Source organism: Pongo abelii, chromosome 3, assembly GCF_028885655.2.
Source record: "Pongo abelii isolate AG06213 chromosome 3, NHGRI_mPonAbe1-v2.0_pri, whole genome shotgun sequence".
NCBI lineage: Eukaryota > Metazoa > Chordata > Mammalia > Primates > Hominidae > Pongo > Pongo abelii.
In genome coordinates this window covers 187,931,103-188,219,460 of record NC_071988.2, presented here as the reverse complement: position 1 = coordinate 188,219,460, position 288,358 = coordinate 187,931,103, and the positions used below count along the sequence as shown (strand labels likewise).

General features: G+C 35.6%; 1 protein-coding gene across 3 annotated transcripts; it reads right to left on the bottom strand.

The window, feature by feature from the left end:
- Positions 1-49,765: 49,765 nt before the first annotated feature.
- On the bottom strand, positions 49,766-285,958 carry TLL1 (tolloid like 1). Of its 3 annotated transcripts, XM_054554674.1 has the most exons (22): positions 285,094-285,182; positions 239,172-239,277; positions 171,308-171,418; positions 167,915-167,995; positions 166,268-166,420; positions 165,623-165,740; positions 157,294-157,472; positions 152,640-152,745; positions 146,093-146,217; positions 129,027-129,142; positions 115,016-115,118; positions 112,306-112,422; positions 111,021-111,166; positions 99,442-99,637; positions 97,398-97,523; positions 94,510-94,670; positions 88,815-88,995; positions 79,563-79,688; positions 76,534-76,661; positions 63,240-63,453; positions 54,805-55,055; positions 50,460-53,594 (listed from the first exon to the last, which is right to left on the bottom strand). In XM_054554674.1, the coding sequence occupies exons 2-22, from the start codon at positions 239,191-239,193 to the stop codon at positions 53,460-53,462; spliced, it is 2,895 nt and encodes a 964-aa protein (XP_054410649.1). In that variant the 5' UTR covers positions 239,194-239,277; positions 285,094-285,182; the 3' UTR covers positions 50,460-53,459. The 3 variants fall into 3 exon arrangements, with proteins under 3 accessions (XP_024101808.2, XP_054410649.1, XP_063579786.1); XM_024246040.3 differs by lacking the exon at positions 239,172-239,277 and having other exon boundaries at positions 49,766-53,594; positions 285,094-285,958; XM_063723716.1 differs by lacking the exons at positions 239,172-239,277; positions 285,094-285,182 and adding an exon at positions 284,104-285,068.
- Positions 285,959-288,358: the final 2,400 nt, after the last annotated feature.

The window sequence follows — 288,358 nt, the reverse complement described above, 5'->3', positions numbered from 1 at the left end:
TTGGTGGATTTCTCCTCATGGGAGCTGGCCTCACACTGAAAAACCCTGGTAGGGTGGAGTGAGGTTATGTCAGCAGCTTTGTTTGCAGCCCACACACTGACACAGTGTGGCTGTGTATTAAATCCAAGTTTAATAACTCATTCCCCCAGAGACTCATGAGCCAAACCAACAGAGGAGGAGCACATATTCATGTTGTAAATAGCTTCAGGCAGATTGCTCTTGAGTAAAGCATGAAGGTCAGCTTGTCATTGCTAATTTTGTTTTCTATTTTCCAGGAAAAATTCACTGACATACTAATTTCTTTTTAAATTACCTGAAAGCCTGTCCAACCATTGAGATCAGAATTGTACCTGCTCAAATTCTCTTGTAAGAGCTGATACAAGGCCATGGTGTTTTCCATTTTCATTTAGAACTTAAAAATTAGAGGCAACTACTGCATCCGACTGTAATGACAGATGCATTGTCTACACTGACCTATTTGAACTGATATGACATCTGCCCGGCAACTGCAGCATTCTTTATTTTATGCCATGAATATCCTTTGCTCCATCCTCTCTTCTCCCCTACAAACATCCCCAAGCAGGTTCAGCTAATTAGATTAGCACCATTGTTCCAGGAACCTTTAAGCTTTACATCCATCTATAAAATTCTATGAAATAGTTTCTATAAAATAGTTTAATCCATCTAGTGAAGAGAGGGTAGGTCATTTTAGATGTGTCTGTGTATCTATGTCATGTATCTTATACCACCGGATATATCTCTTGACATTGGAAGAAATGAGCCTCTCCTCCAGCATACCTTCTTTAAAGTATATTATGCTTGCTTTTCCCAATCTTGAGTATTTAAAAAGGAAGAACCAATGTAAAAATTAATAACTGTATTTATCAGGGAGAACCTATACTCCAATCAGTTAATCTTCAATCAATTATTTTTCCTAAACAAGTTCGCTAAAATTTTTTTTATATAATTAACATTTTATACAAGAGGGACATTTCTTTAAGATAAAGAGCATATTGTATAAAAACAAATTCAATATTTTCAAAGGTTCCATTTTTTATACCATCTGGTACTTTTAGCAAAATATTTTAATGCAATTTTAAAAACTATTTTGTGAAACACTAAAATACTATGAGATGGTAAGAGATTCTAAGAAGTTCTACATGATTAAACAATATGGGAAAATTCCATGTCCCATAAATTCCCTACAGATTCACAATGCTTATAAGTAAAATAAATGCTCTGATTTGGTCTATAGAAAGGAAACAAATTAGCTAGTGATTAAGCATTTGGCTGGAGAACTTTTTCTTAGAAAACTCATTATTGAAATACAATTTGGCCAACACTCCAATAAGATAGGGATATTAGCTGTATTTCTTCTGTTCTTTTTAAATAAATAATAGAATACTTAATTTCTAATAACCTAGCAGTAACTTGAGAGGGCTTAAAGGAAGCTATTTCTACAGACTCCAATAATCAATTTTTAAAAATCTCCAAAGTATTTAAAAAGGCCTTTAGAAGTAGATTAGTCATTAGATAACTGACTAATCCTTCCACCAGTAAACACCATCTTGTATAAAATAGAAAAATTTAAAAAAGATGTTCCCAAAGATCATTATATGATTACCTCTTACTCATTTCTTTTACATACCAAATAATTTCAGTTTCTTTAACAATTCATGCATATACCAATCATTTAGTACAATGTATTGGACATAAAGTCACTACAATGATATTTGTTTTTTGGGTTTTTTTTTGAGATGGAGTCTCACTCTGTTGCCCAGGCTGGAGTGCAGTGACTGGATCTTGGCTCACTGCAAGCCCTGCCTCCCGGGTTTACACAATTCTCCTGCCTCAGCCTCCCGAGTAGCTGGGACTACAGGTGCCCACCACCATGCCTGGCTAATTTTTTGTATTTTTAGTAGAGACAGGGTTTCACCGTGTTAGCCAGAATGGTCTCAATCTCCTGGCCTCGTCATCCACCAGCCTTGGCCTCCAAAAGTGCTGGGATTACAGGCGTGAGCCACCACGCCCAGCCAATTATATTTGTTAGAAACAAGATCTGCTTTCCAGGAGTCAGGTGTTTCATGAGGCATGTTATCATGTGTCTCCTAGGCTGGAATCCTACATGCTGGCAGTACAACTTTTCTCTAACAGTCAGAACTCTCCTTGCTTGGGGCCAGTTCAAGTAGTGTTCAAGCTTCATTTGGCACATCTCATGCTATGGTCTGAATGTGTCCCCTTCAAACTTCAGGTGTTGAAACTTAATGGCCATTGTGGTAGCATTGAGAGGTGGGAGCTTTAAGACATGATTAGTTCATGAGGGCTCCTCCCTCCTGAGTGGGATTGAGGCTCTTATATCAAAGGCTTCACATTAGGGTCTCTTGCCTTTTTGCCTTCTGCTGTGTAAGGACATGGCATATCTGTCTTACCAGACAACTGAACCTGCTGATGCCTTGATCTTGGACTTCCCAGCCTGCAGAACTGTGAGATAAATTTCTAACTTCATCAGACTATCTTGTGGTATTCTGTTACATCAGCACAAAATGAACTAAGACACCCTCTTCCTTACATCTAGTGAAAGTGAGGCCTACCACAGAATTTTTATATTTTGACTACACAGATAAGATCAAGTCTTGCACTTTATAAACTATCCCACTCTCCTCTTCCTCTTCTTCTTCTTCTTCTTTTTCTTCTTCATCATCTTCTTTGCCTTCTTCTTCTTCTTCAGCCCCAGGGAGCATTAATGGTGTTGCTCTGAAGATTCTTTCCCCTAACACCGTTGTGGGGTATTCATCCCCTAATAGTGTCACATGCTATGTCCATCTCATGGTGAACAGCCAATCCTAGTTTTAACACAAAAACCAAGTTGCTTTATAATGTTTTTTTGTTCTTTGTGTCATTTGACTGAAATTTGGAAGAGGGCAAGAGATAAACACATATGCTCATAACCTTTCAAGCTAGAAATTTGTCCCATATAATAGCTGCTTTCATTCATTTTGGTTTTACAAATCAATGGTTTAGATGTGCTTATAGCCATGAAATTAAAATATTCACAAATACCAACACTTTGCATCTGTGGGCAATAAAACCAAAAGGTATAGTCAGATTCCTACTATGACTATTAAAAGCTAATGTATGAATCACCTCAAAAATCATAAAAATATGTAAATGTTTTACCATGTGTAGATTTTGAACTTACAAAATACTACATGATTATCTTAACAAATCTGAATGACTCAGAAATGTATGATATAAATCCCACTGTTCTTCTTTCTCTCCTGCTCCTATTTATAGTAAACTACAACTGTTCAACAGCTTTAGTGAGTATTACTCAAGTTTTTTTTCTATTTCTCACATCTATTCATTTATCACAGATTTTTCTGTTCAGTTTTTAAAATTGTATTCTATTCTACATATAGCTAGCTATATCACAGAAGACTCCAAAAAGCTTTTTATCATTTTAAACCTTATTTGTTCATGCAAAAATTTCAAGGTTTTTTCACCCTGGTAATAAATATAAGCATTATTTATTATTTAGACTGTTGCATACCTTTTATTTTTTTGGAAAAATTCACTTTGTCTATTCATAGATGGTTAACTGATTTTCAATCATTTATTTATAATATTTCTGCAAGAAATATTGTCTTTTACCTTTGGAAGAGTATCATAGTTAGATAAAATAACAGAAGTAAAATTGTTGGTTATTTGGCAGACTAATTGTTGGTTATTTCGTATTTTTACACAAGTTGTTAAATTGTTTCCAAAAGAATGTACCAATATATTAGTTAATTCTCATGCTGCTATAAAAGACTGCCCAAGACTGAGTAATTTATAAAGGAAAGAGGTTTAATTGACTCACGGTTCCACATGGCTGGGGAGGCCATCCTCTGAAATCTAGACAGAGGTTCCCAAACCTCAATTCTTGACTTCTGTGCACCTGCAGTCTCAACACCGCATAGAAACTCCCAATACTCGGGGCTTGCACCCTCTGAAGTCATGGCCCAAGCTGTACTTGGGTCCATTTTAGCCATGGCTAGAGTGGCTGGGACATAGGACACCAACTCCCTAGGCTGCACCCAACAAAGGGGCCCTGTGGCCAGTCCACTAAACCATTTTTCCCTCTTAGGCCTCTGGGCCTGTGATGGGAGGGGCTGCTGTGAAGGTCTCTGACATGCCTTGGAGACATTTCCCCCATTGTCTTGGTGATTAACATTCGGCTCCTTATTACTCACGCAAATATCTGTAGCAGGCTTAAATTTCTCCCCAGAAAATGGGATTTTCTTTTCTGTCACTTTGTCAGGCTGCAAATTTTCCAAACTTTTATTCTCTGCTTCCCTTTTAACTGTAAGTTCCAATTCCAAACCAAATTTTGTGAATACATAAAACCGAATCTTTTTAACAAAACCTAACCACCTCTTGAATACTTGCTGCTTAGAAATTTCTTCCTCCAGATACCCTAAATCATCTCTCTCAAGCTCAACGTTCCACAGATCTCTAGGGCAAGGGCAAAATGCTACCAGTCTCTTTGGTAAAACATAGCAAGAGTTACATTTATTCCAGTTCCCAATTAGTTCCTCATCTCCATCTGAGACCATGACAGCCTGAACTTCATTGTCCACATCACTATCAGCATTTTGGCCAAAGCCATTCAGCAAGTCTCTAGGAAGTTCCAAACTCCCACATCATCCTGTCTTCTTCTGAGCCTTCCAAACTGTTCCAATCTCTGCCTGTTACCCAGTTCCAAAGTCACTTCCACATTTTTGGGTATCTTTACAGCAGTGCCCTACTACTTGGTACAAGTCTACTGTATCAGTCCATTCTCATGCTGCTATAAAGGACTGCCTGAAACCGGGTAATTTATAAAATAAAGAGGTTTAATTGACTAACAGTTCTGCAGGGCTGGGGAGGCCTCAGGAAACTTATAATCATAGCAGAGGGGAAAGCAAACACATCCTTCTTCACATGATGGCAGGAAGTAGAAGTGACAAATAAAAGCAGAAAAAGCCCCTATAAAACCACCAAGTATCTTGAGAACTCACTATCATGAGAACAGAAGCACGGGGGTAACCACCCCCATGATTCCCTTACCTCCCATCACGTCCCTCCAATGACATGTGTGAATTATGGGAACTACAATTCAAGATGATATTTGGGTGGGGAGACAGCTAAATCGTATCAAGCAATGTACACTCCCACAATTGGTGCCCATTTCTTCACATAGCCACCCACACCAGATATTACCAATTGATTTTACTTTTTGCATCAGTCAAGACAGTGGTACCTTGGCGTAGAAGTTTACATAAATATGTCATCCCCAAATCCCAATGGTTTAACAAAATCTAAATTTTATGTATTTATCACCAAAGTTTTCTCTCCTCCTAACCTTGTCACTAAGCCATCTGGAACCAATATTTCTGAAATTTGCTGCAGAAGTCTGGAAGAGAGAAGATGTTTAAATGTCCAGGCGCAGCAGTGATGAATATTGCTTCCTCTTGCCAGGCTTGGCACTCATTACCTGCCCCATCTAATTGCAAAGGAGTAGGGAAACATAATTTTCTTATGTGCCATGAAGGAGGGCAGCAATGGTTATGGATGAATACTGGAAGTTACTATCTTACTCTCACTAATATAATGTGTGAAAAATGTTATCTCATTATGGTTTTAGTTTTTATTTCTCTCTGGTGATCTTTCTACTGTGTTGCTTTTTAAATTAAGAACTTTTTAATTTTTATCACTGATTTATAGAAGATCATAAAGTACTATGCATAATAACTTTTCTTTCTATATATTACAAATGTCTCTCAGGCTTTCTGCTGTTAATTATAATCATAACATTTTAAATAAATGGATGTCCTTGAGAAAATCAATAGATGCCACACAATACAGGTTGGGGTCTTTTATTTACATTAGCCAAACTTCTTTGAGGTTATGAGGCTAAAAAGACATACACTCAAAAGTGCCATATTTCAGGTGTCAAAGTGAAGATAGTGATGCTGCATTACCTCAGCCTAGTTTCTGGATTATTTTTCTAATCTTCACATCCGTAATTTTATTTTCACCAAAGCTCAGAATTTTTGAGAGGCTGTCCATGATTGAGGACTGTCATTTTAAGCTATAAAGAGCAAACAAGAGACCCAATCAAACAAACCAGGACTAAAAGCCTGGTGAACAAGAATAACACGGTGTGTGTTATAGTTCTGAACAAACTGGAATGGGCTGTCAACAGAATCACATTCATCCCTTAAAAACATACACAAATAATACAAACACATGTGCCCAAAATTTGATTAATTAACAAAAGGAGCAGGTAAACAATGAGAATTTAAATGAATAAATCAGACTCAGAGTCCAGGAAATCGATGTATAAATGGTAGTACCAAGCCGATAGCACAGATTGCAAGGGAAGGCCTACATGATTGTTGCCCTGGTTTTATGCTCCCTGCTGAGAGTTAAGTACAAGGCATGTCCATAGGCTGATATTTGATGGGTTTGGCTGACCTCTAAGCACAAGATGTCCGAAACTACCCATTTTCTCTATTTGCTTTTCCTTTTTATAACCTTCAGAAAAATCTTTCCGTAAAGCAAGAAATAATGGTTGCCCTTCCAAACGAGCATTTCTGGTCTTTTGAAAGCAAGCATGGTTGTTAGAGAAGGTTCTGAAAGGAAAATTTCTTATCACAGCTCCCACGGCAGATGCCAATACAGCAATTCTTTCCCCAGGAAATGTGTAACAAAGCATCACGCAGGTATGTCCACTCCACTCATGCAATCTGAAACAGACATCCTATCAGAGACCACAAATGATGACAAATATAATAGGATGGTGAATGCACTTTGCACGCCACTGTAACCATGTCTGTGTTATCATCACTTCTGCCGTAAAACACATTTCTGCAGACTCTAAATCACATTAGCCATAAGCTGTGTTCCAGGCTGGAAGTTGGAGTATAGAGCCATAACTGAAAGCAACATTGTTAAGCTGAATGTCAAAAGAATTGAGGTTGCACAGTTGTAAACAAAACAGAAATTCAGCAGGATTTAGGATTAAGGTAATAATCTGATTCCATAAGAGTTTTCTATTTTTAAACTATGTTTTTCAAGGCATGAATCCAGGATATGGAATTTATAATCTCTGCTTTATTTAATGCACTGTCCATCATATTGCCTGATGCCAAAAGTGTCCTGACATAAGGATGAGAACCTAAATATAAACGATTGAATCAAAACATTACTGAAATGACAACCATATCAAAATGTAATTTAAAATAAGATATGTTCCACAAATTTAAGTTCTCTTCTCCAGGAACATTCCAAGCTCATAGTTAGTTTTAAAGGATGATTTTTTTATCCTTGCACATACCAGTGCATTGTAAGTATAAATTCGGTGGACTGGGAGTTTCTGAGAATAGATGTATGGTTCAGAAGGAGGTGAGGAAGGTCTTTGAGATGCAGCCCCTGTCATTTTCCACCCTACCACATCATCACACCACTGTAGTGAGCTATAAGCACCAAATGGCGTTACCTGCTTATATTATACTCCACTAGGATCACAGATTCTATTTACTTCAGGAGTCATCAGGGTGACATTCCTAAGTGAAAAGGAGCAGATGAAATCCAATGGGAGTGCTTAGGTATAAGATAAACTATACTGCAATATGCCTGTGCTGACTAAAGACATTCACATTTTTAAAGAAATTAATAGAGTTGTCAGTTAAAATTAACCAGATGCACATAAATATTTCTGAATTGATTCTGTTAAAATGAGCACTTCTCCAAGATGACGCTAAGTTATAATGTGCCGGTCCACCCCCAGAGTTACAGCAGTATCTAATATTAAGAGTTTTGCGATGACCATTTGTATAGTTGAATTGAGGGAATGCTCTTACAAGAATTGTGATTAGACAGGACGTTCAAGCTCCCGTCTTATTTCCTTCAACCACTCTGAAGGCAGATGGGGGCAATGGGAAGATGTAAAGAGCCATCAGACAAGCAGAGCACAGAGGCAAGGCCATGCCATTGAAAAAGAAAAGCAGACCATGAGAAAAACTGTACCCATCCCTCTGAGCTTTCAGAATTTTCCCTAGGGTCCCCTCCCTGGAGTACCTCTTCCTTAATCAGTGCCCTACAATTGCTCCATCAAGACTATCAATGGTCATTTGTATTTTAAATGAATAACTTCTTAATCCAAAATAAGTGTGCTAATAATGGAATTTTAACAAGTGATTTAGGGGTATGTGAGAAGTGGAAAATACTACCAGGATTATTAAAATCATGCTATGGAGATGAACTACTACATAAACTATGTGTAAACGAAGATGTGGTCAGGCCCGGTCGCTCACACCTGTAATCCCAGCATTTTGAGAGGCTGAGGCAGGCGGATCACTTGAGCCCTGGAGTTCAAGACTGGCTTGGGCAACAAAATGAGGCCCTTTCTCTAAAAAAAATTTTCAAAATACAAAAACTTAAAAAATTAGTCAGGCATGCTGGTGCATGCCTGTGGTTCCAGCTACTCAGGGTGCTGAGGCGGGAGGATTACTTAAGCCCAGGAGGTCAAGGCTGCAGTGATGGTGCCACTGCACTCCAGCCTGGACAACAGAGTGAGATCCTGTCTCAAAAAATAATAATAATAAAAAAAGACATAAAATACTTAGAATAAGGGAAGTATTCCTAGAATTCTGTTGGAATACAGTCAGAAAATACTATAGAGGTTATTAGCCCTATCTTATTCTTTTACGGATATAATTACTGAGACCCAGAAGAGTGATGTTCTATGCACAAGACAGTTTTATGATCATTATCACCCTTTTAGATCTCTGTAACAGAGCTAGAATTCAAATAGTTGGATTCCTAATCCAGTCCTGGTTCCTTTTACCACAGCATACGGTCTCCTTATGAAAGCAAATCTATCTCAGTAGGTTGTTTCATTTCCACCATTACAGATAAACTGGGGGAAAAAGAGCCAAGCAGAAAGGGAAGATCACTCTCCTTAGGTATTCTCGGCATGTGGGGGAGTTGGCACCAGGGCAGGGAAGAGAAATTTTCCTGTGCTGTTGTAGAGAATAAAACAAACTTTGAATGAATCAGGATATAGCAAGTCTATAATACATTTTACGCTCTTAAAAAGAACAAATTTAGCAATTCAAACAAAGGGAAAAAACTATAAATTGCAGAAAATCTACCTTCTTTATCAAAATTACAAACTGAGCTATATGATTCACTCAAGTTAGCGTTTTCACAAATTCACAAAATTCTGCAGTTAGAAGCATTAAGAGTAGGTAAAAAAAGTAGTAATAATTGAGAGGTTGATAGCTTTTGTACAGAGGGAGCAAAATTCTCTACATTTCCACTAAAACTTAGTTTTTATAAAGATCTTTTATTTAACATAAATGCTAGCAACTACTTCCCTCATTTTGAAAATGTTTTTATACTTTTGCTTATACTCTGTGCTTTCTTTCCTGCTTGGGATGTGATTGTGAAATACACAGATGCTCCTCAACTTGCAGTGGGGTTACGTCCAGATAATAAACCCATCATAAACTAAAAATATAATAGTTGAAAATGCACTTAGTACACTTAACCTACCAACATCATAACTTAGCCCAGCTGCCTTAAATATTTTCAGAACACTTACAATAGCCTACAGCTGGGCAAAATCATCTAACAAAAAGCCTGTTTTACAATAAAGTGTTGAATATTTCATGCAATTTATTGAATACTGTACTGACAGTGAAAATCAGAATGGTTGCATGGGTACTTGGGGTAGGGTTTTGACTAAATTCATATAACTTTCATAACATTGTAAGGTTGAAAAATTGTAACTCAAATCCTTGTGAGTTGGGGACTGTCTGTATGTATAAATACATAGTCAATCTTTGGTCTTCACGGTCCCTGCATCAGCAGATTCAAACTTGGATCAAAAATATTTGGGAATCTCAGGGTATGCTTAAGTTAAAACAAAACAAAACAAGCAAAACAAAATTTGGAAAAATAAATAAATAACAATACAACAACAATAATAAAATTTTTTAAAATACAGTGTAACAACGATTTACATAACATTTACATTGTATTGGGTATTATAAGTAATCTAGAGATGATTTAAAGCGTAATGGAGGACGTTTATAGGTTATATGCAAATACTACACCATTTTATATAAAGGGACTTGAGCATTCTCGGATTTTGGTAGCCACAGGGGTCCTGAAACCAATCCACCGGGGATACCGAAGGATGACTTTACATGTATGTAAAATTTCATCTTGAAAATATTTTCATTTAATTGCTTGATGTCCTGCCTATACCAAAAGCAGCCCACAAGACACTGGCATTCAAACCGCAGCTCCACGTCATCAAGTTGAGCTTCTTACCCATTTAAATAGTGGAGAACAGACTGAGATCATTTCAGCCTCAAGACAAGCTCTAATCACTTCCTTTGCCAGATAAAAACGTGTGGTTGAGGTGAGTACCACAGATATTCTGAGGGAAACACTAGAGGAGCAAGCTACTGGGTGGTTCAATTAGTCTTTCTCTCCTACAAGGAGCTGAGATGACAGGTTTATGTTAGGATCTGTAGGAATCTCCAGGTGAACAGCCCTTTGGCATCGCCCTTCCCAGGCACAACTTCTATCTCTTGGATCCTGTCTTGCCACCACACAAGGTGTGTGCATTGGGCTGGAGATGCCTCCAGATCTCACCTTGGACAGGAACTTCTGCCTTGACAATGAACTGAATCTTTCTGTGTCTCTCTAAAATTAGTGTATTGAACCCCCATTCACAGTGCGATGGTATTGGGAGGTGGGGACTGTGGGAGGTAATTAGGACATGAGGGTGTAGCCCTTGTGAATACGATTAGTACTCTTATAAAAAGAGGCCATAGAGCTAACTTGCTCTCTCTCCGTCCTGTGAGAATACAATCAGAAGTCGCCTATCTGCAACCTTGAAGAGGGCTTTCATCAGAACCCAACCATGCTGGTACCCTGGGCTCAGACTTCCAGCCTCTGGAACTATGAGAAATAATTGTGTGTATTTTATAAGTCTCCCAGTCTATGGTAATTTGTTAGAGCAGCTGGAGCTAAGACAACCTTTATTGCTCCATGGCCTTCTGAGCAGCTTTTGCTCAGGACTCACTGACTCCCCCTTTCAATTGCTGTTCACATGGGACCCAGTTCCTCTTCAGCCTTCAAAGTTCTCATTTGAATATTGGCTACTGCCACCAAGATCTGCACCTGTACCTGTGACAATGGCCTTCCTACTCATAGGGACTTGGGAAGAATGGGAGTTGTTCTGTTCCCTCTCTTCTAGGGCATCCACTCTCTCCATGGCCAGGTATGGGCCCAAAGTTCCTACTCTGCTTACAGAAACACACTTGACCTTCCATATTAGATAAGTTAGTTGATCTATTCTCCCTGTGGATAAATATTTATTTAATGCTTCTATGTGTCAATCATTGCTTAGTTTGGAAACATGATTGTCTCTTCCCTCAAGGAGTTCATTGTCTCAGAAGGAACTCCTCCTATCTTCCCAAGACTGAGAATTTTAACAACTTCTTGCCCTTCATCTGACATTTAGTTTACCATCAAGTTGTTCTAATTCTATTACTTTCTAACCTATTTCCTCTAAACTGAAGAAGCTATTCATTTTCTCAGTCTGAAACTTACTTACTGAAACAATATATCTTACCTTAGAGAAATTGCCCAGCTTATTCTCCATTAAGAACAGCCCTGTTGGGGGGGGGGCGGGGCGGGGGGCGGGGGAAGCAACCACCTCACTATTCCAATAAAACTGGAACAGGGTTAAACACTAATAAAGCTTATACTAATAAAATTTTCTTGCCTGGGAATTTGGCAAGCAGAGAAAGCTAATCCAAAGAGAGACTCAGAGAGAAGATGAGAACGTAAAAAAGACACAGGTAACCATGCAGAGACATTCAAGTGGAGTGATGGTTTTTCTATACCTTGCAATCCTCTAAGTTCTGAAAGATCAAGCTACTTTTTTACAAGAATTCTCTTTTAGTTCCACTAATAATTTTTCCTGCCACCCAATGACTTTCACTTAAAATACTTAATTTCCATGTTCAAAATCAGCACCAATCATAGGCAACCTTCATGTCTTACTGAGTATACTGTAATAGCACTCTTAGTAGTTTCAGGTTTAATACATTCCCTTTCTTAATTTTAAAATATTTCATTCACAAATAGAGATCGTATATATTTAAGGAATACAATGTGATGGCCTGATATAGATTGTGAAATGATTATTATAATAAAATTAATTAACACAGCCAGTAACACCCACACTGTACATCAGAGCCCAGAAGTTATAACTCATAAATTATTAAGTGTTATAAGTTATTGTGTTCATCTTACGACTGAAATTTTGTACCCTTTCATCAACATCTCCCAATTTTCCCCACTTCTCAGCCCCTGGCAACCACCATTCTACTCTGTTTCCTTTAGTTCAACTTTTCTAGATTCCACAAGTAAGTGATATCATACAGTATGTGTCTCTCTGTGTCTGGGTTATTTCTCTCAGCATAACTTCAAATATATTCTTAACATGGGCTACAGTGCTACCAGCTAAAATATATACCATTCATGGCATACCTTACTGAAACCTTTAAAATGTCCCCATTGTCTACAAAATGATGTCTGCATACCTTAGCATAGCATTCCAGGACCTGTATAATCTGCACTCTCCATAGCTAGGTTACCTTTTCCACACACACACACAGAACATTTCTCAGTGGTATACTGAGCATTTTCCTGAACCCACATTAATCGATGCATGTTCTTCTTTCCTCACGTTTTATCTTCTCTGAATTCTCTTCTCTCCACAGGCAATCGCCTAAGTCTATTCATCCTTCACAGTCTAACTCAACTGGCATTTTCTTGATGAAGACTTCCACAGTTAACATTTCTGTACCATTCTTTGTGCCTCCATAAGACTAGAAATTGATATTTCAATTTCACAACATCCAATAAAGTTTAATCAACCCTGCAAAACTCAATGAAATTATTATATTTATAATCATACAGTGTCCAATCACAAAGTTAGCATTCAAGCAAGATCAGATTCCAATATGTTTGCCCTTCTCACTACGATAATTTTCTCGTTATTATCATGAAGTTTTTCTTTGTTGGGTCAATAATTCTCATATTATGACTTGGATAATTTATTTGTATATACAGATAGACTAAAGAGATGGTTGATTGTTATAATAGGCTTTCAAAGAAAGCTATATTGTTCAAAAGTCATTTCTTTTTCAATATGCATTTTTAACCCTAAGAAAAGAACATTAATTTTAGGATCAAAACCTATAGTAACATAAGCCTTTTGTTAATATAATCCAATTGCCTTTGACACTAAATGCAAACATTTTCTTAGAAAAACTTCTAGTTTATGGCTTAATATTTTACTCGAAACCATAAAAAATATAAAATTTCAAGCCCAAAGCAATCCCATTAAATGCTATAATTATTTAATTCAACTCCATACCAAATCTTACATTATTCAAATGCAGTCTTTTTAAAGAATTAAGCAAATTGATGGAATTATATACTGGGTAAACCTGGACATAATATTGATTCAGAAAAATGTAGGTATTAATTCCCTATGATTTGCCTTTGAAATTTGAAGCCAGTTGTATGGGTCTAAATCAGGAAAATTGATGAGAAAATGTTTATTTTAGGCTTTTTTAAATGACAAAATTGGGTATACAGAGAGTATCCTCTGCTAAGGTGTCTTATATCCTATGCTATTTAATCTTCTAATTTTTATTTATCCTAATAGGAAATTCAGAATTTGCATTGATGAACTTTTCTTAAAGTATGTTCTGAAGAACAGTCATAAGTAAATATAAAATCATTGCTTAATATAACTCTCTTGAAGAGTTAGAATATAGAAATTATAATAAGCTCTGTGGATCATTACAAAGTAGTAAACCATTTACTCTTACATAATTTGTCATTGACTAATCTCTTTTGAACACAGGAACTATTATTCGATGATATTTGAAACAAATTAAGGTGCAAGTTTCCCTTTGGGAATTTCTGTCTTGTGCGGAGGGCATCTCTGTGACTTTCCTGAGTCCATGTGATGAAGCACAGAAGATCACCCTGTGGAAGCTTTTCAGCTTTCCACATTAGGGAGTGCCCCAAATGGAGGGCATGGAATTTCTGAAGGAGGTCCTACCTGCTCCTCTCTGAAGAGGTCTTCAGTGAATAAGTGGGCTGGAGGGAAGCAGAGCAAGAGCAAGGCCCCGAGAAAACCACACATGTCACCTTCCAGGAGATCACCATTTCTACAGGGCTACTAGGAACTAACTGGAGCAACTGGAAGCAGAGTGAGGACATGGACACCTGTCAATGACTGGCATAGCCTCCCCACTCACCTATACACTTTCATTCTCAAAAGCCTGGACCTAGATGTGGGAAGTGTAGAAGAGATGACACAGAGGCACACAGGGAGGCCTCTCTTTCAAACCACAGGTGACAAATCGATCCTTTGGTTGAGGGATGTGAGAAACAGAAATTCAAAATCATCTGAGATTAAATTTTTAAATTGGATGTTTTATAACAAAGTTATCAGAAAATTTTAAAATTTTTTCTCAAGTTGTCTTTATGAATTGAAAGAGATTTTGCATAGCATAATGGGACTCACTAATTAGAAAAAAAGAGAGAAATTTTATATCTGTATCACTGATTTGAGAATCCTTATAAAAAATCTACGACTTTCTCTCTCACTGCTCCTTGAACGAAGATATTGTAAGTCCTTCATATTTTATCTCAACATGAAGCATAGAGTAGATGTTCAAACTGTGCAGGTTGAATGAATAAATAACTGCAGAGATATTAGTAAAGCAGTGTAAAACTCAGACTCTCCATATCTAAAAGTGCTCATATTCAAACAATTCTTCTCTGTATGCATACCTTTAATATTTCTTCAGGCTCAAGAATGATATGTGTATATTACAGAAAGAGGATATCCTAGTTATGGTTTTAAAGATGGATCTAAATGAATTTCCAACATGACTGGATAGAAGGTAAGTAGGAACAGTTTTTTAATCATAATTTTTCTTGTAGCCAGAGCTACAGATTTTTACAGTTTTTCAGTAAGACAATATCCATATGACTGAGCAATATATTTTCTATGTATTTACTTAAGTCTTCATATACATGCATAACTCAACAGTGATTTGGGAAGTGGGAAACATAAACATAAATATATCTGTGATGGTAAATAGTGAGACTTTAAACAAATGAAAACAAAGGATGATGAGAGAAGCAAAATTTCATGCAAAAGCCAACAAGTGTTACTAGATGTTTGCCTGAGAATGTATGTTCTATTTGGTAATGCATTACTTTTCACTTGAGTAGTCACTTTTTAGAGGTGGGGCAGGTTGCACCTGTAGTCTAATCTGGAGCAATAAGAAATGATCTTATTAGCATACTACAACATAGATATTGAAAGAGAAACTTTCATGGAAAAGACTTCTAATAATCCTAGAAAAACTAAAGCTATAGGTAAAGGTCCTCATGAACGATCATGCCTAGTAACTTGATATTTACCCTGCAGAAAATGGAGATCAATTACTAAAAGAGTTTAAGATGGAGTTTCATGGTCAGATTTTTTAGATTAGCCCCTTTAAAAAAATTAATTTAAGTTTGGGGGTTCATGTGAAGATTTGTTATATAGGTAAAAACGTGTCACGGGGGTTTGTTGTACATATTATTTCATCACCCAGGTATTAAGCCCAGTACCCAGTAATTATCTTTTCTGCTCCTCTCCGTCCTCCCAGCTTCCCTACTCAAGTAGACCTCAGTGTCTGTGTCTGTTGTTTACTCCTTTGTGTTCATAAGTTCTTATCATTCAGCTTTCGCTTATAAGTGAGAACATGTGACATTTGGTTTACTGTTCCTGCATTAGTTTGCTAAGGATAATAGCCTCCAGCTCCATCTGTGTTCCTGCAAAAAACATGATCTTGTTCTTTTTATGGCTGCATAGTATTCCATGGTGTATATGTACTACATTTTCTTTGTCCAATCTGTCATTGATGGGCATTTAGGCTGATTCCATGTCTTTGCTATCCTGAATAGTGCTGCAATGAACATTCGCATTCATGTGTCTTTATGGTAGAATGATTTATATTCCTCTGGGTATATACCCAGTAATAGGGTTGCTGGGTTGAATGGTAGCTCTGCTTTTAGCTTTTCAAGGACTCGTCAGACTATAGATTAACCCCTTCAGCAGCTCTGAGGTGAGTGAAGTCTAGAATCTCAATGCAGGGAGACTGTTTGCAATAATGCAGACAAAGGATGGTGAGAGTCCACACTAGAGCTCTTTTAGCCGGAATAAAAAATTAGGGACTGATTCAAAAACTGTTTATGGAATTAAATAAGCAGTACACAGTAATTTGATTAAACATTAAACGTAAGAATGGGATACGAAGCAAAGAGAATGCCTAGGTTTGTAGCTTGGGTGACTGGATGAAGGTGAATGGGATTAAGTGTGTTGGAGCACAGAGGAAACATGGGGTTCAGGAAGAAGATGATAATCATGCATCTTTGAGTGAAAAAAATTGACAGCTTTTATGGGACAAAAGGCATCTTTTAAAACCTGAAGACATAATACCTGTAACTTGACAATTGTGTGCCTTCAAATTAAAGTACATTTCAATGATAGTACAAATTAGTTCTATGTTCCTCAGCTATTCAGAGAAAATGAAACAAAGGAGTTCAACAAACCACTCATGCTGATTCAAAGTAGCTCTGAAATTCAATGATAATATAAACAACTAATCTGTTTTTGTTTTTTCATTGGCAATTTTAGTGGATACTGGCATGACATATAGAAAGAGCTAGGGAGAGAGATAGAGACAGCCCAAATCTCCAGCAAATATAATTGCTTGCTCTCCTTTTCAATCAATGTCAGGTGTTAGATAGAACTAGCTTTGAGTATAACAGATGTTATAACTTCAGGTTTTCATGAGTTAAAAGACTAATGACTAAATGACTGTTAGTATATCAAGAAAGCCAGTAGGTAGCTGTAAATCCAGTTTGTATCTCAACACTTTCCTCAGTGATGATCTGGTGGCCTCAAGCCCTCAGGAGCTCTAATAGTATGAGAATGAATTGGGAGGTGGTAGCAAACCCAAGCAGAATACAGGGAAAATAATCTGAATATTGCCCCTGGTAACCAATAATTTTAACACATAATTGTAACATTTTCCTAACTCACTTAACTTTGAAGCACTTGAGAACATCTTGTTTCTTCTAATAGGAACAGATGGGTGTATCATAGATGATCACACTCTAAACACTTCATGCTTATGGCCTCCTCAATCCCTCATTCCCACACGGTTTGCACATTTTTTCACTATTTGTTAATATATTTTATAAAATGTCCAAAAGAAAACAACACCAAATATTGAGTTGCCTCAGGAAAAGGTCATTCATTCTACCTGCTTCTTAATATCATAAAGCCTCTAGGCTCCATTCCCTGTGCTCTTCAGAATAAACAAATGTTCCATTGCTGTACTACTGAAAACATGCTTGGATAACTTTTTAGGTTATTTTTTCAATTCATTTGAATTCAAACCTGCAATGTTACATCAACCAATAGTGCTTAAATATATACCTTTTTCTTCTTTATGAATAAAACCAAGGCACTTCAAATCTGTCTGTTCAAATCAAGTTTAACAGATTGCTAATTCTAAGAAATTAACTTTTGTGACTTTTAATATATTCTCAAAAATACATCAGCCTATCTTTAAGTTATTGTTTTCGAATCTCAACCTATTTTTCAGAATAGCACAGTGTTTTTTTTCAAACTAATATGACTTTAACTGCCTTTTTCCCAGAGCATAAGCTACCTGACATCCTCATGAAGAAGACCAGTTTATCATATTCACAAATCTCTATTTCTTGGGGAAGATTCTGCTATCAAACACAACTTTCAAATATAAGATTTCAGTGAGGTATGTCGACGAGGTGGTACTTTGTATTTACCCCTCGTGCTTGTAATTGTCAGTTCTCACCAAAAACCCAAATATGTAGTTTTGATTATTTGCTTGTCCATGGTCCATTAAGTTTTGTTTCGTTTTTGTGTTTTGGATTTTTGGTTTTGAGTTTGTTTTGTTTTGCTTCAGCTACAGAAGGAAAGAAAAATCATTGTAAGGCCCAGGCAGCAGAATTGGCTGTTCGTTGGTTTTCTGAATTGCCACCGTCTTCCCCATTCATCCCATGTACTCAACTCAGAGCTTGCAATTGCTTGTCTTCCTTCTGCCTCTTACTCTTACTCATGGGGTAACAAGACTGTTAGCCAAAATGGCAAGAATACTTAGCACGACGCTTTCCTCGCCAACTGCCAGGTGTTTCTGGCTTTCATTACCTGTATTATCCTCTACCAAACTTGTTTAAAATATTCAATGAACAACATAGCATCATTATCCAGTACTTATGTCCTTGTTTTAGAAAAATGCACACCTACAAGTAACTTAGTCTGCATATTGAATCAAGACACACCAGAAAAAAATATGTGTCATAAGGTGTCCAACATTATGTTACTTCCAAGGGGCCTGGTTACGTAATTGCTGGAAATGGCACCTGGCAAGATGGACTGATCCATGAGTCCACCATGGATCTTGAAAATGTCAACTACGAGGAGGAGCCAAGATGACCAATCAGAAGCAGCTCTGGGCCGGGTGCAGTGGCTCACGCCTATAATTCCAGCACTTTGGGAGGCCGAGGCGGGCGGATCACAAGATCAGGAGATCAAGACCATCCTGGCTAACATGGTGAAACCCTGTCTCTACTAAAAATACAAAAAATTAGCTGGGCGTGGTGCTACGCGCCTGTAGTCCCAGCTACTCAGGAGGCTGAGGCAGGAGAACCGCCTGAAGCTGGGAGGTGGGGGTTGTAGTGAGGCAGGATCGTGCCACTGCACTGCAGAGTGAGACTCCGTCAAAAAAAAAAAAGAAAAGAAAAGAAAAGAAGGCTTTCTGGTCTGTGGCTCCCGTGGAGAAGAATGAAAACAGCTGGTGCATCCTATACCTTCAGCTGAGGTATCCAGGTTCTCTCAATGGAACCTACCAGGCATTTGGCACGACCAATGCAAAGCAAAGAAAAGCAGGGTGGAGCAATGACCCAGGAACTGCACAGGATAAGGGGAACTCCCACACCCAGCCAAGGGAGGTGGGAAGTGACTGTGCTACCTCACCCAGGAAACCATGTTTTCTCCACAGATCTGTGCATCCTGTGGATCAGAAGATCCCCTTGTGAGCCCGTGCCACCAGGGCCTTGGAACCCAAGCACGGAGCTGTGCATCCCCCTTGAGTTGCCGCTGGCAGCAACACACTGGACACTGCCTAAGACAACTGAGTTCCTGGGGCAGGGCAGCCACCATCACTGCAGCTCCAGTCAGTCATTTTCCCTGCTGTTGTCAGGGAGACTGGGCAGTTTGGACCAACAGGAATTCCCCACAGCACAGCAAAGCGGCTGTAGCAGATAATGGCCACACTGCCTCTTTAGGCGCTACCTGGATCCATCCCTCCTCATTGGGTAGTGCCTTGCTGCAGGAATTGCAGCAAATCCAGCCAAGGGTTTATGGACAGAACTGTTATATCCCTGGGAAGGAGGCCCTGGGGAGAGGAGCAGCCATGGTCTCACGTTCAGAGGACTTAGTCTTTCCTGCCAGCTGTCTCTAAAGAGGCCAGGAAGTCTGGATGAGTGTGAGTCCCCCCAGCACAGCACTCCCACTCCACCAAGGGGCAGCCAGGCTGTTTCTTTAAGTGGGCCCAATCTCACACTGACTGACTGAAACCTCCTAACGGGTTGCCAGACACCACATACAGTAGCGTTATGGTCAGCATCAGCTCCATGGCCCTCTGGGATGGAGCTCCCACAGAAGAAGGAGCAGGCAGCCATCTTTGTTGTTCTGCAGCCTCCCCCAGTGATATCTTCAGGTCCAGGTGAATTGGGTCTGGAGTGGTCTCCTAGTAAACTGCAGCAGCCTTACAGAAGAAGGGCCTGACTGTTAAAAGAAAAACAAACAAATAAACAACAACAGAAATATCAACAAAAAAGACCCCACAAAAACCCCATCCAAAGGTCACTAGCCTCAAAGATCAAAGGTTGAAAAACTCAGGAAGATGAGAAAGAACCAATGCAAAAATGCTGAAAACTCAAAAAGCCAGAGTGCCTCTTCTCCTCCAAATGATTGCAACATCTCTCCAGCCAGGGCACAGAACTGGGAAGAGGCTGAGATGGATAAATTGATAGAAGTAGGCTTCAGAAAATAATGAAGGTTGCTGAGCTAAAGGAGTATGTTCTAACCCAATGCAAAAAGGCTAAGAACCATGATAAAACATTACAGGAGCTCTTAACCAGAATAACCAGTTTAGAGAGGAACATAAATGATCTGATGGAGCTGAAAAACACAACATGAAAACTTCACAATGCACCACAAGTATCAACAGCTGAATAGACCAAGAGGAGGAAAGGATCTCAGAGGTTGAAGACTATCTTGCTGAAATAAGACAGGCAGACGAGGTTAGAGAAAAAAGAATGAAAAAGGAATGAACAAAACTTCCAAAAACTATGGGATTATGTAAAAAGACCAAACCTATGACTGATTGGGGTACCTGGAAGAGACAGGGAGAATGGAAACGAGTTGGAAAACATACTTCACCATATCATCCAAAAGAACTTCCCCAACCTAGCAAGACAGGCTAACATTCAAGGAAATCAAAAGAACCCCAGGAAGATACCCCATGAAAAGATGAACCCCAAGACACATAATCATCAGATTCTCCAAGGTAGAAATGAATGAAAAAATGTTAAGGGCAGCCAGAGAGAAAGGCCAGGTCACCTGAAAGGGAAGCACATTAGACTAACAGTGGACTTCTCAGTGGAAACCCTACAAGCCAGAAGAGATGGGAGGCCAATATTCAACTTCTTAAAGAAAAGAATTTCCAACCAAGAATTTCATATCTGGCCAAACTAATCTTCAGAAGTGAAGGAGAAGTTAAATCCTTTTCAGACAAGAAAATACTGAGGGAATTCATCACCACCAGTCCTGTCTTGCAAAAGCTCCTGAAGGAAGCACTAAATACAGAAAGAAAAAAGCTGTTACCAGTCACTACAAAACCGCACTGAAGTACACAGATCAATGACACTATGAAGCAACTGCGTTAACAAGTCTGAAAAATAACCAGCCAGCATCATGATACAGGATCAAAGTCATGCATAACAATATTAACCTTAAATGTAAATGGGCTAAATGCCGCAGTGCAAAAACACAGAATGACAAGCTGGATAAACAGACAGGACCCATCAATGTGCTTTATTCAAGAGACTCATCTCATGTGCAAAGACACACATAGGCTCAAAATAAGGCATGACAGAAGATTTGCCAAGCAAATGAAAAGCAGAAAAAAGCAGGGGTTGCAATCCTAGTTTCTGACAAAACACACTTGAAACCAACAAAGATTAAAAAAAAAAAAAAGGCAAAGAAGGACATTACATAATGGTAAAGGGTTCAATTCAGCAAGAACAGCTAACTATCCTAAATATATATGCACCCAATAGAGGAGCACCCAGTTTCATAAAACAAGCTCTTAGAATAATAGTGGGAGACTTTAAAACCCCACTGTCAATATTAGACAGATCATTGACATAAAAAATTAACAAAGATATTAAGGAAGTGAACTCAGCTCTGTATCAGTTGGACCTAATAGATACCTACAGAACTCACCGTCCAAAAACAACAGCACCACATTCTTCTCGGCAGCACATGACCCTTACTCTAAAATTGATCACATAATTGGAAGTAACATATTCCTCAGCAAATGCAGAGGCGCTGAAATCATAACAATCTCTCAGACCACAGCACAATCAAATTAGAACTCAAGATTAAGAAATTCACTCAAAACCAAAAAACTGCATGGAAATTGAACAACCTGCTTCTAAATGACTCCTGAGCAAATAAAGAAATTAAGGCATAAATCAAGAATTTCTTTGAAATGAATGAGAACAAGACAACACACCAGAATCTCTGGAATGCAGCTAAAGCAGTATTAAGAAGGAAACTTATAGCACTAAGGGCCCACATCAAAAAGCTAGAAAGATCTTAAATTGACATCCTAACATCACAACTAAAAGAACAAGAGAACCAAGAGCAAACACACCCCAAAGCTAGCAGAAGGCAAGAAACAACCAAGATCAGAGAAGAACTGAACAAGATAGGAACTCAAAAAACCTTTCAAAAAATAAATGAATCCAGGAGCTGTATTTTTGAAAAAATTAATAAAAGAGATAGACCACTAGCTAGACCACTAAAGAAGAAAATAGAGAAGAATCAAATAGACACAATAAAAAATCATAAAGGTGATATCACCGCTGACCCCACAGAAATACAAACAACTGTCAGAGAATGCTATAAACACCACTATGCAAATAAACTAGAAAACCAAGAAGAAATGGGTAAATTCCTGGACACTTACACTCTCGCAAGACTGAACCAGGAAGAAATTGAATCAGTCCCTGAATGAGTTCTGAAATTTAGGCAGTAATAAATAGCCTACTAACCAAAAAAAATAAAAGCCCAGGACTAGACAGATTTACAGCTGATTTCTACCACAGGTACAAAGAAAAGCTGTTACCATTTCTTCTGAAACTATTCTAAACAATTGAAAAGGAGGGACTCCTCCCTAACATATTGTATGAGGTGAGCATTAACCTGATACTGAAACCTGGCAGAGATATAACAAAAAAGGAAAACTTCAGGCCAGTATCTCTGCAAAAAATTCTCAATAAAATACTGGCAAACCAAATCCAGCAGGACATAAAAAACTTACCTGCCACGATCAAGTTGGCTTCATCCCTGGGATGCAAGGCTGGTTAAACATATGCAAATCAATAAACATAATTAATCATATAAACAGAACTAAAGACAAAAATCACATGATCATCTCAATAGATGCAGAAAATTCAACATCCTTCATATTAAAAACTATCAATAAACTAGGTATTAAAGAAATATACCTTAAAATAATAAGAGGCATTTATCTAGATCCTGTATCTAGAAAACCGTATTGTCTCAGCCCAAAAGCTTTTTAAGCTGATAAGCAACTTCAGCAAAGTCTCAGGATACAGTCAATGTGCAAAAGTCATAAGCATTCCTATACACCAATAACAGACAGCAGAGAGCAAAATCATGAATGAACTCCCATTCACAATTGCTACAAAGAGAATAAAACACCTGGGAATACTGCTAAGAAGGGAAGAGAAGGAATGCTTCAAGGAGAACTGCAAATCACTGCTCAAGGAAATCAGAGAGGACACAAACAAATGGAAAAACATTCCATGCTCATAGATATGAAGAACCAAGATCATGAAAATGGCCATACTGCCCAAAGCAATTTACAGATTCAGTGCTATTCCCATTAAACTACCATTGACATTCTTCACAGAATTAGAAAAAACTATTTTAAAATTTATATGGAACCCAAAACAGCCCACATAGCCAAGACAATCCTAAGCAAAAAGAACGAAGATGGAGACATCACATTACCCAACTTCAAACTATACTACAAAGCTACAGTAACCAAAACAGCATGGTCCTGATACAAAAACAGATACATAGAACAATGAAACAGAGAACTCAGAAATAAGACTGCACAACTATACAACCATCTGATCTTTGACAAACCTGACCAAAACAAGCAATGAGGAAAGGATAATTAACTCAAGATGGATTAAAGACTTAAATGTGAAACCCAAGAAGAAAATTCAGGCAATACCATTGAAGACATAGGCATGGCCAAAGATTTCATGACAAAAATGCCAAAAGCAATTACAACAAAAGCAAAAATTGACAAATGGGAACTAATTAAACTAGAGCTTCTGCACAGCAAAAGAAGCTATCATCAGCATGATCAAACAACCTACAGAATGGGAGAACATTTTTGCAATCTATCCATTTGACAAAGGTCTAATATGCAGAATCTACAAGGAATTTAAATTTACAAGAAAAAACAACGCCACTAAAACTGGACAAAGGACACAAACAGACACTTTACAAAAGAAGACATTCATATGGCCAACAGACATGAAAAAAGCTCAACATCACTGATCATCAGAAAAAATGTAAATCAAAACCACAATGAGATACCATCTCATGCCAGTCAGAATGGCAGAAATCAAGAAACAACAGATGCTAGTGAGGCTGCAGAGAGATAGGAATGCTTTTACACTGTTGGTGGGAATGTAAATTAGTTCAAACATTGTCAAAGACAGTGTGGCAATTCCTCAAAGGCCTAGAACCAGAAATACTGTTTGACCTAGCAATCCCATTACTGGGTATATACTCAGGGGAATAGAAATTCTATTATAAAGATACATGCACATGTATGTTTGTTGCAGCACTATTCACAATAGCAAAGACATGGAATCCACCCAAATGCCCATCAATGATAGACTGGATAAAGAAAATATGGTACATATACACAATAGAATACTATGCAGCCATAAAAAGGAATGAGATCATGTCCTTTGCAGGGACATGGATGGAGCTAGAAGCCATTATCCTCAGCACTTATAAGTGGGTTCTCACTTATAAGTGGGAGCTGAACGATGAGAACACATGGACACAGAGACGGGAACAACACACACTGGGGTCTATACTAGAGTGGTGGGGAGAGGGAGAGAATCAGGAAAAATAGCTAATGCATGCTGCACTTAATACTTAGGTGATTGGTTGATAGCTGCAGCAAACCACCATGGCACACATTTACCTATGTAACAAACCTGCACATCATGCACATGTACCATTGTTCTGAAAATTAAATTAAATTAAAAAAAGAAAATGTTGAATAACTCCTCCAAAGCACTTTTTAAAAAGAACTGTAAGTAGCCAAGCATATTATGAGGAGTTTGAAGCTTATCTTCTTTGAAGCAAGAAACGAATATGTTCCAGGAGCACAGAGTACTTAAATCAGACTGTGACAAATAGAATCGTGTCCAAAGCAGACTCTGTGAGTTTTCCCCTCTTCAGGAGTAGAGAATCGGAAGAACCAAATAAATGCTATAGAACCAACTTGTGTGACTCTTATGTTATTTCCTGAAATCTTTCCTGTAGAGCTTATTTTATTTGGGAACAATTCCAGAGGTGTGGCTACTGATCATGTTTCTTCCTTGAGTTCTACAAACTATTACTAACAGAGAAAACCTAGTGATTCCTAAATCAACTTGCTGTGCCAAAAATGAAATAAAGTGGGCATGTTGCAAAATGCTGTGTCATCTTTTATAGTCATTAGTTTGTATGAAGCCCTTCTGTTGATAAATGATAGTTTTCCTGGTTATTTGACCACCAAACATATCTTCACATCTAGAAAAAAAAAAGATTAAATTAATTTATTTAGTGCTTGAAAACTTGAAACATCTATAAATTGCTTACTACTGAAATCTGCCAGTGTGCATAATCTTATGTTGGAGAGTAGGCCCTGCTCTGAATTAAAACCAGGTTTCTAACCTCTAGAGAAGAAAGATATACCAAACTCATTTTATAAACACATGCAAATATAAGCCTGAATTGTATTTGTAATAACTTTTCACCTAGATTTATAAGCCAGCTAACAGAAGGGAATAGCAACATTTCAAGTATTTTAATTGAAAGTATTCAGTTGTCTCATCCATTAATAGAGTAGCTATAAATATATGTATATATTCATATATATATGATATACTCTGCTTAATAATTGTTTAAAACTTTGAACTCTGAAGAAAATAAACTTTAACATGTACTTTTAAAAAATAATGTGTAGCTCTGGGACAATTTAATATTCTCAAGCAGAGTTAGAAAGAAATACCAAATTTGGCCCTGCCTGCCAGCCGCTGCCTCACAAAAGCTTTCCAACTCATGCAATTTCCTTCTTTTCCTTAATGTCTTTCTTTACTGTCTTCTCTTGAATAATAGCCTAGTATCTAACCTCAGCACTTTGGATCATAATGTTCCGTTCTTTTGGAATGCCTCTCTTCTACTTAGGAACATATTCAATTCCTTTTCATAATTTAAAACTTGCTCAAAACCCCATGAACATCCAAGGCAGAAAAGATTGTTCTTTTCTCTCTAATCTTATCTCCTTTATTATCCATATACCAGGCAGGAACAGCAATCCCACACTACCTGTTGTTTCTTCCTCTTTTGTTGCATATAATCGGTTACAATAAATAGCACATAAAAAGCTAGAATCTTCAGTCCTATTTCTAAATAACAAAACTCAAATTTAAGTAGTAGAACTGGATTTCATTGCAGATTGTCTGACTCTACGACACTTGTGCCCAATCATCAAGCTCTAGGCAAGATTTACAGTGTTATTTTCATTAGGAGTTAAAAAATGGGCCTGGCGCAGTGGCTCACGCCTGTAATCCTAGCGTTTTGGGAGGCCGAGGCCGGCAGATCACCTGAGGTCAGGAGTTCAAGACCAGCCTGGCCAATATGGTGAAACCCCATCTTTACTAAAAACAGAAAAATCAGCCAGAAGTGGTGGTGCATGCCTATAATCCCAGCTACTTGGGAGGCTGAGGCAGGAGAGGCGGAGGTGGCAGTGAGCCGAGATTGCGCCACTGCACTCCAGCGTGGGAGACAGAGCAAGACTCCGTCTCAAAAAGAAAAAAAAAGAGTTACTATGCAGCCATAAAAAAGGATGAGTTCATTTCTTCTGTAGGGACATGAATGAAGCTGGAAACCATCATTCTGAGCAAACTATCGCAAGGACAGAAAACCAAATATCGCATGTTCTCACTCATAGGTGGGAATGGAACAATGAGAACGCTTGGACACAGGGTGGGGAGCATCACACACCGGGGCCTGTTGTGGGGTGTGGGGAGGGGGGAGGGATAGCATTAGGAGATATATCTAATGTAAATGACAAGTGGATGGGTGCAGCACACCAACATGGCACATGTATACATATGTAACAAACCTGCATGTTGTGCACATCTACCCTAGAACTTGAAGTATAATAAAAAAAAGAGAGTCACAAAAGATAATTAAGGTTATATTTATAAAGTAATTCAGGAGCTAGGATTGACACTGTATTGATATTGTAATACACTTTTTATTGTTTTAGCTACTTAGTATATTTTTGTCCTATTAAAACAGTTCTGTATTTACTTTCAACATCTTACCAAATGAGATGGAATTTAATGATAATGAAGTGTTTCACTCATGAAATTAATACTTACTGTAGTCATTATGGTTTTGCTTTGGTCAAGAAACATTTTATTTTACCGATGAAGCATGATTCCTAATCACCCCCCTCAGTGGAATTATATATTAGCAATTGTTTACAGACAGAAAAATTGGAAAGAGTAACTGAGTGGCACGTTCAGTATGAGTAGAAAAGGTGAGTCCTAAGTTTCAAACTGTCATTGATATTAAAGGGGGATCTGAAAAAAAGAATAGACCACACACACTTACCCACAGTCTGCATCGCTTTCATCCTGCATGAAAATCCACAAGAATTAAGTCATTGTCCCTTAACCTAGAACAAAAATAGATAAACACGATGTTGAGTTTCCTTACTTCTTAAAGTTTAAAGAACTCACTCTCTTATATAAAAAAAGTTGAAATCTATTCAAATTTAATTTATAAGTAATTTAAAGTAACACTATTATTAATGTAATAATAATGGTCATTATACTGGATTAGACTCTTCTTGTTCATATATGAGATCTTAACTTCAGATTCAACAAGAGAAAAGTTAGAACAAAATTTCCTTAGACTCCCTCAAGATTAAAATAATACATTCGTCTTACACTTACAAAACCATATTTTTCTTTATCAGCATTTTGCTCTGCTGTTTCTCTTTGCGTGCAGAATGGGCCAAGAAACTTACATTTTGGAAAATTGCCCACTGTTAGAAAAGTGTTCTTACCACAATATTAATAATAGGCACAATTTTGTACACGAGGCACATGTCTTCTTTTTCCTTTCATATTCACTATGGATTTTAAGTGGGTGATTTTTTTAAAAAAAGGATATTGAATTAAGGCAGAGTCCAGGAAATTGATTGTGTAAACAAAGTATGAGGATAGGTTCTGAAATATGGCAGATGGTTCATAAGAGTTCAAATGAGTAGGTATATAACTATACATACCCAAGCATCAGAGAGGAAAGTGAGAAGCTGATGTTTAGAGAATTAAAGTCCCTTTAGACTTTCATGTTGAAAGTAAACACTCAAATAAAATGCTTTCATTTGAAATATTTTGAAATGATTGAAATATTGTATGCTACAGTACCTTAACATTAAAGAAGAACAATAAAGCAAGGAATTAAAATAGAATGAAAAGAACTTTCGATGGAGAGTTGTGGGACCTTGGGAGGCTCACTTAGAAACATGGATTACCTCATCATTTCTCTTAAATGAAATGGTTGGACTGCATTATCTGTGATGTCTCTCCTACACATCTAAACTAAGTTCAAAAATAGATACACTTCTGAAAAATTATTTCTGATATAAGTAGTTTTGCATACAAAATATTTATCTTATAATTCTAAGAGGTAACAGATAGAAACTGTAGAGAAATAAAGTTGTAGATAAGGAGTAATTACTTAAATATGAAGATCATAGTTGATAGTAACAACCGAAATAAAAGCTGGCTTCTTGAAATATTTAGTAATAAATCTTATCACTAGTTTTGAAATAACTATCTCTTATAATAAGAAAATTTTTACTGCATAATAATGCAGTAACTAAAATAAAATATCATTTATTCAATAAATATCTGTTCAACCAATATTATAAACAACTACTTTGCCACAAGGTAGGTGATAGTCTATTGTTGTAGGTGCTGGAAATATAGTAGTGAAAAGATAAAAACGCCTGCAGTCATGAATCTCACATTCTAACTACACACTCACCCACACATACACACTCAAACATACAGTTGGGGCACAATATGACTAAGTTTCAGGAAGATGCTGCATTTAAAGAATACTTTCCAAAACAACAAATATTAACTAATGCTGATATTTACTTTCAGATCTCCCATAATATTTTATTAAAATTCCCTTTCTCTTTTTTCTAGTTTCTTCAACACTGTTCTTATTTCTCATTCTATGAAACCTTCACTCTTGGTCCTGTATTCCAAATCATTCCATTTTGTAGCCCTGGTGAGTTTTAATTTTCTTCCTCTCTTAGGCTCTTCCAGCTTTTCTGTTGGGAGAATGAAGGTATTATTTTGTAAAAGTGTTGCAGTATCACACTTTCTTCATTCTCAAGCTTCTTGTTTTGATTCAACTATTGCTTGACTGGACTTTTTCCAAGAATGTTTACTAGCAGGTGCATTTTCTGAGTTGTTTCATGTTTCAGAATGTGCCTATACTATATGCTATGGATTGCTAAAGGTGCTGTGTGCATAACAGTGAATAAGTGGTTCCTGCTCTCTTGGATATTATCTAGATGATACTTACAGACACATTTCCATTCTCTTTTGGCATTGATGGTTATTGTGAAGATGTCTGAGACCAAACAGATTTTTCCTTTTTCATGCTTCTTGCTTTAATGAGAATGAATGCATGAATGATTATATTTTCATTCTTGTAAAATTCCATAGCTTTACTGAGATAAGATTTAGTGTGTGCCCTTTCAGTTTACAGATACAGTGATTTCTTCATTTCAGGGACATTTTTCTGTGATGTATCATTTAATACGTCTCCCTTTTATGTAGGTTATGTATTTCCGAGACACTCATTCTTTTATGTGATATTACTGCACCCGTCTTTCCCTATTATGATCCCTTTTTACTTTAATCTTTTTTATATTTTCCCTCTGTATCGTGATCATCTCAATCTTCTCCTCTACTTTAACAATTTAATGTTCAACTGGGCCTATTCTCCTCTTTGAGATTTCATTTGTTCTGCAGGTTGCTCTTTTGACTGTATGGCATTTTGCCAGATGATTTCTTGCTGTGTTGCTCATGCTTAACTTCTGAAGCTCTGTTCAGAATCTCTAATTGTTTTTATAGAGTGTGGCAGAATTTTCCCCTTTATGAGACTCCATTTCCAAATTATCTGAGAGCTGTTAGTATTCTCTGGCTATAACAGTTTGAGGGCTTGGCTTAGGTTATACTCTTTTGGAGGAAAAAGGGAGAGCTGAACTGGGTCCCTTTGATTATTGGTGGGATGGGGCTCTGTCCCATGTTCTGCAATGGAACAGCTGTCTCCCAAGGTTCATTTTCCATGATGAATGGTATATTCTATGTCTGAGATGGAAATAACTTCGTAATCTGGAGCTCCTCTCTGTTGCATCTCTGAAGCTAACATTTCTTTATAAAATGGCACCTTTACTTTTACATAAAAAGGCAGCCCTGGTTTTACATATACCCCCTTCACCTGTCTCTACAAAACTAATGTTTCCATCAACAAACAGAAGAGCAATCAAATAAGTGTTAACCTCAAGCTTGCCTCTTTCCAAAGTTGGAAACATTATTAAACATTCTTATGTCAAGTCATCACAACTGCCTTGTGCAGAAGAGGTAATGAGGTGAGGAAATATTCAAGTTTCCTGTAACTGTTTCTCCCATAAATGCCATAGATGATGGATTAATGCCTTTATCTTAAGTTGGGACCCTAAGCAATAAAAATTGTGACTTCATAAATGTATATAGTAGCTTCTTTGAGCATGAAACTTCATTCTCTGCTGAAAGTCAGTGTATCTGGGGTCTGTGTTATGCCTGAGGGGGTCAACAAGAATAACAAAATTCCAAAGAGACACAGATTCAGAATGTCCTTTTAGTTTTACACAGGGCTTGCATGAATGTCACTGGGGAGCTTGCCAAGTTTTTACTATGTCCTGTAAGTTGTATAGAGACAATAAACTAGAGGCTACATTAGTAACCCAGAACCTGCCTGAAAATAAGAGAGATCAGAAAGACTAACTCAATGAAAGGCAGCTACTAAGAGTTGTCACAACTGACAGTAAAGAAAGTTACTGAGAGCTGCTGCTTGCTTCAGCATACCTTGGAACTGAGGGGAAAGGAAGAGCCAATATTTAAAATAGTTGTTAAAAGATGGCCTTCCAACTGGGAGCTCTCAAAGATGGCAGGCATCAGGGTCAGCTGACTTAACTTCATCCAATAATGGCTGAAAACGTGACACCAGGAAAGACAATATACATTGTCAATTTTTTTCAAAACGTCCCTTTTTTTGGAGAGAAAATAAAATGTTTCCTCCAGTAAACTTGTGGGTTTCAAGGCTTTGTAACTCTGGATATAGTCTCAACTCAACCACAGAGATTTTGATTTTAAACCCTTCCATTGCATCCTAATGTAGAACATCACCTAGGAAAATAAAGTCATTTTAAAATGCAGGAGCTAATTAAACAGCTCTGTAGATGGTCATGGAGTCCATCTGTGTTAATTTGAGATGGACTTTGGAAGGTAATGCAGGTCAGTTTCCTCAGTTGTCAAAACAAGATGTCATGTATACCTCCTGTTCATCTGGAATTTAAATCACATGGATACTTCTATAATCAACGGTGGTAGAAGAGCTGTACTTCAGGCACTTGTCAGAGGATGCAGCTATAAATAGGCTGTGATGCAGCACTTGCCTGAGGCTTACTGGAGAGAGCTGATATATGATTGGCACAGTCTAATGACAGGCTAGCTCTTTATTCCTCAACTTTCTCCAAACTCTTTCCCTGTATTAAGTCAAATGTCAGATTATACATGGAAAAAAAATAAGATCTAGATCAGATTCCTTATAATTCCCTGTAGAAAGAATTTTAGTGAACTAAAATTTTGACGTCTCTATCTTGCTCAGAGATGTAATTTAAGGAATTCCAATATGAAAAATAATTACTTTCTGTTTTGTAAGGTTAAACTGAAGACTTAAGAGAAATGTGATTTAAATATTCACAATCTGTTTTTCATAGAATTCAAAGTCAGTAAAATATTTGTTTTTCAAGATCAGATTTTACAATATGGTGTGTAATACTCAGGAGTCCAATAGGTTTAGATTGCAGCTCTTCTACTTACAGGATATTTAGCAGGTTACCTCCTGGGGTGAAATCACAATAATCACTGTACTGGCCTCCTAGGATAAGGGTTAAATAAGTTAATATACATAAAGATTTGGGGTGACTGGTACATAGTGAACTATTACAAAAGGGCAAAAAAAAAATGATTGTTATTTGTACTAGGTAAGTAGCAATAAAGATGGGGAGAAGTGGACAGATTTTAGAGATTTAGGAGATAATATTGACAGGACTTGGTATGGAATTGGATATGGAATGTAAAAAGGAAGAAGGATATCTAATATAACACCTAGATTAGGGCTTAACAACTGGAGGAGAGATGATATCATTCATGGAGACAGAGTATATTGAGAGAAAATTACATTTAGGGGATAAGATCCTAACTTCAGTTTATATGTCTTGAGTTTGAAAGGTTTTTGAAACAGATGGTAGTTTGATATTCAGATCTCAAACTTCGTAAAGCAGTCTAAATTGGCTTTGTACATGTGGACATTAACAGTTTCAGATCAGGATAGGAGGAGAGGGAAACAGTTTCCAAAAAAAATACACCTAGGACTGAGACCTGAGGCACTCTCAAAGGCATTATGACATTATCACACTAATACACTAATCCATACTTTTTAGAAATGAATACAGGTACTTCATTATCTTTTTTAAGTCAACTCTTAAAAATCCTTGTTAATAGGAAGTGAAGATTGTAGACACAGATAATCCCAAACTGAAAGAAGCAAGACAAGACATTTCAAAGCATGTTATAAAATAGCTTTCATATAAATGTTGTTTAATAATTAAGTATAATATTGAGAAATCAAACACATTTGATAATTAACGGTAATAGTATTAAGGATAATATTCTTGACGTATTCCATTATACTAAGTGACCTCAATTTGGTGAAACTATAATGAATAAAGAATTATCTGATTATTCATAGCTGGGTTTCGTTTAGTTTATTATTCCCAAATACATTTTAAAATAAATTCTGATTTCCTTAACACTCTTCTCAAGCTTACTTTGAACATGTATCTTAAATAAACTTTAATTGGTTAACAACCAGAAGATCAATGCAGATATAGACCATCAATACAAGTAAGTCTCAAGGAAAAAAGAAAATAGCACCAAGTTAAGTGATTATCCTAGACAAAATTGCTAAATTATATTCTGTGAAAGATTGTGGAAGACTCAGAATGAATGAGGAGGTCAAAACTTTTTATTTTAAGTATGTCACAATTTTTCCATTTGTAAAAATTGATAATATAAAGTATTTATCTCGTGGACTCTTCTGAGAATTAAAAGAGTTAATACAACTAAAGATCTTAAATTAGTACCTGGCATATAGGATGAGCTTAATAAATATTAGTATAAATTATATGATTCAGAGATTTGCCACACTTTTGAGTAAACTAATGTATGCTTAAATATTATATTGTTAAAATTCTTATTTACTTAAAAATTAATTTTAGAAAGAAAATAGTCAAGAAGCAAAGTTGGCTCCAATTCATTAATAATTAGAGATAGCAGTGAACTTTTCTAAAAATAAAATAATAAGTAAAGGGTAAATTATCGTGAGTAATTTTAAAAAATTTTAAATTCATTTGGATGACTAAACGCATGAGTGATCATTAATATGAGAATTTATTGAAGAAGAAAACGAGACATAATAGACCAACTGCTTTACAGGGATAACTTATTATTCTTAAATTATATGTAGATTAATACATGGTTGGATACATAAGTGTATAGATAGATACCGATGTAGGTGTAGATATTTCTCTAGTGATAACCAGCTATTATAATAGAGGTAAGTGGGAGAATTTGAACACTGACTATGTAAAATAACAGCATTGTATAAATATTACATTTTCTGAATAATAGAATTGTGTTATAATCATTATAGGAGAATGCCTTTGTCCTATAATCATTATAGGAGAATGTCTTTGTTTTAAGGGTGTAAATTCTGAAATACTTAGGAATGAAATGTCATGATGTCTGTAACTTACTCTGAAATTACACACGCAAACACATACACAAAGAAAGAGAAATCAAATGCAGTAAAACGTTAACATTTAGTGAATCTGACAATAAAGCAAAGTAAAGTAAAACACAATAAAACAAAATAAATGGCACAATTTTATTCCAAAAACTATGTCAATCGGTCATGTTCTATTACTTTATTAAAAATTATTTGTATTAACAACACTTTAATATTTCTTAAAAGACAATATCTTTTCTGTTAGAATGTAATTTTTTTCTGTCTATACATTACATCTCCTAGTACAATTCAATGCAAAGTAGAAGCTTAAGAAATACTTTTTTTTTTTTTTTTGAGATGGAGTCTCCCTCTGTCACCCAGACTGGAGTTCAGTGGCGCAATCTGTGTTCACTGCAACCTCTGCCTTCCGGGTTCAAGTGATTCTCCTGCCTCAGCCTCCCTAGTGGCTGAGATTACAGGCACACACCACCATGCCCAGCTAATTTTTGTATTTTTCGTAGAGACAGGGTTTCACCATGTTGGCCAGGCTTGTCTTGAACTCCTGATCTCAGGTGATCCACCTGCGTCAGCCTCCCAAAGTGCTTGGATTACAGGCATGAGCCACTGGGGCCAGCCAGAAATACTCATTTTTGTTAGTTACCATCTATTACATCAAAATCTATTTAAGAGATTCTTTTGGGATTTAATCAGTTACATAAAAATCTTATGGACACTGCTGATTCTCTGCCCAAATCTCCTTGGATCACTTTTACCCATTCTGCAGCCTTTCCTCTTGCTTCTGTAGGCTTTTGCTTCCATGGCCCATACCAGCTACTGTCTTTCAAGAATTGGCCCTTGGCTATATAGATTCACTTACAAAGAAGTAAAGTCAGAAAATCAAGAACCAGAAGTGCTTGGAGTTGATCTCGCCATTGCCACCATGCTAGGATGGCCCTTACCTAATGGCTAATCAATGGGCCAGTGTGGACACACAGCTCCTTTGACTCAGGGTGAGAACCACTCTGAAATGTAATTTACATTCCACAACTTCCATGGAGTCATATCTGTTACTTGTTCTCTTCCCCTTCCCTGTTCAGTTTCCCCTATTCTCTTTCCCAGGCTTCTCCTGGGAACACGTTCCTAATACAACACTTGTATGCAAACCCTTGTCTCAAGCTCTACATTATTTTAAGAAAATATATTTCATTATAGAATTTACCTTCGTTTTGCTACTTTTGTACTAAAATGAGCATTTTATATATTCCAAATAGATTATAAATTAGATTCTTCTTCAATTACCATTTGTTTCAAAATAGTGCATACGAGTATATATAAACTTTTCTACTCTCACCTTGTTTTATTTTAGCAAAATATTGCCTCCAAAAACTACAAATTCAAATTTAAAAGCCTAAACAAGGGAAACTCTTAAAAGGTAGCAGATGGAGGAATTAGAATTAAAAAATACTCAAACATTTAAAATAAATCTCCTTTACTCATGAATATTACAAAACTTTATATTTCAGGGAAATTCTCTTGCTCTCAACCATTTTTTTCCATCTCTGCCCCACAAAACCAATATACAATGATTCTGCTGTCTCAACTCTCCCATTCATTCATCTTCTCCTAAATTCCAGATATTTTATATGAATGTATGCACATATAACCACACGTGCCAACAGGTATTTTATAGATATACATATAGAAATAAATATAGAGATATATAAAGTTTTATTATAATTTATATATACTGATTTTTTTTTTGAGATGGAGTTTCACTGTGTCACCCAGGCTGGAGTGCAGTGACACGATCTCGGCTCACTGCAACCTCCGCCCCCAGGGTTCAAGTGATTCTCTTGCCTCAGCCTCCCAAGTAGCTGAGATTACAGGCATCTGCTACCATGCCCGCCTGGCTAATTTTTGTGTTTTTAGTGGAGACATGGTTTCACCATGTTAGCCGGGCTGGTCTCATACTCCTGATCTCAGGTCAGCCGCCTGCCTCAGTCTCCCGAAGTGCTGGGATTACAGGCGTGAGCCATCGCGCCCAGCCTATATATACTGATTTTAATGCAATATTTGTTTAACTTAACATGATGCACATTATAATTTCCAGCCATAATAGCCTAGCATTATATCTCAATCCTGAAAATTTGAAATTACTTATAGTAAGAAAAAAAAAACCTGAGGTTAACTCTTTTTCTGTCTTCTAATATTTTCTTATTTACTCTTAATTCAACAACAAAAAACAGTCTGCCTACAAAGATACACAAAATAAGGAAAAATAAATAAAATAGCAATGGGTGATAAAAAGAAAATAGAATATGAGAGAAGAGATACAACATGGAGCATGGAAAGGAGTTAATTTTATTATAGACACAGAAAGAACAAATTAACCTTGGTCAGGGGCAGGGAAAGGAAAGTGAGCATAGCAAACATTCTACATTGCACCTGCCTATCCCTATTTTTCTTTCCAAGTTCCCCTTTGGCACCAGGATGAAAACTGTTGCAAAACTCATTGTTCCTTCAGTGACATCATTTTATTATTTTTTTATTTATTTATTTTTTTATAATTGACATTTAAGGAAGTTTATTGAAAGAAATATGAACAGCCTTCAACATGTAAAAACATTGTTCAACTTCAGTCATAACATGAGGAATAAAAATTAAAAGCACTAATATACAGTTTCTCACTTATTAAATTGACAAAAATCCAAACATAAAGAAATTCTTCAAATAGAAAAGAATTCTCTAAAATGAATGAAGCTAACTACGCATCAAATTAGAAACTAAACTACAGAAAGTATGTTTTACAAATAAGTCTGAAGTTTAATTTTGTATCAAAGAAACCTGCACGTTCTGCAAATGTATCCAAGAACTTAAAGTGAAATTAAAAAGAAGAAAATATGTATATCAGAAATTATGAGTTTTTAATAATATTTTCAGTAAACTTTTAGCTGAATAAATAGTATAACTCATTTGATTTTAGAATGTTTCTTGGCTGAAAATATTGATTTACGTATTATTTACTTCCTCTTACAATGCACAAAGGCAGTGATTTGTGCTTACCAGTAAGTTACAAATTAAAAATCCAAAATAACTTAAAATGTTTTGAAGTCTATTTTTGATTTTTAGAATATGTCTTACTAAAGATATACAAAATTAAAGTGACATCATTTTAAAATGAGTATTTCTAAGTCTTTTCTATTAATTAAATTGGCATAACTCAAGAAAAGAGACTATGAAATGAGATAATAGCTTTAAAAATTATACTAATAAGCTGGATTTTACCTAGCACCTAAGATTAAAAACAAAGATAAATGTTGTAGATTATATAAAATTAAAGTATTTTAGCCACATTTTAATTAAAGGGTACTTCATAATATTGTGCCATAAAGAAATGTAGTTAATGGAAAAAAAATAGTATTTTTCAAGGATGATTTTCTAAAATATTCTATATATTTTTAAATTATTTGAAAAGTGAAATTTGATAGTTGCTTTAAACATATATTTTCTTATGTACTTTATTTCAAAAAATTTTCTTTAAAATCTCATTAGAAGTTTGCAGAAATGCTAGAAATTATACAAACCAGCTAGCAAAACAAACAAATGAACAACAGCTACAAAAAACCCAAAACAACAACAAAAAATCCAAAATACAAAAACCAAACAAGTGCCTGAAAAGGGATTCCCTTTCTTGCTTCCTCCACCCACTATCTCCCTCAGCTGTTTGGCATTGCCCTGATATTTTTCGAGGGATTTGCTTTCTTACTGTATTAATTACAACGTTTATTTTCCAGAGGATTATTTTTGGTTTGTTGGGGTTTTTTTTGGTCTTTTTTGATATTAAAGACAGCTGGAATTCAATGGTCTCATAGCAAGAATCAGCACTTAGCTACAAATTGTATGATAACAAATGCAGCGTTTCTCTTGTTTCTATTTGGCTCAGAAACATGTTAAGGAATATTTAACAAGAGGTGGTGGAAAAAAATCTAGAAAACATGAGGATCTTGGCTTTAGACTTATGCTAGATGGCAACAGCATGCGTTTACTACTGAAACTTCTTTCTCTTGTGAACTCTGAGACCAAATAGGAAGGGAAATTTAAATCCTACCACTATGACATTTTCCAGGTCCAATATATGGTAAACACCTATAATTAGTAGACCAGCCATAAGCAATGCCTTCAAACTTTTATTTTGTTTTCGTCTTTTCCTGGGATTGTGCCACAAAGGATATCTTTATTTGGTAACTTCCATTTGAAATACATCAATACCCCAATTAAAAGAAAAAGAAAAAAATGCCAATTACTGAAGGTAAATCTAACAATTTTAAATTCAACAGCTCTTTTTGTTTTGAAAGTTCTTTAGAAAATTTAAGATGCTGTTACACTAGTGAAAGTCACAGAGATACTGTGGTAGGCAACCAGATTGATGCTTGCCTGCCTGTGTAATCCCTTCCTTTTGAGTGTGGGCTGGACCTAGTGAATAACTTCTAGCAAATAAAATATGGCAAAAATGATAGAATGCCACTTCTGAAATTGATTATTAAAAGGCTGTAATGTGTATCTTGATTGTTCTCTGTCTCTCATTCAGTCATTTCTATTGAAGCTACATGTTGTGAGCTGCCCTATGGAAAGATATTCATATCTGGGAACTGAGGAAGGCCCCTGTACGACAGTCAGTGAATAACTGAATCCTGTTGACAACCACATGAATGAGGCTAGAAATGACTTTTCCCCAATCGAGCTGTCAGATGAGATCACTGGCCCAATAGACACCTTGACTGGGGACTTGCAAGAGACCTTAAGGCAGAGGCACCCAGATTGCATCACCTTATTTCTAACCCACAGCATCAGTGACATAAAAAAAAAAATACTTGTTGTTGCTTCATTTCAGGGTAATTTATTACACAGTAATAGATAACTAATATAGATGCCAACTGCAAATGTATTAGATATTTTAGACGGATATCTGTTTAGAATCTATTCTCATCTCTTTTCATAACTTAGCATACTTTCTGGGCTACAAAATTTAAAACTACATTTCCTAAGATTCCTTGCAAGCTGAGGTTTGGATTGAACATAATTAAATTCTGATAGTTAGAAGCAAATGTGTGAATTTTGGAAGGCAAAATGAGGTAGAAGCCATCTCTCTGCTGCTGTTTTCAGCTCAGCAGCGTCATCACGGGTCTGTGATGATTTTCTCCAGTGGTGTTCCTGGATCTACTCTCCAGTTTTCAGGGGGTAAGGAAGCACTAATAGCCATGAAAATCTCTATCTGCAACAGCCATGTGTTCTTAAACCTAAAAACTCAAGAGGCAGTCTTCTGAGTTTCTGCCTTTCAGACTGTGGCACAGGTAGCAATTCTCTAGCAGGTTACTTTTGTGATCTCAGAGAGACAATAGTACCCCTATTGTCTATTAATTCACAAATACATGAATTAATTCTATTTTTGCTTAAAATATCCAACATAGCTTCTAATTATTATGCTGAACTCAGACTCATGCTTCTCATACTGATAAAAAGCAGGTGCTATATCTATTGGGTTTTTTCCAAAATCTATTTATTTTTAATTTTAATACAGTTTATTCAAGCAAGGGACAATTCATGAACTGAGCAGCACCAAGAGCCAGAAGAGCTTCAAGAGCTATGTTCAGTAGTGTAAGCAGCAAGCTTTGATAATCCAGAAACAAAAGCAAAGTAGAGAAATCACCTGACTGGCTACAGCTAGGCATTGGCCTTATTTAGGCATGGTGTGATAAGGCATTTACTTTACCTGGGCATGGCCTGATCAGGTGGCTTTTTAAAGTTTGTATTTTTTAATTGTAAACTGACAAATTACAGCTGTATATATTTATTGGGCCTGAACTGATGTTATGATTTATGAATATGATGCACATACAATTAAATCGAGCTAATTAACATATTCATTACCTCAATTTTTTAAAATTTTTTCATGGTGAGAATATTTGAAATTTACTCCCTTAATGATCTTGAAATGTATATTACATTACTACCTAGTATATACACCATGATGTGCCATATATCTCAAAAAAAAAAGATCTCTTTTGAATAACCAAGATTTTGTACTCTTTGATCATAATCTTTACATTCTGCCCATTCCATACCACTCCAGCCTCTGGTAACCATCACTCTACTATTTTTCTTTTAGTTTAATTTTTTTAGATTCCACATATAAGTGAGGATATATGGCATTTGTCTTTCTTTGCCTGGTTTATGTCACTTGGTATAATATTCTCTGATTTTATTCATGTTGTCACAAATGACAAAATTTCTTTTATAAGGCTGACTTGTATTCCATTGTGTGTATATACCACATTTTCTTTATCCAGTCATCTGTTTATGAACACTTAGGTAGATTTCATAACTTGTCTATTCTGAATAGTCCTGCAATAAATATGAGAGTGCAGATATCTCTTTGACATACTGATTTCAAATATTTTGGGTAAATACCCAAAAGTGGGATGACTGAGTCATATTTTTAGTTGTTGAGGTACTTCCATACAGTTTTCCATAATGACTGTACTAATTTACATTCCCACCAACAGTGTATAAAGGTACTTTTTCCTCCACATCCTTACCAACACTTCTTATCTCTTGTCTTTTTGATAATCACCATACTGACAGATATAAGGTGATATCTCATCACAATTATAATTTGCATTTCCCTAATTATTAGTGATATCTCAAGAAATTAGGAAAAAAATGTGCCTTGATGCAATAAGGGTCACTTATGATAAAGCCACAACTAACATTCTACTCAATAATGAAAAATTAAAACTCTTCCCAATAAGATCTGGAGCAAGACAAGGAGGCCCACCCTCACTACTACTATTCAACATAGTATTTGAAATTTGTGCCAGAGAAAATAGGCAATAAAAACAAATAAAAAGCATCCATATAGAAAAGGAAAATGTGAAACTGTTTCTGTTTGTTAATGATATAATCCTATATAGAGAAAACTCTAAAGATGTCAGCAAAAACCTGTTAGAACTAATAAACAAATATGGTAAAGTTACAGGATAAAAAATCAACACAAAAAATAGTAGCATTTCTACACAGTAACAACAAACTTTCTGAAAAAGAAATCAAGAGAACTACTCCATTTACAATAGCTACATAAATTAATATACTTAGGAATACATTTAACCAAATAGGTAAAAGACCTTACACTGAAAACCATAAAATGTTGATGAAAAACATTGAAGAACACACAAATAAATGAAAAAAATCCCACATTCATGGACTGGAATAATTAATATTGTTAAAATGTCTACATGACCCCAAGCAATCTATAGATTCAATACAATCCCTGTCAAAATTCCAATACCGTTTTTTATAAATTCATATGCAACCATAAAAAAATCTCAAATAGCCAAGGCAATCATAAACAAGAGAAAAAAAGCAAAACTGAAGGCATCACACTACCTGATTTCAAACTATATTGCAAAGCAATAGTAATTAAAACAGCATCATATTAACATAAAAATGGATCAATGAACCCAAAAATAGAGAGCTGAGAAATAAACCAACACATGTGTATAGTCAATTGATTTTCAACAAAGCTGCCAAGAATACACAAAGGGAAAAGGACAGTCTCCCAATACAAAGTATTGGGAAAAGTAGTTATCTACATGCAGTAAAAATGAAATTGGATCCTTATTTAGACCTGAAGCTATAAAACTGCTAAAACAGAAACATAGGTGAGAAACTGCACAACATTACACAACATTCGTCTGGGTAATGATTTTTTTTAGATTTGATAACGAAAGCACAGGCAACAGAAACTAAAATAGGGAAGTGGGATTACACCAAAATAAAAAGCTTCTGCACAACAAAGGAAACAATTGAAAGACTGAAGAAACAACCTATGGATTGGTAGAAAATGTTTGTAAGCCATATATCTGTTAAAGAGTTAATATCCAAAATACATAAGAAACTAAATCAACTCTATAGAAGAAAACATAGTTTGATTAGGAAATGAGAAAAGGGCCTGCATAGACATTTCTCAAAAAATATATACAATATCTATTTACATTTTTATAATAGACTTATGCATGGTCACCTTTATGTAATACTCTAACATGCAGTTAATTTGGTTACATTAGTAACACTTGGTAGCACTAAAAAGGTGTATTAATTGCTTCCTTTTTAGCACTAAGAATCTCTTTTTCTGGTACAGTTCTCCACCTCTAGACAGAATTTTAATTCTTAGTCTTTTCATTTGACTCCACAAAAGCAAGACTTCCTCCAATATTATTCATTTCAGATGAATAGAGGTATTTAATAGCTCTCAATCTATGATGAAGTAGGTTCAGGTTTGCTGAAGATTAAGGTAGAATAAAAATGGAATTTCTCTTCATCTCAAACTTCGTATCTCTTTGAATTTGCAAGGTTACCTGTTATACTGAGATCCTTATTCTTTTCAGAAATTTTAAAGGAACAAAAGATGTCATTTTGAGAAAACAAATTCTTAAGTGGAAGTAAAATATGTACAAGTTTAGCATCATTTTTCTGTATTAAACAAACAACTCTTACATTCACAGATTAAATTATAGGTTGATAAGCTAGTCTTTTTAAGGGATTAAAAAATGACTTATCTTTTCATACAGGTAGCTTAAGGTAGTTAAGAAAAATACTTGCTTAAAAATTGAAATATGCTTTCCTTATTGCTGAAAATCTAATTTATTTGAGTTGCTATAAAATGACCTTAGCATCTTAACTCAAATTTGTTTTAAAATACAGATGAGACAAATTGGAGAGAGAAAGAAAGAGAGAAGTCTCTTTTTTATTCTAAAAAAGTAATGTCGCAGTTTTGCAATGTAACCAAACTAAACATACTTATGAAGAAAGAAGGATAACATATTTCATCTTCATTATTATAAATGACAATCTCTTTCTGTATTAGTCATATGGTTTATTAACTTCATATCAGTGTTACTCAGAAAATATTCCAGATCTTAACGTGACAAGTACTCATTTTTTGAATTATGTAATTTTTAGCATGTTAGGTTAGTTCAACTTAATTTAATTCAATCTCATTTCAATTCAATTCAATTTAAGCAATCTATATAGGAGGTCTTTTTAGTGTGCAGTTCTATGTAAGTACAGAAAAAAATAAATAGCATCTACTTGCTTTTGAGGATCTCAAAACATTGCACAGAAAAAGTATCAACATAAGAATAAATGAAATCAGCATGACAAGTAATTTGGGGGCATACTGAGAAGTGCACTCAAGATAATTTTCAATACCTTTTCTGTAGTGCTTTCTAAAGCATATTATCTTATAACAAAAGCTATATATTTGATGCACAATATACTACGAAATTGATTTACCTTGCCTTTCTCTACAGAATTACTTAAAGGAAACTGCAGCATAAAATGCATATTATCTTTATAATTCATAGATAACATGCTAACAGAAATCTTTTATAATATCTGGCATTTGGAATATTTTTCTCACATTGAAGTACAATCTTGATCCCATTAAAATTAATAAAACAGAAAACATGAATAAAAATGATTTATAAAATTATCATTTTAATAATGTTCCTTGAAGTTAGGACAATCCTCTGTAGAAGGCTAAAATTAAGGATAACTCAGATACATTTTTACTTCTGGATTCTCATTTGAGTTGTTAACTGTATTTATTGACAATTATCTTCCGCTGAAAATTATTAGGTTTTTTAAATCATTTTGTTTCTTAGTAACTACATCATTTGTTGTTCTTTTTCTTCTAATATATGATAGTGCCTTTAGGAGATGGATTTCTTGTGATTTTTCAAAAAAATTGTTTAAAAATATTTCCAATTTTCCTACAGTGTTCTGTAATTAGATATTTAATTGAATTATGGATTCAGCATTTTCTGTCAAGTACATTTTGGCAAAGATTAACAGTTAACCTCTGCACAGATTCACAGCCCTTCACTCTGCATCAAGAATGAGATTACACCTGGATAGTAAAAGTACAACATAAAATGTTGCTTCATTTTTAACAGGTTCCCTTCTATCTGAGCATTTGATCCCTCAAGTCCTAGCTCTGTTGGAAGCTTGAGGATGCCTTAAACATAGAATTATTTTCTTTTTAAATGTTTTAACCCACTTTTCTGTTTATTCTTGGTGGAATATATTAGTTTTAGGCAAGCTACTCTATTATAACTCTAAATAGAAATCAACAAAATTTAATCAAACTGCATAAAATCATGTACTTAATGGGAAAGCTAATGGCTTTCCTTGCTTTTAAGTGAGATAATTTTGAACATATTAGCATTTAAAATCACACTATAAAGAGCAAAGTGAAAATCTGAATTTATGATTACTTTTTAAATTTAAATATAATTTCTATATCTATCCCTCTTTAAAGGGATTCTCTTCGTCACAGACATCATGTGATCTTGTATGTATTTTATATCCAAGATTCCCATCTGTAATATTGGAATAATAATACTTATCTCACAAGGTTATTGTGCACTCTATAAATGCTGAATCTGAATTAAAAATCTACATACACATGAATTATAATATTTTATCTTAAAATCTCTTGAAAACATGTTTTTTAAAAAATCATAGATCATGTTGTAAAAAGCTAAAGGGGAAAAAAGAGAAAGAGAAGGAGGAGATTGGCATTCCTAGCTGGCAATTTTTTTATAATTTATGGTACATATAAATGTTTGTTTTTAATATAGCCAAATATTTAATTCTTATGATTGTGGATTGATTAAAATTGTGTAAAGTTCATAAATACATAATGTACATTTATATTCTAATATTATGTCATATTATATGTACCAATTGTCTATTTATTGCTTCTCAATTCTAAATATGTTTTTCATTGCCTGCTTTAGAAAATGGAGCTGGTCCCTTTGAAAAATTATCCTTTGCTCTTCTGATGTGAAGCTGCATCAATACAGAACCATGCAGGATGTTGCTGGAGGAAGGGGCTTCTCCTAGTTCTGGTGTCCTTCTCTGCTTCTCTCAGCAGGCTCTGAAAGACTGCACAGCTTCCCCGTAGCCCAGCTACTGGAGTTCAGGTGACTTCCTAAAACCAGTTCAAAATGAGAGTTTTTCTATAGCAAGGAATTAAATTTATGGTCAATGAAAAAGAGCATCTGCAAGTATTAGTGTCAAATGGTTATCCAAAATGTTTGCATTACTGTTTACTGCATTTCTGTCAGCAGTGCGTAAAAGTTTCTATGCTATACATCCTTGCAAACACTTGATAGTGTTTAAGGCTTTAGTTACTAATGCAATGGACACAAGATAGTACACTATTCTTTAAATTTGAATTTTCCAAAATAACAGCAATGTCAAACATGTTTTCATCTTTTTTTTTTTTTAACCATTCTGCTTTCCTCTTCTGTGAATTGCTTGTGTGTATCCTTTGCACATTTATCGATTACATGGGTTGCCTATTTTCTTCTTTAAAGGACCAAGTGGCACTTTAGGATTTCTAGGCCAACAGACAATGTCTTCAAGTCTTAACTTTTCTTGCCAAAAGGCTAACAGTCATTTTAGGTATCATTCTTAGGTCATGGAGTGGACACAAATAGTCAGTGAGCTGAAATTGACTCACAAGATGTAGATTGCCAATTCCTGATCGATGGGGTTGTTTGTATCTCACTGAATTTGAGGGTTTTAAAAATAATCTGGTTCCTAATCCTTTGTCAGATATATATCTTGCAAATACCTTATACTATGCTATCTGTCTTATTAAGATCTTAGTATCTTCATATTATCATAATGAATTACATTTTTATGATTTTGATAATTGTATATATTTTGAGGCTCTAGATTTACATTAATCAAAAATTTTTTAAATGTTCTAGATGCATTGTTTCTTTTGTCATTGGAGTTGCTAATCTTATTCCAAATAGTCTCTTATGCCTAAAAAAAATCAGCTATCATTAGCTTAAAATATGCCCAATATATTTTTTCACTTTCAGCTTTTCTCATACTTTTTTACAAGCATCTTTTCTAAAAGCTCATGGATGACACTTTAATCCAATCTGAATATGCCTTTTCTTAAATTGGAAATTTTAGTGTACTTACATTTATTGCAATTACTAGTGTATTTTTTATTTCCTCACTCATAAAATGGGGACAATAAATTCTAACTCACATATCTGTGAGAATTAAATGAATTACTATCTCAGACACTTAGAAAAATGCCTGGAAGATGTGTTTTACATTTTAAATATTACTTATTACTGTCTTTTTACCATTTTATTTTGTGCTGTCTATGTTTCTCACTTTTTCTATGCCTCTTAATCTTCCTTTTATAAAATCCTTAAGATTTATTATTTTTATGCTATCTTTCTCTCTCTACTGGTTTAGAAATTATATATCCTACTTTTATTGTTTTGGTTAGCCTACCATTTTACCCTGAACATTTAACAAAATATTAAAGTAGTACTCTTCTTAAACACTACAAGGACCTTAGAACTTTTCAAGTTCAATTAATCCTCTCTAGTTGTACATGATATTATATTACTGTTTTATATTTACTTCCACTTTCTTTTAAAATTATTCATTATTATAATTAATCACATTAATTGTAACAAGATAATGAACATTATTTTATAGTAGTAAATATTTTAAATTGACACCTAACCACCAATTCTTGAATAACTAATCCTTCTTGCATATCATTTAGTTCCTATTTGTAAGTGGTATTTAACAGGATATAAAAATTTAGGTTGACAATTGTTTACTCTTGATATCTTGAAGACTTGATTTCACTATATTCTGTATTGGAAAGTCTGCTATATTTCTAAAAGTACCTTCTTGATGATCTGCCTTTTTCTTTGACTACTTTTAAGATTTTTTTTAACTTCGTATTAATCAATTTCAGTACTATGTGTCTAATCTTTATTTTTATGTATTTAGCTTTAAGTGCAGCTTTATTTTTATGTGTTTTCTAAGTGCAGCCTTATTTTTATGTATTTTCCTTGGGAATTTTTTGTGTTTCCTGAATGTTAGGATACGTGTCTCCCAAAAGTTTTGGGGCATTTCAGGTATTTATATTGAATATTTTATTCTCCTTCATTGTCTATATTGTCTTCCTCTATAACTCCTAAAAATACATATTAAACATTCACATCTACTTCTCATGTCTCTTAAAATATATTTTTTCATCTGTTTGTCTCTCTGTTGTGTTCTGTGATTCTTATGTGCTTCCACCTCATAAATCATACCATCAACCATATCGACTACATTTTTTATTTCAATTACTGTATTTTTGCATTTCTGCAAGTTTAATTTATTCTTTAAAAATCTACTCAATATTTTGAAAGTGTCTATAGCTTTTCCACATATTTCGATTTCCTTTCCTTAATTATTTTAATGTGCTTTTCTTTATACTCTACATTTGATCATTCCAGCATTTAAAATTCTTAGAGTCTAATTCTGTTACTTATGGTTTGGGATTACTCTTACCTGATCTTTCTATAGATTTTTCTAAATTGTGGCATCATATTCTATGAGGCGTTATCTGTGTGCATAATATGTTGCCTAGGTTGCAGGTATGTGCTTCCAGAGTTCTTCTGTATATATACACACGTGTGTGTGTTTGTGTGTGTGTGTGCATGCACCTGTATGCATGCTCTTGAGAGAGCTGGGCATTCTAGGGACTTTACTCACCTTTAAAAAATCACTCGTTGACTTGGAAGAGAGGCAAATAGTGAGACAGTGTGGCATTTTACTGTCCTGCAATCACACTATTGGTGAAAAAAACTCCTTTTTCCACCAGTTAGGTCAGCATTGATTGGAGATAATGGGTTACATGTGTTTGATATTTAGAACTACAATTTATCAAGTGCTGCTGGTGCTAGTATTAGGTAGCTCTTTTTGTAAAACATATTGTTTACAAAAAGCCCCAATTGTCCATCCTGAGGTTCAGTAACTTATAAATTAAAAATACAAGTAATACGTGCAAAGAAAAACTTACTTTTATAGGACAACTGAATTTTTTTAAATGCTCAAATGCAGAACCAAGGATGTTTATGTTGATGCTAGTCTCAAAATACAAACCACGCAATTTTGCAAAATGCTCCCAAATGGCAGTAGAATACACATGCATGTTTCATTACTGAAATTTCAACTTTGGGGGGTTACTTTAAATTAATGCTTATCTCTTTAGTATGTAAACTGCATGAGAGCAAAGATTGCTACTTTTTCTTTTTTATCTCGAATTCATAGTACTTAGCACAGTATGAAGCATATTGTTCAGTGAATAAACAGAATAAATGAGTGAGTAAAATACATTGTTGTACTATGCGTTTTGGTTTGAAAATGGCAAAACTTATTATGAGCAACCTTTTAATCCCAGGGAATTCAAACACATCTAATACACATATAGTAAAAGTATAAAAATGGAAAACTTTATGAAAAAATTTTTCATAAAGAAATGTTTCATAAGGAAACGTTGAAAAATTTATGATTCCCGAGGAAAATTTTCCTGCTATTTACATTTTGTCTCAATTATAGTCCCTTCAGGAATATCCACTAAATAATTTTTAGGGGAGGTTGACATATTGAAGCCTTATTATCTATAATCCTTTCACTTTGTCCTGTCTGGGCAATCTTTCTGTTTAAATATTCTTAATGTCATTCCTTAAAGTAATTCCTCTTATACCTCTGTTAGTGCGGTGACATTACTACTCTGTTTTCAATGTCAGCTATCACTTTTGTGAGGCACTAATTCTAACATAAAAATATTACAAGGGAATATAGATGCATTTTTATATTTTGATGGACATTTATTGTATTTAGCTAAATGTTTACAGTTGCTCTTCAAAAAAAAAAACAGAGCTTTTGAACGATAATGCAACTTTTTCTTTCTTAGATTTGTTGTAGAATTAAATATTGTGGCTAATATAATCATCCTATAATATTATTCAATAGAAGAAGCACCATTGAATCTATTTTTAAATATGTAATTTGCAAAATACACTGAAACATTGAGAACATGTTTAAAACAGTGTAAATCAGTTTAGTAATCTTCATTGCTATTTGTTTTCAGAAGCAAGTATGCTCTGAAAATTTGATAATTGAGCAAAAATAAAATGTTATATAAGTAACTTTCCAGATATAAGGACAATACAGACAGACAGACAAAGTAAGATCAGAGGGACTGGGGAAGCCGTTAACTTGTATTCATATAGAAATATAACAACAGAAGCAATGTCAATATTTACTCATATACCTCCAACCTGGCAATAAATAAAGATAAGCCCTGATCGCTAGGACCTTCTAAGTGCCTCAATCTGTGTATAGTTTAATAGATCTCTTTTCAACTGCTTTTTATGCAGATACATTTCCACCTACAAGTTTTTTGAAGTTAGAAGTTGATATTCATTGTATTCATTTGCTGCTTAGAATATTGGATGAGAGGGAGGTTATATATAGTGAAGTGTGCTCAGAGCCCTGTAATTCCTTTGTTTTCATCCTGCATGGGTACTTGCATTAGGGTGTCATGGCTGGAACTAGAGTCACGTGACCAGCTTGGATTCAGGTTCTATATACTGGAGTGAGGGAAAGTTAGGCAGGTTGGAAACTAGATAGTGAAAATGTAGATGTCAGAAGAAAGTTTGGAGACAAACAATACTATTTCACAAAATAACAGAGCCAGCCTCTCCACTTCTTGTTTCCTAACCTAATGCAAAGTTTCTCAGTTTTATAACAATAACATAAAAGACCAAAAGCTAAATATTCATTGGAAACCAATTACCATGCATTGAAGCATAAAAACTTTCAATTCATTCACAGGCCACCTTTTTTTCTCTTTTTGACAAGTTCTTATTACACATTTGTTGTTGTAAAATAGAAAGCATTACTGCAATTGGAATTATATATCTTTAGGAGGCAATTATATTTTCTGCTTTCCTCCTTCCATGCGTGATTTAACAAGTGGCATCAAAAATTCTCCATAAGGCAAGTCTTATTCTTATTAGTAAATAATAGTTTCCAAATATTTGATAACTGTTTTAAGTAATTTATAATGTCACACAGGGTTATAGTCCTTCTAAATCTACACAAAGATATAATTTAATGTTTCTTTTAAAAATAAATTTTAACCTTACAAAAATAAAATTAGTCATTTGATGCTTTTAGAGATTTTTCTATATGGCAGAACAAAATTTGATATTTGAAGCTTACCACCAAAGATACAGCAGTATCACAAACCAAATAAAAGAGACTAAGATATTTTAAAACAAAGTTAAACAGAATTTGAATCTTATACTGTGACATATTAAAATGAGTTGTAGATAGCAAAAATCCAGCCAATATAGGAATGGGATACTTGAGGGTTTTGGAAACACAATTGCTTCTCATGCATTTCTTTTAAAAAGTTATTTGGTCCATTTAAGTTAAGTCACGATCTCCTTAATAAACTCAGTTATTTTCAAAATTGACTTTTAAAAATAATTTAATAAAATCAAGCGAGAACAGTGTTTTTTTGTTCTGTGTATAGTCAGAGAGGACAATATGGGAGTTAGGACTTTGGCAAATATAAAGCACAACCAGTATACTGATGTAGGGTGGAAAATAATTTAAAAAATTAATTTAATAAAATGCCTGGAGCAGTAACTAACAATTATTAACAACACAACAATGAAGCTGTCTGTATTTTCATTTAACAACACATTTAAGGCAAATGTTGAATTAATATAAAAATAATATGTGGTAAACTGATATCTGACATGATACAATAAAAATTAATTTTCACGTTGAAGACCTAGTTATGACAACATCTCTATACGCCTTCTAAATACCTAATTTCTCAGTTGTGCAGAGCATAGCTCACTGTGGCCTAATAAGACGTCAATCAGAATATCCAGAATATTTCTTAATATAGAGCAACACATTTCCCCTACCACATCAGGCAAAATAATTTAATACATTTATTTTCACAAAAGGCTCATACTAACTCCAAACGATAGGTTTTTTTTTAATTTCTAGTACTAATTCTGATTCTTAAAGATAGCTATCATTGATATTCTAAATTTCATGCTGTTCTTGAAAAGAACAAAATGCTTATCCTGAAAGTTTTACTCTAATTCACCCCTAAAATTTACTTTATGTGGGAAAGTTTCACCATAAAAAATCTACTACTTATATAGGTCAAGATTGATTCTATTACCTTTGTAGAACAAGCAGAGACTCATTTATATAAGACAAACTGGGTTTCAACATCTAACTTTACACTGTGACTCCGGGAAGGTTACATAAATTCTTTGAGCCTCAGTTTCTGAACTACAAAACGAGAACATGATGACAGTCCTCAAAGTGTAGCACGGAATTTAAAAAGAGCTAGTGCACATTCCTAGCACACGGGTAGGAGTAGTATAGAACAGTATAGGTGTTAATGACTTTTTCCCCTCTCTTTCCCATTTCTGGCATATTTTGGCTAACTGGAGATTAGTGAGAAAATATGGAAGAAGTTACTGGAATAAATCAGCTCTACTAAAAGGCTCATCTACATTGCAGGCAATAGTTATACATTTTCAAAGTAACATTCAATAAGATCAAAACGTTGGTTATAAAAATGTATTTACATTTTACAATTCATATGCAAGAAATTTTTTCAGGGCAACAATTTAAGAAAAAAACAGATAAGCTACATCTGTGTGTATAGTTTAATTTTGTAAAACTGAAAGAATACACCCAATTGTATTCAATGTTGTATGCTCATGGACAGGTAACAGAAACAAAGCTACTTCATACAGTAATCTATATTGACATCAAAATAGAGTTTATCTAAAGGAAAGAGCCTTTTTTTTTAATGGGATTGATCAAAATTAGAAGTTCCCATTATTTGTCCATGAAACCTAAGGAAGGTGCTATTTCAAATGGAATTCTAGTAGAACTTGGCACATACATTTTAACTTTTCAACCACCCGTTATTTTTTACCTCTTGTAGTTTCACTCACTCAGACAATCACACTTCTACATTCATTAATTTTAAAAACACACATGCCTTTAAAGCAGAAAACTCATCCTCAAATTACATTTTCTACAATAAAAGCAGCACACCATATTTATATCCAATGCTTCAGTCATGGAAATGGATTTTCTTCATAGAGCTGTTAATTAACGTACACTATTATGTTCAACATTTCAAAAGGTGTGTTTTAGGAGGATCTGTTTGATCATGTGCAAGAATTCTAAGGCATTATAAGTAGTTGTTCCACAGGACAAGTGCTGCCCTTGCAATGATATACTCTTGATATATTTGACAAGTCTTTAGTCTTCAAATGCCACCAGCCATAGGGAGACATTCGTAGTCTACAGGTGGGTTGGCTCAAAGGTCAAAAACTTGTTTAAAAAAAAAGTTTATGGAATAGCACCATAAGAAGTCTTTCAGAAACAAATCTTTTTTTTCCAGCATTGCATTTTGAAAAAATGAATCCCAGGAAAAGAAAAATGAAAGAGATCTTTCAGTTCTCACAAGACCTACTTCTGCTTCATTTCATTTTTAAAAAATAGATTAACCATGACAACATCAACAATAATAATACAGCAATAACAGATCGACAACAAAGGAAAGACAATAGCAGCAGCAGTAACTTGAGTAATGAACCATCCAGACAGTCATTCAGAAGAATCCTGCTCACACCTCTTCGGAGTTTTCTCACAAGGTTCATAAGACATCACAGGCTTCTTGGATTTGGTGTGAAAAGACAGCACTTCCAAAAAAAAGAACTAAGTTTACCAATTCACTGGGCATTTTCCAAGACTTAAAGAACTGGTGTCTAGAATTTAACTGCAATAATAGACACCATTGACATTTCAAACTCATCAAAATGTAAGTACACTAAAGTGGTCTCAAGATCATTTGTGTTTCAGAGGTTAAGCTGGCCTGCAAGTGGAAATAATGAAGCTGAAATATCCCAGTTTCCGAACACCAGACACACACATACACATGGAAAGTACAAATCACCCTCAAAAGACTCCCATTTCACATTCACCTTATATGGATCTGGTTTACACTGTATCCAAGATACAAAGTCAGCAATTATCCTAAGACAACCAGAATACTGTTTTCCAGTTTATGACCTGCAAGATCATTTTATGTCCCTAAATCTTGACAAATTGTCAAAAAGAACACTGCAGGGTCACAGTTCCTGAATTAAACTGTCTGAATTGTGAGGCATCTATTTCAAGCTTTGAACAAAAGCTTGTAGAGTCTTCCTTGAAGTATATGCTGCCCTTTCACCAGCTTTATTAATACCGTCAGGCATGGAGTTCAAATATCCTTGTAATGCTGATGAGGGTTTCGCTGGAAACTTCTCTTTTAGTACAAAGATAACTCTGGTCTTACAGGGATTTTTTTGTTCAAACTCTTTGTATAAAACATTTGTGCCAATATCTTCAGTTTTAAAAAAAATATGTCTTCTCTCCATTATGCACATTCCTTTGTGTTCTGACAGAGGTTTTGGTGTTATTTTTTGGTATGTGTGGTATCTGGATATCTTATGCTTTTGTATCTTATATGAAATCCCTTCTTGTTGATTGTGTCATCAGTGTGGAAATGAATTAAAACTGCATCTCCAATTGAATAAATCTCTTCTGGTGGCTGAAGGAAAACAAAAACAACAAGCAAGTAAAGAAGCAATAAAAAGAATCACTTTTTCTTCAATGTAATGCATGTTTGGGAATACTTTTCTTTGGAATATAATTTAATCCTCCCAACAACCTTGGAGAGTAGGTGCAATCGACTTCTTCACTTTATAGAGGAGAAAATGGGATTCGGAGAAGAAAGTGACATGCTAGAGCTCATGTGGCTAGTCGGTGATGTAGCTGAGCTCTGAACATACATTACATTTTCTAAGTTCTGGGCACTTTTCTCTCTAGAACTTGAGTGTTTTTCCCTAAACTTTTAAGCCAAGTTCTCTTGATTTACAAATCAGTAAAGTGAGGTTCAGAGAGTGTAGAGATACTAAATGTGTTTCAGAAGCTGCTCTGGAGCAGAGCCACTTCCAAAATCCAAATCGTCCATTATTTCTTGTTTTAACAATCTAAGCACGAAGAAGCTTTTTCGTTATATTTCAGTTGTCATTTGGGCAGGAGTTCAACAGTATTACTGAAGCAATAGCTACTGGTAGATGTTTGAAAAACTGGGACTATTATCTTCAGGACAAAATATGTATTCAGAAGACTATAAATATATAAATATTAATGCAGTGAATCCTGGGGGAAAAGCACTGAGAAAACCTTATGTTTTTCTTTTCCTTATTTCTCATGGTGACCTCTTCTGACCTGTACCTGGCACTCTGCACCTGCACAAGCGACACTCTGCAATGGAACAATATCTCTGTAGCACTGCCTGTGTACAGACACCAGTGGCTGACCTTGCCACTGCCGCCAAATATATTTTTTAAAAAGAGAACGTGAATTAGAATGGTGTGCATATTATTTTTTTCCTTTATGCTTTACTTTAGAAATGTGACAGAATTGTCTATGGTATGTGTGTAAATATGCTGCTGTTAGATTAAGTATTTAAATATTTATTGCATAATAAGTTAGAACAATGGAAAAGTGACAAGAAATTATACGTACTGATTTCATCGGTTTCACCTGATATTCAGGCAAATTCATAGAAGTGAAGTGATAAGGGTAGAGACATGTTATATTTTGTCAAGCCATTTATAATACAATGTAGCTTTTTTTTTTTTTTTTTTTTTTTTTGCAAAAGCATTGCCAACTTGTGAATGGTACACATATCAATCATGAATCAATAGGCATCTTTAATCATGTCTAGGGTATGCTGTTGGTGGTATATTTACCCCGGATCCACAGAATCGACCAAGCCCCACAGCTGTTGAATCGAGACCATCAAAGAGCTCCACGTAGTCATAGCCACAGTCTGCTTCTTCTTCCACTTCAAATGTCTGGAAGGCTAATTCAAGTCGAGAGCCCCGTTCTGATACTAACAGCCATTCACAGTCAGCCTGTCCTGGGTAGTTGTTATCACCAAACTGAGCATGTGAGTACAGATCTCTGGGTTTTGATTCTGCTTTCAATCGTCCACCACACTCTGCCCAGGAAAGAAAAATAAAATGAGTAAGGTCAATGAGCTTTAATGGGTCCAATTTAAATTTCAGTGTAGTTTCAGTGTAGCCTAGCCATTGTCTAACTTGTGTTTCTACTTCCAGCGTCAGATACATTTTCCATAACTGGAGAGTCAGATAGTGTCATGGGTGTCCACCCAGGCCCCAGACATGGACGACCTGGGTTGGAATCTCAGTCCCAATACCTGCTGGCTCTGTGACTCTGGGTAAGTGATGTCTTTGAGCCATAATTTTCTCAAGGGTAAAATACAGATGAAAATAATGGTACCAATTGTAGTGAGGTTTGAGAATTTAAAACATGAAAATCACTTAGAATCTACCACCTAGTAACTCCATAATTTTTAAAATTTTTCTACCTAACACTGTCTCTAGTCTCAAATAACTATTTTCTTAAAGAAGACGCCAGAGTATTAACTCAAGTTTAATCGTAACAATTTAAGAACCCCAAATGCAAAGAAGAAGTAACTTAAAATTCAACAATAGATATAAAACTCCTCTGCGTGTGTTTGTGTTACATAGAACTTTCTATATAGAATATATACAATAGTAGTATTTTACTTCAATAGAAATATTTATCTCACTTGATGGGGAAAAACCTACATATATCATTAATTATAATTATCTTTGCAGTTCTACAACCTATCCAATAATAGTCTGTGTTTATTACATGAAAAAATAGTAAATGCTCCTCACAGCTCCTTTAAAAAAGAAATTAATAAACATAGTCTCTACCAGTTATTTTTGAGTGACCTTTGTTGCTCAAGGTAAATACACCAACAAAATAAATAAGTGTGCATAAAACCTTTCAGTTAGTATAATTTAGAAAATAAAAGGTTTCAAACACTCTTCTCAGGAACACTTTGTAGTCAGAGCCCCAAAGCTTTTTTTTTTTTTTTTTTTTTTTTGTTGAGAAGAACTCTCACTCTATCACCCAGGCTGGAGTGAAATGGCGTAATCTCAGCTCACTACAACCTCTGCCTCCCAGATTCAAGCGATTCTCCTGCCTCACCCTGCCAAGTAACTGGCACTACAGGCGCTCACTACCACATGTGGCTAATGTTTTGTATTTTTACTAGAGACAGGGTTTCATCATGTTGGCCAGGCTGGTCTTGAACTCCTGACCTCAAGTGATCCACCTGCCTTAGCCTCCCAAAGTGCTGGGATTACATGCATGAGCCACCGCACCTGGCCAGAGCCCTACAACTTTTTAATTACTGGAGATTAAATAAAGGCAGAAAGCCTACAATGCCCCACCAACCTATCCAAGCAAGCATGGTGGTTAGGAGGGAGATAAAAGAATGGGATATGAAAAGTGTCAGGAGAAAGTAGAGTTTCTTTCTGTCCCTGTTCGTCAAGGATTGAAAGAGTTTCTGGGAAGCAGGAGTTTCACTGCTAAAATGAGGAACATCCCGGGGGAAATCCAATGTGGTAAGATCTGGAGAAGCAAACCCCTGGATAGCCAAGTACAATTGTAATACTGTCATGGTAGTCTGTGACCAGATAGTCCTTAGTGAAGATGGTTAGGCAGCTGAAATTCTAAATTGGACTTTTCAGATTTGTGTATAGTTTACCCATATTGTGGTTTGTTGACTTTTAAATAACAAAATATTTCTGAATTACGGGTATGGAACCCCTTTCACATATGTCTGAATTCATGTGTGCCCAAGCAAATCTATGGGTGTTGTCATAAACAACAGCAAATTCAGAGACCTTTGTGTGACTAACATATGAAGGAACTTCCAGCTAGGGTTCCAATCACAAGAATGACTTCCCCATTGGGCTGTGTTACATGGTGAATGTAAATGTAGCTCCATCTTCCAAATGGTAGATGAGTATCTCACACAACCTACTGATAGAGGTGCCACTATTACAAATGTATTTATGTGAGGAAATATTCCTGAAAGCTGGAATACTAATTAGCCTTGGGATTTTATCTCCCAAGTCCCACAAACTGGAAGCCAAGCATCTTCCCTTTCCCACTACAGTGGTTTTTTTATCTCAGTAACTCCAAGAATTATTTGCCCCTTCTTGGGATGGAACTCTCAGTCAAATTGCCTGGGTGCAAATCTGGCTCTGTTCTTTACCAGCTGGGGGACTTTTTTCCACAATTTCTTTTCTAAAAAGGGAATCATCCATAGTACTCACATCATACGGTCCAGATGAGGAGTGCATAGGTTCATATATGAAAAATGCTTAAAAGGTACCTGGCATAGTAAAACCTGTATAAATTTAAGCTACCATTATTATTGTTATTATTTTCCTATAAGTACATGTAAATGCCATCATCTGTGCTGTAGGATCCACTCAGGTATGAAATGAGAAACCAGGAAAATTGAACAACAATTTAAAGCACTATTAATCTCCTATTAGAAAGGAAAAATTCGATTTTTGAAGGCCAGTAAAATATTTTGTGGAAAATATTTCTGAATTCAACATATAAATATGTAAATCTGTAATCTCATTTACAGATTTTTAAAAATTCTCCCTCTTCTCCAAGTTTGAGAATTGACTGATATATTTTGCTTTCAGCTTTTTAAAATAGCTTCAGCACTTGCATTACTTTTATTCCACAGCCCAGGAAATGCTGCAGCAGAGGACCTGGAGATCTGGTGCAGGCAGCCTTTTGTGTGTCTGCCTCACAGATACAAGTTAGCATCACAAAGACCAGGATCCAGAAGAAGCAACCCTCTGCCAGCCACAGCTTGGAATAAAAATCAAGGAAGAACTGAAGAAATTAAACAGAAGAGGAAAAATGACTTCATAGAGGCTTTATGAATCTGAAAATCACAGGAAGTTGTCTTTATGGAACTTTATTAAAAACTTCTAGAAAAATGGCCTACATTTAAAAACAAATGCCTTAAATTGCATTTAAGGACAACAAGAAGTTCCCCCCACCCCCGGTTTTGCTTCCGTTTTCGTTTATCTGTTGCAGTGCACACCTTCATTCCTATGGATCACCGCTCAAACTAATAAATCTGGAATTAATTTCTAACCATCACACACACACACACACACACCCCATGACAGAATTCAGTCCACAGGATGAATTTGTAAAGAATGAAATGAACATTTGAATGCTATATGCAAAAGAGGTGTGATTTTATTAAACTGTAATTACTGTTGCACCAACCTATAATATACCCTGAGAGAAATTCCAGAATAAAATAGGCAGCCTGAGGGCAATTGCTTCTGGGTGTTTTCCAGAATCCTCCCGGCCACTCAAGCAATGGTCAATAGGTCATTTATTGTAATAGGTCACTTTAAAAGATGATTTTTAAATACGGTGAACACATTTTCATCACAGATTTCATCAAATCTACCTATTCATTTACCAAGTCAGAAAAATACAAAACCAGTTATTTAGTATGTTGGCAATAGCATTTTTACATCAATAAAGAACAGCTGCCCAAGCGGTTCTTATAGAATTCTGAGAAATGGAAAATGAAGCTGAATAAGAAAGGTAACAAGAAGGGAAGAGAAGCCTAGGGTGAACTTCATTTTAATTTGGAAAGACAGGTTTGTTTATTTCCTGGTAAAGTATTAAACTCCAGGAGAAATCTTGTAATTTGACCTACAAATGCTTTTAGTGAACATTCCAATTTAATTGATTTAGATCGAATAATTTCCTTTCCAAAGAGTTTAATAATATATTATTTTATTTTTAAATGTCATTGACAAAGAGCATGATGTTTTATATTACAGAAAAGAAGTCCCAAGAGACAATGCTTTGATTTTAAAAATTATTTTCTCTCCATGTTTCTCCTGTTTTTCTGTTTTGTAGCCACATCCTCTTAGAAAAGACACAGGATTTTTTTTTTACTAAAGATTTGTTTCCTTTAATTAACTTATTTAAGGCTGGAGTAATACTGTTTGTTACTTATTAAAATAAATTTGGAATTAGAATTTAAGCAAACTATCAGAGGAAAAAAGAACTCTTTCCAATTAAGTCCATTTTCCGTGGACTTTTTTTTTAACTTGTAAAGAAAAGCAGCCATCATTACATAGTACAACATTTCTAATCACCTAGTTTAAAAATTCATAGTTAAAAATTTTTCTTGGGCATAAAATTAAAATTGTATACAGAAATATAAATTTACCTAAGCAAATTAAACTGTATACTTAAGGATCCATCAAAAATAGCTGTCCATATTCTAGAAGACAAGACAGTAAATAATGAATAAATGCTTTATACATGTAGCAAATGCTGACAGATATGGTACTGGACTTGGCTGTCTTGTCAGCAGAAATTGAAAGATAAATTGAAAATCATAAGTTTAACTTATCAGACTGTAAGCTGTCAATAGGCAGGATTCCCTTCTATTGTCTTAAAAATTCCCACACATTTACATTGTCCAAAGCAGATGCAAAATAAATATTTGATGAAAGAGTAGAATAAATGAACCTGTTAAAGAGACTTTGAGGAGAAATAAAAGCAGACATAAATAAGAGTATTTCAGCATGTATGACTGCTAGAAAGTAACAGAAAAAAGAAGTCTACCAGAAAAATTCCAACCTAGCTGAAAAAACAAACAAGTAACATCAAAAATTCTCAGAATAATAAAGGAACAGCAATCGGGAAGCCAGGACTCTAATTTCAACTGTTAATTTCTTATGCTATTTTAGTTACCATTAAATGTTTTAGCCTCAAATTTCTCATTTCTGAAATGACAGGGCAGGCTTAAACAATATCCATGGCCCGTTTTGCCTGACAAATTGTGATTAGGCTTCTTCACGTAGGTATCTGAATGGTTGTGAATGAAACAGGGAAATAAAATGAGCCTAGTCACATATACTTTGAAGAGATTTACTTAATATTTCTATAAAGAAGCATTCAATCTTCACCTAATAAGAATGACAGTTTTATATTCATTTTCTTCCTAATCCAAAAGTTTTACATGAGAAAATATTACTATAGTAGGAAGTACATTATCTTCGGAGACAATCAGAATTAGAATAAAATCCAGGCTTTGACACTATTTTAGAAACTGCAAATTAATCATCCAGATTTTCACTGACTTCGTCTGCAAAATGAGGATAATATCTATGTCATACAGTTCTTTTGAGGATTCAATCTATGTAAACTATGTGTGTATGCCTAAAATGTCCAGTGCATTCTCTACCATTGGATCACAATACATGACTGTAGAGAAAAGAAAGAGAGATCAGACCATTACTGTGTCTATGTAGAAAGGGAAGATATAAGAAATTCCATTTTGACCTGTACCTTGAACAATTGCTTTGCTGAGATGCTGTTAATTTGTAACTTTGCCCCAGCCACTTTCCCCAACTTTGAGCTCAAAAAAACATATGTTGTATGGAATCAAGGTTTAAGAGATCTAGGGCTGTGCAGGATGTGCCTTGTTAACAAAATGTTTACAAGCAGTATGCTTGGTAAAAGTCATCGCCATTCTCTAGTCTCAATAAACCAGGGGCACAACGCACTGCGAAAAGCCACAGGGACCTCTGCCTTGGAAAGCCGGGTATTGTCCAAGGTTTCTCCCCATGTGATAGTCTGAAATATGGCATCGTGGGATGAGAAAGACCTGACGGTCCCCCAGCCTGACACCTGTAAAGGGTCTGTGCTGAGGTGGATTAGTAAAAGAGGAAAGCCTCTTGCAGTTGAGATAGAGGAAAGCCACTGTCTCCTGCCTGCCCCTAGGAACTGAATGTCTCAATATAAAACCCAATTGTACATTTGTTCAATTCTGAAATAAGAGAAAAACCGCCCTATGGTGGGAGGCGAGACATGTTGGCAGCAATGCTGCTTTGTTATTCTTTACTCCACTGAGATGTTTGGGCGGAGAGAAACATAAATCTGGCCTACGTGCACATCCAGGCATAGTACCTCCCCTTGAACTTAATTGTGACACAGATTCCTTTGCTCACTGTTTTCTTGCTGACCTTCTCCCTATTATCACCCTGCTCTCCTAGTGCATTCCTCTTGCTGAGATAGTGAAAATAATAATCAATAAAAACAGAGAACTCAGAGACCAGTGCCGGTGCAAGTCCTTGGTATGCTGAGTGCCAGTCTCCTGGGCCCACTATTGTTTCTCTATACTTTGTCTCTGTGTCTTATTTCTTTTCTCAGTCTCTCGTCCTACCTGACGAGAAACACCTACAGGTGTGGAGGGGCAGGCCACCCCTTGACATGACCTCTATTAAGATAAAATTAGATCCTCTCAATGGAACGTTAATCATAATACAAACACTGCAAATGGCGTGCATGGGCAGAAGTCATGCAAATTAGGGAGTTACGGAGTTTTACTGCTGTAAGTAACCTTGGGAGTATTATTTTACAGATGGGAAAACTGAGATCCGAAGAAATGATCTTTTCAAAAGTTTCCCGCTAGTTAAGCGTTCACTTGTAGCAGGAACCCAGATGTACCGACACACTGGGACATGATGGAACCTCAGTTATCCCACTTACAAGGGGTAAAAAGAGACAGTATAAAAGTAAGTTTTTATAAAACTAAGAAAAAAATAGATAATCTTAAAATACTATATCATCAACTATTTAAACAGTTTTGACAGCATATTTTCACACTACCTTCTTGGAACCTATGATGACGATATTTTCTAAAATGTGATGAACTCTGCGCTATCAGTGAAATATTGATTAAGTAATAGGATTTTATTTTTCCACCCCTTCATTAGGTGACAAGTTATAAGAAAAATATTCAAAGAGTAAATGTCAAATGTGTGGAAAATCTCTCATTAGCATGACATTTCTCTGGTCCATGTAAGATTTTCCTCATGCCATAATATTTATATTTATATTAATCATAAGAAGCAATTAATTTGCATTATTGATAGAAGACCAATGATTACTATTATTAATCAGATTAGTATCCTGGCAATATCTTTATCACAGACTTCAATATAAATCTAATGCTCATCATAAAATATACTAGAGTGAAAAATAATGTTGGATAATGGAATAGTTAAAATTATGAATTACAAAATCAAGCAAAAGAATAAAAACAATCAGCAGAAATTCATGACAAAATTTCACTAAAATTATGTCATGGATGAATTTGTATGTTTTTGTTTTGTTTTGTTTTGTTTTTTTAAGACGGAGTCTCGCTCTGTTGCCTAGGCTGGAGTGCGGTTGCGCAATCTCAGCTCACTGCAACCTCCGCCTCCCAGGTTCAAGCGATTCTCCTGCCTCAGCCTCCCAAGTAGCTGGGACCACAGGCGCATGCCACCACACCCGGCTAATTTTTTATTTTTTTATTTTTAGTAGAGACAGGGTTTCACCATGTTAGCCAGGATGGTCTCGATCTCCTGACCTCGGGATCCGCCCGTCTCGGCCTCCCAAAGTGCAGGGATACTGTGTTTTCCACCAAGCCAAATTTCTCCCGTGTATCAATCGTTTATGCATCAGCAATGCCACTAGGTGTCAGTATAAGCTAAATGACCAGCTAATATCTACATTTAACTGATACATTGTCTTAACTGAATGAAAAGGGGACATTCTCTAGATATTTTATGGAACATATAACTAAACTGTCTCCAAACTATAAGTAATGTTACTCTATATTTTTGTCTAAAATTTTTCATATTTTTCTAAATTAAATTCTATTTCTTTAAGATTTCCAGAGCAGTTAGTTGAAATCTGTAAGAGTAAATTAGAGAGTAGGATTAGGCAAAAGATCATGTTGCATACCAAATAAACAAAGGAAAAATAGAGGCTCTGTCAAGTAGATCAGTCTTAAACTTATTTATAAAAATATATTAATGTAAAATATAGCTAATCAGATAGGTTATTAGATAAAACATACATCTTTAATATCAAGCCATTTCTATCTGTTAAACATAACATACAAATCAAACTGCTAATGTTAATATGAAATACATTGTATAAATATTTAGGTACAGTTCTACTTAAACAAACTGCACTGTTCTACTTAAACAAACTGTACTGATCACAAATCAGACAGAAACTATTGGGTTTTCCTAAAGCTCAACAACTGCAAAGATCTTTAGGTAGGATGCTGTGTGGTACTGCAAATATTTCACAAAGTGCTTCAATGAAATTTTATCTGCTATGCTTGGAGATTTATTTACAATCCTATTATTGAACCAAGTTCACCAGAAGAGAAACCTGGATCTCAGTCAAAAAAAGAGAAGCATGACTCGAATTTGCTGACCTGTAGAATGTGTGGCTTGAAAGCCTTTTCTTTGAACAGATGCATCAGAAACAAACCGAACGAACATTTTATTTCCAGTAGCCACAAGGGGATCTGGTATCTTGTTGCCACATAGTCGTCCAAGAATTGGTGACTTTTCTGTTTCTCCATCAAATACTTCTAGGTGGTCATAAGCACATTCTTGATGCTGCTCAATCTCAAATTCACTAAAGGCCTTTTTTAAAAAGAAGAAAAATTTCTTTTTTAAAAAAACAAATCACTCAAAATGAGATAATTTTTGGGACAGAAATACATATCAATAAAATATGTTCAGGGCATACTAATAATTTAATACATTTAGAGCATAATTGAGAAAGATGTGAAGTCATTAAAATATGTAATCTCTGAAAAGACACAATGAGGAAAACAATGTAATAACTTCATATGAAATTCTACTATTTGGCTATTAAAACCAATTCTACTATTGCAATTCAATCTCAGAATTTAAACAGAATATAAAAAATGGTATTTTATTCTGAATTTAATCCAAAGGATTCATCAGAAAATTTCAAACAATCATATTAAAAGATTGGGTCCTTCTGGGTTTGATAATCATAGAACCCATTGAACATTATCCTACCCTTAGGCACTTAAACTAAACTCAATAAAGTATTATTACATTTTTACAAAACTTAAATGCAACAAATCTTCATAGCATAAATGAAAGGAGAATAATTTTCACTATATATTTCTTTATTTAGCTCTTACAAACCATATCATTAGCAAACACTGATAATACTTAATGCTAGAATATTTTTAATTTACTTTTCATGTAGATGGTACACTTATTTTAATATTGGACATCTTGGAGAGTTTGAATGCTTTGCTCTTATTTATGATATTTAAAAACTATTCTAATTTACCTGTGTTGTAATTTTCATCTGTGTGACTTAGCACATTTAAAATAAAAAATAATTAAATGTATAACATACTATAGATCACAAAGGAAAGTTTAATTGAGATGGACTGAAAATAACATTGTCCAAGCTATTAATAATTACATAAATTACAGGTTATTTGCCATTGCCAAAGGCTCTTTCCTTTCCCCAGAAAAACCATCATACATTGAAGAAATAAAGCCATCATTCCTACTTAAGTCTATAGAAGAAAACTAAAATATTATAAAGCAAATAAACATGAAAAAGTATGAAATATATTTCAAACTTTGTTAATTTGCTATAATCCCTCCAAAAAAATATTGGCACATAAATTTTAATATACTTATTTTCTTTGATACAGTTTTACTGAAGTGACCATAATGTTCAGTCTAATTGAAGACATACAAAAAAAAAGACTAAAAATTGCTCTGTCTCAGTGTGAACCCACTGTCTATTCCATACCACACTACATCACCCACTATCACTTCTGACTTTGGAGAAGTGAGGAAAGAAATGAAATAAACAATTCATATTAACTAGGGAGTAGTAGAAAGGAATGGAGTTACTTAACGGAAGAAAGAAAAGGGGGAAAAAAAGCTGATCTCTCTTTTGCCTCTTTCCACTGCACTCTACTTAAAAAGTAGAAATAAAAAAATTATAACCAATAAGCATTAGAGTAATTGTTTGTTATAATCATTATGGATGAAAAGGAATGCTTATTTCATTTGACCAAAGACACTGGCTAGTACAAAAAGACTGAACATATACAAAGAATCTCACTGGAAAGAGAAGACAGTGTAGGGAAATACAGTGAACAAGGAGACATCAGTAGAGTCTCTTTATCCTGAAGCACAACATGCAAAGCAGGTGATAACTGAAGGAATGTGTCACTTGTTAATCTCTGTAACCCACTGGAGTACACACATTGCGCAGGATGCAGAAGATTCTGAATAAGTATATGGATGTCTGCGTAAATCTGTCAATGTATCTACCCAAAAACCTAGCTGACGTTTATGGCCAACCTCAAGTATGAAAATTCTACAGACAGGGCCTACTAAATCTCATTTTCTGCCTCTCATGAAATAGCAGTCTGCTTCTATTACCATTGTGTACATATATACATTCCTAACATCAGTTTGTAATTGATAGGAAACCACTATGAGAAAATTGGTTTAACCGCACCTAGAGTTCTTTATTAAATATGAAACTACGCTTCTGAATTATAAATATAACGTTATTTCAAGAGGAAAAACATTGGTTCAGGAAAAGAATATCTGAAAACCACTGCATGTTGAACAAGTATCTCTTTTGATTGTGATTTAAAGTCATTAATCTGTAAATATAAAGAGCAAAGAATCAGGGAAACCTGCTGCATAGAAGAGAGTATTTTAAGAAAGTTGGAGGTAGTGGCATTCTAAAGTATTTGCTGTAAGTAATGGCTAAAGCTGGGATCAGAATTTACAGACCACACATGTTCAGTTAGTTGATTGGTCCATTGAACACTGAATGAATGAGATAAATAGGTGACTATTTTTCTTCCTAATGAAATGCAGGATGTCTGGCCTAAATCATAACATCTGTTTAACAGAACGGAGCAACACCACACAAAGTAGCATTGAGCTGGTGGGCTGGGGGCCATTCTGACAGCTGGTCTGGAGTCAACTGACTACAGCTCTTTATCAAATTACTGGTGGAATCAGACTGAGTCTGTAAGAGTCATATTAGTCAAAGGTTCCATAGCTGACATATATTCTAGTGATGCAAACAACTCTCATTCATTAAGGTATTAATGAATTTTCTTTTTGGAATAGGTAGCAACTTGTTAGGTCAAATGCCAAGGCCGGGTGGTCCTTTTCCAGAAATCAGCCTGAACTAAAAGCTCCACCACACACAAGCAAATGTGTGACTAATTCACAGGCTGAGATCTCGGAAGTCTGCACCTTGTATAGTAGAGATACCCACACAGAGAACCTTCCATACCCTGTGACTTTACATCAATAGAAAATATTTCCAGGCCACAGAAATTTATTATAGGAACTCTTCGGAAAGGAAAAACTTCTAAAATATTTTTCAGAGTTCATGATGATAAGGTGTGATATGCCATTTATCACTTTATTCTACAACACAAGCTCAACCATGAATCTCAATATCTAAATAATAAAGAATGTGCACATTTCCAACCACCAGGAACCAATGCTGCAGAAATGTCCCCAGAAGACACTTAGGTTCCCGAAAAGTCCTGCAAGTTCTCAACGGAGACAGGATAGCCAGCAAAGCTGAATGTATAAAGCTGTAAGGAACTTAGATTTCCACTCAAACACTATCTTCCTTTGGTAGACTTAAACATTTTTCTTAAGTGTTTAAGACTTTGTAAGTATTTGGGTATTAAAAAACTTTAAAGCATACTCATTCCATGATTATATTTCTATAATTTTAGGGTTACTAATCTGGGTTTTAGAAAGGCCAAAAAAAAAAGTGAATAACCATGGGCCCTAGTCAGAAATCCTAATGCATTTCCCACAAGACAAGCAAGCTAAGAGATTAAGGAGTCCAATTCAAAAGAAATAAAACTGAACTCTTGTTATAGGCTGTGGAAATAATAACTTTATTTCTGGAACACCCAAGCAAGCCTAATCTACCTGGCTGGCCCCTGGCCAGGCTTCCAGACACTGTTCTCTCATATGAACATCTGTAGAGGTTCTTTTATTGAAAATACAGGCAATGGCTAAAGAATGAGGCCTTACAGAGTAACTGCATATATTCACAAAGGACAAGATAGTAAAATGATAGCACTTAATGCACAAATAAAATTTAGCAAGGGTGAACATTTAAACTAAAAGAATTAAAGAGACTGATGCAATTTGAGCAACTGTAAGATAAGCTTTAGAGGTCCCTAGTCCCAGCCATCTTTCACCTTTTCCTGTTCTTGGTAAAAGCTGGCATTTGGTTTCCCACAAAATATTTGAAGGATTAGAAGCCACTGGAAAAAAATGGCATCATGGAGTACAAACCTCAGTCTCCTGATTCAAAAGAACCTTTCTTCTCCATGAGTCCTCTATAACTGTGATCAAATATATTTCTTATGGATTTATGATGGATAATTATTTAACAGTTGTAGATGTTTTTGTTTTTTAAATGTCCCATATATAAAGCTATAACTTGTATGTTATATAGCAAAACTCAAGGATATGATAAATCAACTAAAAATGATATAAGCACTTTAGCTTATTGCAGTATGCTCAGATGCCTAGAACTTTGTTTGTTTGTATTGTGTTTTGAATGAACATTAATTCAAAATATAAAAAGGTACCCTCAAATTTAATGATCAGAGTCTTTCAGAACCAAGACAGGATAAAAACAGGGATAACAGATACTTGTTCTTACACATTTATAACTTTGTCCCTTTTCTAGCAAGACTTTTTTCCCCAAGCATTTTGGACTGCAATTTCTTTGTATTTTAAAGCTATAATCATGCAGTCAGTACCTCATGATTAAATAAACACACACACACATAATAAAAACAAAGCAAATGTGTTTTTTGTGTGTCTTGGCTGTAGCAGATTGCCAAACATTTAATGCCTTAAAACAACACAAATTTATTCTTCTACAGCTGTGGAGGTCAGTAGTCTAAATTGGGAAGGCAAGGTTGTGTGTTTCTAGTCTAATTCTCCTCCCCTTGAATCCTGGCCAGCCTTAGTGATTTGCTTTACCAACAGAATGTTCCGAAGTAACATTCAAGGGCTTCTGAGGCTTCCATGGCCTCTTGGGACACTTTGGGGATCCAGGACTGACAGAAAAGAGTCTGGTTCCTTTGAGACCACCACGTTGCAACGGTCATGTGTAGGTGCTATGGTTGTCCCAGCTGAGTCAGCCTTTTAGCCCTCCACATCAAGATGACAGACATACAATTGAAACCACCTTGACCCTTTACATATGCTCCCAGGTGAATCAATCAATGTCACATGCAACAGAAAAGTTACCAGCAAAGTACTACTTAAATACTGATGCCACTCCCTCATACTATGGGATATAACAGTGCTCATTTTAAGCCATGAGGTTTTGGGCTAATTTGCTATGCAGCAGTAGATAACTAGAACAGTCCATAAAAGGTAATAACTGCATTATAATGCCTAAGTCTCGATATACATCTATAATAAACTGACCCTGATAGTTCAGTTCTCATATTAATGTACAGTAATATATATTAGATTTAGATAATCATACTGTAAACTGAATATACATATGGTGAATGAATACCATGCACGCAAATGCTCCTATCTCACAAAGGGCACATAGGAATTTTATTGTAATTCCTATTATCTATAACTGCTAGATCATCTAAATATCTTTTTGAGATTATAGTCTTATAACCCAAATTAACCAAAATAATTGTTATCTCAGACACAGTGAAAGAAGGCTTGTTTATACCTATCAGCCACTACCTACATGTCACTCAGCGAAACCATATATCAAGTTAGAGGACAATTTGGATTAGAAAGTACAGTAGGCTTTCAAAATTCATAAACTATGATTTTAAAAAATTGTCTCATAAAATTGTCTTCAGTGACAATTTTATTTTCCTTGCTTCTAAATTGAATAGAGAACATGTAGAAATCTTGTGCTATCCTTATACCAAAACCAGACAATTAGGCAACAACAGCAACAAAAAACCTGAAGACCAGTATCACTAATGAACATAGATGAAAAGCCTTCAACAAAATACTAGCAAATCGAATTCAACAGAACATTGAAAAGATCATTCACTATGATAAAGTGGGATTCATCCCAAGGATGCAAGGATGGTTCAACATACGCAGATCTATAAATGTGATGCACAACATTAACAGAATGAAGGACAAAAATCATCTGATCATATTAATAGAAAAAAGCATTTGGCAAATTCAACGTCCTTTCATGAGAAAAAAAAACTCTCAACAAATTAGGCATATAAAGAATGTGCAACAACACAATAAAGACTATGTATGACATACTCACAGCTAACATCATAATCAACTGAGAAAAGCTGAAATCTTTTCCTCTAAGATCTGAAATAAGACAAGGATGCCCACTCTCACCACTTCTATTCAGTATAGTACCGGAGGTCCTAGACAGAGCAATTAGGCCATAGAAAGAAAAGGCATCCAAATTGAAAAAAAAAAAAAAAGTTAAATTATCCCTGTTTGCAGATGACACAATCTTATGCAGAGAAAACTCTGAAGACTCCACCAGAAACCTATTAGAAAGTAATAAATAAATTCAGTAAAGTTGCAAGATATAAAATCAATAGGCAAAAATCAGTAGCATTCTTATTTACTAGTAATAAACTATCTGAAAAAGAAATCAAGAAAACAATACCATTTACAACAGCTCCAAAAATTAAAATACTTTGAAATAAATTTAACCCAGTAAGTGGAAATCTCTACACTGAAAACTACAAAACATTGATGAAAGAAAACACAAATAACATTTTTTCACAGAAATAGAAAAAAAACACTAAAATGTGTATGGAACCATAAAAAGACTGCATAGCCAAAGCAATCTTGAACAAAACAAAAACCGAAGAACAAAAAAACCAAAGTTAGAATCATCCTAATACCTGATCTCAAAATATACTACAAAGCTATTGTAACCGAAACAGCATGATACTGGTATAAAAACAGACACATCAACTGATAAAACAGAATAGTGAGTCCAGAAATAAATCCACACATTTACAGCCAACTGATTTTTGACAAAGATGCCAAGAACACACAATAGGGAAAGGACAGTCTCCTCTAATGGTGTTGGGAAAACTGGATATCCACATGCAAAAGAATAACATTAGACCCATATGTCATGCCATATTGAAAAATCAATTCTAAATGAATTAAAGACGTAAATATAAGATTCAGAACTATGAAACTACTAGAGGAAAACATAGAGAAAAGTTCCATGATATTGGTCTGAGCAATGACTTTTTGGATTTCATCCCAAAAACACAGACAATGAAAGCAAAAATAGACAAATGAGATTACATCAAACTAAAAAGCTTCTGTACAGGAAAGGGAGCAATCAACAGAGTGGAGAGACAACCTACAGAATGGGAGAAAATATTTACGAACCATACATCTGATACCAGGCTAATATCCAAAATATAAAAGGAACTCAAACAACTCAATAACAAGGAAATGAATAAACCTATTTATGGGCAAAGGACTTGAATAGACATTTCTCAAAAGAAAAGACACATATAACCAACAGGTATTTGAAAAAATGCTCAACATCACTAACCATCCAGAAAATGCAAATCAAAACCAAAATGAGGTATCACTCCACACCTGCTAGAGTGACTATTACCATAAACACAAAAGAAAACAAGTGTTGGTGAGGATGTGGAGAAAAGGGAATCCTTGCATACTGTTGTTGGGAATGTAAATTAGTACAGCCATTCAAAAAAGTACGGAGGCTCCTCGAAAAGTTAAAAATAGAATTACCCTATGGTCCAGCAATTTCACTACTGGGTTTATACCAAAAAGAAATAAAATCAGGATGTTGAAGGAATGTCTGTTTCTCCCATGTTCATTGCAGCACTATTCACAATAGCCAAGATATGGAATGAACCTAAGTGTCCATCAGTGGATGAATGGATTACAAAATGTGATATATATACACAGTGGAGTACTATTCAGCCACAAAATGAAGGAAATCTTGTCATTTGTAACAACATGGGTGAACCCGCAGGACATTATGTTAAGTGAAATAAGCCAGGCACAGAAAGACAAATACTACATGGTCACACTTATATGTGGAATCTAAAATGATCAAACTTAAAGAAGCAGAGAGTTGAATGGTGTTGACCAAAGGCTAGGGTGGTCGAGATAGGAAAGGGTTGAGTAGATGTTAGTCAAAAAATACAAAATTTCAGTTAGATGGAAGGGATAAATTCAATAGAACTATCATACAACATGGTGACTTATAGTTAATAATATATTATACTCTTAAAAATGCTAAGATAGTGGATGTTAAGTGTTTTTTCCCCACAAATATGATCAAAACATGAATAATACATATATTAATTAGCTAAATTTAGTCATTAAACAATGTACATATACTTCAACATATCATATTGTACATGGTAAATACATGCAATTTTATCTGTCAATTAGAAAACATAAATTAAAAAAAGAAAAAAAATTCTTTCTTTTTTATTTTCCCACCCTGCTTAAAGAAAAAGAAGTATCAATCCATGAACTGTGAAGAAAGCTCCACTGTATACATAGGTACCCAAGTGTTTTATTTGCCTTTCATCACTGCCCTTGCCCATAATGAAGCCAGTTGGTAACCAAGTATCTATCAGGAGTTCTTGACCTAAGAAGATTAAAATATTTCATAATTTTTCAAGTTTCATTGAACCCATTTTCTAAATTACAGTTTTGGTTTAAGTTCTTCCATCTAGCAGGGCACGGTGGCTCACTCCTGTAATCCCAGCACTTTGGGAGGTTGAGGCCAGCAGATCACCTGAGGTCAGGAGTTCGAGACCAGCCTGGCCAACATAGCAAAATCCCGACTCTACAAAAATACAAAAATTAGCCAGGCGTGGTGGCAGGCGCCTGTAATTCCAGCTGCTCGGGAGGCTGAGGCAGGAGAATTGCTTGAACCTGGGAGTCGGAGGTTGCGGTGAGCTGAGATTGCGCCACTGCTCTCCAGCCTGGGTGACAGAGCGAGACTCCATCTCAAACAAAACAAAACAAAACAAAACAAAACAAAACAAAACAAAAAGAAAATGAAAGATCCTGAAGAAATCAGGCAAAATGCTTTTATTTTACACATTGTAACATCTTGATGAAATTTCCTGTATTATAAATGTCAAAGTACATGGGTAGATGATTGAATGGTTTGAACTGTTATTATAAAGTATTGTTCACTAAATGACTATTGGCTGATATCTGTAATAATAGTGATTTCAGTTTTAAAGCAGATAACACTAGATAACAGTTACATTACATGCAGAAAGTCAATCGGGGAAACACAAGCAATTATAATGTCAAAATGGCAAGAGTTAAAAAATATAGAACAAAAATGTTACTTGGAGTGGTGGCTAATCCTTTGTGACACACTTTCTACCAACCCTGGCTCTTAGGATGATATTGAGAGTCAGGTTTTATATGAACATGATCCATGGGATAGGATGGTGGGAGTCAATATTATGCTCTGAATCAGAAGTTCTGGTGTGGCAGCGATGTGTGTTTTCACAAGCCTTCCAGGTAATTCTGACACATGCTAGCATTTGAAAAACCTGGCTTACACTGTAATTACTTCCACAAAAAACACAAATTCCAGTTCCTAAAATAAAGTTTAATACTGTGTTAAAGCTCTCATTTTGCTTCTGAATATTACCTTCCTAGGATACCAGCAGGTATGACCATTGTTGAACAGACATGCTTTATGTCCTAATTCTCAAGTCGAATATTGGCAAGAAAAATAAATCCTGCAATGTGTGAAGGAACAGATTGCCCTAGAGTTAGATGGGATGTTTCAAGCTGAAAGATATATAATTGAGAATGGATTGAGTATTGCTATTTTTAAAATCGGGGTATATCAGGAGTTCTACTTCCCCTTAGATATAGAAAGCTGGAACTAGTTTTGCTTCTACCCTGACAACAAGAAAAAGCCATGATGTAGAGTGTAAAAAAAAAAAATAACAACTTTGAACACATCAATGTATGGAAATCACAGTAGTCTGAAGTCTACTGAATGTCAGGTCCTTCCAAGGAAAGATATGATAGTGGCAGACTACAAGAGGAAGAGATGTTGGTATCATACAGCCAGATGAAAAGCATTCTGATAAAATTGGTGATGGGTTGGTGAAGGTCATGTGTGGATGAGGGGAAAAGGATAGAACTAACGGAAACTGCAGATACAAGGGGAGCTTGCACACACTCACAGATCCTTTCCCATGGACCTCCATCTCCTGCTCACAAGAACATTTGTGGAAAAAGCAGGAGGTGCATGAGTGCCTTCCTTGGTGTTTCAGGCTTGAGAAAGGGAAATGGTCACTGCCATGAGAAAAGTCTGAAGCCTCATTGTAATCGTTCTTCAGAAAACACAGCTGTAAGCCTCTGAAGGAGAAGCAGAAAACTCTGCCACCCCTACGACAAAGGTACAGACCCACTGGAGGCAGAGGAAATGTCAAAACAAAACAGACAAAATAAAACCAAAAACAAAACCTACTACCCCTAGGGGAAGTCCTGGATTCAGGATCAAATGCCTGTAATATTAGAGATCTTCTACCCCTAGGAGACTGAAAAGAAACTCTCTCCCATGGAAGACTCATAAGATATATAGACAGAGTTTCACTGCCATGAAGAGAAGAAATAGGATCACTGAGAAAGCTCAACACCAAGACCTGAACATGCAGGGCCTGCCTAAGGTGGAGTCTGTACTGAAATAATAAAGAACCCCTTGCCTTCACCACCAGACTAGCAAGTACCAAGTAACAAGCAACTGCCATCTACCACTGATAAAGATAAAAATGGGTGGAGAGGAACAATATTTGCACTGGGGATGAACAGAGAAGGTAAGGCTAAAATAGAAGCATTGAGAAAACACCTCTTAAATCCCAGCCTCCACCCTAAGAAAAAGGAATCTGAAGCCAGTGGTGCAATGAAGATAATAATAGAACAAGAAAACCCAATCTTGACTTAATTCCTGATTAGATCCACCTAACACCCTCCTTCATACACATAAATACACTAATAACCTAACACAAGAGATGCATCCATTTCCAGACATAAAGTCTCTATTATTGCAAATATAATGTCTTATTTTAATAAAAAAAGAGACACAAAAAGGCAAGAAAAATAAAAACAACACTGCTAAGAGACAATCAACAGAACAGACTCGAGCACATGGCCCCAATGTTTATATCAAATGGAATTTAAAGGAACTACGAATTTAACATTGATAAGTTAAAGGTTCTAGTGAAGATGTAGAGAATATGCAAGAACAGATGGGAGATTTCAGCAGATAAATGGTGTTATGGATTGAATTTTGTTTTTCTAAAATTAATGTTGAAGTTCTAACCCCCAATGTGATATGTTTAGGGAGGTAATTAAGGTTAAATGAAACATAGGGATGCAGCCCCAATCCTATAGGGCTGGTATTCTTATAGGAAGAGTAAGAGACACTGGAGCTCTGTCTCTCTCTATGAATACCCAGAGAAAATGCCATGTGAGGATACAGTGAGGTGGAGGCCATATACAAGCCAGAAAGAGAGGCCTCACCAGACACTAACCTTTGTTAAGTCCAAGTTAATCTTGGACTTCTAGCCTCCAGAACTATGAGAAAATAAATTTCTGTAATTTAAGCCATAAGTCTGTGATAATCTGTTATGGCAGCCCAAACAGACTAACACAAATGGAAACTATAATAAGTGAAATGTAAATGCTAGAAATAAAGAACATGGTAATAGAGATAAAGAATGCTTTTGACAAATTCATCAGTAGATTCAAGACAGCTGAAGAAATAATTACTGAATTTGAAGATAGGTCAATAGAAATTACTGAAACTTAAACTCAGAAAAAAGGGCAAAAAAATGAACTGAATATCCAAGAGTTGAGGAATAACAGCAAACAATCTAGCCCATAAGTAATTTGAATCCCAGAAGAGAGACAATGGCACAGAAGAATTATATGAAGAAATAACAATTGAGAATTTTCAAAAATTAATGACAGACCCCACAATACAGATGTAAGAAATTCAGAGAATTCTGAGAAGGAAAAATACCAAAAAATTACTACACAGAAATATACACACACATAAACACATACACCTGCATACATTATATTCAAATTGCTGATAAAAAGAAAATTTTGAAGGCAGCCATAGAAAAAAGAATCATGACTTACACAGAAATAAAGATAAGATTTACGAAAGAAGTATGGAAAACTATGTAAACCAGAAAAAAAATGGAATCATTCAAGACGGAGAAAGAAAACTGTCGTCCTAGAATTCTATATGCAATGAAAACAGCTTTCAAAAGTGCTAATGCACATACTTTATACAAAATATAAAAATAATTTCTTCAGAAAGAAGGAACGTGATACCCAAAAAAAATGTGGATTGAGACAAAGAAATGTCTTCATGAAAATCAATTTTTCCAACTCTCTTAAGAAAATGAACGCCTTAAAAGAATGCAGCCTCTATATTTCAGCCCATAAGGCTCAGGAAGTTACCATGAGGTTCAGGGAATCATCCTCTCAATCAGGACCTTGGACAGGACTGGAAAGCAGTTGAGTTTCTCTAGTGCTGTCATTTCAGCATTTAGTATCCTTCAACAGTGTGGCTGAAATGAATCGATATCTCTGTCTGGGAAGTCACTTACAACTATGGAGATTGGAAGGACCTCCATACTAAGAATATGAATTTCTTGGCGACTGTCTCTGATTTTATTATAATGTCGTATATAAATAAGGCCTTTTTATTGGCCAATAATACTCACTGAAGGGAAGAGTCAAAACAAGAAATTTAAAAATTAAGCTTATGATTGGACTGATCTAGTGAGCTACCTTGGATTGGTAGCCTCACTCCTCAGACAATTTTTGTTATAGTGCCTGCTAGGCTCTTTCCTGAGCCTTGTTAGTTGGCACTGCCTTCTGCTTCTAAAAACAACATATTGCCGGAAATTGTTAACATTTCTACACTTCTATAATTTTATTTCTTTAGATTATACTGTTTAAACACTCTGTGGCCTATAATGAAATTTAACATTTATTATCAGGTTATTATTTATGACCAGGCCAGAATGCAAAATGCAAAGAATGCAGGAGAGATGAGACATTATACTCATATTTGAATTACTCAGGCCGAATAAAATGTGGGCAAAATCTAAGGAAATCAGTATCTTTGTACAGAGGGCAATACATCATGCAAAAATAATATTCTGTAAACCACAAGACAAAATTGATTCTATTATGAAAAATACGTATGTATACGGAATTGGTGTAACCAGTAGAATATGTTATGCTGGGTTTAAGTGAATTATTATTCTATTGCTTTCTGGCAAATTCCAATTTTTTTGTTCCTTCATTTATTTTCCAAATTTGGAAATATAATTACCAGTAATACATTAGGAAGTAAAGATTACTGTTTTGCAACAACTTTGGTAATGCCTTTTAAAACATCCAGAATGAGAAACCCTAGAGGAGAACAATGTGGCAGTCACCTTGATCTAGGAAGTCAAGGATTTTAGTGCAAGTAGGAAAGCATGAGACAAAAAATCTTTTCCAGCTGCCTATGATTCGATTCAATTAGATAAACCTCCATTTTATTTTCAAGTGCTTGTAGTGAAAGAGAAGGGCAGTCAGCTTAATGGAAAGAAAAAGGATGTGCTCACTTACTAATTTGATTCGGTGGCCGGGAGTGGCGCTGATTTCCCAAGTGCATTCTTTCCTGCTTGGGTACTTGTCTGGCCAGTTGGGACTGGTGATGAGGCCAGTTGGACTGTGGATCTTCTGTTCACACTCAGCTGCACCAATAACCATAATATCAGACAGTGTGGCAATCCAGCTCAGGTTTGAGGCAGAAAGCAAGCAGCCTATTTACCCACTGCCCTGTTGAAAGATTTTCCTGAATACCAGCTAATTTTCACTCCCGTGTCGGTTATCATATTCATCTGCTCTGGAAAATATGTTGCTGAGCATAATCAGGCAATGTTTGTTGTCTGCCTCACATGAAATTAAGTATTTACCATAAATCAGATAAATGCCTAAAAGAAAATGAACTTTTATTTTAAACTGATGGGTCTGTAGCTCAGATTTTAACAGTGCAACTTATATTGACAGTCGAGAATATCAGCACTGGGTGTATTTAATCCAATGTCACAAACAAACATCATTGGACTATGCCATTTTTAATTTTTTTCCTATTAAAAGAAACATCATTTACAGCTAATTAACATCATTAAGGCACCTTATGAATCATGTATTTACATTTTCTCTCTCCCTTAGTTAAATATACACTTGAATACCTACATCATAATTTTAGCTTCTAAAATAAATTAGCCCTGATTTTATCATAGCAAATGGAAGCACTAAGGGGAAAGATAAATGAACAGCTACTAGCCCTGGAGATGCTTCTGAACTAATTTCAAAGGATACCTCATTCAATCAGTATAATTATTTAAGGTTTTTTTTTTTTTTTACAATTAAAATAACCTCATTTTAGACAAGATCATTCCACATGGTTAATGTTAAATTTCAAAAACATTTAATATCCTCAAGCTGTGCTCTTTCTATATAATTTAGGAAGCTCTATAATATACATCCTTGTTTAGACTGGGATTGTTATATATTGTGTATCCCATTCTAAAATACAAATAACTTTCTAAAATTTCCGGAGCAATATATTTGGTGAAATACTTTATTCAATGGACAACACACCTGTTGGTGTGGCACCCTTCGGGGCCACACAGCAAGGGTAACATGCCCAACATTAGTTAGTGCACCTGCTGTAGTTTCTGCTGCCCCCACTGCTGCAATCATTAATACTAGACCTTCACCTTAATTGTGCTAGGTTTCCATAGGGAGATTTGTATTTGCAACAGAAGATTACAATAAAGTGGAAGGTAAAATTCAGTTTCTGTCTAATAATCTATGATTATGGTAGCAAGACATAGCCTTAAAAGTTTGGATCCAGTCATGACAAGGGTTTTCTAAATTCCATTGTCCCTGTCTCTGCCTCACAATGTGAAATGTGAACTCTGCAGGATGTGGCAATGACACTGAGACTAGGTTGAGAGGCTTGTTGCTGAACTGTACAAGGAGCATGTACCATAGTGAAGGTAAAAGATGATCCAACCCCTTTCCTGGCAATAGGACAAGTTTATGAAGGTGCGTCTGGATGTTGTTTTATCTATTATGAAGTTTCCTATATCATTTATGTAATGAACAGACAAATTTGCTACCTGTGATCCACAGGCTACATGTATAATCTATAAAAGCTGTCTTGTTTTTTTCTCTGAATGACCTTCAATGTCTGCAAAACAAAAAATAAAAACCTGGGCCAAGTGCAGTGGATCATGCCTGCAATCCCAGCACTTTGGGAGGCCATGGCAGGTGGATTGCTTGAGCTCAGGAGTTCAAGAGCAGCCTGGGCAACATGGCGAAAACCCGTCTCTACAAAAAATACAAAAAATTAGCCAGGCGTGGTGGTGTGCACCTGTAGCCCCAGCTACTTGGTAGGCTGAGGTGGGAGAATTGCTTAAGCCTGGGAGGTCCGAGGCTGCAATCAGCTGAGATCACCCCACTGCATTCCAGCCTCGGTGAGAGAGGCAGACCCTGTTTCAAAACAAGAACAAAAACGAAAACCCCAACACCCACAAAAACCTGGGCCTATTTCCTAACCTACTGATTTAATAGCATATCATATCTTACCAAGTTACCGATATTATGCTTATACATGAAAGTACAGAAAGAAAAATTCCTGTTTGTATATGATTCTGCACAATGTAATTAGCTCAATGAAAAAAAGAAAATCCCTGACATGTAACCATATTTCAAAGGAGCTACATGGAACAAGGGTCAACTCAGGATATTCTCTATTATTCCAATGTTTACACAAAACATTCTTATCTAACTGTGGTTAGAGTCAGGTACCTTCCAATGTACATATGGTGACTAAAGTTATAAAATTTGCCTTAGTAGTTCTCCTGTCAAAACATGCATAAATCCAATTTAAGTAGAAAATTCGGGAACAGACTGTCAAAGGAAGAAATAAGAGCTGAATAACTATTTATTGTTCTCATCCAGTTCATAGTGGCTAAGGGGATTAGGATTACTGCTTTAAAGTTTTGGAATTTTGTAAGGCCTTGGGGACAAAATCTGGTAGGGTATGACTGTGCTACTATTAAGCTTTTCTGGACCAAAACCATGACTTAAAACTTTAAATGACACAGTGTCTACCATTTTCAAATGTCTTCCCTTTGGTAGGCATTTGAGTTTGATGCTCCTGGTATTTAAAGGGACATCACTTATGTAGCACATGCACAAGATACACAAGATATTTTTGGGAGGAATATTACATCAAATGCAAAACATTTAGCAGAAGTTAAGTTTAAATATGCATAGTGTTATAAGGTCTGTTCCACAAAGACCTGGGGAGAACTTGGTGCTTTTCTGGCTACCAGATGGTATCCTAGCAGCTACTATGTCTGCTATACAAAGCTACTCTAATGCCACCTATGTGCGAAGTACAGATCCAGTCACTTGCCTTGGATCTTTGAACATTACACAGGATTTTGTTTTTTGACATTTGGCTAGCCCACCATGATATCACTCATTGAAATGATTAACTCTACTTGGAAGCAGTGCTTTACCCAAACCACATGAAATTCTACATGTTGTCAAAAAAAGTGTATTCCTTTCCATACCTTCCTTGCAATCATGTTTATTTTCATGCAGCACAAATCCATTACGGCATTGACACATGTAGCTCCCCATTGTGTTGACACATTCGTGCTGACATCCACCATTATCCTTAGAGCATTCATCTTTGTCTAGCAAAGAGATCAATCCCATAGTTTAGTAAGTAACTTTAAAAACAAACGATATCAAAGGGAGTCATTTAGTTGTGGTTAACACTGCGAAGGGGTAAACTAAGTCATGGTTTCTCCTGTTCCCAACATAAAAGAAACAAAAATGTATGATCTCTTAGTTTTACCCTTTCCTTGTTTAGCTTGAAGCCTTGTACCATGAATCAAGTTTCCAAGACTATTAGTGCTATGATAATAACTTGTAATCCTCTTTTATTCCTATGCTGGAGTAGAAGTTTTAGGTAGGAGAAAGAGGGAATCAATAGATCTTTTTTCAAATTAACCCTAAACATTTATTGCCAATTTAAAAAATAAATTTAAAATTGTGCATAGTTTGAATAGGGGCAAGAAATAGCATTTAAGTAGAGGGATATCCTTCAATATATTAACCATGGTATACAGACAGAGGCTAAACAAGGTTCCAAGATTTGTATGTAATCACTTAAAAAAATCACTCAGTATAATTACTGTAGTTGATTTTTTTCCCCATTAACTCTGCAGTTATGCTTAGCGTTAATGAATTTGGACATTTCATAGCATTCCAAGCAGAAAAAAGGCATAAACTACTCTAAAGAAGAAATGAAATTTATATATTTTAAACAAATCTACTCTGGTAGACAAGTTTATTAATAAGTCATCCCCTAAAAGGGCTTTTAGTGTGCTAGAAGTAAGGTAAAGATTAGACTAGGAAATATGAGCCCCAAGAAACAGCCAACAAATTCACTACAGGGAAAAAGGCCAAACTAGATTAACAGGCAGTCAATTCGGGGAGACATCAACCATCACTCTATGTCACTCAGCTGTCGTTCCATAGCTGGCCTGTCCATTAACGTCAAAACTGGCAGATTGCTCCTGACACACATTCATGATGGCACGTCACTCAGACTTTCATCACTCCCACACATAGAGAATGAAAAGGACGTGTTACAGTCATATGAGGAGTTAGGCTGAATTCAAATTGTACCCTCTCAGCTGATTTTGCTAGTGAGCACTAGCAAGATCTTGGTGGCATAGAAATTATACTATTTTTGCTTTTTTATCAATTCAATATTCATTCCACGGAAAAAGGTTTAGGGAAGATATTTTCATCAAAGAATCTGATAGTAATTTTTAAAGGTGCATCTATTTTGTTACATTTGAAGATGGATTATACGACACACGCGCTTACAGGTGATATGAATGCATTGGCAATATCTGAATATTTTAAATACATACAGGCAATCTCAGTTTTTAAAGAATATATCATAATTAGTGTATTTGTGATTTATGTGTTCTCCACCTATCCTTGACACTTCCATTATTCTTTCAACACTTACTATGGAGAATAAGCCAAAAGCAAAACAAAATGAAAGCAGAATAAAGAAAATTATTCTGTGAAAGAGCATCAAACACCGAAATGTTGAAAAAACCAGGAGTTAATAGAAAATTAGATTTGTAAAATTAATTTTAGAGAAATTTACCATAATTTTGAACTCTTATTCCATTAGCTGTATCGACAGTGAGAATTATAGTTTATGAATTATAAATGACTTCTACAGAATGGGTGGATAGTAAACCATACTTCCTATCACCGTGGCATCAGCTGCCTGCATTTTCTAATGCAGACAGTTAAGCAGTAAATTGCTTGAATTTGTTTTTCACTCTGACTTTCTAGAGGCTCTTTACCTTACGAAACTTCAGAAAAATGCTTCCTTATGAGTGAATGTAGAATTTATCTCTGCTAAATGGAAGAACCAATTAAGAAAATGCTGGTGGCAGAATTATTCTGAAATAGACACATATTTCCTTTGAAAATGTTTATATAATGATGGTTTGGTATACTTAATATAGACCTGATAGAGTGAACTTTAGTTGTACCCTGGGTCAACCAGGCTTTTGAGAGTAGCTTGGAAACCTAACAACTGTATGCAAAGCAACTTAGAGAAAATTAGTTCACATTTGCAATTGACTGATAAACAGATGAACTGCTCAGAGATGAACAGTGTGGAGGCAGAGATGGCCTGAATCACCCTTTTATTGGTACCTATTTGGATTGCCATGCAAGAAAGATACAAAAATGTTAAAATACAAATGTGAACACGAGTGTTATTCAACAACACATGCATTATTGCTGTGTTTAAATCCAGTCATTTTATAATAAAAATAATTCCAAAACATAAAATATGCCTAATATCCAAACTTCATTCTAGTGGAAAGGTTAAGTCCTTTGCTCATATTTCTGAGTATAATTAATTTCAAGATTTGTTAAAAAATAAACTGACCTATAGTAATAGTAACTAAAGAGAGATAAAATTAAAAATGAAAGCAATTATATTTCAATGATTTTGTAGCCAACCATTAATACTCTTGTTGTGCTAAAAATAATAATAATAACGATTTCAGAATAATTTTTGGAAGACGAGAAAGCAGAGGAGGAGGAGGAGCAAGAGGAAGAAGAAAAGAAAGAAGAGGAAGGAAAAGAAAGAGAACAGGTATAAGAAAGCGAAGAAGAGTTATTATTATTATTTATATAGTCATTATTCTCTAAGTATCTGTCATTTTTTACTTTCCCAATTTATCAGAGTTTCCTGCCTTCATTCGCACATCTGATATAGCATAATTTAATCAAGAGTGCATGAAAATGAAAAGTTATCTGTTAGGCGGCTAGAATATACTTATGAGTTAGTCTAAATTTAAGCTAAGATTCAAAACTGAACTAATCAAAATAGCATCTAAAGGCAGCAGAAGAAAGTTATTATATCCTGAAATGTAGCATGTAAAACTGTGCCTCCATGTGTCAAATAGTCATATGAAAAGAGAAAATTTCAGGAAATCATTGGAATACTTAAAATTATCCAGATGTTTGACATCATGCAGACTAAAAAAATTTTGGTATTTTGCACTATATTTTGAAAAAATTTTAATTTGTCTGCAGAGTAGTAAATATGGTGTGGTTGTTTTAAAACCACTTGTTTGAAAGGGAGTTAACAGACTATTCTAATTAAAGTGAATACAATTTCGGATTTCTTATGTTGGTGAGAAATGGCAACTTCATAAAAGATCAATTCTGCAAATACATTATAGATTTCTTATTTACGAAAGGTCATCAAACTTGGGAAAAAGCTATTAGCAAACATAATTAACTTCTGTTTTCACTTTCCATTTCTGCTCTTAGGACAAAAACTCTGTTTTGAAGAATACAAATCCAAGGAAAGAGAAAAGGGAGAAGGAGAGACATTTAAACATTTGTCATAATGTCTGCATAACACGTTCAATAATTGAGATTTCTATCAATAATTTATTTGAAATTTTCTGGCATTTTCATACACTAGACACAAAATAAAGAAAAAAGTGTTTTCCTTAGTGCTAGAAATAAATGTTTTATCGAGGAGAAATAAAAGCATTTATTTTCTGCAGAAGGAAATTAGCCCCCTTCTTTGGAATGGACATGTCTGCTTTCCATTCCTTCATGTAAGATAAAGAAAAGGCCCATCATTAGGAAAAAGGAAGAGGGTATTCTTCCATCAGAGGCCTGCAGCGAACCTCTGAGACTATCAGAGGTCATCAGTCTATGAATGATACATACTGGATGGAACTGAAGTTGCAACCTGTATCAAGTTCTTGCAAGATTCAAAAATAAAAATTTTCTCTTTGCAGAAAGCTTCCTTATCTGTAGGAAAAAGAAGTCAATGGTCCATGCAACAGAACAGAAACATACAAGAGCAGGTATTCTCAAATTAAATGTTCAAGATCTGAAATAAATGGACACATGCACAGCACACACAGGCCCAACATAAAACTATCCAGTAAATAATCACCTACAAAAAAGCACCAATAAACACTACGAGAGCTACAACAGAGACAATTTTCTCTTTCCATAAACATGCAAATATTTAAATTTCAATAATGATGAAAACTTGGAAGCAGGATTCAAAATCATACAAGAAAGTTGTAGTTGTGTTACTGTGTGTAATTAATCACTTTAAAGTTTTGTTAGAGTAATATCATGTCGAATTTCATTTGCAAATATCAACAACCATTCCATGAGAGAAAAAGTGAACAAGAAGGACACTTACAAATATCGAGACACAGTGAAAGAAAGATAAGATGAGGAGCATGTCAATTGAAATCACTTGAATTTAGAGCTAGACAGATTGCAACGCACACATTATTTTAAGTGACTCCTCCGTTTGTTACAGACAGAAATGAACTGGGAGTCGGAAAACGAGTTTTAGTCCATTTCTGTCCTTGAGCAAGTCCCTAGGCTTATCAGCAATAGTTAGATCACATTCCTAATAGATTTTTCCCCAAGGGAGACTGCTATTATTCTTCATATTTTCTGTTATCAGAATAGCAGTCATAACTGAATCTTTTCATTAATACAGGGTTGCCTATAAAAGGCAGAATGCCTGTGCTCAACTCTCATTGCCTGAAGTCATTGTTATATTATTCCCAAATAATAAATGCTATAATTAAAATTTTAAAATATGTCAAGTTCCCAAATGTGCTATTTTTTTCAGGTATAAAGTCCAACTAATATTCCTGTTATGCTTAACTCATTTAAAGAAAAGAAACTCTTCTGAGCGGAATACTCTTAGCTTTGCTTCCTCACTTAAAATTAAGTAAATTGCATCATGTATACCTATGCAGACTTGCAGACTTGTGCTCAAATATATCATATAAAATTAAATTTGGTTTTACTACCATATAAACGAAATTATTATTGTTAATCTAGCAACAAATCTCATTTAGTCGAACAAAATAACACCGATCTATTGTTGGACTATACATCCTCTAGAAAATGTCTATGGCACTATATTCTCAATTACCTGAAAATAAATGAATACACACATAATACTACATAATGTCCAAATGGTCTTATGTTGGCTTCCTAATTTCTTTATTTGCTTTAATATTACTTCATTGTATTACTCTTTAAATATACCCTGGAATAAGTGTAGCATATTACACTGATTTTTATAGAGCAGCTTATAAATTATTTTGCTATAAAATCCAATGACTTCTTAATTTTTAAGCTATGGCATTTTTATGATTCATTTATGATATTTAGTCAGAATTGATAGATGAGAGTTTCTTAATTTTATGAGCATGGAACTGATGTGAATTATTCCTCTAAAAAGTTCTTAGAGACATCCCTTCAATGTTATTTCTTAAATCTAAAAAGTGTTTGTTTTAAAAATCTGAGGCTACGTGCAAGGATAGCTAAAATCTCTTATGCAATTATTTTATTAGACAATGTTATGTTGAAAATAATACTATAAATATATTATTTCATTGTATGTTAAAACTTAAATATATTTGTCTTTTTCCTGATGTATCACTTAACTGAAAGAAAGCTAGAGTTTTATTTTTAATAGATTTCTTTTCCAAATACTATAGAATCACTTATTACCAAATATTATTTTTTACTATTATTGAGTTCCTTGAAAATTCTTAGAAGTTCCTGGAAAAAGAATGTGGAACAAATAGCTGAACATGCTATATATTCTGTGTTAAGGTTTCATAAAGCCACAACTACTGAAATTTTTAGAATACTGGCTAAAAACATAACCATTTAAGACTGTGTGTCTATAAAATATCTCTTGATTAATGTATATAATATATTAACATCTTTATTAGATTGCCTGTAATAAAATTTTTGGGAATCTAACTCAATTAATTACACTTGTATTAATATTTATTAACTAATGAAGAAATAGGTGTCTATAAGGCAGTGTTTGCAAACTAAAAATATTTGGCTAACAGTAATAGGTGGAAACATAATAGGAGTTTTTTTTCTTTTATATTTATTTTTATATTTAAATGAAAAGAAAACTGAGAAGAAAATGGAGAAAACCATAATGCATCGTCTTTCCACCCTAACCAAGCATTCTTGGTATTTTTATATGGCAACTTTCAGGTTTGTTCCAATCTGTATGCTTAGCTGTATAGACACTGCATGCACTGTTTTATGCCTAGATTTCCATTGACATTTTACCACGTACAACATTTTACACCGTGAAATCGCTGAACCATCTTTGTAGCACAGAAGAGTCCACAAAGTGCATTTGCCATAACTTATTTACGATTTTCCTGTTGTCGCAATTATTAGGTAGCTCCAAATTTCTGTCACTATCATATTATTTTGAAATTCTTCTTCTGGATTTTGAGATATTTCTTGATGAAAAAGTCCCATGGATGGGATTTCTGGGGCAAATAGAATAGTCATTTTAATGACTCTTGATTTCGATGCTAAATTTCTTTCTATAGAATTTGTGACAATAAATCCAGTAACAAACTTTATCAAAGCCCCAATAGTGAGTTTTAGCATTTAAGAAAACTTCAATTTTGTTTGTGAAGTATAATATCTTTATAGTTGACATACCTACTTTATAATAATGTAGTTACAGTGAATTACTTGGCTTTTGACATATGATTATATATTATCACACTGAAAGCATTGTTAGAAATCTAATATTTGCAATGTGAACAGACATCAATTAAAATGGATAATCTTTTGTAAATTATGACTTCATAAGATCATCATAATGAAGATATTTATTCACCTAAATTCTTATTTTCTGCCATCTCTTGATAATACAACAGCAATTTATTACAAACACGTTTTTAACCTTCGCTTTTCGTGGGCAAACATCTTTCCCGCTAACAGAAACTCCCAGGAAATTAAATGTGAAATAGATCTAATCACTCATCCAGAACTACGGTATTTTAAATATCAATCTGACAAACAGCCAAGACTTTTCAATGATTCACAAAGTGAACCCTGAAAATTTATACTTAATAATAATTGTCTTGGACTTTACAAAACAATAATCTAATAAAGAAGTGAAAATTATATCTGCTGTTGTTTCCCAGGTCATAAGGAAAAGAACTAATGCCATTTGCCAAGGTCATGATCAGTTCTTACGGTTAAGAGAACGGTCTTTGGACCAAGAGATACTAGGTTTAAATGCTCTGTGACACTGAGCAGCTTACTTAACTCCTCAGCTGCCTCATCTGTCATATAAATATATGAATATAACAATATAAAATGAAACTTTGGTGTTTAATTTCTTCATGAACTTTATTGTTCAGTTTAGTTAACTACTTATACTCCATCAAACAATCTAGGCTAGACTCTTTGAAAACTATTGTCATGTTAATTGATTTATATATATATATTTTTTTAAGTGCACTGATAAATACTTAAAACATGGATGATTTTCTGAAATCATCCATGTTTTCAGTATGCGTCAGTGAACATGATTTATACCAAATTATCTGTTATTGGCTCAAGTACTGCCAAGGTGCTCAGTTAATTTTACAAAGCACAGTTCCACAGAGATAAAGAATAAAGACCATACATGCTCATGTGGTGGAGAACAGAATCTTCTGCACAAGCCTTCAGAGCTGTATTTCAAAGAATTAAGGAAGCATATCTTATATTTCAACAGTACTGTTTCTAAGGACAAGAATAATCTGTTTTTATAATTTGGAAAATTTTTTCTGACCAAAAATATCAGAAAGGGAATTTTAAATTTTCTGGGTAACTAAATTTAATCATACTTTGTAGCATGTTTCTTTTCTTAAAAAAATTTAAAATTAAATATATGACTAAAGTAACATAGAAAGGATCCTGAACACTTTCTTTTTAAAATCATTTTAGATTCATGTGGTACGTGTGCAGGTTTGTTACATGGGTATATTGTATAATGTTGGGGTTTGGGGCTTCTATTGAACTCATCACCCAAATAGTGAACACAGTACTCACTAGTAACTTTAATTATTATGACAAAATTCATTTACTTCATAATTTCAATTTTTAAAATAAATATTTAGATAGCTTTAAGATAAGTAACTTTGTCTCTACCTAACCACTGGATCATTTAAACTTCATAAAACACATAATATTTATAAAATAGTGAAGTCTTAAAAAGTCTTATTTTCATTAAAATATTAAAACTATACTTTGACTAACACAAATCTTAAATGAATACCTGAGAAGCATTTGTAAAAGGTCATTTAATCTGGGAAAAAGAAGGGAATGAGAACACGGGAGCCGAGGTCCATTGTATTCTGGAGGCTCTTTTCTGTATGACTTGGAACTCAATGGAGCTTGTGAACCATTAACTTCAATTACAGTGAAAACCCCAAACAAACCCTGGACATTGTAAATCTCATTAATTTTAAACACATGAGGACCAGAATAAATGGCCTTTGAATTAACTCAATCCAAATTACCTAATATTAAAACATAATTGGAATTCAGTTGCTCTAAATTGCTTGCTAGTTGCAAAGACAGAATAGATTGCTATACTAAGGTTTATTATAATTTTATCTACTTGGGAAGTTTCAAAATAATGTTTTTATAAAGCATGATTCTGAGATTGAGAAAGAAATTTCTTGGTTTTTTAATATATTTCCATACAATCTGGGGAGTTTTATAAAATTTCAGCTCTTTAAGAAGGAAATTTTACTTCGAGCTGCTTAAACTAAATGTTAAATTCCAAACACAAAAGTGCAAACCATTAAATACAGCTGACAATATATTATATTTAGTAAAATTATAATTTCCATGTTCCTAGGTTTCTTACTGCAAACATTTCTGTAACGATGAGGCTAAGCACAATTTTAATATTAACTTAATAATAATGAAAATATATTAAAATAAGAAACAACATACTGCTAAATAAAAAGATATAAAAGTGTTGCTAAAATGAGACTACATTTTCCAAACACAAAGAAAAATTATTTTGAAAAATCTGCCCCTTTTGGGAGGTCTTGTATCATTATTCCCATCCACCTGTAAAGAGTAAAGTCACTGTATAAAAATATTGCTATAATTATTTTTGTGTTGTTTGTACCAGACTTTATAATATTTGACTAAATTTTATATAAGATCTAATTGTTTGGAGGCAACATTTCATCAGGGCCCCTATTATTTAATATCCTACTTTTAAGTAAAATATTACTAAACCTATGTCAAATGGTAAGGCCTTCTTAACTTCAAGTTGCATTTACAGAAAACTACGAAAAATAGATCACATATAATTTAATCCAATCCACACTGAAAATCTGTAATATACACATACAACATGTGAATACTTATACCTGAGAAAAAATGTGCTTTGAAGCCCTTCTTGGATACAGTATTGTCAGATTTGAATTCAATTCTCATATTGTTGAACTGGGATGTGATCACTTCAGGCACTTCAGCGCCACAGAATTTGCCATGCAATTTAGACTCAGAGGAAAGACCGCTCCAGATCTCCACATAATCATATTTGCAAACCTAGAAAAAAATGTGGTTATCAGTTGCCGGATTTGTGAGTATAAGATAATTGACATTTACCTTAAAAAAACATATCTTGTTTTTCCCATTTTACTCTTATGGTAGTCAAACTAGAACTAACAGGTAAGGAAAAAAATCAGGCCAGACACAGTGGCTCATGCCTGCAATCCCAGCACACAACTACTAGCAATAGAAATAGCTCTTTCCATTGTAGAGATGAGAAAACTGAAGTTCAGAGATTTTTATATAGCTTGTCCAAAATGATGCTTGTCATACATGGCACTGCGGTGATTAACAACAAGGAGTTGGGCTTAGTCCAGTGCTGTCTCCCAGAAACACCACATTCTAAAGAGAACAGCACCATTAGTAACTTTAAAAGAGAAAGATGGATACTTGATGTATAATAAAAAATTATTTGCTTTTTAAACTTACTAAAAGGACTGATATTACTTAATTTCTTTTTGTTGCTGAGCGCTGTGAAGTTACTCTGTAGGATTGCTGCAGGACTGCAAACACACAGGAATTCTCTTCAGTGCAAAGGAGGTAAGAATTTATATTAAAATAAGGTAGCCTCATTCTGATTTATATATAATATACTAACAACACTAAAATGGAAGAAGCTAAATGAATGCCAGGTATTTTTAAGCAATTTTATGGCCACTAACAGATGTTTCCAGAATATACTTTTCCAAAGTTCCAACAGGGCACATGTTCAAGAACAAATCTTGCATGAATGACCTTATTACATAAATATGTAATTAGCAAGGTTTAACAATGCATATGATTGAACCCTGGGGCACGATCTGTGCTTTGAAATATGTCAACTCAAATTACTGGTTCTTGTGCTATTAAATAGGTGATAAATAAGCAAAATGCTGCTAGGGAAAATGAAATAACTTTTCTACTTACTTTGTTACAATTGCAATTTTTGTTTGGAGAGTTCCAATATAGTATAAAAGACTGTTTCCAAGGCTAAAGATGTTGTCATTGACTTTCCTTTGGAATATCAATATAATGAATAAAATAATGATGTTTTAAGCCTAACCCATTATTCTGTAAGTCAAGTTTTTGCTCAGTCCTTTTATTTTAAATAGCTAAGATATCAAACTATGAAAATACAGAGAATTCTGTAACAGCTTTCTACAGAGTAACATGATTGTAAATTAAAGAACACAAGAACATGTTAACATAGTTTGTAAAGAGCCCTTCTATGAATGGTGACCCTGACTATGAGAATAATGCTTTCAGAACACAACACCTCAGTTATATAAAACCATCTCCCCTGCTTTCTCCTGAATGCAGACCTCTAGACTTATTACAAATATCTATCAATTAATAAATCAAAACGTCACACCCAACACAGTAATAGCTTAAGGGAAAACTATGGGAGTAGATGTCATTCAACACTAAGTTCATACCAAATCGCAGAATTGGAGGGAAATTCCCATTTTCAAAAGGTGTAGCTCAAAAAGAAAAACCTCTCTAAAAACAGTATAAAATAATTTTCTTTACTTATTAAAAGAAAATTATATTTCATGTAAAGTATGTTAAAATGATAAATTGCAGTCTTTCTCATTATAAAACTTACACATAATGTTAAAAAGAAGCTCAAATGGCCCATTGAGTTCCAAGATTCTACAATTCCTTGAAATATGTAAGTTCATCACATTTCTTTTTTTTTTTTTAATTATTATACTTTAAGTTCTAGGGTACATGTGCACAATGTGCAGGTTTGTTACATATGTATACATGTGCCATGTTGGTGTGCTGCACCTATTAACTCGTCATTTACATTAGGTATATCTCCTAATGCTATCCCTTCCCCCTCCCCCCACCCTATGACAGGTCCCAGTGTGTGGCAGGATGTTCCACACCCTGTATCCAAGTGTTCTCATTGTTCAATTCCCATCTTTGAATGAGAGCATGAGAGCATGCGTTGTTTGGTTTTCTGTCCTTGCGATAGTTTGCTCAGAATGATGGTTTCCAGCTTCATCCATGTCCCTACAAATGACATGAACTCATCCTTTTTTATGGCTGCATAGTATTCCATGGTGTATATGCGCCACAGTTTCTTAATCCAGTCTATCATTGATGGACATTTGGGTTGGTTCCAAGTCTTTGCTATTGTGAATAGTGCCACAATAAACATATGTGTGCACGTGTCTTTAAAGCAGCATGATTTATAATCCTTTGGTTATATACCCAGTAATGGGATGGCTGGGTCAAATGGTATTTCTAGTTCTAGATCCTTGAGGAATCATCACACTGTCTTCCACAATGGTTGAACTAGTTTACAGTCCCACCAACAGTGTAAAAGTGTTCCTATTTCTCCACATCCTCTCCAGCACCTGTTGTTTCTTGACTTTTTAATGATCGCCATTCTAACTGGTGTGAGATGGCATCTCATTGTGGTTTTGATTTGCATTTCTCTGATGGCCAGTGATGATGAGCACTTTTTCATGTGTCTGTTGGCTGCATAAATGTCTTCTTTTGAGAAGTGTCTGTTCATATCCTTCACCCACTTTTTGATGGGGTTGTTTGATTTTTTCTTGTAAATTTGTTTAAGTTCTTTGTAGATTCTGGATATTAGCCATTTGTCACACGAGTAGATTGTAAAAATTTTCTCCCATTGTGTAGGTTGCCTGTTCACTCTGATGGTAGCAAATCAATAAATGTAATCCAGCATATAAACAGAACCAAAGACAAAAACCACATGATTATCTCGATAGATGCAGAAAAGGCCTTCGACAAAATTCAACAGCTCTTCGTGCTAAAAACTCTCAATAAACTAGGTATTGATGGAATGTATCTCAAAATAATAAGAGCTATTTATGACAAACCCACAGCCAATATCATACTGAATGGGCAAAATCTGGAAGCATTCCCTTTGAAAACTGGCACAAGACAGGGATGCCCTCTCTCACCACTCCTATTCAACATAGTGTTGGAAGTTCTGGCCAGGGCAATCAGGCAGGAGAAAGAAATAAAGGGTATTCAATTAGGAAAAGAGGAAGTCAAATTGTCCCTGTTTGCAGATGACATGATTGTATATTTATAAAAGTCCATCATCTCTGCCCAAAATCTCCATAAGCTGAAAACCAACTTCAGCAAAGTCTCAGAATACAAAATCAATGTGCAAAAAATCACAAGCATTTAGATACACCAATAGCAGACAAACAGAGAGCCAAATTGTGAGTGAACTCCCATTCACAATTGCTTCAAAGAGAATAAAATACCTTGGAATACAACTTACGAGGGATGTGAAGGACCTCTTCAAGGAGAACTAAAACCACTGATCAACGAAATAAAAGAAGACACAAACGAATGGAAGAACATTCCATGCTCATGGATAGGAAGAATCAATATTGTGAAAATGGCCATACTGCCCAAGGTAATTTATAGATTCAATGCCATCCCCATCAAGCTACCAATTACTTTCTTCACAGAATTGGAAAAAACTACTTTAAAGTTCATATGGAACCAAAAAAGAACCCACATTGCCACGACAATCCTAAGCCAAAAGAACAAAGCTGGAGGCATCATGCTACCTGACTTCAAACTATACTACAAGGCTACAGTAACTAAAACAGCATGGTACTGGTACCAAAACAGAGATATAGATCAATGGAACAGAACAGAGTCCTCAGAAATAATAGCACATCTACAACCATCTGATCTTTGACAAACCTGACAAAAACAAGAAATGGGGAAAGGATTCCCTATTTAATCAATGGTGCTGGGAAAACTGGCTAGCCATATGTAGAAAGCTGAAACTGGGTCCCTTCCTTACAACTTATACAAAAATTAATTCAAGATGGAGTAAAGACTTAAATGTTAGACCTAAAACCACAAAAACCCTAGAAGAAAACCTAGGCAATACCATTCAGGACATAGGCATGGGCAAGGACTTCATGAATAAAACACCAAAAGCAATGGCAACAAAAGCCAAAATTGACAAATGGGATCTAATTAAACTAAAGAACTTCTGCACAGCAAAAGTTCATCACATTTCAAACTTTAATTTTCTTTAAGAGAACACAGAAGTCAGCTACCTCTTTTTTACCTAAAAGCCACTAGTAAAAAGCTAAAAATTCCTTGGTTACTACAAGCAGAATTAAGAGGAGAAAAAGTAATTAAAAGGAAAGAGGCCAGGCATGGTGGCTCATGCCTGTAATCCCAGCACTTCTGGAGGCTGAGGCAGGCGGATCACTTGAAATCAAGAGTTCGAGATTAGCCTGGCCAACATGGTGAAACCCCATCTCTACTAAATACAAAAATTAGCTGGGTGTGGTGGCACATGCCTGTAATCCCAGCTACTTGGGAGGCTGAGGCAGGAAGAATTGTTTGAACCCAGGAGGCGGAGGTTGCAGTGAGTCAAGATAGCACCACTGCACTCCAGCCTGGGCAACAGAGCGAGACTCTGTCTCAAAAAAAAAAAAAAAAAAAAAAGAAAGAAAAAAAGGAAAGGAGGAAAAGTAGGCAGTAAAAAAGGAAGAAGCAAAACAGACACAAAAGCAAAACTATGGTATAAAACCCACACATATTATCAACAATTACTGCTTCAATGGCATAGATCCATTACATTTCTGTTCTCTGATATACATCAGAGACAAAAGTGTCCAACTGATATACATCAAAGACAAAATATTTTTTGTGGGTTAATTTTATTTTATGGATGGATAAAAATCATGTTCATTTAATAAACATTAAAAACATTGTTGGGAGAAAAGGATGCAAAGGAAGTTAGAAACAGAAGAGAACGTACAGAAGATTAAACAAAACAAACGTTTATAACCTTTCCTCTGGAATTAAACCAGTGTTGACCAATCACACAAAGGACATTTTTCTAAATGTTCCCATTTCAGGCTTGACATTCCATTTGAATTTGATGTGTGTGTGTGTGCACTCGCACAAAGGAACTTTCAAATAAATGATTTCACTTGTTTAAATGTAGTCACCTGACAGAAACTGTACCTTTAGTAGAGTAAGCTATATTCTGTATAAAAAAGGATAGCTTTAAATACATCTTTTACTGACGTTAAAAAATTAATCTTTCTTTCTTTATGAACCATGATCACATTCATAATGAAAAGCTACATATATAATGAAAATATACCCATTTCCATAAGTAAAATATGCCAGGTACTTCCAAATGATATTTTTGTTATGACTCAGCCAGAGGGTTTTGGTTTATTTTTTTCTAGAAGTGTCTGTGTGACAAGAAGTTGACCCTAAATACTCCATAGTTATTTAATAAATCAAGAAAATGGTAACTATTAAATACACTAAATAAAAACTCCCTCTAGATAATTTTCAATCTTCCAGAAAGAGTCTAAACTGTCACCCAATGCCAACAAGATTCATAAGCAGTTGCAGAAATGAGCAGTAAGACAAAGAAAGAATACAATGTCTATACTATTTTACTACATCTTTCTTTTTTTTTTTAATTTGACAGTTTGCCTTCACGGAGTTCCAAAACATGATTTTAAAAAATTACAGTTATTGTTCACTTACTTCATTGCCTTCCAATTCAAAAAACTCAAACTTCACAGAAATTCTGTACTGGGTTGGTGCAACCACTTGCCACACACAGTTCTTATTAGGAGGGTACTCCTTGGGCCAGCCGGGGGTGGTTATGGTGCCGTTAAGTTTGGTAAGAAGTCCACCACAAGCAGCTAGAAGAAAAGAAAAGAGAAAGGTATATTCTCCCCATAAAGTCACCCACTTCTTAGCACCTGTCCATTAATTAATACCCAAACATCTCAGCACTAAGTTTCAACCATCTTCTGGATTTTAAAATCCAGAAATGGCAGTCTCTGTTCCTTAGTCTTTATACAAGTATTGTGGTCATTAAGTCTCATTTTTAAAGTGTTATTTTGTAGCTTAGGAGCAGAGAATATTATGGCTGTACTAAATTTTAGTAACTTTAAAGTAGGGGGAGCAATTTAAAAAAATTTAAAAACCTGGGTCTCAGTTTTCTTATCTTTAGAGTTGGTCTAATAATATCTTGTAGTGCCTTGGCCACTACAGAATTAAAGAAAAAATAATATTTTTTTGTCGGAATTGAGAAGGGTGTTAGGAGATTTAAGGAAAATATACATGTAAAGCACAGTTTAGGCTGATGTAATAAAACCAAATCAATTGTTCATTTCCTCAAACTTTTTTTCCAAGACAAGTAACTCAATATTACGTGAGCTACCAGACAAGATAAATTATGGTAAATAGAACATATTTGTTATTCCAAAAAGCTCAATTTAAATACTGATTTTCTTTTTAAATAGATCTGTGATGATCTATTTTTAAAAGGTTCTATTTAAATTTCATCTCTTCCTTATTGACAGTGAAATTAGCAAAATCAAAAAAATCCAAAAGCAAGCTGAGTGAAAAGAACATACATTGTTCATAATTAATTCCTAAGGAGTCAAGAGTTACCTAAAATAACTGGTCCCTTTTTTGTCTTTGTGCACGTGTGTGTGTGTGTGTGTGTGTGAGTGTATACACATATACATATATGCTATAATTATGAGTATATACAAACACTACCTGTACAGTTACTTTTACCACTTTCTTGGTAAATTATGATAACGTAAGTATTTCTAGTTGCTCCACAGAAACAGTAGTCTTGTTATTTTTTGATCGTCTCATATACAATGTACTCTTTTAAAAATACACTGCTTCATTACTAGGTCTTTTTTATTCTAGTAAAGGGGGAAGATTAGTAGGTTAATAGGTGGGATAGAGACTTCTGGAAGCCAAACAGGAAAGTTCAGACTTTTAAGAAGAAACAGGGAGTCTCTGATTTTTGCTAAATAGGTCAACAGGGGGGTGTGCATTAAGCAAATAATTCTTTCCCCTTTGCCATTTATTATATCCTCTATCACAGGTACAGTAGAGAACAGGTGCTCATTTTCAGAGGACTAACATTTTGGTGGGAGACACCAACAGTAAACCAATAAATACATAAATATAAATAATGTTAAACTGCTACACATTCTATGAAGATGAATTTTGCAGAAATTTTTAAAGAGGAATAAAGGAGGAACAGACTGGAGGAAGAAAGATCTTCCAATTCATCCTGCCTGTAATAGCGGTATGGGGCCTGTAATAGGGTGGAGGCAGGGAAAATAAAAAAGAGTTAGCTTTAAAATCTGAAGGAAGAGATCATAGATAATGGTAACAAAATGCTGTACAAGAAACCTCATCTTAAAATGTAAAGACGAAACGCAGATAACCACGACAAAAACGTCTTTTTTAAAAAATCAATCATTTATTGATAAAACACATATTTATCTCCTGCTTTATGTCTGACTGTGCTAGATGTTAGAGATACAAAGATGATTCTAGCTCAGGACTTTTCATTTTAATAATGGAGACATACCTACAGACTACATTAAGAAAAAGATAAAAACAAATGATAGATAGGCAGATGGATGGATGGAGAAATGGAGGGATGAATAGATATATAGATGGGTGGATGAAAATCTAGATCTAGATAGAGATGGAAATAGATCTAGATACATTAACATATATACACATGGTGGCCTGGTATGACAGATGGATGAATGAATGATGGTAGGATGGATAGATAAAAATCTAGATCTAGACAGAGATATTTACAGATATATTAATATGTACAAACACAGTGGCCTGGTGAATGGATGGATGGATGGATGAAAGGAAGGATGGATATAAATCTAGGTCTAGATGTAGATTTATATAGAGATGAATCTAGATAGAAACAAATACAGATACATTTATTTATATATGTGTGAAATGGTTTGGCTGTGTCCCCACCCAAATCTCATCTTGAATGACAGCTCCCATAATTCCCACATGTCATGGGAGGGACCTGGTGGGAGGTAACTGAATCATGGTTGGGGGTAGTCTTTTCCATGCTGTTCTCATGATAGTGAGAAAGTCTTACGAAATCTGATGGTTTTACAAAAAGGAGTCCCCTGCATATGCTCTCTGGCCCACTGCCATATACGATATGCCTTTGCTTTTCTTTTGTCTTCTCCCATGATTGTGAGGCCTCCCCAGCCATGTGGAACTGTGAGTCCATTAAATCTCTTTCTATTATAAATTACCCAGTCTTGGGTATGTTTTCATTAGCATAATAAATATGCTAATGTGTCTGTATTAGCAGCATGAGAATGGACTACTATGGTGTGTTACACATATATAAACAAGGTGGCCTGGAAATCAAAGGAGGAAAGGACCCATTCTATAACAAGAATTCAGGTAAGGTTTCACATCAGCTGTGACTGTGAATTGAGTCTTACTAATTGAGGAAAGAGGTCACTATAGGAAAAAGGGAAGGAAAGAGGAAGACAGACAGAGAATGAGAATATAGAAATAAATAATTGTGGGGGGTGGGGGTCCAGGAAGGAGCGCAGTCATACCTTCACAGCTCCTCCTGTCTGGGCCCAGCTCATAGCCAGGCTCACAGGCGCACTGGTAACTGCCCAGAGTGTTCAGACATCGCTGCTCACAGCCTCCACGGTCAGGTTTGGCACACTCGTCTTCCTCTATGAAAATGGTCATAGTTATAGAACAACTATACATATATATATGTGTGTATGTATGTGAAATGGTTTGGCTATGTCCCCACCCAAATCTCATCTTGAATGATATCTCCCATAATTCTCACGTGTCATGAGAGGGACCTGGTGAGAGGTAACTGAATCATGGTTGGGGGTTCTTTTCCATGCTATTCTTATATGTATATATATATGAGAGTGTAAATCTTTCTAAAAAACTACCATGCTTAATGGTTCCAAATAAAATGGAAACAATTCATTGCTTCCATTGCTTCCATCAACAAAGGAGCAGGAACAACATATAAGCCCCTGATGGATAACGTTTACAAATTCATGTTGCTGCTACCTAAGCATTACCAAAAAACCCACAGAAGGCCTGGAAACCTATTGCTGGGCGAACTGAAGATCACCTTATCTCAGACACAGTGTGTGTTTTTCTGAATTTGAAGTCAAATGAGGATAATGAAGCCTAGGCTTTTTTCAGAATGAAATTTAAAAACTTACTAAAAAGCATAGCTTCAGCAACGCTGATTTTACATTATAGTTTGATAGATATATCCACAAAAATGCTTTTAAAGAAATATCATTATTAAGAAATGGATTGTGGTGAACATAAATTAAAAGATATAAAACTCAGAAATTGACTAGATCTCTTTAAATTTAAAATATTGTGTTTCTTATATAGACATTTTGCTCCAGAAAATATGATAACCCCATATTTTAATAAATATACATACTGTATAATTGTATTTTGAAACACAAAAGTATACATAAAGTATATATATAATATATACTATTTTTAAAAATGTATATGACAGGATACTTCATAATCTCATTCTTCAGGAATAACCTAATATGAGTTAGACAAATAGTAAACAGTCCCTGAAGAAATTATGCATCAACAAGACACTTGATTTTAATAAGTAAATATATGACTATCACATGAAAGAAGATTGATAGCATGTTTCTTCTATGAAATATATCACATACAGAAAATTTCAAACAGGTAAATGGAGATTTTAATGAATTCTTTTAATACCTGTAGTAAAAGTGCCAAGTTTTTCTGTCTTTCATTTCATATGATGAATAAAATAGCTTTCAGGGAAAATCCATTATACTGTTCTTCTTTAAATTTTGACAATATTTACATATCTGTCACTCTAAGTTTTGCAATACACAATTGAATCCTTTATCCTATCCTATATCATTTATCCTATAAAATCAATATAGAGGAAAATTTTGTTTTCTCTTCCCATAGAAATATTTTATTCTATAATGACACACAACATAAGTGTCAATGAATTTCCTAAATGCATATGTCATGTTAATATTTTCACCAAAATATTTGCTTTCTTTTCACCTCACAATACATACAAAATATGGGACATAAGAATAAACTGAAATGTAGTTATGTAATTCAAAATCAAAGCTGATCAGAGATAATTATTTGTCAAAAAGACATTTTAGATATCAGAATATTCTGCTAAGGAGGCCATAAATTATTTTCAATGTGGGGGAATACTAGTCTGAAAGGGAGTAATGCTGGGACCAGGAAACAAATAGACAAACTTCATGTCAGTAACCTTTTTCTGTTCATGAATTCTTGGTTGGTTATTTGCATTGCAAATATTTTCTTTCTGTCTGTATATCCTTTTCTGGAACTTGCTGTTTTGACTATTTCATAAAAACAGATGGTAGAATATCCTAATGGAATTCCTACCCTGTGCTACAAAGTTCTAAACTCTAGTATTTTATTAATAACCTTTTCTATCAAAACTCTCCAAAATATCCATATTCATATTCAACTTTCAATACAACTTTCTCTAGTTCTCCCCTAACTCAAAGCTAAACACTACAATTATCCTTGATAAAGAAAATCTCATGTTTGAAAATTATTTCAAATTACCTTTAAAAAAGTTAGCAGCAAACCCTGCTTTGTTCACAGTTCCATCAGAAACAAACTTCATCCACAAAGTATTGGAGGTAGATCTTATATCTTCAGGTTTGTCATAACCACAGAAACGCCCTATCAAAGGGCTATTTTCACTGGTTCCATCTCTAACTTCCAGGTAGTCATAAGCACAGTTGTCATGTCTTTCAATCTGCAACAGAAAAAAATATGTGAACATATATGTTTATAGATAAAACATTTTCTGTAGGAGGATAGATGTCTTCTCAGTGCCATACTTCTGATTTGTTAATATAAAAAGTTATTTGTATCAAATGAGTGTACTTGAATGTTTCTCATGAGTGTACACTGTAATAGCCATGAACAAAGAACCTTATTCTAGTAGACAGGGAAGGACAAAAAATAACTATGAAACAGTACATCCACATGAGTCAGGATCAACAGAAATTAGTTGTCTTTTAAAAGAAAATTAAACTACAAGTAGAAATTCTTCATTCAATAGAGGCTGAAAAAAATCCCAAATTAAAAATTATCACTAAAAATCTGGGCCTGATATGCTGCTACAAGTAATACATAATTTCTTCTGAATCATAGTTATAAAAATTGCTCCATAGTCTTTCAATAAAATCACTATTTTATTCATAGAAAATTTGGATTCAAATTCTCTGAACAAATGTAGCACTGTTTTTGGTTATAAATCTCTTTTTGAAACGAAAATCTGATAATATGGGATTACTGTTCTTCCTTAGTCTATTGAATTCTTTCTCCGCAATTAACCCGGCTGTGTAGAGAAAGACTACTATATAGTAGAAGCAACAGTGGTTTTCCCTTTCCCAAGGAAATATGGCCTTGTTTGGATGAGGCTTTTTACCTCAACACACTCCTCTCAGCCCAGATAATCAGGGGAAACTCAATCTCTTTCCTTAACAAATGAATGCAAATATCAGGTCAGACTATTGGCCTATGACACTTTATGGGGAACTACATGTTCATGGACCCATGTTTCAGCCCTGAGCTTCTAAAAACAAGCCAACAAAAAAGCCCAAAATTTACAAATTGTTTTAAAAATTGTAAGACAATTTTTATGTAAAATTCTTGTTTTTCACCTTTCGCAGAAGTTGACTACTAGAACTAAAGTCTTCAAAGAGTCAACTGCTTATTAGGTAGTTAAAAGTAGAAAGCAGAGATATCTACAATTAAAACACCATGAAAAGTATAAAATGTTGTCAATATCACTCAACATACAATTCGTTAATTTATGAAACTCTGTTACTAGTGTTAAGGAATATGTAGAATGTCAAGGAATATCGGGGAATGTCCATGGAACTGCAACTTGAACGCATGAAACTGCTGGTATAGTTGGTAGAAAAATCTGCTTTCTGCCTTATCAATACACTAACAATAATAGTCTTCAAATGAGGTAGTATAAAGACAAACCAAAAAAAATACACTTTGAAGCACAGATTTAGTTAGAACTAGGTACTACATTTGCTGCTTCCTAGTCACAAAATACTCAGTGCCTACTCTCCACTAGGCACTCTCTCTGCTTGGTATGCATCATTCAGAAAAATATCAAATAACCTTGCCCTCCTGGTGCTTGCATTCTACTGATGAGTAGCCAGAAAAGGAACAATAAACAAAATAAATAATTAAATCATAAAATGTTAGAAAGTCATCAATTCAACGGAAAAATAGAAAGCGTGGCAAGATAAGAAGTGTGAGAAGATGTCTATGGCCTTACCACCCTGAAGGTTCCTGATCTGATCTGATCTGATCTCAGAAATTAATTAAGAACAGGCCTAGTTAGTAACTGGATGAGAGAGGTATGAGAAATTGGGTGGGGGAGAGAAGGCTGTAATTTTAAGGTAGGTGCTCATTGGATACTTTTCATAAATCCATATTTTTCCCAAAAATAAATTATTTTTGTGAGTGTACAATTATGGGAATAAATGGAAAATATTTATATACAGAATATCTAATTTTAAAAGCACATTTTAAAAACTAGCTCAATTGGTCACCAGGGGTGACAAGCCCAATTTGGCCAAATATATATATAACCTCTTATCTCAGTCTTTAATATAATCCCTTCAAAATTAGGGTTCTCTATAAATATGAGAACATTTCCAGATGGCCAAAGGCTGTTCTTGGTCAAGGGGACAACACAGAAAATAATATCTCAGATTTCAAGTTATAGAGTCTGAAAACAGAATAAATGACAAAACTGTAGACAAAATAACCAAAGTCTTGGCAAACCAAACTGTCCTCCCCTGCTAAAGCAGCACAGAATGAACTGCTCCCGATTCACAAATCCTATTGGAAGAGGGGGAGAAAGAATGAGATAGAAAACCACAAGAATTGAAAATACACAGTGAAGGAAGCAACATCTTGCAGTAGAAGGTCCATTAATAAAAATAATATTATGACCAGGCACGGTGGCTCACATCTGTAATCCCAGGACTTTGGGAGGTCTTGGCAGGTGGATCACATGGTCAGGAGTTCACGAACAGCCTGGCCAAGGTGGTGAAACCCTGTCTCTACTAAAAATACAAAACAATTAGCTGGGCATGGTGGCAGGCACCTGTAATCCAAGCTATTTGGGAGTCTGAGGCAGAGAATTGCTTGAACCCAGGAGGTAGAGGTTGCAGTGAGCCGAGATCATGCCCCTGCATTCCAGCCTGGGCAACAGACCGAGACTCCATCACAAAATAAAAATAAATAAAAAAGATAATATTACATTGCTTCATATTAGAAATCAGGCTAGTGTAAAAATTAAAAATGTTAATTAAAAAGGGTTTTAATTACTCTTTTAAGAAGATTATTATTAAAAATTATGGTACAAACAAGGAAGACAACATAGTTCCTATTGAAAATGAAACTCAAAATTTCAGATTTCTTCAATGATTAAAAAGAAATAGGATACTTTATATTGCCTGGTCTATAAAACTCACTCTATTCCTTTAATAGATATACAATCATTCACTTTACATTTTAATTTACAGTGTATTCACTGGTTACTTAGTAAAAATTGGAATTTTAAATATTTTATATGATACACAAAGAGTAAATATTTCACAGGTAAAAATAGCTAATTTATAGGGTTAAATTCACTAGTACATATTTATGCATTACATGTTATTTACATATTAAATATGTACCTGGTATTTGGGGTAACAACATTCTCACATAGTGAATGCCACAGATTTTGAGTTACCTAGAAAATAATATGTGCCTCATCTACATGAATTTATGATATTTGGAAATACATTATATCTTTACAACAACAATTCCAGATATCTCATCAATTACCTGAATGGTCTTCAGTTACTTATTTTTCCAGTTTAATCCTAAATGCAAGTCTTGCACAATGAATTTGCTCCATTTGTACTAATTATAATTACACTTCATCAGCTACATCAACACGAGTGATAACAATGAGCACAAATGAATATTTGAGTTACTTTATTTGTGTCATTTGTGCAACATTTTCTTGAGCTATATCAATTACTTCATCAATTAATATATGGAATGGGTAGAAATAAATATGGTTGAAACTAAAACGTGAATCAAGCCCATCGATGTCATGCCAGTAACTTAATTTAAGCTTCATCAGTAAAAGAATACCAAAGGCAATGATTTATAGAAAGAAAGAATGAAAGAGAAAGAAACAAAGAAAAGAAAGGAAAGAAAGAGGAAGGAAAGAAGGAAGGAAGGAAGGGAGGGAAGAAAGAAGGGAGGGAGGGAGGGAGGAGAAAAAAAGAAAAAAAGAAAAAAGAAAAGAGAAAGAGCAGTTTCTTTTTGAGTTAAAGCATGGATACAGTTCAGATAACTGGGAACCGAACTCAACGTCATGTATAATTAAACACACAATAAACATATAATAAATAAAGATGATGCCGATTTCTTACACACTTTAAGGTAAGCAGAGCATAAACCATGTATTAATATGACAAGTTTATCATAACGTAAACAGACCTAATATCTTCATAGAGAATATAGGGAAAGCGATAGTAAGCTCTGAACAATTTTCAGAAAACTAATAAGTAAATGATATCAGAAGTAGAGCCAAATACAAAAAGAAGGAAGAACATGTACAAAGACTAGTCAGAAGGGATTCATAGTATATTTCACTACTGAGGGTTCATATCTTTAATGCAGAATGAAGACAAACCATAGAAAAAGTAAGTGATTTCTATTTAGCAAGAACTAAAATAAATTTAACCAAAAGTGGTCAACTTCTCATTCTAAACCTGCCAACCTGTACAGAGTTTAGTGGTCAGTGCATGTGGGTGAGCTCTGGCACTGAAGGAAAGCCAGCCCTGGAGGTAGGGGTCAGGCTCAGGCTTGGGACCCACTCACATGCTTGCCTTCATTTGATAACCAAATTTCCAAATCAATATACCATTGCACAAATATCTATTGCAGTATCTAGTTATTTGTAAAAATCTCTGAAAACTTAGAAATTTCTAGAGAATAAATTTTAGTGAAAGTATCCCATGCTCCCTAAAAAATTAAAAATAGAATTACCATATGATCTAGCAATACCACTTCTGGGTAAATACCCCAAAGAATTGAAAGCACAGTCTTGTAGAGATATTTGCACACTTATGTTCATAGCAGCATTTTCACAATAGCCAAAAAGTGGAAGCAATCCACAGGTTCATTGATAGATGAATGGATAAATAAAATGTGGTATACACATACAATGGAATATTATTCCACCTTAAAAAGGGGTACCAAAAATTCTCTAATTCACAGAGACAGAAAGAATGGAGGTTGCCATAAGGAATTAGGGGAAGGAGGAAAAAATTAGGGTGTTTTTGTGTGATGGAGACAGTGTTTCAGCTTTGCAAGATGAAGAGTTATGGAAATTGCTTGAACATTTTGAATCTACTTAACACCACTGAACTGTACACTTAACAACTGGTTAAGATGGAAAATTTTATGTTATGTATATTTTACTATAATCAAATATATCTCTCATGACTGTTACAATGTAGCTTTAAAACATAGCTAATCAGATATAATTAATGCAATCTAAATTATGCAACTTGTATAGATAGTATTATTTTAAATGAGATACACTTGGAGCAATGTTAAAGCTGTTTATGCTTTGGGGGAAAATGTTAAATAAAACTCTGATTAATAAAAACAATGCAAATGAGCATTTATCATTAAAAATTAAAAATAATTTTTATAATGAGAAAAATCTAGTAAAGTCTAGGAAATAATAGTATAAACAAAAGGAACACTGAACAAAAAGGTGAAAAGCTTAATACATAATTATTTTAAATTATATTGTCTTATTGATTTAATAATGTTTATTAGTAGTAATATTTAAAATTAAGTTGACACAACACATGAATAATTACAGCTCAAGAAAAGGTTCAAACATGTTAAAAGCAACATCATAGGTCTTGCTTAGGTTTATTTTCACGTGAATGGTTTATTTAACTGCTGCCACTTCATTTTTTTTCTTCATGATTCAAGTATTTTTTTATTACTCGTGAATTGAATAATTTTATTGTAAACCTGCTATGGCCAAATAATATTCACTTCACAGTATGTGAACAGTGGTGAATAAAACAGACATGCCTCTGATGGACTGATACATAATGATTAAACAACAAAAATGTATAAGTGAAGATAGTTACAAAAGGAAAGATTTGAATGCTGTAATATTATATTAATAGAATACTGACGCTTCTCTTTACTACTAGACCTGGTGACATAAATGCACAGAGCCAGGACTTGGTTTCGATCATAGTGCTATCAGTTGTGCAACCTTGGGCAAGTTTATTGAAACTAACAAGTGCTAATCTTTCAGACACAAGGATAGCCTAGACCGTAATTCATGAAGAGCTGCATAACTCCTCTGTTTTATAGTCATTACTAAAATATATTCTCAGCTAAGTTGCCAGAAATAGTACATGGCAAGCAGAAAATCCTTAACTAATTAAAACCTCCTTATCTCGGCTTTTTAGTTCATTCACAAAGACTAGTCTACTTATCATTAAATTAATAAAAAATATTTAAAGGATTTAAAGGATTACTTTTAGACAAGCAATCTACCAAGTACCAAGATAAAAACTTATGCACATAGTTTAGAATGTTTCAGCTCGCAGCCGTGGTGGTTAAGGGTATTAATCAGCTCTGGTTTTCATAAGGAAAGTATGACCAAATCAGAATGTGTAGTAATGTTGACAAGTACCTCAAACTTAATACCATTCGAACTAATGTACGTGGTAATTTCAATTTAAACAAAAGTAAGCTCCAGGTTTATTTCACTTCTTTTCTGCTTTGGTGACATTCCTTTGAAGTTGTTACTGTAAACATTTCCAGCCTTCCAAACTTTTTCTCTTTTATATTTCTTCTTACTGAAAGTTCTCAAATAAAATAATAGTACTAGAAGCTTCTTTACAAATGACTCTGCTGCTAAATAGAGAACAAGCTTTCCAAATTACTTTCAGAGGAGAATTATATTCATATACAAACTCACTTCAGTATACTGGTCTTAAGAAATAATGTATCCAATAACTACCAGAGGAGAGAAAGCTTCCTGTATTAGTCCATTCCAGGTGCTATGAGAAAATATCATAGATAGGGTGGTTTACAAACCACGAAATTTATTTCCATAGTTTTCAAGGCTGGAAGTTCAAGGTTAAGGCACTAGCAGATTCAGTGTCTGGTGAGGGCCCTCTTCATAAGCGTTGCCTTTTCATTTTGCCCTCACATGGTAGAAGCTCCCTAGGCCTTTTTTTTTTTTTTTTCCCGAGATGGAATTTCGCTCTTGTTGCCCAGGCTAGAGTGCAGTGACACAATCCTGGCTCACTGCAAACTCTGCCTCCCAGGTTCAAGCGATTCTCCTGCCTCAGCCTCTTGAGTAGCTGGGATTATGGGTGCCCACCACCACGCCCAGCTAATTTTGTATTTCTAGTAGAGACGGGGTTTCACCATGTTGGTCAGGCTGGTCTTGCACTCCTGACCTCAGGTGATCTGCCCACCTAGGCCTCCCAAAGTGCTGAGATTACAGTCGTGAGCCACAGCACCTAGCCCCTAGGCCTCTTTTATAGGAGCACTGATTCCATTCATGAGGGCTTCACTCTCATGACTAATCACGTCCCAAAGACCCCACTGCTAATACCATCACCTTTGGAATTAGTGTTTCACCATATAAATTTTGGGTAGACACAAACATCCAGACCACATCACTTCCCAAATGGTATAATTACAGAAGCATCAAGATTCTATTGCCTGCCAAATAGTGTTCCTTCCTGCTCAAAGATTCCTGAAACTCATTGACCAAGACACATAGACTTTATTTGAGCACTTTCATGAAAATGCAAATGGCACTGGCAAAGGTAAAGCCATGACATAAATTCACATAGAAGCATGAATGATGGACAGCTAAGAAGTTCTTTAAAATAGATTTCAACAGCATGATAGACAAGTTTATCTTCATAGTCGTTATATCTGAAGAGGAATACAGTAATATAAAGAATAATAAACGAGTCCAGGTGCGGTGGCTCATACCTGTAATCCCAGCACTTTGGGAGGCCAAGGAGGGCAGATCACGAAGTCAGGAGATCGAGACCATCCTGGCTAACATGGTGAAACCCTGTCTCTACTAAAAATACAAAAAATTAGCCGGGCGTGGTGGCACGCGCCTGTAGTCCCAGCTACTCGGGAGGCTGAGGCAGGAGAATCGCTTCAACCTGGGAGGTGGAGGTTGCAGTGAGCTGAGATCGCGCCACTGCCTTGCAGCCTGGGAGAAACAGAGCAAGACTCCATCTCAAAAAAAAAAAAAAATAATAATAATAATAATAATAAACAAAAATATAAACAGTTTTTGAAACAAGGCAAAGACTAAAATCAGTGACTAAAAACTGTACTTTGTCAGGTAAAATCACATAATATTGGAAATTTATGAAAACATTTTGATTATACATTTTCAACATAAATATCTATAAAATGTGTAATATCCATATTGAAAACATATGTAAACAAAAAATTGATATAAACAGATAACTGACTAAATTAACCAACTAATGACTATTAGAACAAATAAGAAAATATATAAAGCTGATTCTTGATATTCATACTAGTTACATTCTATTAAGTTGCTCAGAATACTGAACTAGCAAGTACTGATTCATTGCTCCTAAAGTTAGAGTTCCTGTGAGATTCTAGTCACAATATTTTGTTTTGTGCATTTCTGTTTAAAGACACATTAATACAGATTGCCTATTTATTAATACTGAACTCTTAGCCAACAGCACCATATATACGCCATACATGTCTGAATGAAGATAATCTGACACACATATTTTCTCAGTAAGGCACATCACAGCTGGCAAATGGGCACATTAGGTGACTCAAAATTTGCTGCTGTGTACACATCTGTGAATGACTCAGAAGGCACTGCAAATATTAATTTTAGACTTCCAAAATTTTAGTAAATAGGCAAATTTGCAAATAAAATCAGGATCAAATGTACCTGGGTTTTAATGCTCTTTTAGTACTCACCTATGTGATACTAGGTTAACGGCATAAACTCAGTTTCCTTACCTAGAAGATTTAGATGTTTATTAGGCACCTTTAAATCCTGTTACTTGTGAATTTCTTGAAACTCAGCATCTCTAGTCTAAAGTCAATCTAACTTCAGCATACCAGGTACTCCATAATCTAAATCTTTCTTATCTATCCAGCCTTGTTTTCCTCTGCATGGAAACTTACATGCCTTTAATAAAGGATATATTCATTTTCATCTGCCAACCGTCACACATTCATACATTGACTTACATATAATCCATCCATCCATTTATCTTGTCTATTACCCAACATTAATCTCACAAACAATGTTGCTGAAGATAAAATGATCAGAGACACAGGTAAGATCCCAACAAAATGATCAGAGACACAGGTAAGATCCCAACCCATTGGTGGACATATTCTAGTACAGATAATAAACATGTACATAAAGAGATCTGTAGCATAAATTCCGGTAGTTGGAAGTGCAATTTACTAAAAATAAAACAGAGTGATGATTTGGAGATAATTGTAGGTAAGAAAATATTTTAAGTAGTGTTATCAGCCAAGAACTTTTTAAGAAGGCAGTAATTAAGCAGAGATCCAAATAAAGTAACAGGAGAGTAAAAGCAAAGACCTGAGGCAGCGGAACATCAGTGGTAAATGCTGTGATGTGGGAGTGAGGTTGGTGTTTCTGAGAAAGAGAAAGAGGGCGAGACGAGCTGACACAGAGGGAGTGAGGAGGAGCCAAAGACCAATCAAAAGTATCGTGGCCCATGATAATCGAGTCTAGATGTTATTTTAGGTGTGACGGAAATCCCCTGTCAGTAGCGCAGTGTCATAATCTAACGTACATTGTAAAAGCATCACTCTGGTTGTGAGGTGAAGAACGGGATATGCAAAGCAAGAGTAGAGACCTGAGTTCTTCCTGTGAGTTCCAAGCAAAGGGGGGGATGGTGAGAACAGTGGTGGTGTAAAGTCATCGTGTATGGGGTATAGTTTGAAAACAAAGCAACTGATATATGCTGATAGATTGGCTGCAGGACTTAAGAGAAAAGGTAGAATTAAGGATGTTCCTTGGATAAGTGGTGACAAAAAGTACTGAAATAGTACTGAAATAAATAGAAGAAGAGTGGGTTTAGTGAGTAAGACAAAATAAGCAAGCGTTTGGTTTTGGTCATGTAAAGGCATGAGATCTACCAGATATCAAAATATGTCTAACACATAAATGAGGGAGGCAGAAACATATAGAAATAAAGTAATATGAAGATAAGACAGGAAACTAGAGACAATAAATAAAATGTACTCTCAGCCATTCTATGACATGACTTTTCCCAGGTCATAAAGCATAGTTATCACTGATTCATTCATTCAGTAAGCAAGTATTTATTAAGCGACTACCGTGTGTCAGGCACGGTTCTAAGTACCTGAGGTGCAAATCTTTTCCATTTGTCCTTATGTTATCTTATTTTTGAAGACTAACACTGCTATTGCATTGATAAATAAAAAAATAAACTACAGATCAACTAAGGTAGCAATTTCATGCATCAGTTTTCAGGTTGATGGAATGAATGCATTTTCTGACATCACGTCTATAATAGAATTCCACAAAAAACTGAATTACATATTAAAAGACAGTTAATCTCTTAATTCTTGAAATATCACAAAACAAAGCAAATACATTAGGTGGATAATTTTTATGAGGCTTTTTTGTCTAAATCATGGGTGAAATTTTTCTACTCAATTTTAGTTAACTATCAACAATAAACTGGTCTATTGGAACAGTATTTGCAAACCTATTAGTCCATTAAATTAACAAAGTTCAACTGTCAATCAAATAATGGCAGAACCAAAGTTTCCAAAAGTACGAAAAAAAAAAAAAAGGTCAGGAGCATAAAATACAACATAATGACTAAAGTAGAAAGTATATATTTTTTTGGTAACAAAAGGAAATTCATCTGGGAAGTTAAATGGTACATGCAAGGGGAGAGAGACAAGTACTGAAGAAACAGAATGTACAGGCTTGCAGATGAGGATGAGAGATTCTCTGGGTTTACTGGCAATGCCTGGATTCCCCTGGTGCTCCTGCTGCAGTTACAGACACACAACCATGACCATGTTCAATTGCCCTCAGTAGGTAGTGTTCATAGTGCTCATTACTACGCACTGGGTAGTAGGGCTCATTACTGCCTTCCGATCACTTGGTGAATTAGTCTTCCAATCAGTAAAGACTCCATCTCCAATCATGCATCTAAATTTCTAACCCTGGCTGGGACCTCCCACCTGCGTCTCATTGTTCTTCTCCACTTCAGCTTGGGCTCTCAATTACTAGACCAACTCTGATTTAAACATACTCTGGAGTTCCTGAGAAATTCCTCTATTTCTTGGCTTTAAATCTTTAACTCAGTCCCTTTCATCCCACAAAAATGACTCATGCGCCAGCGTGTTAGTTCTGGACCCGGACTTTGATCCAAAAATTCTGATTGGCCTTTGGTTTCTTCTGGCCCTTCATCTTTGGTTTCTTCTGGCCCTTCATCAGCAACGATGCTGCTGATCTCCCTGACGAATATTTTTAAGGAGGTTGAAAGCTTGTAAGAACACTTAAAATCCCTATATTTGATATAAACAATTATCTGTGTTAGGGTAAAAAAAAAAAGGTGAAAAATGTTTTGTTCCTCTTACAAAAAAGACTTTCTACCTTTTAACCTCTTAGTTTAGAAGAGAAATACAAGCTCTATTACTTAGTGGACCCTCTTGTGAAACAGGCCTGTGCATTTGTCAAAAGAAACTATTGTCAGTACTTCAAACATTCTAATTCAAATAGCACAGATAATGTAAACTCACTTTAATCTTCTTGAAAATGTCTGCAAATGAGGAAAGAAGAAAAAAAACCCTTTTGCTCTTGATGTTGCATTTTATGAGCGATCCTTTGCTTCTTTGCTGATTAAAAGGCTGATTCTCTGTTTCTTTGCTGATTTAATGAGGATTCTCTTAAATGCCATTGTCGTTTATGAGAATATGTGCCAGGAAGATAGCCTAAAAGACTTTACCTCAAAGGACTGAAAGGTCAGCCCGACGTGGTAGCTCTCAGACACTGTTATTTTCCACACACATTCTTTCATCGGGCGATAGTCATCAGGATAATTAGGAGACTGAATCTGTCCTTCGTTTTTACGTATCTCACCTCCACAGATCGCTGAAGAAAGCCAAAAAACAAACAAATAACTAAGCCTGGACATGCCATTTCATTTTCATTTTCTTCTAGGGTAACATTGAAGTTCAGCTCCTGTAGCTCAGTACATAAAGACCAGGCTATAAAAATCAAAGTTGACTGGTTGTAATGTAGTAAATATTTACGTGGTAGAAAACCCTAGTCAAGTAACTACAAATATTAGATAATGGTCAAGGAATAAATAATTTTTAATCCTATCTTAACAAAAAGGTATTTTTTAACCTTTAAAAACCTTTAGCGGCTTTGTGAATTTATTCTCTGTGCGTTTGTTCTGTGATTCTCTGGGCTACTTCCTTTGGTCTTCTGACCACAGGTAAAATAGCTCATCAGAAGAGGAGCCTCATCCTGAACTCAACTCACTGGGTCTCTGGCAGTGAGTTAGTGTCATGTGCGCAGCGTCCGTGACTCCCTCCAAATAATCCTCTTCACTACTAGGTAGCTAATCCTTAAAACAAAATGCTTCCGTTTACTTAAAAGTTTAAGGGAAGCAGAAATCTTCTGTCTTCAAAATTACTTAAACTGCTGTACTAGGAAGTGTCTCCTCCACCCACAACCTGGCAAGAAAGGAGCTGGTTTTAAAGCCAAGAAAGCACAATGCCAGTTTATTGTTTTAGAGAAGCATAAAACAAAGCATTTAATAAGTCCTTCCTCAAATGCTGACTCTCTTATTTAGATAAAGCATGCCTCAGAAATCGGCACAATTACTTTCCGTGCAATTTCCTCTAATAAAAAGTATTTCAGGAATACAGGGACCAAACAGACACAAAATCAGCACAAAGGAAAATGATAATTTCTTCATAATGTTTTAAAACTATCATGAAACAATTAAACTTTAAGCATTCTTGCGCCATTTGCTTTTTTCTCCACACAGCCTGAACACATTTAGATATTATTACATCACTGATACTAGACAACAGGTTGTTCTTGCAATTTAAATTTACTGAGTATTTTTATTAAAATTATCTGTATGAATATTATAATACAGATTCAGAAAAATTCATAATTTTAAAATGTGGTCACAATGTCATTGTAATGAAATTAAGAAATGAACATTTCTGTTGAGATATAAGATGAATTACTCTCTAAAATTCAATGTGACTTACCTTCATAGACAGCTGCAAAGCCTTTTCCTACCCAATTACTGCTGCTACGAAACTCAATCCACATTCTGCTGTCTGTAGAAGTAAGAACTTCAGGCACTTTGTCCCCACAGAATCTACCTAAAAGAAATAAAAGAATAAAGAGAAACTCCTAAATAGGACTCTATATTCTACGTTCTTTTTGTACTAGCCACAAATAATATATAAACACTAATTTGGTTCACATTTCCATTCCAAGTGGTTGCAGCTACAACTGTGACTTAAATTTACTTACTAATGGTAGATAAACAAAACAATGTCTTCATATATATTTATAAAGTATTTGACCACCAGCCTCAGAGTAGCTGACTGATGTCAGTATGTTACCATATGTAGAAGTAAGATGGTTACTCAAAAACAATATTTGAAAAAGGTCAAATGATGCATCAAGGTGGGGAATATTATTTAAGGGGGAACAGAAAAAAGGTGCAAGTCACCCTAAGAAAGTGGTTTCAAATTGTCAACCTGGCCAATAGCAGGGAAATGACTTGGTTAAGAATGTGCTCTCGGCCAGGCACAGTGGCTCACGCCTGTAATCCTAGCACTTTGGGAGGCCGAGGCGGGTGGATCACAAGGTCAAGAAATTGAGACCATCTTGGACAATATGGTGAAACCCCTTCTCTACTAAAAATACAAAAATTAGCTGGGCGTGGTGGCGTGCGCCTATAGTCCCAGCTACTCGGGAGGCTGAGGCAGGAGAATCGCTTGAGCCTGAGAGGCAGAGGTTGCAGTGAGCCGAGATGGCACCACTGCACTCCAGCCTGGCGACAGAGCAAGACTCCATTTCAAAAAAAAGAAAAGAAAGAAAAGAAAAAGAGAGAAAGAATGTGCTCTCAGCTCAAAGTGGAGTTCTTTATTCACCCAGGTTCAACAGTACTCCTGAGGAAAACCCTGAGGCTACTCTTGGTATCTTTTATCACTGCACACATTCCATCTCATCTATAAAGCTATAATCTGTAGATTCTATCTGTATAGGCAGAATAACAAATACTATCAGAAGACTTGAGCATAATTTCTAATTTCTTCTAATTCTGTATCCAGAAATATGAATTACAGCAAATGAATATAATACCTGTCATTCCTTCCTTCCTTCCTCATCTTTCCACAAATATTTATGCTTATGTCTGCCTCTGTGCGCTAAGCTTTCACATGATCACAAAATGCTTAAATATAACAAAGCACATGCAATAATTCTACAAACATGTTATCCATTTTTATGTGTCTCTGGAAATGGCATACGTAGTTTTAGTATATGAAAAATGTAGCCAACTTGCATAAAGCAAGTTCATACTAAGAGCTAACAAGTGAAGACATATTTTCCTAAATTGCAAAGCAAATTAGAGGCAGGTAACACAGAGCAGTGTGTTTTAAACTGTAGTGTGCATCTGAATTTCTAGGAAATCTATTAAAATGCAAACCCTAATTCAGAGGATATAGAGTGAGAGCCAAGTTTCTACAATTCTAACAGCTTTCCAGATGATTTCGATGCTACCAATCTAAGTGCTGCACTTTTTGGAGCAAGGTCTTAGAAGAAATAATAAGGAAAGCTTTTCACATAAAAACCATGATTACACTGCCTCACTCTGGTGGTCCATTATACATTGAGTCATTTAATGCTGATGGTGCTCTAAAAAGAAGTGTCGTTCAGAATTTTAGCTCTAGATTTGTTTCTCTAATATGAGTTTAATGAAATATTTTCTTTGGCTTGTGCATACATATGTAAAAAATTGCTTCATCTAGGCTAAGAAACTAAATATAGAAGACAATGTTTTCCTCAACCTGACTTACCACATTAGTTCAATTCTTTATTTTTAAATATTTCTACAGATCTCTTAGATTTACTACGGCTGCTGTCACTTTTAATACAATTGTGCCCATTCAGTAGGTGTTAGATGTTAAAAGAGCTGTACAGTTCATCAATGCAACTGAGCAAAACTACTTCTAAAAGTAAAGAAAAAGTTACAATCTCAGAAAAAGATCAATATAGAGTAGATGCCTGCATGCTCCAAACAGCTCTCACCTTTAAGTAAAACAGAGGGCAACAGTAAACTGCCTATGCAAGTTAATAGTGTGGTCTGTGGTTAAACGTTGGCAGCAGACTTTCATGAGCACCAGATCTGAGCTACAGTTTATGACACAAACTACAAATGTCTCTTCTCAGCCACAGAAAACTCTCTGAGAAGCAAAATTGTGACGTCTATAATATAATAAGAGTTAATATGCTTGGCATAGGAAGCCAGTTACCAACATGTACCTAACAGTTTACACTACTGGCTTAGCAACAAAACAAAAACAAAACACACAAACACACAACATGTACACCCACAATTAGTTTTTTTAAAATCAAAAACTGATTCTTAAAGCAAAAATACAGAAACACTGTGAGGAGTACTCATGATAGGCACAATATATGAGAAAGCTATTCTCAATCATTATGTTCAAATCCTAGTACCTACCTCATAACTCAAGCTAGCTCAAATGAATTAATCAGTCAATGTATTTATCCATTTGTCTTTGAGTATTTTTGGTATGGTTGAAAAAAGTATAACTAACATAAAAATAATGTTAGTCACACACATTTTTAACTCTAAGATGACTCTTGAGAGAATCGGTTGGTTATTTTAGACAGGACAGAATAGATACATAGCCACATAAGAGGGAAAAGATATCTTACCAAGGAGAGGTGATTTTCTCCAGTACCCGTCTCTTACTTCAATATAGTCATACCAGCACAAACTACTCTTGTATAGATCCATCGTTGTAAAATTTAAAACAATCTGCAAAATGGAGGTAAGCAATGCACAGAGTAAAAATGATTGTATCTACATATAGTGATTTGATTCCTAAAGGTAAGGAACCCTGGTCTACAGTAAAAATGCATGTACAGCTAATTATTTTTCTGTATTATAATTATCCTAATAGTTTTTTCTGAACCAAACCTTGAAACCATGTTTTCCCATTTTCTTTAACTATTTTACAATGTCAGGAGAAGTACAATATGAGTAGTTGAACAAACTAGATATTTTAGCAATTAACAAAAAGTTTCTGTAAAGTTAATCCAGACAACTGTAAAGTAAACAGAAATTTTTATTCAAATAGTTTATTTTGAATTTTCCCAAGATAAACATAGCTTGAACCATGAAGAATTCTATTTTTTTCATGAAAGTCTTTTTAAAAATAATTTATTTCAAAGATGACCAGTCAGACATCTATAATTATGTTAAAAATAACCACCATGTGCCACTTTCCCAGAACATATAATATCATTGTGCATGTTGAAATGTTTTAAATACAGTCCTAGAATTAGAATTTATTCATCTAATGATAATTAAAGGCAGATGTCACTATGTTTCTCTAGATCCAAAGATGTATATACAAAGAACTTTTAAGTTACAGCATCTTATACATGACCCTTATTCTGTGCTTTGTTTCAAAATGATGCTGTTGTGTAAAGATAACTCAAGAGACAATTCTAGGAAAGACAACTTTCTTACTGCTTTATAAAAGGACTTTACTTTTCAAACAACTCTTTTTTTCTTACTTGATTACGCCAAAAGTAAAGCCAAACTTATGTGAGAAATGTGCTTATCTGATGCAATTAAATTCATTTGGATTTTTTTTTTCACACTCAAAAACTCATTCTAACTCTATTCTGCTTAAAACATCTGAGATGCTTAAGGCTCACAGTAAGCCAGTTCTCTACTCTAGAAATTGTAATGGACTTTGGCCAAAAGCAACAAATTTTGAGTATTCAAAATGCTCCTACTACAAAACTTTAGTTTGTAGCAATATTCAAAAATCCCTTTTGTGAAAATACAAAAGGCTGAATGTGAAAGAAGTCTCAAGGAATAACAAAGGAAGGAAGAAAAAAAGAAGAAAGAAAGGGAGATAAGGAGATAGGAAGGAAAGAAAGAAGGAAAATAAAAACATAGTCAATACTGAATCCATATTCTAGAAAAGTATTAGCAATTCTGTGCTGGAAAGTATATGCTTCTCCCCTTTCTTGAACACAACATTTAACATCAAGGTAAGCACTAATTATTGCAAATCAATGCTGAATGAACTTACTGCTTTCCCAAATGACACAGGATAACTATAAATATTTCTCATGGCATCTCATATCTAGGTACCACAGTGATCAGTGATGAAACTGTACACCAGAGTTGGTTTCAAATATCCATATAGACTAACATGTACTTTCCTAGTAACAAAGACAGAAATCTGCCAAGGATAAGAAAATAGGGGTGTAACTTTTTAAAAATGTAGTACACTAAGTTGTGGAATAAGTTTTTTTTTCTTTTTTTTTTAATTGGAGACGGAGTTTCACTCTCATCACCCAGGCTGGAGTGCAGTGGAGCAGTATGAGCTCACTGCAACCGCTGCCTCCCGGGTTCAAGCGATTCTCATCTCTCAGCCTCCTGAGTAGCTGGGATTACAGGTGCCTGCCACCACGTCCAGCTAATTTTTGTATTTTTAGTAGAGACAGAGTTTCGCCATGTTGGCCAGGCTAGTTTTGAACTTCTGACCTCAGGTGATCCACCAGCCTTGGCCTCCCAAAGCTCTGGGATTGCAGGCATGAGCCACTGTGCCTGGCCATAAGTTGGTTTTAATAGAGTTGTTCATTTATTTTTATCTTCCCTCTTTGCAGTTTATCTTTTCTCTGTTTTTCTTCACCTCATTGTAAGGTTCTATTTTTTAAATGTTTACAAAAATTTCAAAATATCCAAAGGCAAAGCATTGATCATTTTTCCCAATAATCCTCAACCCTTGATTATCAAAATGCTTTAGTATCTAATTTATTTTTGTGAATTTCCCACAATATTTTCTCCTACATCTCTAAATACCAATGCAACATTAGACTATATTCAGGAAATAACTAGGAAATAATACCTGGTTTTTCCCTTTAACTTTATGTTTACTTTAAGTCTGCTCCAAATGGAGAATACTATCACTGCCTGATACTATGTTTCATTTTGCATTTATATTTTCCCTATAGCAACCACCAAGGTTTCAACTCTATATGATTATATAAGAACTCATTTATTATAGCAGAGACAGCAAAACTTGAATATAGACACAAACAGAGACTCCCCCAAGGCTCACGTTCTGGCTTCCCTCTTAGATTGAAAGGGCAGTTTTATAATGATATGCAAATAGCTTCTACTGCCTTCTTCGTGAGGAAAAAAAATAAAGCTAAATTAGAAGTATGTGTATTATCAATTTCATCCAAAATTAAAAAGTGTGTTTGGATTGCAAAGAAATAGTTAATATTTGATCTCTTGAAACACACACACACACACACGCACACACACACACAGTTGGATGGGGATAACTCTAAGCAGAAAATTTTTCTAACTTGTTTTTAATCTTCTAGTTTAAACACCAAGCACCATGGAGGAACGTAACTGGCCTGACATTAACATAAAACACAGAGTCCTTTAAAAGCAGAAAATGTAATAAAGATAGGTTTTCTAAAATTAAATCATAGGGCTCTGATTATAGACGTAAAATTCTGGCCTTTGACTGAGGTTGCTAGCAGGATTCGTACTTGAATAACAAATCAAATACACTTGGAAAATATCTGGTTGTTTTACATTATGTTATTTTATGTAAACATATTGCGTCTTTCCCCAAAGAATGATCAAATGAAAAATACAAAACACAACTATATAAATATTTTATTTTTGACGTAAGTATAAGTAACAACTCAAAATTAATTATAGCTCCCTTGGAGTATGAGATTGAGGGAACAATTTTAAGATTTCCTGTGATCTGTTAGGAGTCTAAGTTGCAACGTTGAATAGATGTCACTGCTGCCAATTGTGCTTATTAAAGACCTTGTTTTCCAATGCTGCAGAGTGAAGAATCCTAAAGAAAGGCAGATCAACAGTTCAAGGAACTGGATGTCTGCAAGTCTCCAGAGAAAGATATAATCAATGAACTTTTTTTCAGCACAATTAAGATATTACTGGCTACCTAAACAAATTCCATGAGCACCACAAAAAAGGCCAATTAGTGTAATATTTGCACCATACCTTATAAGGCTGAAGATAGAGAATGTACAAACCTTGCCAATTAGACTGAAAAAGCAGCAAGATAAACTAGATTGCTATGCTACAGCCAGAAGAAGCCTGGACAAGTCCAGTAAACTTTCTAGAGTGGCGATATTTTTTTTTCCTCAGAAATAAGGCTCAGAGAGAGTAAATCAGGGATCAGTAAACTATAACCCATGGATCAAATTCTGCCTGAAGCCTGTTTCTGTAAAAGTTCTGTCAGAACCATTCCTTTACCGCATGTTGTTAATGTCTGTTTCAATGCTACAGTGTTAGAAATCAGTATTTGTGACAAATACTGTATAGCCTGCAAAAACAAATGTATTTACTGTATGTTCCTTCCAGAAATGTTTGCCAGTCTCTGGAATAACTGTTCATTAAAGTTTTGTTCAGCTCTGAAATTGTATCATGTTATAGGAAAAAAAATACAACATTTTCTACATCTGGAAGCTCTTCTTGATTGGGAGTCAGGAGACCTGGGTTCAAGTTCTAACTTGTCAGTTCGCTGGTTTACTTAAACATTCTGAGGTTGAATGAATCTTACTGCTGTAAACGGGAGGTCACAATATCAGGCTTATCTCACCAGAATTAACTCGCAAGACTTTAATTGAATGATGTGGAGAAAAATACTCAGGTAATCCCAAAGCACTATTAAGATTCTTATGTATTATTATTTTCATGGTATATATTCAGACGTTCCTCACAATATAAACCCTGAAAAAAAATATATAAAATGAAGTATTACTCCATTTCTTTATTCCATCTATGCTCTGAAACATATAAACATCAGTTTGACGACAGGTGGAAACCAGGAGTTGAATTATTCTATTAAAATAATTTTTCTGCTTAAACTTATGTGATAACATCTGACTTTGAAATTTTGATGAATCATCACTCACTATTCATCAGAACATTTTTATACGTCTCGCTACGGTTTGAACGTGTATGTGCCTCCAGAATCCATATGTTGGAAATTAAATTCCAAAGTGATGGTATTAGGAAGTGACCACTGGAAGCTGATTAAGCCAGGAGGGTTCTGCCCTTAGAAATGAGATTAGTGCCCTTATAAAAGGGCTTGAGGAAACAAGTTGATCCTTTTATCCCTTTGTTCCTTCCAACCCTTCAGCCAAGTGAGAATGCAAGAAGAAGCAGAGAGTGAGAACTAACCAGACACCTGAATCTACAGGCACCTTGACCTTGGGCTTCTCAGCATCTACCTCTGTGAGTGAGAAATACATTTCTGTTGTCCATAAATTACTCAGTCTGAGGAGCTTTGTTACAGCGGCATTAATGGACTAAGACTTCTCTTTCCTAAATTCCCACTACACCCCTACATCTAGTTAACTGTCAAATTCTATAGATGATATTCTATAATATCCTTAAAAATACTCCTCTGCTTCTTTTTCCTTTTTCATGTCAATGCTGGCCGTACTTCTCTTCTGAATATAATGTAATAGTTTCACAAGATGTGCTTTGGCTTTTAATTTTACTCTTCTCCATTTCATCCTACACTTTATGGCCATAGTAATCTCAGTAGAGTTTGCTTCCCATCAAGGTTTTGGAATCAATGACTAGTCATAACCCAATTTTGCTGCCTCATCTTTCATTATCTCAAGCACACAAACTTCATCCCACTCATCCCTAACTTCTTGCTATTGTGCTCTGACAAAGTATTCCAATCTCAGCTCTATTCCCATTCCTTTACTTAAAGTGAACATAATTCTATATGGATTCTACTTTCCCCTTCCTTGTTCCTTGAAATTCTTCATATCACTCAAAATCTTTATTGAATGCCACCATCTCTTCAGTCACGCATGGATCTTCCAAAAAGATCTGAGCTTTCCTAAAGTCCATGACAAATTGTATTTTCTTTTTTCAGTTATTTTTCAAAGTTTAACCATTATATTACTAGGTTATAAGTTTATAATAGCAATAATTTATTTCACACATCAAAAGATACATCTATTTTAATAGAATAAAAATGTATTTATGTAGTAATTGCTAAATTTAAGCAATGTCTTTGGCAATATAAATACACTATTGTGAATTGACTCCATATGTGTAAATCATAGATGAGTGATTAAAAAGAAATATCTGCAAAAAATAGTCAATAGCTTCTAAATGGGTTATATAGGAAAATAGAAAATATTAAGTCTATTCAAGACATAAGCAATCTGCCCTTGTTTACAGGTTAGTCAATTCTAAGGGATGCAAGAATCAGTACCATGCGCTTCTATCAGCTCAACACAGCTACCCTCTTAGCTGCACATTTTGGATTGTTGCCAGCATGAACCATGTAACATCGAAGAATAGCCTTAGATTGAACAGAAATCCCTCTGTACCTTGGGTGGCTCAGTCTAATAAAGATATGCATGTGAACTGAAACGCTTATTTTTTAATTGTGGTATAATATGTGTGCACAATGTAAAAGTTACCATTTTAAGCATATTTATGTGTACAGTTCTGTGCATTAAGTACATTCACATTATTGTCCAATGATGACTGTATTTTTTAAAGAGAATATTTTTCTCTTGCCCAAAATAACATATGCTTATTGCAGATAATTTTTTAAAGGAACAAAGAAGACATAAAAACTATTTGCAAACTCAGCAGGTAGAAATAAGCATCATTTTGTTATATATTCTTCCATAAATTTGTCTCAATGTACATAATTTAAAATGCAGAACTTCTCATGCCACTAACTTTTGATTTGCCTTAAATATTTCATAATATATTGTAAACATTTTCTCAAATCAGAGTTTTAAGTTTTCAAAATTTATTTTGTTTCCAATTTTCACTATTATAATAAACAGTTACCTTTGCACACACTCAGGTAATTGTTCTAGGATAAATATCTGGGCAAAAGTGCAGGTACATTTTGTAAAGTGTAATACAAATTACCCAATGTGCTCCTAAAAGGTTATTTTAATTTCTACTTTGAGGAGTTGTATATCTTCATGATCACTTGATATTAACATTCAATTCTATCTTTACCAATATGACAGGTGAAATATGACAAATTACTGTTAGTTCAACTAGCATTTCTCTGATAAAAAATAAGATTAAAGAATTTCATATATTCATTGAATATCTACTTGCATTGATACTTCACTAAATTTTCTACTTTCTCAGGCATTTTCTGCTACGGGGTGAATCTTTAGTTACCAGTTTATAACAGCTCTTTACATATGAATGACCCAATGGTCCCTCATCCTTATGTGTTATAATAGTCTCCACTTTCATTTTTATTTGTGCTTTTTGTATTTTTATAAAAACAATTTTATGTGGATAATCTGAACAAGTTATTTTAAATTTTCTTATTTTCAACTCATGTATTCAACATATCTTTTTCAGAAAGAAAATAAAGCATTGTTTTCTTTAGAAAACTATGCAATATGAAGTAGAACTTGTTTAATTTTTTCACATATCCTTTAAAATGATTTAAGTATTAAATCATCTTAAAAATGATTTAAGAAAATCCATTTTTCCAATTTATTTGAAAAATGATCCTTACAAGTATATGACAGAAGTCTTCTATGCCCTCAGGCATAATTCTGGTCTTTTTAGTTTGTCCACTGATTCAGAAGACTTTTTGACATTGCCACAGAACTTGAATTACTGAGGCTTCATGTTTTTCTATCTTATAGTGCAACCCACTCCCCCATATTACCATTGTTTGTGAATTTGCCAACTATTTTATTTTTAAGATAAACTCTAGAAAAAATTGGTCTTGTACAAAACAAAAATCTATTGGAATTTAATTTGGAATTACTATTCATTAATTTGACAAGAACTGATAATTTATAATACTACACTTTTACATTTCGGTTCATGACGTTATTCCAGTTTATTTTAGTCCCACAGTAAAGTTTCTAGTTTTCTAAAATATGTTATATTTTAATACATTTGAATACCTCTAGTCTTGCTTAACTTTTGGTTGATTATTTTGATTTTAGAGAAAAGAAAACACATTCTCTATAAGTAAAGAAAAATTTAATAATTAGCTCTGGCAAATGTCAGATGCCACAAGTGTGATGTTAGATAAGTTACTCAATCCTTTCTCAACTTCAATTTCTTTGTAATATGAAGATAATTCTAGTACTAACCTCAGTAGGGTGCTGGGAAGATTAGAGAAGCTTGGCACAACACCTAGTATATATAGTGTAGGCACTCAAGAAATACTAGGTTTTTTCTATTTATTGTATTTTTAAAAAATTCCTTCTACTCCTATTTATTCAATTGTTTATCATTATATGTTGAATTCTAATTCATTCAGTATTTGTGGAAATTTTGAGACAGGATTTGTTAAATTTTGACCTATTACTTTTCAAATTAACATATTTTATAACATTGAAATACTCTCATATTATTGGAATCAAAAAAACTTAAGGCCAGGCATGGTGGCTCATGCCTGTAAGCCCAGAACTTTGGGAGGCTGAGGCAGGTGGATCACTTGAGCTCAAAAGCTCAAGACCACCCTGGGAAACATGGTGAAACCCTGTCCCTACTAAAAATACAAAAATTAGCCACGTGAGGTGGTGCATGCCTGTAATTCCAGCTACTCAAGAGGCTGAGGCACAAGAATTGCTTGAACTGAGAAGCAAAAGTTGCAGTGAGCCGAGATCACACTCACACCATTACACTCCAGCCTGGGCAACAGAGCAAGGCTCCATGTCAAAAAAAAAAAAAAAAAAAAAAAGACCTTGCAATTGCCATAATTTATAAAATTTATAAATGATACAGCTTGATTTAACTTATTTATATAACAGCCATGTGTTTATATTCATATAATGAGCTGTATATAGTTCTATTTTTTGGATTGTATGAGGTGTGCCTTTCAGAATTTTACTTGTTTAAAAAATAAATAAATAGACTTCACATTGACTTACAATACTTTTAAGATACATTTTATTACATGAGAGGTATCCAAGAATTTGGGAAAACTGCCTTGAGAAATCATCTTAAGCAGCTTCATTTTATGAGTAATTCTTTGTTCATTCATTTTATATGGGTATTAACTTATTAAATTTTTAGTGCTTGTTAAATCACTTTTGATAACTTTAATGTGAAAAATTGTACATTAAAAATGTTTGAAATAAAGGTATTTTTGCAAGCTTTTATTTAAAACAAAGGTAAATGTGCAGCCAACTATATCCAGTGAAACTATAGTTTTATAAATTCTTGTAAAAAATCCACATTTTCAAACAGAAAAAAACAAAAACGTTAATTTAAAAAATAATCTATAATGTAAGCTATAGGCAGGACCAAAATAAGCCATAATGAAAGTCAGAAACATGAGCAGGAATGCTGAATAAAAACATTTAGTAAATCTTTAACAAATGGTGTTGAAGAAACTGGATAGCCACGTGTACAAGAATGGTTTCAATTAACACAATATTGATTAAAGACCTAAATATAAGACTGTAAAACTATAGAACTCATAGAAGAAAACACGGGGTAAAAACTTCATGTCATTACATATGGCCATGATTTCTTCGCTATGACACCAAAAGCACAGGCAATAAAACTAGAAGCAGACAAGTGGTATGACATCAAACTTTATAATTTGTGTTCATCAGAAGACACAATCAACAGAGTGAAAATGCAACCTGTGAAAGAGGAGAAAATATGTGCAAATCATATCTCTAATCAGTGCTTAATAACCAGAATATATAAAAACTTCCACAGTTGAAAGACAAAATCAAATAATCTGATTTAAACATAGGCAAAAGACTTGAATAAACATTTCTACAAAGACGATATACAAATGGCCATTAAGTATACAAAAAGATGCCCAAGTTATCACTAGAAGATGTTCACTAGTCATCAGAAAAATTCAAATCAAAATCATAATGAGATATCACCTGACACCCAGTAGGATGGCTACTATCAAAACAATAGAAAATAACAAGTGTTGGTGAGGATGGAAAGAAATTGGAACCCTTTTGCAGTCTTAGCGAGGACTGTGAAATAATGCAACCACTATGGAAAAGAGTATAAAGGATATTTAAAAAATTAAACGTAGAACTACCATACAATCCAGCAACCTCACTTCTGGATAGATAACCAAAATAATTGAAAACAAGGTCTTTGAGAGATATTTGCAATCCCAGGTTCATATCAGCACTATTCACAATAGCCAAGAGGTAGAAGCAACCTAAATGTCTACCAATGAATGAAAGGATAAAGAAAATGTGGTGTATTCATACAATGGAATATTATTCAGGCATAAAAAATAAATCATGTCACTTGGATGAACCTTGAGGGCATTATGCTAAGTGAGATAATCCAGTCACAAAGGGACAAATACTCTATGCTTCCAATCATATGAGGTTTCTCAAATTCACTGAAACAGAAAGTAGAATGAGGACTGCCAGGCACAAAGGGATGGAGGGAAAAAGGATTTGTTGGGTTTAATGAGTATAGGGTTGCAGTTTTGCAAGATGAAAAAGTTCTGGAGATCTGTTTCACAACAAAGTGAATATACTTAACATACTGAACTGTACACCTAAAAATGGTTAAGATGGTAAATTTTATGCTATGTAGTTTTTACCACAATAATATTATAGTTTATTTTACCACAATAAATAATAAAAATCCATGGTAGCATTTGCACATGTAAAACTAATGTTAAGTGCAAAAGACAACAGTGTCTTACTTGTGTGATTAAAAAAAGGTATCAACAAATATGCAAAACAATATCTTATGAAAAGGGAATAATCTTATATGTTTTAAGATCCTTTTTTGAATTTGGATAAGATCCTTTTTTGAATTGGGAAGAGGCTAGAGATACAAATTAAATATAACTTGATTAAGAAAGAAAGCTGGTAGAGAGTACCAAATGATAGAGCATACATTTAAAACTTTCAAACCAGTAGAGAGAAAAATATGAAATAAGAAAAAAACAGAACATAATTCAATGCATAAGAAGGCAAAGGGGGAGAACAAAAAAAGGTATGTATTAAAATGCAAATAAGAAATAAAAACACACCAATAGTCACAATAAATAGAACCGCAATGAGCATTCTAACGAAAGACAAAACCTGCCATCATGGGTTAAACAAAAAATAAAATGGACTGTATACTGTCTAAAACACACCAATAGTCACAATAAATAGAATTAAAATAAGCACTATAATTACAGACAAAACCTGCCATCCACTGATTAAATAAAAATAAACTGAATTGGATACCTGAAACAAAAGGTTGGAAATTATTGAATGCCTAGATGTCTAGGAACAGGACAAAGATATACCTGGAAAATATATTAATCAAAATATAAGTGTAGCTTTACTAATAATAGACAAAATAGAGTTTTAACCTGAACCATCTCTAGAAATAAAGAAATTCATTATACAGTGATAATAGTTTAATACATCAGGGGGATAAAATATTGTAAACATGTGTATAAAATGATATAGCATAAACATATATAAAACAAAAATTAACAAGGCTATAAAGAACAATTAACGAATCTACCATAGTGACAAATATTTGTAAATATCTGATAAACAGACAAAACAATAATATCGAGAATCTATGAGCATCACAATTAAGATGATGCACTCAACCATTGCACAAAACATATTTTTAAAGCAAAGATTAGTCTTATGAATACTAGTCACTTCCAAGGTCATATCAGCCTGAAGCTATTGCAAAGACTGACACACAAACATAGTGCTTTACCTAAAGGTGACTCAAGGAGAGATAAATAGGAAAAGGATGATTGAGAAAACAATGTTTGCAAAGAAGAAAAACACATTACTGAAAAAATATGTGGGTTAAGAAGAAATAATAACAATAAAAAAAGTAGAATTGAAACATAACAAATTCTCTATTTTGAGCTGGTGGAATTCAGGTAAAGTAGTTCTGAGGGGACAATTACAGCCTTCAGTGTCTGCTTTGGAAAAGAAAAGATGCTTGAAATTAATGAGTTAAATTCCCAGCTCAAGAAGTAAGAAAAAAACCCCAGCAGAATGAAACCAAATATTAGGAGAAAGAAAATAAGAAAACAATAAAGACACAAGGATTATAATGAGTTAAAATTGTTCACTGGCTTCTTATAACACTCCACTTTATTTGCTAATCATCATAAATAATATTAAGAAAAATAATAGATGATAGATTTTTTTCTTCCTATTTACAACATTTTTGGAAATATAGTTTTATAGATAATCATACATACAAGAAAAATAAATTAACTCTAAATGCTAATGGTGAGAATTTTAGAATTGGACAAGAGAAATGTTTTTCCCAGATATTAACTTGCTGTTATGAAACAATTTAATTTGATTAATCCTGTTCCCTAACTTTTCATATTCTATGAGGTTTTCTTTTCAAAATCGTGTATACTTTAAACTTGTTCTCAAAATTTGTGTCTTTTAAAGTTCACTCTTCAGTGTTTTCATAAGAATGACCTTCATAATATATTTTCTGACTCTTATTTAAAGAACTTAAATAAAAATTGATCAACACCTATAACCATATTACAACGGACTTATAATTTTTAAATTAAAAATAACTGTCAAGAACTATGCATGCATTCATGTATTCCAAGTCAGTTGTAACTTTTTGCATCTAAAAATTATTTATGTTTCATGAGGGTTTCATTCAGAGTTTCCACTGCAAATATTATAAAAACCTGGACAACTCCATACCCATGATTATCTCCTAATACCATTTAGTTATCATCAAGAACATCAAACTGTTAAAAAAATTGCAATTGCATTCCCACCACAGCTAATGAGAGTATTTACGTTCTTCCAGGTAAATAAGAATCAGACAAAGTACAAACTACCCATAGGTCGTTTTTCAACCCATTCTCTCTTTTCAGGCTCCCCCATCTAGCAGTCTTCAGTGTCTATTTTTCCCATGTTTGTGTCTATGGGTGCTCAATGTTTAGCTCCCACTTACAAATGAGAACTTGTGGTATTTAAATTTCTGTCCCTGCATTGATTCACTTAGGTTTATGGCCTTTAGCTCCATCTATGTTGCTACAAGGACATGAGGTTATTCTTTTTTTATGGCTGCATAATATTCCATGGTATATATGTACCACATTTTCTTTATCCCATCCACCATCGATGGGCATCTAGCTTGATTCCATGTTTTTGCTGTTGTGGATACTTTTTAATTTCTTCTTGAATAAGAACTTAGTTGTAATATTTTATAGAAATTTGCCCATTTTACTCATTGTTTTTAAGTTATTGATATAATGTTCAAAAGATTCTTTTATTCTCATTTTGTTGTCTAAAGACTCTATGGTTCTAATAATCTTTTAAATTTTTTTCCCAAATGTTAGATAATTGCGCTTTCTCTATTATTCTTCATTTCTTGATCAGACATGTTTTCATCTATTTCCTTGGGGTTTGTTCTTTTTTTTTTTTTTGAGACAGAGTTTCGCTCTCATCGTCCAGGCTGGAGTGCATAGGCGCCATCTCGGCTCACCGCAACCTCCGCCTACTGGGTTCAAGCGATTCTCCTGCCTCATCCTCTCAAGAAGCTGGGATTACAGGCACATGCCAACACGCCCAGCTAATTTTTGTATTTTTTGTAGAGACGGGGCTTCACCATGTTGGCCAGGCTGGTCTCAAACTCCTAATCGCAGGTGATCCACCCTCCTCGGCCTCCCAAAGTGTTGGGATTACAGGCGTGAGCCACCGCGCCCGGCCTTGTTTTTGTTTTTGACAGAGTCTTGCTCTGTCACCCAGGCTGGAGTGAAGTGGTGGGATTTCAGCTCACTGCACTCTCCCTGTCCGGGTTCAAGTGATTCTCCTGCCTCAGCCCCCTGAATAGCTGGGATTACAGCTGTGTGCCACCGTGCCAGGCTAATTTTTGTATTTTTAGTAGAGATAGGGTTTCGTCATGTTGGCCAGTCTGGTCTCAAACTCCTGACCTCGAGTGATCCGCCCACCTTAGCCTCCCAAAGTGCTAGGATTACAGGCGTGAGCCACCTCGCCTGACCCATTTCCTTGTTTGTTTTTTTTAAAATCAATTCAAATTATCAACTTTTTCATACTTCCAATCGTATGTTATTTTCATGTTATTAATTTCATGTTTTACTATTTACTTTTAAAATATCTTTTATTTTATTGCTCTTTTTCTAACCTCTTCATATGGTCGTCTAGGCCCATTAGTGTGAGGTCTGAATTTCATATTTCCTAATGTAAGTATTTAAGTCTGTGAATTTTCTTTCAGCTAAGTACTATCCTATTTGCATTTTGCAGGGTTGGTATTCAATATTTTTCTGATATTATAGTTGAAAATAGTTTACAATTTTCATTATAATTTTTTCCTGGTTGAACTGGACATCTAGATGTATATTTTTAAATCTTAAAATATATGGGGATTTTTCTAAGCATCTTTCTGATACTGATTTTTACCACAATTTCATTTGTGTCTGAGAATATAATTTGTATTATTTCAACCCTCCTATTGCATTAAAAATTTTAAAATTATATCTTTCAAAAAAATTCCTGGAGTTTAAGCAATTCCCATTATGAATTTTCTGAACTTTTTAGTGTATTTGAAAACTCAAACAAGAATAAAGGATAAAGCAAATTTATATTTGAAGGATAATGAACTTTTGTACTTATATAAGCATAAAATAGTGGGCTTGATGATATAAACTACCTTCTCCCCTGGGGTCACAGAAACTCTCCAGATGCAGTGTGTGTAAGAAGGGTAGCCATTGGGAAATCCTGGAGAGGAAAGGTTGCCATTGGATTCTTGTAGAGTTTCTCCACATGCTGAAAGGAAAAAAATATATAAGATCATTGGTTAATTTGTATAAAATACATGAATATCATAAATAAAGCCATGAAGGGTTTTTTTGGTAGTAGACAAGACTAAATGTATTTTATAGAAGACGTTTCCTTTCTAAGTAAATTTCTTCTTATGTCCCTTACTGGAATTCCAGTATATTTAATGGCATCATTATGGCAAATCACCGAATAAGATTATAAGTTAAATAATGTGGCATTCATAAAATGAGAATGGAAACCTTTCTCATTCATTTCCAAGGAGCCAGTAGCCCCTCTAAAGCACACCCATGTTCAAATTCAGGCCAGTGATACCTGGACGATATGACTCTGGGACCACGTGAAACATTTCACTAATATGTTTGATTTAAATTGAGGCTAAGCTTAAGTGAATATCATATCAAGCTTAAAAAATGTTACATAATAACTAATGAGTAGTCAACAAAGGTAATATCAAAATGTCAAACAATAAACTTTTTTTCAAAATAAGAAAAAAATATATATGTATATAAACATCATGGAAGATTCAAATTTTCCAAAAAGATGTAAATATTTATTTACTTTTCTCAGTTGAGGTTAAGTAGAAATTGCTAAAAAAGCAATTTGTGTATTTTCCTCTTGCTAAGCTTGTCTAATTCCCTGGAACCAATTTTCAGTCATTTGAAATAGCAAATTATTAGCTGCACAGCATGAGGATCTGTGTTCACCCAAGGCTAGTTCTCAGCACCATTCTACAATGGGCTTCCCTGTTGCTCTTGCAAGACATGCTATGTGCCATGAACCTAGGCTGTTTGAAGTATCCTTAACTTAAGAATAATTCCTCCACTGCAGCTAGTCCTCTTTCTAACCTTCACTCAACAATTTGAAAGAACAGTTCCTTCTCTCTGAAGGACACTGCAATCAAAACAGAGCTATTATCATATTACAAGGCCTTAGCTACCAGCAGGTGAACCCTCATCTCATCAACTCCTCAATAAATTATAAATGGATCTTACAGCTTGTGTTAAATAAAGAAAGATAGTGAATACAAAAACAAAGCATACAGCTCTAAAAATAGTCAGATATGATATAAATGTTTATTCAGAAAAATAGGTATTATGTTTGTACAACACAATATATTTAAAGTAGGAGTAAATAATGTTTAGTCTGATGAACAGGCAGACAAAAGCAACTTTAGGACAAAGAAGCTCAAGGTCAAGAATACATAAATCAGTGCTGTTCTATAAATCATCCAGGGCACTTGATAAATGTAAGGTTAAAAGAGGTCTTAGAAAAATGAAAATGTATTAAGATTTTTATTGATGCAAACAATGTGCTTCTAAGTAGGATCAGTTAAATGCTAAACAATGATTTGGGAGTTGAGTGTGTTTCTATTAAAAAAAAAACAACCAAATCTATAATTAACAGCAGTTTAAAAATAAATTCTGTAATAATTTAAAACCCCACCAAGCCACAGAGAATGCCAGTACTGAATTTCCTCAAGTGCCATTAAATAAATTAAATATACTTAATCCATAAATGTATGCATACAATACTGTTCTGATTAAGAAGATAAATACATGCTAAACAAAATACAACATACACTAAAAATTAACAAGTCCAGATAATATAGTGTCTGATTATAATGCAAGAAGTAGAAACATGTATATTCAAGTTGTGGTAATTACTTGTGAATTTTCTTCAATAAATGTGATTGTCCCAGGCTAGCTGACCCCTACTACATAAGATGTTTCAGAATTTGTTGATTTATTCTCAGATATAAAAGTCAAACTTTATTATTTAAAAAACTAAAGGAAAATTAGTAAAACAAAAAAGTGGGCACTACTAAGTCCAAATACTTAGACTGTTCATTGACAGCAAGGTGAGTGGATGAGATGACATAAGTTTTTTATTTCACTTTGGGGAAAGATACTCAATCTGTCACCTAGGCTGGAGTGCAGTGGCTCAATCTCAGCTCACTGCAACCTCCACCTCCCAGGTTCAAGTGACTCTCTTGCCCCAGTCTCACAAATAGCTGGGATTGCAGGCGTGCACCAACACTCCCAGCTAATTTTTGTATTTTTAGTAGAGATGGGGGTTTCACCATGTTGGACAGGCTGGTCTCGAACTCCTGACCTCAGGTGATCCACCTGCCTCGGCCTCCCAAAGTGCTGGGGTTACAGGCGTGAGCCACTGTTCCTGGCCAAGATGACACATTTAAATGCTGTCATTGTCAGTTATTGATTACATCATCACATGCAAAGCTCAAAAGCTTTATCCCAGTTTTCTCTTCTGTAAAATGGCTATCATGATAATATAAACTTCACAATGGTGTTTCTTGTGAGAGTAATAATCTGTGAGCAATACAACTACTTCTGCAATAATATTAGGGAAAGTAAAAGCATAATTATTAATATAAAGAAGCATACCAATGTTCTAATCACAAGAAATTTAAAACAAAACAACTGAGAAGTTAAACTTACAAAACTTTTATCATGTGATCCATCTTACTTTTAAATTAGATAATCCATATGTATATTCCTTCTAGCATACAAAATTGTGTTTGAATTGTGTAAACACCACTTAGATTGTGCGTTGTTGAGGAATTATTATAATAAACTCTCATTCTTTTAATTACATGGTTACTTTTATGGCTGACTCCACATCCATCTGCAAATATTTTTGCTGTCTAATGTCCATAGCTCCCATCATATCTCAAAGGTTGAAAACTTCCCCTTCTCCATATTCTGTAGGAACACATTTATAATTTTACTAAGAGTAATGATAACATAAGTAGACACACAATAATTTGTATTAGGTTAGTCTCCAAAGAAACAGATAAACTTGGCCAGGCACAGTGGGCTCATGCCTGTAATCTCAGCACTTTGGGAGGCCAAGGCGGGCTGAATAAAATAAAAACACCTGAGGTCAGGAGTTCCAGACCAGCCTGGCCAACAGGTGAAACCCCGTCTCTACTAAAAATACAAAAACTAGCCAGACGTGGTGGCGGCAGGCACTTTTAATCCCAGCTTCTTGGGAGGCTGAGGCAGGAATCGCTTGAACCCGGGAGGCAGAGATTGCAGTAAACCCATATTGCATCACTGCACTCAAGCCTGGGTGACACAGCAATATTCCATCTCGAAAAAAAAAAAAAAGAAAAAGGAATCTTTAGGGCAAAGAAAGAAATAAAAATATGTTGAACCAACTTAGTAGTTGGTAAATTTAAACTATTCATAAATCCATAGTTCCTTTCCATTTTTAAATATCATAAATACAATTGTGGTTTAAAATTATGTTTAAATAAGGAATATTAAAAGAGATAAATTACTAGAACATTTAAAAATACATTTCCGTTATAACTGCATAGCCAAGCCCAAACTATCCTTTAAAATGAAGCACCAATATCAACTCCAGGAAGCTTTTCTCATCCAGTATGCAGCCCGCACAACAAGCAGCATAGCTGGAGAACAGATAGGATATAAAAATAAAGGCAAGAGGCCAACGGGAGGCCTGCGAGCTGTCCAGAAAAGAGAGGATGACACCTAGACAAGGGATTCACTACAGGAATGTGAGATACTAAGAGGGCAAAAATAGGCCAGGCGCGGTGGCTTATGCCTGTAATCCCAGCAGTTTGTGAGGCCGAGGCAGGTGGATCACGAGGTCAAGAGATTAAGACCATTCTGGCCAACATGGTGAAACCTCATGTCTACTAAAAATACAAAATTCAGCCGGGCATGATGGCACACACCGGTAGTCCCAGCTACTTGGGAGGCTGAGGCAGGAGAATTGCTTGAACCCAGGAGGCGGAGGTTGGCAGTGAGCCAAGATCACACCACTGCACTCCAGCCTGGTGACAGAGTGAGACTCTGTCTCAAAAAAAAAAAAGGTAAAAATAATAGTAATAACCCAGGAACTCATTGAGTATCAGGAGGGAAGCAGAGGGAGGAAGGAGGCAACAATGTTCCCCACAAGCCACAGTTCTGGCTTGGGCTGCTGGATGGCCCTGGCTACCATTCACTAAATGAGGGAATATCTGCTGGGTAGATGAATAAACATATCCATGAATAAATTAAAAGAAATAGCTAAACGCATTTTTTTGCATCTTGGCAATATAGTTTAGCCAAGAATCACATATACAAAAGCAGTTATATAAAATATATTCCATTCAGAATCTAGGAGAATTCTCTCAAAACATAAGTAACTATGATTTAAGTAATTGAAAAGAAGCTTTACTTCATTTTAACGCTAAATTAAGTGAAGCAACTGTTTAAAACAATGCATTCAAACTCCATGCGTGTTGAAACTGGCCTGCCATTCCTACAGCCTCCACATAAATGTGCATCCATAGATATGTACACTCTATATAAGCATTATTTGTTTATTAAAAGTAGAAACACTTGTATATTTGGGAACATAGGTTGTATGTATGTTCCTGTGAGAATAGGCAACATTTTACATAACAATAGAGATTCTAATCCTCAAAATCCCTTTATTTTTAGATTATCAATTTATGTTATACTTTTAAAAATTTCACTATGTTACTTGACATAATTAAGGAAGACTTACTGAGAGAATATTAGGGACAATAGTTGGTCTAAATACTAAACAGTTATAAGCAAAAGGTCATGAGATTATAGAAAAACTAAATTAAGATAAAATGCAGATAAAAGCAAAAGAATAGTTAAAGTAAGCATCTTAGTAATAAGAAGGGAAAGTAATGCTATGAGTAGGGTAAAGTGAAGGTCAATGCATTTAGAAAATGAGAATCACAGAAAAAGGGGACCCCAAAAGAGAGAAAATACGAGAACAAATCAATCATTTAAGACGAGAGAAAATACGTTACCACTCGTATACCTTAGAAATGATCTCCTTCACAAATAAACTGCTAATATTGGGTTACTGTGAAGATGAAGTGTTGTAATAATAACCTTTCTCCTCCCTATGTGGACATCTGTTGTCCTCACAGTATATGGAATGCAAAAGATTATAAGACAGGCAAGTAGCATTAGCTACTAGTTGTTCTTTAAAATGCCTTATGCTTGAAAGGCTTGGAATCCATCATAAAGACAAAGGATTTGCCTTTTGGAAGCAGTGTCCAGAAACCTATTCAACCCCAGTGTCGAGCAGCTCTACCTTCCTTTCCCACACCGCTTGTGGCTATGTGATGTGGCAATGAATGATGGTGTCTTATAGTAGTAGAGTGCCAGAGCTCTAAGGGATCATATTCTTTCTTAACACAGTAATGCATAAAGAGACTTTACTCTCCTGTCCCTAAAGCCAAGAGCAAGAAATGGCAATGAAAACAACTGCAAACTGAAGGAAACATATCCTCATACTATCCCCTTCCTAACTTTATTTCTGTATTGAGCTTTTTCATGATGAGTATGCATTGACTGTGTAATAACTAATAACTAATTGTGGTTTCATATGCCAACCTAATTTATATTTTTGGCATATATAAATAAATATAAGAATATATTACAAGGTATTTATCAGCTATAAATTTCATAAACTGATAGTATTATTTTAAGGAAAACTAAAATATATACATTTCAATGCCATCACTCTTCTGACACATTAAAAAATTTATATATCATTTAGTAGAGTTCAGCAGTATTTATAGCCTGCCTGTTAGAAACTTGCCCTCTTGGACTCAAGGCCCCACTTATCACAGACCATAAAACCCATAGTCTTGTATATACAACTATATTCTTTACCAGGTCAGTATTTTTTTAAGATTAACTTCTATAAAACAGTGCCATAAAATGCAGATCTAATAAAGCTGTGAGCAAAAACTGATGAGAAAAAAAGCTGGCATTAAAAGTAGCCAAATATATTTTATTGACTTCATTTGCCAGCATTTCTTTTATTTTTTAATTTCAACTTTTATTTTTAGGTACAAAGAGTACATGTATAAGATAGTTACATAGGCATATTGCACCCAGGTAGTGAGCATAGAACCTAACTGGTAATTTTTCAACCCTTGTCACGTCCCAGCCTCTCCCCTCTAGTAGTCCACAGTGTCTATTGTTTCCATGTTTATGTTCATGTGTGCTCAATATTTAGCTCCCACTTATAGGTGAGAACATGCAGTATTTGGTTTTCTATGCCTGTGTTAGTTGATTTAGGATTATGGCCTCCAGCTCCATCCATGCCACTAAAAAGGACATGATTTCATTCTTTTTTGTGACTGCCTAGTATTCCGGGTCTATAGGTACCACATTTTAAAAATCCAACCCACCATTGATGGACACCTAGATTCATTCCATGCCTTTGCTACTGTAAATAGTGCAGTGATGAACATGAGAATGCAGGTGCCCTTCTGGCAGAACAATTTATTTTGGTTTGGATATATACACAGTAATGGGATTGCTGGGTTGAGTAGTAGTTCTGTTTTAAGTTCTTTGAGAAATCTTCAAATTGCTTTCCACCATGGCTGAAGTAATTTAAATTCCCATCAACAGTGCATAAGTGTTCCCTTTACTCCACAGCCTCAGCAGCATCTGTCATTTTTCATCTTTTTCATAACAGCTATTCTGACTAGTGTGAGATGACATCTCATTGTAGTTTGGATTTGCATTTCTCTGATGTTTAGCAATGATGAGCATTTTTTCATATGTTTGTAGGCTGATTGTATGTCTTCTTTTGAGAAGTATCTGTTCATATCCTTTCCCCGTTTTTTAAATGGGGTTATTTGTTTTGTTTGTTGATTGGTTTAAGTTCTTTATAGATTCTGGATATTAGACCTTTGTCAGATGCATAGTTTGTGGATATTCTCTCTCATTGTGTAGGTTGTCTGTTTGCTTTGTTGATAGTTTCTTTTGTAGTGTAGAAGCCCTTTAGTTTAATTAAGTCCCACTTGTCAATTTTTATTTTCGTTGAATCGCTTTTGAGGACTTAGTCATAAATTATTTCCCAAGGCCGATGTCCAGAATAGTGATCCCTATGTTTTATTTAAGATTTCTTATAGTTTGAGGTCTCACATTTAAATCTGTAATTCATCTTGAGTTAATTTATGTATATGGTTATATATGGTAAAAGATAGAGTCCAGTTTCATTCTGCTGCACATGGCTAGCCAGGTATCCCAGTACCATTTGTTGAATAGGAAGTCCTTTCCCCATTGCTTGTTTTTGTCTGCCTTTCCACCAGGGATTTCTAACAAAAGAGTAAGAATAAAACAAACTCCAAAGGAATACTCAGCTTTATAACCCCCTCCTCTCTGTATGAAAACCAAACACAATCCGAACTCAATTTATAAACTCTTACTCTCTTCTGGGTCATTCACAGATAAGTCACCCTATTTAGACTTACATGTACAGTTATGAATCTTTAACTCTACTCCATTTATATACTTGCAGTTATTGGTAAACCTACTGCATCAGTGTAGCTTAATGTCATTTGGCTTGTGGGAAGTATTTTATGCCAATATCATTGTCCTTATCCTGATAAGTCATGAGTGTACTTCGTTTAAGGAAAAGAAGAACCTTAAACATATAACTATATGTAGGGCTCAAAGCTAACGATTTCAGAAAGAGAAAGAAGCAAAAAGGGAGACAGATATATCCACATGCACAGAGTGGCTGAAAGGGACAGAGAAAGAAACATAGAAAAAGAGAAGGAACAAGAGGAAGGGAGGGGGCTATTTGTTGAACATTTAAAAGTCTCGCTCATACCAATCAAAATAGCTGTTATTAAAAAAATGAAAAACAATAGACACTGGCAAGGCTGTAGAGAAAGAGAATGCTTACACACTGTTGTTAGGAATAAAAGCAGTTCAGCCATTGAGGAAAGCAGTTTGGAGATTTCTCAAAGAACTTAAAAGAGAATGAAAATTCAACCCTGCCATCTCATTACTAAGCATATATCCGAGGGAAAATAAATCGTACCCCCGAAAAGACACATGCACTGGTATGTTCATCGCAGCACTGTTCACAATAGCAAGGCCAAGGAATCAACCTGGATGTCCATCAATGGTGGATTGAATAAAGAAAGTGTGATACGTATATACCATGAAATACTATGCAGCTATAAAAGGAATGAAATCATGTTCTTTGTAGCCACATGAATGGAGCTGGAGGCCATAATCTGAAGTGAATTAACTTAGGAACAGAAGACCAAATACCACATATTCTCACTTATAAGTGGGAGCTGAACATAGAGTATACTTGGACATAAAGATAGGAACAATAGACAGTATGGACTACTAGAGGGGAGGGAGTGGGAGGCGGCAAGGGTTGAAAACTACCTGTTGGGTTCTATGCTTAGAACCTGGGTGACAGGATCATTCGCAGCCCAAAACTCAGCATCACACAACATTCCCATGTAACAAACCTGCACATATAGCCACTGAGTCAAAGATAAAAGTTGAAAAAAAGGCCAAGATAGAAGTCATTCCCAAAGATTTGGGGAACTAAAATTTAACACTAAAAGATATATATATAGATATAGATATAGATATAGATATCTATCTATATATGTATATTTATATATCTCTCTATATATGTATATTTATATATCTCTATATATGTATATTTATATATATCTCTCTATATGTATATTTATATATCTCTCTCTATATATGTATATTTATATATATCTCTCTCTATATATGTATATTTATATATCTCTATATATGTATATTTATATATCTCTATATATGTATATTTATATATCTCTCTATATATGTATATTTATATATCTCTATATATGTATATTTATATATCTCGCTATATATGTATATTTATATATCTCTATATATGTATATTTATATATCTCTCTATATATGTATATTTATATATCTCTCCCTCTATATATGTATATTTATATATCTCTATATATGTATATTTATATATATCTCTCTATATGTATATTTATATATCTCTCTCTATATATGTATATTTATATATATCTCTCTCTCTATATATGTATATTTATATATCTCTATATATGTATATTTATATATCTCTATATATGTATATTTATATATCTCTCTATATATGTATATTTATATATCTCTATATATGTATATTTATATATCTCTCTATATATGTATATTTATATATCTCTCCCTCTATATATGTATATTTATATATCTCTCTCTCTATATATATATATCTATATATGTATATTTATATATCTCTATATATGTATATTTATATATCTCTCTATATATGTATATTTATATATCTCTCCCTCTATATATGTGTATTTATATATCTCTCTCTATATATATTTATATATCTATATATGTATATTTATATATCTCTCTATATATTTATATATCTCTCTATATATGTATATTTATATATCTCTATATATTTATATATCTCTCTAGATATGTATATTTATATATCTCTCTATATATGTATATTTATATATCTATATATGTATATTTATATATCTCTATATATTTATATATCTCTCTATATATGTATATTTATATATCTCTCTATATATGTATATTTATATATCTATATATGTATTTTTTTTCTTTTATTATTATTATTATTATTATTATTATACTTTAGGTTTTATGGTACATGTGCCCAATGTGCAGGTAAGTTACATATGTATACATGTGCCATGCTGGTGCGCTGCACCCACCAACTCGTCATCTAGCATTAGGTATATCTCCCAATGCTATCCCTCCCCCCTCCCCCCAACCCACAACAGTCCCCGAAGTGTGATGTTCCCCTTCCTGTGTCCATGTGTTCTCACTGTTCAATTCCCACCTATGAGTGAGAATATGCGGTGTTTGATTTTTTGTTCTTGCGATAGTTTACTGAGAATGATGATTTCCCATTTCATCCATGTCCCTACAAAGGACATGAACTCATCATTTTTTATGGCTGCATAGTATTCCATGGTGTATATGTGCCATATTTTCTTAATCCAGTCTATCATTGTTGGACATTTGGGTTGGTTCCAAGTCTTTGCTATTGTGAATAATGCCGCAATAAACATACGTGTGCATGTGTCTTTATAGCAGCATGATTTATAGTCCTTTGGGTATATACCCAGTAATGAGATGGCTGGGTCGAATGGAATTTCTAGTTCTAGATCCCTAAGGAATCGCCACACTGACTTCCACAAGGGTTGAACTAGTTTACAGTCCCACCAACAGTGTAAAAGTGTTCCTATTTCTCCACATCCTCTCCAGCACCTGTTGTTTCCTGACTTTTTCATCATTGCCATTCTAACTGGTGTGAGATGGTATCTCATTGTGGTTTTGATTTGCATTTCTCTGATGGCCAGTGATGGTGAGCATTTTTCATGTGTTTTTTGGCTGCATAAATGTCTTCTTTTGAGAAGTGTCTGTTCATGTCCTTCGCCCACTTTTTGATGGGGTTGTTTGTTTTTTTCTTGTAAATTTGTTGGAGTTCATTGTAGATTCTGGATATTAGCCCTTTGTCAGATGAGTAGGTTGTGAAAATTTTCTCCCATTTTGTAGGTTGCCTGTTCACTCTGATGATAGTTTCCTTTGCTGTGCAGAAGCTCTTTAGTTTAATTAGATCCCATTTGTCAATTTTGGCTTTTGTTGCCATTGCTTTTGGTGTTTTAGACATGAAGTCCTTGCCCATGCCTATGTCCTGAATGGTATTGCCTAGGTTTTCTTCTAGGGTTTTTATGGTTTTAGGTCTAACATTTAAGTCTTTAATCCATCTTGATTTTTGTATAAGGTGTAAGGAAGGGATCCAGTTTCAGCTTTCTACATATGGCTAGCCAGTTTTCCCAGCACCATTTATTAAATAGGGAATCCTTTCCCCATTTCTTGTTTTTGTCAGGTTTGTCAAAGATCAGATGGTTGTAGATATGTGGCATTATTTCTGATGGCTCTGTTCTGTTCCATTGATCTATATCTCTGTTTTGGTACCAGTACCATGCTGTTTTGGTTACTGTAGCCTTGTAGTATAGTTTGAAGTCAGGTAGCGTGATGCCTCCAGCTTTGTTCTTTTGGCTTAGGATTGACTTGGCGATGCGGGCTCTTTTTTGGTTCCATATGAACTTTAAAGTAGTTTTTTCCAATTCTGTGAAGAAAGTAATTGGTAGCTTGATGGGGATGGCATTGAATCTGTAAATTACCTTGGGAAGGATGGCCATTTTCATGATATTGACTCTTCCTACCCATGAGCATGGAATGTTCTTCCATTTGTTTGTATCCTCTTTTATTTCCTAGAGCAGTGGTTTGTAGTTCTCCTTGAAGAGGTCTTTCACATCCCTTGTAAGTTGGATTCCTAGGTATTTTATTCTCTTTGAAGCAATTGTGAATGGGAGTTCACTCATTATTTGGCTCTCTGTCTGTTATTGATGTATAAGAATGCTTGTGATTTTTGCACATTGATTTTGTATCCTGAGACTTTGCTGAAGTTGCTTATCAGCTTAAGGAGATTTTGGGCTGAGACAATGGGGTTTTCTAGATATACTATCATGTCGTCTGCAAACAGGGACAATTTGACTTCCTCTTTTCCTAATTGAATACCCTTGATTTCCTTCTCCTGCCTAATTGCCCTGGCCAGAACTTCCAACACTATGTTGAATAGAAGTGGCGAGGGAGGGCATCCCTGTCTTGTGCCAGTTTTCAAAGGGAATGCTTCCAGCTTTTGCCCATTCAGTATGATATTGGCTGTGGGTTTGTCATAAATAGCTCTTATTATTTTGAGATATGTCCCATCAATTCCTAATTTATTGAGAGTTTTTAGCATGAAGGGTTGTTGAATTTTGTCAAAGGCCTTTTCTGCATCTATTGAGATAATCATGTGGTTTTTGTCTTTGGTTCTGTTTATATGCTGGATTACATTTATTGATTTGCGTATATTGAACCAGCCTTGCATCCCAGGGATGAAGCCCACTTCATCATGGTGGATAAGCTTTTTGATGTGCTGCTGGATTCTGTTTGCCAGTATTTTATTGAGGATTTTTGCATCAATGTTCATCAAGGATATTGGTCTAAAATTCTCTTTTTTTGTTGTGTCTCTGCCAGGCTTTGGTATCAGGATGATGCTGGCCTCATAAAATGAGTTAGGGAGGATTCCCTCTTTTTCTATTGATTGGAATAGTTTCAGAAGGAATGGTACCAGCTCCTCCTTGTACCTCTGGTAGAATTCGGCTGTGAACCCATCTGGTCCTGGACTTTTTTTGGTTGGTAAGCTATTGATTATTGCCACAATTTCAGCTCCTGTTATTGGTCTATTCAGAGATTCAACTTCTTCTTGGTTTAGTCTTGGGAGGGTGTATGTGTTGAGGAATTTATCCATTTCTTCTAGATTTTCTAGCTTATTTGCATAGAGGTGTTTGTAATATTCTCTGATGGTAGTTTGTATTTCTGTGGGATCGGTGGTGATATCCCCTTTATCATTTTTCATTGCATCTATTTGATTCTTCTCTCTTTTTTTCTTTATTAATCTTGCTAGCAGTCTATCAATTTTGTTGATCCTTTCAAAAAACCAGCTCCTGGATTCATTTATTTTTTGAAGGGTTTTTTGTGTCTCTATTTCCTTCAGTTCTGCTCTGATTTTAGTTATTTCTTGCCTTCTGCTAGCTTTTGAATGTGTTTGCTCTTGCTTTTCTAGTTCTTTTAATTGTGATGTTAGGGTGTCAATTTTGGATATTTCCTGCTTTCTCTTGTGGGCATTTAGTGCTATAAATTTCCCTCTACACACTGCTTTGAATGCATCCCAGAGATTCTGGTATGTTGTGTCTTGGTTCTCGTTGGTTTCAAAGAACATCTTTATTTCTGCCTTCATTTCGTTATGTACCCAGTAGTTATTCAGGAGCAGGTTGTTCAGTTTCCACGTAGTTGAGTGGTTTTGAGTGAGATTCTTAATCCTGAGTTCTAGCTTGATTGCACTGTGATCTGAGAGACAGTTTGTTACAATTTCTGTTCTTTTACATTTATTGAGGAGAGCTTTACTTCCAAGTATATGGTCAATTTTGGAATAGGTGTGGTGTGGTGCTGAAAAAAATGTATATTCTGTTGATTTGGGGTGGAGAGTTCTGTAGATGTCTATTAGGTCTGCTTGGTGCAGAGCTGAGTTCAATTCCTGGGTATCCTTGTTGACTTTCTGTCTCGTTGATCTGTCTAATGTTGACAGTGGGGTGTTAAAGTCTCCCATTATTAATGTGTGGGAGTCTAAGTCTCTTTGTAGGTCACTCAGGACTTGCTTTATGAATCTGGGTGCTCCTGTATTGGGTGCATATATATTTAGGATAGTTAGCTCTTCTTGTTGAATTAATCCCTTTACCATTATGTAATGGCCTTCTTTGTCTCTTTTGATCTTTGTTGGTTTAAAGTCTGTTTTATCAGAGACTAGGATTGCAACCCCTGCCTTTTTTTGTTTTCCATTTGCTTGGTAGATCTTCCTCCATCCTTTTATTTTGAGCCTATGTGTGTCTCTGCACGTGAGATGGGTTTCCTGAATACAGCACACTGATGGGTCTTGAGTCTTTATCCAATTTGCCAGTCTGTGTCTTTTAATTGGAGCATTTAGTCCATTTACATTTAAAGTTAATATTGTTATGTGTGAATTTGATCCTGTCATTATGATGTTAGCTGGATATTTTGCTCGTTAGTTGATGCAGTCTCTTCCTAGTCTCAATGGTCTTTACATTTCGGTATGATTTTGCAGTGGCTGGTACCGGTTGTGCCTTTCCATGTTTAGCGCTTCCTTCAAGAGCTCTTTTAGGGCAGGCCTGGTGGTGACAAAATCTCTCAGCATTTGCTTGTCTGTAAAGTATTTTATTTCTCCTTCACTTATGAAGCTTAGTTTGGCAGGATATGAAATTCTGGGTTGAAAATTCTTTTCTTTAAGAATGTTGAATATTGGCCCCCACTCTCTTCTGGCTTGTAGGGTTTCTGCCGAGAGATCCGCTGTTAGTCTGATGGGCTTCCCTTTCATGGTAACCCGTCCTTTCTCTCTGGCTGCCCTTAACATTTTTTCCTTCATTTCAACTTTGGTGAATCTGACAATTATGTGTCTTGGAGTTGCTCTTCTCGAGGAGTATCTTTGTGGCGTTCTCTGTATTTCCTGAATCTGAATGTTGGCCTGCCTTGCTAGATTGGGGAAGTTCTCCTGGATAATATCCTGCAGAGTGTTTTCCAACTTGTTTCCATTCTCCCCGTCACTTTCAGGTACACCAATCAGACGTAGATTTGGTCTTTTCACATAGTCCCACATTTCTTGGAGGCTTTGCTCGTTTCTTTTTATTCTTTTTTCTCTAAACTTCCCTTCTCACTTCATTTCATTCATTTCATTTTCCAGGGCTGATACCCTTTCTTCCATTTGATCGCATCAGCTCCTGAGGCTTCTGCATTCTTCATGTAGTTCTCGAGCCTTGGTTTTCAGCTCCATCAGCTCCTTTAAGCACTTCTCTGTATTGGTTATTCTAGTTATATATCTGTCTATATATGTATATTTATATATCTATATATGTATATTTATATATCTATATATGTATATTTATATATCTCTCTATATATGTATATTTATATATCTCTCTATATATGTATATTTATATATCTCTCTATATATGTATATTTATATATCTCTCTATATATGTATATTTATATATCTCTCTCTATATATGTATATTTATATATCTCTCTATATATGTATATTTATATATCTCTCTATATATATGTATATTTATATATCTCTCTCTATATATGTATATTTATATATCTCTCTCTCTATATATGTATATTTATATATCTCTCTCTCTATATATGTATATTTATATATCTCTTTTAGCTCTCCCTTACTCCAGGTACTTTATTAGCTGTAGTACAGTAATTTGCTTTTCATACTGTTTCAGATATACAAAATATCTTTTTCACAGATCATAGTGCTTTCTTCAATGTGGTTTTATTGTATTAAACAAAATAATGTACACATTATTTCTATATTTCAAGTAAGAAAATGGCCCATTAATGTATTTTACACAATTGAAATCTAAACTAGAAACTATACTTCTAATTATCTTCCTGTTTATAACTGAAATATCCAAGAATTGTAGGCTAAAAAATAAATTACAATATCATAAGGTTAGTTTTTTATTCTTCCTGACTTTCCTGCAGTTCAGTGTGCATACAAATCTCCAGTGTGCTTCTCAAATGCAATGTATCTAGACATACATTTAGAGATATAATCAAGATAGTTTTATACACAAAGTGTTCATTTATTTAGTTGCTGTTAATCAAATAATTTTCACTTTTTAAACGTTGAAAAGTATATGCCCAATGTTACTAGACATTAGTTAAGGATCATCCATATCTTTTGTCATAGCAGTATCATTCTCTTATAAATTCATTTTTTCCTGTGGAAATTTGAATTTAAAAAGTATACCACATATACATGTGTATCTTACATACATACATAAAACATTTTAAAGGGATTTATGTAAATATGAATGCAACTTAAGTAAACAGCATGAAGTAATAAATGAATGATTATTAAGTAGAAATGTCTTTTAGTACATGAAAAGTTAGGCAGACATATATTTATACGCAAAAAATTTTTGAAAACTCACTTTCATTATTGAATCATTATGATGTAAAAGATTTTACATACAGCTTTAAATTCCAAAAATATCAACTGGCCCTTTAAAAACTTAATAGTCCTAAGTTACAAGAAAACTAACAATTACAGTAAAATTGAAAAAAAACATAATTTCTTACAATTTTCCTTAGCAAAGCAGTATTAAGGAATAGGAAATCCCTTCTCTCAGCAGGAATGTCAACAGAATCCACTGGGTTGAATCAATGAATTAAGTACCATCACATACACAATTATGAACTTCCTGGGAAGTTTCCAGGTATTTCCTGGGATTATTCAACCAACTCACTTTTTCTTGCTTGCACTTGAGTTTTATCTGTCCAATAGAGGGTTCTATACCATATGTCAACGAGTACATATTAAATTTTTATGAATGAATTAGCTAGCCCTCTTCTACAGCCTAAAAGTTCCCTGGACTGACACCAGAAATCATAAAAATTTAACTAATACAATATTTTCCCAATAACTTAATATATAAATAAAGAACATAAGCAACTATCTATGTAAAACTCCAATGATTAAGATATCCATCATTTCTGATTTTCTGCAAACATTATCAGATTTGCAGCCAATTAAATCTTTTATAGTTATTGTTTTATTGTATCTGCAACCTTAAGTATCTAGAACAATATTTCCAAAAGTGAATTCTACAAGTAAGTATTAGGTAAAAGGAGGTTTCCTTGGACAAATAATTTGGAAAAGACTGTGTTATGCAAAGTTAAACATGTTTCTTTGCTGTAGGATATTTCAAATATTGTGAGTATACTGGAGGTGCATAGAATCTAGATTTCTAATGTGGAAAACAGAATCTTTTTCTTTCTCGGACGATTAAGGCATAGTGTTCTCTTGGAACATTAAGACCTTTCATGAATCTGCTTTTGAAACTTTATTTAGGGGCAAAACGCAGAGCAGTTCACTTGCAACTGGTTAGAACATTTTTTTTACAACAAAGTTATAAAATTTCTACTGATAAAATTGTAATTTATATGCCATTAACTATGGTACTTGCGAGAAAAGATCATCCAGGATCCAGTTCTGAAGTTCAAATAAAGGATATTCTTTTTATGTTAGAAAGGAAACTTAGCATTTGACTATGAAATGATGCAACTATTTAATTAATGACTATCAAGCAACCATTCTATTTTGCTCTTTCACTCATTAAATTAAAAGAAATAAAACATACTATCCCTGTGTTTGAACTTTGATTTCAACAACTTGTTTTTATTTACAGCAATTAGGTGTTCCAGAGTTCCCTCCCGCCTCATTTTATGATTACTGACTTTGAACTGTACACGTCACTTGCCAACAGGGAGGGAGACAAACAAACAGTTGAGTAAATCATGACTTATTCATCTGGAAGAGCACAATCAAGTACAATCATGCTCTTGTGTTTGTGTAGTGCAATACCTGGACATCTATACAGCTTTCTTGCCTGTGCGATATCTCCTTTGCTTAGACGGGTTCGTTGACCAATTGCAGGACGTATGCCATTATCATCACGGGAGGGGAGAATGGTATCCAGAAACATCCCCCTGAAAAAAAGCAGAAGCAAACCACACCTAAGTCACCAAATGAAAACTCATGAATTCCTTACATTTATAAGGTTATTTATTTCAAACTCAAGTCAATCAAAGGGGAACTACACCTTGTGTGCTTTAAGCAGTGTATCAGGCTTTCAAAACACTTTCATCAAAGTAGAAAAAAAAATGCATGTTAAATGTGTATGCCTAGTATAAACTGAATGATGACGTTCATTTTTTTCCTTGAAACATGTATGTTCTTAAAAATATGGAATACCTTATAATCCCCTACAAAGTACACCATGATATTTGTTTTGGTTTCCCAAGCAGATCTAAGAATTCCTTAGATTATCAGGTTATAAAACAATGATTCCTCATAGAGGTCTATTTCCCTAATAGCAAACTACAATAAATAATGTTGAAGTCACTAAAATTGTAAGAGTAAAATAAAATATACATAGGTTAATTTTTCTGAATTAAACTACTAATTTAACCTAAGTATTCTTAGAAGTCCAAGTATTACAGCATATGTTAAAAAAAAAAAGGAAGTAAAACAAAGAATGCCAAACCTTAGGGCAGTTTAAAGCAATTTTTTCAATTTTTCCATGGTAAAACTAGTAAATAAGAAAACCTAATCAATGCCCTAATAATGTTAAACTACTGTTAGTGAGTTGTTTGGGACTCAAGATTGTGGTAAAAGATTCACTAATTTTTCCTAATATGCGTGACCTAAAGTTCTGAATATAGCGCCCTAAAAATACTTTCTAATTTTTTTAATGTATGTCAAACATTTATAGCCCTAAAGAAGTGGGAGCTTAAAAGTTAAATGAACTGGGAGGCTATTCCAAGGGTTTGAGAAGTATGAGTTGTGTGTTTGTGGATTTACCAAAAACAAACAACAACAAAAAACCTTTCTATAAAAATATTTTAAATTAAGAAATAAAATTTTATAATATCTTTTAAATTGAGATAATGATGGAACACTTCTTTCCAAAAGTTATAAATGAATATAATGCATTTAAACTAACATTTGCATTAAAAGAACAGCATTTTCAGCTCTACTTAGCTTCCATTAGGAAATAGTTACTAGGTACTGTTCTAGGTCTGGATTTGTAGCAGTAAATAAAACAAACAGAAATTCCTTCCTTTATGATTCTAATATTCAAATGAGAGGAAAAAAACATTAAACAAACGATTAATAATCCAGGTAGTAATAGGTACTATGGAGAAAAATAAAGGTGAGAAGATGGGTATTGATTGTGCAGTGATGGGCTGCTTTTAAATAGAGTGATCAAAGTGAAACTCACTTGAAAATTGACATTTTAGTCACACATGAAGAAAGTGAAGATCAGAGAAATATGGGTAACTGGCAGTAGAGTCTTTCCAGACAGAAAGAACAAGAAACACAACAGCTCAGAAATGAGAGGACCCCTAAAGTGTCTGAGAACCAGCCAGATAATTTAACTTTTACTCTGAGGACAACTGTTAATCTGTAGGAAAATGGTAAGCAGAGGAGTAATATGATCTATGAGTAATTTTATTACTAACTTCCCTAGCTCCTAGGTAAGGGAAAGGGCACTGATCTATAGATACAACTAATTCAGATAGGGAGACTGGAACTCTTTACTACAAGATCTAAACATCTACAGAACTCCATATGTACATTGTCTGAAAAGAGAGTAGAGAAATAGAGCTAGTGATTTATGGGAATTGACCATCAAAAGTGAGATCTGTGCATATTTCATAAGAAACCACTCCAGGTAGGCCAGTGTAACTGAAAAAGAAATGAGTTACAAGGTAGCATTGAGAAAGGCCTTGTAACTTGAGGCATGAGTCAACAGATACATTAATTACATAAACCCAAATTAATGGAGTATTAAATTTCTGTAGTACTTCAGTACTAACAAAGTATTCACCATTTTCTTTTTCTATTTCTAAAAACAAACTTGTGGTCTCTGGGGTTCGATTTTTTCCTAACTTTCAAAAAAAGGTTCCATTTGAAAAGGTCAACAACATCTTGGAGAGAATATATTCAATTTCAGACAACAGAATTATGAATTTTGTTTCATTCTGTCTACTAAGGTAATCTCCCTTCCATTTCAAGGGAGTTAGTCACTCACTCTTTTCTTCTTTTTTTGTGGTCAGGAAGTTAGCAATTATTCTTCTCCATATCCTGACAAGTAAGCAATGCAAGATCTTACTGAACCTCCTCACTGAGCCACTATCAATAGGCAGAGACAGATCATATCATGGTTCACTTACTATTCTTGATTTGTTCTAACTACATTGAAAGAGCAAATCAGCTATACTTTTAACAAAAATTTGTAAAATTTTACAACTTTTTAAATGAAAAATAATCAGTCCACAGTTCAGAAGCATGTATATTACAAAATAGTCACTCATATAAAGACCCTACAGATACATTCCTATTCTTCCCATAAGTGATTTCCTAACTATATTGATGGGCAACATCATAAAAACAATTGGAACTTTTATAGACTCTGTGGGTTCAGAATTTTTAAAACTGAGAAACTTCAAATACCTACATTAACAGAATAAAGAACAAAAACCACATGATCATGTTAGTTGATATAGAAGAAGCACTTGACAGATCCAACACCCTTTCATAATAAACACACAAAAATCTAGGAATAGGAGGAAGCTACCTCAACATAATGAAAACTATATATAAAAATCCCACACCTAATGTCATAATCAATGGTGAAAACCTGAAATATTTTCTTTTAAGATAAACAAAGCAAGGATGCCCACCCTTGTCACTTATATTCAACACAGTACTGAAAGCCACAGCCAGGGCAACGAGAAAAAATAAAATAAAATAAAAGCCATCCAAATTGGACAGAAAGAAGTAAAATTCTCACTGTTTGGAAATGACTTGATCTTATACATAGAAAATTCTAACTGTTACACACACACACACACACACACAAAACCCTGTTAGAACCAGTCAACGAATTAAGCAAAGTCATGGGATATAAAATCAAAATGCAAAAATAACTGCATTTTTATGCATTTACAACAAACAATCCAAAAGGTAACTGATTCCATTTACAACAGCATTAAAAAAAGCTTAGAAATAAACTTAACCAAAGAAGCGAAAGATTTTACACTGAAAACTAAAGACACTGCTGAAAGAAATTAAAGAAGAGACAAAGATCCCTTGTTCCTGAATTGAAACACTTAACACTGTTAAGCTGTTAATACATCCAAAGTGATCTACAGATTCAATGCAATTTCTATCAGAATCCCAACAACTTTTTTTTGCTGAAATAGAAAAATTTATCCTAAAAATCCTATATGATCTCAAGATACACGAAATAGCTAAACAGTTTTGAAAAAGAAAAAATATTTGAAAAATTCACACTCCAACTTTGCAGAACTGATTTCAAAACATATTACAAAGCTACAGTAATCAAAACAGTGCAGTATTGGTATAAAGACAGACCTATAGACTGGTGAAATAAAAGAGAGAGCACAGAAATAAACCATCATGTACAAGATCATATTATCTTTGACAAGGGTGTCAAGACTCCTCAATTAGGAAATGACAGTTTTTTCAACAAATGCTACTGAGAAAACTGGATATCTACATATAGAATAATAAAATTGGGCTCTTTTTTAAAAAAACACTTCAAAAAATTAACTCAATGCATTAAATAAATAAACATAAGACCCAAACTATACAACTTCTGGAATAAAACACAAGGGGAAAGCTTCACGGTGCTGCATGTGACCAGGATTTCTTGGATATGTCACAAAAAGCACAGTCAATAAAACCAAAATAGACAAACAGGATGACATCAAACATACAGCATTGTGTACATCAAAGGATGCAGCCAACTGAACGAAAAGGCAACCTACGAAATGGGAAAAAAATTTCCAAATTTTATATACATATATATATATATACATATATATATGTATATATATGTATATAAAATAAGTGGTTTAATCAGAATATATAAAGAACTTCTACTACTCAACAACAAAATAATCAAATAACCTGATTTAGACATGGGCATAGGACTTAAATAAAGATTTCTTCAAAGATGATATACAAATGCCACCAAGCATATAAAAAGATGTTCACTAATCATCAGAGAAATGTAAACCAAAACCACGACGAGATATGACATCGCACTCGGAATGGCTACTATTCAAATAACAAAAATAACGTGCTGGAGAGATATTTGCACACCCATGTTCATATCAGCATTATTCACAAGAGGCAGAAGCTACACAAGTGCCCACTGATGGATGACAAGATAAACAAAATGTGATATATACTTACAACGGAATATTATTTGGCCTTAAAACTGAGAAAATACTTTCACATGCTACAACATAGATCAACCTTGAGGAAATAATGCTGAGTGAAATAAGCCAATCGCAAAAGAACAAATACTATATGTCTCCAGTTATGTACAATATCAAAAGTAGTCAAATATATAAACAGGAAGTAGAATGGTGATTGCAAGAGGCTGAGAAGAGGTAGAAAAGAGAAGTTGTTTAACAGGTATAGAGTTTATGTTTTGCAAGATGAATAAGTTATGGACATCTGTTTCACAATAATGTCAGTATACTTAAATAACACTACTAACTTGTATGCCTAAAATGGTTAGGACAGTAAATTTGATGTTTTGTGTTTTTCCATAATTAAAAAAAAAGAAATTTCAAAAACTTTGAGGGAGTAGCAGAATGAGACCTGTGTCAAATTTTTCTTTTCCTGAAAATCATTTAAATATAAGTTAATAAACAGCTTCTTTAAAGACTTAAAAAATAAAATAATGTGAATGAAACAATCAGGCTATCCTTCTAACAGGTGGATATGATCTCCTGTATTGTAGAAGTGTTGAGTTTATTTATGAAAAATGCATAGGATGGTTTTGAAACAACAGGATAAGTAATAAACAAAGGCTGATTGGCATTCAGCTCATAAGCAGGTGTGGGTGAGGTGGACTACGGGCAACAAGAGCAGATTAATTTATGGGAAAATACACAATGTAACATGGAAAAAAGTATAGAATAAGGGGAAACATACATTTAGAACTTTGCTAAAGATTTACCATCTGTGAAGGACAGAAAGCATAAATTGTTTTTCTCCACTCTCCAGTACCTTCTCTGTTCCAAGGAACCAAAACTCAGGTTAGTTCTAAATAATATAATTCAGTAGCAGAAGAGAGGCACTTTGACTGAACTGGAACCTATATACCCATTTGTTACATGTTTCATGGAAAACTCCATTCCAAGCATTTACCAGAAAATAAAATTCTGTAACTCTTTATGATTAATTTCAGGTCAAATTACTGGGTATGTATTTCTATCAAAACTTAAATTCATATTCTAGAAAAAATAAACATTTGGACAGTTAATTATATTTTAAGAAATGAATGCGTATGTCTACAAATAATGTACTTTAGAAAAGCGTAATTTTAAAAATACAATTAACACAAATTTTTTAAATAATAAACTTTGGTTTGGAAAAAATGGATAATTAATAAATGTGTCCAAGTATTAAGGTTTCATTTACACACCCTTCTCTACTTTTTACCAAGAAAGTTTTATAAAAGCAGCTTAATAAATTTGAATATTTTTCCCTTTTCCTGACCTTCCCTTCAGAAATAGATGTCAATGAACTGTGAAATGGACATGAGTGGGCCAAAAAAAAAAAAAGAGCTGAAATGACATATGAGCATAAAACGGGCATAAATGGAAAAAGGGGTGAATTCAATGGTTTAACAGTTCCAAATTCCTTACCTGGGAACTATTTTCTTGATGACATCATCTTGAGAATGAAGTAGATCAAAACCCAAATTTATTGCATTCTTTAAAAGTAGCTTTAAGTCATTAATGACGTAATTTTAGGGTTAATAAGTGATGAACTATAATTCTAAATTATATGAGGTAAAATATCTTTCTAATCTGTTATTTGACAATTCATTTAGTAATATCAATTTTTGAGTGTAAGTTGTACTTGAGGAGTAGAAAATACACAGTATAAAGCACAAGTCGCCTAGATTGTGACATTTTAACTGAACTGCTAAATAACCTATTTAGCTTATGAATATCCAATTTTCATTAAACAATGCTTTGCCAATTTAACATGCTGATTGGTTTGGTAATGCTTTCAATTCAACTTTTTAATGATTTAGGAATATAAAACTGTTTACATAATTTATACCATCTTATCACTTTAAATTCATATATTTGGTAGAGAATGTAAAAATATATTTTTAAAATGCCTTTTAAATTCTTGCTCTTGTCTATAAATGTTCATGAATTATTTTTCTACTTTCTGCAGTGAGGTAGCAATATTTGAAAGTAATTCTAGTTCTAATGTCAGGCATAGCTTTGTGAGGAGCCACATGGAGGAAAGGAATTAAAAGTCAAAAGGTATAACCTGAGACTCCAACCTTGAGAAGGTGTTCCTGGCATAGTGCATGATACTGTCAAAATCATATCTTTCTCCAAGTGAGTTTACTTCTCCAGGCTCCATCTTCAGAAAATTGTACTCTTGACCTAAGAACCAGGGATAAACAAAATCTCAGAAGCCTTTTAACTGACAGAAAATAGACCAGAAGGCCTTTCCTACACCTGCATCTGTTCTTTGTGAAATGACCGATCTTGCTGATCGAATTTACATACAAAACACACAGGCACATGCAGAAAGCATCTGTCTTCACTCTACCATCATATTGAAAAGCAATATTGAATTGGAACAAAGTGTTAATTTCTGCAAAAAGGTGAACTACCAAAAAGCATACTTTGTTTTATATGTATGCTCTTTTACCACCTCATAATATTTATTTCTTTAAAATCTTACTGCACTTTTGGTAATGTACAAATAACAAAAAGTTATGTTTTTATCTAATGAGTTTCCCATTTTTATGACTAGGTTTGCCAGGTCACACAAAAATTATCTTCCTATTTGGTTTAGATCCTTTCTATGAAACAATGGGAGAAGATATAAAAGCAATATTAGTTAAACAGAGCTCTGCAGGCTTTAGCTCCACGATTTCACCACTCAAGATAGAACAATAACAGCAAATTCTCTACTTTCATTTAAAAATGAAACAAGTTATTCTTGATGAAAAGGCAGTTCTCCTTTGAGATTAAGAAGAACATGCTTCAGAACGTAAATGCTTTCTTAAATTTCCACATCTGTTAGTTTAACTTCTGGACATCTTCATTTTTATTAGATTTTTCAATTGCCTGTTTGTATCTGTATTGTAGTATTATTTCTCGAAATTTGAAAAGAACACAGACTTAAATTCAATGATTCCAGAAAGAAACATTTCTTAAAACAGAATTTAAACTTTGGTGACTCAGTTTCCACAATTTAAGTACCCAAAGATTTTACAAATCATATCACTTACGTAACAAAAAGCTTTGAAACATCAAAGTACAAAGAAAGATGAGCTACAGGAATTCTAAATTCACTTTTGGAGCTAAAAATGGAACTATTATGCCATTCATCTACTTAGGTTTTTAATTCCAATTGCCATATTTCAATCAAATATAAAAAGATCCCATTAATACAGAGTTTTCTAAAGGCAATAAAGAAATTGAGTTATGTCTCTCCAATATGTGATAAAGGAAATCTGGGGTATTCACTTGAGAATTAAGAATGAAGAATCAACCTGGAGTTACAGAACCCAAGTCCCAGACCAAAGTATTTTAGTCTGTCTTTGAATGAATTTATACAATACATAATTTAAAATTAACTAACCAGACCTTATAATGAAATATGTGCTCCACAAATCTCTGAGAGGTCTATTTATGTTATAACCATTCTTGGGAAATATTCAACATTCTCTTCAACCCATGATAGAGGCAACTGTTAAAACACTTGTCTCATAAGGAATCTGAAGTCTAATATAACAAATCTATTATCAGATTTTCAAAAAGCTATGGATCTAATTTTATACTTATTAACCTGTAAGATTTCAATTTAGAACTTAATATGGGACCAGATTCTCTAACTAAAGCAAAATATTCCATAAAAATATCTGAAAGTAGAACATTACGCAACTTCAGCAATACATTTTAATGCATCTAACTTGAGAACTTAAAGTGTATATGAAACAATAATTCTTGTTAGTTCAAAACAGCATAGCCATGCACAACCCAAATAACAGAAAAGTAGACTTATTACATGAAAGGAAAGAGAAGCAGAATACATAGCACTAAGAGAAATCACATTTGACAATTTTAAAAATGGCAAGCCTCCTTCTTGAAATCATATTCTAACATGGATTAGAGTAACCCAATCCTTATACCAATTTGGTTCCTATCATAATCACTGATTTTGCATGTAAATGCGAAGCCAAAGTTTGTGCTTATTAGACATCAGCCTTGACTAAGACTTGATCTTAAGTTTCTGAGTGACAGCAAATCATAAATTCGTTGAAGATTAATCTTCAACATGAACACTTTTATACTGGAATTGCTCTGTTACAGTGGTTCCCATCATTCAGGAAATCTCACCCAATAGATTATTTTTTTCTGTTGGCCATAATGTTTAGTCAAAAGAAAATATTACAAACCATAATTTCCTTAGCACTGTTTTAGGATTGTACATTTATTTATACCTATATTTATATATAGGATTGTACGTTTATTTATAATGTTTTAGGATTGTACGTACATTTATAAATAAATATATATTTATTTATATATATACGTTTATTTATCCTAAATAAATAAATAATATTTATTTATTTAGGATTGTACGTTATATTTATATATAGTATATTATATATACTTCTCCTTGTTTTAGGTACATATTTATATTGAAACAGGATCCTATTTTTAAGAGTAAAAACCATTTTTGAAAGTTACATCTTTTATAAATTTTTTCCACTTAATAAAATGTTTGGCAAATAGAAGACACTAATAACTCTTGTTAACAGCAAAGTTCTCATTTATGTGGTAGTTGAAATAATTTTCAGATTTATTTCCTCTTTATTTCCCTCCTAGTGATATATAGGACGAATCTTGATAGTCGGCTCGTTCATTAGAGTCTTCTATATAGCGGAGAATACTTGTTTTTAACTTATTTTGATATCTAACCCTACAGATCACTTCGCCATCCTTCAAATTATTTATTTCCTTGGCTTCCAGGACACCACAATCCACTGATTTTTCTCTTACCTTTTAGGCAATACCTTCTTAGTCTTTTAGGACATACTCTACTAAGTATTGCTTAAATATTGTTTTTACCCATTTTATAGTCTCAACCTTTTTTTCTTCTCCATCCAGTTTTTCCCTAATTAGTCAAATCTATGTCAAATTTTTATCTTTAGATACATACTGAAGTCCAGACTCACCTTTCCTTTCTCTACAAAATAAGGATCATACAAAGCCTTTTTAAATTCAAGGATATGCTAAATTGAATCATTGTTTGTCCTTCTCTTTCTCAAAAACATGCTGTTTTATCAATATTTCAATATTTCAAATGTTTCATGTGATAGTACCAACATTCATCTTGTTGCCTAAAAAGAAAACTTTTGAAGATTTCCCCTCACATGATGATATTCCTCTTAAAATATTTTTGAAAGATTATTTCCTCTTCTTCCTCTTGATGTGTACTACCCTAAGAACTTAGTCACCTCTCATACCTACTTATTTAGATTTCTATTAGGTTTCCTGGACTTCAGGCACATCCCCCCCAACACCCAGTTAACGATCGCCATAAGTCTGACTGGGAAAATGAGTTCTCTTTATTTTAATCTGAACTTTTCCTGCTTATAATCCTTTAATTATTCCCCACTAGCTAGAGAATAAAACCTGAATTTCCTCCCTAGGTTTACATCATACAGAATCTTTTCTAAGTAAAGGATAAGATACCAACTAATCTCCCACTTGTAACTTACCATCAACCAAAATGGTCACATAAAAATAATTCAATTTTCTGTAATTGTAGCTTTGCTCATGAAGTTCTTTTCGCTTGAAATTTAATCACTCTTCTGTCCGTCTGAAATACTTCTACTTTACTTCTAAATTTCCATTCCTTTACAACTCCCTTGACTCACTAAGGCACTTTTCGTCACGCCTTGCTTGGACTCTACGGTATTCTCAACATATATTACTAACTACTGTCACTTTTCTCGCTCACTTGCAATCATTTATATATATGCACATATCCCACACTAAACTTTGTATTTTCCATGACAGTATCTTCAACGCCTAACATTGGCTTAATAAATAATTGGCATCAAATATATAATGAGCATATAAAGAGATCAGTTCTGTTAATTACAGAAGGAATTCAATGTTTGTAACAAAACTGATCATGAATAAGAAAATAAAAACACATTTTTACTTTGCTTATGCTTAAAATACATGCTTAAAATACCTTACAAGAAAATTCCAAACAACAGAATATTTTTTGGCAACTGAAATACACTGATCTTTATGCACGTAAAAGTTAAATAAAAAGTCTTACATTGAGGCCATTATCAAATATCAACTATCGGAGAAAAATAGGTTTTAAGTAGAAATTATATTTCAATTACTGAAAATTTTCCTAAGAATTTGTCTTCAGGGTAGTCAAGTTTAAGAGGAAAATCTCGGAAAAAACTATTTATATTAGCTTGGAAATGACTCATTTCACTGGATTTTCTCCAGAAATTGTACCTGGTATAACACAGATTCCTATGGTAGCAGCACATTTTATGGCAAACCCCGGGCCCTTTTAAAATCGTTATAGCATAAATTATAGAACTAAGTACAAAAAATGCTTCAGTAAAAAAGAAACATTTAATAATATTAATTTATGGCTCAATAGTTCACACCCATTCTTGGAAAGCACCAAAGTTTAGAAATAAAACAGCTAAATCTTAAAAAAGAAAGCAAGTCTAAAAAATGCATGAAATTCACACAGACTCCAGGAAAAAAAAATTAAAGTATAAAATCATCATGGGTAATTTTTAATCAAGCAAAATGTTACTCTATCATATCAAAAATATAAGTTTACGTTTTTGGGAAAGTGAAATAATAAACTGCATAAATACGATTCAAAGATACCCAGTCAGCCTTAAACCCAACACATTCTATGCCTCTCACCTGGCTGGATGTTTTCTCTTATGATAGTTACGTGGTTATCTCGATCTGGTCGTGTGTGTTCATGCCAAAAGCCTATCACATGACCCAATTCGTGAACGACAATCCCAAATTTATCACAGTTCTTGCCAATAGAGATTGCCTGAGGTCCATTTCCCCGCCGACCTACATAGGAGCAGCATCTGGAATAAAAGAGAAAGTGGAGATGGTGGTGGAAAGGTGGTGCTGGACAACTGACAATACGGTGAATTTTTTGTAAAGAATAGTGATGAGCTATAAAGTCCGACACATTCAGGAGCAGAACAACCTCTTATTGCTACATATGACTAGTTTCTGGTATCCTTTCAAATTTAAGTTCAACAAAAGTTTCCAAAGAATCAGTTCAAGTGCTTTTGTAATTATCTATATATTAGAAAATATGCTTACATCATTTTTAGAAGCATTCAGAAATACATCAGAAAATAATTATCATGACGATGATGTTGTATTTCTAAGACATATAGTTAAGCTGAAGACATCAATACACATTTATTTCTAATATAATTTTATCCTCAGAATTCATATTAATTACTTAGGTTACTACTTTGTCAGTGTGGTTATCTGACAATAATTCAATATTATTTCAGTATTAAATATAAAAGTAAAGAAAGTTTATTTTTCCTCTTTGAGAAAAAGAATTAAACTTATTTATGAAAGATGTTGGTTTATCAAAAAAAAGAAATTACTTTTTCTACTCATGGAAGAATTTTTTTAATAAAAGAAACGTTTCAAAGAAGAAGTTAATTAAAGAAAATTACTTTTGGCTGGTTGCAGTGGCTCATGCCTGTAATCCTAGCACTTCGGAAGGCCAACCTGGGAGGACTGTTTGAGGTCGGGAGTTTGAGACCAGCCTAGGAAACGTAGTAAGACCCCATCTCTACAAAAAATTCAAAAATTAGCTGGGCATAGTGGCGCAAACCTGTAATCCTAGCTATTTCAGAGGCTGAGGTGGAGGGATGACTTGAGCCCAAGAGTTTGAGTCTGCAGTGAGCTAGGATCGTACCACTGCGCTCCAGCCTGGGCAACAGAGTAAGATCCCGTCTCTTAAAAAAGAAAAAAAGAAAGAAAAGAACATTATTTTCAAAAGATGAATTAAGTAAGGTTAACAGTTAACTGGTGCTAGGAACTGAATATTATGTCCCCCCAAAATTCATATGTTGAAACCTGATCTTCATGGTGATAGTATTTGAAGGCAGAGCCCATGGAAAGTGATTTGAGGATCAGGAGGACTCTGCCTTTATAAAGAGATCACTGCCTTTATAAAAAGGCCCCAGAGAGCTCCCCTGACCCCATCTGCAATGTGAGAACACAGCAAAAACACATCTCACATCTGTCTACGCACCAGAGCAGGCCCTTACCAGACACCAATTCTGCAGTGCCCCGTCTCCAGAACTGTGAGAAATAAATGTTTGTTGTTTAAAAGCCACACAGTCTATGACATTTTGTTATAACAGCCTGATCAGACTAAGACAAGTAGTAAAGAAAAATCAACAACTGGGAGTAGTATAACGAATGATATTTATGATTTGTGTCAAATGAGCAGTCTAATAATTGAGATTGATTTTGTATTTCATCATCTGAAAGAATCTCCTGGACTGTCAAATAGAATGTGAAACATCCAGGAATGTCTTTCTGCAAATGTTCATCAACTGATTGATATTTATACATATTCAATGACATTTTTCTTTTTGTTTTTTTTTTGAGATGGAGTTTTGCTCTGTCACCCAGGCTGGTGTGCAGTGGCACAATCGGCCCACTACAACCTTTGCCTCCCAGGTTCAAGTGATTCTCCTGACAACCTCCGGAGTAGCTGGGATTACGTGCACCTGCCACCACACCCAGCTAATTTTTGTATTTTTAGTAGAGATGGGGTTTCACTGTGTTGCCCAGGCTGTTCTTGAACTCCTGACCTCAGGTGATCCACCTGCCTTGGTCTCTCAAAGTGCTGGGATTACAAGTGTGGGCCATTGTGGCCAGCCTCAGTGATGTTTTTCTATCCAAAATATAGAAGTTCCATCTAGTCATTGTGTGTGTGTGCAAGTGTAAGTGTGTGAGTGTGTGACAGTCTCAAATATTCTTGGGACACAGGGTGGGAAAGACTGAGCACACAGGATGCCCATTTTAAAATAAATTTTAAATGGCATAATATTATAGTAGCTACAATTATAAATACATCTAAAACTTAAATAATTAGAGTTTAAATTAAAATAACATCAATAGCACAGCAACAGAGGGCACTAAATAGTCGGCTTTGAATAGTTGGGATCATGATGCACCAGACATTGCCAAACACCTTTTCTGATATATTAAATTGGAAGAGAAAAATGCCAAAAACTAATTGACCGAATGATTAAGAGGAATTTCACTATTTCAGTTTCTGGGGTAAGTACATTTGACAGCCCTTTTGATTTTCCACAAATATAAATCCTTATCTCCCTCTCCCACTGCCCTTTTTTTCATTTTCAAATTGTTTCTGTAGGCTTTAAACGCCTAAGAATTTTCATCCATACTATGCCAGTTAGATGAATTAATTTGTACTCATCACTTATAAATTTATTATAGCAGTTAACTGAGTTTAATAAATCAGTAATAGAAAGAAGAAAGAGGTGACTGGTGGGTGAAAAGAGGAATCAATGAAATTTGTTTTTGCTCCAGGTAGTTTTTTTGTTTCAAATAATATGCTTTACTTCATATATAGGTGCTTATTATATATTTGAATATTATTACATGCCTAAAAACGTATTAGATGAAGAAAAAAACAAAAAAATTTCAAATTTTGGAGATATTTAAACTAAAATATTTGCTACCTTAAGTCAATAGTAAGGAAACTGAAGCATCTGATGATTATACAGCAACTAAATTACCCCTATTGAGTCATTCTTGCTGGCTTTACTCAGGGAATAAAGTTATTGCAAGTCAAAATGTGGGAGACAGTAAAGCAATGTGGTCAATTTATTTCATCTAAAACATCCTTTTTAGCATAATTGCTTTCATAGCAATTTCCTATAAGACGGGGTTTTATACTGGAAAGGAAAAATAGATTTCACACTGCCTTATTCAGAGGTATTATTTTACAATGGTCCTGTGAAAAAACAAAAATGTGGTGTTTTGATCCCCAACTAATTAAAGGTCTTGGGGACAGATGAATTCTAGACTCTCAGATTAAGAAAATAACTACATATATGCTTACACAAATATTAGTCATGGAAAGACAAGGGTAATATGTATTTTTAATGTGATTTTAAAATGTCTAAATATTATCTTAGTTTCTAATGTCATCCAGGTTTGATGCTGTTTTCTTGTATACAGCTGTTGGATTTTTGTTTCTCATTTGTGTGCCACTTTTAAAGTTTGGACATTTTAAGGTCTACCTGTAGCATTGAGCAAAACTTTCCCTATCAACAGAAAAGCCTCACCTCTCCATAAGTCATAGATGGTAATCAGGTAAATCAAAATCTGCTACTTCCTACTTTTGCCTTGGTTTGGTAGAACAAAACTCATTTGGAACATTATTTGGTAGACCAAACCCTTTTGGAACAAAACCCCTTTGGAAGCTAATCTATTAGATTATCCATGAAGGTGGAACTGGTTCTGCCTTTTCATGTGCTGTATTTGAAATAGTTTCAATTATTTAGGTTAATCACCATTTACCTTTTCATTAAAAAAACTCAGTTTCTTTTTTGTTTTGATTTAATAAGTTTTCCAGGGCTGAGCATGGTGGCTCATGCTTGTAATCCTAGAACTTTGGGAGGCTGAGGCAGGTGGATCAATTGAGCCCAGGAGTTTGAGACCAGCCTGGGCAACATGGTGAAACCTCATCTCTACAAAAAAAAAATACAAAAATTAGCAGGACTTTGTGGCTAATATGGTTTGACTGTGTCCCAACCCAAATCTCATCTCAAATTGTAATCCCCACGTGTCGAGGGACCGACCTGGTGGGAGGTGATTGGATCGGGGGGTGGTCTCCCCTACGCTGTTCTCGTGATAATAAGGGAGTTCTCACGAAATCTGATGGTCTAAAAGTGACAGTTTCCCCTGCACCCTTTCTCTCTCCTGCTGCCTTGTGGAGAAGGTACTTGCTTTCTCCTTTGCCTTCTACCATGATTGTAAGTTTCCTGAGGCCTACTCAGCCATGCAGAACTGTGAGGAAATTAAACCTTTTTTCTTTATAAATTACCCAGTCTCAGGTAGTTCTTTATAGCGATGTGAAAACAGACTAATACAAAAAATTGGTACTGGGAGTGGAGCACTGCTATAATGATACCTGAAAATGTGGAAGCAACTTTGGAACTGGGTAACGGGCAGTGGTTGGTACAGTTTGGAGGGATCAGAAGACAGAAAGATGTGGAAAAGTTTAGAACTTCCTAGAGACTTGTTGAATGGTTTTGATCAAAATGCTGATAGTTATATGGACAACAAAGTCCAGGCTGAGGTGGTCTCAAATGGAGACGAGGACCTTCTAATAAATCGTTTTTTCTGCTTAAGTTAGCCAGTCTCTGTCGCTTGCAAAGAAGAATCCTGGCTAGCGCACCCCCTCTGCCTAACTATATAACCTCCTTGAGGAGAGAAAACACCTTATGTTCAACTTTACATTCCCAAAACTTAGTATGTAAGTGGGACAAAATGAGAATTCAACAAGTATAGGATGAAAAAGTGTCTATCTTTTTTTTTTTTTTTTTAAGATGGAGTCTCGCTCTGTCCCCCATGCTGGAGTGCAGTGGTGTGATCTCGGCTTACTGCAAGCTCCACCTCCCGGGTTCACGCCATTCTCCTGCCTCAGCCTCCCGAGTAGCTGGGACTACAAGCACCGGCCACCACGCCCGGCTAACTTTTTTTGTTTCACCATGTTAGCCAGGATGGTCTCGATCTCCTGACCTCGTGATCCGCCCGCCTCGGCCTCCCAAAGTGCTGGGATTACAGGCGTGAGCCACCGCGCCCGGCTCAGAAGTGTCTACTTTTATAACCTGAATAATCAAATAGACCAAAGTTAAATATCATTTAATCATAAAGTTTAAAGATTAGTTAAACAGGTTAACTGTAATTTTTTTGTTTATTTACTTTTTTGGCAATCATTAAAGATAAGTAGATTAAAAAGTAAGACTGTTCCACAAAAATTATCTAATAAAAGAAGTCATATAAATAGAATATATTTAGCTATAAAAGTCTACGTAATAGACTGAGCTAATAAACATATAAATCTCTCACAAAGAATGAAATCAATCTCTATCATAAAATAATCTCACATTTTGCTAATAATAATCATCTTGCAAAATAAATAAATGCCACTGATGACAATAACTATTCACTGAAAAATACTTCATTGAAGAAAAAAAATAAGGAAAAGAAGAAATAAGAAGGCAGTTAGAGAACCTCCTCTCTTACCTGTCTCTATAAGGATAAGTAGCTGAGAAAGTCTGATGAGCAGCCTGCTAATCAGCTGCAACCAGAGTTCTCTCATACTGTTGTACTAAATGCAAATGTAAATAAAATACTTATAGCTCAGTTCAAATCTTTTACCAATATAAGGGTGAAGGTTAAAGCATGTCCCACTGAAGATGACTCAAAGAGATCATATATTTAGAAACATACATGTGCCTATATATACAAATATGTCTGCAGTCATACACAAACTATACTTATAACACAATTTAAGAAGAGGAAATGCACTGGAGCTAAGTGGCAAAAAGTTCTGACCTCCACCTTTTGTTTATTATACTTTATTATTTTCCCATCTACCAAAGGCCTGATATGGAAAATGTACCAATAAATGTTAATTGAATAAGAGCTGACTATAGTAGAATAAGGTGGGAAATAATAGTTAATGTTCTAAAAGACACAGGTAGTTTCATGTATAATAGACCTTCCTATAAATATGGGCAAGATTATTTTAGCTCTTATTTTAAAAAATCTCAAGAGTTAGCAGTTGCCTAATTTTGTGGGAGAGCTAAATGAAAGTGATAAAAGCGTTAAATGATAAGATGTGTTTCTTATCAGATTAAAGTTAGAAATAGAATTGATGTATGTTGCCATCAATATCAATGACACTACCTTGCAGGCTGTCAATTAACGATTACACTAGATATTGTTAAATGCTACACATTTATTGCCACATTGTTGTCTTTTTTTATGAGATGAAAGACCCAATATTGAAGCCCCATAGGAGTGCTAATGTGCTTGACTTGACAAGTATCTTATTCTAGTTGAGCTGAAGTACTTTGTGCACACCAACTACCAAGCTCTTTAATAATTTAAATGAATTTTTATGAGATTTAAGTGAAGCATTATCATAGAAAAATCATCATGAAATATGATGTTTTATGAAATTGTGTCAACAATGGTAATTCCAAATGAAGTTAGAATGATTATAATGCTTTGCCAGCCAGTGATCAATTCCTATACAAGTATCATCCTTCCTAGCACCAAAAACACAACACAGAGAAAAGTTTGAACTGTAAAATGAGTAGCAAGATAAATTACCAAAATTCAGCATTACTGCATTACTACTATAAAAATCACAAATATAGGTATATATTAATACACATGTATATGCATGTACAAATATATATTAATACATATCGCATTATATGAATTATATACATCTATATATAGATGTATATATTAATTAATACTATATATGTATATATTAATACTCAAGGGGCTAACTTCAGGAGTGCAACTACAGATTTAAGTTTCTTTGGGCAAGCCACATTTTAGTTTTCACATTTCTAAAATAATTGGAATACATGTCCTTAAATATCCCCTGAAAGTCTCACAATCTTGTAATGTAAAAGAAAAATTCTCAACATTCTTTTATTGTGTGTGAGGAATATGCACAATGTACTTACATAATGTTTGTTTGTTTGTTTATTTATTTATTTTGAGATGGAGTCTTCCTCTGTTGCACGGGCTGGAGTGCAGTGGCGTAATCTCGGCTCACTGCAACCTCTGCCTCCCAGGTTCCAGCTATTCTCCTGCCTTAGCCTCCCGATTACAGGTGTGCGCCAACACGCCTGGCTAATTTTTGTATTTTTAGTAGAGACAGGGTTTCACCATATTGGCCAGGCTGGTCTCGAACTCGTGACCTCAAGTGATCCACCTGCCTCGGTGGATTACAGTGCTGGGATTACAGGCGTGAGCCACCGTGCCCGGCTCCTTAGTTGATGTTTAAATTGTCAGTACTTTCTTGATCGCCTACATGTAAAATAGTGGGCTGGGTGTCATGAGGGACACAGAGGTAAGTTACCCATCCTCATCATTGAGAAAGACAGACATTTGGATAAACTGTGGTAATATTACGATTACAGCTATGGGTAGAGCAAAATCCCAATGTGGGCAGCTCAGGAATGGGTGAGAATGAAAGATGTGAAAGATTTCCACTGATAAGAAAAGGAAGGGACAGGCATTCCAAGCAGCAAAACTATCATGAGCAAAAACATGAAGATGTGATAGTGAATGAGGAAAAACAGTTTGGCAGGATAAAACAAGTGAAATAGGAAATTATAAAAAAAGATAATTTATATAAATATAAATTTATTACAAACAGATATTAGGCAATAAAATAATAAGTGATCAGAACTTTGGATGTGTTTTACAAAACTGATATGTGGGAAGGAGGAAAGATGTATTGATCTGAATAGATTATGGATTTAGAAATATGCAAGATGAGTTTATATCCTTTCCTATTAGATAACCAGAAAGATACAAGGATAGCCTAGATCTGGATCTCTTAAATATTAAATAGATAAGATGGAGGAAGTATTTCAAATGTAACCAAAACATATCAAGCCAAAGTTAATTTAGAAGGAAACATTGCTGAATAAGTCATAACTAAAAATTTATGGAACTATCCAAAAATATCTAGGTTAATGATGTATAAACAGGCCAGGTGTGAGATGATAAATACATGAATGAACTAGGGCATTGACATGGAATAGAAGTTGAAATCAAAAGATACAGTGACTATCAATAAAAACTTACTGCACTATTTTAGAGGCAGCACAAGAGAATCCCTAGTTGACTATACCGAAGTTTCTAGCTCAGGTGAGTGGGATGTTGGTAATGTCATTGTTAGAAAGTAACTGAGGTGGTAGAAAAGAATACACTTGCAGTAGATGCACAGAGGACTGTGATCAAAGAATACACATACCTAGTATATAATATTTTTACGTAAAATCCAGACTTTCTCATGGCCAAAATACAAAGCAAATCTTAAGAAATAAATCTTACCTATGGACATTTAATTGCTTTCCTTTCCATTTTTTTTTTCCTTAAGTCAGTCCCTAGTTCTACTTACCCACAAGGCCTATAGGTGAATACAATGTAACTCTCTTCATCACTTCTTTCTATGAAAGTCACACATGTGTGCTTTTCCCAGTGCCTCATGGCCTGCTTGAACATGGCTCTCTGGCTGCCTAGAAAAAATGTGTGATGTTAACGAAAAGGTGGCTGCCCCAGGAAGAATGCTTCTTGCTGGATCCTCTACCCTAAGTCTGGCTGAGCAGTGCAGAATGCCACCTCTATCATCAACCAAAGAATACTAGTTTATGGCACCACAAATGAGTCATTGTTAAGAACGGACACTCACTTTATAATCAGAGGGCTAAAGCTCACTATCTCTACAAATATGTGTCTACAAGGCTCTATAAACGAGGCATACATTCTTCCTGTCAGTTGAAAGAGATCAGCTTCCAAATTTAATAGGCACATCTGAAACTCTGTTTAAAAACCAGAACAGTGCTTTAAACTCTTAGAACACAATACCAAAGATATGTTTTCAATTTCAAAGACACTCTACACTAATAACCTAAGTTAATGAAGTAGTTTTCCAACCTTGACTTAATACTATGTATCCTGTGTTAATATTCTATAAAAATAGACACTTAATCTGTATGATAGTTTTTATTTCTTTTTGAAAACAGATATGCTGGGAGTATCTTACCAGTGAAGTTGCCTCCTATAACATAAGGAATAACGCCTCCAGGCCATATTCTTTCCGTTCTTGACGTAGCGGCTCTGGGAACTCGATTTTTCTCATTTTGCCCTGAGAATTGTAGAGGTACTTTTCCCTTAACTGTGTTGTTTTGCTCCAAGCCTGCAGTGACATTTAAAACATTCTGTGAAACAGAAGTTCTTGGTCAGGGAATCATTTACCTCTTAAAGGACAAAAGTTAAAATGTCTTATTTACATATTTTTTGTATAAATGCCAGAAGTCAAAATGCATTAAAGAAAAACTTCAGTTATATTACACACTTGAACAAAAGCATTAAAATATTGAAGTCTTTCATGTCAAAATACTATTTTTTAATGTTCTGTGAGTGAATTTTGATGGCTATCCATACAACAGCCTAAAGTGGATAGAAGTCAGTCAGGCTTACGGGCCACAGAAAATTTGTTTTCTGTTTCCTGTCTTGCTAGTCACTACCAATTCACCAACAGTTAAAACAGATATTGTTTAATAAAGTCCCATGATATTTAAGATTCTTGTTACTCCTGCTAGTTTCCTAATCCTTCAAATCTGAACTGATATTCTATAGTACAGTCTAAAATTAAGAATACGATATCATACAGGTAGTAAATGAAGTAACATTAAGACAAATATGGTCTCAGCCTCCTGTATAAGCTATCTCCATTCCAGTTTCCTCAGGATTCATATTAAGGAATGCAGCATGATTTAGACGTCAGTAAACAACACGAACAAAATGCATTCTATTCTGGAGCAGCTTTCGACTCTATAGTCTTTTCCTTTTCTTAATGGCCTTTCATAATATTTTTGTTGCTGTTTTTGTTTCTCCTAAATTTACATGATTATTCTTTCTTATCTATCACTGTCAATATGAATATCCTGCCACTTGTATATACTTTGACACAACAAATAGGGACTCTGTCTCTAACATGTCTGTCTTTTCAATAGCCTGGAGCAAAGCATCATTGCTTGGGAAAATTATTCCTTGGAAATACGTACTTCAAGCATTTAATTAATAATCCATCAATTTAAGGAACGTTAGAATATGAGATATGCATATGGGATTTTAAACAAACCTCTAAAATCTACAAATAGTTTTTAATACATTCAATACTGTAAATATTAACTAATTATGAGTCAGAGGCAGTTTTTCTGAATGTTTATATATATTTATAACTATTTGCTATTTTTTGAATGGTCAAAACATTTTAACTTTTTTAATCCAATAATGTTTTTCATTTTACTTTAAGTAGATTTATTTCAAAACAAATAACCATGATATTTTTTCACTTGATTAAAATTGATATAACTCCAGGCTTTATAAAAATACCTTGGTGTGATGCTGAATTGCCTGGAAATAAGTATCAATAATAAAATAAACACCTGATACATGTTTTAATAAAGAGAAGCTTAAAATAAATTAAAGGAACATTTCAAATTATTCCAAATGAGTTCTAAAAGGCTTTGATCAGATGTGAGCTAGCAAAATAAAAATTTTTACAACATATCATTTACATACTTCACATCATAATGGCACACTGATTTTAATAAACTGAACTGCTATGAGTATAATATTTACTGTACATCAAGTCAAGCGTCTGCAACTTTAAACATTGATATACCAAAGCCAATTCTTCTTATCCTGTCTATAAGTTGGTAGAGGGCCCCTCGCTTCTTTGACATAGCATGGTCTCCAAGTCCACCTTAAAGAATAAAAGGAAACAAGTTAAACTCAAAATATGTCAAAGTTCTTGCAAATAAAAAACAGTCATAGGCAACAATGATTTCTCTTTGGTCATTTTTTATGTGGTCTTAAAGTGTTGAAATTATGAATATCCATGAATCTTTGAAGGGGTAAAAACTCTACAGCAACCAATGTTGGTAACTAAAATAAGGGGAAGGGGAGACTCAGAGAGCAATGTAAATGACTTTATTTGGACATCATGACAATTGAGTCATCTATTGATAATTTGAAACATTTTTCTTTACTGTGTGACCTTGACATCACATAGTGCTATATAGAATGACAGCAAGTTGTTCTGCCCTGTTGATTGCATGCCAGCTATTTCCCCAGTGCAAACTGAATATTTTCAGAGGCCAAATCAGCAAATGGAAATACAAACATTAGAAGAGCAAATGTGTAATGCACGTTTTCTTCCAAAGCTTCCATGAATTTCAAAAACTTTTTAAAGCATATCACATTTTAACAATATATTCAACTACATTTTGAAAATTTAGTTGAATTTATAGAAATCAAAACATAATTTGGAAAAAGCCACAGGAATCCAAACGAATGTTCAGCTGCAAAATATATTCTGTTACACTGTGTAATTTGAAAAATTTATAAAAAACGGAGTGTAAAAAAAGTCTGTAGTGCAAAAGGAATAGGAAACAGTAGGAATAAGGAAATATGTGTTCTTGCAATTTTACCAACAAAACCTAGAAAAGGTAGATTCCTGTCATAAGTCAGAAAGCAGAGCATTTGGCAAAAATTCAAGTCTCCAGATTTTCATTCCAGGGCTTTTATAAAATGCTACTCTTAGTTTTGTCACCTATTTTCTCTATTCTCCTTGAATTTTTATTAGACAAATAGGAAAAAGTTATCATTCAGCAAACAACCAATATAACTACTAATGACATCTTAACAAGTGCCTATGAATTTGTAGTAACATGGAGTATCTATGGTTCATAGAGCATCTTTGGGCTAAGACAAAGAAAGCCGTAATTCCACGATGACAACTTGAACTATTCACAAATCACTTGAACTATTTCCTTCCAATATCTATTTTTTTATTTAAAATTGTGCTGAACCTAATTACCTAGACTGAAGCTAAAAAATAATGATACACTCTATTGCTATATAAGCCTCTTAAGGGAAAAATCAAGTAAGTCCTTATAAGGCAAATAAGTTAGAGTGCTTGTTCACTGACTAATAATCTACTTAATTACTTGCATTACATAGCCACATTTTTGCTGTGCATCTTGAGAAACATTTTTGAAATTTTTTCATTGCACATTTTAGAAAGATGAGGTCATACTTAAATACATTCATTCCTAAGCAATTAGGAGAAACATTTTAAAAGTATGGCATCAATGATGTTTGAAATGACCATTATGTAACAACTATATTTATATTACATTGTTTGCAATTCAGCTGAATAGCGCAAGTTACTGTTGAACTTTCAAACATGTACCTTCAACAGAAAAATTTAGAATAAGTGTTTTTATTATTATCAGTATGATCTGTTTTATTCTATGTCTAAAATAACACTATTTTTCTTCCAATTATTATGGTCTCAGAGTTTAACAATAAATAAAATTAAATTAAATAACAACATTTTAAAAATTTAAAATCATAGAAAATTAATGCCTTCAAAATAATGGGAGAAGGGAGGTCAAAGAAGTGATCTAAAGCTTAGAACTAATGAAAATTTTAATAAAAGTTGGAAATGCAACTTAGAATAACTCTAGCATTTTATTGTTGTATCATTGCTCTACTGTCCGGAATGCGTTGCCTCCATGACAGTGTTACAGGTGATACAGCAACTGGAGATTTGGCCAAGAAACATAATCTACAGGGACACATTATCTGTGATGACACTGCACAGCAATATTAGCACCCATATTGGTATATGTTTTAGAAAAGATTGTCACTATGCATAACAAACACCAAAGCACACTATTTTTAAATAGTAAGTGTTATTATTTTAAATGAATTCCTTAAGCTTTCTCTTATATACTTCCTACTTTAAATAAATTTTTATATCTGATAATGGTATTTTGATTATATAGAATAATATCCTTATTCTTACGAAGTACATGCTAGACTACCTAATAATATTAAAGTGCGTTTTCTGCAGTTGACTTCAAATTTGTTTTAAACACACTTATGCATGTATGCACACACACACAACACACACACACATTCAGTGAAAATGATAAACTGTTAAAAACTGCTGAATCTAACAAGTAAGAATACCACTATTCTACAATCTAATAGGTAGAAATATTTCGATATATTTAAAACTGGTCATAGTAAAAAGTTGTAAAAAAAGTAAATTGGGCAAAGTAAAAAGTCACAGTAAAAAGTCTTAAGTCCATAACATATATGTGCATTTGATACCAGAAATGACTACATATTGTATTTCCACAGAATAGGAGAAAATAAAAATACTAAAAAGGGAGAATGCAATGAAATCAAAAGCATGACATGAAATAAATATTTTAGCTATTAATATAATTACAGAAAGAGATTTTAACTTTGTAACCTTGCAATTTTCTCCAAAATAATACACAGATGAAAATTTTACCAAGATACTATAAAGAATTTTGAAATTTTAATTTAAAAAATTGTTAAATGAGAACTGAAATAATCTTTTACATATATCAAGTTTCTTACAGGCATAATTCAAACATGTTTAAATCAACTAAAATTAAAATTGCCTTCTGGGGTTTTTACAAAAATTATATAGATATATAAATTTTCCAAATATTATTCCTATATAATTTGAAATATATTTCCTGTACAATTTCTCTAAGAATAATTTACATTTTCCAACTCAATATCCAAATGAGAGGCAACTTAATATAATACTCAAGAGGACGAAATCAAGCTTTTTTCAGAATTGAATTCTGGTTCTGACATGGTCACTTCCTGATGATGTGACAATAAGAAAGCTGTATAGCCTTCTAAATCTCAATCTGCTGATTTCTAAAATCACAGTAATATTAGTAACTACCCTGAGGGGGTTGTTATGAATATTCAGACAGTTAATATCTGCAAAGCACTTAAACCAGACCTAGTATGTAGCAAATACTACAACCTGTTTGGTAAAAAAGTAAATTAATAAAATGAAAACTATGAATAAAACCTGCATTTCTAAATATGTATATTTGTGTATAGGAAGTCAAAGTTGATCAACAGGAGATGAAAAATGATCCAAAAATATTTATAGCACTTCAAGAGTATATTTTCTCCAAAATAAAGACAAATTTTCTGAAACAATCAACCATACCTGTGGTATGTCCAAGGTTTCCAAAGGGGTTCTGCGTAAGGTCAATTGTCCTATCTATTTGAAAGATATTTAAGTCTTCATCATCTAAGGCAATATCGCCCCAAAATACAGCTAAAAAAAGAAAAGTTGAATTAAAATGTAAAATATTTCCGTGAAATCAATACAAACAAAGCTAATTAGAAAAGCATTGTTAAAAATATGGAAACGTGGTCTGGATAGAGACAGATCTTTCAGAAAGTAATCATAACTGAATGCACTGGACCTGTTACAGGACAAATATTAGCCACTTGTAAAAGGGCATAACTCCATTTTTTTACATTGTTGCTTGTGGAGAGGGAGAAAGTAGTTTCCTTGAATAAGAAGGTTACTGATTATGGAGATTCTAAATAAACAGAAATAGGCAGTCATGAGCTAATTCACAAACATCTGAAAATCGGATAAGAACGTCTGCATCTTCTGTGGATTCTTATGACCAGCAGCAGGTCTTCATTGAGAGGAAAAAGGAAAAGCAGTAACGACTAAACCATGTGATATTTTATAAACTAAGATAATTTTATAACGCAAGGTGCAATCAAGACAAAAGAATATAGTGCTATTGTAGCAATTCATTCACCACATTTCATACAATTCATAACACACTTTATCTAAAGATGGCATTGCCTCTGAGTCTCTGTAAAATGGATATATAACTATCAAAAGTAATACTTAAGTCAATATTTATTTAGGCAACAACTAGATGCCAGATTTTTTATCTTTAATGACAAATATAACATGGTCCATATTTTCAAGAGCCACCAAGTCATTACCCTAAAACCTGAAAACACTCTGACTCTATTATTATTATTTTTATTATTTTTGAGTTAGGGTGTCTCTGATACCCAGGCTGGAGAGTGCAGTGGTGTGATCACAGCTCACTGTAGCCTTAACCTGAACCTCCCAGACTCTAGTAGTCCTCCTACCTCAGCTTCCCAAGTAGCTGCGACTACAGACACACTCCACTGCGCTGGGCTAATTTTTGTAATGCCTGTTAATTTTTGTATTTTTTGTACAGAAAGGGTTTTGCCATGTTGCCCAGGCTGATAACGAACTCCTGGCCTCCAGCAATACTCCTGCCTCAGCCTCCCAAAATGCTGGGATTACAGGAGTGAGCAACTGCTCCCAGTCTGACTCTATCTTTTTTACCTAGTGTATTATGCTACTTAATAAAGCAAAGCTCTATAAACCATTGTGAAACCATGGGAGACTTCATTGATAACTAGTATGTGAATTTCTCTTTTAAAGTTAATCATATATATTAGTGTAACAATAAAATAGTCTCCCTGTTTATCTGAATACAAGCTACACCAACCAATCCCTTAGTACTGCCAGAGTCAAAGCATAGTAACTTTAGGAAGCACAAAAAACTTGAGAAATAATGAATTAATCATAAGACAGTAGAACACTGAAAAATGCCTAGAAATACAGGGATATTTGTTTTTTACAGGTTTACCAATTTTCTTTATTTTTAAAACTTTCCTCAGACTTTCTTCTGTGAAACCAAAAGGAAAAGAAAGAAAATACATTAAAATCGTAGAAAGTGACAAAATCCATGCTTTTCAAATTACTGCCTTTCATTGGATTTAAATCTTAATATTTATGAAGTTTTCCACTATAGAAAATTAGTTATTTATGAAGTTTAAACTTCAGTCCTAAAAGCTGTGCAATGTCTTAGGCTTTGATCAAAGGTTTATCATATAAAATTATTCACCCAGTGCAAAACTGACATGAGATAAGAAGGAAGGGGTTAGATTTATGTGTGAATCTAGAAAGGAATAAAATAGAAATTAGTAAAATATAGGTTATCACTTCAACATATGGAAAAATCTTTACTATAATTAGATTTCTCTCTTAAACCCCTCACTGGCCCTATTTCCAATGGAAAGGCAGTCCAAAGAAGCAAAAAAATGCTTACTTTCGTTTACTCTCATAGCAGCAAAGCCACAAAGAGTGTACAGAATAGTTTATAACACTAGCTAAGAGGGTGGTTTTGATGCCTGAAATTGAATCGAGATTCTAATCAGCTTCGTACAGATGCAGCAGAAAACACTAATGCTCCAGCGTCCCTAAAGCCAGACCCCCTCAAGAAACTTACCCAAGTTAAATATTTTGCCAATTATAATATAAGGCTTGTTGGTTTTCATAAAAATACATTTTACACTTTTTAAGACTGTAAGGTAAATCCAAGTTGACTAGTTATTTGAAACTTCCATCAGGTGCGTTTACAATGCAAATAGCTGTGATCATCCACTGTCAGGGACTCAGCCTGTCTCCTCCTTTCTTAGTGCTGGTAGTGTGGTGGCCACTAGACACTGAAGCAGTGCTTCACTAACTTTAATTTGCATAAGAATCATAGCGAATCTGGCCAAAGTGCAGACTCCGATTTGGTAGGTCTGGAGAGGAGCCTCAGATTCTACATTTTTAACAAGCTCCCAATCACTACAAATGATTATCATTGTCATCATCTTTATTAGTATTAACATTTTTCTGCAAGAATAAATTCCCACTCTCCTTTTAGTCAGATGGTTGACTTGAAAACTGAGGCACTCAACTAAGCAAAATGAACTTTGTCAATACTACATTTCAGATAAAAGCAGTACACATAAAATAAAATTCAAATGTGTTTTAGATTTTATTTTTTTATAATGGCTTTTTATATGCAGTAGGATCCATGTCTTGATGGATTACATCGAACACAGATCAACAGTCCAAGGATAAATCACTTCACAGAAGCAAAAACATTACTTTTGGGGAGAAGAAAGGGCACCAGGCTAGATGATACTTAAAAGGAGAAAAAACAGTTCTGGAGGACATAAGCCCATTTACTTATCGTTATATTTTCTAAACTAATAACTTCAGAATAGTTTGGCAGTGATGAATACACCATAAATTGCTTCAGGAGAAAACCAAATATTTCTTTGAAAGAAAGCAATAGTGAGTGAATAAGCCAATTCATTTACGGCCAGACTTGACGCACTGTAGCCCATATACATCTTTAAATCTTGATATTCTCAACAGAAAAAAAAGGGACGTTAGAACTTTCAACCTGTCATATAGTTTAAAATGCATTTCTTTCTTTATATTGCACACATTTGAAGATTTCCTTAATTCGTCTTCTATTTAAATCTATGTCCTATTTCTGTATACTAAAATATTTTACTTATACATTGGCACAGTAAGTTGGACCATGACAATTTATACTCATATGTATTAGGATGCATTATAATCTAATATATATTTGATACTTAGGTGCAAAAATACATACGAAATTGTGGAATCCACTTTGGAATTTTGTTTTCGTCTTTATGTGGTATTTTCTATTTATTTTATCTCAAAAAACAAAGTTGGAGATAAACAGTCTTAAAAGTATGAATTATCGTTCATTTGGCCCATTTAATACATGATTTGAGGTTAGTGAGATCAGAACTGAAAAAAAAAATGGGAAAATGGTTATTGGGACGATACTAGGAAAATGCTCAAGTGCAATTAGAATATTTACTATCTGTTTGGAATTCTGCTTGGATTCTTATGGTCAAATAGGGGGTTGGAGCTAACCAGTAAGCCAAAATTAAATGTCAGAGAGAACAATTTTTAAGCTACATGGAAAACCACAGGTTTTGTTTTTCTCCTAAAGGTTATTTGCTGTTAATGCACAACAAACATTTTTTTAATCACAGACTAAAACAGAAAGACTGCTTTTATTATAGTATGCAGAATAAGTGCATTTTATAAAGTAATGTATGATGAGAATAAGCAATTCAAGATTGTGATTCCCTAGGCCTTAACTTTAAAAAATGCCACTTCCACCCATGTCCCCAATTCCTCAGTGAGTTCTAACTCTTCAGTCTGAAGCTGAGGCCATCAGCTTTAAGGAGGCTTTAAGTTCGTGATTTCGGAAAAACTACAGGCAAAAATATGTACAAATTTATAAACACAAACACCATCTATTTTTCTGGGACAAGTCCACAGTAGATTGTCAAAAAGGGTCACACAAAGTAAAGAACCACTACTTTTGCCAAGGGTGAAGTCTTTCTGTCCACTCAGGAGAAAATACTTGGAAACCAAATATCCTCAAGAAAATGAATACATTTATTTGAATTAACACTAAGATATCTGATAGCTGGTTACCAGTCGAGAACACACTGACAAGAAAATTGAGTCTCCTTAGGCCTTCCCAGAAAAACCTTCCCAGAAACCTGCTCTTCCCATTTGCCCTAATTTAATGTCTCTACTTTCATGTCCTGACTGTGCTTCTGCCAATAATAAGGCAACACACAAGATTTCATAATTGTTTTCAGCCTGCTTCCTCAATCTAATTTTGAAAATACTGACAACAGGAAGTATGTATTGCTCACCTTAATATCCTTAATGCCATAGTACCAGAAATAAATAGGTCTTCAATATACACATTTTGAGGCACAAAAATGTGAATGAGAATATACCATGAATTGGGGTATAAGTTGTGTATAACAAAAGAGTCCATATTAGAGTTTATGAGGCTGCTTGTGCTACCTATTTGACAAATTTGCTTTAAGAACCAAAATACTAAATATTTAACTACTCCAAGAATAAATATTTACAAGCCCCTCAATCTCTAGTGGTTACTGTTATAAACATTTTTAAAGTAATTAAAAGACAGCTGCCTTTCTTTTTTATTTTAGTGGCATATATTATTAAATGTAATTATGGGAATTATGTCCCCTTTTCTCCTAACACCACACTTATATGCCCAGGAAATACATGATTGAGCTAGAAGATTCATTATCTTGAGATTTATGGGATTGGAAGAGATAGCTCAAAGATTCAACAATAGCCAACAGCATTTGTTCATTACACTTTTTCCATATACAGTTTAAGCTTTCTGCTTTTATTGATATTGGATTTAGGGAGGAAAGATGATGTCATGTGAAGGTCTGAGAAGGCTGCTCTGACTGTTCTTGCTCACAATGAAGGCATAATGAAAATTTTCTCAGACAAAGGCAACAGTGAAGTCTCAAAAGTCAACTATTTTTACATGATTGACAACCACTGAGCAAATTCCCAAGGAAAAGTAAGACTTGGCAAAAGTTCTAAGACATACATTTTAGCTAGAGTTACACCAGTTAAAAGAGAAAATAATTTTCTGGTAGCATTTCATATGCATAGAATAAATCTGCCCCAACATGACACACAAAGTTATTATAAATTCCAAATTTGAGAAACAATTATCAAAAATTTTAAAAGCTCTTGATACAATAGAAAAATAAATACAAAAATATTTTATATAGAATCAGAAATATTCTTCAGAAAAAGACATGTTTTAAGGTAGTATGTGTCTTTGTTAAATTTCTAATAATAGAAAAGAAAGTGTTTGCAGTCCATTATTTTAGTGTTTGTTCATACAAAGGCATCCTATGCAATGTTTTATTTAAAACATTATCATTTTTTTCAAAATCTACTTTTCCACTTTTACCATACACTACCATATAAAATCAACAAAATCATCTAATCTACAATTAAAAAGTGTGCTTGCAGTAAAGTACTATTAATGAGTTAAATAAAATTGTTCACTCATCCTTTCCTCGCACACTGGATTGGAAGGTGCATCTAGGTAACCTGATTTTTACCTGGCCATTTGAAAACAATATGTCTTTACTCAGTGTAGATTTTTTGAAAGATGGTAGGAGTACCATATAAGAAAGCTAGACTTTGGATAATTGACTCTAGGAAGAAAAAAATAAAGAAAGAAACTGTCCAAACATACTTCAAATTTAGAAGTTCCTTCAAAAAGCATAGAACTTCTCCTCAAGTTAAACACAGTCTTCTTCAATTACTTTTTAAATCAGGAAATAGAATATAATCTCAATACACAATCAGATGTGAATCTGAAGTGTAAGACAAACAAATCTATATACATATACAGATACAGACACATTCTGTTAGTACAAGGACTGTTCCGCCAGAATATGAAAATATTTGATAATAAAGACATTTTTCATGATATTTATTAGTTTCAAGATGAATCAGAATTGATCAATCCATTCTGAACTTAGACACAAGCAGCATGTTGCCTTTTTCAATCCTTTTCTGTTTTAACGTAATTTTACATTATGGAAATGATTAAATGCTAAATTTCCAAATAAACATATCTTTCTATTTAGGTCAGAAAACAAAATTGTTCCCCTAACAAAAGATCCATTGAAATATCATATCAATCTGCATTTATAGCCCACAATGTCTGCGGATAGGATTTCTCAGGACATTTTTAAAATATCATCCATACCACAAATATTCATTCTGAACTCTTTGTCTCAAAAGAGAAAACACTGACAGAAAAGTGCTTTGATCCAGAAACATAAAAGTAAATATTGAAACTTTTTTGTGTGTATGGCCTAATATTTTCTCTCCTGAGCTTTAAGAAAATAAATTATTGTAGTTCAGAAGTTTTAAAAAAACTTCCATTCTTACACTGCTCAAATATTAAGTATACAATCAACCACTAGCAAGATTTGGTTTATTTATATTTCCCACATCATACATTTTATAAGGACAGGGCAAACATTTGTTTTTTCTTCCCTTATGCCTGTAATTGTTTACGTTTGTGGCCAGGGTGGCAGTCAACCCTGATACGTCTTTTTGAATTAAGTTTCCTTATTTTCTAAATATTGACACTAGGTCTCGGAGTAAATCTTGATCTCTTTCTGGAAGTAAGACAGTTCATGCAAATTTGCTTTTTTTTTTTTACATACATTGCTCTATGGTTTACCCACTGGATGGTCATTTCTTCACACAAACACAAGAAACTTTTTTCCCCCTTTTCTGCATTTTTATTTAGTCTATTTTTACGATAGGTTGAGAAAAACTGTACTACAACCTTTCTGGTTATTATTATTCTTTGTAAAAGACTTCCCTTTCGGCACAAATCAAAGTCTGGAGTCCTTTCTCTTTGGTTAATACCTCACACCGCACAGCCATAAAACAACATGGCCTCAGCGAAATAAACTTCCCAAAATTTAAAAACTCACTGACTCTCTGAAACTTGACTTAATATATTGATTTCTATTTCTTCTTTTCATAGTCTTAGAGACCTTAAACAATGGGAAGAATATCTAAAGATAATTTTACTCACTCTAAAACAAGCACAAAATTGAAGATCTATGAAATATTCCTCTCAATATTATTTGTAATGTTTTACAGCTTTACTTTAGAAGTTTCATAGTGTCAGTAACACATATTGCTATTAAATGCATGATGCTTAATATTAATAAGGCACCCTCCCTGACATTATTCTATTTGAGCCACAGATAATTAAGTGATATTGATTAATACTATTAACTTGCTGATATAATTTACATTTGAAAAAATTTCCCATTCTCTTATTGTCTATCAATCATATTATTGGTGTCTACACTTTGCTTAATACAGCAGAGTCTGTTAGCACTGATAACAGACAGGTCATTTCTTAAAGCAAAATTATTCCGAGTCAGAAACATCGTTTGTCTAAGAGTTTCCCTTTGAAATCATGCTGACGATCCATCTTAACCACCGCAAAGTCTCATATAGGGAATGAAGAAATAGATGATTCTTTTATTTTTGGGTTTGCAGAAACAGGGATGGTGCCTGCAATGGCACACAGAGATGATACACTTTATTGAAAAATGAAAGCAATCTGCAAAGAAAACATTTACTAAAGGAAAATGGAGTTCATCATAATTTGCATCCTGGTAGCAACAAAACCACCTAGGGCTATGCCCATGTTCTAGGTGTAATTTCAATGTTAAGTAATCCGCCAGTGTTGTTTCAAAGCTTGTTTGAGATAATAAGGGAAAAGATGTTGGAATCCATATACACATGAATACTAAGTAAATAAAATCTTTATAAATAATTGCAAATCACAGTCCTTGGTATGTCCTTTTAAAATTTACATATTTAGAACTGACATAAGTTTTAGCTAGTAGATATAAATTGGAAATTTGGCCCATCCAAACCTCCAATCTCCCTGCAGCATTACTGATTAACTAATTTAAAATGCATACTTTGACTCAAAGCTTATCAACTCTGTAAATCTTGGACTCAAGATAGAACTGTAATTTTCCACTTAAATTATTCACAGCAAAAAATTGTTGAAGGAATTCTTTTGTAATCTTTGGAAAACAAAAAAAAATCCACAGGTTTCTATGCATTTTATTTTGCTTGTAGCAATATAACATCCAAAACATTTCAGTAATCACTGTCTCTTCGGGAGTGAGTGTCAAAATCTATTGAACTATCTGGTTAACTGAAAGATAACCTCCTTTTCAGTAAAATAGGAAGAATCATGGGGGAAAAAAACTCTATAGAGGATGAAGGCAATTATCACCTGCTGCTATTAACTGAGTTTCAGGTAATTACATTGGTTACTCTCTCATGTGCAAAATTTTAGAAATACAGTAGTTTACCAATTGGGCCTAAAATTTTGTAAAGAGCTCATTTATATTAAGTCACTTTAATGAAGCCATGGAGGCTTACAGAACAAACCAACGTCTAAAATGAAGCCCTCCAAAAAGCATAGAATTTTTAAAAAACTGTTTAAAACATTTTATTTTACTCAGACATTGAGACAATATAATTATCATTATAATGTATTGAACTTATATTTTGTGTCTGATATTGTGCTAGGCAACAGGAATTCAAAAATAAGGCAATGTCCCTTGGAGATTAATAACCTAGAATATCAAGTAGGCTCTCTTAACAACTTCAAGTCCATTTTAAATTGACTATTTTGCCTTCTATTTACCATTTAAAAAATTCCAGTAGGCTTAGGTATTTGAAGGCTACTTTGAATATTAAAAATAGACTTCTCTGCCAAAATTAATCATATTACCATAGCAACTGCTCACAAGGTGTCTAGTTTTATCAGTTCTGTACATTTGGTGCTAACTACACACAATCCTGAGTTATTTCTGAATGACAGCTTATCACTACAAGTGGCTGCACGTTTGAATTACTTTATTTTCTTAGGCTGTCCCTGCAACAGCCATTAATTTTCTACTTCACAAGAGACTACTAACTTAAATTCAAGAAGAATACGCTATAGAGAATAGAAGGATGTTTCCAGGGATATGCAAACTTTTGATGAATTTGCTTGAATTTAAGGTCTGGGTTGAGACTTGCAGAGTCAGAAACTTGGTCTTGTCCATGTTCCGGGATCCATTACACTTGGAAATACAGACATCCCTGAGACAGCGCATATGAGATTGCTATCATGAAAATAAAGTGCCAGCTCACTGTAAGAACTATAAAGGGGATTGGACACTCAGAGTGTCTGCCCAACATATTCTCAATGGAAATAAAAATATGTGAAGAAAAACCATGCTCGGAAGAGTGCTTGTTAAACATGGAGCCAGTACAAGGAAGATTACTTATATGCTTCCAATGTTTAATGATAACATGGATATGGTTTGGATAGGTACTTTCAACATTTGCCTCTGAAACTGTCTTTTTATCTTGGTTTTCACATCTAACTAAAACCTTTCTGATTGTCACGTTCATTATCCATGTTAATACAGTCAGACAACCAGGCTGATTCTCCCTCTCTATTTAGAAATCATGATGTATTTCAACTGTAGAGAAAAGCAAGTTCACCACAGAGTTTTGTAAAAATCTGAACAGCTTGCAAAATTTGCCTCAAATCTTTATTTATTTGTTCATTTATGTAGAGACGGGGTTTAGCCTTGCCACCCAGGCTTGATTACAACGGTGCAATCATAGCTCACTGAAAGCCTCAAATTCCCGGGCTCAAGGAATTCTCCTGCCTCAGCCTCCTGAGCAACTAGAAGTACAGGCGCACACCACCATGCCTGGCAAATTTTTTATTTCAGATCTTTATTATTAGAATAGTTCTTATACTATCTATGTTTCCCTTCTAATTACCATGACCCCATGTTCTCTCAGAGTAACCAGTATCACAAATACAGTATTTGTCACTCCCGTACATGTTTCTATTCTTCCAAACTCATATGTATCTGTGGAAAAGTATAGTACTTCTTTTTGCTTAATAATTTTAAGTATTATATAAATATCATTAAACTCTATGCTTTCTTTTTCATCTGTATGATTTTGTGCAATATTGAATATATAATGTTTGTTATACACATTTGACTATAGTTTTTCTTAACTTTTAAGTTAGTCTTTTATATGAATATAACATTTATTTGTATCTTTTTCTATTAATATAAATTTACGTAGCATCAAACTTTTCCCTAATACAAACAATGCTCTAGTAAACACCATGTATTGCACAAGACTTGTCTAGGATATATATATCCTAGGTAGTCAATCAGTGGGTCATAGGATATGCATGTATACACCTTTTTTAGAAATTGCCTAGAATTTGAATATAGAGTAATAATGGCAGCAGCAATAGCCACATAATAATGGAATATTCACTGATCCTGCTATAAAAACACAGAACAACCAGTTCAAAAAAACCCCAAAGACCCTTGGACAATATATAGCATAGATCTAGGTTACAAAGTATCACCTCAAACTTTCAAATACAAGTGGATGGGAACAAACTATTTTACAACTCTTCTGCTGTGAAAACAGCTACAAGAACCACACAGTAACCAGCACATGAGTAAGGAAAAAAAAGATGACAACTAGGTTTCTGATGGGCCTGGGGACAGGAATATGTCAAAATCACTGAGAAGATATTCATTGGAAAGCACAGCAGACCAACCTGAGAACAGCTAAAATTGGGAGAGAGTTTTGCAGAATCCAATTTACAACTTAATGCAAAGAAACAAATGAACGTATGCACATATTTGGTGGCATAGCCACAAAGACAGAAACCATTCAAAGTTCTTTGGAAACAAACAAACGAAAACAAAAAACAGCAACTTAAATATATATATCCTCATTGAAATGTATCCTAAAAGCAAAAGAATTTTAAAAAGTAAACTTTTCAATAATCATATTATTGGTGGTAGGCAGTGATGGTGATATTATTTTGAGATTGTGTATGTGTGATAAGATAAAGTGTAAAAAGCAAAAACTGTTATCTTTAAGAACCCACATTTTTACTGTTTGAAGAAGGCTGATTCTGAAATTGGGGAGGTTAATTAAAAGCTTTGGACCCCAAAAATGAACTGGAATTATCTATATAAAATTATGATTAATTTCATAACTAAGAATTGTATGTACATATATTTCCTCTTTCTCACTAATAAAAAAAACCTGGAAACAATGAACAACCAACACAGTGGTAATAAAAACCACTGGCACCCAAAAAACTCCCCAATAAAAGAATCAGAGCTTTTTGGAAAAAAATGATTTCAGGGTTGAGGCAGAATCTGAGTAAAATAAGCCTTGGCTATTGTAATACCAGAAAGCAATAAGGCTTCTAAATATGAAAGTGTTCTGTTAAAAGAATTAGGAAAAATTGTGTAAGCTCCTGCTGGCCTAAATTAGGATAACATGAATATCAATAGAGAATAATTGATTGGATTGAAACACATTATCAAATATGTTTAAACCCATTAGTTCATAGTAACACTAAAAATACAATTAGAGGATGCTAGGAAATCAACTCATCTATTTTGCAAACATATATAGAGAGAAATGTATTTTAAACAACACATTACCTCATAACTAGTGAGAAGGACATTTGTATTTACGTTTTTGGAATCCTTCCTCTTTTGTGAATGACCTATTCCTTTCCTTTGGGATGTATTTTCTTTGTAAGATTTGTCTTATGCTTATTGATTACAAGTATTGCTAGATACTAATTTTCTCTCATTGAAGAAGCTTTTCCCAGTACAGGTTTTGGGTTACACTGGATGTAGTTTATTTAGTGCATTCAACTTAAATAAATGCATTTAATTTAGTGCAATCAATTTTATAACCATTCTCCTTTATATTTTGGGCTTCTGAGTCCCATTTAAGCAACATATCTTTTCCTGAGACCATAAAAATAGTTTACTATTCTATTAATCCATTTTCACACTGCTATAAAGAAATATTCATGACTGGGTAATTTTTAAAGGAAAGAGGTTTGATTGACTCACTAATCCACACGGTTGGAGAGGCCTCAGGAAACTTACAATCATGGTGGAAGGGAAAGCAAGCACATCTTATATGGAGGCCGGCGAGAGAGCGTGTGCAGGAGAAACTGTCAAACATTTATAAAACCATCAGATCTCATGAGAACTAACTCACTCTCACAAGAACTCACTCAGTAAACTTTCAGCATGGGGGAAACTGCTCCCCATGATCCAATCACCTCCCACCAGGTTCTGCCCTCGACATGTGGGGATTGTGGAGATGACAATTCAAGATGAGATTTGGTTGGGGACACAGAGCCAATCATATCGCCTATATTTCCTAAAACTTCTAAAATCTAACTTTTAACATTTATGTCTTTAGTCCACATTAACCTATTTTTTCTTTTGTTATAGTTAAAGACTAAATATCTTTTCATTCAGGGGTATCCAATCTTTTGGCTTCCCTGGGCCACACTGGAAGAAGTGTCTTGGGTCACACATAAAATACGCTAACACTAACTATAGATGATGAGCTAAAGAGAAGAAAAATGCAAAAAAACCGCATAATGTTTTTAAAAAGTATAGGATTTTGTGTTGGGCTGCATCCAAAGCCATCTCGGGCTGCACACAGCCCACAGGCCATGGGTTGGACATGCTTGATCTACATGGATAACTAACTGTCTCAGTTCCATGTAAAGAACCTCTATCCCTTTTCCAAATATTTTAAATACTCTCTCTGTCATATATCTAAGCCTTTTATTCTGTTTCATTGGTGTATAGCTTTAATACCCTACTATATTGGTAGCAATCACTTTATATGAATCTTTATATCTAATAGAATTAGTCCCATACCTATGTTATCAAATTTTCTCGTTTTCTTAGCAATATGATTTTCTATATAAATTTTAGAAGCAGACAGTCAAGCTACAAGAAATACCTAATGAGACCTTGATTAGAATTGCATTGTCTATGTAAATTAATATAAGAATAATTGTCATTTTAAAGATCATAGTTCAACTTATTTTGGTTTTATTTACATCTTCCCATAAAGGGAATGTAAGTTTCTTCCTAATGTATGTCTTGTTAAGTTTATTTCTAGGTAAACTTTCAGACTGTATTTCTTTAACAAATATTGACATTTTAAATTATATTTTCTAAGTGTTTCTTGTATATAATAAAAGAATTGTTATACTTTGATCCTGTATTCATCAGATATCCTGAACATTTCCATTGGCTCCAATAGATCTCTTGCATTTCCTGTGAAGTCACTTTTACCATCTGAAAGCAGTGTCATATTCATTCTTTTCAGTTGCTCAGTGTGTGTATGTATGTTTTAGCTAAATGCTAGAATCCAAACCATAATACTGAATATAAGTAGTGATGGCAGGAATACTTGCCTTATAATCTTTTTTTTTTTTTTTTTTTTTTTTTTTTTTAGATGGAGTCTCACTCTGTTACCCAGGCTGTGCAGTATTATGTTCTGGGCTTACTGCAACTTCTACCTCCCGGGTTCCAGCAATTCTCTTGTCTCAGCCTCCCGAGTAGCTGGGATTACAGGCACACACTACCACGCCCAGCTAAGTTTTGTATTTTTAGTAGGGACGGGGTTTCAGCATATTGGCCAGGCTGGTCTCGAACTCCTGACCTCATGTGATCCACCTGCCTCAGCCTCCCAAAGTGCTGAGATTACAGGCATGAGCCACCATGCCCAGCCATCTTATAACCTTTAAAGAGGCTTCTAATAGTTTCCCATTGACTATGGTTTTAGCTAAAAGATTCTGGCAGTTACTTTATCAAGTCAAATAAACCCCTTAGTTCCCATTTTGGATTTTAGCATTTAGCTTTATAAGAGATCTAACCCATAATATTTTTTCTTTTATTTTCATTGTCCAGTTATAGTATCAAAGTTATATTCACCTTATAAAATGAGCTGGAAGACATTATTTCTTTTTTAGTCATTCAGACAATTTGTATAAGTTAGAATTATTTTTTCCTTAAACAGCTGGCAGAAATTGTTAGTAAATGTATCTAGGCATAGCATTATATATAAGGGCAGATTTCTTTTCCTATACAGTATCTTAGATGTTCCCTGCCTCTACTGCCCCTATAAATATGGAGAGGGGTTGGGTGGGGTGGGGGAGGGGGAAGGGGTACTACTACTAGAGTTTTTTCCATGGTGTTTTTTAGAGGATGCTTTGATGGTCTGCCCAGTTCCAACCTCAAGACTGAATAATTTATTCCCAGATTCTGGGAAGGCTGTTGACTGAAAGACTTCAGCTGTCAGCTCTCTTGGCTGAAAAGCTGCCTCATCCAACGCCAAACCCACTTCCTGTGGGTAGCCAGCATCTAATGACTGGTCTAGAAGGGTATATAAGGGCGTAGCTCCTTCCAACCAACATGAGACATCTCTGATGGGTCATCCTAGCATCAGGGTTTCAGATTTGTCTAAGACCCACACTGAAACTACATTGAATCCCAATAAACTCCTCACACCTGCTTCCTCCCCTTCCTTTTCACAAGTGGTGATCCTGAGAACTGTTCCTGAGAACCCCCGACATAATAATCTCTATCACAGGGTCTGCCTCCTAAGCAACGCAACCTGTGACAGTTGGTGCCAATACTGGTCCACATAAGCAGGCACTGCAATGGTATTTTGGCAATGGAGATTTGGAGCTGGCAATGAGAATCCCATCCTGGGTTGTTGGAGCTTGAGCAAAAAATAGCCTCTGGGATATAATATCAGTATAATTATTACATCTTTCTCTTGTACTGATGGTAAATTGTAAAAATAAATGCTGGTGTTATATATCTGGTGTTTGTGCAATACAGGGAAAATAGTAACTCTAAGGATAGTAAATTGGGTAGCTAATGCTAAACTCCATTAATGCTTGTTAAATGTTAACAAAAGATTGGTCACAATTAATGAATAATTAAAAGCTATGAGTGAAAGGCAGATAACCTTCTCGGTAATATACAAAAATACTGTCATCTCTTACAGCTTGATAGCAGAGAAAACTAAAGATGAGGTCCAGGACTTAATCCTAAGAGTTACAGAGTGCGGTTGGCCTCTCGATCTCAGCAGGTCAGCTATGCCAGGGTACAGTTCTACTTTGAAACCCAGACACATGGGATGAAAAAATATAATCTTGAAACTCCAGACTTCTCTGATCCTATTAAGAACTAACGCTGGTTGGGCACAGTGGCTCATGCCTGTAATCCCAGCACTTCGGGAGGCCGAGGCAGGCGGATCACCTGAGATCAGGAGTTTGAAACCAGCCTGACCAATATGGTGAAACCCCATCTCTATTAAAAATACAAAAATTAGCTGGGCGTGGTGGCTCACACCTGTATTTCCAGTTGCTTGGGAGGCTGAGAAAAGAGAATTACTTGTATCTGGGAGGTGGAGATTGCAGGGAGCTGAGATTTTACCACTGCACTCCAGTGTTGGGCAACACAGCAAGACTCCATCTCAAAAAAGAAAAAAATAAAAGAACTAATGCTTACTCCCTTGTTAAGGACAGTGCTGCAATATTTTCTCCCCTGAAAGACAAAATGCACCCCTCAAGATCTGCCCTTACCTCCCCTTTCCAGCCACTAAACCAATAAAAGGGTTAAATCACAACATAACCCAAGCAGAATGAATTGCGCCTAAAACAGGAAGCAAGGGACTGTAGCCAAAAGGATCTACAAAACCTTGCCTACTTGTAGCCCAGAGAATACTCAAGGACTCAATTCCAAAGGTAGAACATGAAGTTGTATAAGATAGCTTATTTATTTGATAGCACCATCCTGGGATACAGGATTTGATGCTCTTAAAAGAAGACTGAAAGACAATGTAAACATGCTTTAAGATGGTGAAGACTGCACTATCAGCTTCCCTTCTTTGAGGCTTTTGGACTCAGACTGAGCCACTACTGGCTTCTTTCATTCCTAGCTTGCAGATGGCCTATCGTGGGACTTCAGCTTTTGATAGTGTGAGCCAATTCTCTGTAATAAACTCCCTTTCATATATATATATATCCTATTAGTTCTGTCCCTCTGGAGAACCCTGACTAATACAGACGGCTCCTGGAAGAAATACTAAAGCACGGACCTGCATTAAGTAATAGAGAAATGCCAGGGAGATTAAAAGGCTCAGAGAAGTAAGCATGCTTGAACAAATATACTATTCTCAGCCAGAATGCCCATCAGATGACTATACTTCATACGAAGGCCCTAAAGATAGACCATTTACCAAGGCTACAAGGAACACACTGGTGAAAGGAAAAACAACATCACTAAGAAGTTCAGACTTGATGTTCCTCTGAAGGCCAAGACTGATGGTAGAAGGTGGTGTTATGGAATGGGCTTACTGACAACAATGGACATGATGGAATCCTGAAAAGACAGATAGGGTAATATCCAATTATTATAAGCCAGGTAGAGGTAATTATAATGTTTGTCAAGGTTTTAGTCACATGTAGGAACACTGACCCTTAGAGCGTTATGAGATAGTTAATAGAACATGGTGTCCAAGGAGCAAAATAGATAGACAGTCAACCAAGAGTATTATTCAGGGTATACGATCAAAAGAATGGATACTGGATGATCAGAAGATAGAGTGTGTTTACTCCCCACCCCACCACGTACCATCCAAAAATATCTTACTGAGATTCAGGATATGAGCCAGTTTTCAAACCTGGAACCCATATGCTGAAATGAAAAAACAGATTTCCAGGAGGAACAACCATGTAGCATCATGAAAAGAATACATGATAATGATTCTAAAGTCCTTCCACAAAGGTGCCAACAGTCATATCTTTGGATAACCATATACAGGCATTTTAAGGACTGTTGGAAACAGGATCATTGACACCGATATGTGCAAAATCAAAGAGCTTTCATGGGCTTTTCTGGAACTAATAAATTGAGTCTTGTCCCAGGTTTGACTCATAGTCTGTCCACTATGTCTGTGATCTACCTAATGTTTTCCAGGTCATAAAATATATATGATTCACACAGGTGGCTGGCACAACTTCCAGAGTGCTTCCTTAGCTCAAGCAATCTGTCCTACAGGGAAAGCCTCTTGGACTGCAATCCACATTCCCCACCCCAGGCAAGATATCAACTTAAAAACAATTATCCTGATGGTTCTACTTATACGTAGGCTACACAAAGCTGGAAGAGAATGTTGCTGTCACTCTAACCCTGTAAATAAAAAATAAAAAACAGATCACTGACAAAACTGTAATTTTTCTGGAACCCAGAGAGCTAACATTACAAAGACCTGTTGAATTCCATCTAGTGGCAAGCCCCTCCAAAAAGAGACGGGACACAGCAACTATTTCGCCTCCGGCAGAGCTTGAGAGGAAGAGGCAGCACCCTAAAAGTGGATAAGAAGAAAACATCTAAAATTTTTAAAAAATTTTAAAAGGCTGAGTGTAGACTTGCATTAGAATAAAAAGCCAAAGGGAAAAGCCAGCACTCCCAGTGACCCACTGAGAAATTTGGGCTTCTCATCCCCCACACTTCTGGACTCTCAGCATTCAGAGATCCTGATTCACAGAAAAGCAGTTTTCTACCAGAAGCCATGGCAAGAATGCCACTGAATTTTAAGCTAATCCTGGGCACTTTGGGATCTTTTTGTAAAACAATCAGCAGGCAAGATAAGGAGTCGCCGTCTTGGCAGGATCCTTTAACCTGATCATCGGAGGATTTGGGGTGCTGTCACACAACAATGGGAATGGAGTAATATGTCTGGCATCAAATGAAGCCCTTGGGCACCCTCATGATATTCTTGATCAATTTTTATTGTAGATGCAGCACCTACGGCCACATCTACAAGGGGCATGGCAAGCAGTGGCTTAGAGACCTTAGGGACGTGAATGGGGGTGATATCACTAGCTAAGCTGCCTGGACTGGCCAAGGGAAATCTAATACTGACAACACACACTGAATAATCTTAGGTGGGAAAACCCCCATGAATTCCAATTCCTGTTGTGCATGATAGAATACCAGTGAAGAATAATTATAATCACTTAAATAATTTATTTAATTATTTACATATAAGTAGAACCATCAAGATAATTGTTTTTAAGTTGATATCTTGCCTGGGGTGGGGAATGTGGATTGCAGTCCAAGAGGCCTTCCCTCTAGGACAGATTGCTTGAGCTAAGGAAGCACTCTGGAAGTTGTGCCAGCCACCTGTGTGAATCATATATATTTTATGACCTGGAAAATAACCATTAGGTAGATCACAGACATAGTGGACAGACTATGAGTCAAACCTGGGACAAGACTCAATTTATTAGTTCCAGAAAAGCCCATGAAAGCTCTTTGATTTTGCACATATCAGTGTCAATGACCCTGTTTCCAACAGTCCTTAAAATGCCTGTATATGGTTATCCAAAGATATGACTGTTGGCACCTTTGTGGAAGGACTTTAGAATCATTATCATGTATTATTTATTATTAAATAATAATTTATTTGTTTATTTTAGAGTATGCGGAAAATTTGAATAGGTTAAAAAAGTAAAGGGAAAGACTCTTAGAGTCCAGTCCTACATGGTCAAAAGAATAATGTCTATTTTAAATGCCGGCATTCTTATGCCTCCTGTGAAGAAAAAAGGTTCTACCCCAACCTCCTCCTCCACTTTCACTTGCCAGGAGAAAATAAATATCAAGTATGGGAATTAACATTCTCAAATAGAGTTTAAATGTCTCAAACAATTCACCTGCTTTATGTAGTCATATTTCAGTTAAACACTCTGTTGTGGTAGATTCCCACTAGTTCATTTCCAAAACCACTGTGAATGTTTATGTTTATATTCCTTCCTGATTTTGTTAGAAATCAAAGAAAAAAAGGTTCCACAAGAAAACAGCAATGTTTACAATATTTTAAAATATGTTTAAATAGAATAGAGCATCTCTAATCACAAAAGTAAATAATAAACATAAATATCGTCTGATTAATTATAAACATTAACAGACAAAAGCAAAGACTAAAACATTCTTAACAAATTTAATTCAAAAAAGAGGTCTTCTACAGCCTTAGAACACTCATTAAAGCTCAATTTTTACATCTTATAAAGTAATGAGACTTATTTAGCATCCTTTGTAGCTTGTGTATTTCAGGCTAATGAATTTCCTTAGAGTTACACAGGATGAGAAAATCCGTGTAGGAACTACAGATTTCTGTAAAATTATACATACAACATTACACAGATTAGGACCCTACCTAGGAGTAACAACTTCTAATATACTTGATATGATAAGAATGTGTCCAAGTGAGAATACATACAAGATTCTTCAAAGGACAAGTTAAACTTTAATAAGTTAATAAAAATTAATAAGTTAACATTTTAATAAGAAAAAGTCCATTCAAGTACAGTAATTAATAACTCCAACCTTGTGTTCTATTTTCATGACATCAAGAATGCTACAGATCCCTCAAGGGAGAAAAAAGCAGGCCCTGAATAATGTGCGTTAGGTTATCTCTAAAATAATAACCAAAAAACCCCACAACCAATTTATGACATTCTCTGCTATCACAACTTTTATTGGTTTGAAGAAAGAGAAGACATTTTTCATATATTTTTCTCAGAACTTGGTTTAAAGCTAGACACTGGAAACCATTCAAATATAAACAACATATATGCAGCATTTTTCAAAAATATGTGTACATATAAATACTTATAATGTTATGTACTCCACCTCCATCAAATAAAAGATACAGCAATCCTGATGCTTAATGGCATAGAGTTGTAAACTCTTTCTAAATGAATGTCTACTGAAATATATAAAGGTAAAACTACATTTATAATGATAAGATAGACTACTTAAGCATTTCAATAAAATTAAATACAAACATAAAATGAATGACTGAAGATATCTGGTCAACCATCAGGAAACAAATTAAAAATTGTAAACTGATCTCAGGCTTTCTGGAATAGAATACAATTTAATATTGGCAAGAAAAAATTTCCAGGTTCAAAGAAAAACGTCCCACGGTTATCAAAAATCTCTCATAACATGTTGGAAATAACTCAGAAACAAAAATAATATTACTTAAAATACTCAGAGGTATAAACTTAAGGGAGAAAGAAGTTTTCAAAATATGTTTTGAGTTTTGCTAAATGCAAAGCATCTCAGTGTGAAATTCAATTTTTCCCAGCTCAAAACACTTCCAGGTTCTACAAGGCTTAACACATACACATTTACATTCTTTCTTTTCACCACTCAGGCAGCAATAAAAGTAGCTTTCTAAACCACAATCAATATTTCTTTGACTCAAAGTAACACAGTTCTCTATGTAGGTCATCATAACTATTGCTACAATCACAGAATGGGAGAAACTCTGACTTTTAATTTAAAAGATGAACTACTACAACAATTCTATCTCACAGATAGAAAAAAATGACATTTTGGTAGAAAACATTATGATTGAAATAGTTTTCTTTAAAAGAAATTGACATGACAAAACTTATCATCTCCCCCTTTTAGGCCATTGAATGTGGTAAAATGGACTTAGATTGTTCTCTGGGAAAAAGTCAATACTTCCACATTCAGTTAAATATTCATGTACCTAACTATTTTGGCAAAAATAGTCCTTAGCCCAAAAAGAATAAGGATTGAACATTAAACAGATAACCTTACTCTATAGAATAGTGGGGAAAAAAGTGTTTTCACCAATCACTTGCTTAGTCTGTATTCCTATGCAGAGAATTGATAAATTAGGAATCAGGGATAAGAATTCAGAATTGGCAATAGGAACAGAAAAAGTGTATTCTGAAATCCTTTGGACGACAAGCAGTTTGTTTACTATTACAAGAATGGCAGTCCTTTAGGTATACCATATGATGGCTACTAATGTAATATTTCTTCAAAAATAGTCAAAACAACCTCCGAAATTTAGATATTTACTTCTTGTTTAGAAATGTTATGTTGTAAAAGAAAAAGACATGTAAACATAAAACTTGTTCAGGGAACAAAATTTGGACACCAAAGACAGGTAAAACGCTCATAGAAAGTTTTCTGTGATGTTTACAACTTAGAGAAGGGATGAAAAACCACACTGTATGTGCACTTATTTTTCTTAACAACTCTGTGTGGATGGTTCGCCCCTCGTAAAGATAACTGAAGTTCAGTGCCGTGAAGAAACTTGTCTAAGTTAGAAAGTGGAATTCAAACCTAGGCATCGTATCATTGTTATGTAAACATCCAAATAAACCTTAAATAGGCTGATCATGACCAGATAAAGGATACACTCAATATAAAGTCTATCTATTGCCTTAAAATTGTTTTCCTTTCCAGTTATATCTCAGTACATCAGCTTTGCATTGCTCTACTCCTCTTCTGTACCCAATATTCAGTGTGAATCATCAAATTCCACTGACTCTGCCCTTTACACACCCCTAGTAACTTTTCTGCCCTTCTAATGTTCCTGTCAGCATGTCCCATCATGCTCTCACCACCTCTGAGGTGAACTAATTAGTAGCTTTCATATTGGCCTCTGGCATGCCACTCAACCAGATTAATCTTCCTGGAATGCTTTTAACATCATTCTTTTGCAAAATCGCCAACAAATATTTCCGTCTTTGTTGTGGGCAGTCAGGAACCCCGAACGGAGGGACCGGCCAAAGCCATGGCAGAAGAACATAAATTGTGAGTTCCCCAAGTTAATACTTTTATAATTTCTAATGCCTGTCTTTATTGCAATCTCTGAACATAAATTGTGAAGATTTCATGGACATTTGTCACTTCCCCAATCAATGCTCTTATAATTTCCTAGGCCTGTCTTTAATCTCTTAATCCTCTTCATAAGCTGAGGATGTATGTCACCTCAGGATCCTGCAATGATTGTGTTTTGATGTATGTCACCTCAGGATCCTGCAATGATTGTGTTATCTGCACAAATTGTTTGTAGAACATGTGTGTTTGAACAATATGAAATCTGGGCATCCAAAAGGAACCGGATGGCTGCAATTTTCAGGGAACGAGGGAGATAACCATTGGGCCTGACTGCCTGAGGGGCCAGACAGAACAGAGTCATATTTCTTTTCTTACAAAAGCGAATAGAAGAAATATCGCTGAATTCTTTTTCTCAGCAAGGAACAGCCCTGAGAAAAAGAATGCATTCCTAGGGGGAAGTATCTAAAATGGCTGCTCTGGGAATGTCTGTCTTATACGGTTGCAGATAAGGGATGAAATAAGCCCTGGTCTCCTGTAGTGCCCCCAGGCCTGTTAGGACTAGGAAATTCCTGCCTAGTAAATTTTAGTCAGGCAGGTTGTCTGCTCTCGAACCCTGTCTCCTGATAAGATGTTATCAATGACAATGTGTGCCCAGTGGGACATAAAACTTCATCAGCAAATTCTAATTTCACCCTGGTCCTGTGATTTCGCTCTGCCCCCATTTGCCTTGTGATATTTTACTGCCCTTGAAGCACGTGATCTCTGTGACGCATACCCTATTCATACACCCCTCCCCTTTCGAAATCCATCATAAAAACTTGCTGGTTTTGCAGCTCAAGGGACATCATGGAACCTGCCAACATGTGATGTCTCCCCCAGACACCCAGCTTCAAAATTTCTCTTTTGTACTCTTTCCCTTTATTTCTCAGACCAGCCAACAAGTAGGGAAAATAGAAAAGAACCTACGTTGAAATATCGGGGGCTGGTCCCCCCGATACATCTTCCCTGGTAAGATTTCTCAGAGTGTGAACATTAGAATTAATTGGAAAGTTAGAAAAAAATGTTGATTCCTGAGCCTAACCTGTTGCCACTGGAACATATGTCTGACGACAGAATCCATAAATCTGCATTTTAACTGGAATGCTGGGTGATTTCCATAAGCCATAAAGTTAAGAGGTCCCCACCCCTCAAAGTCTGGTTTGATCCTTTGCTCCAGTCTTGTCAGCTTTCCAATCGTCTACTGATCATGGCTTTGTTCTACCCTCTTGTCTTTATTCAGGTGGTTTGCTAGTGCTCCCTGTCCTCTAATCCTTCTTTTTTTTTTTTTTGAGATGGAGTCTCGCTCTATTGTCCAGGCTGGAGTGCAGTGACACAATCTCGGCTCACTGCAACCTCCACCTCCCAGGTTCAAGCAATTCTCTGCCTCAGCCTCCCAAGTAGCTGGGATTACAGGCACCCACCACCACACCCGGCTAATTTTTGTATTTTTAGTAGAGACAGGGTTTTGCCATCTTGGCCAGGCTGGTCTTGAACTCCTGACCTCGTGATCCACCCACCTCAGCCTCCCAAAGTGCTGGGATTACAGGCATGAGCAACCATGCCCAGCCTAGTCCTTGTATTTTCTAAGTTCAACTCAATGTCCTTCATGCTACCACTCTTAATACTATGATGTGCTCTAGTATTTCAAGTAAGTGAGCATTCCATATCAAATTCTTAGATGGCAATATAGTAAAGTATGAATAGAAGATACATGTGCCTGTCTTCGTAAATAGTGGTTAACATTCTTTCTCAGTGACTCATTGTAGGCAATGTGAACGTTATTGGAAACTGCAGGAATACATATCTATGTTGACATGAAGGTGCCTATTTCCTCCTCTGATCATGTAGGGTACTTCTCTCCAGCCATCGCTATTTACCTCCAAAACCTTTTCTCAGTCCTTCTCTAGTTCTCAGACTCAATATGCTGTGGGTTAATACAGCTGATAAGTAAGCTTATTAAAAATAGTATGCTAAGAAAGAATAAATAAGACTCTGATAGAAAATCCAAGAAATAAAGTGCCCAATTTAACACAGGGTTTTGTGACACAGATTTGTGTTGAATATTGGAGTCCTACATTTATTGCAAAATTCAAAGCTGTGCTCCATAGGGTTGAAATAGCTCTAAATCTGACTTTAGAGTAAAGGGGTGTTGAAATAAAATCTTTTGCAAAGAGATTTTTGTACGTAGGGTTTTTAAAGTAAATAAACCCTCATCAAAAATTATCTAAACTTATCTACAAAGAAACATATTATGTCTTTTCAGAGTCTAAATACTATCCCAACATGATATACCTATATTTAGAATTTAATTATTCTAATTTAACATAGAAACAAAGTCAAGGACAGACTAAAAATGCAGTTTTAGAAATCTAAATGATTTGAACATGACCAGATAACATCAATCAATATAATTTCATATATTAAAAATAAAAATATATAAATGCTTAAAATTATACACTGGTAATTAAGATAGATGGATCTACTTATTTTTATTGCATTTATTTATTTATTTATTTTTGAGACAGGGTCTTGCTCTGTCACTCAGTCTGGAGTGCTGTGGTGTGATCATGGCTCACTCTAACCTCTAACACCTGGGCTTAAGCAATCCTCCCACCACAGCCGCCTCAATAGCTAGGACTACTGTCATGCACCACCATGCCCAGCTAATTGTTGTCAGTGATTTTTGTTTCTGTAGAGACAAGGTCTCTTATTGTTTCCCAGGCTAGTCTTGAACTCCCGGCTCCTGGCCTCAAGCTAGCCTCCCACCTCAGCCACTAAACATGCTGGGATTACAGGTATGAGTTGTCACACCTCGCCTTGACTGTACTTTTGGAAAGTATCTTGAATACTCATACAACAACCCTCAGAGGTAGGAATTGCAACGTGTGAGACTAAATATAAGAGAGATTTAATGACTCTCCAGAGTTACATCTCAAACATCAAGGCTGGAGGAGCCCAGATCTGCGTGACAAATTTAAAGTCAAAGCTCTTAGGTGCAACATGCCCAAACATATGCAGTCACAGACAAACATACCTAGGGGCATTAAGTTTTGATACCTTATAGCTTGTACATTACAATGTTGCTCTCATAACATTTTATGCACAATTATCCTCATAACTAGCTTACTATGTGTAACTAGCACCAAAGTTAGTATGGTGAACGTAATTTTACACAACAGCCTATTAAATCATACAGTTATTTTCCCCTGATTTTGAAAAACTGTTGAAGATATTGAAAATCAGAAATTCAGCCAGTAAATCACAGAACAGATTCAAACCCAGAGAGTCTGATTCCAGAGCCCAAGTATTTAACCATGACGACTTTCCTAGTATCTTTCTTTTGTAGCACTTAATTCATTTTAATGTATATGCTAAGATTTATCCCCCAATTAGGTAGTAAAATTTTAATGAAACTCTGCCAAATGTAGCCTAAAATTTTGAGATTCTAGTATACAGCATGGCAGATGGGAGATTTGCAGTAGGAGATAATGAAACACACCTCTCATAAAGATATGGTTTAACACATGTTATTTCAGTAATTTCTGAAATTTTTAATAATGTACAGCTGGACTTATATCTCCATGTCTTCCATTCTTCCATTTCTCCCCAACCACACATTTTCACTTCATCAGGTCCATACTGAGCCAAGCACAGCTGCTCCCAATCTGTAAACCTGAGCACTGTCACTGTGGAAACATGTTCTCTTCTATCCTACCAGGTGAAGATAGAGTGTGTTATCTATTGAGCATCACTTGTATTCCTTACAATTTATGATAAATTATAGACAATTATGATCCTTTCAGTCTTCCAAAAATTCTGTGTATTTCTTTCCTTCCCTGGATTACCTTTTCTTGTTAATTTATTATTCTTCAATTCTCAATTTAAAAATCTTAAAATTACAACATTTAAGTTCAACATATCTGAGCTGTAAGGAGAATATAACCTCCCCCACTTACCTGATAAAGAGAGAAAAAAATGATATATGAAAAAGCATAAAGTACTGAAAATGCCATCATGAAAAGAAACTATAATCCAAATATTTGCTCATTTCAGCATTTGTTCAAGAATATGGAATCTTAAAAACCTAGATTCTCCAACTCAACAGTTCTTTTCTTTTTTTGTTCAACTTTTATTTTAGATTCTGGCTGGAGGATGGGGGTACATGTGCAGGTTTGTTACAAAAGTATATTGAATGATTCTGAGGTTTAAAGTACGACAGAACACCCAGGCATTTGGCATAGTACCCAATAGACAGTTTTCTATTCCTTGCCTGTCTTGCCTATCTCTTTCCCTCTCCCTCTTGTATTCCGCAGTATTTATCTATTGATCTATTGTTCCCATCTTTACATTCATGAGTACCTAATGTTTAGCTACCGCTTTTTGTTTTTTGTTTTTTTTTTTTTGAGACAGAGTCTCGCTCTGTCACCCAGACTGGAGTGCAATGGCACGATCTCAGCTCACTACAACCTCTGCCTCCTGGGTTCAAGTGATTCTTGTGCCTCAGTCTCCCTAGTAGCTGGGATTACAGGCACGTGCCACCATGCCTAGCTAAGTTTTGTACTTTTAGGGAGACATGGTTTCACCATGTTGGCCAGGCTGGTCTCAAACTCCTGACCTCAAATGAGAGCATTTGGTATTTGGTTTTCTGTTCTTGTGATTGTTCCCTTAGGATAATTGCCTCCAGCTGCATCCATGTTGCTGCAAAGAACATGATTTCTTTCTTTTCTTTATGACTGTGTTGTATTCCATGGTGTATATGTACCACATTTTCTTTATCCAGTCCACCATTGATGAGCACCTGGGTTACCTTGCTACTGTAAATAGTGCTGCAATTATCATGCGGATGCTTATATCTGGTAGATCAATTTATTTTCCTTTGGGTATATACCCAGTAATAAGAGTGCTGGGTTACATGGTAATTTGACTCTCAGTTCTTTGAGAAATCTCCAAACTGCTCTCCACAGTGGCTGAAGTAATACATTCCCACCAACAGTGTGTAAGGGTTTCATTCTCTCTGCCAGCCCTGCCAACATCTGTTATTTGACTTTTTAACAAAAGCCATTCTGACTGGTGTAAGATGGTGTCTCACTGTAGTTTTGATTTCCCATTTCTAATGATTAGTGATGTTGAGAATTTTTTAATGTTTTTTCACCACTTGTATGTCTTCTTTTGAGAAGTGTCTGTTAATGTCTTTGCCCGCATATTAATGGAGTTATTTATTTTTTGTTTATGGATTTAAGCTCCTTGTGCATTCTGGATATTAGGTCCTTTTTAGATGAACAGTTTGAAAATATTTTCTCCCACTCCATAAGCTTCTTGTTTACTCTGTTGACAGTTTCTCTTTTTGTTCAGAAGCTCTTCAATTTGATTAGATCCCACTTGTTAATCTTTGTTTCTATTGCAATTTTTTTTAGAACATAGCCATAAATTTTTTGCCAATGTCAAGAAGAACATTTCTTAGTTTTTCTTCCAGGATTTTTGTATTTTGAGGTCATGTTCCTTCGATGTCTAGTTTTTGAGGGTTTTTATCCTGAAGGGAGGCAGGATTATATCAAAAGCTTTTTCTGCATCTATTGAGATGATCATATATATTTTTAAATTGTGTTTACACTTAATTCTTTAATCCATCTTGAGTTAATTTCTGTATATGGTGACAGGTAGAGGTTGAGTTTCATTCTTCTGCATATGGCTAGCCAGTTATCCACACACCACTTATTTAATAAGGTGTCCTTTCCCCTCTGCTTATTTTTGCCAAGTTTGTTGAAGATCAGATGGTTGAAGGTATGCAGCTTTGTTTCTAGGTTCTCTGCTCTATTCCATTGGTCTTTGTGTCTGTTTTTGTACCAGTACCATGCTATTTTGGTTACTGTAGCCTTGCAGTATAGTTCAAAGTCAGGTAATGTGATGCCTCTGGCTCTGTTCTTTTTGGATAGGATTACTTTAACTATTTAGGCTCTTTTGGGGTTCCATATGAATTTTAGAATAGTTTTTTTTCTAATCCAGTGAAAAATGACATTGGTAGTTTGACAGGAATCATGCTGAATCTGTAAATTACTTTGGGCAGTATGGCCATTTTAAGAATACTGATTCTTCCAATCATGAGCACAGAAGGTTTTTCCATTCGTTTGTGACATTTCTGATTTCTTTCAGCTGTGTTTTGTAGTTCTCCTTGTAGAGATCTTTCACCTCCTTTGTAAGGTGTATTTCTAGATATTTTATTCTTTCTGTGGCTAATGTAAATGGGACCGTGTTCTTGACTTAGTTCTCAGCTTGAACATTGTTAGTGTATAAAAATGCTACTGATTTTTTTATGGTGATTTTGTATCCTGAAACTTTACTGAAGTTGTTTATCAGTTCTAGGAGCCATTTGGTGGGATCTTCAGGGTCTTCTAGGTATTGAATCATATTGCCAGTGAAGAGACATAGTTTGACTTCATTTCCTACTTAGATGCCTGTTATTTCTTTCTCTTGCCTGATTACTCCAGGTAGAACCTCAAGTACCATGTTCAAGTAGGAATGGTGAGAGTAGGCATGCTTGTCTTGTTCCAGTTCTCAAGGGAATGGCTTCCAGTATTCCTGTTCAGTATGGCCTGTTCAGTATGATGTTGGCTCTGGGTTTGTCAGAGTTGGCTCTTATTATTCTGAGACATGTTTCTTAGATGCCTAGTTTGTTGAGGGTTTTTATCCTGAAGGGCGGCTGGATTATATCAAAAGCTTTTTCTGCATCTATTGAGATGATCATATATATTTTTAAATTGTGTTTATGTGGTGAATCACATTTATTGATTTGAAAGTGTTGAAACCACCTTGCATCCCAGGAATAAAACCTACTTGATTGTGGTGAATTAAATTTTTGATATGTTGCTGGATTTGGTTTGCTAGTATTTTGTTGAGAATTTTTGCATCTATGTTCATCAGGAATGCAAGTCTTCTTTTTTCGTTGTGTCTCTGCCAGATTTTGGTATCAGGATAATGCTGGCTTCCTAGAATGAGTTAGGGAGGAGTCCCTCCTCCTTCACTTTTGGAATAGTTTCAGTAGAACTGGTACCAGTTATTTGTACATCTGGTAGAATTTGGCTGTAAATACATCTATTCCAGGGTTTTTGTTTGCTTGTTTACAGTTTTTTTGCTATTAATTCAATTTCACAACTCATTATTGGTCTGTTCAGGGTTTCAATTTCTTTCTGGTTTAATCTTGGGAGGTTGTGTGTTTCCACTACATTTTCTAGTTTGTGAACATAGAGGTTTCATAATAGTCTCTGAGGAATTTTTTGTTTATCCTTAGGATCTGCTGTAATATCATCTTTGTCATTTCTAATTGGGCTATTTTGGATCTTCTTTCTATTTGTTAATCTAACTAGTGATCTACCAATCTTGTTTATTCTTTCAAACAACCAACTTTGATTTTGTTGAACTTCTGTATGGATTTTTGGGTCTGATTTCATTCAGCTCTGCTCGAATTTAGTCATTTCTTTTCTTCTGTTGCCTTTTGGGTTAGTTTGTTCTTGTTTCTCTGGTTCCTTTGGTGTGATATTTGATCATTAATTTGAGATATTTGTAATTTCTTGAGGTAGGTGTTTAGCACTATAAGCTTTCCTATTAACACAGCTTTTGCTGCATCCCAAAGATTTAGGTATGTTGTGTCTCTGTTTTCATTAATTTCAAATAACTTTTTTATTTCTGCCTTAATTGTGTGTTTCATCCAAGTCATTCAGGAGCAAGTTGTTTAATTTCCATGCAGTAGTGTGGTTTTGAAAGATATTCCTGTTATTTGTTTCTATTTTTATTGCACTGTGGTCCAAGAGTATGCTAGATATTATTTCAACTTTTTCAAATTTATTGAGACTTGTTTTATGGCCAAGCATGTGGTTGATCTTCAAGTATGTTCCATGTGGAGATGAGAAGAATGTATATTCTTTAGTTGTTGGGAGGAATATTCTATAGATGTCTATTAGGTGCAACTGGCCAAGTGTTGAGTTAAAATCCAGAATTTCTTTGTTGGTATTCTGCCTCAATGATCTGTCTAAAGCTGTTAGTGGAGTGCTGAAGTTCCCCCACTATTATTGTGTGGCTACATTTTTTCATAGGTCTAGAAGTGCTTGTTTTATGAGTCTGGGTGCTCTAACATTGGATGCCTATATATTTAGGATAGTAAAGTTTTCTTGTGAATTGAATCCTTTACCACTATGTAATGCCCTCTTTGTCCTTACTGACTATTGTTGGTTTAAAGTCATTTTATCTAATGTAAGAATAACAACCCCTGCTCTTTTTAATTTCCAATTGCTTGATAGATCTTTCTCATTCTCTTTACTTTGAGCCTGTGGGTATCATGACATCTGAGATGGGTCTCTTGAAGACAGCAATTGGCTGGGTCTTATTTTTTTTGTCTAACTTGCCACTCTGTGCCTTTTAAGTGGGGTGTTTAGATTGTTTACATTTAAGGTTAATACTGATATTTGAGGTTTTGTTCCTGTCTGTTGTTAGCTGGTTGTTTTGTAGATGCGATTGTGAAGCTGCTTTATAGGGTCTGTGGGCTATGTATGTACTTTAGTGTGTTTTTGTGGTATCAGGTGTTGCGGGAAGTCAGGGACCCCAAACAGAGGGACTGGCTGGAGCCGCAGCAGAGGAACATAAATTGTGAAGATTTCATGGACATTTATCAGTTCCCAAATAATACTTTTATAATTTCTTATGCCTATCTTTACTTTAATCTCTTAATCCTGATATCTTTGTAAGCTGAGGATGTACATCACCTCAGGACCACTGTGATAATTGTGTTGGCTGTACAAATTGATTGTAAAACATGTGTGTTTGAGCAATATGAAATCAGTGCACCTTGAAAAAGAACAGAATAACAGTGATTTTTAGGGAACAAGGGAAGACAACCATAAGGTCTGACTGCCTGCGAGGTCAGGCAAAAAGAGTCATATTTTTCTTCTTGCAGAGAGCCTATAAATGGATGTGCAAGTAGGAGAGATATTGCTAAATTATTTTCCTAGCAAGGAATATTAACATTAATACCTTGGGAAAGGAATGCATTCCTGGGGGGAGGTCTATAAACAGCTGCTCTGGGAATGTCTGTCTTACGTGGTTGAGATAAGGACTGAGATACACCCTGGTCTCCTGCAGTACCCTCAGGCTTATTAGGGTGGGGAAAAACTCCGCCCTGGTAAATTTGTGGTTAGATCGGTTCTCTGCTCTCAAATCCTGTTTTCTATTGTTTAAGATGTTTATCAAGACAATACATGCACCGCTGAACATAGACCCTTATCGGTAGTTCTGCTTTTGCCCTTTGCCTTGTGATCTTTGTTGGACCCTTGTCAGTAGTTCTGCTTTTGCCATTTGTCCTGTTCCCTCAGAAGCATGTGATCTTTGTTCTGCTTTTTGCCCTTTGAAGCATGTGATCTTTGTATCTACTCCCTGTTTTACACCCCCTCACCTTTAGAAACTCTTAATAAAAAACTCGCTGGTTTGAGGTTCAGGTGGGCATCACGGTCCTACTGATACGTGATGTCACCCCCAGTGGCTCAACTGTAAAATTCCTCCCTTGGTACCCTTTCTCTTTATTTCTCAGCTGGCCAACACTTATGGAAAATAGAAAGAACTTACATTGAAATATTGGGGGCAGGTTACCCTGATAATCAGGTAGTGTTCTTTCATTTCCATGTTTAGAATTCCTTTAAAGACCTCTTGTAAGGCTGGTCTAATGGTATCAACTTCCCATAGCATTGCTTTTCTGGAAAGGATTTTATTTTTCCTTCACTTATGAAACTTAGTTTGGCAGCATATGAAACTCTTGGTTAAAATTTCTTTCAATAAAGATGCTGAATATAGGTCCCCAGTCTCTTCTAGCTTGTAGCCTTTCTGCTAAGTCTGCTGTTAGCCTTATGGGTTTCCCTTTGTAAATGACCTGCCCCTTTTCTCTAGCTTCCTTTAAGAATTTTTCCTTTCTCATTGACGTTGGAGAATCTGATGACTATGTGTCTTTAAATTAATCATTTTATGCAATATCTCCCAGGAGTTTTCTGAATTTACTGAATTTTCATGTTGCCCTCTCTAGTGAGACTAGGGAAATTTTCATGGACTATATCGTCAAATACCATTTTCCAAATTGCTTACTCTCTCTTATCTCTCAGGAATGCCAATAAGTCATAGGTTTGGGCTCTTTATATCTTATATTTCTTGGAGATTTTGTTCATTTTTTAATTTCTTTTTTCTTTCTTTTTGTTTTTATTTTAATTTTTTGGTCTGATTGGGTTGATTTGAAGGACTGGTCTGCAAGCTCCAAGATTCTTTTCTCAGCTTGCTCTATTCTGTTGTTACTGATTCCACCTCTATTATGAAATCCCTGCAATGAAATTTTCAATCCCAGAGTTCAACTGGTTTTTTCTTAAGATGGCTATGTTGTCTTTCAACTCCTGTATCATGTTACTGGCTTACATGGATTGTGTTTCAACTTTCTCCTGAATCTTAATTCTGTCTATCATTTCAGCCATTTCAGTCTGGTTAGGAACCATTGCTGGGGAGCTAGTGTGAAAGCTTGGAGGTAAGGAGACACTCTTACATTTTGAATTGCCATTGCCAGAGTTCTTGCATTCATTATTTCTCATCTGAGAGGGCTGATGTTCCTTTATCTTTATGAAGTTGCTGTCAATTGGATGGGGTTTTTTGTTTCTATATTCCTTATTTCTCTTGGGGTTTGACCATAGTTTATATTGAGTGTAGTCAATTGCCTTTGTTTCTGGGTGCTTTCAGAGAGCCAAGGCTCTGTATGGGATATTTATTTCCAGCTAGATTCCTGACTTGGTTTTCATAGGCAATGTGTGCATTTTCTGGTTTCCAGGGTGTCCTGACATCTTAGCTGTGGCTCTCCCAATACCTGCAGGTCACAGGGCAAGAGAGGTCTGGCAAAGTTACATAGGCATCCAAAAGCAGAGGACACAGAGCCATGAAGAAGAACCCAGAATCCAGTTCTTTTCTTTCTTTTGCTCTCACACTCCTAATGCTGTGCTTTACTGTGTTTTTCCCCCAGTATTATTATTAAGTTTGTGGTCATAATTTTTTCCATTTATCTTTTTATAAGCCCATCAATATTTTCTTGAATCATAAAAAATCTTCATTTTGGAGAACCTACTTACTCCTTCTAAGTGTATTTATCCCTTCCACTCCTCTCAAGTGTGTATGTGTTCTGGGTATTTCAGACAAATAGTCAATTTCACCCAAAAACATTCTTAAAATCCTCTTCTCCCCATATCCTTTTGTTTCCCTTCTTATTATTGGGTAATGTTGTATAGCCGTTGGCAATATTCTGATATACAGCCAATTAGTGAATATTTGAATGAAGCCAGCCATTATTTGAGGAGTTAAATAAAGATCTCAAAAAAGACATAATAAAAGTAAATCTTGAGTTTAAAAGTAAAAACAGTAAGATAATATCCAAATTAGGAATTCAGCCATCAGAGTAAAGTTGAAAAGAAATAAATAAATTAGGTGAGCACCAATGTTTGAAAACAAAGATCACTTTTGAAAAGTAAAAATATAAGAAAATATTATCACTCCTTATTACAAGAAATTTTGCCACAGGATCCCTTCTTGGGCTTAGAACCTTATATTTCCAATGTAATTATAATTTCAATTATAAAATGCTAACATTCACATAATTCCATTTCAGAAATCCCTTCTCCCTTAAAAAGCTGCAAAAGGAGATTTAAAGAAAATTACACTCCAGTGTTAAATAAAGAGGTGTGTAAATGGCATTTTGTCCTTGACTAGACTGAGTGAAATTCACTCTCTTCATTTGTACATAATATTTATATATATATATGACAGAGCAAATAGATGACCTATCTCGAAGGTGTTTCTTTGTTTCTTTTTTTTTTTTTCTAAATGAAAAAGAAATACCACTGCAGTTAACATCTCTGCAAATGGAAAGCAACAACAACAAAACCAGCTGGGTGCTGCAGCATGAGGTGATATATAAATAGATGCTCCGTCAAGAGAACATAGCTGAGGAGAGGCAGGTAGAAATTAGCTCCTGGTGCTGCAGTGTTGGCAAAGTCCACCAGACTCCAGATGGAGAGGGAAGCATGGGGGAGCTGCAGCATGTGAAAGCACAGGCTGTCCATCTGGCGGTACCTCACGGTTCCTGAAAACTGCAAGTTGGGCAACAACCCGAACAACAACAATAAATACCAAAGGACAAATACTATATACACTCACTTGGACCCGCCTCCCACACATGACCTAAAGCTATAGTTTAGTTTCAACATGTAGAAGTCACTCATCCTTTCACCGTGGCACTCTGATCATCATGATGTCAAACCTAATACTTTTTGTATTATGCCTTCAACAAGACAACAACTGCTTTTAACATCTTATTCTGACCTTCATTTTGATTTGATATCTTTAGACTTGTTTTGTGTCTGAAAACATCTGCCAAAAAAAGTTTGAATCCACCAAGGTTAGAAGTAAGTAAATGTACACAGTGACGTTGGAAATTGAAGCAAAAAATGTCAGCAATGAAATCTAGATAACACCTCAAGTTTTCTGTTTCTTTTTAAACTCATTCTTGCTCTTTAGTGGGGGGATGCTTTGTCCATTATAATTTGAAGGAAAAATGACATTTTTTCTTTAAATTTTTTGATTTTTTTGACTTCTGAAAACATTGATTACCCCCCCAGCCACCAATAATATGAAATATAATGAATGAATGTTTTGGCGGTGTCAATTTTATCATGCCTTCCACTGACTACTAATACATTAGAATCATGAAAACAATAACTGTTGGTGTCCTTAGAAGGTGTACACTATTCTGGGACTATAACTTCATGTCTTTATTTATATTTTCAAAACTTTGAATTCATCCATTCTCATCAGTCTTAAAAATAAATCTGTGAGATGCAAGGGAAATTATTAAGTGAGGGGTCCCAGTTCATAAACTGAAAATCAATATTTAAAACCCACTATTTCCTTCCCTGTCTACTTCATCCCATAACTATTCAAACCATTGTTTAAAATATTCAAGTTAATTCACAATTTAGAATTAACTCCCAAGCAAGTTTTCTTCAAAACCAGAATACAATATAATTTAATGTTCCAAATGCTTTCTGGAAGCTGTACAAAAATGTTTAAAAGTTATATTGAATCCATATCATTTTGTAGTTTTAATAGGTCAACAATATGGACAAGGAACTATAAAGTACTGTAGAAATTTAGTATAATCCTTTAGTATTTTTCAGATTTAGAAGAGTATCATTTCATATTTTCCTTGACTTGGCCAAAATTGTGGAGTTTGTAAGAATAATTTGGTGAGCAGGAAATTCTCCATTTTTAATCACATGGGAAATATTTGTACCACAAGTACTATTTGTAATTTTGAAAAGTCAACTTTTTATTTCTATCTCTTAAGAGCTACATTAACATAAAACATAACAGAGAAGTTTTTCAGATTTATAACAAAAGGGTAAAAATAAGTACAATGCCACATAAAGTATGGTACAAAGTAGATTAGTAGTGCTCTAGCACCGTGCTTTCTTTTAAGATCAACAACATTGCTATAAAAAGAAAAAAAAGTACCAACAACTAGAATTAGATTAACTTGGTAATAGTGGATCGATTATTATAATAGAGTTCTGGAATATAGCAAGATGTTTATATTCATCACCTGGAAAACTTCACTCCAGTGTAGAACACAGTGGCTGAGTAGGGAACTTATGAAAGCACTCAGGCCCACAGGAACTGTCTCCACTACCAGTAGCACCAAGACCTGAAGTCATACACAGCTTAGTCAAATTCTTCTCCTCCACATAAGTACTATGTCACTAGGGTAACAAACCTAATATAGCTCTTTCTTTTTAACATGACTCAGTGTCCTCTTGAGACTCTTTCTCTTCTTGAAAGATCACCTAGACCTTGAATGTAGCCACTAATCACATTCTCTTCCCATGTCATTCACTGTTTATATGAGGATAATAACTGGCATTAGCTGTGCATGGGCCAATTGTGACCAAGACAGACTTTTTGTTAGGGGTTCCATTCCATTCCTGCCAGCAGTCTGAGTCTAAGATTCCTCTGTGTTTCAGCACTACACCACAGACTGCCCAGACCTCATCTGGCCATTATTTTTCTCACTCGAATTCCTTACACTAATCCCAGTCCTCCTGCATCTGACATTTTCTCTGTTTGTAATTCAATTTATTTAATAGGTGTAGGCTATTCAGGTTATCATTTCTTTATGGGTAAGGTTTTGTAGTTTACATCTTTCAAATAATTTGTTTATTTCATCTAGTCTGTCAAATTTATGTGCATAGAACTTTCATAGTTTTCCATTTTTTGTGATGCTAATATCAGTAATTACATCCCCTCTTTTCATTCCTGGTATTTGTAATTTGTGCATTATTTTTCACTTGGTCAGTCTGGCTAGAAATTTGTCAATGTTATTGATTTTGTTCCCAAAGAATCAGCTTTTGGTTTCATTGATTTTTCTCTAATGTCTGTCTCTTTCAAGCTTAAATGACTTTTGCTTTGATCTTTATGATTTCCTTCCTTGTGCTTGCTTTAGGTTTTCTGTTCTTTTTCCAGATTCTGTAGGTAGAAGCTAAAATTATTGATCTGAGAACTTTTAAATATAAGCATTTAATGCTATAAATTCTCCCCTAAGAACAGTTTTAGCAACATCACAAATATATTGATGTTGCATATATATTTTCTTTCAGTTCAGAATATTTCCTCACTTCCTTTGATATTTCTTCTTTGACCTTTTGAGTATTTATTGATATATTATATACATTATTTAATATTTCCAAATATGTGAGATTTTTAACATATCCTTCTGTTGTCAATTTCTACTTTAATTCTATTATTGTAAAAGTTGAATAATTTCGATTTTTTAACTTAGATATTTTTTTACAAACAATGTTGTCTATCTTGGTGAATGTTCCATGCATACTTGAAGGAATCTCTATTCTGCTGTTGCTGGGTAAAATGTTCTATAAATATCAACTGGGTCATGTTGAATGGTGATGATGCTCAGGTTTTCCAAATATATTTGCACATTTATCGTCTATTTGTTCTACCAATAAGTGACAAAGGGAATGCTAAAGTCTCCAAATGCAATTGTGTATTTCTCTCTCTTTTCAGTTCTTGCTTCATATCTTGTGATAATTTGTGGTAAAAATAAATAAATAAAACAACAAACAAACAAACAAAAAATCTACATAAATAGTTCTGACTTGCTAAGTTGACCCTTTTTACATAATATTCCTTCTTCTCCCTGGTAATTACCCTGGTTCTGAAGTCTTCTTTATTTGATATTAATATTGACACTCTAGCTTTTGTTTTAATTTGAGTTTGTGTGGTATATTTTTTCCATCCTTCTATTTTTAACTTAATAGTATAATGATAGTTAAGTTTCCAGTAGAAAGCATACAATTGGGCCTTTCTTTTATATCCAATCTGATTGTCTCTGCCTTTTAATGGTGTGGTTAGATCATTTACATTTAATGTGGTTATTACTATGTTTGGATTTATGCCTGCCATTTTGTTATTATTTTTCTACTTGTCATTTACGTTTTGTTGTTGATATAATTTGGCTGTTTCCCCACCCAAATCTCACTTTGAATTGTATCTGCCATAATTCCCACATATTGTGGGAGGGACCTGGTGGGAGATAATGGAATTATGGCAGTGGTTTCCCCCATGCTGTTCTTGTGGTAGTGAATAAGTACCATGAGACTATATTGGTTTCACAAGAAGAAACCCCTTTTGCTTGACTCTCACTGTTCTCTTGTCTGCCACCATGTGAGATGTACCTTTCACCTTCTGCCATGATTGTGAGGCTTCCCCAGCCATGTGGAACTGTAAGTCCAATAAATCTCTTTCTTTTGTAAATTGCTCAGTCTTGAGTATGTCTTTATCAGCAGCATGAAAACAGACTAATACAGTTGTATGAGTTTTCTATCACTGCTGTAGCAAATTAGCAGAGTGGCTTAAAACAATATTCATTTATTATTTCATAGTTTCTGTTGGTCAGAAGTCTGGAGACAGTGTGGCTCAGTTAGTGTCTCTGTTTAGAGCTTCATAAGGCTGAAATCAAGGTGTTAGTAGGGCTACATTTTTTTGTGAAGGTTCTGAGAAAAATCAGCGTCTAATCTCACTCAAGTGAATTCGAAAAATTCAGTTCCTTGCATTAACAGAGTGGAGGTGCCTATTTCTTCACTGGCTATTAGTTGGGAACATTTCTCAAATCTTTATATTACCTGCATTTCTTTTTTTATTTTTTATAGATGTTAACATTTTTATATGCACAGGAGCTTTACAGAAAATAAGTGAAAACAAAGAATTAGTTAAACTTGGGAACCTATATACCATTTTAACCAAGGGCAATACATTGTGGAGAAGTACCTAGACAAAGGAAAGAGGGTTTGGACTTCTAGGGCTGTATATTACCTGCATTTCTCCTCACCTTGCCCTCCAGTAAAAGTGGGTTGGGTCTTTCTCACGTTCCCAGTCTCTCTTACTTCCCTTTTGATGAATTTTTCTAACTCTTTGCCTTGCTTTTCTATTTTTAACAGATCATTTAATTACAGTGGGTCCATTCAGATAATCCAGGATAATCTTCCTATTTTAATATCAGCTGATTACATCTTAATTATATCTGAAAATTCCCTTCACAGCTATACCTGTATTATCACTTGATTGAATAACCAGAAGAGAGGAAGCCTGAGGAAATATCTTTAGAATTATGTCTACCACAGTCTTCCCTCTAGCCCCCAAAGATTCAAGACCCTCCCAAATGCAAAATACCTTCATACTTCTTTCAGTGTTTCCAAGAGTATTGCTATGCTTTGAATGTTTGTCCCCCCCAAAACCCTTATTGAAATTTAATCACCAATGTGGCAGTATTGAGAGGTGGGGACTTTAAGAGGAAGAGCCCTTATGAATAGATTAATCCATTCATGGATTAATGCATTAATGGATTATCACAAAACTGGGACAGGAAGAGAAGCCTGGGCTAGCATAATCAGCCCCCTCACCATGTAAGGCCCTGCACTGCCTGTGACTCTGCAGAGTCTCCATCAGCAAGAAAGCCTTCATCACTTGTAGCTCATCAACCTTGGGTTTCTCAGCCTCCATAACTGTAAGAAGCAAATTCTTTTTCTTTATAAATTCCTTAGTTTCAGGTGTTCTGTTATAAGAAACAGAAAGTGGACTAAGACAAATCTCATTCCATTACAGCAACAACTCAAAGCAGAAGAATCTCATTTAAATCTCATTTGCTCAAAAATCCAAAATCTCCCAACTAAATCTAGTTTAGTTGAATAATCCATTGGGTATCACTCCTGAGAACAATTTCTGTCCATCTGTGGACCTGTGAAATTAAAGACACAAGTTATCTGCTCCTAACATACAATTGTGAGACAGGCATTGGATGTCAGTTATAAATAACACCAGTTCCAACAGGGGGAACACGGATGGTAGAACAAGCTGACAGGTACAAAGCAGTATCCATGTACAGGTCAGCAAAATACATTAGGTTTCTAGGCCTGGGAAAACTCCTCTGTGGATCACAGCTCCATCCTTTAGGCTCAAAATTCCACGATTTGGGCAAGCTACTCTGCCCTCTGAGTCATCTTTTTTCCTAAAAGGTAGCACGTGTTGGCAGCTAAGAGTTTCATCAGTAGTTTTATTTACCAGTAGAATTTGAGGGTTCAAACAGCCTTATTTCATTTTATAGCCTTTGTCCCTTTCTGTCCATGCTGGCAGTGTTTTACTGGTATACAATTCTCAACAATCTTGTGAGTTTGGCTTTAATTTAACAGGGGTTCACTCCATTAGACAAGATGCCTTCCTGCAGATTTTTCCTAGATAATCTTTCTTGTTTGGCATCTGCAGACATGGATAAGTGACAACACCCTTCAGATTTCTAGAAGCACCCTGGTTTGAATGAGGGGATTCTGCAAGTCACACCCCTAATCTCTTTAAAGAGTCTTTTATGTAACTAAATACTCTGATCTTTTAATCTCTCTGAGATTTCAGGGAAGAATCATACAATCATATCGTTAGCCTTTTCTCCAGTGCATTCTTTGCTGACAATGAATCTCTTAATTTTAGTCTTTTGCTGGGTAAAGTGAAAATTTCTAAAATCATTAAGTCTTGCTCCTTTTTGTTTGACAGTTTTTCCCCTCAGTTTATCTCTTTCCTCTCACGTTTCTATAAGCTGCAAGAAGAAGCCAGGTGTAACGGACTGAATATTTGTGCCTCTTCCTCCATGCCCCCAGCCAAGGAAAGTGATATGTTGAAGCCCTAATCTCCAGTGTGGCTGTATCTGGAGTAAGAAAGTAATTAAGGTTAAGTGAAGTCTTAAGGATGGGGTCCTGATTTGATAGTATTAGCGTCCTCAAAAGAAGAAACATCAGGGAGCCCCCCATCCCCACCAGCTCACACAAAGAAAAGGTCATATGTATACATGGTAAGATGATGGCCACCCGCATGCCAAGACAGCAGCCTCAGAATGAACCTACTTTGCCTAAATGATCTTGGACTTCCCAGCCTCCAGAACTGTGAAGAATAAATTTGTTTTTATTCCACCCAGTCTGTGACATCTTGTTATGGCAGCCCTAGCAGACAAATACAGTAGGTAATACTCTCAGTATTTTGCTTGGAAATCTTAATATCCAAGTTCATCACTTAAAAGTTCTGCTTGCAACATAACTACAAGACATAATTTTGCCAATCTCTCTTCATCTTATAGCAATAGTCCCTCTTTCTCCAGTTTCCAATCACATGTTCCTCATTCCCTTTTAAGTCCTCATCAGGATTCTAAATTTCTACTATTGTCCTGTTTAAGGTAATCTAGGCTTTTTCTATAATGTTCCTCAAAATTCTTCCAGTCTCTTCCCATAGTCTGATTCCAAAGCCACTCATGCATTTTTAGGTATTTGTTGCTGAAGCACCCTACTTCAGAAACAAAAATCTGCATTTGTTTTTATTACTGCCTTAATAAAGAATGACAAATTTTTATGGGCACCATGGGTCATGCCTATAATTCACGCACTTTGGTTGAATGAGGTGGGCTGATTGCTTGAGCTCAGGAGTTCCAGACCAGCTTGGGCAATATGGGAAAACCTCGTCTCTACAAAAAAAAAAAAAAAAATTAGCTGGGTATGCTGCCATGTGCCTGTAGTCCCAGCTACTTGGGAGGTTGAGGTGGGAGGACTTGAGCCTGGGAGGTCAAGGCTGCAGTGAGCTATGATCATGCCACTGCAATGAAGCATGGACGACAGTGTGGGACCCTGTCTCAAAAAAAAAAAAAAAAGGAATGACAAATTTGGTGGCTTAACACATTATTTATCTCACAACTCCTGTCGGTCTTGGCTCAGCTGTTTTCATTGCTTAGAGTCTTACAAGGCTGATCTTGAGGTATCAGCAGAGCTGCATTCCGTTCTGGAGGCTCTGGAAAAGGCTCAGCTCCCAAGCTCATTCAGTGTTGGCAGAATTCAGTTCCCTGCAGTTAGAGAGTGAAGTCCCAGTTCTTTGGCTGTCATCTGGGAACCTCTCTCAGCTCCTTAAGGCCATGTGCATTCCTCCTCAGCTTGCCACTCCAGCAACAGCAAGTTGAGATCTTCTCGGGCTTCAGTTCTCTCTGATTTCCCTCCTCTTCTGCTACATCTTTCCAACCGACTCTTCTGTTTTCTTATGCTTTTAAGAGCTTTATGTGATTACAGTGGGCTCACCTGAAAAATCTAGGATAATCCCTCAATTTTAACGTGTGCTGTTTAGCAAACTTAATTCCACCTGCAGAGTCCCTTCAGAGCAGTACTGTACCTGGATTAGCTTGACTGAACAGCCTGTGGACAAGTATCTTGGGGCGGAGGTGGGAAGACATCTTTCGAATCTGCCTAACCATTTATGTTCTTGTTTTTCATTCCCTGCCCTTTTTTGAGACATATGAATATATTTTACATTTCCATTTTAATTTTTCTCTTGGCTTTTTTATTACAATCACTTATACAGTTCTTTATATAATCTTTTTAGTTGTTCTAGTGTTTACAATATACAATTCATACTTCATATCACCTATTTAGAATAACTTTATCATTTCAAATTTTAAAAAATGACAAGTACATAGCTCCCTTACCCTCTCTCACTATGATGTTGTCATATACATCACACTGAAAGTCCTACCATTATCTCTGCTCTCTGATGAATCACCAACCATTCTCTCTCTACTAGACAACTTCTGTCAACATATAAATTGCTCCAATATGTATCATTCTTTTTAAAGTCATCCCCTGATCCCAAATGTCCCTAATACTTCTATACCATTATCTGCTAATCATTCAGATAAATTTTTGAAAATTGTCTAGATATGCTGCTGTTAGATCCTCCTCTCCTACTTAATAAATCCTACTCAATTTTTGTCCCACTCACATCACTAAAACTTATCTTGCCAAGATTTGTAATATTTCAGTGGCATCAGGCAAGGCTGACCACTCATTCTCAGTCCTCACAATTCAACTTTTTCTCCCATATCATCAGCTATTCCTCATCAGTCTATTTGCTGACTCTGCAAAATTCTATTTCCTAAATGTTTGAATTTCTCAAGCTTTATCCCTGGGCTTGCTTCCTTCTCAATACTGCCTCCCAGATTATTATACCCATGTCTGTGTATTTGAATAATAGTGATATATCAAAGATTACCAAAGATTGAATTAAAACCTCTTTTCTGAGTTACCAACTCACATATCCACTGCCTAATTGATATCTCTACTTGGATGTCTCAGACATCTTCCACATAGCATATCTAAAATCTTTTGATCTACTACCCCTAATGTGTAGCCTTAATGCCAGAATTACACATCTGCAGAAATCTCACAGATTTTATCTTCTCCCAGTTTCAATCTTATTTTTTTCCACTAACCACCACCACAAGAGTCACCGTCTTCTTCCCTGGATACTGTACAAGCCTCCTACTGGGTTTTTCCTGGTTTCATTCTTGCCCACATCTAAACCAGTCTCCAAGAACAGCAAATTTAAACACTCTAAAATTCACTTTGTCATCTCCTGCTTAAAACCCCATAATTATTTCTCCTTATACTGTGAAAGAAATCCAATTTTTAAAAAATATGGCCTTAAGTCCCTGATAAAGTTGATAATCTCACCTCATGCCATAGTCCTGCCACCCATTATGCTCCAGACACACTGGTCTTCCTTCAGGTCCAGGAACACATCACGCTTCTTCCTGCCTCAGGAACTTTGCATAAGATGTTATTTATGTGTGAAGGAATATACTCTTAACCACTCATTCTTTCTTTTTCTTACATTGTTTGAGTATAAATCATGTGCTAATCACTGTGTTAGATGCATAGACTGCTGTTAAAAATACACATAAATTCCAGGTCTTCAAAGTCTACCATGTAGGTCAGAGAAGACAAATAATTTAGGCTCTGTTGCTTAAAAGAGCAATAGAGTGACAAAATTTGATGTACAAAAATAACTTTAATACAGTATGTTTTAAAAAATCTTTTCATCAGACATAGCTTAAAACCAGCTGTTGGAAGTACCAATAATAAAAGCATCTTCAAATGCTACATGTACCTCCAAAGGGGCATTTCATTATTTTATTATAAAGATATATCAGAAGACGGCTTATTCTCAAATAGCTGAGCCCATAAAGCATAAAACAAGACTTTATTTGAAACTACTAAAAATGTGTATGTACAACCACAAAGAGGTCAATTCCCAAAAGGAAAGTGGAATAGGAAAACCTAATAATACCATGATGAGCAGAAGCCAATATACGCTGTACACATGTAGCAGCAATCAAATATCCTAACCATAAATGATCAATTCCCAATAAAATATAGAGCAAGAAGTCAGAAATAAAAAATAACTCCAATCTAATTTAGCAGCTTTATTTATATAGTAGATGCATTTTTTTTCATGGCTTTAAGTGATGAGGTCAGTAATAAGTATTTTGCTTCACATTTTCCAAATGTGGCTTAGGAAGACGATAGGAAACAATTTCCAAATAACCACAGCTAGAACTCAGACTCATGATTTACTTAATATTCCCTGGCATGAGTATTTCAAAGGTTCAATTTTTAAGGAGATAAGCAGTTTTATTTCAAGGAAGCATTCTCTTTTACGCGCATTTAATCTATGCTTAAGAAAAATCATAATGAAGAGTATAAGAAAGAAATAAAAAATATAAAATATTACCAAGCAGGAAAAACTTCTGATCTTTTAAAATTTGGAACTCACAAGGCTCTCTAAGAAGGTTTATAAGAGCATAGATAAAATTAACATTACAGTACATACAAATAATGAAGAGAGTTTTTCTATCTTATCATGGAGATGACACTTAAGAAATTAAACATTTTGCTTTTTTGCATGAAAGCTTAAAATTTTCTGTTTTGAATACAGGTTTTAAAACCACTAAATAACTAGACTGCAAAGAAGAAAAATCCATTTAAGCAATGATTCTATTTGAATGAGCGAGCAGTCTTTACTTATATGCTGAGTAAAGGAAATGAATAATGGAGTTAATCTCGCAATGCAATTAATTTTGATTTAAGGTACCTAGAAAAATGTTGCAAATTTAAAGGCGAATAAAGGGAACTTGAACGTCCTATTCACCTTTGGTAACTGAAGAATTATTTTCTGCTCTTTTCAACAATTAACTGAAATATTCTCAGTGAAAATATCTGACATGAAAATAAATGGTGCCCATGATCCAGGACCAGTGATAAACTACACATTTTGGTTTCCTGAGAAAGTGTCCATATGTGATTACGTGAAAAGTCTCCATATAATCTAAGACACTAACAATGATCATAAAAACAGCTCTCACTTATTAAGTAAGCATTCTAATGGCATGTATGCACTTAACATATATTAACTTTATTCTCACAGTTATCCCGTGAGGTTGGAATAGTATTGAACCCATTTGTACAATGGAAGAAGCAGAAGCTAAAAATAAATAATTTGTTCAAATTCTACAGCTTATAATTAATATATATAGTATATATATAATTATGTAAAATATATATACACACATAAAAACACACACATTCTGCTCTCAATTACTTCCCTACTACTTTATACTGGAAGGTATTCAGTTAGATTATATTCTAGTGATACAAATACAGATAGGAGGTTACTTTTGCCTCAACTCAATCATGGCGATAGACAAAACAGTAACTGCAATGCAAAATGAAAAGATAAAACATGAAGAATGACATAGGAGCCCACATTATTGTTTTTAGCTCAGCCTAAGGTGGACAGAGAAGGAAGGCTTCCTGCTGTAAGTGATGCTGTTGTTCAAACTGAGTCTTGGCAGAGGATGGAGGGTTAGCTAGGAAAAAAAATAAGGAGGGTGGTGGGAAATATCTTGGAGGCAAGTGCATGAGAAAGCCATGCAGGTATGAAATGGCTCATTTCTTCCAGCAACTGCAAATGCCAGTGTTGTTGGGAGCATAATGCTTCTGGAGAGAAATGGCCAAAAAATAAAAATATACCAGCAAAATGTTCCTGATGAAGAAACCATGATTTGAGTTCTTCTGGGAAAGCAACTTAATCTTTCTCTGAGTGCCCATTTCCATCTGTAAAATGGGTTAATAATATATAGAGTTTCTGTGAGGAATAAAGGAGTTAATATCCAAAAATTAAAACACAAGAATGACTAGGACACCTTACACATTGAATCATTTGCTATTATTAATAGAAGAAAAGTAACTGGGTCCAGACCATACAGCTAGTAAGTGTACTAGCCAAGACCTAAAATCAGATTGAAGGAACCCTAAAGTCATTGATTATCACACTACCTGAAGCCTAGTGGCCTACGAAATGCTGTAATTATGTTTTATAATCTAGAAAAATAAACACTAATAAACAGCTATTGGTTATAGGATTTAGTCCTTGTATGTGAGAGTGCTTTGTTTAGACAATTATTTCCTACATTTAGATTAATTTTAAGTTTTTTTTCAAATGAATATACTTCAAATCAGGTACATTTTTATGTTGACACTGGGCGTTAAATATCCAAACAATTTGTTAAGGAGTAATGCCAAATTAAATCAATTACTAAATCTCAGCAACAATGAATTACAAACTATATTAGTTTTATCATCCATTCAACAAGCTTGTCCTCTCTCTCTAACCTTCTGTATAAATTCTACGCTATGCTATAATGGTTTGCACTTTTGGGTCATCCATTCATGGTACACGTTATCTATGCTTTCAAATGATTTCTTCTCTTCCACTTAACTCTAGACTCTTTCCTAAAATGGGATTCTTGCCTCATCATTACAACAAGTTCAATTTATTCTGTAGGACATCAGAAAAATTACCCCTTCTCAAAGTCTCTCTTTTATAAACTGATAAATAAGGAGTAGAAATCATCTCTGCATCATCACACAGCAAGGACCCATTAAGTAAATTCTTTATGTTCAGAAGTAAAGGCAATAGTGCGAGTCATAAACAAACAAATCATGTCTTTCAAACTTACACACCAAGAAGGCATCCATTTTAAGTTTTATATGAGCTTGACACAATTACGAAGACCTGAAGAGAGAGAAAACCTATCTGTCTCAGGTCTAAATGTTGTAAAATGATCATAAAATCTCTGATATAACAGAATTATGTTAAATTCAGAGTTATTCTGTACAAATAATAAAATAAGCAATCTAAGAGACAGAGTTGAGCAAATATATGACATTTTCAGCTAAATGGCAGAATGTAGAATAGCCTAGGAAGAAATAACCCCCGAAATGGTGAAGGCTTACCAAAGAAAGCAAGTCTGGCTCTGCCCAATATCATATTCAGTCCAGAAATTAAATAACAAAGGTTGGCAGTGTACATTCTGCTCTCTAATAAAATTGATGGTATAAGGAAAAAGTCACATATCCTCATCATATCTTTCCTAACAATAACATAGGAAGGAATATCTAGGAGGAAAAAATCTCATGGTATTTTGCTTGGAACCGTTTCTACTTTGCATATGTGCATATTAATGAGAAACTTTATTTTTTTGAACAATTAAGAAATAAATTTCTCCTTTTCATATAATGAATTCAGCCACCATAAAATTACCAACCTCTTTGATGAATTTTATGCCTAATGAATGTATATATGTATCAGTGTGTGTGTGTGTTGAATTTAATATAAATACATGTATGTATTTTTAAGTTCTTAGAAATTCCAACTTCCTTACATCAGTTTTATGAAATTTACACTCAGTAGATTTCTTTAGTATATGAATGTGTACTGTATAGCTCTTATTAGAATAAAGAAAAACATAGTTCAAATTGGATTCAAGCAGCAGTGATGGAATGGAAACATTGAGTGCAATCACATACAATTTTGAAGAATGAACCAAACAGATTGATTTAATTGCCAATTAAATACATAAAGTGTAGTTAAAGGTAATTCCAAAATGTCAAGCCTAATTACATAGAAAAATTGTGCTGTAATGAAAACAGAAAAATAACATAAATGAAAATGTCCAGAAAGAAGATAGAAAAGTGGAATTTTAGTTAGGTCAGTGCTAGATGTGATAGTAAAAGTGATCACTGATGAAAAGACAGAAGAGGGACAATAATAAAAATCTGAATTGTATCCCTGTATAAGAGGTAGAATAGATAAAAAGTAGCACCATAAAAATAGACAAAAGAGAATGCAAAATTTAAAAGAGAGTAATGAAAATCAAAGGAAAGAAAATTCTAGCAAGAAAAATAAGTGTGTCGAATGCTGCAAAAGACTGCAGTTTATGTACAAGAAGTCCATAGGAATATTTAAGTAAATAGCTGCTGTAGACTTCCCATTTCAAGATTGATGTGAAGACACTTCCATACCTTTCTACTCTCAAAAACCTCCCTTAAGCAATAAATAAAACAAGAAACCAAAATCTAGACACTATCTTAAATGAAACTAAAAAATACCTGTGACTCAAAGAAAGAGTAGATAGAGAATTAGTGGCCTAGTAGAGGTGAAGAATGAACCTTGCAGTAATAATGAAGAAGAAACAAACCAATTTGCCCTGTAGAACTCTAGAAAGCTTCAATAGCTTGAGGATCCAATGGTAATGGAAGGCTGAGATGAGGCTGGCTCTGAAAAATAGTGGGTCATTTCAAAATCTGTTGAAAAAAAATGTCGTATGCCCAGATTTTACTCTATTCAGATCTATTAAGTTACATAGAATAAAGAAGTTTTATAGATATCAGAGGAAACGCACTAGTCAGATGCAAGATATAGGAACACTAAGTATATAATAAAACTGCATGAGGCATAAAAGTCACAACAAGAGGGTTAAGTGGTATTCTGCATAGTCATCAGTAAGATTCAAAGCCCCCTTTTCCTGCCCCATATCAAGAAGATTGGCAGCTTATATAATCAAGAAGGACATTGGTGGCTATTTCTCTGAAAGTAGAAAACCACACCAAGAAAAACATTTACAGATAATTTGAGGGTCACCAATCAGTGACCAGCTAGTTGTTCAATCACTCTACAATGAAGCCTCAAAGTTTGCAAGATCCACCCATGCACATAGAGCTTCTGATCAGATTTTCTGCACTTCAAACTTAATATCATTACATCATTAAGAACCAACAGATAGCTGAGAAACATATTCAACTTAAAAAAAAAGGCAAAACAAAGAGAGAAAAAGAATTCTGAAGAAATACGAAAACAATCTTCCAGGAAATCATAATTAATATTCACAAAGAGATACAATGACATTGCAACCATGAAGCAAGAATAGATGTTTAAAAAGGTTTAAATGTAACTTAAAGTAAAATACTTATTAGAAAGGTAGTTTTAAAACATTATCTACAGGTTGAGGAAACCTACAGAAAGGAGTACCAAAAAAAAAAGATTTTAAGGGGAAATTCTAGGAACAGAAAGCAGTGGTTGGCAGGAGCCAAAGGTAGGGAAAGGGACTGGCTGCAAATAAGCAGAGGGCATTTTTGCAATGACTGTGGGGCAGTTAAATGACTGTAATTTGTCAACATATAAAACTGAATACTTAAAAAGGGTGATTATACTTTTAAAAAAGGTGTCAAGATGGAAAGTAGAAAAACAAAGACAAAAATAATTAGAAAATTCATCCAGAAGACCAAGCATTCAACTAATGAGTTGTAAAATAAGAAAATTAAGGAAAGGAAGAGAAAATTTCACAGAAATAATGGAAGAAAATTTCTCAAGCGGAAGCACCAGACTCTCTAGATAAATATGGTTCACCTAGTGCCTAGTCCATTGAAAGAATGAAGACCTGCACTAAGGCACCTGTTTGAGAAATTGCAGAACACTGGGAATAAAATCAAGATCATGAAGGCTCACCAAAAAGAATCAGAAATAAAAGAGAAACATACAATAAAACACGACTCAGAATGGCTTCTGAAGTTTTACGTAAGACACTAAAAAGCAGTGGGATGGTACTTTCAAAATAATTAAAGAAAAACACATCCACTCTATTATCCAGGCCCTGAAGGGAACCAAGCAAACACTAAAACAATAATTCAAAGACATCAATCCTCTTTATCTTGATCCCAATAAAAAAAAAAAAGTTGTTTTGTTCATTTTAAAAAAATAATAATAATAATAATTCAAAAAAATTTTTTCTAACGTATATATCAAATTGTGTATCCAAAGAGCACATGGTGTACCTGAAAGTATCAACCCATATGCCAACATCAATACATAATCTAGGAAATGCTGAAATTTTTTAAAATAAAATTTAAATTTTCTTTAAATTTAAATGAAAATTCTTTAAAGAAAGAGAAAATAATCCTATGGGTATCTAGATAAAAGGAGCATATGACATAAAAAGGAAAAAAGAAATAATTTTCTTTGAGAGCAATGCTTTTTTTGGGGGGGAAACAAACCAGAAAGTATAATTAAGATGCCCAGAAAAATAAAAATGTGAGTCAAAGATTTTATACCAAGTAAAACAGCCTTCAATATAAAGGACAAAAACTGCTCATAACATTAAGTAGATCCGAAAATGTGGTTGCTATTAGTCCTTAAGAAAGCTACTGGAGAGCCATGCGCGGTGGCTCACGCCTGTAATCCCAGCACTTTGGGAGGCCGAGGTGGGCGGATCACTTGAGGTCAGGAGTTCAAGACCATCCTGGCTAACAAGGTGAAACCCCATGTCTACTAAAAATACAAAAAATTAGCCAGGCGCGGTGGCGGGCGCCTGTAGTCCCAGCTACTCGGGAGGCTGAGGCAGGAGAATGGCGTGAACCCCGGGGAGCGGAGCCTGCAGTGAGCCGAGATTGTGCCACTGCACTCCAGCCTGGGCAACAGCGAGACTCCGTCTCAAAAAAAAAAAAAAAGAAAAGAAATCTACTGGAGAACAAATTTCAAAAAATTAAAATAAATTGCATAGAAAAACATCAAAATGACAACAGGAAGATCAACAGAAGAAACTGTGCAGAGCATTAAATTAAAAAATCACTTGCAGAACAAAAATAAATGAGGGTTAGAGAGAATATTGTATGTGACAGCTATAAGCTCTGACAATTAAAAAGTAGTAGGTAATAGATGTAGCATATGCAAAGTCATTTTGTTTTGTTGTTTTCAGTAATCAGAATTGGTAGTAATAGTACTAGTATAGTTATTCTGAGAATGTGTATGTGAAATGTGGATAGAATCATTATGGAATATTCTAATTCTAATGTCCCCTGTCCTTGAAAGCCAAAGTGAAATAAAGAGAATAACTAAAAACCCAGTCATCCAAAATTGGAATCGGACATATTTGAACAAACACATCAGGTTTTTTTATTGTTAAAAATAAATAGATGTGTCCTAGTTCTTCCAGAATAGACTAAGAAACAGTAATAAATGATAAATGAAGGGATCTTGGAGCATGAATAAGGAAGAAAGAGGAACAGAAGTAGCAGAAATTTGGGGTTACCTAATAGTCTATTCTTTTCCTGAGTTTTATAAATCATATTGAATAATTGAAACAAAACTTATAACACCATCTCTGATACTCAAGATAATGACATTTAAAAGTAGAGACAATAAAGAGACCTAAGTGGAAGTAAGGTTTCTACATTTCTGGGTGTTTTTCATTTTTGTTTTTTGTTTGAGATGGAGGCTTGCTCTGTTACTCAGGCTGGGGTGCAGTGGGGCCATCTCAGCTCACAGCAATCTCTGCCTCCTGTGTTCAAGCTATTCTCCTGCTTCAGCCTCCCGAGTAGCTGGGATTACAGGCACCTGCCACCATGCCCAGCCAATTTTTTAAAATTATTTTTAGTAGAGACAAGGTTTCACCATGTTGGCCAGGCTGGTCTTGAACTGCTGACCTCAGGTGATCCACCCACCTCAGCCTTTCAAAGTGCTGGGATTACACCACCACGACCGGCAGATTTCTACATTTCATTCAATGTTGTAAAATGTCGATACCAGTAGACTGTGTATACAGTTACATATGTATACTGTAATTGCTCTGGGCATTATAACTATGCAAACAAATACAATCAAATTGTACAAACAAATACAATAAAAAAGTATAAACAGGCCGGGAGGAGCTGTAATCCTAGCACTTTAGGAGGACGAGGAAGGCGGATCACTTGAGGTCAGGAGTTCAAGACCAGCGTGGCCAACATGACGAAACCCCGTCTCTACTAAAAATACAAAAATTAGCCAGACATGGTGGCGCATGCCTGTAATTCCAGCTATTTGGGAGGCTGGGGCAGGAGAATCACTTGAACCCAGGAGGTGGAGGTTGCAGTGAGCTGAGATCACATCACTGCACTCCAGCCCGGGCAACAGAGTGTGACTCCATCTCAAAAAAAAGAAAAAAAAAGAAAAAAGAAAAAAATATATATATATATGAAGCAAAATGAATTTCTAATTATTTTAATTATAGTGGGCTAGAACACATCAAATATTTAAAATTATATAAATTAAAAAGAATGATAGAGTATCATCATTTTGCAACTCTCAAGGAATCAACAATCTTTCTAATCATTAAGAATCAACAGCTGCTGACATGAAAAAAAAAAAAGTTAAAACCAGACATTATGTGTGTCCTGATAAAAGAACACACCACCACTCAAGAGATTAACTCAAATCTGATTACATCTCTGTATCCAACTGCCAATTGCTGGAAATATAAAAGAGGAACAGGTTGAATGCATTATAAGTATCCAAGTCAGCAACGCCTTGATTAAGGTAAATTATACTAGTTAAAGGGTGCAAGTACAAATTCTCCCTCAGATAGATTATCAGGAAAAGAGACTGAAGAAGAACCTGAAGATTAAAAGACTTAAAAGACATCAGATTTCTAAAATGGGCCAGACTAAACTATAGTGTGTAGGAATGCACTTTTAGCTGATACAACCATAGAGAAAAGTGGTTATTATAAAAATCAAGATTGCAGTTACATTTGAAGAATGGAAAAGGCCTGTGATCATGAAGGGCACATGGATAGCTTTTGCAGCCAGTGGAAATGTTCTATTTCTTGACTTGGGTGGTAGTTAATGGGTATTCAGCTTGTAATTCGCTAAGCTGTATGTTTTTTATTTCTGTCTGTTTTCCTCCATCTGAGTTTTGTTTTATAATACTAAGGTCTAAAAAGGTTAAACATAGATCATGTGCATTAAATTAGTACTACATTAAATTTAAATACTGCTAGAGCAAAAGAGACAGATGCCAGACAGGTAATACTGACTCTTTCAGCATAACTTCCCAAGTGTGTTCCTAAGGTAACTAAGCATTAAGCATTATTTATTTCTCACAAGGTTTTCTGTCACAGAGGTATTTCCAGCATGATTTATTTACTGAGGCTTATTAACTTGAAAAGACATAGATGTTGATCTTAAACAGGTCTAAATATTAATCCCAACTCCACTTCCTTTTAGTTTTGCGACTTAGCCTTTCTGATTTTCCATCTCCTTATGTGCAAAATGAGAGTAACTACTGCATATTATTATTGTTTTAAAAACATTTTATATAAAGTGCCTAGAAATAGTTAAGGCACTCGGGAAATATTATCTGCTATTCTGATTACAGAAATTCCTTTTATAATCCCAGTATTCGCTGTAACAAAATAACAAACCCCAAAATACTGACTCTCCCCAGCAGTATTCTATAACAAAGAAAACAGATCTTTGGTTCAGGTTAATTAATTTTAACATTTTTACTCCAATTTCTATGACTGGCTTACAGGTATTTTTAATCAGTAAGAAATATTACAGTTATCTTTTTATTATGGAATCCTAGGGCCATTGTGACAAACATGTTAAAATGTATCAGTTTCCTGGAGTCACTAAGGAGCCACAAAGGCCAGCCACCAGGAGATGGGTTACAGGTGATCCAGGGAGTCTGTTGGAATCAAATCAACCCAGGTGTTAAAGAAAGAACGTGGTACAGAATAAAAAGAAAATCTGTTCCTTTACCTCTGCCCTTTTCTCTTTAAGTGAACCTCTTCCTCACTGCCATCAGCACACTGGGACACTTCCCTAAAGGGGGATGTCAGGTCTTGTGTCTGATTTGTAAACACCACTTTTTGTCATCTTTACAAGGTATTTTATCACCACTTGACACAGAGGCCTCATCTTCCAACTTCTAGTTGTCAGGATAAATGTAGTCAGTTTAAGTCGCATATGAAAGGCAAGAGATTGATATTTTAAAACACCATTGTATTTTTTTTTCATTTCTTCTATTATAAAAAGTGTTTCCCAGAAGGCACTGTGCGCTTAGAAAGGGAGGATGAGGCCGGGCGTGGTGGCTCATGCCTGTAATCCCAGCACTCTGGGAGGCCGAGGCGGGTGGATCACCTGAGGTCAGGAGTTTGAAACCAGCCTGGCCAACATGGTGAAACCCTGTCTCTATTAAAAAAAAAAAAAAAAAAAAAAGAAATACAAAAATTAGCTGGGCGTGGTGGCAGCCACCTGTAATCCCAACTACTCTGGAGGCTGAGGCAGGGGAATCGCTTGAACCCAGGAGGCAGAGGTTGCAGTGTGCCAAGGTCGTGCCATTGCACTCTAGCCTGGGCAATAAGAGGGAAACCCCATTTCAAAAAAAAAAAAAAAAAAAAAAAGAAAGGGAGGATGAATGTCACCAATGGAAGGTGGATGAGACACAGAGGAATTTCCATCAAAACAGAAAGGAGAACTAAAAGGAGCTCATCACAATTTGAGGGATAAGAGGAGCAGCAGAGGACTCATTCAAATGTGTTCCAGCTCCCATATCATGTGTTGAAATGGCAAAGGTTGCAGCGGAGGAGAGGTGCTCAGACACGCTGGAAGAAAAACAGAAGTGGAGAGCGCTTGAAAATCTGGGAGGGAAGTGTCTGTGGAGCGGACCTGCTCTGAGGTGGTGTGGTCATATCAGAATAAAAAGACAGGGCTACTGTTGTAGGTAAGAAGCCATCCAAGTTAGCACTCCCAGGCCCTCCTCAACTCCCATGGGCAGGATGACATTTGGGATACTTCTCCAAGCCCTGTGCAGGAGGCAGAAGGTAGCCGATATGGCTGGATAAAATTTCCAAGGATGGTCACTGCAACAGAGTCAAAGTGGTTCTGAAATTAATAGCTGACGGACAGGCTGCCAGGATGGAATGCACTGCAGACCTCGAGATGCGCCATGATGATGACAGTCTGTGCAGTCTGCCTCAGCTGGGACACACACCCATCATCCCTGATTTCCATGGTGAACTGTATGGACACAACACCGGAATCATTGCCTCCCAGGGGAGGCCAGAGAGAACCTGGGGAACAACACTCAGATCTGAGGTGTCTTCTCCCCACAAGACCATGATGTCACAGGACAACACTGGGCTCTATGTACCCAGATAACATCTCAGGGAGTGTATGAGGGGAAATTGATCTGACAGGGAATTGAACCCACTGAACAATTATGCAAAATGAGGCAGAGATAACTTGATGCTTTAAGTATCCATTACTGCAATCAACACCACCAGCAGCAAAGTAGGCTTGAAAAATACATGTGATAGGCTAGAGTATTGGTTTCGCACATATACTACAGTATAAAATTGTGATGTCTCATACAAGAATATTTTGAGAAAGTTCATATACTTAAAGATGTTTTAACTTTCTAATCAGAAGCTGTAAATGTACCCAGGTAACATAAATGTCTTATGTATAGTTGATGAGAGTGGTATTATATCCAACTGGAATTTACAATGCAGCTTTAACAGCTCTTTTCCGTACATTGAACAATTCAATATCACAATTTATTCCACAGTTCAGCAGGTTTATTGTCTCGGAGGAAGTTTAAATGGTCAAATCAATGCATACAAAATAGAAGGCCTTTTTTGCAGAGTCAAGGAAACAAGGAATGCAACTGACTTTAAGTGACGTTTTAAAACACTTTTCTGACAAGTAATTCCAAATCTCTTCAATAACAACAGATTACAAACAAACTCTAAAAAAAAAAAAGAAGGAAATCTGAAGCTTAAATATCAGAACATCCAGTTAAAAGCAGTACTAACTTCCCATTCTGTCTTCATTTCTAGCCCCATGACTGAGCTCCATCCTCAGTTATGCAGTTATTGCAGATGCTGATAGGCATTCCCAATCTGGAAGATTTATAAGTCATCCTTATTCACTAGCCTGCCTTTTGCCTTGATGTAGACAGTTGTAGTGGTAGAACTTTGCAAAAATGGTATTAACCAGGAATGAGGAATACTTTCTATTAGAAATACTTCCTATTCACACAACATTTTTTAATCAACTGAGAAACACTCAGTATAAAGAAACAACCTGGAAGAGATGGTGCTATGTGGAACAAGTCAAACAGCGTTTTCAGAGTTAAAAGCATATAATACATGTCAAATAGCTGAAACAGCAGTGCTTGGGTCCAAAAAAGCAGAGTAGGGTGAATCTCGTAAGTGTGGACTGCCTAACTAGGAGATCTTCTGATTTTGAATGTCTCTGGTGGTGTTTCTTACCTTTGCTTCTCACCTCTTTTTATTGTATCCTTTGTGCTTTCTCAAGACAAATTCCAGAGTACGTGAAGAAGTGGTGTGACATACGGAACTGCAAACATCTGCTCATCACCTACTCCCAAATGTCCAACAATCACCTGGCTTTCCAGCAAAGGAAAGTCCCCACTAGGGCTTCTACTCACAACCAAATTCCGAGTCACTCGCCTGACCTCCTTGGTAATCAACTTAGTGTAGCTTCTACTTTACTACTAAATGCCATACATCTGCTTATCGATTATCAAGCCACCTGCTAAGAATTTGTCTTTGCCTCAGGGCACTTCCTCTTAGTGCAAGTGTGGTATCGTGAAATGAGCTGCTCAATGGAGAACTACCGTGTGCAGTATCTGAAGTTAATCATTGCAATTTTTTTTTTTTTTTTTTGAGACAGTCTTACTCTGTCGCCCAGGCTGGAGTGCAGTGGTGCAGTCTCAGCTCACCACAAGCTCCATCTCCGTGGTTCACGCCACTCTCCTGCCTCAGCCTCCCAAGTAGCTGTGACTACAGGCGCCCACCACCACACCCGGCTAATTTTTTTTGTATTTTTAGTAGAGACGGGGTTTCACCGTGTTAGCCAGGATGGTCTCAATCTCCTGACCTCGTGATCCGCCTGCCTTGGCCTCCCAAAGTGCTGGGATTACAGGCGTGAACCACCGTGCCTGGCCAATCACTGCAATTTCTAATCACATCTGAATGTTTTTAACTTTAAAGGATGAGAAAAGTAAACCCAAAAGAAACCTAACTGTATAAGGTTAAATTAGGCATAGAAGAAGCTTGAGAAAATTAAATTAAGCTCAGAACTGAAAACTATCAAATTCCTATTCAAGATAACACTCCTATGCTATTAAAATTATTCTCTATCATTTTTAATGCTTTAATTATGGAATATAGTCAATGCCTTGGCTTTATGATCTCAATAAATATAATTTTTGTTGTGTCCATAACCTATGAAATAAATTACAAATGATATTTTATTAGTTGTTTTTCTTACCTATCATATTCTTCAACTTTATTTACAACAACAAAACACATAATCTATGAAAGAGAGATAGGAATTATCCTACTTTAAATGGTTGCTGAAAAAAGAAACGTAAAAGTACTTAGAACAGTGCTTGACACCCAAGGAGCACTTTAGAAGCATTTGCTATTGTTATTGTTATTTATTCATTTCCCTAACACAACCAATAACATACTATTCAAGATCACTTTACAGTCACTATACTACATATAGGCATATGCTTTTTTCTGGAGTGCTTATAAATCATAAGAAGTGTTTCTTTTGACATTATTTAAACAATTGCATTGTAAAAGAATTTCTCAAGTATTATAAAGCAAATACAATGAGAAAAACGTATTTGTTATCACTTTTTCAAAACAAGAATTTCATTTGTCTAGGTGAATAATGACCCTGAGAGAACTGATCTCAATTGCAGAAATTCATTTTTGTTTTTAAAAGGTGTTTATTTAATGCAGGAGTCAGTAAACTTTCTCTGTAAAGAGCCAGATAGTACATATTTTATTGTAGTCTTTGTGGACCATAAATTCTCGGTTGGAGGTACTTCACTCTGCCTTTGTGGCACAAAAGTACAGTAAATTTTACTGTGTTTCAGTAAAATTTTAGCTATCCCTGCTCTAAAACATGCAGTATATGATTACTCATTTAGAAAGCAAAATCTAACAGAATAAAAGAACGTAAGTTATCACATATTATATAGTGAATAGTCTTTAAGAACTCAGAATACTTTAAATTCTCCTATATCATACTTAAGATTGATCATCCATTAATTGTTCATTATAACCCCTCTACTACTACCACCAAAGGTCTATACACATACCAGAGGAAAAAGTGTTGTCTGCTATGCGTATATTTATACCTCCCCGTCCTCTCACCAGGCTAATAAAGCCAGCTGAGCTCCAGCGATTTCTGGGAGAATGCACCCAGACCTTGATTTCTGAACATTCCCCCTTAGCTCAATCCAGATTAAAAAGTATGGGCTTAACTTAGTGGCCAAATCAGTAAAGCTTTACTGATTCAACTCCAGCCAAGTCTGCTCTTTCTGGGATATTTATTAGGTTAAGTGAAGTTGTGACAAATTCATAGCGAGCAGTGAGTTAATCATGAATTTTAGTTTCTGGTGGGAAAAAAAAAGAGTTTACCAAACGTCAGACTACTTCAAACTTAATCATATAAACAAGGAATGAGCTGATATCAAGAGTGGAAAAATACTTTGTGTGATAGAACCTTTTTCTTCTCACATAGTCTGCAGACATTACTTCGGAAGTACAGAGCAACCAACAGCAGGTATTATTAGATTGATTTCTAGAAAGAATCGCGGACATCAAGGAATAATGTGCCACAAAAAGTCATCTGCTAGTCTGGAAATAGAAGTCAGATTTCCTGAACTTTCTTTAAGTCACAGTGATATCTACTACAAAACTTCTTTTTATATCTGGATATTTCTAAAGGAAACCAACAGAGCTATTCCACTTAAACTCCCTTCTCCTGAGAAAAGTCAGATTTGCTGAGGGAAAACTCAGGCAAAATTTATCTACTTTTTTTTTTTTTTTGAGATGGAGTCTTGCTTTGTCACCAGGCTGGAGTGCAGTGGCACAATCTTGGCTCACTGTAACCTCTGCCTCCTGGGTTCAAGCGATTCTCCTGCCTCAGCCTCCTGAGTAGCTGGGATTACAGGCATGTGCCACCACCTCCAGCTACTTTTCTTTGTATTTTCAGTAGAGACAAGGTTTCATCATGGTGGCCAGGATGGTCTCGATCTCTTGACCTCGTGATCCGCCCACCTTGGCCTCCCTCTACTTCTTTAAACAACAGAAAGATGAGTTTCCCTCAGAATACACCGTTTCCTTTTGTGACATTATCTAAGCTGACTTTCATGGCTACCAAAGAAAATCGTGTTGGTGGCTTAGTTTACACTAAGAACCTGTTGTTAAACAATGCTGAGCAGCATTTGATTGCCCGAAGCCAAAAATTAGTGCTGCCTGTCATCAGATTGTGCCAGAAGTCTTGGCACTATTTCTGCCATCAACTTCTCCACTTAGTGTAGAAGGGCTCAATGGGATGGCCCGACACTTGCTTCTCCTGAGTTTGTGAATTAAATCAGCATTTTTAATTACCCAAATCCACTGCCCCAAGGGGGCTATTAAAATTCAAAAGTACTTCAAGAGAATTTGATGAGGAAAAAAAATCAGACACTTTTTTAAAAATTGGATTTGTTGTACTTGAACTTGTCTGCATCACAAGTCCCAGTATAAACAATGAGGCGCAAATTAAGACAAGCAAAGTAGGAGAATGAAGTCCGAAGGAATCTCGGGACTGTAACTGAGGCTGTTTGTGCTTGTGATGCACACACTGTAGAGGAGTGAACAGCTAAAGTCTAAGAGCAATGGCTAGATGGGAATATTTATTTTTCCTGGCTTTAGATTCTTTTGGAAATTTTTGATATGTTAAAGCAATACAAAAAGAATATTTTTATTCAGTGATCTTCATGTTCCAGACATACAGAAGCTTTCAACATTCCAGAACATCCCAGGGCTTTTTGTAATTCTAAGTTTTTGCTTTTGCTGTTCCTTTTGCCTGAAATGCTCTTCCTCTTTTTCTCCTGGCAAATCCCTACTCTCCTCCAACAGCCAATTCAAATTCCATCCTCTCTCAGAGGACCTACCCAACTCTCCTATAGATAGTGGCTTTCTTATTCTGTTCTACTGTAGAACTTTCATTAGAACTATTATAACAATGTATGGTTACTTCTGTTTATATGCCTGCCATCTCCCCAACTAGATTCAGGCATTTACAAATCAGGAACTATGTCTTCTGTATCATATGAATCTTAGAGCACATTGTTAGACAAAATGGGTGCTCAAGTCCGGTTGAGTCAATGATTTCACCAAGTTAGTCTGAATGTGTTGCTCTAAAAGAAACCTTAGATCTCATTTAATTCTGATTTTTAGAAACAAAGAATTGAAAGCATGAGTGACATGCCCAAGGTTATATAGTTACAATGCATGGCTTTTGACACCCTTTCCACTCTGTACAAAACCACACCCTGAGAAATCACTCTGAAAAGATTACATTTAGCATAAAACAGAGAGACGCTTACTCATCTCCATACCTTAGTCATCTCCATACCAAGTGACAAACATACCTATTTAACTAAGAGGAAGAGAAAAAGAAAGAAAGGAAAGGAAGGAAAGGAAAAGGAGATAAAGAAGAAACCAAACTGGAAATATTCCTAGAACAAAGGGGTCTCAACCTCAGCCCTACTGTAATTTTGGACAAGATAATTCTTTGTCGTGGAGGGCTTTCCTTTGCATTGTGGGTTATTTAGCCACATCTCCGGCCTCTACTCCCTAGATGCCGGTATCAACACACTCCACCCCCAAATGTGACAACCAAAAATGTCTCCAGACATTGCTTTATGTCCCCTGGAGGCAAAATTGCTCCTGGTTGGGAATAACTGCCCTAGATGAACAATCTTAGAGGAGATAATCTTCTACATTATTACTTCAAGCAAAGTAGCATCAATTAGCATGTATGGCACACTGGCTTCAAACCAATACTCTCATATTAAGCATAGAAGCCAGAACCTGAAATGCTTAATCCTCTTACATTTTTATTAATCCGTTTTATTAAAAACAACGATGTTGTCACTTGGTCTATGGCTGCTAATGCAACAGCTAAAGGGAAAAAAACTAAAACTTCCAGTTCATAAAAATTTAAACACATTTACCAAGTTCTAAAGATAATCTTAATAATTTTTACTTTAGCTTGACATTAAACTTACTTAAAGTTCCTTGCTCAGTATTAAACATAAGAACCACCAATTCAGTATTACCACACAACATCGCCTAAGGAAATAAAATTACTAAGAGAGTAATTGAATGTCCTTCATTTGCTTTTAGTATATATCCTCCAAAAACTATCTATTCTTTTGTGGTATGTAAAGCTTTCTAATGGAGATTTTTATACATACTTGTGCATTTTAGGAATTTGGGATTTCCTCTCTTTAACCCTTAAAGTTGCTTCATAGTTTGCAGAGTTCTACTCTAGTTTCTAAATATGCAGCATAACATCAAATTCACATTTCAGGACTGTAGGAACAAACATAAATAGTCAATGGCCAGAGCTAGTACTTTTTATTTTTGAAAAAGAAGCCGAGACTGTTTTTTGAAAAAAGGAGTAACATTAACCTAGTATATTTTATCCATCTAGTGCAATAAAACTTCATCATTACAAGTAGATACAGTCCAAAACCACCGTTGTTGAATTGCACAAACCAGGAGCTTCCATTACTGCAAAGTTAATGAAACGACAGAGTTGCCAGTAAAGCTAGCTGGCTGGGAATTCTTGGAGTCTGGCTTCTAGCTCCTGACTGGTACAGAACCACTGGGTAGCAACTGTCCACTCTGGCTTAAATATCAATAAACACGATACCTGGCACTAATGCCAGCTTTGATGTCCAAGACAGCAGCAGGGATACATGGAACTCGAGTGATTTTATCACCAGATTGTGCAAATTAGACCCAAAAGATACTTAAGACAGAGGACTCGCCCCTCTGCCTTCTGCTTCCTGAGACAGAGCAGTATCCCATTTCCTATCTGCATCACCCTCCTCTGTGGAATTCCTGTCCCCACAAGATAAGAACTTTTACCAGAGATAAGAACAAACTGAAAATCATACTATATCCAAATTCTAGTTCTCGTGCAAATTTTAACAGTCACTCGCGTGTTTAAAATGCATTTAAGTATCAAGACTTCAAGTGTGAAGTTTTTAACCAGAAATCTTCCCCATCCTAGTTTCTACCTCCTCTGTATTGTCTTAAAACTGTATGAATGTGTCAAAAAATAGATAGATGGACAGAAGCATTATCTGGTATAGTACTTCTATTTCAATATATACTTTCCGAAATGTCAATCTTTCATTTAAATTGAATTGCTTTCCTAGCCCCAAATCTCATTAAGTACCATAGAAACAATTCTTATACAGGCATACCTTGGAGATATTGCAGGTTTGATTCCAGACTACCGCAATAAAGTGAATGTCACAATAAAGTGAGTCACACAAACCTTTTTGTTTCCCAGTGCATATAAAAGTTATATTTATACTATGCTGTAGTCTATTAAGTGTGCAATAGCATTATCTCTAAAAAAAAGTATATGCCTTACTCTAAAATTACTATATTGCTAAAAATGGCTAACAGTCATTTGAGCCTTCAGTAAACAGTAATCTTTTTGCTGGTGGAGGGTCCTGCATCAGTGTTTATAGCTGCTGACTAATCAAGGTGGTGGTTGCTGAAGGTTGGGGTAGTTGTGACAATTTCCTAAAATAAGACATGGAATTTGTCACATCAATTGACTCTTTCACAAGGAATTTCTCTGTATCGTGCTATTCTGTTTGGTAGCATTTTACCCACAATAGAACTTCTTTGAAACTTGAAGTCAGTCTTCTCAAACCCTGCCACTGCTTTATCAAGTAAGTTTATGTAATATTCTAAATTTTCTGTTGTCATGTCAACAATGCTCAAAGCATCTTCACCTGGGGTATATTCTCTCTCAAGAAACCCCTTTCTTTGCTCATCCATAAGAAACAACTCTTTATCCACTCAAGTTTTATCATGTGATTGCAGCAAATCAGTCACACCTTCAGGTTTTCCTTCTAATTCTAGTTCTCTAACTATTTCCATCACATCTGCAATTACTTCCTCCACTAAAAATCCTGAACCCCTCAAAGTAATTCATATGAGTTGGAATCAACTTCTTCCGAATCCTGTTGGTGTTGATATTTGGATCTCCTCCCATGAATCTCATTATTCCTAATGGCATCTGGAATGGTGAATTCTTTTCAGAAGGTTTATGATTTACTTTGCTCAGACCCAAATCCATCAGAGGAATCACTATGGCAACCATAGCCATACAAAATGTATTTCTTAACCAATAACACTTGAAAGCCAAAATTGCTCCTCTGTGAGATGTAGAATGGATGTTGTGTTAGCAGGCATGAAAACAACATTAATCTCCATGAACATTTCTTTTGGAACTCTTGAGTGACCAGGTACATTGCCAATGAGCAGTCATATTTTGAAAAGAATCTTTTTTTTTGGAGCAGTAGGTCTCCACAGTGGACTTAAATATTCAATAAACCATGCTGTAAACAGATGTTCTGTAATACAGGGTTTGTTGTTCCATATACAGAACACAGGCAGAGCAGATTTAGCATAATTCCTAAGGGCTTAGAATTTTCAGAATGGTAAATAAGCGTTGGCTTTAACTTAAAGTCATCAGCTGCATTAGTTCCTAACAAAAGAGTCAGCCTGTTCTTTGAAGCTTCGAAGTCATGCATTGACTTCTCCTCTCTAACTATGAAAGTCCTAGATGGCATCTTCTTCCAATAGACGGATGCTCCATCTCCATTGAAAATCTGTTGCTTAGTGTAGCCACCTTCATCAATGATCTTAGCTAGATTTTCTGAATAACTTGCTGCAGCATCTACAAAAGCACTTTCTGCTTCACTTTGCACTTTTAGGTTACGGAGAAGGCTTCTTTCCTTAATCCTGCTGAGCTAACCTCTGCTAGCCTCCAACATTTCCTCTGCAGCTTCCTCACCTCACTCAGCCTTCGTAGCCTTGAATAGAGTTAGAGCCTTGTTCTGGATTAGGCTTTGGCTTAAGGGAATGTTGTGGTTGACTGATCTATCCAGACCACTTAAATTTTCTCCATATCAGAAATAAAGCTGTTTTGCTTTCTTATCATTCATGTGTTCACCAGAGTTGCACTTTTAATGTCCTTCAAGCACTTTTCCTTTGCATTCAAAACTTGGCTAACTCTGTGGCCCAAGAAAGCTCGCTCTTGGCCTACCTCGGCTTTGGACATACTATCCTCAGTCAGCTTTATCATTTCTAGCTTTTCATTTAAAGTGAGAGATGTGAAACTCTTGTTTTCACTTGAACATATAGGGGCCACTGTAGGGTTATTAACTGGCCTAATTTCAATATTGTTGTGTCTCATGGAATAGAAAGACCCAAGAAAATGGAGAGATACTGGAAAATGGTTGGTAAGTGGAACAGTCAGAAGACACACACAACATTGATAAAGTTCTCTGTCTTATATAGGCATGGTTCATGGTGCTCCAAAACAATTCCAAGAATAGCATCAAAGATCATCAATCTCAGATCACCATAACAGATATAATAATGATGAAAAAGTCTGAAATATTGTGAGAATTACCAAAATGTGACACAGAGACATGAAGTGAGCTCATATTGCTAGAAAAATGGCATTGGCACAGGGTTGCCACAAACATTAAATTTTGTTTAAAAAAATGCAGTATCTGTGAAGCATCATAAAGCAAAGTGCAATAAAACCAGGTATACCAGCCAGGTGCGGTGGCTCACGCCTGTAATCCTAGCACTTTGGGAGGCCAAGGCTGGTGGATCACAAGGTCAGGAAATCGAGACCATCCTCACTAATACGGTGAAACCCCGCCTCTACTAAAAATACAAAAAAAATTAGTGGAGCATGGTGGCGGGCGCCTGTAGTCCCAGCTACTCAGGACAGGAGGCTGAGGCAGGAGAATGGCGTGAACCCGGGAGGCGGAGCTTGCAGTGAGCCGAGATCGCACCACTGCACTCCAGCCTGGGCAACAGAGCAAGACACTGTCTCAAAAAAAAAACAAAAAAAAACAGGTATACCTATATTTCCGATGCACTTTCCTATTTATATCATATTACTACAATATTACTTTATTTAAAACTTTGGATATTTGACAGATAAAATGTTGATAATCTCTTACTTACAAAAGTCAGCAATGTCTGATTATTGACTAAGACTGAAAAAAATTTTGCTGTGGTTTGAACACTTGATGATTTATAAAGCACCATCATTTTTAGAGAAAAAAAAATCACATTTTCCCTAGGGATTACTGCATATGATTGTACTGTTTATTTATGTGCAGAAGTTCCTGGGTGGCATGAGGGGCCTAAACTCAGCCCAATTTCAATGCCAAGCCAAACTGAAAAGTGGTTTATAATTCTTTGGCTCAGAAGGGGCACTTTTTTTGTAATGTTTCCAAGACAAGTACAAGCCAGCTAATGATATCCCTACTTGAAAGACAGAAGTACACTACAGCAGCTCAATAACCACTCAAATGCAGAAACCAGGTAAAGGAAGAAATCTCGAGGAATCAGAGACTGATTTTCCCAAATCCTGTGCTGGCTACCAGATAGTAACCCTCGTAAGATTAGGCTCTATCTAAATATCATAGTCCAAAATTTCCAGTGTTTACATACATATAAATTCTGAGAATCATAAGCTAATGCTCAAAAATAGCCCAAATTTCTGAATATTCTGTTTTTAACTTTTATGTTTTTCTCAAATACTAGTCTCTTTTCACACTAGGGAAAATTTGAGAATTCAAAGTGGCACATTAATCTTCTTTGAGTTGATATTACTTATGATTGATATGCCTGAAGAAAAATATTTCTGAGATTTGACAGTGTCATGTAAAGACTTGTAAGTCTGAACAAATCATTCTAAAATTTTGGAGTAGGGGAACAGAAAACAAGTAAGCAAAGGAAGAACAAAGAGACATGGGAAGAAAGGCAGGGAAGAAAAAGGATGATTATATTAAAGAAACGGAGGAAGAAGAATAATAGAGAAGAAGCAACCCCAATTTTCTGCCTTAGGGTAATAACAGGATGGCAAACCATAGCTATGGAAATATTGAGCTTTCTAAACCACTCTTTCAACCAGAGGTTTCAAAAACAGCCAACCAATAACAAAGAATCATAGCAAGCATTTGATGCTAATAAGTTTCAATAGTTTCAAAACAGATACTCCTCTTAAGTTTATGCTGTTTAAACTATGAATGCCAGAATAAATGAGTCCTTACCTTCTGTTACCCATTCACTTCTGGCTTTTTCTCCCTTCCCAGTGTTCTCGGCATAGGTCAACTGGGGAGCACTGATTCCCTGGGTTCCAGAGCCCTAGTCAGCTTTTCTGAAATAAGCCCTGAAAAGCTAGAGCAATCCTGGTAAAATCAGTTTTCTTTTCTTTCTCTCTCATCCAAGTCTTCCCCTCATCTCCCAACCTAAAATTCACCTTTGCTCTTTTCATTATATAATTCAGGTTTCTCTGTATTTCTTCTCATGCTCTGTTTACTTTCCTTTGTATGCATTACTTTTCTACGTTTCTGCTCTGAGTTACTTTATTCTAAACATGCAGTGATGCAATGTTTAAACTTTTAAAAAAAAAAAACTGTAAATGGTATGACAGATACAGCTAAAGAGTTTCAAACCACAGAACAGTCTCAGCTGAAGTGTGACTATACACACCTGTCAACACTACCTGTAGTTTTATCACTCCTTGGGGACCAAACACTGCTTTTCCTGTTTCTGGTCCAGCGGCTTAGAACGTCACCTTGTCTAACTATAAGACATCAAGGGAAGGGTGTCAAAAATGCCTTATACAAAATCTGCCAGAATAACTAAGTGATATAACACTTTGAAAGAAGGGTCCCCGGGGTATAAAGCTTATGGTCAGGAGATAAACAGAAAAGTCTTTTCAATTTTGGAAGAAATAGTGTTGAGAAAGAAAGAGAAGGAAGGAGGAGAAGTTAAAGAAAGGGAGACAGGGAACTAATAAAAACAGTTTGATTCCAGAATATGCCATGGTAACTGAAGCTATTTTGCATTTTGATGTTGCTGTGCCATGCATTTTAGCCTATTCTATATTAATTACTTTGTTTCTTGCTTTAACCAAAATACACATATAAAAAAGACAACCATCTCTAAGGTTGTTGGATAAAATATCCTAAGTTTTGTGAAAGTTTTGTTCTAAATGCTGCATCCAAAAGAATAACGAATTTTATATAGCTTGTTATACTTAGCAAGGAACTTTCGCATATGCCATATGTCGTCTCATTTGGGCCCCATAACAAACCAGGAGGGTAGGCAGGACAGGTTATCAGGTCTGATGCTGAGAGAACTTAAATGACACTGTAGTAAACAGGGGTGTCTGAACTTAGAGTATACCTGAAGCTTTTGAACTGTATGTTCCATGCTCTTCCCAATACATGTGATTTTAATGTGTTACAGGATAGATTCAATTAAGGAAAGTACTATTTGTAAAACATTTGTTTGTATGATATTCGTTGCTCAAATTTATCTAACTTGGATCTAAGCCATGAAAAAGGAAAAAAAAAATAAGCTAATTTGAACCTTTACTTATTGTAGACCTTTGCTTTCCCTCCTATTCAAATTATTATAATTTTATGCAAAATGTTCTAAAGTTGAACTGTACTAGATAAATGATCTTCACACGATCTCCAAACACCATTACTATATAACTTATAAACAAAAAGAATATTTGAAAACAGATTTATATCCTCGGGATTTGATGAGAATGAAACTTGATGGGATTGTAATATTTTCTATTCTTTCATCACTTTCTCATCTATCTCGGTTTTTAATGAAAATTCCATCATAATACAAGCATCAAATTAGGTTGCCTTATAGGAGAAACCTAATTCTATTCCCCTACAATTTCTCACAAATAAACATTATTTCTACCATTTCTATTGTCCATTTGTGTACATGGCAAGTATTTTCTGATACAATTTACTGAACTGTTACTTTTAAGAATTGTTACATGATTGGGAGTTCCTGAAGCAACATCATTGAAATGATATAAAGCTGTATTAACCAACAATACTCAACAACAATTCTCTAACTCTAGCAAAATTAAAACTATTCTCAAAGTTATAAATGTTTCACCTTTGCCCACATATGCCTTTCTGCCTGACAAATAAAGCTCTCTACTTAGCTATAAAGTCCAAGAAATTTTTAAATTAGACTTTCTAAGTTTTCTCTTAATTGATGCCAACATGCAAAGCAACTCCAATGTCCTCAAAGTAGTATTTTCATGGAATTGAAAATATCAATGGATAACTCTAGGGAAATGATGCTTTTCACAGGAGACGCATGGCATTTATTACTTGAGAAACACTTCTAAAGTTTTATTTTAGGTCAATGGCAGTATTTTGGGGTATGATGCTGACATAAAACACATTGGAAATAGCTATTTATATGGCTGACTTCATACAGACCTCAATCACTGAAGGGATTTAGCCCCCCAAATTAGGAAGTCACTTACATTGACTCTGACCTCCCCTCATGAGAAGTCCAGGTGCTTCTTCTTGAACTTCAAGGGCTCGGGCAGCCCAGGCATTGCCCCAACACTGCTTAGAGCAGTGGTCAGTCTGGAAGTAAAGAAGCACAGTAGTATCCCAGAGTGAGTGTTTTAAACAAGGCCTGCAAGAGGCACTAATACTGCATCCACGTCTGGCCACATGCCATTTCAGACTACAACATTATCCCGCCACAGCAAGAAATGGGGATGAAAGCCTAGAATAAGCTGTATTTATCCAAAGAATGTATCATAAGTGAGTTACAAACACATTTCTCCATATTGCCATTCATTTGGAGGTTAGCCTTGATGGCGTGATAATATTACAACTCCATATTCCAAATAATTATGGAATACACAGCAAGTCAGTTAATTATATATATACTATATGAATTATATTGTCTACAAATAAGAACAAAATTATAATAATATCATAAAATAGGTAAAATTATTTTAATTAAGTAATTAAGTTCCAATTACAAAATAATAATGATTTTTGTTTATACTTCTTTTTTTTTTTCCTTTTTTTTTTTGAGGCAGGGTCTCATTCTGTCACCCAGGCTGGAGTGCAGTGGTGTGATCACCACTCACTGCAGCTTTGACCTCCCAGGCTGAAGTGATCCTCCTGCTTCAGCCTCCAAAGTAGTTGGGACTACAGGTGCACACCAACACACCTGGCTAATTTTTTATTATTTTTGTAGAGGTGGGGTCTCCCTATGTTGCCCAGGCTAGTCTCAAACTCCTGGGCTCCAGTGATCTTCCTCCCTTGGTCTTCCAAACTGCTGGGATTACAGGTGTGAGCCACCACGCCTGGCCTATTCTTCCATCTTTTCAAAAAACCTAATATATGCCCAAAACTGAAACTATTCTATTACACGTATATTCCATTATTACTGAATAAAGTACAATATAATTTTATTAATACATAGTGCATAAGATTTAGCGTAACCAACTAGAAATTCCACAGGGTTTTCTCCTGACCACAGAAGAACTCTATTTACAGAGCAGTTTGACTAGTCCAGTTGAGGTACACTGGAGCTACGCCAGGGTCTTCATTTACTCTCCAGTGTTTCAGGAAATCCAAATGGATGATTCATCTGGGGTCATCCACCAAAACCAGGCTTAGCTACAGGTGTAGGTCCTACCCCAATGGTTTTGGGGACCCTCACAAACTCAAAATAAAAAACACAAACTAGAGGAAATGAAAATGATAGCATCGTGGGAGAGGGGAGAAACCATTGTGTAAGAGGAGACCAAGATGCTATTTCAATTCTAAAGATAAATAGCTCTATGACTTTACCAAGATTTACAGCAGTGATCTGTTTCCTCTTGAAACAGTGGAAAAGAAAAAAAAACCCAGAAAATGTTTTTTATAATTGATATCATGGTAGGATCACCAGGTGAGCTTTTAAAAACTAGGAATATTCAGGACCCCTCACAGAGATTCTAATTTCATGCATCTGGGATACAACCTAAATATTAGTATTTTTAAGACTCCCCCAAATAATTTTAATGTGAAGCAAGAGTTAAAAACCACAAATCTGAAATTCCAAATGAGCTCAAAGCATCTTCCTTGACTCCAGAGATTCTTAGCTTGTAAGTGTTCTATGACTGTGTGCCTCCAAATTCTATGATACTGTACCTTAAGCTCATTCTGTCACCCGTAAATCTAAGAAGTATCACATTATTTTAAAAAAGGATTTCAAATGATGGACCAAAAAAAGCATTACACAACTATTGAAATGTAATAAATATAACCTCGACAATTTTTCCTTCAAATGGTATACTATTACCTTATATGTATATTACTTACTATACTATCATCTTATGCATGTGTATATGTATGCTGTGGGGGGCAAGATATGTATCTAATAATCTTCCAACTAAAATTTCCATTTGTCTAAAATTACATCTTCAAATAACACCAATATTTTTATCAACTTAATAAGAAAGAGTAGCATCTCTGCACTGCAATTTTTTAAAGTTACGCTAATGATAAAAAATTTAATTACTTACTAATTTGGCCTTATCCATTTCCCACAATTTGACTGATGCAAGGCTACAATTCTATAATTCTTACATTTTGGATTCTAGGGAGGAAACTGAAAAGCAGTAATCAATGCCAAAATTTAAGATGGCCAAAAGAGTCATTTAAAGGACAACAGAATTGAGAAATAAATATGCCCAATCCTAACTAAAATGTGCTTTGTAGATGACTCATGCTTTCGGGTAAACAACTGTAAGAGTGAACACTGCACAGGCAAGATGTAAATCCTGTAAATATGCAGAAGCACAATCCCATGTAGAGGTGAATATCAACAATAAATAAAAATAAGATAATAAAATAAAATACGAAAATATAAATAGATGTTATAAGTACAAATATAATATGACAAAGATATGTCATTCACTAGCAAAGTCTAAGTTTACTACTAATAAAAGTTACACCTGATACATATTAAATACTAAGAGCCATAGGATACTAGTATTATTCCCATTTTATACCCAAGGAAAAAAAGGCTCAAAGAAGTTTTGTAACTTCCCCATGTTCTCACATCTGGAAATACCATAACCAGAATTCAAACCTAAGGTAGGCTTGACTCCAGAGATTCTTACCCTGTAAGTGTTCTAGAACAGTACAAGAGTAATGGAGAAATCACTTTTAGGTTGTCCTTTACCATGACATGCTAGTCAAACACTAGAAGCAAGGCGATTTTTTTTTAATTTCAGAAAAGACATCAAAATAATCTGTAGAACGTTCATGGACCTTTTCTAAGATGTTACCGTCATTTCTGTACTTTCAAAGGAAGATATTCTTCATAAAATACGATGCATTTATGTAGTTGTGAATTGAAAACAATGAAAATTTAAGCCATAAATATTATATAATATAGAAATTCACAATAAACTCTAATGTATTAAACTAGAAGCAGCACAAAAATTGCCTCAATGTTACCAGAATAAAAATTAACAAATGAGCATGAGAAGATAGCATCATGAAAGTAAGAGTTCCAATAACCCTGCAAAATGCCTTTTTTCATCATTAATAATACTATTATTTCATCAAAAATACATGATTTTTCTGGCATTCATGCAAAAATTCTTGGGCAAATGCTCAAATCGGAATGTATAGACAGGCAGAAGAACCAGTTCTCTGAAGATTTTTTGGTACTAGATGCTACTCTGCCAATGATTTAATCATATTCTCCCTGAGCATCACTTTCCTTATTTACAAAAATGAGAGGGCTAAACTATATTGGTGAGTTTTTTCCCATATAATATTTTAAGAAAGTTTTCAATCATGCAGCGAAGTTGAAAGAATCATACAATAAGCACCCCTACATATATCCTTTATCTACCTTCTACCATTACTATGTTACTATACTCGCTTCATTGTGTATCCACCTTATATCCATCCATCAATGCACCTTATTTCTGGTTCACTTCAAAGTAATTCACAGACACTGATGTACACCTCCCCCTAAATATTTCCGCATGCCATAATTGAGTTCAGTAATTTTTTCATCTTTTTACATAAAATTTACAAATCTTAAGTGTGCACTCAATTAGTTTTAATAAATGCATGCACCCAACGCCTGTCAAAATATAAAATACTGTACTAGTGTGTTTTAAAATATGTTTTCTAAGTAACAGAGACCAAGATATAAAACAGGTATAAGTAAAATGGCTTTATAAGAAATAAGTAAGAGTGAAGATCTTCACCCTCAGCGGGTCCCTCTACCCTACCTCAGGGGTTCCAAGAGCTCGCAGTTCTTCAAACGGGTGAAAATCATCTGATCAGATGCTCTCAAAGATCCCTTCCAGCTCTCTATGGAAATGCCTCTGACCACAGATGAAAGTGATTAAACCACTCTGCCTTTCACCAAACATGAAACAAGGCCAACTTCTCAAAGCTTGCAAGTTTCACTGGTAAGTTATAATTGGTTTAATTATTTGTTTATTATGCTTAAGGCAACCCTGGGTTTGCATCTTGGATAGTCATCTTTTTTTAAGTGATTTTGAATGGTAATTAATATTTTTCTGTACTAGGGCCAAGCTCTAGTCACAAACTGGAAGGAGCTTTCATACATTATGGCCAGTTACCAAAAACAATACTACTATGGGTTGGTATTTACAGTGAAGAGTGGAGTTTACTATACATAGAGGAATTACAATTCCTGCTGAGATCAATCAGTCTTGGGAGCATGCACGCTCCTTCTGTCTCTCTGACCTTAACATAAGCTGTACCCTTTGAATAAGCAAAGCCCCTCCAGGGAAATGTGAGAGGCTAGCCCTGCTCCTCCCTCACATGTAACTTTAGGCAAGTCTCCCAGCCGTCTTGGGCCTCAGTTTTCTGGTTGGTAACACTGAGGGAGGGGTGACTAAATAATCCTCGGCATTAATAACTTCAATCATATGAACAGTGAACACAAAATTCACTTCAAAAAAGCTAGCCCCCTGCAGACAATTAAATACCCAGAAAAGAAAGCTATAAACCTGTAATTCATCAGATCACTCAATCGTCATAAACATTCAGTCCTAACCACAGATTTGACTCAGACTGCAGGAAGACTTAATCCTGTTCTCAGTATTTATATAGATCTTTTTAAATAGCTGATTCTTGTTTCTCCAACATAAAACTTTCTTTTTTTTTCCCAGACTATCTTCCTTAAAAAGAATTCCAGTTTGAGCTATCAGTATTTAATGAATTTTCTAGAACTTCAAAAAGGTCAGTATTACTTATAGTACATATGTATGAAATGGGGCCAAATCAATGATGAGCTCTCCTCTGTACTTCTTGTTATTTATGTTTTAGCCAGTCTATTGATCATCAATAATGCCTATGACAAAGGTAATATAAAAAGACCCACTCCATGGGTAACTCAAGTAAATCAGAATTAGTAGAGTGGGGAGACAGTTCTGGTGGGAAGAGTTTGAACCATGAGCATATTCACTGCTCAGGACTGTTGGCAGACAATTCTCCATGGATCTCTTGGGTTTCTGCACATCTTGTCAGCAGAAGTACCGATCTGATGTCCTTTGTTCTAGATTATATTTTTAAACATTTTTGTATAGAGACAAACTACCCAGATACAGCAGAGGGCAGGTTTGTTTGCTGATCAGTATAACATCTCTCTCTGGGGAAAATCTTGGACAGGTTTGCTTCCAGCCTATTATAAAAGAGTTCCCTAAGTTCAGGGTCCTCAGTTGTGACAAGGGTACTCTGCATTCATGGTATCCACCTTCCCACTCCATGTCACCCCCAAGGGAATTAGGGTGCAAGAGGAACTCATCACAGAAATGAATTTCATACCGTTTGCTATGCTAGACATAATAAAAGTCTTTATCTCTGAAGAAAGAGCCACTGTGAGCATCTATGAAATTGTGGCAGCCTAACAAGTTAAATGTCACAGTTCTTCACAAGGACATTGTCATTATCCATGCTTGCTATCTGGGTGCAATCTCTGTTGATCTGAAGAATCACTCAGTCTCTCAGGTAACACTGAACTGGCTTAAACATCATGCCACTACATAACTTTCCTGACAGACAAATTGCAGTTCATAGAATCAAAAAATTATTAATGTTTATTTAGAAAACAAATTCTGGGGAAAAAATAGCATTAGTAAGTTCAAGACTTCTTCATATCTATATAAACATAACATTTTTAGTAGAGACTATTGTTTTCTGGGATAGTGATGGATAAACAAAACATATGAATATTTTTAACATGGTAATAGAAAATAAGCCAAACAAGAAATACTATCTAATGAAGGTAATGATTGTGAAAAATGGGTAAGCATTCCTGAAAAGAGTTTAAACATCATTTCTTGATGGTACTAGAAGCAACCAAAGAAGGCAAAGAATGAGAGGATTCTAGAGATTTACTACATTGGCTTCTCTTTTTTTTTTGGAGACAGGGTCTCACTCTGTCACCCAGGCATCCAGGCTGGAGCGAAGGGGCCATCATGGCTCACTACAACCTAGACCTCTCCGGCTCAAGAGATTCTCTCACCTAAGCCTCCTGGGTAGCTAGGACTACAGGCACACACCACCCACACTCAGGTCATTTTTTGTATTTTTTGTAGAGATAGGGTTTCACCATGTTGCCAAGGCTGGTCGCGAACCCCTGGTCTCAAGCAGTCCACCTGTGTTAGCCTCCCAAAGTGCTGGGATTACAGGTGTGAACCACGGTGCCCAGCCTACACTGCCTTCTTGTAGTACCTAAACTTCCCCAGTGGATGCTATAAATAATTATAAACTAAAATATAACTGTCTTACATAGTATCTCAGTTTAAATGGCTATTAAGAGACAGCTGTTAAATTGTATGACAGCAAATTAAAGGCAAGATACAGAATGGGAAGGCTCAGTGATACAGTATTCTGTTTTGCAACACAGCACTTGCATATTTTCAACTAGACCTTCATACCTAAAAAGGATCAGCTTTGCCCTGAATTTCTCAAGTGAGTAAGCTACATATCATTGATTTGCTTTAAGGAGTTCTTTCTAATTAAGCCATATTTCAAAAACTAACATATATATGCTTTCTCTGAGTGAGATACCAAACAGTGTGAGATACCAAACAAAAACACTCAGCTCTAAAAAGGCCTTCTCTCACAATAAAAATAGAAAACATTCAGCAACATGAGGACATAAACTATGTTTCTAGAACCTATTAAGATTCTTAGAATTTCAGAGACATGTATTAAAGATTCATTGAGTTAATAAGCATAAATAATTTCATTTTCACAGAAGACTTTAATCATAACAAACTATCACGTACTAAGGGAGTTTCATTGGTGTTTTTTTAAGTCAATGATCTGGACTTGTTATTTAAATAAGAAAAGTATCCATTGGGAAATTGGCCGAAATCTCTTATTTCAAAAACTGCTTGGAATAAACACGTAATTGCTTCAGAGTTCATGTGGCATGGTGATGATTTTTTCAAATATTTGCTCGTGAACTCCAATGCATAATTAAGGTATTTTATATTTGATTAAAGAAGAAAAATGAGAAAAAGAAAAGAACTCAATCCAAAAGCTTTTTTTTCATTCTATGGTAAGATAAGCACCTCTATGGGAAATGTAATTTCAAATGTAATTTTCTATGATGTGTTTACACAACAGTAAGTATAAACAGACACTTTTTTTTAAAGGAATAGAATGCAGTCTTGTTATAATTATCTCTCAATAGAAAAGTTCCTAATCAAGACATCCTGACAGAATGATACCTGAGTCCCTAACTTCTCACATTCTATCGATCAACTATGGAACAAGGAGGAAATCTACTTGGAACCTGCTTCCAGTAAAGCTATCACATGGGCAGGGATTCTAATCAGACTGTGCCTGAAAGCGCTCTTTTCAATATATATTTCCAGATTCCAATCCAAGCAACTGGTTTTGCACTTCTGATGTGTACTTTAGAGTCTTTAATTTTAAGAAATTTCTCCAGGTGCCTCTAATACTGTGGCAGGTTTGAGAGCTGTTCACATGGGTCACAGACACTGAGTAGGAAACCAGAACAGTAAGCAAACCAAATCAAGTTTTAGAATGAAAAGTAGGAAGCAACTAAGGAGTGGATCAGATCTGAGAGGGCTCCATGGCTGACAATGAAGACAGAAGTGGAAGTCAGATACTCAAGCTGGACATCTGAATAACACAGTGTGTTAAGACCAGGAACACAGTCAGGAAACTAGGTGTATGGGCCCCTAGATTGTTAAACAAGGCAACAGTGCTTCCAATAGAAAGACTATCATCTTATTTTCTGGCTCCAGGGACAATACCATGTTTAAGAACACCATTACTTTGGGAGGCCAAGGCAGGCGGATCATGAGGTCAGGAGATCAAGATCATCCTGGCTAACATGGTGAAACCTCGTCTCTACTAAAAATACAAAAAATTAGCCAGGCATGGTGGTGGGTGCCTGTAGTCCCAGCTATTCGGGAGGCTGAGACAAGAGAATGGCGTGAACCCGGGAGGCAGAGCTTGCAGTGAGCCAAGATTGTGCCACTGCACTCCAACCTAGGCAACAGAGCGAGACTCTGTCTCAAAAAACAAAACAAAACAAAAAAACACCATTGACTTAATTTTTCCTGTAGCACTAAGAAATACTGTCACATTAAGCAGACCCATTAATTACAAGACATTTGGGTTTCAGAAACATTCAAGCTGGGGCAATGCATTTTATGAATGAAATACATGAAGGTAGGGTTATATCAATCTGAGACACAGGAAGAACATTGAGCAGTTTACTTAGTTAACTAAAAAAGTTAACTTGAAAATTAAAAAGAGTGGGTTCAGAAATGAGAGCACGTGACAAAAATCAAGCAGATTCTTGTTTCTCTCTTTGTAAACCAAAATAAATCACTGCTTTCCTATATCAAGGAAGTCGTTTACCACCAAAAAGACTGAGACAGCAGATGTATTTAGTGATTATGATTTTAGGCTTAGACTAGTCTCATCATCAAAGATATGAATCAACCTAAGTGTTCCTTAATGCATGAATGGATAAGGAAAATATGGTATATATACACAATGAAATACTATTCAGCCATAAAAAAGAATGAAATCACATCATTTGCAGCAACATGGATGGAACTGGAGATCGTTATGTTAAGTGTAATAAGTCCAGCACAGAAAGACAAATATTGCATGTACTCACTCACATGCGGGAGCTAAAAAAGAGGTAGAGAGTAGAATAATAATTATCAGAGACTGGGAAGAACGTGGGTGTGAGAGGGATGAATAGAGATTGGTTAATGGGTAACAAAACACAGTTAGATAGAGGGAATAAGTTCTAGTGTTTGATAGTAGAGTAGGGTGACTATAGATAATAATAACACATTATATATCGCAAAATAGCTAGAAATGAGGACTTGAAATGCTCTCCACACATAGAAATGATAATTGCTCCAAGTGATGGATATCCTAAATGCCCCAGCTTGATCACTACACATTCTATTCATGTAACAAAATATCACATGTACCCCACAAATATGTACCAATATTATGTGTCTATCAGTAAAAAAAATATTTTAGGCATAGCACTCAGGCTTGGGTTTCATCACTTAGCAGCTATGTAATCATGGGCATGTTACTTAATCTTGATAAGCCCCAGTGTTCTCATGTGTAAAATTGGATAATGGGCTATAATAACATTAACTAATTCAAGTGTTGGGCATAGTTATTTGACGTAATGCATTGTTTTATTAAATTACTTAGTACTGGTACAAATTCCAATTTTAGCCTTATAGTGTTATCAGAGCATTTCAGTTAACTGATTTTCATGAAAACATCAGTGCAAAGATTGTCTTCTATACACTAGTTACAAAAGGGCCCCACATCTTGAAATGTATGGCTCTAATAGAAGACAAGATGCCAGAGATGGAATTGGTTTTAGGGACTCTTGAAAATTCCCTAATTTTATAGCAGAAGAAATTAAGATTTAGAAATCAATGGATATGAGCCACATTTTTCTACTGGTGTCTAGAAATTGCTTAATTGAATTTTGTCTTACAGTTTTTCCCATTTTCAATTTTTGATGAAACTAAAAAAAGTAGCACACATACACATTATTAATAATTCAAATAATAATGAAGAGGAAAGTAAAAAAACCTCCATTTGTTGCCCCCTCTAAGCTCATCTGCTCCCAAGAAGTTACTCCTGGATCTAGGCGTCCTCCCAGACCTTTTTAATGAGCTTACAAATCCATCCTGTAAGAAAGTCATGTTCTCAGAAACACACTAAGCCTTAAGAAACTGGCTTCCAGGCTTTCTGAAAGTGAAACAGCTGGGACTGGTATCCAAGTTTCCTGATTCTCAGCTAGTGCTTTTCACCACACCGTGATTCCTCCTGTCCTTGTAGATGATGCTTCTGTTTCGGTTCCAAGTGTTCTCCTATTTTCCTTAATGGCAGCTCTTTTTTCTAGTTTGTTCTGGCCTCTGTTTCCTGCTTATAAAATATATCACTGCAGAAATTTATAAAGAACTTTGTCAGTAGGTATTTGGGGAAAAAAACTGTGCTACTATTACTTGCAAAACTACATGTAACCCTCTCACCTCTAGTCTCAGTTTCTTTATGTTAAAAATGAGGATAATGATCCCTGTTACTTCTCACTCTGCTGTTATGAGAACTAAATAACGGCTTAATCCCTTAAATAAAAATGTTTGATCGCTATGGTGTTTTATTATGGACTTTGCTTGAACAATTCAATGCCTATCATACCATGAGGCCCACAGCATGGTCTATAGACAAAACTCACTAAGTTGCTTTGAAGTTATGTTTCAACAAACCCTTATAGCTTTTCCCACATTCAGTGGCCTCACTTCAGCTCATTCTAAAGCAACTGCATTAGTATCAGGCTCCTTATTGGTTCCTCCTCATCTCCAACAACTCAAAACGCTGAAATGTCCCAGACCTAAGTCCTTGGAACTCTTTTCTTTATCTACAATCATTCCCCTAGTGATGCTACCTAATCTTACCACTACAAATATCACCTGCATTCTGACAGCTTCTAAATTCATGACTCTCCTCTGAACTTTAAATCTGTGTCCACTTGCCTACTTGAACTTACCGTTTGAATGTTTAATTGGCATCTCAACTCTACGTGTCTAACTCAACCCTGGCCTCCTCATTTCTCAGTTGTTTCCCATCTCATTCAACCATAATTTTATACTTCCAGTTGCTCAAGTTTTAAACTTTGGAGCCGTTCTTTTCTTTTTTCTTTTTTTTTTTTTTGAGACGGAGTCTTACTCTGTTACCCAGACTGCAGTGCAGTGGCGCGACCTCTGCTCACTGAAACCTCTGCCTTCTGGGTTCAAGTGATTCTCCTGCCTCAGCCTCCCAAGTAGCTGGGATTATAGGCACGTGCCACCACACCCAGCTAATCTTTGTATTCTTAGTAGAGATGGGGTTTCACCATGTTGGCCAGGTTGGTTTCAAACTCCTGACCTCAAGTGATCCGCCCACCTCGGCCTCCTAAAGTGCTGGGATTACAGGCATGAGCCATTCTTGATTCCTCCTCTTCAAGCCCTACAATCAGTTCATCAACATATCCAGTTGGCTCTACCTTCAAAATACATCCAGAATCCATACACTTCCCTCCAACTCCATAACTAACCCTTTGGTCCATGCCACAACCATGCCTGGCCTGGATTACTGCAAGGGTCTACTCACAGTCTCTCCTGCCTCTGTGCTTGACCTACCCCTTCCCATCGCAGGTATTTTCTCAGCCATTTAAAAAGCTAAAAAACTGAGTCCCTCTCTGCCTCTGTATCTCCAACCTCTTTTACCTGAATTCCATGCAGACTGCTATTAGTTTAGTGCTTTCCACGCTTCCTTTTTTTTTTTTTTTTTTTGGGGACAGGGTCTCACTGTGTCACCCAGGCTGCTGGAGTACAGCACGACCATGGCTCACTATAGCCTTTCACTCCCAGGCTCAGGTGATCCTCTCACCTCAGTCTCCTGAGTAGCTGGGACTATAGGCACATGTCACCACACCTGGATAATTTTTAGTACAGATAGGGTTTCTGCCATGTTGCCCAGGCTGGTCTTGAACTCCTGGGCTCAAGTGATCCTCCTGCCTTGGCCTCCCAAAGTGCTGGGATTACAGGCATGAGCTACCGTGCCTGACCCATCCTTCTATTTAAGGGGTGTTACAATGCAAAACTTAGATGATTTGGAGTTGGAAGACCGGGGTATAAGTAGAACCTCCACCACTTACCAGCTGTGTAAGCAAGTCATTTAACTCTTCTAAATGTCAAATTATTTTTAAAATGAGAATAACAATTACTACTTATTCTATCAAGTTGCTATAAAATCAAATTACATATTTGAAATTGCTTCAAAAAACATCAAGTGCCAGAGAAATATTTAGTATTCATTGTAATCTCATCCTTCCTGTCTACTCAAAACCCAGCTCACACCTATTGTGAAGCACTTCCATGGTGAACTGGTAAAGAGTATCTCTTCCTTTACAGGCCTATAGCACTGTTTGTTGGAAACATTTGTTATACTTTGTATCAATTGCTATAATTGTGCTGAACAGGTATTTCAATATTAGAATGCTGCTTATCAGAAGTTTATAAAAGTGTCTCAGAAAGCCAGGAGTGGTGGCTCAAGCCTGTAATCCCAGCACTTTGGGAGGCCAAGGCGGGTGGATCACTTGAGGTCGGGAGTTCAAGACTGGCCTGGCCAACATGGTGAAAACCTGTCTCTACTAAAAACACAAAATTAGCCAGGCATGGTGGTGCGTGCCTGTAATCCCAGCTACTCGGGAGGCTGAGACAGGAGAATCGTTTGAACCCAGGAGGCAGAGATTGCAGTGAGCCAAGATCGTGCCATTGCACTCCAGCCTGGGCAACAAGATCAAAACTCCGCCTCAAAAAAAAAAAAAAAAAAAAAAGTCTTGCATTAAATTAATCTTACTCTGCATTTTATTAAACTAATCTGTATACTTATTGTGTTACTCCTGACCAGACATACTCTCTTTGCAGGACAAGATGCCTTCTACAAGTTACCCTTTTAATTCCTCAATATTCCACACATACCTAGTAAAATAAAATACACACATTTCTATAGCCATTGTGGCTATTTGAATTCAATGAACAGGCTATTTGGATTCAGTGTATCATGATGAGCAAAATCATGCTTCCTGTGTTAAAAGAAATGTCTACTGTGGCCCTAAAAAACAAAAAAAAAAATATGGCTTGAGTCCAAAGACAGTCTTTTAACAAAAACATTACTATGACATACTCTTAAATATTTGTTCATGCTAAACTGGGGTCACAAGTGTAATCTTCATGAGGACAAACACAAAACTGTATGTTCTTAATTTTTAAACTATTTTGAGACCATTGATATATGTACGTCAAAAACACAAACTGAAGTTTCAAGAAAAATAAGCAAGCTGTCAGAATCTCTTGAGCCTGTTTTGTTTCACATGTTTTAGTTGCAAACAATTACTGAAATAAATGCTGACTGATTTCTCTATTACAATGATGCAGTAAATATAAAACAGGTTTAAAGAAAAATCAAAGTTATGAAACTAAAAATTTGGAAATGATTCTGATTCCTTGGTGGAACAGTTCCTTGGATATGACACTGAACCAAAAAAAAAAAAAAAAAAAAAAACTGGAGAAATAAGCTGACAAAAGGATCTGTAGTCTACTATCCTATAAAATCACTATACTAAGATACAAGCCTAATTCAAAGAGACAATTTACTAAGAGTGAATAAAACCAAATTTGAAAAGAATTGTCTACTCACAATTCTTTCATGGATGAGCTTGAAAAACTGCAGTAATTAATCTAAAACTAATTAAATATATCTTATCTCCTTTCTTATAATTTAAATATTTCCGAGATTTTCACTAAACTGGTTGGTTGTATATTATAATTTCACTGTTTATTAAAATAGCTTGTATTTCCTCTATTTCTCCAAATGGAGCAGCAGTACAAGAAGCTATTAAAAGCCCAGGCTTGGAGTCAAGCCACTTTTGTTCAAATCCTAGCCCTTGTATTTCTTAACTTTGTGACAGGGAAGATTAACCTTTTTGTGTCTCAGTTTCCTCATGTGTTAAATTGGTATTGGAACAATATCTACCTTATAAGGTTATTAAGAGTATTAGAACTAAGATTTTTACTTAATATACAACAAAAACCTGGCACGTAGTGCATACTATGTGTTTGTTATTATTAATTTTAATTAACTATAGAGGTTAACACGCATTTTCTTAAAGGGCCGAAAAATAAATACTTTAGGCTTTCTAGAGGCTCACACTATCTATAGTGGCTGCACCTACTCAAATGTGCTGTTGTAGCATAAAAGTAGCCATAGACAATACAAAATAGAATGAGCACAGCTATGTTCCAATAAAACCTTTTTTAATGAAACTTTTATTTGCCAAAACAGGCAGCGGGCCTTAGTTTGCTGACTCCTGAATTATAATGTATACAAAACTGCTCCTATCCTAGAAATGAACTATGCCATTATGACTCTCAAAAGGCAAGCAGAATCATTCCTAGAATGTAATGATGTTATCTGCCTCACCAGACATTTGTGGGGTGTCTCACTGGTGAGGGACTGGGAAATGAGTCAGAAAACCAACCGATGATGCTTTTCAAAAATAGATTAGGAATCCTAATGTTTGTTTTAACACATTCAGACACTTTCTCTTCACTTCAACCCCTAATCCTAACCAGTTCCAACATTATCACTCTTAATTGTTCTATGCTCACTTCAAAGTTGTATGTGATGCTAATTTCAACCAAATTTCACCTCTATAAAAGTAGGAGTGTGTGTAATTCCAGGGAGGAGGTGCAAGCAGGGCATGCCAGTAAACAGGAAGACAACAGGAGGAGAACATGATGAGGTGAACAAGGCCCAGGAGATAAAATCTAAACAGGAGTCAACAGAACATCACAATAACCAGGAAGAATTTAGTACACGAAATCCTTTGTGAATCAAGACATTATAATACAGGGCTAAAGGAAAATTTAATATGAGTTTAATCTGATGAGGGAAATATTTAAATTTTTGTTCAATTAAAATCCAACGTAAGTTGAATTTCAATCTTAACAGCTTTATTGAATAAAATCAACATAAAATAATCCACATTCTAAAGTGTACGTTTTGTTTACTCATTCACCTAAGGGTGGACATTTTGGTTGTTTCCAATTTGGGACTATTAGGTATAAAATTATTGTGAATAAAGGTTTGTAGGGACATATGCTTTCATTTCTCTTTGGTAAATGTATATGAATGGGATAGCTGGATCGCATAGCAGGTGTAAGTTTAAATTCTTTAGGAATTGCCAAATAGTCTTCCGAAATTGTATTGTTTTACACTCCCACAGTATTATATGAGCACTGCAGTTACTTCACTAACACTTGATATTTATTGTGAGGCATTTTGAGGGGTACTGGTCTAGTATTTTGTAAATTGCCCTTCATTTGCCTAATGGTCTGTCTATTTGAGATGTTCTAATAGGTTAAAGAAGTATCTCACTGTGGCTTTAATTTACATTTTCCTCATGGCTGATGTTAAGCTTATTTCCACGTGCTTATTTTCCATCCAATTTCTCTTTTTGATGAAGTATATTTGGTAAAGCATTTAAATACATTGCTTATTTTTTATTAAGTTGCTAGTTTTCTTATTAGATTTTGCGAATTCTTTATAGGTTGCATATGCAAGTCTTCATCAAAGATGTGAATTGAAAAGATTTTCTTAAACCCATGGCTTACATTTTCATTTATTGAAATAATTTGTGAAATTAGAAAATATTTGTTATTACACAGGAAAACAAAACATGGTGCTTTTGTGAATTAAGAAGTAATTAATTAGGTGGTAGATAAATCTACATATCAGAAAATATTCTACAAATTATAATTTATCATAGAATTATCTAACGGTTCAAATAATTGACACCTTCATTCTGTCTCCTCTAATTCCTCCTTCCTCCCTGCATGCTTATAAGGGGTACACACTTTGGGCCAAATATCCTGCCCATCGTATCGATAAAGTTTATCAACTTCACCTTCACAGAACTAAGAACAAATGCCAAGAGAGCTAGTGTAATACCAAGACTGAACTAGTCAAACAAACAGGGACAGAAACCAAATTAGAAACCAAGAGACCTGGACACAGGTAGGAATGGATGAATGAGAAAACATGGCATTTTTCCAGGAATCACGAGGTAATAATCTTATTAGACTTCAGAGCAAGTAGTTGGCTGAGTAATCGATATAAGATTGTATTCATAGGCAAGTTCTTCCATTTTCTAGGAAACATTTCATGGATTTTAACTGTTCTAGACTCCAGAGCATAGAGAATGAAGGAAAACTCGACTGTAACATTAATACAGACTTTTTTGAAAAAGATGCCATATAGAAAAAAATCACAAAATAACGAAAGAAACATGCAAAATTCTAACATATTAGCAACAAGAAACTAGCGTTTGTTAAATGTATAATATAAAAAGACTAAATGAGATTTTTTTCCTGAAATATAATGGTGGTAAATGTGTTTTATTTACTTTTATACAAAAAAAACCTATATATTTTATGTATACCCCTTGATGAATCTGGAAGTAAGCATCCACCCATGAAACCTAAGCCATAGATTATACCACAATATGTGCCATAAACCTCTTGTCATCACCAAGTGTCTTTCTGCCTTATTATTTATCATTATTATTATTTGTGTGTGTGTGTGTGTGTGTGTGTGTGATAAGAACTTAAGATCTAACCTCTGCTGGGCGTGGTGGCTTTCGACAGTAATTCCAGCACTTTGGGAGGCCGAGGCAGTCAGATCAAAAGGTCAGAAGTTTGAGACCAGCCTGATCAATATGGTGAAACCCCGTCTCTACTAAAAATACAAAAATTAGTCGGGCATGGTGGCGCACACCTGTAGTCCCAGCTACTAAGGTGGCTAAGGCAGGAGAATTGCTTGAACCCAGGAGGCACAGGTTGCAGTGAGCCAAGATTGTGCCACTGCACCCCAGCCTGGGTGACAGAGTGACACTCCGTCTCAAAAAAAAAAAAAAAAAGAAAAACGAAAAAAAGATCTATCCTTTTAGAAAAATTTTTAGTATACAATACAGTATTGTCACTTTCTTTGTTTTGTTTTGTTTTTGAGATGGAGTCTCGCTCTGTTGTCCAGGCAGGAGTGCAATGGCGTGATCTTGGCTCACTGCAACCTCCACCTCCTGGGTTCAAGCCATTCTCCTGCCTCAGCCTCCTGAGTAGCTGAGACCACGGGTATGCACCACCACACCCGGCTAATTTTTGTATTTTACTAGAGATGGGGTTTCCCCATGTTGGCCAGGCTGGCTCCGAACTCCTGACCTCAGGTGATCTGTGTGCCTCAGCCTCCCACAGTGCTGGGATTACAGGTGTGAGCCACCGCACCCAGCCTATTGTCACTTTCTTAAAAGTATCTTTTGATGAGCAGAACTTATTAATTTTGATGAAGTATAATTTATCAATTATGCACAGTGTTGTTGGTATCTTAAATCTTTGCCCAACTGAAAGTCACAAACATTTTCTCCAATATTTTCTTAAACAAGTTTTAGAACTTTAGGTTTTACATCTAAGTCTTTGATTCATTTTGAATTAATGTTTTATATGGTGCTGTATATGTATCAACATTTTGGGGGTGGGTTTTACACATAGATATCCAATTGTTCCAGCCTCATTTGTTGAAAAGACTATACTTGGTGTGTGGCTAGGAAGATGGCCTAATAGGAACAGCTCCAGTCTGCAGCTGCCAGCAAGATCAATGCAGATGGTGGGTGATTTCTGCATTTCCAACTGAGGTACCCAGCTCATCTCATCTGCAGTCCATGGAGGGTGAGCCAAAGCAGGGTGGGGAGTCGCCTCACCCAGGAAGCAGAAGGAGTCAGGGAACTCCCTCCCCTAGCCAAGGGAAGTCATGAAGGACCATGAGGTGAGGAACAGTGCATTCTGGCTCAAATACTGTGCTTTTCCCACAGTCTTTGCCTACCTGCAGATCAGGAGATTCCCTCAGGTGCCTACACCACTAGGGCCCTGGGTTTCAAGCACAAAACTGGGCAGCCATTTGAGCAGACACCAAGCTAGCTGCAGGAGTTTTTGTTTTTGTTTTTGTTTTTTTTTATAACCCAGTGGCACCTGGAAAGCCAGTGAGACAGAACTGTTCACTCCCCTGGGAAGGGGGCTGAAGCGAGGGACCCAAGTGGTCTAGCTCAGCAGATATACCCACATGGAGCACAGCAAGCTAAAATCCACTGGCTTGAAATTCTTGCTGCCAGCACAGCAGTCTAAAGTCAACCTGGGACACTCAAGCTTGGTGGGGGGGAGGGGCATCCACCATTACTGAGGCTTGAGTAGTTGGTTTTCCCCTCACAGTGTAAACAAACATGCCCAGAAGTTCAAACTGGGCAGAACCCACCCCAGCTCGGCAAAGCCACTGTAACCAGACTGCCTCTCTAGATTCCTTCGCTCTGGGCAGGGCATCTTTGAAAGAAAGGCAGCAGCCCCAGTCAGGGGCTTATAGATAAAACTCCCATCTCCCTGGGACAGAGCACCTGGGGGAAGGGGTGGCTGTGGGCGCAGCTTCAGCAGACTTAAATGTTCCTGTCCACCAGCTCTGAATAGAGCCATGGATCTCCCAGAACAGCACTCCAGCTCTGCTAAGGAACAGACTGCCTTCTCAAGTGGGTCCCTGACCACTGTGCCTGCTTACTGGAGTCACCTCCCAGCAGGGGTCAACAGACACCTCATACAGGAGAGCTCCAGCTGGTATCTGGCTGGTGCCCCTCTGGGACGAAGCTTCCAGAGGAAGGAACAGGCAGCAATCTTTGCTGTTCTGCAGCCTCCGCTAGTGATACTCAGGCAAACAGGGTCTGGAGTGGACCTCCAGCAAAATCTAGCAGACATCCAGCAGAGGGGCCTGACTACTAGAAGGAAAACTAACAAACAGAAAGGATTAGCATCAACATCAACCAAAAGGACATCCACACAAAAACCCCATCCGAAGGTCACCAACATCAAAGACCAAAGGTGGATAAATCCATGAAGATGAGGAAAATCCAGGGGAAAAAGTTGAAAATTCCCAAAACAAGAACATCTCTTCTCCTCCTCCAAAGGATCACAACTCCTCACCAGCAAGGGAACAAAACTGGGCAGAGAATGAGTTTGATGAATTGACAGAAGTAGGCTTCAGAAGGTGGGTAATAACAAATTCCTCTGAGCTAAAGGAGGATGTTCTAACCCAATGCAAGGAAGCTAAGAACTTTGAAAAAAGGTTAGAGGAATTGTTAACTAGACTAACCAGTTTAGAGAAGAACATAAATGACCTGATGGAGCTAAAAAACACAGCACAAGAACTTCGTGAAGCAAACACAAGTATCAATAGCTGAATCAACAAAGCAGAAGAAAAAATATCAGAGGTTGAAGATCAACTTAATGAAATAAAGCATGAAGACAAGATTAGAGAAAGAATAATGAAAAAGAATGAACAAAGCCTCCAAGAAATATGGGACCATGTGAAAAGACCAAATCTATGTTTGATTGCTGTACCTGAAAGTGATGGGGAGAATGGAACCAAGTTGGAAAACACTCTTCAGGATATGATCTAGGAGAACTTCCCCAACCTGGAAAGACAGGCCAACATTCAAATTCAGGAAATACAGAGAACACCACAAAGATACTCCTTGAAAATAGCAAACCAAATACACATAATTGTCAGATTTACCAAGGTTGAAATGAAGGAAAAAATGTTAAGGGAAGCAAGAGAGAAAGATCAGGGTATCTGCAAAGGGAAGTCCATCAGAATAACAGAGGATCTCTCTGCAGAAACCCTACAAGCCAGAAAAGAGTAGGGGCCAATATTCAACATTCTTAAAAAAAAGAATTTTCAACCCAGAATTTCACATCCAGCCAAACTAAGCTTCATAAGCAAAGGAGAAATAAAATCCTTTACAGACAAGCAAATGCTGAGAGATTTTGTCACCACCAGGCTTGCCTTACAAGAGCTCCTGAAGGAAGCACTAAATATGGAAAGGAAAAACTGGTACCAGCCACTGCAAAAACATACCAAATTGTAAAGACCATTGACACTATGAAGAAACTGTATCAACTAACGGGCAAAATAACCGGCTATCATTATAATGACAGGATCAAATTCACACATAACAATATTAACTTTAAATGTAAACAGGCTAAATGCCCCAATTAAAAGACACAGACTGGCAAATCAGATAAAGAGTCAAGACCCATCAGCGTGCTGTATTCAGGAGACCCATCTCACAAGCAAAGACACACATGGGCTCAAAAGAAAGGGATGGAGGAATATTTACCAAGCAAATAGAAACCAAAAAAAAAAAAAAAAAAATCAGGGGAAGCAGGGGTTACAATCCTAGTACCTGATAAAACAGACTTTAAACCAAAAAAGATCAAAAGAGACAAAGAAGGGCATTACATAATGGTAAAGGGATCAATGCAACAAAAAGAGCTAACTATCCTAAATATATATGCACCCAATACAGTAGCACCCAGATTCATAAAGTTCTTAGAGACCTACAAAGAGACTTAGACTCCTACACAATAACAGTGGGAGACTTTAACACCCACTGTCAATATTAGACAGATCAACAAGACAGAAAATTATCAAGGATATTCAGGACTTTAACTCAGCTCTGGACCAAGTGGACCTGATAGACATCTACAGAACTCTCCACCCCAGATCAACAGAATATGCATTCTTCTCAGCACCACGTCACACTTATTCTAAAATTGACCACAGAATTGGAAATAAAGCACTCCTCAGCAAATGCAAAAGAACGGAAATCATAACAAACAGTCTCTCAGACCACAGTGCAATCAAATTAGAACTCAGGATTAAGAAACTCATTCAAAACCACACAAATACATGGAAACAGAACAACCTGCTCCTGAATGACTACTGGGTAAATAACGAAATTAAGGCAGAAATAAATCAGTTCTTTGAAACCAATGAGAACAAAGAAACAACATACCAGAATCTCCAAGATACAGCTAAAGCAGTGTTTAGAGGGAAATTTATAGCACTAAATGCACACAGGAGAAAGCGGGAAAGATCTAAAATCGACACCCTAACATCACAATTAAAAGAAGTAGAGAAGCAAGAGCAAACAAATTCAAAAGCTAGCAGAAGACAAAAAAAGTAACTAAGATCAGGGCAGAGCTGAAGGAAATAGAGACACAAAAACCCTTCAAAATATCAATGAATCCAGGAGCTGGTTGTTTGAAAAGATAAACAAAATAGATAGACCACCAGCCAGACAAAAGACAGAAGAATCAAATAGACACAGTAAAAAAAAAGACAAAAGGGATATTACCACTGATCCCACAGAAATACAAACTACCATCAGAGAATACTATAAACACCTCTATGCAAATAAACTATAAAATCTAGAAGAAATGAATAAATTCCTGGACACATACACCCTCCCAAGACAAAACCAAAAGGAAGTTGAATCTCTGAATAGACCAATAACAAGTTCTGAAATTGAGGCAGTAATTAATAGTCTGCCAACCAAAAAAAGCCCAGGACCAGATGATTCACAGCCAAATTCTACCAGAGGTACAAAGAGGAGCTGGTACCATTCCTTCTGAAACTATCCCAAACAATAGAAAAAGAGGGATTCCTCCCTAACTCATTTTATGAGGCCAGCATCATCCTGACACCAAAACCTGGCAGGGACACACAAAAAAATGGAAAAATTCAGGCCAATATCCCTGATGAACATCAATGCAAAATCCTTAATAAAATACTGGCAAGCCAAATTCAGCAGCACATCAAAAAGCTCATCCACCGTGATCAAGTGGGCTTCATCCCTGGGATGCAAGGCTGGTTCAACATATGCAAATCAATAAACATAATCCATCACATAAACAGAACCATTGACAAAAACCGCATGATTATCTCAACAGATGCAGAAAAGGCCTTCAATAAAATTCAACAGCCCTTCATGCTAAAAACTCTCAATAAACTAGGTATTGATGGAATGTATCTCAAAATAATAAGAGCTATTTATGACAAACCCACAGCCAATATCATACTGAATGGGCAAAAACTAGAAGCATTCCCTTTGAAAACCAGCACAAGACAAGGATGCCCTCTCTCACCACTCCTATTCAACATAGTATTGGAAATTCTGGCCAGGGTAATCAGGCAAGAGAAAGAAATATAGCATATTCAGATATGAAGAGACGAAGTCAAATTGTCTCTGTTTGCAGATGACATGACTGTATATTTAGAAAACCCCATAGTCTCAGCTCAAAATCTTGTTAAGCTGATAAGCAACTTCAGCAAAGTCTCAGGATACAAAATCAATGTGCAAAAATCACAAGCATTCCTATACACCAATAATAGACAAACAGAGAGCCAAATCATGAGTGAACTCCCATTCATAATTGCTACAAACAGAACAAAATATCTAGGAATACAACTTACAAGGGATGTGAAGGACCTCTTCAAGGAGAACTACAAACCACTGATCAAGGGAAAAAAAGAGGACACAATCAAATGGAAAAACATTCCATGCTCATGGGTAGGAAAAATCAACATCATGAAAATGGCCATACTGCCCAAAGTAATTTATAGATTCAATGCTATCCCCATCCAGCTACCATTGACTTTCTTCACAGAATTAGAAAAAACTACTTTAAATTTCATATGAAACCAAAAAAGGGCCCATATAGCCAAGACAATCCTAAGCAAAAAAACAACAACAAAAAAAAACAAAGCTGGAGGCATCACACTACCTGACTTCAAACTATACTATAAGGCTACAGTAACCTAAACAGCATGGTACTGGTACTGAAACAGATATATAACCAATGGAACAGAACAGAGGCCTCAGAAATAATGCCACATATCTACAACCATCTGATCTCTGACAAACCTGACAACAACAAGCACTGGGGAAAAGATTCCCTATTTAATAAATGGTGCTGGCTAGCCATATGCAGAACACTGAAACTGGACCACTTCCTTACACCTTATACAAAACTTGACTCAACATGGATTAAAGACTTAAATGTAAAACCTAATCCATAAAAACCCTAGAAGAAAACCTAAGCAATACCATTCGGGACATAGGCATGAGGAAAGACTTCATGACTAAAACACCAAAAGCAATGGCAACAAAAGCCAAAATTGACAAATGGGATCTAATTAAACTAGAGTTTCTACACAGCAACATCAGAGGGAACAGGCAACCTACAGAATGGGAGAAAATTTTTGCAATCTGTCCATCTGACAAAGGGCTAATATTCAGCATCTACAAGCAACTTAAACAAGTTTACAAGAAAAAAAAATCAAAAAGTGGGTGAAGGATATGAAAATTTCTCAAAAGAAGACATTTATGTGGCCAAGAAACATATGAAAAATGGCTCATCATCACTGGTCATTAGAGGAGATGCAAATGAAAACCACAATGAGATACCATCTCACATCAATTAGAATAGTGATAGTTAAAAAGTCAGGAAGCAACAGATGCTGGAGAGGATGTGGAAAAATAGGGATGCTTTTACACTTTTGGTGGGAGTGTAAATTATTTCAACCATTGTGAAAGACAGTGTGGCGATTCGTCAAGGATCTAGAACCAGAAATACCATTTGACAGCTGGGTGCGGTGGCTCACGCCTGTAATCCCAACACTTTGGGAGGCCTAGGTGGGCAGATCATGAGGTCAGGAGATCCAGACCATCCTGGCTAACACAGTGAAACCCCATCTCTACTAAAAATACAAAAAAATTAGCCAGGCGTGGTGGTGGGTGCCTGTAATCCCATCTACTTGGGAGGCTGAGGCAGGAGAATGGTGTGAACCCAGGAGGCGGAGCTTGCAGTGAGTCAAGATCATGCCACTGCACTCCAGCCTGGGTGACAGAGCGAGACTCGGTCTGAAAAAAAAAAAAAAAAGAAATACCATTTGACCCAGCAATCTCGTTACTGGGTATATACCCAAAGGATTATAAATCATTCTACTATAAAGACACATGCACATGTATGTTTATTGCAGCACTATTCACAGTAGCAAAGCCTTGGAACCAACCCAAATGCCCATCGATGATCGACTGGATAAACAAAATGTGGCACATATACACCATGGAATAATATGCAGCCATAAAAAATGATGAGTTCGTGTGCTTTGCAGGGACATGGATGAAGCGGGAAACCATCATTCTCAGCAAACTAACACAGGAACAGAAAACCAACCACTACACGTTCTCACTCATAAGCTGGAACTGAACAACGAGAACATGCAGACACAGGGAGGGGAACATCACACACGGGCGCCTGCTGGGGGTAGGAGGTTAGAGGAGGGATAGCATTCAGAGAAATACCTAATATAGATGATGGGTTGATGGGTGCAGCAAACCACCATGGCACGTGTATACCTATGTAACAAACCCGCAGGTTCTGCACATGTATCCCAGAAATTAAAATATAATAATAATAAAAAAAGAAAAGACTATACTTTCTCTGCCGAATTGTCTTTGCAACTTTATCAGAAAGCAACAGAAATGGAAGTATACACCTATTTCTGCATTCTCTGTTTCATTCTATTTACGTATCTGTCGCTCTTGATGCCAAAACATGCCCTGTCTTGAGTACTGTAGCTGTAAAATAAGTCTTGAAGGCAAGAGCTATAAGTCCTCCAACCTTTTTCTTCTTTTATAAGATTATTTTGTCTATCCTAGGTTCCTTGCATTTCTGTATGAATTTTAGAATTACAGTGTCTTTTTTTTTTTTACAAAAAGTCTTACTGAGTTTTTTGGGGGATTGTGTTGAATCTGTAGATCAAGTTAGAGAACACTGTCTCTAACATCTTAACAATATTGAGTCTTCCAACTGATGAGCAAAGTGTATCTTCCCATTTACTTAGGTTTTCTTTAAAATCTCTCAGCAATATTTTGCAGTTTTCAGTGTACTGACCTTGCACATACTTTGAAAGATTTATCCTTAAAATCACATATTTTAATACAATCGTCAATGGCAATTTTGGCAGTTTCAATTTCTGATTGATCACTCCTATTATATAGAAGTGAAACCAATTTTTGTATGTGATCATATATCCTGCAATCTTAATAAACTCACATAGCAGTTTATAAGAACTGCTCTATTGGGAGTTCCATTGGATTTCCACATAGACAATCATACTGACTGCCAACAGAGTTTTACTTTATCCTTTCCAATCTGTATTCCTTTGATTTCTTATTCTTGGCTTACTGCATTAACTAGAACTTGACTTATTGCATTGACAAGATCAGGTGTGGTTCTACCCAGGAATGCAAGCAGTCCCCAACAAATTAATATGTGAAAATCAATCAGTGTAATTTATCTCATTAATAGATTACATATAAAACACGTAAATGTGGTAAGTTATACTGAATGATGGTCACACAATCTGTTTATTATATAATTTTAAGATTATATAGTCAATTTTTACAAAAAGCGTGTGCATGTATACACATTTTACATTTAAGCTGTTAATGTCACACACACACAACACACACACACACACACACTCATCATTTGACAAAATCTAGCATTCCTAATTAAAAACTCCAGAGAGGTAGTAACAGAAAGGAACATCCTCAACCTGATAAAGGTCACCCATGAAAAATCTCCAGCTAATACCACACTTAGTGATGAAAGACTGAATGCGTTTTCCCTAAAGATAAGGAAAAAATAATAATGTCTGCTCTCACAACTTCTATTCAACAATAAACATGGTTCTAATCTATTTCACATCTACATTAATCTGTTATTTGCCACAACTTAAGGGACTTCTTTTAACATTTCTCATAGGTTAAGTTGGATGGCAATGAAGTCTTTCAGATTTTGCATAACTAGAAAAGTATTTATTTCACTTTCATTCATGAAAGATATTTTTGCTGGGTAGAGAATTCTAAGCTGACAGTGCATTTCTTTCATTATTTAAAGATGTTACTCCACTATGTACCAGTTTGCATTGCTTACAATAAGAAATCTGCTGTCATTCTTATTCTCCAAGAGTAACTCCTCTGTATGTTCCCCTGTAGTGTGTTCTTCCCTCTGGCTTCTTCTAATATTTTCTCTTTATCACTGAATTTAATCAACTTGATTGTAATGTGACATGGTGCAGTTTTCTTCATGTTCCTTGTGCTTGGGGATTGGTTGAGATCATTAGATCACACAGATCTACTGTTTTCACTAAATTTAGGAATTTTTGGCCATTATCTCTTCAGACATTTTTCTATACTTTGTCCTCCCCTGCTCCAATCTATCTCCTCTCCAGCAACTCTGATTACTTCAGTGTTATAATATAAGATATTCTAGCCACCATTTGTCTAATGATAAACATTTCTATTGTTTCCAGGATTTTTTGACTCTTAAAATAATGCTGTAATACTAATTGGGTGCAAGACAACAATGATTGAATTTCAATTTGTTGGTTGCTGGAAATGTTTATATTTCAATAATCTTCTTGAATTTTATCCTAGGAAGCAGTAAAGTTGCTTGGATCCCTTCTGTATTTTTTTCTAGCTTTTTTAGGTGGGACCAGAGTGTTTAAATCAGGGCTAAGATCTCCTCATTAACTGTGGCAAACTCTTCTCAATATTCTACATGATGCTCAATAAATTATGAAGTTGTACAAATGTACTGCATGAGAACAGGTACCATTACCTGCTCTGGGTGAGCCCCAAGGAATTTTTTTTCTTTTTTCTTTTGGTAGGTATTTCCTCAGCCATAGGGAGTGTTCTCCCATGCATGTACTAATCAGTAGTGAGGTAAATCTTTGGGTTGGATATTCTGAATACAAGGTAGGGATTCTCTGCATGTCTCCAGAGTTCTTTCTCTATGCAGCTTTCTCCACTCTGACACTTCACGCTGGAAATTCTAGCTGCATTGGATTCTTTGAATTTCCAGCTCCACCTCTTCAACAGAAGGAGACTGGTCTCTGCCTGGATTCCTCAACGCTGTTGTATAGACAGTAAACTGAGGCAAACACAGGGCTCACTTTATTTCTTTTCCATCTCCCAGCAATAACTTTTCTTTGCTGCCTGATGCCCAGTGTCTTGAGAACTATTGCTCCATATATTTTGTCCAGTTTCTTAGTTTATCAGTTACAATGATAAATGTAGTCCCTGTTACTCCATCCTGTACAGAAGCAGAAGTTCACATTGCTTGGGTTTATTAAGATTTTATGTAGTCCTATATCAAGAAATATAATAACTCAATTTGGACCAAATATCTTTAAAAAGCAAATACTCAATTACAAATCCTCATTAAAGATAGAGTTTAAAAATTATCATCATTCTTTGGGAGCTAATGTGCCTATAGAGTGATAGTCTCACTCAAATGCTCAGTGCTGAGTTACATGCAGTCATTAATGACTCAGTGCAAGCACAATTTGGATTTCTGTCAAAGAATGGCATTGAGGGAAATAGCTACCATCTTGAAAATGAAATCCAATATAAGGTCAGAATAATTTCTTTACAGAAAAAAAAATCTGTAACCAGATAAAGGCTAACAAAGAATGAACATAATGCAAAGCCTTCAATATAAGGAATGCAAGAGTTTAAAGGGTAAGAGAGTCACTGAGGTGCTCAGACTATAAGCTGTCCCAAAACAAACATGTGAAGTAGTTTAGAATAACTCTCAGGGTTGCTTTCCTGCCTTCCTAGTGAATACGTTCTTAGCACATTTATGAAATGGGCCTGATCTTTCACATTCCTGATTTTCAGGTTAATGACTTAATAGTTATTCAGAAAAGAGTATTTGAATTTTATAAGAAAAGAGGCATGAAGGGATCAATGCTTAACTCAAAAAAATCATTAATGGCATATTTTCAGGAAGCCACAATTAATTAGTGAATGGCACCTTGTAGGGCATCTCTATTCATACATACAAGTCAAGCATGATAACTGGAATTGGCTTATGACTTCAGAATAGCATTGTGGTGCCTCTTACATGAGGAATTTGGGGTTATAATCTCTACCAGTCCATTAGAAGGTACACTGCCATAAATTGAAGCATAAGATTTCCTTTGAGGCCCTGTAACTGAAAGTTATTAGAGGAAATTTTGAATGAGTGTTGACATGGTTTGGCTGTGTCCCCACCGAAATCTCATCTTGAATTGTTGTTCTCATAATCCCCATGTGTCATTGCAGGGACTGGTGGGAAGTAGTTGAATCATGGGAGCAGTAACATCCATGCTGTTCTCATGATAATGAGTTCTCATGAGCTGTGATAGTTTTATAAGGGGCTGGGGTTCCCCCTGCTTCACTCTGCACTTCTCCGTGCTGCTGCTATTTGAAGAAGGATGTGTTTGCTTCCCGTTCCACCATGATTGTAAGCTTCCTGAGGCTTCCTCAGCCATGCTGAACTGTGAGTCAATTAAACCTCTTTCCTTTACAAATTACCTGGTCTCACGTATGTCTTTATTAGCAGCATGAGGACTTATACAGTAAATTGGTACTTGTAGAGTGGGGTACTGCTGTAAAGATACTGGAAATGTGGAAACAACTTTGGAACTGGCTAACTGGCAGAGGTTGGAAGGCTCAGAAGAAGATAGGAAAATGTGGGAAAATTTAGAAACTCTTAGAGACTTGGAGGGCTCAGAAGACAGGAAGATGTGGGAAAGTTTGGAATTGCCTAGAGACTTGTTGAATGGTTTTGACCAAAATACTCATAGTCATATGGACAATGAAGTCCAGGCTGAGCTAGTCTCATCAGATGGAGATGAGAAACTTATTGGGCTGGAGCGAAGGTGATTATTGCTATGCTATAACAAGGAGGCTGGTGGCATTTTGCCCCCAGCCTAGAGATCTGTGGAACTTTGAACCTCAGAGAAATGATTTAGAGTATCTGATGGAAGAAATTTCTAAGCAGCAAAGCATTCAAGAAGTGACTTGAGTGCTCTTAAAAGCATTCAGTTTTATTCATTCACAAAGCTTGGAATTGGAACTTATGTTTAAAACAAAAGCAGAGCATAAAAGTTTGGAGAATTTATGGCCTGATGATGATATAGAAAAAGAAAACCCACTTTCTGAGGAGAAATTCAAGCCAGCTGTAGAAATTTGCATAAGTAACAAGGAGCCAAATGTCAATCTCCAAGACAATGGGGAAAATGTCTCCAGGGCATGTCAGAGGTCTTCATGGCAGCCCCTCCCATCACAAGCCAGAAGGCTTGGGAGGAAAAAATGGTTTCATAGGCCAGGCCCTGGGCCTTCCTGCTCTGTGCATCTCAACACTTAGTGACTTGCATCTGAACCATGGCTAAAAGGGAAAAATATGCAGCTCAGGCCATTGCTTCAGAGGGTGCGACCTCCAAGATTTGGCGGCTTATATGTGGTGGTGTGCCTGGGGGTGCACAGAAGTCAAGAACTGAGGTCTGGGAACCTCTACCTAGATTTCAGAGATGTATGGAAATGCCTGGATGTCCAGGCAGAGGTGTGCTGCAGGGGCAGAGCCCTCATGGAGAACCTCTGCTGGGGCAGTATGGAAGGAAAATGTGGGGTAAGAACCCCCACACAGAGTCCCCACTGGGGCACTGCCTAGTGGAACTGTGAGAAGAGAGTCCCCAGACCCCAGAATGGTAAATCCACTGACAGCTTTCGCCTTGTGCCTAGAAAAGGTGCAGACACTCAATGCCAGCCCATTAAGGCAGCCAGGAGAGAAGCTGAACCCAGCAAAGCCACAGAGGCAGAGCTGCCCAAGGCCATGGGAGCCCACCTCTTGTATCAGTGTGACTTGGATGTGAGACAGGTAGTCAAAGGAGATCATTTCGGAGCTTTAAGATTCGACTGCCCCACTTGATTTCAGACTTGCATGGGGCATGTAGCCCCTATGTTTTGGCTAATTTCTCCCATTTGGAAGTGGTGTATTCACTCAATGCCTGAGCCCTCACCATATTTGGGAAGTAACTAACTTGCTTTTGATTTCACAGGCTGATAGGCAGAAGGGACTTATCTCAGGTAAGACTTTGGAATGTGGACTTTTGAGTTAATGATGGAATGAGTTAAGACTTTGGGGGACTATTAGGAAAGCATGATTGTGTTTTGAAATGTGAAGATGAGATTTGGGAGGGGCCAGTGGCAGAATGATATGGTTTGGCTGTGTCCACACCCAAATCTCATCTTGAATTGTAGTTCTCATAATCCCCACATGTCATGAGAGGGACCTGGTGAGAGTTAATTGAATCATGGGGGCAGTTACCTCTGTGCTGTTCTCATGATAGTAAGTTCTCATGAGATCTAATGGTTTTATAAGGGGCCTTCTCCCTTTTGCTCTGGACTTCTCCTTGCTGCTGCCATGTGAAGAAGGATGTGTTTGCTTCCCCTTCTGCCATGACTGTTAGTGTTCTGAGGCCTCCCCAGCCATACTGAATGAACTGTGAGTCAATTAAACCTCTTTCCTTTATAAGTTATTCAGTCTCGGGTAGGTCTTTATTAGCAGCATGAGAACAGACTAATAGAGTGTAAACATTAATTGAGGTCAAAGTTGTATTATTAAAAGTCTTAATAACCATACAACAAGGTAAATCAATTCAACTTATTTTAAATAAAGAAAAATGGAAACCTTATTAATTGTTTTCAAAAAACTGAAATGACTGATGATGGTGAGCTGCTTCTCTATTAATATCAATAAAACAGAATGCAATAAGTATCAAATAAGCATCAAAAGATGCAGAAACATATTTCCAATCCACCTCACTGACAAAGAAAAGCATAATCCTACTTAGCTGTTCTACAAAGTTAAAGAATAATCAAATTTGCCTGAAGGCAGCAAGTCAGTACAGGTAACTTGTGATACAACTTTATGCAAACACTGTCTTTCCTTTGCAAATCACAATGGGTAGTTTGAGTTACATTTGGATGTTCTTCTCCCAAGAAATTTGAATTGAATCTTTTCAAGTGAAAGGTACAAAAATTTTTACCCTTACAATGAAATGTTCACAAATAATTCAAGGAACTTCTGGATTTATCACACATACACAGGACTGAATGAATATCCTCAAAAGTCAGCTTAAACAAATAGTAGTTTGATTATTATAAAATCCGCATGTTAAGCAAATTAGATATACGATATATTTTCATAGAGGACCTTAGGGTTATATTTGATATATAATGATAAATGATTTTCAAATAAAGCCATTTAATCATCATAACATCTAAGTTCTGTAACAAAATGCCCTGAAGATGTTTAACATTTAAAAGTCCATGTTAATGACTGCTGTTTCTGTCACAATGACAGACTAGGTACTGGCGCTGAGCTTCCTGCATAACTCAATATGCTAGATAAAGTATTTTTTAAAACCCTGAGTGTATCAATAGATGACAGAAGAGTGAAATATATTAATCGCTGAGTGAATGAGAGAATCCAGAGAGATAAACAGAAGACTAAAACCAGCTTTCATCTGAGGGCATTTGCCAAAATTTGTTGGCATGACCATTAAATTTTGATGTCTCATAGGGCTTTAAGGATAGAAGACATAGTGCAAGGCCCACCCAGGCTGGAAAGTGTAATACAATAATCCCCCCAAAATCAGGGATTCCCGCATCTGGGGCTTCTAAGTATAAGGAAGAATGAAAATTAAACTCATACCACCCCAGGTACTTGCACACAAGAATTTTCTGGAAGCTTGAAACTAAGTAGAGGGGAGAAAAACAAATATCTTCTGAGATCACATAAGCAAGAACCATACCCAAAATAGGTAATAGGTCTGCATTCTGAATTGACATTATGACAGAAGCCTAATACACTCAAGCAGAGAATTTAGTTTAAAGTGATCTTGTGCTGTTACAGAGGCAAAAAAAAAAAATATTTTCAAATGTATTAAAGGAACAAATAAAACCCAACAGGAAGAGTAGAATGAGGAGAGTTTTAAGTCAGTTAAACTGATAAACACAGAAACAAAGTAACAATAAACTGAATCCAGAGATGTAAAAAAAGGAATAGATTATGCCTAAATTGTCTTCATCCCAGGAATGCAAGGTAGGTTAATATTAGTAAATTAATTATTCTAATTTACTACTTTAAATGGTGAAATAAGGATAATTATATCATTTTTAGTAAACACAGAATTCCTAATTTGATAAAAAGTGCCTATGTTTAAAAAAATACCAAATAGAATAATTGGTAAATAATTGAAAGCATTCCCTTTAAAATTAAGAACAGAGCAAGCTAGCCCTCAGTCAGCACTTCTGTGCAACACTGGGAGGCTGTCAGCACAGCAAAAAAATAATTAAATTAAATTAAAAACAGAGGGACTATAAAGGAAGAAATAAAACCACGTTTATTTGCAGATAATCTGATTGCCTATAGGAAGAATATACAAATAAATTATTAAAACATACAAGACTGTCAAGAATGTTGGAAAAAAGTAAAAATATAAAAAAATCAAACACATTTCTGCATAATAGCAACAACTGGCCTTAACAATAATTTTTTAAAGCTACATTATATCATCAAAAAATAAAAATATATGAATAAATCTATATCAAAAGCATGCACAAATTACAGATAAAAATATTAAATATTAAACAGTATTTAAGGAGGCCTAAACAAATACAGATATATACCATGTTCATGGATTAGAAGGTTCAATACTATAAAAATAATTCTCTTTAAAATAACCCATAGATTCAATGCCATGGCAATCAAAATGTAAATGTTGAGGCTTGACAAGTTGATTTCAAAGTTAATATGGCATACAAAGTCCAAATTTAACCAATATATGCCTGAAAAACAACAACATGAGGGGATCTGTGATACCAAATAAAGGATTATATGCAAGTCAAAGGGTTCTCAAAACCAAATTCAATTGCTTTACAAAACACAAACTTAGTTTTTTATTGTTTTATACTTTGCTCATCTGTATCACTGTCTATCCAGTCACTAAAGTATGAAGCCATGAAATCATCTTTGACTCCTCCTTTTCTTTTCTTTTACTTTCTTGACCTTCACCCCAAGGCCATCCAGCTGGTCACTGGTCTCTTACCTCCAATCCCTCTTTTCTGTGGCTACTGACACGGTGCAAACGCAAGCACTCATCTAGTGCTTGCCTCTACTTCTACTATAACCTAACAAGCCTCCCTCCTCCCACTTTCTCATTACTTCTTCCACCAACTACACCAGCTCACTCTTTACCTCCTAACATATCTTTATAACATATGACTATAATCAAGCCAATGATCTGCTTTAAATTTTCAGTAAGCTCACTTCTCACTGCCAACAGGATCAAGGTCACACCCTGGCCTTTAAAGATCCCTTTACACTATTTTTCAGAATCATTTATTGCCAAAGCATTAACTCTTACACATCCTTTGCTCTGTCCACATTAGACCATTTGCCACTTCCTGTATTTTCATAAAATTCAAGAACTTTCACAGCTTCAACTTATATCTTAGTTATTTGACTCTAAAGTTTTGCCCCATCTTTTCTCCAGGAAGAAAATTACAGGACTTCAAGATCCAGCTTAAATGTCACCTTCCCTGAGATGCATAATTAATGCATTCCCTCCTCTGTGCTACCATAGAACAGTCAGCCCTGCATATCCACAGATTCAACCAACTACAGATGGAAAATATTCCAAAATAAATAAATAAATGCAATGGTTAAAAAATATGAATTTTAAAAATACAGTATTACTATTCCCATAGCATTTATATTGTTTTAAGTGTTATATGGAATCTAGGGATGATTTCAAATATATGAGAGGATTGAATGGTTTATATTCAAATACTATGCCATTTTATATATGGGACTAGTGCATTCTCAGATTTTGCTACCTGGAGGGGTGCTGGAACTAATCTCCCATGAATACCAAGGGAGACTGTACCTTGTTTACTACATTTTTATATTGATAGTTATTGTTACTTTTTTTCTAGTAGATTTTGAAATCTTTTTAGGAAGAGAACATCTTATTTGTGTACCCCCCAAGCATATTCTTGAAACATATCATACACAAAATAGTGCTTGTATTAATTTAAATCTGTACAGTGCATCATAGTTTACCAAGACCTTACACATGTAATCATTACATGTTTCATAGACTAGGGATCACTATCCCCACATTACAAATGTGTGAACTTAAGCTCTGAAGCTTTGTGTAGGTAGACCAAGATAATATAATTAAATAAAACAGCCAACACTTGCACCTAAGTCTCCTACAGAATATCCAGTGCTCTTCTAATTCAATTACCCTACCTAGATTCATGTTATTGATTTCTACTGGACTTCCTTCTTACTATTATAAAAGCCACAAAAGTGAAACTTGCTTTGGCGATGATTTGAAAATTTAAACTCATCAAAAAAATATACATAAAATGAGATAACAAGAATGGTTCCTTACTAGACTCTTTAAGAAAAATTAAAGGTTTGTGGAGCTGAATTTTATGAAGATAAATAACAATCCAATTGTGCCAAGCAGAAGTATATTTTCAAGGATATATTCAAGTAATTAATTAATATAAGGATATATCTGTTAACATGTCATGTACTTGGTAAAATGCTTTCAGCTGGAACAATTTTCCTGCAGTTTTGTTGCCTATAGTTCTTGTTCTCTCCATTATGAACACTGACCTCAAACTTGACAGAACAGGCTTTCCCTCATCCCAATATACCAATCCATTTTTTTCCTGTGAAAAAGATCCAACTGAACAACCTTCAATTCTGACGGTAATGTGACACTAACATGCTCTGATACACACGTAAGATATCTGCTATTCTCACACACCTTGCTACTGTTTGGTAGTTTTTTTGTTTGTTTGTTTGTTTTCAGAAGTAATGAGATAGGAAGAGGGAGGGAAATTTAGGCATAGATTGCTTTCGGGGCTAATTCTGGCAGACAAGTCATGAAATTGCATGGCCTACTTCAGGGCCTATAGTGGCTGCCATGATATGAACAAAACTGTCAGAAACCTGAGGGTTTATCAAGAGTGACCCCAGGAGAGGTGTGAACACCTTCCCCTTCCTCTCGGTGTACAGCGTATGCCCCCTGGCACTGCAACTTCTTGGTACCACTTGAGAGGAGCTCTTGCTTCCAACGTCAGAGACACCAGGATTCAGATTGCTTTAGGCCTCGAACAGCCTTAGAGATTTCCAAGCCTCAGAGGCTGAGGCCCAGGAAAACCAAAGGATGTCCTGAGGGCAACACAAATACAGCCATAGAGCCAGTACTGGAGTTTCCATTTCTTGACTGCCAATCTAGTTTGTTTTCCAGTTTTCATACCACTACCCAGATACGATTATTTTTTAAAAAGCAAAACTTATATTTACTTTTCAAAATCACAGTAGAACAGGAGAAGTAAAAAGAATAAACATTCACTTCATTCATTTTACTGTTTATTTTTGCTTGTACTGACCTATAAATGTAAAAAAAGTGAACCCGGTAACTTCAAATGTATTTAAGAGTAAGGATACAGTGTGAAGAACAGAATTGTGCTCTACCAAATAATGGGGGAGAACACGAGAAACAAGTTGAAATTGTATTTATTTTATTTTATTTTATTATTATTATTATTTGAGACAGAGTCTCACTCTGTCACCCAGACTGTAGTGCAGTGACGCAATCTCGGTTCACTGCAACCTCCACCTCCCAGGTTCAAGCAATTCTCCTGCATCAGCCTCCAGAGTAGCTGGGATTACAGACACTCGCCACCACGCCTGGCTAATTTTTGTACTTTTAGTAGAGACAGAGTTTCACCATGTTGGCCAGGCTGGTCTCAAACTCTTGGCCTCAGGTGATCCACCTGCCTCGGCCTCCCAAAGTGTTGGGATTACAGGCATGAGCCACCGCGCCCGGCCACAAGTTGAAATTTTAAAATCAAGTTGTGTGATTTTAAAACCAAGCTGCTTACACAGACTACTTCCAAATATCTGTATAAGCAATTATTGGTTACATTGTACTAGTCCACTGCCAAATAACAAAGCCTACAAAGTACTTACTTAAAAGTTGCAGTGCTCCCCACAAAGCATTATATTAATATTATATTAATCTTCATTTATGTTGAGTAAAGAAAAATCCAGCAAAAATGTATAAGAACACATATTCAGATTATCATAATTTATAATAGTATCTATTTTCAAATGCTAAATTAAAATAACTTAGCATGCAATTATGTGATTAATACATAAACAACTATTTACACATGAGCAATCATCTACCTGCAAATGGCAATGTGAAGACTATACTAGGTGAGGCATACTTCTGTAAACCCCAAGGATAAATCTATGTTTCCTTCATAAGAATGTTCAAAAAATGTTTAATGAATTAACGAATATTTGTAGTTTGGAGCCATGTGCTCAAACTTAGCTCTGTGTAAACATAGATTGTGAATATCTAAGCTCTTCAAATTGATCCAGATGGCAAACAAAATCTGAACCAGAAATTACCGAAAGACTATATATATAGCCAAGACTCTATTCACACTTTAGTCAACGTGAATTGAAAATTGTCAATATATTTTGAGTGTATTAGGCATATGAGCAAATAGCCAAGAGAACAACATACGGAAAATGTTTCTATCGGTTGCCTCTGGTATCTTTTAAAACAAGGTCTATTTGGGGGATTTATCTTCTCAATTGAAAAGTTCAGAGGACTTGAGATAACAAAATGTTTTTATGCATGGAAAGAAACAAAGACATTTATCCCACAAATGATTTCATAAAGATCATCTCTCCACAAATAAGTAGTTGTGATTAAAAATCCTCCACATCTCATATATTTATACTACTGTGAATAAAATAATACAGTGTTTGTTATGTTCCAGAAAAAGCGATGTGTACTTTACAACTAATTCTTATAACAACATCATGAGGATTATAATATCACCTTTATTTTATAGCTCAGAAAACAGAAATGTAATGAGGTTAAATAACTTGCTGAAAGCCACACATGGTTATTATGTGGGGGGTTTAGTATTAGAACTCATGGCCCTCTCACTCCAAAGCCCACATTTTTAATAGATCGTTATTCTGTCTCCTTGAAACCTGAAAAAATAATTTTTAAACCAACTCCAATTTGCAAAAAAGTACCCACATAAAAAAAGAAAGAAAATGAAAGGCAGACCATGGCAGCTCATGGAGTCCAGAGTTTTGAATTCAAAATCTGATTCTGTCACTGGGAGATATAAACCAAGTTAAGTTAAAACACTCAGCTACAAGTGCCATTCAATACAAGAACAAGATTTAATATAGGACACTCGTTTTTGAAGCATACGGTTTTGTGTATGAAGCCCCATGCTACTTCTGAGTTCCATTGTAAATGCCAGAGATCTGTTCTTACTACAACTATTTTCATCCTGGAACAAACTGGAAGTATATCCTATAATCAATATCTTCTTTCTGTGCGTTAACTCTTGGTCACTAGTTCATCTGTTCTTACTGTAACTATTTTCATCCTTGAGCACGTATCTTCTTTCTGTGTGTTAACTCTTGGTCAGGAGTTCACCCAGCAAACTGCTCACAAATCTCTTTCCAAATAGAAGCTGAGGCAGGCAGATCACCTGAGGTCGGGAGTTCGAGACCAGCCTGACCAATATGGAGAAACCCCGTCTCTATTAAAAATATAAAATCAGCTGGGCTTGGTGGCGCATGCCTGTAATCCCAGCTACTCAGGAAGCTGAGGCAGGAGAATCCCTTGAACCTGGGGGGCGGAGGTTGCAGTGAGCTGAGATCACACCACTGCACTCCAGCCTGGGCAACAAGAGCAAAACCCGTCTCAAAAAAAATGAAAGAAACATAAAGCAACACAGAGGCCCTGATTTAGGTCATTATTTCCTTTACCCGTTCCAGATACCAAAACCCAATTATTCTGACCCTGGTGACTGCCTGCCAGCTACACTGCATTCAGGTTTAGTTATATACTATTTCTTCTCTTGGGACTAAAGAATATACATATATAAAAGAAAATTTTCCACTAGGTCTTAGGTAGAAAAGAAGGAGGCAAGAAAAAAATGAGAAGCCTGTTTTACCAGATTTTGTTCTACCACTTGTTAGGAAACAAGTACAAGCAGGAATTCTTCATCCTAGAAAACATGATAATTTTCTAAATAATAATATGTTTTCTTCAAAAAAATTATAATACCCATATAGTAAATATTACATATGATATATATTTTGAATTTGCCAGACTTCCTCCTCTTAGGAAACCAGGCCAGAGTTCCAAGAAGTTTATTTGATCCTATTATCTCTAGGAGTTTTCAAGCATTTGACCTTAGGCTTTTAGACAAGTTAGGATTGAAAAAGGTGAAGTTATTTAAGTAACTTCACACAGCATATTTGTTTTCTCAAAGGCATTCACACATAATTTACATACATAGTGTACACTGTAAACCACTTTCCTGAATTTTTTTCACCTGCATTTGAAAGGATGTTCTTGCACTCTGTATGGGCTCATAATCATGAATTCAAGGAATACTCAGAGTAAATTTAAAGCGTGAAACAACATCTTACCACACAAAATGTCAGAGCCTGTGCCAGCAGCAGGGCACTCATGACTAAATTCTACCCACATCCAACCCAGCCCCTGTCTTAATGGACATGGAAAGCCTGCTGTCACAATGCATATACTTGAGGCTACACACAGCATTGTCTCCCCTACACTATTCACCCTCAAACATGTCTCTAATCCTATTAAAATTAGTCATTTGCATTTTTGTTTGTTTCATCCATAAGTAGGTATTTCATTCGTAACTTCTCACACTAAGAGAATGCTCTCAAGAGGGAGGAGGCCCTGCACTAAACTCCATGTGATTATAAAATACTGGTCTTACTCTGACAATACAATACGTGGCTTATAAAAATGCAAGAACACTAAAAGCAAGAGGCATTCTCAACAAAGAAATCACAAAGGATGGATGTCCACCACCATGTAAATTGACAGTCTCACTACATTTGTGCTGGCTGCAGAGCCAAGTGTGAGAAATTTGAAAAAGGAAAGTCATCAGAAATATAGAAACTCAGGTTCAAGCCCTCACCACTTGCCTGTTTTCCTCACGTATCCAGAAGGAGTGATAATGATAATTGATGGGGATATGGTGAAGACAGGAGGCTCTAGATTTTTTTAATGCAAAAATGTAAACTATGTTATGATGTGAGCCATGAAGAGACTTCCTAGATATGCGAGGTACTTGAGATAGGTGAGGACTCATTCCCTTCTTTAATATTCTCCATTTGGTGTTTCCTAATTATTCATGGTGTTCCTCCCGGGGATATTTGAAAGATATTAACTTCCATGCAATGAGGCATATACTTAATTATCTTTAATCTGAATACAAAACACAAAATACCATAAGCCTCAAATATTAGGTATTTGTGCTCTGAAAAGAATAGGGCAGAGGAACAAAGTTCCATCTTTTCTGGATGGTCAGTCAACTGAGCTAATGCCAAGGTGGTTTCCAACACTTTACAAGAAACTGAGATTATCCCAATAAACTCTTCAAATACACTCAGAGCCAAAGAAGAGAACTCAGAAGACACTTACAGCAGCAACCCGGCCAGGAGCTACCAGAGGTGACTCTGTGGTACACAATCCATGTGCTGACAGTTTAACATAGATGAGAAATGTAAGGAATGAGGGAACTATTCCACCCTTTTACCCCTCCATCTCTGCCTCCCTCATCACACAAATTAAATGTCGTCAACGGAAAGCTCAACAACACAGAATATTTAAAACGCTGAGAGTAAATATATGGCTTTTATCTCCACCTCCGTAACAACTCCCCTGACTTGTAAAATGGTACGGTGTGTTAAAAACTGTTGAAGTCTTTTTTAAACACTGAGTTGAATGCTTCAAGTAGCATACCAATACATAAAACTAGATTTTGGCTGGGAAAAAATAATATATTTAGAGCACTTCTGACCCATTTAATATATGGTTTCAACTTTTTAGAATTATTATCATTCAAGTAAGTTCTTTTAAAAAATATAATGGATAGCATTTGTTTTAGCTTAAACTCTAAACGTAAGTGGCAGGAGAAGAGCTGAGTAAGATAAACACCACCTTGCTTCACTTTCTGGATTTCAATTAACACCTAATTTACTAGACTTCTTAATACAAAATATGTAGTTGAGCTCTTTAGAACAGCGTGGCAGGATTAGCACACATTCTATAAAGAGTTGACAAAACTAGCAGTCCATTAGCCAGCCCACAATATCTCAAAGTCCAATAGTCAGTATTCCATTTTTAGGGCTCACAATGACAAGAATGAAATAAATAAGCAAGGGATTCCCTCCTCCTGCTTTCTGGAAAAGAACACAATCTATGTCATTCATTCCATAGCTTTGAGGTTATATATTTTTTAAGTTTTCCTCCCCAAGTGTTAGTATTCAATAGATAATTAAAGACAAAAACCACTAAAGCCATATTGCTAAATCATTCTGCCATATCCAGGGTTGGGGAGAGGACTCTGCACTCCTCAATTTAGGAGGATAAGTCCACAATTAATTCCAGATCCTGGAATATGAAAGAACTGTAAGAGGTTTCCAAACTCCCCTCATCCTGAGGATGAGGAAATCCTACATCCTCAGGAACCTTGCCAGGCCCCTGAGTCCTGGCCTAAGTCTGAGCTCAAGATGCTGCAGGGCGGAGTTCTCACAGTTCAGGGGAGCAACATGGCTCCCCCACCCCCACCACTTCCCTAGACACCAGATGGCCTCAGCAGGATGTGCAATGCCTCATTTTAAATGGATTATTTGCCTCTGTCTTCCCTAAGCATTCTTAGAAAAGCTTAAGGAGGGTCCTAGTTTTAAGTATTTTAAGCAGATGGGTCTAAGGAACTATTAGAATAAGTAATATTCTAAAATGAATGATAGTAAATTATCAGCATTTGATACTACCTACCTGAGTTCCAGAAGAATTTAAAGGCTAACCTCTTTTCTGTAAGCGATCATACCAAGGCCTCAATAATCGAAAGGTCTGAAGGATGATTAAGGTGGCTAATAGCCATAAGAAGGTTTGCAAAGAATATGGTTTTAACTATTGGCAAGTAAGTCTCAATTTCACATGAGAGAAATTTGCTAAGATATTCAAAAATAGGATTCTTGCATACACAATAGAGGAAGACAATATGGTTTCTGATGGAGGAACCATACATGGCTTATATTAGGTTTTCATAGAAAAGGAAACTGTCAGCTGGGTGCTCATGCCTGTAATGCCAGCACTTTGGGAAGTTGAGGCAGGAGAATCACTTGGTTCAGGAGTTCAAGACCAGCCTAGGCAACATGGTGAAACCCTGTCTCTACAAAAAAAAAAATTAAATTAAAATAATAAAATTAGCTGGGCATGGTGGTATGCACCTGTAGTCCCAGCAGCTACGGAGGCTGAGGTAGGAGGATTGCTTGAGCCTAGGAGGTCGAGGCTGTGAGCCAAGATCGTGCCACTGCACTCCAGCCTAGTGACAGAGTGAGATCTTGTCTCAGAAAAAAAAAAAAAAAAAAAAAGGAAGCCATCATCAGGGTAAGAGGGAAAGCTGTGGAATTATGTTAACTTTTTCAAAAAGCCTTTTCTAGGCTCTACACATATGAACTGTTTCACCTTGGTCTAAGGAGGCCTACACTGAGTCAAGTAGAGTTGACGGGGCACCTACTTGAATTAAGAATTCTATGCATTATTACACCAACTAGCTAAGAGAAGAGGTTCCACTTAGGTTTTGAATTTGTGAATGACACTACCCAGAAGCAAAACGTGGGAGGATCTCAGGAGACTATGTAAACAAACAAAAAGGAAAAGAAAAGAAGAGCTTTTGACCTTGCTCAGTATGAGGGAATATATTTAGGAAAAAAAAATCTATCTTTTTCACACCTAACAACAGTAACTGCCGTTGTGGACCAAATATGAATGTGGACCCTCAAGACAAGGACTAAGGAATTACTACTGACAAGCCAGGAGCAGAATTCAAGTGTATGGAATATAATGCCTTATCCATCCCTTCTGCAAACACTGTATTTTGGCCACTTCTGAGTTGGCACCCAAGGCAAGAAGAGAAAAAAAAAATCAAGATCTGAGGAAATGAAAACTAAAACAGAAGAAACGGATTAGGAGAAGCAGCTCTATGAAATGCATTTTTAAATGAGAGTGCAGCAGTCTAGAGAGGCACTGACTAAGAAATAAATGTTTGGATATCTAAAATTATGATGGAATAAAGATATGGAAAAGAACATCAAATTCAAAAATGGCCAGTTCAGCTAGAAAGTACAACACTGAGGGCCAAAAGAATGAGGCAATGTTACCTAGAAATTATGAACTGAGGAAAATTATCACAAGGCCTAGCATACTAGGACACTGGGGCACCGACTATAAAGAAAAGCAGGAAGAGTTTTCTAAAATGCCAAAAGCCTATTTCTACATAGACAGGCTTGCAGATGCTCCTCTATAGGCAAATTTCACCTTGCAAGGCACTGACCTTTAATCATGCTTGGGTTTTTTTTTTTTCCAAGATTAGGAGTCATTTACTCAGGAGCTTCTAGGTAGAAAGTCTTTTGTCAGGTGTTCACAAATGTCTACAGAGAATAAGGATATTGTTCTGCAAAAACATCTTACTCCACCAATTCTATACCCCTCTACCCAAAATTAAAAGTACTAATTTCTTCAGTTTCTCCTATTAGATATTCTATTTACAGTTGCCTGAGCTTTCTTAATATTCCCATAAATACAAAAAAAAAAAAAAGAAAGAAGAAGGGAAAGAAGGGAAGGAAGTAAAAAAGCAAGGAATGGAAGGGAGGGAAGAAGAGAAGGAGAGAAAAGAAGGAAGGGTATGTGTTAATACACAGTTAGTTCATCAGGTATCTGCTTTTCCATGTAATCTGTACACATATTTGGCAGAAGATTAACTTACAAACTAAATTTGCCTAGGCTCTTCACAGATATTAATACTCAGATTAACACTTATTTCTATAGTACAACAATGAAACAGGACACCTCCGTCTCTGCTCTGGAATGAGCTCTTGCAGCATCAGCTTCCCAATGTCCCTTGGGAGCCTCCTGACCTAGAGAGTAAGAGAAACCTGATTGTATATTCAGATGATTGTGCACTGCACTGTTGAAAGACAGACAGATATTCATTTGAATTATCTGTATCTTTGTGTATATCTACTTATATAGAGAAATAAAGTACCTATATTTTGTCCTAAAGGATTTGGCTATATAAATATGTCCGCAGCTGTGCTGCACTGACTCACCTACTATCACTTATACCTACAATGTCTTTCTGAGTAAAAATCCTATCAAATTAACACAAGGATTCGTTTCTACCCTATAGTTTCATGAACTTGAAATCAGAGTTCTGATAGGTAAACAAATTGTATTCTATTTCACAAATGTGTTGAGGATAGTGTAATTTTTAAAGTTGTAATTCAGAAACAAATCTTATTGGGTAACATACATTTGATCTTGTTTAGAAAAAAAGTTTGTAAATGGCAGTATCAACAGTCTATAGATATCGAGAAGGTATTGAGAACATATTAAATTCCTAACAGTAGTAATCCATCCCTGTGATAAACATTAAAAACCAGTTATGATCTCTGTCCTCAAGGATTTGAGTTTCAAAAAAATGAAGCTATGTTCTTCGCTTCACCTATATCAGATATGCAAGTAATTGCATCTCTATTAGTCTGGACTCCTGGTAAACCTAGACTAATTTCTATTGTTATCATCTCAATGAAAACCTCCAAAAGGCCAACTAAAAATGCAGTGTAATTGTCAAATACAGCTAGACTTTTCAGCCAGGAAACTTGGAATCAAGTTCTGAGTAATCCTGACAAAGACATGTAACCTCACTGGGACTCTGTTTTCCTATCTGTAAAATGGGAAGAGTAACAAACTCTACCATATTGAGCTGTTGTGAACACCAGCACTCAAAAGTGCTTTAAAACCACAAAGCCATGATTGTCATTGTGATATCAAGCCTCTGTGTACTTTGAGGAATATGAAGACCCTGTTAGAGAAGCTCAGAAAGGGCCTTTTATTTCATGGGCCATGCTCTCCAATCTGTTATTTGGAAAGGGAAGATTAAAGGTGCCCCAAGTGTCTGGAAAGTACCTTCTCTTTTGCTTTTGCCTGGCTTTCTTTCACAGACCCGTCCCCATCTTCCTTATTTCAGTGATTTTTTTTTTTTTTGACTCTTGCTTGGGATTTCAATGTATTATTTCATCTTTTTCCTGTTATTGGAACTTTGATTTGACTTTCCCAGCGATAAAAAGGAGGCACTAAAATTTTGCCTGTCTTGAGCCAAGATGGTAAATTAAAGCCTAAATTCAAAAGCAGGGTGGATAATTTTAAAAGGGATCCACATTCTGTGCATACTTCTTAGCCCTCCACTTGGGCCATTCTTATTTCTCTCTCATTACACACACACATGCATGCGTGTGAACACACACACAGGTGTGCACTGGTATGCCTCTTCTCAAAAACAGAGAAGAAATAAGATTAGGGTAATAATCCGTTCAACGTTGGTTTTGTTGTTGCTTTACTTTCAACAACTATATTAAAAAATAAACCAGTATCAAAAGGGAAACAAAAGTAAATGCTATTAAAGTTTCTTTTTCCTTGCCTAGATGTTTATTTGCCGAGGAAACTAAACGTTAATGTCTGAGGTGTGTTTCAATACACATGGTGCAAATACTTATCTGCTTGAATCTTTCACACAACAGGGTATCAAAGTAGCTGTTTTCCTAGACAATCTTTTGAAATAATGTACTTCATCTCTACCTTACCACAAACAAGAAAACGCACAATTTTCAGCAAGTTACAACATTATTCAAAAGAAATTTCTTAGCAAAAAGTACATTTAAGGAGTTGCAGAGAACAGATTCTGAATGCCCAGCCACTAGTCACCCACCACAGCAATCAGCATCTCCTTGTCCAAACCATCCCGGGCGGCCCAAGAAACTTTCAGTGGGAAAATAGATACAGTTATTAAAAGTGACAGCAGGGAACTTATCAGCAAAACTGAATTAAATCAGAATTCTGAGTTCCAGCCTGACAGGCTCCTGCTAAGCTACTCTGAGTTTTGAATAAGTACCTGCATTTAAGGATGCACCGAGAAAGACGTGATAATGTGAACACAACACACATACCCTTTTTGTCAGAACAATGGGTCATCAAAGGTAAAAATTAACTAGGGAATTTCCAGCATTTTTCTTCATTGTGTACACCTCTCCTTCCTCCAGGCCCAAGAGAGGGTGAATAATGCTTATCTAGTTACGAAAGGGAAGAAAACCTAGTCACAGAGCAACCTCGCACAGAATCCGGAGAACCCTAGATATATTTGACTTTGTCCACTCCCTTCCTCCACGCTTCGCTAAAGCCCACACCTCTTGGGATGGAACCCAACTTGCCTTCCGCTTACAAACCGCTCTACTAGGTTAGCCCCAACCACCATGCAACCTTTAGGAAGTTTCTCGTGCGTCCACACTGAGCGCGGATCCCTCAGCCACAGCCCAACAGAGCAAGGAACCAGGAGCTCCCGAAGCCCGGACAGGAGCCGCGGCCGGTGCTGGGCGCCCTCAGGCGCTGCGCTCACGTGGTAGCGGCCCCGGGCACGTGCGTCTCAGACCTTAGGCGGCGAGAGGGAAGCGCCGCCCCGCGCGCGAGAGAGGCTGGCAGCGGCGCCAGAGGCGTAGAAGGGAGGGGAAGGACCTGGGACATTCAGGGACCCTGCGAGGCGAGAACCTGAGCTTCAGGCAGTGCCGGTCCGACTGAATTTCCCTGGGGTGTTAGCAGGAAGGAAGACTCAAATTCGAATGGGGTAGCAACTTAAAAACATTTTCCTTTTCAGTTTATTTTAAATGGGCAAATGCATCAGAATCCCATCTAGAAGTGAGTTCTTCCGAGATTGTCACAATCCCTTTCTAGCCTGGAACCCACACTGGAAATTCCTGGTAAAAGAGGGAGCCCAGGTGTCTCGAGGTAGCAATGCCATCCTCCTGTATCTTTTGGGGAACCCTGCCAACTCGCTCTCGAACAAGCGCTGGGAAACCACGCCCTGGGGGGGGAAAAAGAAGACGGTGTCCCTTCCAGATGCATAAAGCCCGCTGAGTGTTGGAATTTAAAACGAACAGCAGCCAGCTATATTTACGACTTGTTTCGTTTTGCTGGGGGAGGGGAGAGGGATCAGAAACTCTAGGACCTTATTCGCAGACTGGGAGATGGGAGCTTGGCAGTGGATCCCACTAGCACAGAACTCTAGTCAACTGGGGCCGCAGCGGCTGCCACTTGCGGGTGGGGAAGGGAAGGAAAAGGAGGGGGAGAGAAGGAGGGGCGGCGGAGGGGCTGACGCGGGAGGGAAGGAAACAGGTGAGCTCCCACCGCCACCCATCGGAAACCCAGCGCAGCGGCCCCCGGCGCGCCACCGTCCCAACCTGGAGAGCCACTTACCGGCTTTACACGGGTCCTTGTAATCTATAGTCTCTGTTTTATCCTCTTCGTTCCCATCAAAAGTGTAATCATAATCGAGGCCAGCGCAGACCCATAGCTCCCCGTAGAAAACAATCCCCGAGGCCACCAGCCACACGAGCATCCTCGGGGAAAGCGTTCCCAACCCCATCCTCCTCCCCTGGAGGAAAAGGAGGGGACGGGACCCAGAGGTTAGGCAGCCGCGGTCCGCGCTGATGTGCGGGGCTACGGGCACCGGTGCTCTTCTCCCCACCCGGAGGCTTCTCGGCGGGACGGGGATGCTCAGGTGTCCGGAGACATGTGGATGCCGCCGGGACAGTAGAGAGGGCAAGCACTGCCTGTTACCCCCAGTCGCAGGGAGAAGTTGGCTAGGGGCCCGCGGGTGGGCGGAGGGCAGGTAAGGAACTCTGCACTCGGAGGCGGGGAGGGCGCAGGCAAGCTCGGCTCTGGCGGCGCTGGCGCTCGCAGCCTGCCAGGTCGTCCTTCTGGCTGCCGAACTTCCCGCGGCCGCGGCTCGGCGAGCGGCGCCCCGCGGGCTCAGCTGCCACCAGAGCTCGGACTCCCGCGCCGCGTCCCCGCTGCTGCCAGGACTCCGCGGCCGAGCGCGAGCCGCCGCCGCCTGAGCCCAAAGCCGCCGCCGCAGCTCCGAGAAGATGAATCCGGTCTGCACATCAGCACATCTGAATTGAAAGGGGAGACCGAGGAAGGGGGTGGGGGCCAGGCATTTCTACGCCGCGAGACCTTAAAAGCCTGCAGAAGCCAGCAAAGCAACTGACTGCGAGAGAGCAAAAGTGTGAGGATTTGGGGATGCACTGTTTGCCTTCCCCCCGCCAGCCTGTCTTTTTACCCTCTTCCTAACTTGAAAAAAAAAAAAATATTCGCACCATCTAACCCAATCACTTGCATCCTGCTTACTTATTCATACAATCAGGGTCAGGATCCGGGCCACAGCCTCCTCTCTTGACTTCTTTTGATAGCCTTAGACAAACAAACAGACAGGAGCGCGCTGACAATTCCATTTATATTTTACCAGAGATAAAAATGAATATATTATGTATCTGTGTACGCAAACAGCAATTAATAGATGATGTACGTGTCAGTTGAGAGTGCCAGACCGTGGGTGGAGCGAAGGATCGTGATAACTTAGCTGCAAATCCATATTTCCCCTCCCCCCAAATAAACAGCGAGTGTGTATTGCTTTCCTTTGCTGCTGTTTAACCTTAGAGCAGCGCAGGAATGGAGGAAAAGTGTGCGAGTCTTCACGATTTTGGTAAGAAAATAAACAGACTACTGTAAAAGTCTCCTAACCAACAAAGTTTTGCTAAGAACTAAGATCCTCAGAACTGCAATTAAAAAAAAAAATCCAAAATCGAGTTACAGATTGCAGCAGCAGGAAACGCTGAGACCTTGCCGATGGGCTGGCGCTATGGCTCACGTGGGCGCAGGAAGGGAAGCTGGATGGAATACTCGGGAAGCAAATTTTCTGTGACAGTTCTGGCGCCCATGAGCAGAGTTGCTCAGTATCCTTCGGCTTCAGTAATGTTTTACTTCTTCAGAGGAGAGGGTGTAAAACCTGGCAGGAGGGTCAGCGAGGTAAACCACATGTCAGCCGAGCAGACTCAAGACAAACACAGGTTGTGGGAAATTGGGGAGGAAAAAAATCAGAGGAAATCTCTGCAAAACCCCTGTTGTGAGCAATTCCGAGGTTTCCCCACATCTGCAAGTAGTTTCCAAAATAGGTGAGATGACTTCTCCCCCAACAAGCTTCCAAGGGACTGGTGATTGGGAGCTTTCCTTTTCCAACTAAATCTTTAAAACTGTCACTTTAGCAAGGACTTGTTAAAAAAAAAAAAAAAAAAAAAAAAAAAAAAAAAAAAAAAGCCTTACATCTTATTTGACTAGTGTTCCCCCCATCCAAGCTATCATCTAGAGGAATGTGTGAAGGTAAACACACAAACACACACACACAACTTTGACAGATAAAGTCATCTTTGGTTTGGAGATTTTACTAGGTTTTATTCATGTTCGTTAGAGAAAAGTAAGAAGCCAATCTTGAAAAAGTACCAAGTATTTTCAACTTAAACTAAAAGTATAGGAAGGCTAGGTGGAACTGAACTGACCAAATGTTCTTTGCAAAACTGGGTCTTTCTCAGAGGCCACTGCAATGATGGAGCTTCCATTCCATAGATCTTAAGCTTTTAATGCCCAGGATACAGAGCAGAAGTAGATTTTTAAAAAGAACATGTTCAACAAGCAGGTAGAGGCGTTTGATTTTGAAATCTCTTGCTGAGTCATTCTCAAATTCTTTTACCCATCCAAAAAAAAAAAGTTTGCATAATTAATAATAGTGTTGCCCTAGTGCAGAGCTCAACAAGAATATGTCCTGCTTAGCCCATCTGAAAGCCTAGAGAATTCAAATGTCATCTAGAGGATTCCTGCTCTTGAGCTGCTGACAGTGTTCCCATTCCCTATCCCAAACCTTAAAAATATCCCTTGTTAATCTAAATGCCTGCAAACATCTCCTTAGACTATTTTATCATGTGTAAATTTGCAAGAAGTTTTACCTGTGGTTTGCCTAAACATCACTTACTTTGCAGGAATAAATATGTTTTATTCATTTGTTCTGGGAGAAAAAGTACTGTATAGGGATAATAGCCTCATTATTTATAATGACACCAATTACTTTCAACATGTTTTTCATTATTTGGTTTTAAAATGTTATGAATTTGTAGTCCAGAGAGTTAAAATGATTATCATAGTAGAACTTCAAGTCAAAATACAGGAATGTTTCTTTACAGCTAATATACTTGCAGAGAATACCTGCATCACAATACCCAGGCTTAATCCCTGATTTATTTTTAAATATTAAATCTAACTCTAGGTTTATAATAAGAAAATTCATTTTTTTAAACTAATTTTGTCTCTGTAGTTGTTATGATTACAAACTAAAAATAGATTTTTCCTTGTCCATGAAAGAAACATAAATTTGCAAGAATATGTATGTGAGTAAGGGAGTTGATTGCTCTGTCATAGTATAGCTGCAGACACGCAGTAGGTGAATTCAATCTCCTCAAGAAGACAAAAAGGAGAAATTGATTCCCTTAGTAAGACATGTGCTGATGTTGCCCTGGCTTCTAGCTGACAAGCTCTCTTGATCACCATTGCCACCTGCAACAGGACCCCATCACTCTCAGCAATAATAGGGAATGAAGCCAAGAGTGCTGCAAAAGGCAAGCTCTATGCCAAT

Bases quoted from the DNA above. Each gene is read 5' to 3' on its own strand.
- TLL1 (XM_024246040.3), bottom strand. From the start codon at position 285,262: ATGGGGTTGGGAACGCTTTCCCCGAGGATGCTCGTGTGGCTGGTGGCC. The intron at 88,996-94,509 runs GTAAGTGAACAA...ATTTTTTTCTAG, and splicing joins TTGAATTGGAAGGCAATGAA to GTTTGCAAATATGATTATGT. The intron at 53,595-54,804 runs GTAAATATACCA...GTTTTCCTTCAG, and splicing joins GTCGATTCTGTGGATCCGGG to CCACCAGAAGAGATTTATTC.